Raw genomic sequence first — 256198 nt, forward strand, 5'->3', positions numbered from 1 at the left:
TGGTGCGTGTGTGTGAGTACATGGAGCCTGTGGGTGGGTGTGTGTGTGTGTGTGTGTGTAGCATGCATGTGCTTTGTGTGTGTGTGTGTGTGAATACACAGTCTGTGGGTGGGGGGTGTAAAGTGCATTGTGTGTATGTGTAGTACATGTGTGCTGTGTGCATGAGCGGACTGTGGGTGGGGAGTATGTTCTGTGTGTGTGTAGCATACGTGTGCTGTGCATGTGTGAAGACATGAATCGGTGCATGGGGGTGTTTGCAGTGCATATTCTGTGTGTGTGTGTGTAGCATACGTGTGGTGTGTGTGTGAGTACGCAGAGTCTCAGGGAAGAGGGGCGCAGTGTGAGTTCTGTGTGCACATGTGTATGCCTCTGCATGTGCATATAGCGTGAGTGTGCTGCGTGCTTGTGTGAGGACCTGGAGCTGTGGGTAGAGGGGTGCAGCGCCTGTGCCCTGCATGTGTGCATGAGTGTGTGCATATGCCTCTGCATGTGCATAGAGTGTACGTGTGCTGAGCATGTGTGCGTGCGTGGACTCTGGGGGGGTGCAGTTCATGTTCTGTCTGTGTGCGCGTATGCCTTTGCACATGTGTATAGCAGGTGTGTGCTGTGTGTGCACATGTGCTGTGTGCACACTCTACAGGTATGCAAGGGGTGCGTGCTGTGTGTGCAAGCTGTGTGTGTGCATGCACTCGGTGTGTGCATGTCCTATGCGTGCGCTGTGAGCGCACTCTGCGTGCATGTGCACTATGTGCCTGCACTCTGTATGCACGTGCATCATACGTGCACATACTCCGTGTGTGTATGTAGGTGTGGTGCATGCAACGCGCACTGCACCCTGCCGAGTCTACACACAGGCGCAGCACACGCACGCTGTACATGTGTGTCCTGGCCCCCGCCCCAGTCACACATCCCCGGCTCCCAGCCAGGCTGGGCTGAGGCCCCGGGTCCGGCAGCGCCGGCGGGCGCGAGAGCAGCGCGGCCGGGCAGGCTGCCACCGGCACCATCTGCTGGGCTTGGCACCGTGGGGCAGCTTGGGGCGGGGGGGCATCTCTGGGTCCCCTGGGGCAGGACCCCCGGGCTGTCTGCAGAGCACGGGGTCTGCTCATCCCTCTCCACCCCTTTCTCCTTCTCTCCCCAGATCCCACGATGGCGCCGGGCCGGCGGGCGCTGCCCCAGTCCCTCGGCCGGGCCCTGCTGGCCTCCGTGCTGTGGGCCGAGAACGTCTCCGGAGCGGTGGCAGCCGCGACGCCGGCGCCGGTGCTGGAGAACAACGGCACCTGCCAGGGCTCGAACCGGTGCCTGCCGGGGGTGCTGCTTCCCGTGTGGGAGCCCGACAACCCGTCGTTCGGGGACAAGGCGGCCCGGGCCATCGTGTACTTCGTGGCCATGATGTACATGTTCCTGGGCGTCTCCATCATTGCCGACCGCTTCATGGCCTCCATCGAGGTCATCACGTCCAAGGAGAAGGAGATCACGGTCACCAAGGCCAACGGGGAGACCAGCGTGGGCACCGTGCGCATCTGGAACGAGACCGTGTCCAACCTCACCCTCATGGCGCTGGGCTCCTCGGCCCCCGAGATCCTGCTGTCGGTCATCGAGGTCTGCGGCCACAACTTCCAGGCGGGCGAGCTGGGCCCCGGCACCATCGTGGGCAGCGCGGCCTTCAACATGTTCGTGGTCATCGCCGTGTGCGTCTACGTCATCCCCAACGGCGAGAGCCGGCGCATCAAGCACCTGCGGGTCTTCTTCGTCACGGCCTCGTGGAGCATCTTCGCCTACATCTGGCTCTACCTGATCCTGGCGGTCATCTCGCCGGGCATCGTGCAGGTAGGACGTTAGCCCGTGACGGGTCCCGTGTTAGGCCGTGACAAGCCAGGACCGGCTTGAGGTTAGCCCGCGGTAGGCCCGACGTTAGCCCATGATGGGTCACGACAGGCTTGACGTTAGCCCGTGATGGGTCCGACGTTAGCCCGTGATTAGCCTGACGTTAGCCTGTGACGGGCCCGATGTTAGCCCATGATGGGCTCAATGTTAACCCATGACAGCCCATAACAGGCCCAATGTTAGCTCGTGATGGGCTCTACATTAGCCCATGATGGGGTTGACGTTAGCCCACGATGGGCTGCAGCAGGCCTGACGCTAGCCTGTGCTGGGCCCAACGTCAGCCCACAAGAAGCCACGACGGAGGCCACGCCATACCCAGACCCAGGTCCCTTGCTCGCGTCCGCTCTCGCTCGACAAAGCAGAGCAGCCGAATCCAGGCGCGGAGCAGCGGGGAGGCGATTGCGAGGCGGGGAGGAACGGGGGAAAACCCTGCTCCCGTCCAGCGCTGCTTTCTGGCGCCCCGGGGGCCGGGCAGGAGGGACCCGGGGTCTGACCCCGTCTGTGGCCTTTCTTCCGTCCCTAGGTGTGGGAAGCCCTGCTCACCCTGGTCTTCTTCCCCGTGTGCGTGGTCTTTGCCTGGATCGCCGACAAGCGCCTCTTCTTCTACAAGTACGTGTACAAGCGCTACCGCGCCGACCCGCGCAGCGGCATCATCATCGGCACCGAGGGCGACTTCCCCAAGGACATCGAGATGGACGGCGGCTTCCTCGCCCACGACCGCGTGCCCGACGGGGCCGCCCCGGCCTCCCCGGCCCTCACGGCCACCGGCCCCAGCCAGGAGGAGAAAGACCTGGACGAGAGCCGCAAGGAGGTCATTCAGATCCTCAAGGACCTCAAGCAGAAGCACCCGGACAAGGAGCTGGAGCAGCTGGTGGAGATGGCCAACTACTACGCCCTGCTGCATCAGCAGAAGAGCCGCGCTTTCTACCGCATCCAAGCCACGCGCATGATGACGGGAGCCGGCAACATCCTCAAGAAGCACGCGGCCGAGTGCTCCCGCAAGACGCCCGTGGCCTCCGAGGGGCCGGCGGAGGCCGAAGAGGACACGGCCAGCAAGATCTTCTTCGAGCCGTGCCTCTACCACTGCCTGGAGAACTGTGGCTCTGTGCGGCTGACGGTGGCCTGCCAGCACGGCGGGGAGGGCGCCCACACCTTCTACGTGGACTACCGGACGGAGGACGGGTCGGCCAAGGTATAAAGGGTCAGTTTTCGGGATGGGACCGTGCCAGGGGGTGGGCGGCGAAGTGGCCGCGAAGGGCTGAAGACCGAGGAGGACGGGGCGGGAGCCCAGGTGGGTCCCCCCGTGAGCAATGGTATGACACGGCAGGAGAAACTCAATGCAGATGAAGGCAAAAGTCAGGTCGTAGACGGAGAGAGCAACCCCCCGGCAGATGAAATTCAACGTAGACGAGGGCCGAGGTCTTCCAAAAGGACGGGGGAGAATTGGAGAAGGTCCCAAAGAACCCGGGGGGGCTTTTCCGTTTGGAAAGGAGAGGGCTGAAGTGGGGGGACAGGCCGGCCGGTGATAGCTTCACGAAGGGGGTAGACCGTCGACTCAATGGCCAACTCTTGGCCTACAAGACCCAGGGCGCTAGGACCAGGCGGATGGGGGAAGGGGCACGCATGCAACACTTATGCACGGCCCCGGGAGGTGGGGGAGGCCGAGCAGAGCAGCAAGGGGCCGGGCTGTCCGTGGAGGGGCCGTCCGGCCGCGGTTACGGCGCAGGTGGCTTGCAGGCGCGGGGTCGCCGTCCCGGGGGGTTTAAAGACCAAAGTCCTGGCTGGGATGCTGGGGCTGGGGCTGGGGGTCGGACTGCACGGTCCCTTCCCACCCTCATTGTCTGCGAGTCTAACCCAAGCGCTGCCTCCCCTGGGCCGGGCTCTCTGTGAGCGATCCCCGCGCGGGAGAGAGGCCCGGGAGTCACGGGATCGTAGGGAAGTGGGGCTGGAAGGGACCTCGCGTGGCCCCTCTCCAGCGAAGCTCTCCCGGGTCTGATGCTCGGCCGCCCTCGGGGTGGGGACGTGCGTCCTGCTCGCCAGCCTCAGTTTGCCCATCTGCAGCGCCCAACCTGTGCCCGGCAGACGGGACCCGCGACGCCTGCGAGGGGGAGGCCTTTCCCACCCTTTGCTCTTGGCCGCGGGGGACCGGCGGCGAGCCCCCCCCCCCGTGGCCGGCAGCTCCCGTGCCCTTGTGTCCCCCCTCCCCGCAGGCGGGCTCGGACTACGAGTACAGCGAGGGGACGCTGATCTTCAAGCCGGGCGAGACGCAGAAGGAGCTGAGCATCGGGATCATCGACGACGACATCTTCGAGGAGGACGAGCACTTCTTCGTGCGGCTGCTGAACCTGCGGGTGGGCGACGCCGAGGGCATGTTCGAGTCCGAGGAGGCCGGGCACCCGGCGGCCCGGCTCGTGGCGCCGCTCGTGGCCACCGTCACCATCCTGGACGACGACCACGCCGGCATCTTCACCTTCCAGGACCGCCTGCTGCACGTCAGCGAGTGCCAGGGCACCGTGGAGGTGCGGGTGGTGCGGGGCTCGGGCGCCCGCGGCACCGTGCTCGTGCCCTACCGCACGGTCGAGGGCTCGGCCCGCGGCGGCGGCGTCGACTACGAGGACGCCTGCGGGGAGCTCGAGTTCCACGACGACGAGACCGTGTAAGCCCTGCCCCCACCCCCCCCGGAGGCGGGGAGGGGGGATCTCCAAGCCCCAGCTCCCGGAGTCATGGGATTCATTCGGGGTGGGCTGGGATAGGAGTAGAGGACGCCCTGCAAGCCCCAGCTCAGCATGGTGGGATTTGGGGCAGGCTGGGATGCAAGGAGGGGACGCCCTGCAAGCCCCAGCTCCAGGAGTCATGGGATTCGGGGGGGGTATGGGGAGGGGACGCCCTGCAAGCCCCAGCTCCAGGAGTCATGGGATTCGGGGGGGGTATGGGGAGGGGACGCCCTGCAAGCCCCAGCTCCAGGAGTCATGGGATTTGGGGGGCTATGGGGAGGGGACGCCCTGCAAGCCCCAGCTCCAGGAGTCATGGGATTCAGGGGGCTATGGGGAGGGGACGCTCTGCAAGCCCCAGGTCCAGGAGTCATGGGATTCGGAGGGGGTATCGGGAGGGGACGCCCTGCAAGCCCCAGCTCCAGGAGTCATGGGATTCGGGGGGGGGTATGGGGAGGGGATGCCCTGCAAGCCCCAGCTCCAGGAGTCATGGGATTTGGGGGGGGTATGGGGAGGGGATGCCCTGCAAGCCCCAGCTCCAGGGGTCATGGGATTCGGGGCTTGCAGGGGCGGGGGATGTGCAATGGGGAGTGGTGCTGGGGGCAGATGTCATGGGTTGGAGCTTTTTGGTGGGGAGGGGGCTCAGGAGTGGGGATTGCCCCTCCTGCAGGAGCTGGGGGTCTCCCAGGCTTTGGGGCTCTGCTGAGCGCCCCCCGCTTTCAGCTCCATAGGTCGGGGGGGGGTTTAAGTCCCAGCCTGGCACCCATGGGGGAGGCCGTGCCAATGCTGCTGGCACCAAGCCCTCAGGGTCCTGGCTGGGGGATCAGCCCCTGCTGCACTGGGGCAGGAAGGGGTTTCCCCCCTTGCTCAGACATGGGGGTTTTGCCTTCCTCTGCCGTGGGGGCAAAGCCTCTGTTCGGGGGCCTTTGCACCCTCCTGCTCAGGGAGATTCCCGCTAGCAGCCCGCGGTACGGGGCACAAGACACACGCCAAGCAAGCACGTTGGCACCCGCGACCCTCTGCAGCAGGGTCGGGCGCAACATCTGGGGCTGCGGCAGGGCGGGCGGTCGTCTCCCGCGGGGTTTGTCTGGGGCTGATCCTGCCTCGGGCCGGGGTCGGACTCGGACTCGACGTGACCTCCGACCTAGTGCTAGCCGGGTCAGTCTCGCCGGTACAACTGTCCGCGGGCCCCCGCTCTGGGCCCCATGTGTGCATGCGCGTTGCAGGGGGTATTCCCCAGAGGTGGCTGCATCTAGGGACCCAGCAGATCACACCGCCCCCTCCCTTTGGCACTAATTAGAAGGGGCTTCGCTAGTCTGGTAACTCGTTAATCCTATAACGAGAGGGGACTCCCCCCGGCTGCAGGCGGGGGTGGGGGGGTATCACCCTGCTAGAGCCACCCACGCCTGCCCTCGCGGGGAACCCAGGCGTCCTGGCTCCCTGCCCCCCCTCCGAACGTGGGGGGGAACTACGGCTGGTCTCTATGGTGATGGAGCAGTCCTGAAATTACACACCGGCCGTTCCCTGGCAACCGTGCGGCCCCGGCGACTGGTGTGTTGGACACTGCGGTTCCCAGAGCCGGCGTGGGGACCCCCCCCCACGCCCCACTGTCTGTGAGGTGCAGCTGGGGGGGTGATGCGGCTCCGGGCATCCTTGGGTAGGGGGCATGTGCCCCCCCGTCTGTGCGGGGGGCCAGGAGGTGGGTGCGTGGCCAGAGCAGCGGGGGTCTGGGGTGCAGGCCCCTTGCAGTCGCGGAGAGTCCGTCTGTCCGCCCAGTGCCTCCAGCCTCATCCACACCGTCCGTCCGTCCGTCCGTCCGTCCGTCCGCCTGTCTCCACGCCCCTCCGTCCGCCCGTCTGGCTGTCCAGCCCCATGCACCTCCATCCATCCATCCACCCACTCGTCCATCCGTCCCTCCGCCCCTGCCTTCACTCGCCCTAACCCGCCCCGTCATCTGTCTGTCTGTCTGTCCGTCCATCCAGCTGGCTATCTCCCTGCCTGTCTAGCTGTCTGTCTGTCTGTCCATCCATCTACACTGCTATCTGTCAACCTGTCTGTCCATCTCCATAGCCCTCCATCCACCCACTCCCCCATCCGTCCGTCTGTCCGTCCGTCCGTCTGTCCATCTCTTTGTGCCTTCATCCACCCACCCCCGCCTCTGCCTGTCTGTCTGTCTGTCCAGTCATCCAGCCCGCTATCTAGCTCTCCATCTAGCTGTCTGTCTCTCCATCGGGGTAGTCCGTCCATCCCTGGGGATAGCCTATCCATCTGTCCATCCACCCACCTGCCTCCCTGCTTCCCCGTCCAGCCCCCCCCCCCCCCCCCCGTGGCCGCGGTTTGGGGGCCCTGCCCCCCCGCCGGGAGGCCGCCGCAGCGCCGGGTAATTGATTTCTCTGCTTCGTGTCAACATGGGAGAGCTCGCGGTTGCCATGGAGATCCATCCCGGTCCCCACCCCCCGCACGCAGGGAGGCGCCGGCATCCCGTTGTGCTGCTCCCCTCTCCCCCCCCGTCCCCATTGGGGGGGTCACTGGGACACCCCTTGGATGGGGGTGGCAGAGATACGCACACACAGACCCCCCTTGACTTCCCAGCAGCGGACCAGAGGCCCGGCGGCTCCATGCACCCCTCTGCCTGGAGAGAATCCCCCCTCGTGGCCTGCAGTACGGGGCACAGGACACAGCAGTAGGGGGCGGCCTGATGCTGATCCTACAGGGGTCAGAGGCCAGGGTCAAGGCGCCAGGCTGGGGCCAAGGAGACTGAAGTCAGGTTCCCACCTCTGCCACTGACTTCCTGGGCAGCCTTGGGCAAGTCCTTTCATCCCTGGACATGTGCAGCCCCCGGCGCTACCGTAATGCATGGAATAAATGCCCAGCAGCATCATGGCCCTTTGGGGGGTGGGATTGCAGGGGGCTCCAGGGTTTGGCTTGGGGGTCTGGCTCACGATATTGCTGCCAGCCGCGACGAGGAGGCTAACGAGGGTGGCCCTGGATCGGTCCCCCCCCCCCCGCCTGTCCCAGCCTTCAGCGCTCCCCCCATCCTTCCTCGTGACTCATCCTCCAGGAGGCATCTGCTCCGCGCAGATAATTATTCCTCTCCTCCACCCACCGCTGTTATATAAAAAATAGACCGGGGGGGGGGGGAGATTTCCCCAGATCTTCATATTCCGGAGCCGGAGCTGGTGGGGGAGGGGGGGCGGATGCCTGCTTCTGCTGCTTCCCTGGGCCTCAGTTTCCCTCTGGGCTGGGCCTGGGGCCCCGTCACCCCCTGGGCTGAGGGGTCCCCCACCCCCCAGCTGCTGGGGGCCTGCACCTGCTGCATGCGGGGGTCACGGAGTACAGGGGGCCTGACTTTGCCCCCCCGGCCCAGCTCAGGGTTGGCTTGGAAAGTGGCCTGGGCGGGTGCTGCAGAGTGCTGGAGGGAGGGGCGGGCGTGTGCGCGTGCATATCTGTGCATCCAAGTGTGTTCATGAACAGGTGTGTGTATGTGCGCGCGCACATGCACACATGCACGCACATCCAAGTGTGTTCATGCAAGGGTGTGCATGCATGCATGCATGTGTGTGTGTATCCAAGTGTGTTCGTGCACATTGTGCGCACACGCATGTGTACATCCAAGTGTGTTCTTGCAAGGGTGTGTGTGAGTGCGCACGCATGTGCACGTGTACATCCAAGTGTGCATGCAAGGGTGTGTGTGTGTGTGTGCATCAAATGTGTTCATGCAAGGGTGTGCGTGCATGTGCACATGTGCATCCAAGTGTGTTCATGCAAGGATGTACATGCATGTGTGCAACCAAGTGTGTTCATGCAAGGGTGTGTGCATCCATGTGCATCCAAGTGTGTTCATGCACGTGTGTGTGTACATCCAAGCATGTTCATGCAAGGGTGTGTATGCGTGCATGGGTGTGTGTGTGTGCATCCAAGTGTGTTCATGCAAGGGGTGGTGTGTGTGCATCCAAGTGTGCTCATGCAAGGGTGTGTGTGTGTGTGTGTGCATGTGCATGCGTGTATCCAAGTGTGTTCATGCAAGGGGGGTGTGTGTGCAAGTACACCCCATGTGTGCATGCCTGCCAGTGTGTGTCTGTGTGATGTGTGTGCAAGTGCATCCATGTGTATGTGCCTGAAAGTGTGTGTTTATATGATGTATGTGTCCCCTTGTGCATGTAAGTGCACCCATGTTTGTGTACCTGCAAGTGTGTGTCTGCACGATGCGTGTGTATGCAAGTGTATATATGTTCCTGTGTGTGTGCACAGGTGTGTTTAGGCAGGTGCCTGTGGGTGTAAAAGTGTGTATGTATATGTGTGTGCAGGTGTGTTCATGCATGTGTCTGTGTGCATGTGTTTTTGTGAGTGAATACATGCATGCGTGTGTGTGCTTGCAAGTATGTCTGTATGATGCATGTGTGTAAGTGCATGTGAGTTCTCTGTGTGTGCGTTCATGCATGTGTGTATGCCTGAAAATGTGGGTCCATATGATACGCATGTGCACGCAAGTGCATGTGTGTTCCTGTGTGTGCATGCGCACATGGAAGTGTGTTCATGCAGGTGCCTGTGGGTGTGCAAGAGTGCAATGTGTGTGTCTGAGTGTGTGTGTGCATACGTCTGCAAGCATTTATCTGTATGATCTATGTTCATGCAAATGTGTGTGTTCATGCATGCGTGCTCCTACAAGTGTCTGTGGGTGTGCAAGAGTGCAGACAAGTGCGTGCATGTTGGTGTGTGCGCATGCAAGTGCGTGCTCGTGCATGTGTCTGGGCAGGCAAGCGTGTGTGTATGTGCGTGCAAGTGTGTGCATGCACATGCATGTGCGTGTGACAGAGCCTGGCTGCCGCCACCCGCGGGACTGTGAAGGGGGTGGGCATGCTGCGCAGTGCCGGGGGGGCATCACGGGCACCCCCCACTCACAGCAGTAGGGAAGCCTGACACACAGATGAGCAGCCCCGGTGCCAGGCCCAATCCTGACCCCCACCCCTCCCACCCCGTCCCGGCAGGAAGACGCTGCAGGTGAAGATCGTGGACGACGAGGAGTACGAGAAGAAGGACAACTTCTTCATCGAGCTGGGGCCCCCGCGCTGGCTCAAGCGCGGCATCTCGGGTACGGGCGCCCGGGCAGCGCCGCGCAGGGGGTGGAGCAGGGCCAGGGCTGGCAACCAGGACACCTGGGGTGTTCTGTGGCTCTGGGGGGGAGCGGGGGGTGTCCCTGGGTCAGGCCTCAGGATTGGGGGGGCAGGGGGTGCATCCGTGGCGGTCAAGTCCTGAGGCTGGCAGGCAGGACACCTGGGTTCTTTGTGTGGTCTGGTGCCAGGATTGGGGCCGCCGGCTGGCACTGGCGCGTGCTGACGGCCCGCTCTCTCTCCTTCTCTCTGCAGCCCTCCTGCTCAACCAAGGTGAGGCCCCCCCTGTGCCTGCGCCTGTGCCTGTGCCCGGGCTCCCACCGCCGGGCCTGGGGGGCGCGGGCAGTCCGGCAGGGCGTGGAGCCGTGCCAGGCCCCGCTCGGGTGTGCGTGGGCGTGAGGAGCACCAGGAGACGTGTGTGGGCGGGAGAGAGAGTGCGTGCGAGCGCGGGGGCGGGCGCCGGAGTGTGCGCGGGAGGGCGAGAGCGAGTGTGTGTGCGTGTGTACATGCTGTGCGGATGTGTGCTTGCATCTGTGTGTACCACGAGGGTGGGTGAGGGTGTGGATGTGTGTATACCAGGGGTCTGTGTGTGTGTTCGTACTGTGGGGATGTGTACGTGTGTGTGTGTGTGTGCATCATGTGTCTGTGTGTGTGTACCACGGGGATTGTGTGTGTGTGTGTGCACAGTGGGGGGCATATGTGTGTATACCATGGGTCTGTGATTCTGTGTGTGTGTGTGTGTGTGTGTGTGTGTGCGCACACTTGAATTCATAGACCGTGGGGTTGTGTACGTGTATTTGTGTGTACCATGTATCTGTGCATGTGTGTATATCACGGGGATACGGGCATATATAGGTGTGCGTGCATACTGTGGGGATGTGTGCATGTATTTGTGTACCCCTTGGGGGGGTGTCCACGTGCGTGTGTATACACTATGGGGATGTGTGTGTGTGTATGTATCCTGTGGCAATGTGTTTGTGTGCGTGTGTACCGTGGGGATGTGTGCATGTATATGTGCGTGTGCATGTGCCATGATGACGGGCACAGGTGGGTACCTGGGGGCAGCCCCCAGCTGCCTCCCCACCGGGGCAGGAGACACCTGGGCTGGGCCCCGCTCCCCGCCCGTCTCCGTGCCTCAGTTTCCCCAGCGCCCCACCCTCCATGAGCGGCAGATCCGGGGGGGGGCAGGCAGGGGCTGGCGCGGGGGTGCCGGCAAGGCTCAGGGTGCGGTGCCCGCAGGCGAGGGTGACAAGAAGCTGTCGGCGGAGGAGGAGGAGGCGCGGCGCATCGCCGAGATGGGCAAACCGGTGCTGGGCGAGAACTGCCGCCTGGAGGTCATCATCGAGGAGTCCTACGACTTCAAGGCAAGGGGCGGCCGGACGCCTGGGGTCTTCCCCCAGGTCTGGGGGGGAGCGGGGGCTGGACGGGAGTGGGGCCTGGGGGGCGAGAGCAGGGTGTGGGGAGCCCGGACGCTGGGGCCCCCAGCGCTGACCTGCCGTCGCCCCCGCAGAACACCGTGGACAAGCTCATCAAGAAAACCAACCTGGCCATGGTCATCGGCACCCACTCGTGGCGGGAGCAGTTCCTGGAGGCCATCACTGTCAGTGCCGGTGGGTGCCACGGCCCCGCGCTCGCCCCACGTCCCACCCCAGACTCAGCTGCATCTCAGCTCTGGGCAGGGGCAGGTCCCCGCATGAACAACCTCCGCAACCCACCCCAGACTCAGCCGCATCTCGGCTCCGTGGGGGCTGATCCCCGCATGAACAACCTCCACATCCCACCCCAGACTCAGCTGCATCTCGGCTCTAAGGGGGCAGAACCCTGTGTGAACAACCTCCACATCCCACCCCAGACTCAGCCGCATCTCGGCTCTGAGGGGGCAGATCCCCGCGTGAACAACCTCCACATCCCACCCCAGACTCAGCTGCATCTTGGCTCTAAGGGGGCAGATCCCCATGTGAACAACCTCCACATCCCACCCCAAACTCAGCCGCATCTCGGCTCTAAGGGGGCAGATCCCCGTGTGAACAACCTCCACATCCCACCCCAGACTCAGCTGCATCTTGGCACCAAGTGAGGGCCCCGGGACAGTCTCTCAGTGCCCCTCCCATCCTGAACTACACCCACCCCCTCCACGCCAGCCTGGGAAAGGGGCACCTGCGCCCCCTGGTGGCACGGATGGGGTTTGTCCCTGTTACTGTGGGCTTGGCAGGCCTTAACGTGCCCCGCCCCAGAGCCAGCCGCATCTCACTACCGTGTGAATGGGTCTGTATGTAAACCCCACCCCCACAGCGTGTCCCACCCTAGAGGTGGCTGCATCTCAGTGCTGAGCAATGGGTTCCCTGATGTTCCACCCCAGAAGCAGCCGCCGCAGCCCTGGGGTCCACCAACGCCCCACACCCAGAGGCAGCCGCATCTCACTGTCACGTGAAACCGTCGCTATAGAAACACCCCCAACATGCCCTACCCCAGAAGCAGTGTCATCTGAGCCCTGGGGTCCACCAGTGCCCCACCCCAGAGGCAGCTGCATCTCACTGCCATGTGAAAGGGTCTCTATATAACCCCCTCAATGTGCCCCACCCCAGAGGTGGCTGCATCTCATAGCTGGGCAATGGGTCCCCTGATGCTGCACCCCAGAAGCAGCTGCCTCTCAGCCCTGGGCGAGGGGTCCCCGAACCCTGCACCCCGGAGCCCCTGGGTCAACGTTACCCCCCGGTGCCAGGTGACGAGGAGGAGGAGGAGGACGGGCGGGAGGAGCGGCTGCCGTCGTGTTTCGACTACGTGATGCACTTCCTGACGGTGTTCTGGAAGGTTCTGTTCGCCTGCGTGCCCCCCACCGAGTACTGCAACGGCTGGGCCTGCTTCAGCGTCTCCATCCTGGTCATCGGCCTCCTCACCGCCCTCATCGGCGACCTGGCCTCGCACTTCGGCTGCACCGTGGGCCTCAAGGACTCCGTCAACGCCGTCGTCTTCGTGGCCCTCGGCACCTCCATCCCCGGTGCGGGGGGTGTCGGGCTGGGGGGGTCCAGCAGGGGGCACCACGCTGGGGTTCTAGCCGGGGGGTCATATTGGGGGAGGGTCCAGCAGAGGTGCCAGGCTGGGGGAGGAAGATGGCGGTGGTCCAACAGGGGGGGCTGTGCTAGGGGGCAAGACGAGGGGGTTCATTAGGGGTTCCTGAGCTGGAGGGGGGCAAAAGATGGGGGGTGCCATGCTGGGGGGCAAGATGGGGGAGTCCTTTAGGGGTTGTTGGGTTGGAGGGGGGCAAGATGGGGGTTGCAACAGGGGCATCCTGCTGGGGGGGCAAGATGAGGGGCTCCATTAGGAGTTGCCAGGCCAGGGGGGGTGTAATGGGGGGCAGCAGGGGGGGCTGCAGTGGTGGCATGTAGGGGGTGCACGGAGATGCACGTGCACCCCCTGGCAGCGCTGATGCACCCCTGGCAGCCAGGTTTCCCCGCTTAGGTTGCTGACTGGCGGCTGGGGGGGCAAGTGCCCCCCCAACTCAGGAGGTACCAGTCGGCCGTGCGGGGGGGCTGTGCTGGGGGGCAAGACAAGAGGGTCCATTAGGAGTTGCCAGGCCGGGAGGGCAGCAAGATGGGGACACGTAGCAGGGGGCACTCACCCCCTTCTCCCCACCTCCCCGCAGACACCTTCGCCAGCAAGGTGGCGGCCCTGCAGGACCAGTGCGCCGACGCCTCCATCGGCAACGTGACGGGCAGCAACGCGGTGAACGTCTTCCTGGGGCTCGGCGTGGCCTGGTCGGTGGCGGCCGTGTACTGGGCGGCGCAGGGCCAGGACTTCCACGTGCAGACGGGCACGCTGGCCTTCTCCGTCACCCTCTTCACCATCTTCGCCTTCGTCTGCATCGGCGTCCTGCTCTACCGGCGCCGGCCCCAGATCGGCGGCGAGCTGGGCGGCCCCCGCACCCCGAAGCTCCTCACCGTCGGCCTCTTCCTCGGCCTCTGGTTCCTCTACATCCTCTTCTCCAGCCTCGAGGCCTACTGCCACATCAAGGGCTTCTGAGCCCCCCGCCATGGGGGTGCGGCCGGGACCCCCGCGCTCCAGCCCCCGCCCCAGGGACCTGGCGCCCCCATGTCCTGTGTGTGTGCGTGTGTGTGTGGGGCCCGCGCGTGGGGCCGGGGAGCGTGGACTCTGCTGGCGGCGGGACCCCTCCCCACTGACCCCGGTGTCCCCTCCCCCCGTCTCCCCCGCCTCCCTGGACATGTCTGGAAGCCCCCAGGCCGTGAGCGTGAACTCTGCTGGCTGCCAGACCCCCCATAGACCCCTCAGTTCCCCTCCCCTCATCTTCCCCTGAATCGAACAAGCCCCTAAGCCATGAACTGGAACTCTGCCGGCAGCCGGACCTCCCCCACTTCCCCTCCCCCATCTCCCCTCAGGTTTTAACAACCCCCCAGGCCGTGAGTGTGGACTCTGTTGGCAGGCGGACCCCCTCGCCCCAGTTCCCCTCGAACAAGCACCTAAGCCATGAACTTGAACTCTGCCGGTAGCTGCCCCCCGTCCCCCGCCATTTCCCCTCCCCCCAGCTCCCTTGACTCAAACAAGCTCTTAAGCCATGAACTTGAACTCTGCCGGTACCCAGACCCCCTCCCCCCTCCATTTACTTCCCCCTGTTTCCCCCCACTCAAACAAGCCCCTAAGCCATGAACTTGGACTCTGCCGGCAGTTGGCCCCCCGGTTCCCCTCCCCTCCCCGACTCTTGAGTAAACCCCCCAGGCCGTGAGCATGGACTCTGCTGGCAGCCGAACCCCCACGCACCCCCAATTCCTCTGCCTCCGTCTCGCAGGGACCCTAGTTGTAGGCGAGGGGGGACCTGTGCTGCTCCTCTGCTGCGTACACAGACATTTGGTCTCCCAGGAGCGATGGGGCCTTCCCTCCTGCAGCGGCCACGTTTGCCCCAGGAGAAGCCGCTCCAACGTCTGTATGCTCTGGACTTCTCCTGGGAGAGCAGCAGCGACTCTCCCAGGAGAAAAGGAAGGCCCGTGTGAGGCCCCCGAACGTCCCCCCCGCCTTGGTTTCTGCTCGTCACCGTGCGATTGGGAGCTCCCCCGGTGGATGGACGGACGGACGGACGGACGGACACACCCAGGCTGGAGGTGCCTGGGGTGGGGGGAGCCCGTTCCTGCCCCCGCTGTGAAAGGGGCAGGAAGAGTGGGGTGTGTGCACGCTGCGGACCCAGCCCAGCAGGGCCACGCACACCTCATGCTTCCCCTCCCGCAGGTGCCATGTCACAGTGTGCTTGGCTGGTCACCAGACACCTACACGCGTGTGTACATGAACACATGCATGCATCCAAGCACATGCATTCACTCGGACCCACATGCATTTGCACATACACATCTGTGCATCCACCCACACGTGCATGCGTGTGTATATGCACCCATGCATCCACACGTTTGCACATGCCCCTAGTGCACGCATACACACACACGTGCATTCATGCACACCCACGCACACACCTGCACATACACATGTGCATGTGCCTCCATGCACCCATGTACACACACGTGTGTATGTGTACCCATGCACCCATACATGTGTATGCATGCACATACACACATGCAAGTATGCACACCCATACATGTACCCCTCTGCACATACATGTGCACACACACATATGTGCAACCACCCCTACATGTGCCTACACACACATGCATGTGCACACATGCATGCACGTGTACCCATGCGCTCACACAAGTGCATGTGTGCATCCCCATGTGCTCACACAAACATGCACACGCGTAGGCACACGGACCCATGCACCCACATGTGCACATATAAACATATGTATCCCACTCTTTGCACATACGTATCCCACTCTTTGTATCTTTGCACTCTCACACCAGCGTGTGCACACACACACACACACAGTCATGCTTCATGGCACTGCACTGCACCCACTGCTCTTAGTTGCACACACACACATGCATGCACAACAGCACTTCATCACTACACGTGTGCTTCCAGCTGCTTTCACACATACTCGCACAGGCGCACACGCTGTGGAAGCACACATGCCCAGAGCACCCCTCCCCGGGAACATGGTGCACCTCATTCCTTGGTGGGGGGGAGGGGGCAGGCAGTAAGGCCTAGACCTGGCTCTGCAGCTGGAGAGACAGCAAACACCACCACCTTCCCATCATGCCCCTGTCTCTGTGCCCTTATGCCCCGCCCCCAGGGGCTCCTGCTGCAGCTGGTTCTGGTGAGTGACCCCCGGTGGCGTGGAACGGAGCTGCCTGAGTTTGCCGGGAGCCTGTGGGGGGGCGCGCGGTGTGACCTGTGGGGCACCCCCTGCCTGCTCCACCCCCAGCTCCCCCCACCAGTTTCCCATCAGCCGCTGCTTCCAGGCTCTGCCCATGGATGCTCAGCCCCACCCCCGTTGAGGACCCCCCAGCCCTGGAGACCCCAGGCCCCCCCCCCCTTTCACCAGTGCTGTTTGGGGGGAGCAGGGCCTTGACCCTGACCCCTGACCCTAGCCATGCCCCCTGACCCCAATGTGAATTCCCTTTTGTAAAGACCCAGCCAGTGCCAGGCTTGTGGGGGGCAGGTGTTGGGGGGGTCCAGGGGGACCCCCCACTTCTCCGAGCCACCTGAGGGGGGGTCTCTAGGCTGGGGGGCAGTGTTTTTAACCCCTGTTTCTTACCCCCCCCTTTGTTTTGGATACCAGGAGCTTTTCATGCCCATGACTTTGTACCTTGCCCCATGGGGGCTCTTGGGGGGGGTCTCTGCCCCCCAGCTGCCCCCCCAGCCTTGCCCCAACCCCTCTCCCCGCCTGCATGCCGCCTCGCCCCACGGAGACGCAATACAGGTGTTTTGAAGAAAGCTGCTGTGCTGTGCTCTTCTGGGGGGGGGGGGGCTGCATTTGTGCCCCCCCAATTTTGGGAGGGGGACTTTTGGAGTTGGGAGGGGCGGTCTGCCAAATCCCCCTGACTCGCCCAATTGGCTAAGCAAGTCATCGCCGGAGTTGGGGGCTGGGGGAAGTGACCCGCGCACCTGGGTTCGTTTTGGGGTCTAGGAGGGGAGGGGCTGGGGGTGAGAGCAAAGAGCCGGGGGGGGGGGGGGCACAAGAACACCTGGGTCCTGTGGGGGCTGGTGGGATTGTGGTGCCCCCCCCCGCCAAGGTGCTAGCACAGTTCATGCCAGAAGCCACCAGGTGGCGACACGTCCCCAAAAACTGGGCCCAGCCAAGGGGGCGAGTGGGGATGGGACCCAGGTGTGGGGGCCACAGACCCAGCCCCCCTCCCGGGCCACGACTGCTCTGAGTTACTACCCCGGGGCCTAGAAACAAGGGTTTTCACCCCAAAATAAAGCTTCCACGTGCAGACGGGCACGTGGACTGGGAGGGACAAGCCGGGTCTTCCCCATCAGGGCAGGGCAGGGCTGGGGGCAGCTCCGTGCCCCCCGCTACCTCCAGCGCCCTGACCTGGGCAGGGGGGCAGGCTGGGTGGCTGGGTTGCATCCCCCAGCTCTGGGGGGGGAGTGGGGGCTGGGGGGCAAGGGTAGGGGGGCCGGGGTGCTCCTAGCGTGGGCTCTGGACCCGGCTGGCGGGGGGCGGACGTGTGAGTTGGGGGATTGGGAATTAAAGTGGGGGGGGGTCCACCTCCCTGCCCCCTCCCCCCCAGCCTGCCTTCCTCGATCCAGACAGCTCATCCAACCCCATCCATCCATGTCGTCCCCCCCGGCCGTCCGGCCGTCTGTCTGTCTAGCAGCCTGGACACCTGTTGTCCATCTGTCTGTCCATCTCCGCGCTCTCTCCGTCCGTCCGTCCAATACATGCCTGCCCGTCACCTCCCTGCCCGCCTGTCTGTCTGTCCGTCCATCCGCTGGTCTGTCTGCCATCTATCTACCCAGCCTCGTCTGTCTGTCTGTCACTTCTCTGTCCGTTCGATCGACCTGCACCCACGCCCGGCAGCCGTCTCTCTGCCCCTCTCTCTGCGCTCCCCGTCGCATCGCCCCGTCTGTCTGTCTGTCTAGTGTCCATCGTCTGCCTCTCGCCTGTCTGTCTGTCCACCTGCATAAACACCGGTCACCTGCCTGTCTGTCCATCCCCGCGCTCTCCATCCACCCATCCAGTGTGTGCCTGTCTGTCGTCTGTCCATCCATCCATCCATCCCCCTGCCTGCTTGTCTGTCTGTCTGTCCATCCGTCTATCTAATACACGCCTGCCTGTCTGTCTATTCGTCTCCATCTGTCTGTCCATCCCTGTCTATCTAGCTATCCCTGTCCATCCATCCCACCTCTGTCCGTCTGTCTGTCCATCCCAGCACCCCCCGCCCCACCTCCCTGGCTCCAGGCAGGGTTTGGGGGGGCTGGAAGCTCCAGAGCAAATTAATGCCCCCCCCCCCAAGCTGGGGACCCCCGCGATGGATGGGCCTGGGGGATAATTGCCCTTCATCCGTGGGGGGGGGCAGAGCTGGGGGACCCTGTGCCAGGTGCACCCCCCGCCCCATGGGCCGTCAGTAGCTGGGGAGAGAACCCAGGCGTCCAGGCTCCCGGCCCCATCCAGCTCCAGCCACTGAGCAGGCGTGTTTCTCTTGCACTAGTGCAAGGAGAGGTCACACAAAGGTGCAGGCCCAGCCCCAGTGCGCGCACACCCATGTGCCCTCATGCGAGCAGGTGCATGAGAATGGATGGGGGCAGCACACCCATGCGCTGGCATGCAACAGGCCCCGGGGTTGCACACCTATTTTGCACACACACAAGGCCCTAACACCAGGCTGGCATAGATGTGTGGGTGTGCAACAAGCTGAGAGGGGATTTGCACACCTGTTTTGCATGCTTGAATGGGGCCCTGCCCTTCTAGGGGAATTTGCACATGCGCATGGGCCCTGGCTGCCCCTTGGGGTGATGTAGACATGTGCAGGTGTGCAACAGGCTGGGGGGGGGTGCATGCCTGTTTTGTACACACTCATGGGCCCTGGCTCCCCCAGGGTAGCATAGATATGTCTGGATGTGCAACAGACTGGAAGGGGGGATTTCCACACCTGTTTTGCACACACTCATGCAGGGCTCTGCCCCCGCAGGGTGTCACGGACATATGTGGGTGTACAACAGGCCTGGAGGGATTTGCACCTGTTTTGCACACAGACACAGGGCCCTCCCCCCCCAGGGTGTCACAGACATGTGCAGCTGTGCAACAAGCTGGGGGGGATTTGCACATCTGTTTTACACATGGGGCCCTGTCTCGCCAGGGTGTCACAGACATATGTGGGTGTGTAACAGGCTGGGGGGGATTTGCACACCTGTTTTACACATGGGGCCCTGTCTTGCCAGGGTGTCACAGACATATGTGGGTGTGTAACAGGCTGGGGGGGATTTGCACACCTGTTTTGCACATGGGGCCCTGTCCCCCCCCAACGGGTGGCATAGACATGCGCCAACCTGCAATAGGCCCGGGGGGGTGTTGCACGCCTGTTTTGCACGGGGCCCCGCAGGCGCCGGCTGCCAGGATCGGGGCCGGGCCCGTGATTTATGGGCTGTCACCAGAGCTCCCCTGAGAAATGAGCGTGAGCAGAAAGGAGCGTGAGCAGAGCCCTCGTTAGTGGCTGGCGATTAAATCCCTGTTAACCCTTTCTGCGCACAGCCCCACAGCCAGGGGAGCCCCCAGCACAGGGGTCTAGTGGTTAGAGCGGGGGGGACGCCGGGGGTCTAGGCCAGGCTCTGGGAGGGGAGCGGGGACGTGTGGTTAGAGCCGGCAGCGGGACCCCTGGGTCCCCTTCTCAGCTCCAGGAGGGGGGAGACCCTGGGGGCTTGGGGCGGGGGCATCAGGATAGCTGGGTCTCATCGCAGCCCGGGTTCAAGTCCTGCCACCGCCCGCACTGCGCACGCGCCGGATCGGGGCCAGTGAGTTACCCCGGGGGGCTCCCGTAGGGCAGCGCCTGGGGGGGCAGGACACCTGGGCTCTCAGCCCAGCTCGGGGGGGGTGAAGTGCAATGGTTAGAGCACCTTGTGGGTAGCCAGGACACCTGGGCTCTCAGCCCAGCTCGGGGGGGGGGTGAAGTGCAATGGTTAGAGCACCTTGTGGGTAGCCAGGACACCTGGGCTCTCAGCCCAGCTTTGCAGAGAGGAAATGATGTGCAATGGGTAGAGCACTTTGGGGGGGGTTGGAGCCAGGATGCCTGGGTTCTAGTCCTGGAAGAGGTGCATGCTGGGATATCAAACTGGGGGGGGAGGGTCCTCAGGGGTCTGTACCTCTGTTGTGGGGGGTTGTCTTCCCTGTCTGCGCTGTGCTGAGTGCCCCCCCGTCCCCAAACCCCTTTGAGCCCCCCCAAGCAAAACGATCCCCCCTCTTTGCCCCCCCACCTTCCTGCAGGGGTGGGGGGCAGGCCCCTCCTGTCCCAGGGGAAGGGGAGACGGGTCTCCTGGGCTCCCCCCTGGCGCTCTGGAAAGGGACTGGGGCGCCTAATGGTTAGATGGGAGGGCTCCTTGCCTGGTTTGGGGGCGAGGGGGAGCACACGTGGCAGGGTGGGCTGTTTTTTTTGGGGGGGGGGTCATCTGGACTCCTGGCCCCCCCCCATTGACGGGACCAGGGGGGCAGCAGGACTCCCAGGCCCCATGCCAGCCCTGCGGAGGGGCCGTGGGGGCTGGCGCTCAGGGCAGACCCCGGTGTTGCATCCTCTCCCCCACCCCCCGGCTCCCAGCGCTGGGCTTGAGCCCAGGACGAGACCCCCCCACCCCACCCCATCTCCCTCCCCAGCTCGGCGCAGCAGCCGCCATCCAATTTCTCCGGCTGCCTCTCGCCGGCCGCCGCGCCGAGAAGGAATCCATCACTGTGATGGATCGCCCCTCGCGCCGCCTGGTTATTGATGGGGCCACGGAGGATCTGTCACGGGAAGCCGGGTGCGGGGAGCAGCGCTGAGCTGTGCTCAGCCTCCCCGGCCCCAGTGCATTTGCTCTGCTGTGGGTTATTTTAATCGGGGGGGGGGCAGGGGATGAACCCATCAAAATAGCCCCCTCCGGGAGGCCTGGGGTGCAGCCGAGACCCTAAACTGCGGCTGGTGCTGGGGGGGATTTTCCAAAAAACGCTGTAAGGATGAAGCTGGGACATGATTTGGGGGGGGAACGACACCAGGGACACGGCCCCTGAGTCCATCTGCCTCCACCCCCGCCGAAACTTGGACCCGTATTCAGACGGCTGAAGCAGAATCGGGGCCCAGAGACGGCTCCAGGCGCTGGGCTGAGCTCCCCCACGGGGAGACAACCCGGCGCCCTGGAAGCCCGGCTGTCGGGGCTCTAACCGCTGGACCCCCCCCTTTCTGGATTCAGAGCCTGGGGGTCCTTCCCCCCTCCCCGTCTCCATCTCCCTCCTCTCCGACAGGTGTCCTGGCACCTCCCGTCTGTCTACTGGGGCTCACCCGAGTCCCCGGTTCAGGTCGTCGTCATCTTCTGTCTCTGCACCACATCTGACCGCTGTGTTACACACGCGTGTGCCCGTTAATTGTATTTGGCGAGGCCATTCATTGCACACATGCTGCCGAGCCGCGGGCATCACTGCAAGTGCCGCAGTCCCAGGTGGTCGCACCCGCGGTCCAGCCCCCCTTCTTCATTCGGTCTTGGAGGCGTCTGACTCTAGTGTGTCTTCATGTGCACAGTAACCAAAATGACTGCGCGTTACGGGCATGCACCTACACGTGCACTCCCGTATCGTGCAGTCAGTATGGGGACTTATGCTGACTTGAACGTAAGTTTGATACCTGTGTCATACAGGTATCAAATTTACGCCCAATTAATTACTGTGCAGTAATGCACGTGTAGATGCTGGCCTATTCCTGCTTACTGCACAGTAATTTACTGCGCAGTAAATTTAAGCCGGTGTAAATGCACGTGCAGAAGTGCCCACTGCACTGTCGTAACTGCGCTGTCGTTATTGTGCAGGCATTTAATTGTATAAACAGGTACCCAGCGACTGTGTGGTCGCTCCTTGTGGGGAGGAGCGGTATTTTCGTGCCGCTGGCTGCGCAGCGGCATGGCGTCCAGCTTCCTGCCCCACTGTTGCAGTATATACCACAAAACTTGCATTTTTCATACAGAAAACTAATTTAAGCCTTTCTTCTAATGCAGATGAATAATTTTGCTTCTGTTTGCCAAATATGGTTATCTTGAACTACATTTTTTTATTTTAAGACCATCTGCAGACGCTTCCTCAGCCTGACGAAGGGTGTTTGTGCCCGAAAGCTTGTTAAGAAGAATTTTTCCAACTATCTGAGTTGGTCTAATAAAAGATACCAGATTTACCCAAAGAACCTTGTCTGCCTTATTTTAAGCTATGCTTTTTATTTTTAAGTGGGCGTAAATTTGACTTGCACTATTTCTTTTTTGCCCCGGTTATACTGATTTAATTTAGTTGGCCAACTTTTTAATGTACGTGAGGAACGGTATTTTTTTAGTTGCTTTTTTTACTGGGTGCATGTTTTAACCACAGTTTTAAGCTAACCATGCAGCCAAGCCTAAAGGCCCTTAAATCTCAATGCTTCAGGATGTGCCGGTTGCCTGATAGGGCTCAATTGAAGGGGACTCCAAGATCAAGTGGGTTTGGACGGGGGTGCCGGGCTGTGTCACGATGAGCTGGCGGTTGGCCACGTGGTTTTTCAGGTGGACATGAATTACAGGTCGTGACCCCCGAGGTGTTCGATTTGGTCCCAGGGAGGGGAGACGGGTCCCCGGAGGCTAGGTCCCAGCGAGTCGCGAGCCGGCACCCAACCCCTCCTAGGCACGGGGGCTCTGCCAAGCCACGGGAGAGGAGTCTGGGATGAAAGCTGGCTCGGGTTTCCCCATCAAAGCTTTGGCCGGACACAGAGTGCAGATCGGGGGGGGGCTTATACCCCGAGCCATGACGGCGTGGAGACCCCAGCAAATCGTTTCATCTCGGGTGTTCGCGGCTCCTTTCGTTCCCACCTGTCTGTGCCTGGAGCTGCCCGAGGTCATCAATCAATCCCCGGCTTCTTCCCTGCCGAGCTGGGCCAGTGGGTCTGGATTAGGAAGGGGTGTGGGTTCGAATCCCCCTCCGTGGGGGCATCCTGACTCTGGATCGAGCTGGCCTTTTCCCACTCCCTGGTCCTTTGCTTACTGTAAGGGGACAAGGCATCAAGCCGGGGGACCCCATGGGGCTGGAGAAGTCATCCCAAGGGGCTGCCTTTTGTCTGGGGTCCAGACAGTGAGCGTGTCACATCCGTGTGGGGGATTCTCGTGGCCCTCCTAGGACGTGGGCGCTTAATGCCCCTGCTCCCATCCCTGAGAAACGGCTCCTCCTCGTGGCTTTGCTGTGACACCGTCATTAAGGCAAGGCCAAGCTGTGTCTTCTGCCTTGGCCTGGACCCCCCATCACCTTCCCTGCTTGGGGAGAGGTACGAGTGCTGGAACAGGAGGCTGGGGTCCGAGTGGCTACCTGGACTTTCCACTTGGGAAGACCACGCCGTGTCTCTCACCTGGCAGCTGGGCCCCGGCCGGACCACCAAGCTGCCCGACGAGGACAAACCAGTTCATGAGGATGCTCATTGTTGACAGTGAAAAGGCCATTTGGTTCAGATCTCCCTCCTTGTCTTCTTTCCATAACAAGCCCTGGAAAATCCTCGATTTACCTTCTGTCTCCACCCAAGGCAACCGCGCCGTCCTTGCGCGTGCCGAGAAAGACCTCCAGACCGTGCTGGATCTTTTTGGAGAAGCGTATTGAACTCTGGGCCTCTCTCTCAACATCAAAAAGACTGAAGTGCTCTATCGACCTGCCCCGCGCCACAGTTGTGACCCCTCTGCCCAAATCACCATCGAGGGAAAGACCCTGGTGGTAGCTGAGCATTTCCCCTACCTTAGTAGCCGCCTCTCTCGGAGAGCGAACAATGATGAGGAGGTCCGGCACAGGATCTCCTTTGGGATGTTGCTTCAGCGGGTCTGTACTCATCGTGATCTCCAGGAAGACACCGAGATCTGGGTCTACAATGAGTTGACCCCAGCCTACGGCTGTGAAGCATGGGTGACTGACCGGCTGCATCCCGAGAGCCTGGAGAGGTACCCCTGACGATGCCCCTGGAAAATCCCCAAGCCTACTAAGTGAGGAGGAGACAGTCCATATGGAAATGAAGAAGAGAGAGCGGAAGAAGGGAGAGGAGAGAAATCCTGGCCTACGGCTGACTTTCCCCTGCGGAAAGACCTGCCACCTCCGTGGGTGGGGTTCAAACGTTTCACTCTTAAGCCACCTCAAGACCCAACTACGAGTAGGGTGCTCTCATTGAGGGACGGCCACCGCCAACCCAACAACCCGGTATGACTCAACATATATTAACGAATTCAAATGAGATCCAAAGGTAACGTTCTAGTGGGACCGGATCAAGACCAGGCTGCTCACGTTTATACTGTGGGGATGTGTCTACACGTGGATTTACTCCGGCTTAAATTTACTGTGCATTAAGTTACTGCGCAATAAGTGGGAATAGGTCGGGTCTACATGCGCTGGTGTTAAAGCGCATGATCTAACTAACTTGGAACTCAAGTTAGTTAGATAAAAGCAAATTTCCTTAAAAATAATCCCACGTTCCTTTGAAATTTTTGTCACGTGTACATCGTCTGGGTGTCACGTGTACAAGCGCCCCGTGTGTTTGCAGGGTAGCGGGGACGGGACATCTAAGAGGGTCTGAAATTTTTGCCAAGCCAGGAAGGAGAAGAAGAGAGGGGAAAGGTGGCTAACGAGGTCCAAGTGTTTCTAGCTTGAGTCCCAAGTCAGCCCAGGCACAGAGTGTTACTGCACGCAGGGCGTCTACACGTGCGTTATTGCGTAGTAGCTAATCGGACATAAATTTGACACCTGCATGCTGCTCAGAGTTGTGCTCAAGCTGTGTTACTGTGCAGTACGAGTGCCCGTGTAGACGTGTGCCCGTGCTGAGCATTACTGTTGGTTTCTGCAGAGTAAATGTGCACGTATGGATGCGTCGGGGTGTCTAACCCATCGCGTGGAGGTGGCTGGGAGGTTGCATCTGATACCCCTGTTTGACACCGTCTTGACCCCCTTTCCCCACTCGCTTTTGTGGCTGCTTTGTTTCTTGGGCCACGTCGTTAAATCCCTCAAAAAGAAAACCACCGGGCTCTTCTGATACCCCAAAAGGATCTGCAGAAAGACGCGTGGGCTCGACACGGCTCCTTGATGATCACCTGGAAACACTTGGACCTCATTAGCCACCTCTCCCCTCCCCTCCTCTTCCTGGCTTGCCAAAAATGTCAGACCCTCTTAGACATCACCCCTCCCCACCCTGCAAACACATGGGGCGCTTGTACACATGACGCCCAGACGACGTACACGTGACGACACTTTCAAAGGAGCCTGGGATTATTTTTAAGGGAACTTGGTTTTATTTTATTTTTTTCCCCCTCCTTCTTCTCTTCCTCCCATTGGAGCTAATAAATCAGGTTTTATCGCTTGAGATCATTCAGGAATCTGCCGGCTTTGGGGGGTTTTTTTGGCTTTGTTTAAAAGCAGTGGGTTAATTTAGGTTCAAAATCTCTGTCTCTCTGTCTGCCTGGGTTGGAATAAATCTGACTGACCAGAGAGGAGGCAAATCTCCGGGGCTATCACCGAGCGGGGGGCGACTCTCACCCAGTCGCCAGATGTAGCAAGGGGGAAATAATGTGACTTTCCAGCCACGCCTCTGTCGATTAGAGACTCTCCAGATTAAAAATGGCCCTGGCTTGAGATGCACGACCCGTTGGACGGGAAGGAGGCGGTGGAGCCAGGCGGCAGGGCTGGGAGGAAGGGGGAAATCTGTCTTGAAGAAGGAAAAATCAATCGGTTTTTAATTAAAAAAAAGAAACGAAAAGAAAAGAAAAGAAAAGAAAACCTCCTAGCTGCAAATGTGGAAGTGGTAATGTGGGGAAAGGGGCGAGAGGCTGGCACGGCTGGGGAGGGGAGGGGAGGGGCTGGTGACCATGGATATGTGTGTGCATGTGCGTGCATGTACACACACACACACACGCACACGCGCGTCAGGTGTCTGGGTTGCACGTGTATGCACAACACACACACACAACCACACACACACACTCACAACCCAGATGTCTGGGGTGCATGTGCACACGCGCGCATGTGTACACACATGCACCCCCACAGAACCTAGGCATCTGGGGGACTGCCCCTATACGTGCATACATACACACCTCCCCACGTGCATGCTTGTGCCACCCCCTTCACACACACACACACACACGCACACACACACACACACACACACACATTGCATTTATCCCTGGATATCTTGCCCCTGTGTACACACTGCTTGAGGGCAGGATGAGATTTCCCCCTGCTTAGACCGGTGCACGCTGGGGGGTTTCCCCTTCCTCTGCAGCGGGGGCACGGCCTGGGCCGGGGGTCTCTTTAGTGTCCACGACCCCCCTGGCAGCGGCAGGACATTTGCCCCCTGCTTTCCCTGCAGCAGGCTTGGGTGCGATGCCCGGTGCGGCGTCAGGGCTGACGGTCGTGCTGCTCGGAGGTTCGACGCTGGGTTAGTTTAGGCTGGTTTGGACGGGGCTGATCCTGCCTCGGGTCAGGGCTGGACTAAATGTGACCCCTGGGCGTCCCTGCCAGCCCCGCATCCCTGGACCCCAGTTGTCACCTGGCTTCTGTTTCCGGGCGGTCAGCGAGTTAGAAATGCCGGGGGCAACATCTCCGACCGCCCTGTTCAATAGCCGTGAGTAGACCCGTCCATGAATTTATCCCAATCCGCTCTGTTCACCAGGCGCCTCTTGGGGTAACAAGGAGCAACGGGCACAAACTGGCAGAGAGCAGATTTAGGCTGGACATCAGGAAAAACTTCTTTACGGTTAGGGCTGCCAAGATTTGGAACGGGCTCCCGAGGGAGGTGGTGCTCGCCCCTACTTGGGGGTCTTTAAGAGAAGGCTGGATAGGCATTTTGCTGGGGTCGTCCCGTCCCTCATTGACCCTGACTCTACTCTCTGCCACCGCCACCTCCTGTGCCTGGAAACGTGCACCTTTTCTTACCAGCTGGTTGGGGGGGTTAATGCCTTCTTGTTCCCCAGCCTTTGCTTCTCTTTTGGCCCCCCACTCTCCCCAGTAAGCCCAGCCCCCAGTTAGCCCGGCCACCAGCGCAAAGTAACGATCGCACAATGAGCTGGCAAAGCGCGCAATAAATGTAGAACAGCCACATGTGTAAAGTAATGATCACAAGATGAGCTGGTGAATCGCGCAATAAATGTAGACTGGCTACACGTGCAAAGTAATTACCACACCATGAACTGGTGAAAAGTAATGATCACACAATGAGCCAGTGAATCGTGCAATAAATGTAGACTGGCCACACCATGTACCAAGTAATGATCACGCAGTTCGCTGGTGAATCATGCAATAAATGTAGCCACATGTGCAAAGTAATGGTCGCGCCATAAAAATGGCCGTCCAGCTATGAAGAGAGCCACGCAGCTATAAAGCTAGTGCTTGAAAACGTCTGACAACTCTCGAGCAGGTTTCTGGCCAGCTCTCGTTTGCACGTGCAGCCGGGCCCTAGCAAATTGTGCCTGGGAGAGCCCAAGCCTCGGTGCTTTCACCCGCCCCGTCCGTCTCAGCCCCTTTCTCTCCCCTCAATGCCCAGTGTCTAAAGGAGGGAGATTAGCCCCTTTGTGGCCTCTGCATGCTCTCTTTACCATCCCCAGGACAGAAGCCTTTGAACCCGGGGCCCCTCGGAGTCTCTCTTCTGCCTCAACCCCCCCCGAGACCTATTTCTTTGAAACACCAAGAGGTTAATTTCCAATCCTCCAGCGGCTTTTCAGTCTCAGCCAAGGGGAAAAATGCTTTAATCGATATTATTCCAAAAAAGCAACAGGCGGGGAAGGCGGCGGGCGGGGGGTAGGAACCAGCCGGCTAAGAGTTACAAATCCATCTCCATAACCCACTTTGATTCATTTAGCTGAACGAAGCGCGCGCACGCGTGTATGCGTGTCTCTCTCTCGGGGGCACACGTGCTGTTGGGAGAAGAGAGGTTTGCTATAGGGGATGGATCTACTCCCCAAGGCCTGCGTCTGCATGAGATGCTTTACCGTGTGGTAGACTAATCTGCGCAGTAAAGCGGTGCCGTCTACAGGTGCAGGCACTTATTGTGCGGTAAAGTGTCACTGTCTACACATGCAGGTGTTACTGCGCAATAAAGCATCACTATCTACATGTGCAGGAAGTTATTGCGCAGCAAAGCATCGCCGTCTAGATGTGCAGGCACTTATTGGGCAGCAAAGCATCACCATCTACACGTGCAGGCACTTGCTGCGCAGTAAATGAGCGTGCTGCGCAATAAATGTATCACCGGCATATGCCAGTAGTCGTATGCAAGGCCAAGGGCATGCAAAGCTCAGCCAAATGCTGAGAGGACCCAGTTGGGGATGGGGACAGGGACGGGGGGTCTCACTAAACTTTGCGTTATATCCAGGCCGTGTATTTAAAAGCATCACCAGGAGAATTCAGGGAAGTCTGCTGAGACACTTCCCCCCGCCCCCTCTGTTGGTAAAAAAAAAAAAAAATCCCTCTGTTGGTAAAAAAAAAAAAAAAATCTACTGCATGTAATTTTTGTACTTAAAAATAAAAACCCGGTGATTTTTTTTTTTTTTTTGTGCCTTTCCACCCTCTCTCTCTCCTTCCACCGGACGCTTCGGATCTGCGCAGTGCCGCATTGGGCGTTCAGTCTCTCTCCCAGCTCGGGCCTTTCGAGACTCCCCCAGCGATCGGGGAAACGAACCCCGTGAGCATGGTGCTGGCATCAAAGGGCTCATCCCTTCTGTGCGGTCCAGCCTATAAACAGCTCTTTTCTCTCGAACCCGGGAGCTTGGTTTTGATTCTTCTCAAACAAAGCTTCTCTCTCTTAAATTTAAATGCAAAAGCAGACATCCAGCCTGGCTTTCTTTCCCCCCCACCCCCCCATCCCCACCTCCCCCTTTTGGCCTGAGAATGAATTATTGGACAGGGGGAATGAAGAAGGAGGAGGCTTGGGGGGAGATTTCTTTTAACTGAAAATCGTATGTAACGAGAGGTCGTAAATGCGAGCGCTGCGCCTCTAAATCCACAGCTGCCGCGCAATAAATATCCTTTACGGGGTGGAGGATTTCAAAGGGGGGCATTCTTCACATGTTTCCTCGTCGATGAGGGGGACGGGGGTTTAAAGCGGCAAAATAAACACTCAAGGCCCTGTTGACTTTATCACCCGGCAGCCGGTGATTTATGGTGCTGGGTCGTGGCGCTGGGGAGAGGGAGGCCGGGGGGCATTAGGGCAGGATTAGGGGTAACTTGAGCCAACGCGAGACGACTTTTAAATGGGGTGGGAGGAATCGGGCCTCGATCCAGCTGGTGATGGGTCTTGGCTGGGATTGGGGCCGCGCCGGGTGCTGTACATACCCCGTCTGGGATCAGGACTGTGCTGGGCGCTGTACAGACCCTGGCTGGGATCAGGGCTGCAATGGGCACTGTACAGACCCCGTCTGGGATCAGGGTCGCGCCGGGTGCTGTACAGACTTGGCTGGGAACAGGGCCGTGCCAGGTGCTGTACAGACCTGGCTGGGATTGGGGCCGTGCCGGGCTGGGATCGGGGCCGCGCCGGGCGCTGTACAGACCTGGCTGGGAACAGGGCTGTGCCAGGTGCTGTATAGACCTGGCTGTGATCGGGGCCACAATGGGCACTGTACAGACCTGGCTGGGATTGGGGCCGTGCTGGGCTGGGATCGGGGCCGCGCCAGGCGCTGTACAGACCTGGCTGGAATCGGGGCAACAAAGGGCACTGTACAAACCCTGGCTGAGGTGATCTCTGAGCCGGGCTGGGGGCACCTCCCCACCCAGCCCCGCTTGATTTTGGTTGCTGGAAAAAGACCCCCCCTCTCCCCCTGCGATCATGCCTGTTTGGGGGAGAGAGCACGGTGCGCTCTCCCTCTGCAACAATCTATGGGAGCAAAATGGCCGTGTCGCCCCCCAACCCATTTCAAGGCCTGGAGCACCAGGTCTTGCTTTCCAGTGCTTTCAACCATTGCGGGGGGTTGGGGGGGGACAGATCTGGACCCTCGACCCCCACCCCTCCCATGATTTGTGGGTCCTGTTGTGTCCGGACACCCTGGGGGGCAGGGGGGCACAGGGAAAGGGACCTGCCCGCTTTGCATTTTCATTAAGAAGGGCTGGGGATTAATTTCCTGTCCCTGGCAGGGAGAGGCGGCCGGACTGACAGTGATGGAGTGGGTTTCCCCCCACAACAAACTGGGGGGGGTGGGTGGGGGGGTCTAGCAGTGTTTTCCCCTTAAAGGGGCAGCAGCAGGGTGCAAAGCCTTAGAGCTCATCTCACCCCCCCCCCAGCCCGAACCCCTCCTTTGGGCTCTTCTTTGGAGGGAGGGGGCAGGTGGGACCCCCAATCCGGGGCAGGGGGCCCAGGGGGTGATCTGATCGCAGGTGGTGGGAGAGGCCAGGGATGGGCCCGGGGGTGGGGGGCACAGTAGAGTAGCCCTAGGGTGGCTCTCAGTGCCTCGGATGGGCCCAGGGATGGGCCGGCCATGACCTGCGGGGTCTGTCTGGGGAAGGGAGCAGGGCAGAGACATGCAGGGTGTCAGCAGCATGGAGGGAGGGAGGGAGGGATAGATAGATAGATAGATAGATAGATAGATAGATAGATAGATAGATAGATAGATAGATAGATAAAGGTGGGGTGTGGGGATAGACAGACAGACAGAGGTAGAGAGATGATAGATAGATAGATGATGAATGGATGAATAAATGGATGATAGGTGAATAGACTAATCAAAAGCGGATGGACGGATGGATGGACGGATAGATGGATGGATGGATGGAGGGTGCATGGGGACGACTGGGTTGATGTGTATGGGAAAGAGATGATGGATGGATGTAAGGAGGGAAGGAAGGAAGTGGATGGATGGATGGATGGATGGATGGATGGATGGACGTGGGAGGGATGGGTGCGATGGGTGGATGGCTAGATAGGGGGATATGTGTGGATGGAGGGATAAACGGGAGGGTGTATGCGCCCAGGAGGATGGAGGGCAGGATGGAGGGGTGTGTGGGGATGGACGGATCGACAGATGGATAGCGGAGGTGTCTGTGGGCTGCGGGGCCGGAGGGAGGAGTGAGGGTGTGCGTGGAGGGTGCAGGGTGTGTGTGCACGGAGGGATGGCGGGGGGCACTAGGGGACGGACAGGCCATGCTGGGGGAGCTGCTCCGTGTTACAGATGATGCCGAGGCCCCCCCGCCCCCCCGGACGGGAACCCAGGAGTCCAGGCTCCCCCCGGCCCCTCTGTGCAGGCCGCGGCAGGCGGCTCCGGGCCATGCCGGGGGAACATGATTGATGACCCCCGTCCCAGCCCCCCGCCAGCTGGGCCCACATCTGGGCGAGGGGTGGGCAGGCAGCGCAGCAGGAGGCGAGGGGAGCAAGGCCCCCCCGCACACGCGTGTGAGTGCACACAGGGGAACACACCTTGTCATGGGCCTAGAAAGCCGGTCGGTCGGGAGCCCCCGTCTGTCTACCCGGCCCCCCCAAAGCAGCCCTATCCGCCCCGTCTGTCCCTCGGTTTGCCTGCCGCGCCCTCTGGTGTGTGCGCATCCTCCCCCGTCTGTCCGTCTGTCCCTCTATCCGTGCCCCTATCTCTCTCTATCTCCCCCCGGCCATCGCCCCCCACAGCTCCATGCCACGTGCCACGCAGGAGCCTCGGCCCTGGGGACACCCAGCTCCCCGTGCCCCCTTGGTGCCCCTGTTGGGGATGGGGGGGGGAGCGGAGCAGGCCCTGGCCCCAGGCTTTGCACACCCCCCGAACCCCGTGCACACGCCAGCACCCCCAGACTTGCAGCCCCCCACCCCACCTCCAGCTTTGTGCAGGGAGGGCTGTCAGGGCTGCTCGGGGAAGTCTGTCTGTCTGTCCATGGGGTCCTGTTGACCCCTCCCCAGAGCTGGTTGCAACCCTGACCCCGCCAGCCCACCTGCCCCCCCGCCCCATTGACCAACAAAGGGCGGGGGGGGCATGGAGGTACAGAGCGAGGAAACTGAGGCACGGAGGGGAGCAGAATGGGAACCCAGGTGTCCTGCTCCCCCCACCCCCCCAGCCCCCAGCCCCCTGCCCTGAGGCAGAGCAGCTGAGGCAGGAAACGCGGGGCCTGGCCGGTGACCTTTGCACCCAGATCTGGACCTCTTGGGAGGGGGAGTTAATTAGCAGCTGTAATTAGTGGGAATGAGGCCCTAGCCCTTTAAATCCTCTCTTCTTTGCCTGGGGGGGTGGGGGGCTGAGACTTTGGGGTCCCCCCAGCACCCTCCTGGGTCCACGAGGCGCCTCAATTTTGGGGCCATGGACCCACATGTGTGCCTGGGGCGGGGGGGACACATGCCTGGCACCGAGGGCACGTGGGGGACCCTGGCTGTGCCCCCCAGCGGAGAAGGCAGTGGGATGGGACCCAGGCGTCCGGGGCAGGGGGGGCGGGGGCAGCTTGGCCTGGCGGAGGGCTCCATTTTGCCCTGATAATTGGGCAATTAGCGTGAAACAACCTCTTTTTAATGAAGCCTTGTTAAAAAAGAGCCAATGAAAAGAGCTTTTAAAATGGGGAGGGTGGGGGGGAGATGGGCACAGAAACCTCCCAGGCGCTAAAGGGGGGCACCGGGGGGCGAGGGGGGGGCGCTGAGCGGCACCAGCCTGAACTCTGACCCCGAAGTCCATGGAGCCACAGTGGGGTGCCCCCCCCCCAGGTGGGGGGTCCTCGGCCAGTTTTTGGGGGGTCACAGGCCTGGGGGTGCCTGGCACAGATTGGGGGAGCCCCTAGAAACCCAGATGCCTTGGGTCTTTCCCAAGTCGGGGGGGGGCTCCCCTGATGGCAGCTGGGGGGCACTGTTGAGGTTGGGGGGGGTCTCAGGTCTTCCCGGAGGACCAAGGGGCTGGGATGGCAGGGACAACCCAGGGGGTATCATGGGGGGGCATAGAGGAGGGGTCCCCAGGGCAGAGGGTCCCCAACTTTGTGGGGGTTCAGGCCCCTTCCAGCCCCCTCCCCTGGTCCTGGCTGGGGCGGGAGAAAAGCCTTGGGGAGGGGGATCCCAGCCAGGGGGGTGTTGGACACGGGGGGGTTGGGGGGGGGGCTGGAGATTTGCCCTGCAGGGGAGGGTCTTGGGCCTGGGGGAGGGGTCTGCCCAGCCGTGGGGATGGGGGAGCCTGGACAGAAAAGCTGGGGGGGCCCACAGGGCTGGGGGACCCTAGCCCAGGGTGGGGGGGGTCCCAGGGCTGGGCGGGGTGGGCCAGCTTTGGGTGGGGGCCACAGGTCTGGGGTGCCTGGCCCAGATTGGGGTGTCCCGGGGCTGGGGGGAGCCTGGGGGGGGTCTCTGACCGCGGTCAGGGGGGTCACAGCACTGGGAGGGTCCCTCGCCTAAAATGGGGTGTCTCAAGGCTGGGGGGGATCTGGCTCAGGGGTCCCAGGGCTTCAGGGGGGTCCAGATTGGGGGGGTGTCCCAGGGCTGGGGGGTTGTCTTCGGGGCATCGCAAGGCTGGGGGTTGGCTGGCTTTGATGGGGGGGGCTAAGGGCTGGGGGAGCACCTGGTCTAGTCGGGGGGTCCCCGTGCAGGGAGAGGGGTCCTCACTCCAGCTGGGGGGGTCCCAGGGCTGGTGCTGGGGTGGGGGGAGCTCAGGGCCAGACGGCTGGCCGTGGGGGGGCCGGGGCGCGCGGCACAGAAGGGGTTAAAGCGCGCTGCCGGATGTGCTCATCGCTGCCAGGCAGCATCTTCCCTCCATCCCTCCATCCCTCGCAGCCCCTCCAGCCAGGCCTCCCCCCACCCCTGCTCTGGGGACAAGGGGGGGGCTGGGGGCTGGGCCCACCCCCCCCAGCCCCTGCACCTTTGCTGCCCGCTGGGGCGGTGCCTTGGGGACCCCCAGGGCTGGGGGGGGGGCAGCAGGGAGGCCAGGAGCCACCCCCCCACCCCCTTCCCTAGCCACCCCCCCCTTTCCTAGCCCCCCCCCCCCCCTTTCCCTGCCTCTTCGCAGGCTCATCCGTCACCCTGGCTCTGACAGCTCGGAGCGGGGCTGGGGGGCTGGGCCTTGCCAGGGCCCCCCCCCTGAGCAGGGCAGCCGGGGCCTGGGGACAAGGGGCTTGAGACTGGCGAAGGGGGGGGGGGCAAGCTTTTTGCCCCCGCTAATTGCCGCCAGCCGTTTTGCACACTCAGGTCTCTGGACTTTGGGGGGCTTTTGCCCCCCCCCACCATTGCAGAGCAGCACGCGTGCCCCCCGCCCCGGCTCGGCTCCGCAGCCGGCAGCTCCTTGCACGCCCAGGCCGGCGGCTCATGGCACAAAGGGTAAGTCCGGCTGGGTCTGTTTTTTGCCGGGGAGGGGGTTTGGGGTTGGGGTGGCGGAGATGCCCCAGGGGCTGGGATCAAATTTGCACCCCTATTCACTTAGTGGAGGGGGGGGGGGGCGCTGTGGGCATAGTGGGGTGCACGTGTGCAAGGAAAAGGGGGGCACCCTTGCAATGGACCCCCCACCCAATTCGTGCCCAGGACGCCGGTCTCGGCGGGCACCTGAATTCGGGGGTCTCCAAGTCTCCCGTCGCTTTTCGGGGTTCAGTGGGTGCATGTGAACCCCCCCACGTGTCTCCGCGTCCACCCTCCAGCCCCCCGGATCCACCCCATGTCATTTTTCCAGCGCGCCGGAGCTGGGTCCCTCTCGCCTGCTGGATTTTTGCCTTCGCCGAGCGGCTTTTGCAAAGTTCTCCCTTTCCCAACTTGTTTTCACCCCCTTTTTGCAGAGAGACGAAGTGGGGGACGAATCTCGGGGGGGGGGGGGGTCGTGGAGTTTGCAGGCGTCCGATGCTGAGACGTATCAACCCATGTCTCCCCAAAGAGTTTCTCTTGGCTTAAAAAATGACATTTAAATGAGTTTTTGGGGGGCTTTTCCCCCTTTCGGAGTCCATGCAGGGGCAGCGGGAATAGATCTGACCCCCCCCCTCCCCCCGGCTTCTGTCACTGCTTAAAATCGTTGTGCAAATATCCGCAGGGACACTAGTATTGTGGGAGGGGGCAGAAAAGTGACTCTCGGGGGCTTTTCATATAGAAGAAAAAATAGGAAAACCCCAAAACAGCAGCGGCCAGAGCCAGCCCAGTGCAAAACCCAGAGTATTTGGGCGTCTTATCTTTTAAACTGAGAAAAAAAAGAGATTTGGGAATAAAAGTGAATGCAAAAGAATATTTAGGTGTCTTATCTTTTAAATTGGGGAGGGGAAAAAAGAAGAGATTTGGGAATAAAAGTGAATTCAACTGAATACTTAGGCATCTTATCTTTTAAATTGGAAAAAAAAAAAAGATATTTGATCACAAAAGTGAATTCAAGTAGCAGATCACACCAGGAGAAAGTGGAAGGACAAATCCAGCCCCACCCCCGGCCCCCGGGTTCGTAGGATGAGCCGGGTGGATCCTTTCCACCCGCTAAAATGTGGGTTTTGGGGCGAGCGAAGGCATGGGTCGAGCTCCCGGCCTTTGGCTTTTCTTCTCTATTATTGTAAATGGAAAAAAAATAAAGAGGCAAAGAGCAGGTAAACTCTCTGCGGGGGCCGGGTGATTTAAACGAGGCGTGCGGGGCGGGTGGGGGGGCGGTGGAGAAATGTCTTCAACCCCTCTTGAAGGCATCCCACCAGCTCGCTCGGGCAGCGGATGTGGACCCGCTTGGCTTTTTCCTTTGTCAGATCCGGCCGGGGTCCCAAGAGTTTGCAAAGGGCTCGCAGGGTGCAAATAAAATAAAATAAAATAAAATAAAATACAGGGGGGCGGGGGGGCAGGGAGTCTGTAGACGGGATGCGCCCGCTCTGTGCGGGGAGGGCCTGCGCCTTTCTAATCAGCGTCCAGTAAGGATCACGGCCAGCTCCTTTTTTTCAGTGCTCCTCTTCTAAGTTGCGGGGGGCGGGGGGGAGAAGAAAAGAAACCAACTCTGGGTAAGATTTAAAAAAAAAAATGATGACGATTATTACTATTTTAAATAGACTCTTTGATTAGAGCCAAATTCATGTTTCGGAGCTTTGCTTTCTGGGCCGGGCTGGGGACAGCTGCTCCGAGCCGGGCTGGAGGCAAAGTTCAGCTGGAAGAAACGGGAAGGAGAAAGAAATATGTATATATGTATGTGCGTGTGTATGCGTGTGCACGTATGTAAGTATGACTATGTATATATGTGTGTGTGTGTGTATGTGCATATATATATGTGTGTGTGCAAGTATGTGTGCGCACATGTGTATATATATGTGCATGTGTGTGTATGTGTGTATAAATATGTATGTAAATATATGCATATATGTGTGCCTATACATATATACATACACGCACACACCTATATACATCCATACGTACACATAGGTATATACTGGAGAAGCTGGGGGCTGGGGGGGGCGCTTTCCGCAGCCTGAATCAGCTTCCTTTTCAATATAAAAAAATCCTGTGCCCCACCTTTGGAAAAACTGTTGCCTTATTTGGAAGAATTAAATTAAATATATTTATAGATCATTTTTTTTCAAGGTGTTTTTACCTTGCAAAACTTTTGCTTTTCCCTGAGAACAGACAAAGCGGGGTGAGGGGGGAGAGGGAACCCCAGGAAGTTTTGCCAGCAAAGGGAAAAGGCCGGATCCTGGACTCATCCGCGGATGAGCCTTACAATGGCAGGGGCGGGCGGGGGGAGCCGTGCGCGGCGCGGTGGTCTCCGTGGGGGGATTCGCTGCCTCTCTGGAGGGGCCCAGGTGGTTTTCGGGGAGCTCCCGGCTCGGCTTTGCTTCCCCGAGTTGGTGCGGAGACCCAGCAGGGCCGGGAAGGGGGTGGGCGTTAGGTAAAACTTTGGACGGGAAAAGCTGGAGCACCCCCCCCCCCCCCCCCCGAGCAGCCTCACTTCTCTCCCAGCCTCCGCACATGACCTCTCATCCTGGGTGCCAAAATCCCTGGGGCGCCAAAATCCCCCAGGGCGCTGTCTCTTTAAGAGGGCACTGCCAGCCCCTGGGCGCAGCCCCGGGCGCTGGGCATGGGCGCAGCTCCCAGCCCCTGGCTCCCTCCTTCCACGTGTCTTGCAGTATGAGGACCTGGCGTGTTACCCCGCGATGGATGGACTCCCCTTGCCGGGATTCGCGGACCCCCACCTGGGCAGGAGCCTGCCGCCCCCCTCGCTGAGCCAGAGCTCCCCATACGGCCCCTCCGGGGTGAGCCACCGCGCGGGGGCACCCGCCGGCATTGGCAACGGCGACGCCTTGAAGCGCGAGAAGGATGAGATTTACGGGTAAGGCTGCGCCGGGGGGCGGGGGGTGCAAGGCGCGGGGCAGGGGTCCGCACCCCATCTCTGACCCCCAGCGGCGCGTGCGCCGTGTCCGCCCGGTTTCAGGCGAGCGCTGTCTCCCGGCGGAGACGGACCCAAAGAGACTAGACAAAGAGGGTTTCATCTTCTTTTGAGGGGGGGCTTTTAGGGGCCAAAAGGGACAGGACGGCGCGTCCCCAGGGAATGGGAGAAGGGGCTGGGGGGGAGGAGGGCGGGCGGAGGCTGGCTTTCATTTGCGGCTTTGCTTTTTCCCGGCCGATTCGGGGTCTCTGCGGAGTCGCCCGTCTCCGGTGCCGGAGCCGGGGCGATGCCGGGGGCGGGGTGCGACGGCAGGCGTGTGGGAAGGGAGGCTGGGATGCCGGGTGTGCGACACGCGTGTCGGGGCGTGGCGGGGTGCGCGTGGGCTGAAGTCGCTGGAGGGGCATGGGGAGCCTTGGCACGGCAAGACAGGGCGAGGCGGGGAGCAGAAAGCAGAGCAGCTGATGGGGTAGGGAATATGGAGCGGGGAGGAGAAAGCAGAGCAGTGGGTCAGGCAGGAAGCCTCGGGGGTGGGGAGCAGACAGCAGAGCAGCAGAGCAGGCAGGGAACCCTGGGGGCAGGGAGCAGAAAGTGGATCCACCGATGGGGCAGGGAGCAGACAGCAGAGCGGCAGACAGGGCAGGGCGAGGGCAGCCCCTCCGCGCCGCCCCAGCCCCGCTGGCCCCACAGGCACCCGCTGTTCCCGCTCCTGGCGCTGGTGTTCGAGAAGTGCGAGCTGGCCACGTGCTCGCCCCGCGACGCGCCCGGCACCTGCCCCGGCGCCGACGTCTGCTCCTCCGACTCCTTCAACGAGGACATCGCCGTCTTCGCCAAGCAGGTCGGCCCCGCGCGCCCCCTCACCCGCCCCCCCGGCCCCTAGCTCCCCCCCGCCGGGGTGGTCTGCAAGGTGGGGGGATACAGGGGAGATGGAAGGGGTATGGGGGATATGGGGTATGGGGGGATACCGGGGAGATGAGGGGTCTGGGGGATACAGGGCCACGGGGGTACAAAGGGTAGAGGGGGTATGGGGGAGATCAGGGGGGTATGGGGTGTAGGAAGGGGGATACGGGGGATGTAGAGGGCCATGGGGGGATCCCTTACCATGCAGGGCAGGCTGCGGCACCGAGGGGTGCACCCCCTCCACGCTGCCTCGGGGCCCAGACAAAGCCCCGTCCCATCCCCCCTCGGTCCCTGAGTCCTTTCCCTCCCCGTGGACGGGGTGCAGCCCCCCAATCCCACCTCTCTGCTTTGCTTCCCCCGCAGGTGCGGACGGAGAAGCCCCTGTTTTCCTCCAACCCCGAGCTGGACAATTTGGTGAGCGCTGCCCGCGACCCTCCCTCCCACCCCCCAATTCTGCCCAGTCGCCCCTTGACCCTGGGCAAGGATGCGGGGCCATCCCCTGATCCAGCATCCCAGCCCAGGTGCCTGGGGGCTCCTGCCTCCCCCTGTACCAGCCTCCGTGCCCCCCCCCGCCCCCCCAGTCCTGGGTGTGGGACCCCGGCATCTGGGCTCCCGGCTCCCCCATGTACCCCCCTCGTTCCCCCCTTGCAGATGATCCAGGCCATCCAGGTGCTGCGATTCCACCTCCTGGAGCTGGAGAAGGTAAATGTGCCCCCCTGACCACACCTGGACCCCCATCCTGGCCTGCCTGGGAGCTCCTGGAAGGCACTGGGCCTGGAAGACCCTGTATCCCCGGCAGCCGATTTGGGGGTGGGGGGAACGAGGCAGACAAAGGGACCCTTGGACTCGGCTTGGAGACATGTTGTCAGGGGAGGGAAGGGTTAAAAATATAAGCAGAGAAGGGGATGGGGGACAGGGAGCCTGGCCTGGCTATTAGGGGCATTACGGTAGCCCCTGGCAGCTCAGGCAGATGGGGAGGGAAACTGAGGCACGGGGTAGAGGGGGGAAGGGGAGGGGACCTGGGCATCTACATTCACCCCCCTACCCACTTCCTAGGCCCCCGAGGAGGGGGAAGCTTGTGGTGATTGGTGGGAGCTATGGGATCTCTGCGCAGCTTCATCCTGGGCTGGGCCTGGGGGGCACAGGGCTGTTCTGGGGCTGGTGGGTGTGGGTAGAGGGCACAATGGGAGCCCCTGTGAGGTCTGGACCCTGTGGAGATTCAAACCCACAGTCCAGCCCAGCCTTGCCCCCAGCCCTTGATTGGTGGGAGTAGTGGGATCTCTGTGCAGCTCCATCCTGGGCCAGGCCTGGGGGGCACGGAGCTGTCCTGGGGCTGGTAGGGGGGTGGGTAGAGGACACAGCGGGAGCCCCTGCGAGGTCTGGACCCTGTGGGGATTTGAACCCATGGCCTGGCCTCAACCCCCCCACCCCACATTGTCTTTGGGGGTCGCAGGTGCACGACCTGTGCGACAACTTCTGCCACCGCTACATCACCTGCCTCAAGGGGAAGATGCCGATCGACCTGGTCATTGACGACCGGGATGGCTCCAAGTCCGACCTGGAGGACTACGCCTGCCCCAGCCTCTCCGACCAGGTGGGCCGCCCGGACGCCAGGGTCCCCTCCCCTCCCCGCTCCGGGAAGGGAGGAGGCTCTGGGGGGGCCAGAAGCCTGGCTCCTCTCCCAGCCCTGCTGTGTGCCCCCTACTCCCTGCCCTGGCATGTGGAGGGGGGGGGGCAGACCTGGGGGCAGCCCCCACAGGGGAAACTGAGGCACAAGGGAGGGCGAGGGACATGCCTGCAAGCCACCTCCTCCTCCTGGGAGGGGAGTGGGGTCTGCGGGGGAGCCCGGATGCCTGGGTCCCGTCTCCAGCGGCGCTGGGGGAGGTGACGGGAGGGGCCCAGGTGGCGGCGAGACCTGCTCTCAATTTACAGCTGTGTCGGCGGCTTGGCCCCCACGGGGTTAAACGGCAACCTTTGCCCCCGGCACCCCCCCCCAGGGGTGTCAGGTTCCAGCAGGCCCCGGCGCGGTCGGGGTTAACCAGGCCGGGGGCACGGCCCAGACCCCACCGCCCAGCCCTGCCCTGCCCCCCCACTCCCAGCCCCCGTGGCAGGGGAACGGGGCCTAGTGGTTAGAGCTGGGAGCTCGGACGCCTGGGTCCCCTCCCCTCTCTAGCGGGCTGGGGGGCTGCAGTGGCAGGGGGGTGCCCCTAGCCTAACCACCCCCCCAGGCCTGGGTGCTGAGGGGGGGGGTGGTTCTGGGGGTCACACTGTGCCCCCCCCCAGGGCAGCGTGTGGCTGCGGGACGCGGAGGAGGTGGCGCCCGCGGGCACCCCGGGACCCTCCAGCGGGGGGGGGCTGGCATCGCACAGCGGGGACAACTCCAGCGAGGCAGGTAAGGCCGGGTCCCCGCGGGTTTCCCCCCACTCCCCGGCCCTGGCGAGGGTGCGGGGACTAGTGGTTGGAGCCTGGAGCGGCCCCTGGGTGCCCCCCAGCACGGCGGGCGGCGGGTTGGAGCCCCCGGCCCGGCCCCAGCCCGGCTCCGTGCCCCGGCCCAGGGGACGGGCTGGACGCGGGCGCGGCGTCGCCCAGCACGGGGGACGAGGACGAGCTGGAGCGGGACAAGAAGCGCAGCAAGAAGCGCGGGATCTTCCCCAAGGTGGCCACCAACATCATGCGGGCCTGGCTCTTCCAGCACCTCTCCGTGAGTCCCCGCGCCCCCCAGCAGCGCAGCGGCAAGCGATGGGTTAAACAGAGGGGCCGGAGGCGGGTTCTCTCCTGGCCCTGGACCACCCCCAGCCCTGGGGTGACCCCCCCCCATGCTGTGCCTCAGTTTCCCCATCCTGATTATGGGGCCCTGCTCTCCAGGGTGGGGGGGGTGCACCCATCCCTCTGCCCGGGGTGGGGGGTGGGCTGGGGGGAATCCCAGCCTTGGGGTGACCCCCCCCTTCCCCCCAGCACCCCTACCCCTCCGAGGAGCAGAAGAAGCAGCTGGCGCAGGACACGGGGCTCACGATCCTCCAGGTGAACAACTGGTAAGGCTGGAACTGGGGGCGGGGGCTGGGGGGGTCCAGGCCCCCCAACCCCCCCAACACCCCCATCCCGGTCTCACCCCCCCAGGTTCATTAACGCCCGGAGGCGCATCGTGCAGCCCATGATCGACCAGTCCAACCGCTCCGGTGATGCCCGGGGTCAGGGGTTGGGGGGGCATTTGGGGCACAGTCCCTGGGGCGGAGGGGGGGGGTTGGAGCAGCCCCCCCAGCCTCTGCTTTGACCCTTGACCCCCCCACTCTCGCCTACAGGCCCCGGGGCCCCGTACAGCCCCGAGGGGGCGCCCCTGGGGGGCTACGGCCTGGAGGGGCAGCAGCACCTGGGCGTCCGCCCCCCTGGTGAGTGGGGCAGGAGGGTGGGGGGATCCAGGGGGGCATCTGCCCCCCCGGCCCGACCATGGCCCTCCAAAGCAAGAGAGAAAAGGAAGCCCCCAAAATTGTGGGTTTTCCCCGCTGAAATGGTGTTTCCCCCTCCCAAAACTGCAGGTTTTTCCTTCAACATTGCACCCCCCCGCCCCGAAATGGTAGATTTTATTCCTCTCCCAAAATGGTTCCCCCCCCAAAAAATTGTGGTTTCCCCCACCCAAAATGGTTGTTTTTCCTCCCCAAAATGGGATTCCCCCACCCCCAAAATTGTTCTTTTTTCCCCCTCCCAAAATTGTGAGTTTTTCTCCCCCAAATTGTGGGGTTCCCCGAAATAGTGGGGGTTTTCCTCTTCAAAAATTGTGCGGTTTCTCTGCCAACATTGTGGGTTTCCCCCCTGAAATTGTGTTTTGCCCCCCAAAATTGTTAGTCCCCCCCAAATAGTATTTTTCTCCCCCCCAAAATTGCAGTTTCCCCCCAAATTGTTTTCCTCCAGAATTGTGAGTTTTCCTCCCAAATTGTGTGGTTCCCCCCAAATTATGCTGTCTTCCCTCCTAAACCTGTGGGGTTCCCCCCAAAATTGTGGGTTCCCCCCAAAATCATGTTCCCCCCCACCAAAAGCTTTTCACGTGGGGGTTGGGGGGGCGTATTTTGGTGCCGTTCTGCTGGGATCAAGGCCCTCGGCTCGGCCTGGAGGGGCCCCGGACTCCAGCCGTCGGCCCCCCCAGCCCCTGCTCCTGCCCCTGGCATGGAGTGAGTTTGGGGGGGTCTCAGCCTGGGGGCTGGTGGGTCTGGGGGTAGGGGTTGGGGTCATGGGTGGGGGTCAGGAGTGATGGATGGGGTAGGGGTCAGGGTTGACAGGGTTAGGGGTTATGGAGAGGTTTGGGGATAGCCCCCAGGGGATGGGTTTAGGGTTAAGGGTTGGGGTCAAAGGTCAGGGGTTCCAGGTTTTGCTAGGGGTCAAGGGTAGCATTAGCAATAGGGGCCAGGGCCGGGGGTTACAAGTAGGTTTAGGGGGTCAGGGCTTATAAATAGGGATCAAGGGTTACCGTTAGGGTTAGCAGTAGGTCTTGGGGTCAGGGATTCCAGATAGGGACCAGGGTCAAGAGTTATGGGTAGGTTTGGGGGTTGGGGGAGGGGTTATGAATAAGGGCCAGGGTTGGTGTTGAAGGTAGGGTTTGGGGTCAAGGGTTACAGATGGGGGTCAGGGTTTACAGGTAGGGCTTGGGATCAGGGGTTATAGATGGAGGCCAGGGATTATGGGTACGGTTCGGGGCCAAGGGTTACAGGTGTGGGGTCAGGGATTACAGGTAGGGTTTGGGGTGAGGGGTTACAGATGGGGGTCAGGGGTTGCAGGTAGGGTTCAGGGGCAGGGGTTACCGGTGGGGTTCAGGGTCATGGGCTACAAATAGGGGTCGGGGTTCGGGGTCAGGGGTCACGCATGCAGGGTCCGGCCCGGGTCTCACCCTGCTCGCCCCGCAGGCGCGATGGGCGGCGTGGGCATGGCCATGGGTGTGGAGGGGCCGTGGCCGTACATGTGACACCCGCATGCTGCGAGGACGTGTGAGTACTGGGGGGGCCCTGACTCCTGTCCCCCACTGCTCCCCCCATCTGAGGGGTGTCCGGGGTTCCCTCCCACCCCGGCACCAACCCCCCTCTAATATCTCGCAGGTTCCCAGGATGCACCAGGCCAGGCCGAGCATGTGTCGCACCTGTGGCGGGCACGGGATCCATGCGCCCCCCCCGGCTCTGCAGGGGCCCCCCTGGGAAGATGGGGTGCCCTCCCCACCCCCAGCTCCCCACGGCCCAGGCAGGATGCGGGGGCGACACGGGGAGACGCTGCAGGACTTAGCAGCGCAGAGACGGACTCTGGGCGCTCGTGTCTGCCGTACACCCCTGAGTGTGCGCAGATGCCGCGTGTGTGCACTTGGACACGGGTGTGCTCGTATCATAGACGTGGGTGCGCATCGTGGGTGTGCACTTGGGCGTGTGCACATACTTCACGTGTGTGCCCTCTGGCATGGGTAGACACACATCATATACATGTGTGCACATTTCACAGGTGTGCACGCTTGGGCACATGTGCACATACTTCAGGTGTATGCACTTGAGTGCATGTGCGCATACCTTGTGTGAGTGCACTTCGTGGCGTGTGCACATGCTCACATGGTACACACCTACACACGTACTTCATTTGGACATGGCTGCACATGCTTGCATCTTACATGCGTGTGCACACTTCACGTGCACTCAGGCACGTGTGCACACTCATGTCATAGGTGTGTGTGCACGCTCATGCACAGGCTTGGACACGTGCACTCGTATCGTGTGTGCCTGCACTCATCACCCCTGTGTGTCCTCGGACACACGCTCAGATGCTTGTGCCAGATGGACCTGTTGTACGGACAGGTGTGCACCTGTGCATGTCACCCCTTCTCGTGGCCACACTCATTTGTGTGCACAGGCATATACACACCCACCCACTCATGCCCACTCAGTCCCAGCCTCAGCAGCAGCATTGTCCCTCTCTACCATGCACCCACACCCACACACGCGCGTGCAAACACCCCCCCTCCACCTTGACCAACATCTGGGTCTATTCCTGCCCTTCCCGGCAGGTTTTGTTTCTCTTAATTATTAATGACTTAATTAATTAACGCCGTGACAACGGGAAAGTAAATTAACTTGGACGTTTTTCTTACGATTCCTTGTCCGCCTCTGGGTTTGTTCGGGGGGGGGACACTCCAGCACCGGCATCCGGGGGCAGGATGTGGCCTAGGCCTGCTGGAGGATGCGTGTCTGCCCCTGAATTCGGGAAGGGGGCCCAGGTGTCTGGGTGGGGCTGCATGCTGGGCCAGGGCAGGGGCAGGTTAAGCAGATGGGGAAACTGAGGCACCCCCCGGCCTGGCTTGTCCCCCACTCTGCCCCGAGCTGCAAAGCAGAGACGGGGATCCCAGGACTCTGGGAGCTGGGGCCTGGACACCTCTCTGGGGGGAGCGGGTGCTGGGCCCTACAGCACAGAGCAGATGGGCCGTGAGCGCCCCCCCCCCCCCCTTGCACCGCCCTCCCCCCCCCCTTGCACCGCCCTCCCCCAGTTCAGCCGGAGGCTAACGAAAGCTCGTTAATCATCCAATTATGCCCCTGTCACAAAGCCGGGAGAGGGGGGCAGAACGAATGTAGGGGGCACACGGGAGACAAAAGCCGGTGACCCCTGTAGTGGGGGTGGGGGGGGACACGTCCCAGCCCCGGGCTGGAGCCAGCTGCCGTGCTGTGGGGGGTGAGAGCAGCTGGGCCCCACCGGGGGGGCAGGAGGGCACCCCCCAGCTCAAAGATGGGGGAGCAAAGCGGCCCCACCTCCCCCCCAGCGCTAGGAGGGAACCCGCGCATCCAGGCTCCCAGCTCAGGCCCCCAAGAAGAACTGGGGGGCAGGGGGACCCCAAAACTACCTTCCCTACCCCAGGGATCAAAGGATGGGGAGCCCGGATGCCCGGGTTCCCTCCCCAGCTCGGGCGTGCGGGTCTAGTGGTTAGAGCAGGATAGGAGCAGGGAGCCCGACGCCAGGGTGCCTTCCTAGCCCTCTGGGGATGGGGGGGCTTTGGGACTAGTGGTTACAGCAGAGGGGGCTGGGAGCCGGGACGCCTGTTCCCTGCTCGCCTGCGGGAGCAAAGTGGGGCCCTGGGCCCAGCCCCCAGCACTGGGGGGCCGAGGCCCCCGTGCCGCCCTTCCCGGCAGGCTATTTTTAGTAGCGATTAACCTCCTGGCTCCCAGCCCCGCGCTCCGGGCCGCGGCCAATCGGCTTCATTAGGCACCCCCATCTCCGCCGGCTCCGGGGCCGGGGGGGCGGCCACGGGTGTCACATGCGATTAGCGGCAGCGCCGGGGCGGGGGGGGGCCTGGAGGGATCGGGGCAGCGGGGCCTAGTTGCAGGCTCCGCTGCTGCCTGGGGAAACTGCGGCTGAGTCTGGGGGGCAGCTGTTCCGCGGGGTCCTCCCAGGAGCGCTGCTCCCCAGACTCTGCCCAGCGGGACTCACTCCCCTCCTGGTCAGGATGAACCCAGGTGTCCTGACCCCCCGCCGGAGGTGAACCCAGGAGTCCAGCCCCCCTGAAATGCCAGGAGAGAAACCAGGCATCCCGGTGTCCCCCCAGCCCCAGAGATACCAGGTTCCTGGGGCTGGGCAGAGGTCTCCAGCGCCAGGCCCCAGGTGGGGCTGGCTGGGAGGCGCTGCCAGCTTGGAGTAATTACCGCTAACGAGCGCCATTAGTGCTAATCACCTATTTATAGCGCAGGCTGGAGCTGTTAGGGTGGCAACTGAGTCCAGGCTGTGTGGCTCCAGGAAGCATGTGTGCCCCTGCCCCTTCCCCTTCTTGGGGGGGCTGGGATCGGGGCCCTGCTGCCCCAGCTCTGAGGAGGGGGTGGGCACATCTGGGGCAGGCATGCGGGGCTCCTCTGCTCTCATCCATCAGCACCCGCGCCCCTCAGAGCTGGGGGGACAGCCCAGGTGTCTGGGTTCCCGGCCCCCCATGTTCCACCCCCTCAAGCTTCATGGGACCCTGGGCTGGGCGTGGACCCAGGCATCCCGGTTCCCTGGGAAGAAATGACCCAGCTCAGGGTAAGACCCTGCCGCAAGACTGGCTCCTGCCCCCCTGCGAGGTGAGGGGGGACCTAGGCATCCGGGCTCCCAGCACCCACATGCTCCAGCCACGTGGCCCCACTCCCCTCCCAGATGGGAGCAGGGAGCCCAGGTGTCCGGGCTCCCGCCCCCCTGCTGTGCCCACCAGAGACCCCAGGTTGGAACAGGCTGGAACAGACCGTGGGGGCATTTATTGAATATAACGAGGGGTCTGGGGGGGCAGGCCTGTGCCCCAAGAAGTGTCTGCTGTCCCCTGTGCCGGTGGCTGCAGCTCTGGGACCTAGTCCTGTTGATGGGAGACAAGGCCTGCTCAGTCTGTGGGTGGACTGCGGACAACTGGGAGCTACTGGGATGTCAGCCCATCCTTCCCCCAGCACTGGGTTGAGGTCTGACTGGTCAAACTGGGTCAACTGAGCGTCACTGGGATGCTGGCCCTCCTCCCCCAGGTCGGATTCATGGCCTCTCCAGTCTGCTTGCTAGCTGGAAGGGCCCCGATCCTGCCTCCCTGACCCAAGCCGACCCCTTCCCTTGAAGCTGGGATGGGGGCTCAGCCCCTCGTGTGTCAGGGCATTGCTCCCAGGAGCTGGGGTTGCCCTGGTGGGGCTGATGCCAACTCACTGAGGCTGGGACCTGGGACACAGAGCTCCTGCGGTTGCTGTGGGGGGACTCGGCGCCCGTCTCGGGGTCCAAGGAGAAGCTGGTGTGGGGCGATGAGAAGGTGGACATGGACTCTGCGAGGGCAAAGCAGGGCGGAGCTGAGATCTGGGGGGCACAGGAGCACGCCTCCATACCAAGGGAGGAGTGCCCATGCGGTGGGAGAGCCCCACTCTCCAGCCCTGGGGGGAACGGGACCCCCCCCCCTCACCTGAACGGAGGACGACGATATCCTCCAGGCGCTGAAGCAGCCGGGTCCAGAGGGCCCGAATCTTGGGTGCCAACGCGTGGTACAGGATGTAGAGGATCAGGATGCCCCAGAGGATGGCCATGGTGATCTGTGGGGGGCCAAACCCAGGGAAAAGGGGGTGCGGGGGGGGGTCAGGCTTGTTGATGGCAGTGACCCATGGCTTTGCAGGGGGGTGGAAGGAGACCAGGGGGAGGGGGAGCCCTGGTGCGCAGTGCCAGGGCTCCTGGGTTCTCTCCCCCGTGGGGTCAGCAGCAAGGTCCCCCCCAGCCCTGCTCACCTTCACGTAGAAGTACTTGCGTTCAGGGCTCAGGGGCAGCCCATGGACATGGATGATGAAGTCCAGGTCATAGTCGCAGTACGTGCTCTCGTCCACATCCCTGTGGATGCAGGGAGCTGCGTGGGGTCGACTTCCTAGAGTCCTCTGCAACGTGGCTTGCTGGGGGGTGGGGTGTGGGTGGGAGGCTCTCTCCCCAAGGGGGACACTTCCCAGGCCCTGTGACGTGGCTCCCAAGGAATGGGGTAAAGTCCCCGGGCTGCTCGAGTCTCTTCCAGCTGTGACTTGGAAGCCCTCCAACCTGCCGGGACTCTTGCATTCCTGCCTTGTGCCTCAGTTTCCCCCATCTAAAACGGGGCTCTCAGGCAGTCTGTGCTTGGGAGGGGGGGTTTCCTGTGGGGCCAGTGCTCACCTGTTGGTCACCTCCATCAGGAAGTAGTAATCGGGTGCGAGGAGCCCCGAGGGCAGGATATCGTGGCAGGGAGAATGCCGCCGGCACAGCCACCTGTGGGGTGGGGGGCTCCATCAGTGGTGGCGAGGAGGCTGGCCGGCTTCGGCCACTGAAGGCTTCCTGGGGTCCCTGTCAGGTCCTTACCTGTTATTTGGCTGGGTCTTACAGCCCATGATCAGTGAATGGACAAATAGGTCCTTACCTGATCCCGCTGTTGGTCCCGGCCAGGACGATGCGGCCGCTGGGGTCGGTCCTGATGGGTTTTGTCGGATCCGCTCGGGTCCAGATCAACGAGTGTGGGGGGCTGGGGACGAGGAGCAGGAGTACCTGGGATCACCCAGCTCAAGGCGGTTGGATCCCACTGGGCGGGATGTTCCCTCCAGACCCTGCTGAACCCTCCCAGATCCTTGCTGGACACCACTGGGCTGGACTCTGCCTAGCCCCCACTCCTGGGGTCCCAGCTGCTGTCTACAGGGGCTGCATCAGACCCAGGTCGAGGCCTCATTACCAGCTGGCAGTGCTAATGAGGCAGCTCTCTCACCCTAGGCAGGGCTAGGTGGTGTCCCTGTAGTGCCCATGAGCCAGGGCAGGTACCTGCCATTGATGCGGGGGTTATAAACCTTGACCTTATCATAAGCGAATTCGCGGATGTTCTCCTCCTTGTAGGCTCCCCCGCCGATGATCGTCAGTGTGTAGCTGCATGGAGGAAGCGTGGCCATGAAAGCTAGGCCAGGCTGGGGCTCAGCTTGGCCAGGGAGGTGGACAAGGGATCGGGGCAGGCCCTCACTTGCCATGGAAGAGCCCTGACTCGCCAGTCACCATGTCCTGAATCAAGAAGAAGGGGTAAAAGACTGCGAGGAAGAGAAAGTGGACGTCAGACCTCTGTGCGTAGCCCCAGAGCTAGGGGTCAGGGGCTGCTCCCAGGATGGGGGCCGGCAGGAGGGAGACCCCGGAGGCTCTGGGGCTGTGGTGGGAGTCCGCCCTTACTGTCATCGAAGAAGAAGCAAGGCATGTCAGGGTTGATGGAGATGCAGTCGTAATACCGGTTGTTCTTCTTGGCAGTGTAGCGCAGGGTGCGGGTGATGTCGAATGCTAGCCGCTTGCCTGGCGGGCAGCCGATGTAGATGGGAACAACCTCATAGCCCTGCAAGAGGCCGAGATGCAGGGTGGGGGTGAGACCGGAGGCTGAGGGGGACCCATCTCCACCCCCCCCAGGTTCTGCATGGGCTTGGCATGGATCTGCGCAGTACTGGAGATGTAGCAGTAGCCCCATCACTGCCAAAAAATGCCCCACCGTGACGGCTTGGTACCTGCATCTGCAGACCGGTTCCTGTGTAACGGTGGCAGTTCAGTGCCGAGTTCATGATCTGCGTGGTTGGAAGCACAGCCAAGGGGGCTTCTTGAGATGGCCCCACATCTCCAGCTGCCATTGCAGGCGGGGAAAGCACCTTCCCCTTGACTCTGGGGCAGGGGAGGACCCACCACTGGGGCAGCCAGGGGGAGCCTCCGGGTCTGGCGTTGGTGCCCGTATCCTCACACTGAGGCCCTCACTTACCTTCAGCGTCATGGAGCTGGTGAGTGCGTTCAGGCCACTGAGCTCCTGCCTTGGGTAGTGGCCCTTGTCCCTGATGGTCACCTGGAGGACAGAAGCCACCGTGAGCTGCGCAGGAAGGGCTGGGCCATGGGGAGGGGCTGGCATCTTCTCTCTTGGAGCATGACAGGGTCTGAGATGGAGGGGATGCGAGCCATGTAGGGGAGCCCCCTTGGCTAGCAGCTGTCCAGGATCCATGGCCTCTCTGCTCCCGGCCACGATAGCCCAGGGTAGGGCAATGGGGCTATTCCCTGCCCTGCCCTGCCCTCCCTTGAGCCCTGGGTGTGTGAAGAGCCTGGAGGACTCAGCAGTGGGGATTTCAGGCTTCCTCTAGTGTGTGGGTCTGGGACGCAGGGCCCGGGGCAGCGAGGGTCCCTTGGAGGGGAGCCAGGCACAGGGCCATGGTGTCGACCTCACCTTGTAGAGCAAAGAGCCGCGGTTCATGAGCTCCTGGCGCTGAAGGGTGGAGGCCACGTGGGTGGGATGGGCCAGTACCACGGTGAGCCACACATACTCCAGAGACTTCTCCTCCAGCCTCTCAACTGTGGCAAGGATGGGAGAGCCTCTCGAAACCGCGCCTGGCCGCCCCTTGCCCCACAGAGGCTTTGCAGCTGGGGGAGCTGGAAAGGGTAGGAGGGGAGTGGAATTGGGGCAGCAAGGCATCTCCATCCAGCACAGGGTGTGGGTTCAAGGTTCACCAGGATGGGTCACTGGGGGAATGTGGCAGGGACTGAGAGCCTGGACGCCAGGCTTGTTTCCCAGCTTGGGGAGGGGGCGTGAAGTCCAATGGTTAGCATAGAGAGGTGGGCTGCCAGGACACTTGGGTTCTCTCCCCTGCTCTGGGAGGGGGAGTAAAGTCTGGTGGCAAGAGTTGGGGAGGGGGACTGAGAGCTCGGCCACCCCTCAAAGACTTGGCCCATTGGGTCCTGCTGCCCTTCCCCGGCCCCAGCCCCAGCCCCGGCCTCTCACAGCCATCCTCGGTGGTGGCGATGCTGAGGAAGACGGAGAAGCTGTACTCATTGTACTTGTCCAGGTAGATCTTCTCGGGCAGCTCGTTGTCGGGCATCAGGTCGTAGCTCTTTGTGTAGCTGCTCATCTTCACATAGACGCCGCCCGAGGAGTTCCTGTTGCTCGCCACGTAGAAGTAGTAATCCTAGGTGGGAAGAAGGCGGGTGGGCTGGGCCAGGCCAAGCCGGGGCATGGGGGGGGCCTTGTGTGGCACAGGCGTATTCTTGGGCCTGTTTCTCCCACTTGGGCGTGACTGATTTCTGCTGGAGGCAGGGGCTGAGCGTGATGCCCTGGCTCAGGGGGTAGAGTCCCACCACCCCTCTGCAGGGGTGGGGAAACTGAGGCGCAGAGGGAAGGGGTAGGGGCTGTAAGGGACTTTGGGTGTTTGTGACACCCGCAGCTGGGGTCTCTCTGTACCTCATACTGCTGCTTGTTCTTCCACCAGCGCCACATAGGGTCGTGGACCGGGTCAGCGTAAGGCTGCAAGAGCCACAGGGGATTGGATGGGGCAGGGATGTCTCACGTCCCCACCCAAGCTGGTCTTGACCCAGCCCTGGTACGGTCTGGGTTGGAGGCTGACCATCAGCTGACTGTTGGCGCCAGCTTTGAACTTGCCAGTGCCGGGGGTAGCCCGGGATCACGAGCCACCCTGGTAGGTAGAAAGGGCATGACCGGGTTCTGATCTCTGATCCCACTGCGCCATTAAAGCACTGTGTGCTGGGGGCTTTCGCATCAGCACCTCTCAGACTGAGATGGGCAAAGGAGATGGGCTTTCTTCCCTCCCCACAGTGATGCCAAGCAGCAGGTTTGGGGGCCTAGCCCCAGGCACCTAATTCCCTTCCTTCTGGGCAGCGGGAGCCTGGGCTCACCCGGTTGTAGTCGGTGTGAAGCCACAGGAGCTGGAAAACGAGGCCCTGGTAGACGCTTAGGGAGAAGTTGTTGTGGAAGCCAGCCTCGTCCATGACATCGGGCGGCAAAATACGGTAGTGCTCCATGCGTGTGAAGCGCTGCGGCGCTGGCAGCTCGTGCATGCGCATGCTGGCGAAGAGGCACGTGTCGGGGAAGCTGATGTAGTCTAATTGCCTGGTGGGGGAGAGGGGAGCAAGAGGGGTGTCATGCTAGGGGCATCAAGTCCCCACTTTGCTAGGTGAGCTCCTCGGGAGCATGGGGAGGGTCCAAGGGCGGCACTGATGTCGGGGGAGGTGTTTGCAGTATAGATCATGTGTCTCCATGTGGGGTGTCTGTGTGGCTGGGTGTGTAGCCTGGGGGGTGTCTAGGTGGTTGTGTGTGGACAGAGTACATGGGAGAGCCATGTGTGTGAGTAGGTGCAGGGGGGGAATCACCCCCTCCTCTGCAGCATGGACTCAGCCTGGCTCTGTGCCCCACTTGCGGCTGGGGGGAAGGGGAGATGCTGGGCTGAGGTCCAAAGGGGCCCCGATGCTGCCTGAGCTTTCCAGGGGGGTCTGCTGTTTGCCCACGTGAGGCCTGGCAGCAGAATTGGGACCCCGTCCTGCCCTGTCCACCTGTGGGGTGGACAGAGGGGCAGCTTCCATATGCCCTGGTAATGGCAGACCCCAGCTTGGGCACCTCCCACCACTCACCTGACAATGACCCAGTAGTGCTGTTGCTCACTGAGGTACAGGGTGGGCAGGAGAGTGGAGAGAGGGAACTTCCTCTGGACCAGCCTGCCCGTGCCATCTGGGTCCACGATGTACACCAGCTGTGGGGGAGAAAAGGCAGCTCAGGGTGGCACCAGTGCCCCATGACCTGGATCTCTTTGCCCCCCACCACCCCAGGCCTCAGCCTCCCCATCACCTGATGCAGCCCATCCTTGTTGAAGAAGAGGCTGATGAAGGACTCGTTCAAGCCAAAGTCCCTGGAGCCCATCAGGAGCTGCATCGTGGAGTAGGAGCGCCAAGCTTGCGAGGGATATACCCGCCTGATGACTGAGCTGCCTTCCAACGAGAACCAGATCTACGGGGACAGCCCCCGTCTCTCAGATCAGCCGGCCCTTGAGGAGCTCCCACTAGCCCAGGTAAGCCCCAACCCTCCTCTTCCACCTGCCCGCAAAAGAATTGGGGACCTAGTTGTTCCCATGTCACAGATGGGGAAACTGAGGGACGAGTCAATTTGGCTGCCCGCAGCCAGGGCTGGGCCTGGAACCCAGGTGTCCTGGGGTGAGGCTGCATCCCATCCGGCCGCCATACCTCCTCTGATTCAGTCACCCAGACCAAGTCGCCTCGGTAGGACTGCACAAAGTACTTGATGGGCGACTGGGACGGGAACTCGGAGAGGTAGATGTAGTTCATTGCGTCATAGCTGCAAGAAGCACAGGGTGACATGCCTGGCAGGGCTGCCCCAGGGCCTCGTTCTGCCAAGCCTGCACAGCTCCCCACTCCCATGGATCAGGGCCTCAGTGTTTCCCAGCTGCCGGCTGCCCCCTCCAATCCCGGGGATGGGGAAGGATGCTAGGCTGGGGCACCCATGGCACTCACCTCTGCAGGATGACATTGCCCCAGATGTAGAAGATGGTGCTGAACGGGCTGTAGGACAGGCCGCGGGGCACCAGCGGGGTGGTCGTGTACTCCTCCAGCCCCACCAGCATCACGAAGCCCTGGTCGGTGTCTGTGGGGGGAGGAGATGGGGCATGGGCAGCTTGTTGGGGTTGGTGGGGGGCAAGGTGGGGGTGGGTGAGAGTGAGAGCTCCCCACACACAGATGGACATACCTTTGGGCACGAAGGGAGGCACGTGGTACAGCAGCTTGAACGTAGAGGTACCTGCTCCGACGAAGGCAGAGACGTGGGCGTGAGTATGGACCCCGCTCCCAGCCACCCCACTTCCCTTCCCCCTGATCAGGGCTCCCAGGGTCCTGGCCTGGGATGTCCATATCCACGCAACGCCCCCATGGCTAGGACGGCTGTTCCCTGCCAGACAACAGGTGGGGAAACCGAGGCACGGGGCAGCTATGTGACCTCTCCAAGCCCGGGCAAGCCCAGGGTATGACTCTAAACATAACATCTCTCTTCCTGCTGTTGGGGGATGGGAGGGGGCTTTGCCTCCCCAAATCCTGACCCACAGCAGCCCAGGAGGCTCCAATGTTGGGGCAGAGAAGTTCCAGCTGTCTCAGAGTGGTGGCTGGGAGCTGGCCCGCACCCTACAGCCCCACGCCCTGCTTACTTGTGCTGTAGGACACGATGGAGTAATTGGACTGGTTGCTCTTGGTCTCCTGCACCAGCAGGGTCAAGCAGGAATCTTCAGTTTGGTAGACAGCCCAGATGACACGGCAAGAAGCTGTGAAAGGGAACTGAGCTGGGGGCGTGGAACTGCTGGCTTGGGCCCCAAGCTTCCCAACAGCAGTGAGCCGGGGGAGACACTGGGAGACTGCTCCTTGGGGCACCCTGGCTCCAGAGAGGATGTGTCTGCTGCTGCCTGGGTGACCCCAGTGTGCTGGGCCTTGGGCCTGGATTCCTGCCCCTGTGCCCAAAGGCAAGTCAGCGGCGGAGCTGAAAACACAGCCAGGACCCCCGGCCAGCTCCCTGTGGAAAGTGTTAGCCCCTCACTCCCTGCCCCAAGCTGGGGAGAAAACCCAGGAGTCAGGGCTGCCAGCTCCCCTGGCTCTGACCCACTAGACCCCACTCCCCAACCAGAGTTGGAGAGACAACCCAGGCATCCGGGCTCCCAGCTGCTCTGCTAGAAGTCCCCCCCCTTTAGGGAACCCTCTGGCCCCGAGGCACTCACTCTTCAGGAAAGTGCAGACGTTCTCTTTCTTGTTGGATAAGAGGGAGATGAAGGTGATGAACGTATCTGTGGGAGGAGGGAGGCCGTCACTGGGGGTTCCCATGTGCCAGAGACACGGGCAGGGGCTGGGCAAGGCAAGGTGGAACAGCTTTGAAAGCTGGGACGTGGACGCACTGGGTTCAAGTCATGACGGCTACAGAGCCCAGCTGGGGACTTGGACAGCAGCTGCAGCTGTGGTGAGGCATGGCTGGTGCCTGGTTGGGGGCATGGAGACCTCCAGCCAGCCGGCACAGAGCAATAGGCACCCGGAGGAATGCAGGGCCCCAATTTCCCAGCTCTGGGTGTACCTTGAATGCTGCCGACGTAGACCTCGCCCTCATTGCTGCCACCCCCCAGGGCGAGGATGTACTCCCCGTCATAGGGGAAGGGCACCGGGTTCAGCTTGGCCACGCACACGTTGTTCAGCACCCGGTTCCAGGCAGCTGGGGAGGAGAGAGGTGCCTGCTGTCAGGCCCCTGCACCAGGCATCCCCAGCCAGAGAGCAAGAGCAGGTGGCAAGCACGAAGCCAGGCCTAGTGGGTGACAGCCCCTGCCCTTAGCCCTGTCCCGTGCCTATGATCATTGGCTTGGGGGCAGGGTGATGAGACCTGAATCCTCAAGATTTAGGCTCCCACCAGGCCTTGAGACCATTGCGGGGGTCTCAGAGGAGAAGCCGATGGCAGGGCAGGAGCCTGGGTATGGGTCCCCAGTGCTCAGGGATCTGCATTCCCAAAGCTGCTCGGGAGATGCTGCTGACACGTCAATTGAAGCCGGAGTTACCAGGGACCCCCACAGAGTCCATGAGCACAGCCCGGGACTCCCCCAGCTCTTACTGGATGCGAATCTTGTGTTTCGGAGGACATCATATCTGCCAATGAAGTAGTAGACCAGCTGGTTCTGGCGGATGAAGAGCATGGACTCCAGGGAGATGGCGTCTGAGATGGTGGAGGAGAACTTCTCCTGGGGGCAGCCCAAGGACCCAATCCAGCAGCTGTCAATGGCCACCTGAGAACGTAGAGATTGAGACTGCAGCCATGGGAAGGCACCAGGTTTGGGCCCCACAGCTGGAGCTGAGCCGTGGACTGGGCAGCTGGACACAGCGTGGCCGGTGCAAAAGCAGCTTGGTGCATCCCAGTCAGGACATCGCCGAGCCTCAGCTGCCCTTGGAGGAGGCCCTGCTGTTTCTCAAGCCGCTGGGGAGAGAACCCAGGAGTTCAGGACTCCCAGGCTGCTGTCCTCACTGCATTGCCCTGCCCAGGACAGCCACGGCCTGCTACGGTGTGGGTGTACAGCCTCGAGTCTGAGCTCAGCCCCGCTGGCTCCAAACTGCGGTGCCTGCCCAGCTGTGCCGTGACCGGGATTGGGCCCATGGTGTCTGCCTCACTCCCCCCACAGCCCTGCTGGGGCTTCGGCTACCTCGATGGCGGTGAAGTCGGAGAACTCCGTGTTGGACAGCAGGATGACCTTGTGGTCAGGGAAATCCCCGAGCACCCGAACGGGGGCTTTCTCGTACGTGCTCCAGATGGGCCGCGACGGCTGGCCCAGCGTCAACATCCTTCCCAAATTGGGCACCTATGATACAGGGGCCACGGGGTGAGGAGGCAGCTGAGAGAGGCTCCAGAGCAGGCAGGACCCAGCCCCTATTTGAGGGGAAACTGAGGCACAGGGCGACTCACTGACTTGCCTCTTCCCCTCCACCAACAACTACTTCCAAATCCTACGCTAGTGCTTTTTGCCCTGAGCACTTCCCAGGTTTTCATCCACTGCCAGCCCTGTCTCCCGGGTGGGGGAACTGGGGAACGTACCACTTGCCCGATGGATGCCTTCAAGCCTGTGTGGGTGTTCCTCATGTATCCGTTGATGTTGATGAAGAACCTGGAGGTAAAAAGCAGGTCTCCTACCTATTGGAGCCAGCCGTAAAACCTCTGCTGGGGCCAGGGACTTCCCCTGAGGTGAGTCTTGGTATGGGAGAGTGGGGCAGCAGTGGGGGGCCACCCCCTTTCCCCGCCTTCACCTCTTTTCCTCTATGTCGAGGCCAAGACCGTTGCTTTCCACCAGGATGTCCATCACGACGCTCCCATTCATGATGGGCATGGGTGCGAACCAGCTCATGTGACATACCTCCTCGCTGTCGCACAGCCCTGCAGACAGTTCACTGAAAACATCAGCTCCAGGCTCAGCCACGCTCAAAAAGGCCAGCAACACGTCCGGGGGAATGAAGAAGGGAATTGGGAACAAAACAGAAAATAGCATGACACCCCTTTATCAACTTGTGGTGCGTCCACAGCTCCAAGACTGTGCTCAGGTCTGGACCCTGCACCTCCAAAAAGATGGAGAAGAGCTGGAGAAGGTGCAGACAAGGGCAGTGAGGGGAATCAGTCCTGCAGGAGGAGACTAACAAGGCCAGGCCTGAGGGGGTTAGGAGAGAGGTGCTGGAGGAGATGGGATGGGGTTTACACCCTACTAAAGATGGAAGAGACGGTCCCAGGGGATCAATACCTGGCCGTCTCTCTTGCCAGACCAGGATGAGGGGTCACGGCACAAAATGAGCAGGCTGGCAGTGTAACACTGACACCAGGATGGTTGTTTCCCCCCATGTGGGGTGAAAGCGGGGAGCGGAGAGTTCAGCTAGATCCACCCCGGGCCTGGGCCTGTGCTGGAGGGAAAGGGGCATTGGGGGTTGTGGAGTGTGGGAGTGTGGGGCACGGCCTCAGGGTCACCACGTCCTGGATCCTCGATGGCTGCGAGGGGGAGAGGAATGGGGGAAAACCCTACTCGGACCCCATCGCTCCTCCCTTCCAGCCTTCATGTGACATGGGAGACAGGGCAGGACAGACCTAGGGTCTGACCCCATCCATGGTAGCTCTGATGTTCTTATCTAAGTGCCTGGGACAGGGAGGGTGACTCTCAACTCCTGCTCCCCACTGTGTCAGGGCTCTTTGGGCCCCAGGCAGGAAGGGTCCAGCAGGGCGAGTGGATGCCCCAGATCCCCCAGCACAGCCCTGCCCCAAGGATGCAGCACCTGGGATCCTATAAGGGGCAGCTTCCATCTCGATTTGCAGCTGCTCAGCTTTCTGCTGCAGGTTGTTGATGGGCTCTTCGAAGGTCACGGTCACCACCGGGTTCAGTCCGTTGAGGAAAGCTTGGCGGATGACGCCCTTAGTGTCCTGGGACCAAGGATGCTCTTAGTGTGGGAGAACCAAGGGAACAGAGTCCAGCTTTGATCCCTGCCCGCACCCTGCCCGCGGCAGCCTGGAGACCGAAGCCAGAAAGCCTATGAGGGAAGAAGCAGGGCATGCCCTTCTCTGGGGATGCAGACGCTGCTTGGAGCTTCTGCTTTGCTGATCACTTGCTATGCAGCCCTAAATACTCTCTGGCTCCATGCCTCAGTTTCCCTTCTTTAGCTTGGAAGACAGGCAAGGTGCAGGGCTTATAGCTGGAGACCCTGTCCCCCTTTGATTCATAGATTCATAGATGTTAGGGTCAGAAGGGACCTCAATAGATCATCGAGTCCGACCCCCTGCATAAGCAGGAAAGAGTGCTGGGTCTAGATGACCCCAGCTAGATACTCATCTAACCTCCTCTTGAAGACCCCCAGGGTAGGGGAGAGCACCACCTCCCTTGGGAGCCCGTTCCACACCTTGGCCACTCGAACTGGGAAGAAGTTCTTCCTAATGTCCAATTTGATGCACATCACGCAATTGCTCAGGCCCTCAGTTGCACACCTCTGGGCTCACTGCTTCTCTGGGGGGGCAGGGCGGGTTAGGAGGGTGAATGAGTTAGGGCCTGTGTTCAGATTGGGACAGAGGCGTGTCCATGGGGACACGGTGTATTTGGGGCCTTGCCGTAGCCCAAGGCACAGGGGTCCAAGCCTCCGCCCATGCAGCTATGGGGGTCCAGGGTGGCCAGGTACAGCGGTTGCCACAGCACGTACCTGCGTGCTCGTGGCCAGGGAAGCTGGCGTGGCTTCACCACAGCAGCCGAATTGACCAGCGAGATGGGACAGACCTCTTGGGAGAGCATGGAGGACAAATAACACCCCTAGCCCCATGCCAGTACCTGTTTGGTGCAGGTGAGGTTGATCTTCAGGTAGTACGGAAAGGCCAAGTAGTGCTGTTGGGAAGGGAGAATAGGGAGGCTTCGAACCCAGACTCCAGCTCCCGGCTTCCAGCCTGGGCTGCAGCCACCCCACACCATGCTGCAGAGGTGAGAAACACCCCCTGCCCCGATCCTGTAGCAACAGGAGAGGGAAATGAATCCCTTCCCAGCTCCACGTGGCCACCAGCAAAGCCCGTGGGACAGCTGCTAGGGAGAGAGGATTGAAACCTTCTGCACTTTATGGATGCTGACTCTCCTGCTTGAAAGTAAGGATGAGGCCCCCGGGCAGGCAGCAGCCAGGTGCAAGCCGGGCTGCGGGCTCCACCCCCAGTGGCCGCGGGAGGGGATGGGGACTCACGGAGTTCTTGTTGGTCAGGTCGATGGGCGAGTCGGTGAGGTTGTGAAACATGGTGATGTCGCTGTGCACCGGCAGCTGCTTGTGGAAGACTTTCTTCTCCCCACCCAGGTCATCGTGGCTGTTGAGCACCACGTTCCACTCACAGTCCTGGACAATCAGCCAAGCGTGCGTGGGCAGCAGCATGAAGGCCAGGAGATACCACTTGATGATCTGAGACACCATGAGGAGCCCCAACAGAGTGTGCTGGTGGGGGGGGACTCCAGATCCTGAGGCGCCCTGTCCTCTCTGATGCTCTTTGTAGGTCTGCTTGGGGAAAGACGCGCAGAGAGGAGTTACAGCACTGAAATGTGGCCACCTCTGGGGTGGAACGTAGCAGCTGTTTGCATACAGACTGCACCCATGGCAAGAGCTCTGGGGAGGAAACAGGCACAATGCCCAGCAGCTTGGGGGCTAGAAATGAGGAGGAATATTCTCCTACCCTGCCGAAGCCACGCCGGGGTCCACGTGCCTGAGTTGGGCTATGACCTGGACTCCGTTTCAGAGTGAACTGGATGCCAAATGGGGATGGAATCTGGGCCAAAGCCTCAGCAGGGGATTCACGCCTGCCACCTCCGCAGCTGTCAGAAAGGCAAACAAAACGTTAGGGGTGATGATAAAGGGGATTGCGAACACAACGGAGAGGGTCGTGACGCCCCTCTGGTAATCCATGGTGTGTCCACAGCACTAATACGGCGCCCAGCTCTGGTCCCTGGGGATGGGGAAGAGTTGGGGAAGGTGCAGAGAAGGGCAGCGAGGGGGATCAGTGCTATGCGGGGGGGGGAGACTAATGAGGCCAGGCCCGGGGGGGTTAGGAGAGAGGCGCTGGAGGGGGGACAGGACAAAGGTTTATAACATACAAAGTGGCGAAGAGATGGCCCCAGGGAGTGATTCCTGGCTGTCTCTCGCCAGGCAAGGACGAGGGGTCCCGGCACAAAACGAGCAGGCTGGCAGTGTAACACTGACACTGGGACAGTCGCTTCCCCCCGCGTGGGGTGAAAGGGGGGAGCTCGCAGGCACCGGGTGCCGGGGGAGCGGAGAGTTCAGCCAGATCCACCCGGAGGCTGGGCCCGTGCTGGGGGAAAGGGGCATCGGGGGCTGTGGGGCACGGAAATGCGGGGCACTGCCTTGGGGTCGCCACGTCCTGGACCCTCAATGGGTGCGAGGGGGAGAGGAACGGGGGGAAACCCTGCTTGGACCCTGTCCCTCTCCCGTCCAGCGCTCTTTGCTGCCCTGGCACCCCGGGGACCGGGCAGGATGGACCCGGGGTCTGACCCAGCACGTAGCACCTCTTACTAAATGATCTTAAACGATATACGTCTCAGGTTAGCAGGCACATGTTCAGTGTGTGGGAGGGGGGCGAGCAGCCCGGCCCCACCGACAAACCCCAGCAGTTTCAACCAGAACCAGAGCCCCTCGTGAACTGTGTGAACCTCGGGTTGGGGCAGGGGAGACCCCAAACTCCCCGAGTCCCCATGAATCATGGCGGGAAGGATCTCAGTGGAAGCTCTCTAAGCCAGGGCTTCTCTCATCTTGCCAGGCAGCGTCCACAGGTGGTGGATGAAGGAACGACCTTCGCTGTGAAACAAGCAGGGGGATCTCTGCCGAGTAAGCTGCCGCGGACCAAGCAGCCCCCCTTGATAAATACCAATTATTAGGATTATTATTATTATTACTAGAGAACAACAGCAGGGAGATTCTCCTCTTGCAAAGAACTCGGGTCAGAACAGGGCAAGGGAATTTGGGACGTTCCGGCTTAACGTATTTCTTATAATTACTTTACGCGACAAAAGTTTGCTGGTAGCACTTAAGGCGGTATCGTTTTAAATCGGTGGTGTGCAATCCATCAGAGCTCGGGCACCGCTGCTCTAGGGTTATCTGGCGGCATCTTGCAGCACCCTTCAAAGGGTTTCGCAGCTCCCCGGGTGAGACCCAAGGGGTAAACCAACCGTGGGAGCTCCTTTGCGAGGATCGGACACAAAACTTCTGCTGTGCCGCGGGATCATGAGGAGGCAGCGCGTCGGCGTGTGTGGGATCCACCTGGGACTGAGGTGGGGCGGGGTATTTCTCGAGGCCCCCGGTATAGACTACAGGCCCGCTCGGTAAACACAGGCTTAGGGAAAAAGAAGAGTTGTTTTCCTGTTGCCACGAATGAGACCGGAACTGGGCAGGACGTCCGCGACCCTCTGGATTCCCTCCCGGGTGGATCGGGTGAATCACGTTTGCCCGCTTGACGGTGCATGGCCGGCCGGGGTCCCCTGGGAAGGACCTCCAGGTGCTGCAGGGTGCTGGATCATCCCGGTTGAGAGTCGCTGCTCCAGCCACCGCCGCCCCGTCGAGGATGACGGTCTTCCACGACTGATTCACCTGCGGGGCTAAAGCCGCTTCCCCGCCGGGCGCAACGGGACCTCGATCGGAGGACGGGGAGGCCAAGGCGGTTGGAGATGTCGTTCCGCTGCCGAGACGCTGACTTCTCCTGCCGCCTGCCCCGCCGCGGAGGACGGCGGACCCACGTCTCGGCACCGTCACGGGATAACGCGTGGCTTCTCCCGAGGGAGAGCATTGCCCTCTGCCGTCCCCGCCACCGCCTGCCGCGGCTTGATGGCTCGTTCGGCAGAGATCCCCCCCGCTCCGTGCGCGGCGTTCCTCCGTTCGCCACCTTTAGGCAGCCGTGGATGAGACGGCGCCTCGCGGGGTGGGGCCGCCTGGGGCCCCGGGGAGGGGTCTCCGGGCCCCCCGAGGTGCGGGACAGCCCCGGGTGACAGTTGCTGCCCCAGACACGGCTCTGGCCTTCGCGCAGGTCGTGTTTGCCTGCCTCCCGGGCGAGCCCCGCGCCCCCCAGCCCGCGTCTGCCTGGGGCAGCGACTCTCAACCGGGGCCGTCAAGCACCCCAGGGGCCCGCAGCGCCCGGGGGCACCCTGGATTACTCGGGGGGGGGGGGGACTGGATCACCGCAGGGGCACCCTGGATTACGCTGGGGAGGGTCCGGACCGGGAGGGTGGGGGCAGATCACCCAGGGGGGTCCAGAAAGCCCCGGTTGAGAGTGGCTGCCTCAGAAGGACAGGGCCTGTGGGGGGGAGGGGTGCCTGCCCCTGTCACGCCCCCTTCGGGGGGAAATCAGCGCCCCCGTGACGTCATTGCCCCCTCCCGCGACGTCGCCGCTCGCCAAGGCTGCCACGCCCCTTCCCCCACCCTTTGCTGGCGTCACGCCCCCCTCCCGCGACGATGCCGTGCCGTCACGCGCCCGTCAACGTTGTCCCCGCCCCGCCGCCATGACGTCACCGGCTGCGGCTTAAATCCCCCCTCGGCGCGCGGGTGACGCGGTCGGATGACGTCTCCACCCCTCTTTCCCCGCTCCGTCCCCCGCTCTCCGCCCGTTAGGAAGCTCGGGCGCTCCTATTGGCCGCGGCCCGGCGTTGCCAGGGCGACCCCCTCCCCTCCCCGCGCCGTCGCGCGCGGTGGCCGGAAGCCTGGGGCCGCGCGTTGCCATGGCGAGCCGCCCTCCCGCCGCGCTGTTGCCGGGGCGGGCCGGAAAGCGGCGCGTCGCCAGGGGGGACGGCGGCGGCGCCATGGGGCCGTAAAGCGCGCGTGTCGTGCCGCGTGGCGGGCGGGCGGGCGCTGCCGACTCACGGCGATGGCGGCGGCCGGGCTGGTGCTGAACGGCGCCGAGGCGGCGGGGCGCGCGGCGGCCGGCATGTACGAGCAGCTCAAGGGCGAGTGGAACCGCAAGAGCCCCAACCTCAGCAAGTGCGGCGAGGCGCTCGGCCGCCTCAAGGTGCGGGCCGGGGCCGGGCCGGGCCGGGTGGGGGAGGGGCGGGGCGCGGGGGCGGGGGAGAATGGCCGTGCTCCTGTCCTTGCAGCTGGCCCTGCTGGAGCTGAACTTCCTGCCCACCACGGGCACCAAGCTGACCAAGCAGCAGCTCGTCCTGGCCCGTAAGTGTCCTGCCCGCCGCCCTTTGCTTCCTGCGGGGTCTCGGGGACCCCCCCTCCCCCCGCCTGGCCCTGACGCGTCTCCCCTCCCCCCCCGCCCCGCGCCCAGGAGACATCCTGGAGATCGGCGCCCAGTGGAGCATCCTGAAGAAGGACATCCCCTCCTTCGAGCGCTACATGGCCCAGCTGAAATGCTACTACTTCGACTACAAGTGAGCGCCGGGGGGTGGCAGCCCCGTCCCGTCCCGTCCCGGCACGGCAGGGCGCCGAGCACCCCCCGCCCGCCGGCGGCCGTGGGCCTCACGTGGTGTCTGCCTCTCCGCCCCAGGGACGAGCTGCCCGACTCGGCCTACAAACACCAGCTGCTGGGCCTCAACCTGCTCTTCCTGCTCTCCCAGAACCGCGTGGCCGAGTTCCACACCGAGCTCGAGCGCCTGCCGGCCAAGGAGATCCAGACCAACGTGTACATCAAGCACCCCGTCTCCCTGGAGCAGGTCGGGCCCCCGCGGGGGTGCTGCGTGGGCGGGGGGGGGGGCGGGGCAGCTGCCATGTCGCGCCCCAGAGGCAGCCGCATCTTGGGGAGGGGGACGGTGGCGTGAGCCGGCGCTCTCCGCCCCGCAGTACCTGATGGAGGGCAGCTACAACAAGGTGTTCCTGGCCAAAGGCAACATCCCTGCCGAGAGCTACACCTTCTTCATCGACATCCTGCTGGACACCATCCGGTGAGCGGCGCCGGGAGAAGGGGGTCGAGCCCCGTTTTTTCTCTCTCCCTTCTCGGGCAGGGGTTGGGGGGTCTTTCGTCCTCTGCTCGGGGGCTGGGCCCCTACAGCAGGCTGATTGCGTGGGGGGGGGGGGTGGCAGTGGCAGGAGGGGGTCGAGGTGGACCCAGGAGGCTTCTGTCTGCTCGGGCATCGAGTCCCAGTACCGTGCCCGGCCGTCTCTGGGCACGGCTGAGACCACGCGTGTGCCCCTCCCCACCCCGCCCCGCCCCGCCCGGCAGGGACGAGATCGCGGGCTGCATCGAGAAGGCGTACGAGAAGATCCTCTTTAACGAAGCCACCAGGATCCTCTTCTTCAACACCCCCAAGAAGATGACAGAATACGCCAAGAAGGTGCGGGGCCGGGCGGGGGGGTCGGGGGAGGGGGGGGGTTGGGGTTCCTGCCACGAGCAGCCTGGCAGCTCACCGTGCCGCTGCCCGTCTCTCTGGCCCCCCCCCCCCCCCTCAGCGCGGCTGGATTTTGGGCCCCAGCAACTACTACAGCTTCAGCAGTCAGCAGCAGAAGCCCGAGGACACCACCATCCCCTCCACGGAGCTGGCCAAGCAGGTCATCGAGTACGCCAGGCAGCTGGAGATGATCGTCTAGTGCCCCCGCCGGCCTCCCCCTCCCCCCGGACTCTGTCTGCTTCCCTCTTCTCTTAGCATCTCCTCCTCCCCGTCCCACCGATCCATGGGCCTTCGTTTGGGGTTTTGTTTTTTTAATTATTTAAACATGGGGCTGGGGCCTTGCAATACAGGCGCCGGCTTCCTCCCACTCCCTGCTGCGGGGGGCTGTGACTAGCTGCTGGTCCCCAAGCAGCAGGGGCAGGTGTGGGGCAATGCCTCCTGGAGCAGCCTCTGGGCTCAGGCTGCTGTTCCCAGCCCCTGGCGTGGAGCTGAGCGGCGGTCACAGCCCGGAGGGCCCCCGTGGCCGCTGGCAGCTTCCAGAGCAGGGACCAGGCCGCTCTTGGGTTCGATTAAATGGTGGTTTCTTGTATGAATGGGATGCCTCGGTTCCCTTACTGAGTCCTCACAGGCTGGGCCAGGAGGGTGCAGGCCTTTTGAGCTGCCCTGCGAGGGGGTATTTGCGCTCTCGGACTTGCTGGAGGGGGGAGGACGCTGCCCCGACCCTCTCGCTTAGCTCCCTGCCACCTCTTTCCCACAGCCCTGCTCGGCTCCTGCTGCCAGTTCGAGCAGCCTTGGCAGGTCCGTGCAGCACGCTCAACGCAGGGCGGCGGTAGGGGCTTCTCCCCCAAGCCATGACCGAAGCAGACACGAGGGGGAGCCACGACTAGGGTTTGTTTATTGCTTTTGGAGGGGATGAAGCAGGGCTCAGTCCTCGTCTCCGGCCGGCTGCTCGTAGGCATCCATGAGGAACTCGGTGCCGGCTACCAGCGACCCGGCCAGGATGGCAGTGGACACCCAGGGGGGCTCGGCCAGGTGGTTGGCAGAGGGGTTTAACCTGCAGAAAGAGGGTAGCTGAGCTGGGCACGGAGCCCTCTAGCCCAGAGCAGCCTCTAAGAGCTGGGGCTCCCCCAGCCCCAGAGGAGGGGCTGAGACCCAGGACCCCTGGCTTCTCGCCCCAGCTGGGGGTGAGACGGGCAGTCAGGGCACCGACATGCCTGGCTCCGGCCCTGGGGCCTGCTCGCTTGCTCACCAGGCAGCGACGTTGGGGGGCAGCCTCCTGCGCGCCTGGTGCTTGCAGTGGCACCGGCGGGTGCAGGCCGTGCCCACGTGGAAGGGCGGCCAGCGGGACGTGGGCAGCTCCGGGGAAGGCATGGGCAGCTCCGGTGCCTTCTCTGGCTCCCCGGGACCTGGCAGCTCCGGCCCCTGCCTCTCGGCTTCGGCGCCTTTGCTCTTCTTCGCAGCTTTGCCCTTTGGCGCCGGCGGCTTGCGGGGCTTGGCGCGGCCACGGCCACGACTGCTGTTGCCACCGCCCTCCTTGACACCCTTCGGTGCTGGGGCGGGTTCGGGAGCTGCCGGTGGTGCCTCCGTGGCCGGCTGCTCCGGTGCATCCACCTGCAGCCCCAGGCAGGCGGGTGCCGACGGGGCACGGAGCTCCTCAGCCCGGGGCCCAGCCTCTGGCACGGCTTCCAGGGCTGGCAGGGACCCGGGGCCCAGCTGCCATGGCTGCGGGGCGGGGGTCGGTGCCCGTGGCGCGGTGTTTTCCTCCGGGGCGGGCGCCGGGCTGGGGCTCCGCTCCGCCAAGCTGAGCTGCTGGAACTGGTCCAGGAAGGCCTGGGTGAGGCAGCTGAGCTCTTGCTCCAGCCCGGGCAGCGGGGCCGGCGGTCCCGGCTGCAAGGTGACCTGGCAGAAGAGGCGCAGGACCTGCTCCACCACCTTCTGCACCCCTTCGGGTGCCCGGCTGGGCTCCGGCGCCTGCGCCCCCGGCTCCAGCGGGCTCCGGGGGGCGGTGATGGCTTTCAGCAACCCCCGTAAGGCCGGGCCCGGGGGGTCTCCCTGGGCATCTGAGAGCGGGGCTGGCGGGGTCGTGGCTTGGCTCGTGCCCTCCGCGCCTGCCGGCTTCGGGGGCAGCTCGGTGTGGCCCCCCAGCTCCCTGTCGCCGTGGCCAGGCTCTGGGGCCACGCTGGAGCCCCCCATGGACGACAGCTTCAGCTTGGGCTTCTTGGTGCCACTCTTGCCCGGTGCCGGCGCCTCCCTGCCACCCACGGTCGTGGCGCCCGAGCCCCCGGCCTCTGGCTTGGTCTTGCCCCGGCGGGGCTCCAGCTCGGGGGGCGTCTCCGACTGCAGGTTGCCCATGGTCCCACGTCGGCCTGGCCGGTGGGGGGGGAAGGAGGGTGGCTGAGCAGGGGCAGCTGCGGGCAGCTGGGTTCCCTGCCGTGCCACCAAGTGGGCACGCGGCCGTGGCACCCCCCACTGCCTCGCCGAGCCCTGCCAGGAGCCCCGGAGCTGCCCCGCTGCGGCTAGCGGAGCCATCTCCCCATTTTGCAGGGGGTAAAACTGAGGCCTCTGCGTTGGGGAGGGGGGAGCTATGCCCCGGGTGTATCAGCAGGGCTCTGGGGGCGGCGAGCGCCCTCCCTCCCGCCCGCGGCCGGGCTCGTGAAGGCGGGGACAGCCTCCGTGCCTCAGTTTCCCCCCTCGCTGAAGGGGGCGGGGCCGGTAACGCCCCCCGGGGGTGAGCGAGGAGCAGGCGCCTCCTGCGGCCCCCCCCCGGGCCGGGCTCGGGGCCGGGAGCGGCGGAGCCGGGAGGGGAAACTGAGGCAGGCGCGGGCGGAGCCTGCCCCGAGCACTCACCGGGCCGGGCCGGGACAGCTCCCAACCGGCGGCCCGCGCCCAACGGCCGGGGGTGGAACACGCCCGCCCCCCGGGCAATACCTCGCTTATAGCTGCCCCCCAAACACTCGGCCTGACCCCAACCCCCCCAGGCTTACTGCCCCAGCTGCCTAGAAGTGCCCCCGCTCCCCCCCCGGCCCCTTTCCTGATGAAAAACACCCCCCAGGTGTGCCCCCCCGCCGGTGCCAGGTGTGCAGCTCCCGGGAGAGCCGGCACAGAGCCCCCCTCCGCCACCGACGTCCTCTGCGGCCTCAGGCAGGTCCCTTCCCCTCTCCTCGGACTCAGTTTCCCTTTCTCTCAAACTGGCTTTCCTCGGGCAGCTGGCGGGGGGGGGGGGTGTTACCCAGGGGGCAGTTCTCCTTGTGGGGGCACTTCACTTACCCCCAGAAGGGACATTTCTTCCCCCAGCGGGGGCCACTTCTGGGTGAGGTATTACCCCAAGGGGGGCATTTCTCCCCCAGGGGGGCAGTTCTGTATGGGGTATTACCCTGGGGGGGGCAGTTCTGGGTAAGGTATTACCCCCAGGAGGGACACTTCTCCCCTGGGGGGTCCACTTCTGGGTGGGGTATTACCTCGGGGGGATCACTTCTCCCCCAGGGGGGCACTTCTGGGTGTGGTATTACTCCAGGGGGGCACTTGCCCCCCTGGGGGCCGTTCTGGACACATCCCCATGGGGCTCCAGGTCCTGGCTCGGAGCCACAGCTGGGGGGGCAGATGGGGGCACCCCCAGCTCAGGGCCCACCCCCCCAGCCTGGCCAGGGGCGCGCCGTCCTGCTCTGGGGCAGGGGGCTGGTACCCAAAGGTGCTGGGGGGGGGTTACCCAAAGGCCTGACCTTTCACCCCAGGCCTCTCCCTTCCCGAATTTAGTCTCCCCTCCTATAGGGGCGTTAGGACCAGGTGGAAGCCACTTCTTCGCCTCCATCCCTGGTCCTTTCTCCAGCTGCAGCATCCCTGCTCGGCTCCGGGTCTGGTCCCCAGTGCGGTCAGTATGGGCCCAGGCGGCTGAGGCCAGGCCGGGGCTGGGGGCGTGCGTGGGGGCCCGGACCAGGTGGGGGGGCCGGTATCTCCCAGAAAAGCCAGGCGAGGAGGGTGGCACGAAGAGGGAGGCGGGCTCAACCTGGAACATGGCTGCTGGAGCTGCGTGGGGCTCCGGAGGATGCTCTGGGTACCGGCGGGCGCCCGCGGCCTGGAGCCCCTGAGAGCCCGGAGGAGGAGAGGGACGAGGGAGAGGAGAAGCCGAGGAAGCAATGGATTGCAAAGCCCACGAACATACAACACCCGCACACGCCACCCGCACACGCGCACACACGCGGCCACAGCCATGGAAACAGAGTGAGTTGCTCTTCGGGTCCGTCCGTCCATCCCTCCATCCATCCTCCCTTCCTCCCCTCCACCCCTCCCTTCTCCTCGCGGCCAGGAAAGGGGGCTTCAGCTGCCCCCGACTGCCCCCCACCCCCCACAAAACCCCTCCAGGAGAGGCCAAAAGCAAGAGAGGCCTTGGTGGTCCCCCCCACCTCCAAAATGCACCCCCACTGCAAGAACGAACCCCCCGACCCAGCCAGCCAAGGGGCTTCTCCTCTCTCCCTTCATTTTTTTCAATGAACTGGACATCCCCCCCAGCCCCATTCCTGTCTTTTTTTTTATGAATGAAATCCTCCCCCTTTGCACAGCGCTGGGGGGGTGGGGGGGGAGCGGGCATGTGTGTGCGAGTGAGTCTGGGGAGGAGACGCCGGTGGGATTCAAAGGGGCGGGGGGTTGGGGTTGGGGTGGGGGGGAGCCCTGTATTATTTGTGAATCAATCCCATTTGCATCGGGTTTCATTCATAAAAAAAAAAAAAAAAGGCTCCTGGCCCCTCTCTCTCGTGCGGGGTGGGGGGGATTCATTGCTTCCTTCAGTGTCTCAGCCTGGGGGGGTGGATATCAGGAAAAGGAGAGGGGGGGCTTGGCTTTATACCCCCCCGTCCCCAAAAAAACACAGGCCAAAGCAGCTGGATCATCCAGGCTGGTTCCCACCCCCCCCCAATCTGGATGCCACATAGAGAGCGGACTAGAGATGGGTGGATAAAGACGGATATTCGCCCCCCCCCCCCCATGGTTCACCTGTTGTTTATTGAGGAAACCAGGACAAAGAGCTCCTGGGGGGTCACGTGACCCTCCATTCACAAAAATCCAGCCCCGGGTTTCCATTGAGATGGGCTGGAAAGCCGCAGCCGTGTCCCGCTCGCCACCCGCGTGCCGTGGGGAGCCGGCCTGGCGCGGGCCGGGGTGGGGGTGAGAGGTCACGGCTGGGGGTGGGGGACTGGACCGTGGGGGTGTCGTCGATCACGCGGGGGGGTTGGCACGGGTGCCGACCGCGTGGGTTGGGTGGCGGGGGGTCGACGGCGTGTCTTTGGGGTGGGTTCGGCCTGTTTTCGCAGTGCCGTGGGGGGGGGGGGGCGTTGACATGGGGGTGGATGTCGTGTCTTTGGTGGTGCTGTGGGGTTGACATGGGTATTGAGGCCGTGTCAGTGGCATGGGGGTGGCGGGGTGTTTGGCATGTGTGTCGATGCCGTGTCTTTAGCAGGGCTGGTGGGGGTTGGCATGGGTGTCGATGCTGTATATTTGGGGGGGTCAACATGGGTGTCGATGGCGTGTCTTTGGGGTGGGTTGGACATGGGTGTTAAGGCTGTGTCTTTGGTGGGGGAGTGGTGGTGGGGGTTGGCATGCGTGTCAGTGCCGTGTCTTTGGTGATGGTGTGGGGGGTGCTCAGCATGTGTCTCATTGCCGTGTCTTTAGCAGGGCTGGGGAGGGGCCGACATGGGTGTCGAGGCTGTGTCTTCGACCCGGTGGTGGTGGCGGGGGGTGTTTGGCATGCATGGCGATGCCATGTCTTTAGCAGGGCTGGGGGGGTTGACATGGGTATGGATGCCGTGCCTTTAGTGGTCCTGGGGGGAGGGTTTGACATGGGTATCGAGGCCGTGTCTTCAGTGTGGGGGTGGAGGGGGGTGTTTGGCATGCGTGTCGATGCTATGTCTTTAGCAGTGCCGGTGGGGCCAGCCTGGGTGTCGGGGGCCGTGTCTTTGACCCGGTGGTGGTGGTGGCGGGGGGTGTTCGGCATGCACGGCAATGCCGTGTCTTTAGCAGTGCCGGGGGGGTCGCCATGGGTGTCGATGCCGTGTGTTTGGCAGCGGGGGTTCGGCATGGGTGTCGAGGCTGTGTCTTTGGTGCAGTCATGGGTGATTCATCATGCATGTCAATGGCGTGTCTTTGGGGACAGTTTGATGTGCGTGTGGGGGCCGCATCTTTGCTGTGAGGGTGGGGGGAGTTCGGCACCCGTGTCGAGGCCGTGCCTTTAACAGTGCTAGGAAGCTGACACGTGTGTCGAAGCCGTGCCTTTGGTGCTGGGGGGGTCGGCACAGGTGCCGTGGCCGGACATGGCAGTCAGCCCTAGTGGGTGGTGGTCCTGTCCACAGGAGGTTTGGGGGGTTTCTTTGCATTTCCCTGGCCCCCTTCTGCAGGGGCCTGGACGGCTGGGCTCTTTTCCCTGCCTCTCCCACTGTCCTGGCCTGGGGGCCTCAGCTTCTCCACCTGTGAAATGGGCACAGCGAGGGAACAGAGCAGAGAGACGTTCCCCCTGCCGTGAATCCCCTGCATTCCCAGTGCCTGGGAGCGGGCAGGGGTCCCTGCATGTTCCCATGCGCATGCGTGTGCTTCTGCATGTGTCTGTGTGTGCTCATGTGCGGGCATCTGTGCTCATGTGTGGGCACATATGTGTGTAATTGTGTCTGCATATTCCCCCGTGTGTATGTGCATCTGTGTGCACGTGTGTCATCACGCATGGGCATCCATGCCCATGTGGGCATGTGTGTGCATGCATGTTTGCATGCATGTGTCCATATGTGTTCATCTGCATGTGTACAGCTGTGTGTGTCATCATGCATCTGCATCCCTGTGTGTGTAGGCATCCATGTGCAAGTGTGCTCGCTTCTGTGTGTGTGTGGGTACATGGGCATGCATCTGTGTGCACACCCCTGCATGCATACGTGCATCGTCCTGCATGTGTAGGTATCCATATGCACGTATAAGTGTGTGTGTGTGCCTGCATGAGTGCCTGTACATGTTGTCACGTGTGTGCATCCGTGTGTGCATAAATTGGTGTGTACCCGCTCATCTGTGTGTCGTCCTACTCACGTGGGTCTACCTGTGCAACTATGCATGCGTGTGCAAGGCAGGGGTGCCCGCCCAGCCATGCCTGCAGCACAGGGATGACAGGTTACGTGCTGGACACCAAGTGGGGGTGTCACGTGAGACACGCGATGCCCTCCCCCAGGCGTGACCCGCAGCCCCGGTGTGCCCGCAGGTACATGCTCCGGGTGCGAGCCGTGGTGATGACCCGTGACGACTCGAGCGGTGGCTGGGTGCCCGTGGGCGGCGGCGGCCTGAGCCACGTCACCATTGCCAAGGGCCACCGCGTGGACGACGGTGGCCGGCCCCGCCACTACCTCATCCGTGGCGAGCGGCTCCGCGACCAGGCAGTAAGCTCCTGGCGGGGAGCGGGGAGGGCGTGCCGGTCTGGAGGGGGCCCGGGGGGCTCGAGGGGGGCCATGCCGGAGCCCTCCCTGACCCCTGTGCCCCCCCCAGACCATCCTGGAGTGCGCGCTGCGGCGGGACGTTGTCTACAACAAGGTGAACCCCATCTTCCACCACTGGCGCGGGGGTGATGGCAAGTTCGGGCTGACCTTCCAGAGCCCCGCAGACGCTGCTGCCTTCGAGACCCGTGTCCAGGCCGCCCTCGATGAGCTCGCCCGAGGTGGGGGGCGCCAGGGCCGGGGGGGGGGCGGTATCAGCCTCCCTGGTTACCCCTGGGGGGGTATCCAGGGGGTAGGATCAGGGTGCAGCAGCATGGTGGGGTACCCAGGGGTAGATTTGGGGGGCTGGTGGGATATCTGGGACATGCGATAAGGGTGCAGGAGCCTGGCCGGGTAACTGTGGGGGGGCTGATGGGGTATCTAGTGGGGTGGGATTAGGGTGCAGGGGCCTGGGTGGGTACCCAGGGGGTAGATTTGGGGAGGCTGGGGGGTGGTAGGATATTCAGGGAGAGGGGATCAGGGTGCAGAGGCCTGGCTGGGTACCCAGGGGGCTGATTTGGGGGGGCTGGTGCTTAGCTGGTTATTGGGGGGGGTTTGGAGTGCAAAGGCCTCTCTGGGTACCTAGGGGGTCTGGTTTTGGGGGTGCAGGGATGTGGGGGCCGGTTTTAGGGGAGCAAACTCCAGCTACTTCTCCATCCACCCCAGGCTCCCTCTCGCCCTCCTCCTCCTCCTCCTCCTCCCAGGACGATGCCAACGGCATGGACGACGCGGCCGCGGTGAGTCGGGGGGTGCAGACGCTCCCTTGGCGGGGGGTTGCTGGGGACCAGGGTACAGCTGGGCTCGCAAGCTAAGCAGGGCTGGGTGCGGTCGGTGCCTGGATGGGAGACTGTCAGAGACCGAAGGGGTGCTCTGCCGCGGGGCGGGGGTCCCAGGCTCACTCCCTTGCCCCACCCCCAGCTGCACACGGACAGCGAGTCCTCGTCCAACAGCCGCAAGGAGATGCTGCCCAAGCCTGGCACCATCGTGACCAGCGAGTCGTCCTCCAGCTGCTACGTGCGCTCGCCTGCCTCCGAGGACTTCCCCTTCGGCGCCCCTGCGCCCGCCGTGCCGCCCGCCCAGGTGCGGGGAGCCCGGAGCTGTGTGGGATGGGGGTGGGGCACGGGTGTGTGTGTTTGCACGAGGGCGGGTGTACATGTGGAGAAGGTGTGTGCACTGGCGCGCATGAGGAGTGGGGCGTGCAGGTGTGTTTGTGCATGTGCAGGTGTGTCGGCGTGTGCGTGCACAGGTGTGGGCATGCATGCGGAGGGGTGGTGTGCAGGTGTGTGTGCATGTGCATGCATGGTGTGTGTAAGCATGAGGGTGGGTGTGCAGACAGGGCCTGTGCATGGGCGCGCAAGAGGGGCTGTGTGCACAGGTGTGTGTGCGCGTGTGCTTGCACAGGTGTATGCATGTGTGTGCAGAAGGGTATGCACAGGGGTTGTGTGCACATGCATAAGGGTGTTTGGGCAGGGGCTTGTCTGTACATAAGGGGTGTGTGCACGATGTGTAGACAAGAGTGTGTGTGTGCGCACACGCATGATTTGGGTGTGTACAGGAAGCATGTGCACAAGTGAGCATGCTTACACACAAGAGGCGTGTGCACCAGGATGTCCATGTATGCACAGGTGTGGGGACACAGGGGTGTGTACACGGACATGCACAAGAGTGAGCATATGTGCCTGTGTACACGGTTTGTGTGTGCGTGCTTGCATGGGTGCGTTGAGCGTGCACAGGTCTGCATGCACAGGTGATGCACGTGTAGGTGTGCACTGAGCGTGGCTGCCCCAGGGGCTTGCACGAGGCTTACCCCCTACGAAGAGGGGAAGAGACAGCCCCGGGGTTTGGAATCACCCCCGAGACGCTGAGGTGGCGTGCAGGGGGAGTGGTGTCCTCCAAGCCCCAGCTCCCGGAGTCACGGGATTCTCCCATTCCAGGTCCCGCTGCAGCCGCTGTCGCCGCCCGCCGAGGCCGAGCTGCTGGAGACGCTCCCGCCGTGCCCAGCACTGTGGGGCACCAAGGGCTACGAGGACTACCGGCGGGCAGGGGGGGACCAGGCACGCGCGGCGCCCCCCCCTGCCGCCCCTCCCGGCCCCCCGCCGGCGGCCCACTTCGCCAAGGCCCCGCGCCCAGACCCCAAAGCCTCGCCCGCCTGCCGCATCCGGGCGGCGCCGTCGCCCCCCAAGCCTCCCAAGGAGCCGCGGGCGGTGGGGCCGGGGCCGGCGGGGCCGGGCGAGGAGGACGCGGCCCCCCCGCGCTGCGTGTACTGCCGGGACGTGTTCAGCACGGAGGAGAACGGGCGCGGGCGCTGCGCGGACGCCCCCGACCCGGCGGGGCGCTGCGTGTACCAGCTGAGCTGCCTGTGGTGCGCCGAGAGCCTGCTCTACCACTGCATGTCGGACGCCGAGGGCGACTTCTCGGACCCCTGCTCCTGCGACCCGGGGCACCCCCACTTCGCCCTGCGCTGGCTGGCGCTCGTGGCCCTCTCGCTCGCCGTGCCCTGCCTCTGCTGCTACCTGCCCCTGCGCGCCTGCTACTGGTGCGGCGGACGCTGCGGCTGCTGCGGCGGCCGGCACAAGGCCGCCCGGTGAAGCCCAGACCGGGCCCCGGACTCTGGACCTTGGGGGTGGGGTGGCGGCCGCCGTCCAGCTCCGAGCGCGGCCGGCAGGGAGGAGGGGGGGGGTCCCGGCCGTCGTACAGCGCCGAGCACGGGGCCGGCAAGCAGCTCTGAGCGTGCCCCCCACCCTCCCTGTGGGTCAAGCCCTGAGTGCCCGCGATTTTGGGGTCTTTTTCCCCCCTTCTGAAATTTCCACATTTTTGGGTCGTTTTTATACGGATCAAGAGAAAAGGACGCCCTCCACGTCCGCCTCCCCCCGGAAGAAGCTGGGGGGGCAGAGACTCCTGTATCTCCCCCTTGGTACCAACCCCCCTTGGCACTAATAACACCCCTGGGCACCCTGGGGGCCAGGTGGTGCTGCAGGGGAGGCTTCTGGGAGTGGGCGGGGCCTGGGAAGAGCCCCGCCTCCTTATTTATATGTATTTATTTATTTATTTGTAACCCGCCCCCCACCCCCCCGGGTTGGCCCGTGGAGGGGAGGGGGGCAGGTTTGCGCTGCCTGCCCTGGGGTCAGGAGTTGCCATCAGCCATCCGTCTGCCCTCATCCTCCCTGGCTCGTGGCAGCGTCAATCCGGAGTGACTCCAGTTCAGCCCAGTTCTGTTCCCAGGGCCAGTCCGGAGTGACTCCAGTTCAGCCTGGTGCTGTTCCCAGGGTCAATCCGGAGTGACACCAGTTCAGCCCGTTGCTATTCCCTGCATCAATCCAGAGTGACTCCAGTTCAGCCTGGTGCTATTACTCAGGTCAATCCAGACTCACTCCAGTTCAGCCCACTGCTATTCCCTGGGTCAGTACAGCCCGGTGCTGTTTCCTGGGGCCAGCCAGAGTGACACCAGTTCAGCCCAGAGCTATTCCCTGGGTCAATCCAGAGTGACTTCAGTTCAGCCCAGTGCTAGTCCTTGGGTCAATCCGGGGTGTCTCCAGTTCAGCCCAGTACTATTCCCCAGGTGACTCTAGAGTGACTGCATTTCAGTCTGTTACTATTCCCCAGGTCAATCCGGACTCGCTCCAGTTCAGCCCACTGCTATTCCCTGGGTCAGTCCAGAGTGACTCCAGTTCAGCCCACTGTTATTTCCCAGGTCAATCCAGAGTGACTTCAGTTCAGCCCAGTGCTAGTCCTTGGGTCAATCCGGGGTGTCTCCAGTTCAGCCCAGTACTATTCCCCAGGTGACTCTAGAGTGACTGCATTTCAGTCTGTTACTATTCCCCAGGTCAATCCGGACTCACTCCAGTTCAGCCCAGTGCTGTTCCCTGGGTCAGTCCAGAGTGACTCCAGTTCAGCCCACTGTTATTTCCCAGGTCAATCCAGAGTGACTCCAGTTCAGCCCGGTGCTATTAACCATGTCAATCTGGAGTGACTCCAGTTTAGCCCAGTGCTGTTCCCTGGGTCAGTCCAGAGTGACTCCAGTTCAGCCCAGTGCTATTACCTGTGTCAATCCAGAGTGACTCCAGTTTAGTCCAGTGCTGTTCCCCAGATGAATCCGGAGTGACTCCAGTTTAGTCCAGTGCGATTCCCCACATCAATCCAGAGTGACGCCAGTTCAGCCCGGTGCTATTCCCGGGTCAATCCGGAGTGACTCCAGTTCAGCCCAGTGCCCTTCCCTGGGCCACAGGCCCCTCCATGCCCCGCCGCTCTGGTGCCGCCCCTTTCTATGCGCCCGGGTGCCTGGGTCCCCTCCCACTCTGCCCATCCTTGGATTTTTATTTATTCCCCGCCCCCCCGGTCCCCGCGGTGGTGGGCGGGCGGGCGGCGGGGGGCATCTCCAGCCCCGGGGGCCTGTCCTTTCTCGCCATCTCGGGAACCTTTTCACGCTCCGATGCCACGGGCGGGGGAGCCGGGGGCTGCGGGTCCAGGCCCCGGGGTCCCTCCAGCCGCGGCTCCCCCCCCCACCTGGGGCGGCCCCCTTCACCCCCCCCCCCCCCCCGTGTGCTGTACATTAAACCGTAGCCACCCTGCTTCCCCGGCCCTGTGTCTTCCTCTCTCTCCCGCCTCCCTAGGCCTGGCTCACGAGGGCTGGCAGAGCTCTCGTGCGTCGCACGGGGCCTCGTGGGAGGCGGAGATTTCTAAGTCCAGGTCAGGGATCCTCCATGCAGACCTGGGATCTGCGCGTGGCGGGTGGGCCCCTGGGGGTACGTGGTGGCTGCCCTCGTGCGTCGCACGGGGCCTCGTGGGAGGTGGAAATTCCCAGGCTGGAGCAGTGGATCCCAGGGGGAGTGCAGGCCTGGGGATCTATGCCCCTGGGGGCACATGCTGGCTGTCCTCGTGCCTCGCACGAGAACCCTCGTGCAACACGGGGGCCTCCCCGGGGCTCCTGGGGAGATGGCCGGGGATTGGCTCAGAGGCAGGTGGAAAAGGACCGGGCCCTCCTGATCGGGGCAGAAGCGGGCGGGAATCCAGCTGGGGCGGGTGCTGATTGGCTGAGAGGCGGGAAGGAAGCTTTGAGAGACGAGGAAGGAGAAAGCCCGCTCTGATTGGCTGGGAGCCCCCTTCTCCTCCTCCCGCCCTCCTTTCAGCCAATCCCCAGCCAATGGGGGCGGGGCCAGCGAGCGGGCGGTCTGCGCAGGCGCAGCAAGAAGGGTGGGGAGAGGGCATGGAGCGCGAACCTGCCGGGTAGGGGGCAAGGGTCGGGGCGGGGCAAGGCAGTAGGGGGAAGGGGCTGCAGGGGGCATGGGATAGGGGGTGTATGGGGTGGGGGGCTGTAGGGGGGCATGGGATAGGGGGTGCAGGGGCATGGGGTGGGGGGGCTGTAGGAAGGGGGCAGGGGGTAGGGAGTGGGGGGGTGCATGGGGTGGGGGGCTGGACGGGAGGGTTCAGGGGATGGGGGTGCAGGGGCGGGGGTGGAGCGGGGCACTTGGGGGCTGTCGGGAGCCTGGGACGGGGGGGGGGGGGGGGGGCTCAGGGGTGGGCAGAGCCCCAGGCAGGGGGGGCCGTAGCAATCCCCCCGCCCCTTGCCAGGTGCCTGGAGCTGCCGTGGCCGGAGGAGCTGGCGGTGGCGGCGGCAGGCGGCGCCGGGAGCGCGGCGTTCACGGGCCTGTGCGTGCGGCTGGCGGCGGAGCTGCGGGCGCTCTGCGCCCTGGAGGAGGACATCAGCCCCCCGCGGGGTGAGTGCTGGGCGCTGGCTCCCTGCTCCGCCACCGCTGCCCCGGGCGGCCCCGGTCACGTCTCCTAGCCGCGCTCTGGAACGGGGCCGGGGGCCCTGGCGGGGGCCGGTGCTGACGGGCGGAGGGGGCTGTCCCGCCACAGGCCCCGAGGACGCCGAGACCTTCGCCATCGAGATGAGCGGGCTGCTGGCCGAGCTGCGCTGCCCCTACCCCGCGCTCACGACCGGGCCCCCTGCCGCCCGGCTGGCCCGGCCCCAGGCCTGCCTCCAGCTGCTGGGTAGGCGAGGCGGGGAGCGGGGGCAGGACCCCTGGGTCCCACCGCTGGCTGTGGGGGGGCTGAGGGGACCCAGGCTTAGAGCAGGGACTGAGAGCCCGGCCGCCTGGGTCCCATGTCTGGCGGGGGGGCGGAGCAGGGCAGGGAGCCTGGGTCCCCGCGCGGGAGGACGTGGGGGCTAGTGGCGAGAGCAGGGCGGGGGGGCTGGGAGGGAACCCTGGAGCCCTGACACGCGCCCCCCCCCACCCCCCCAGGCTTCCTGAACTCAGAGCTGCAGGCCGCACGGATCCTGCAGCGCCGGCGCTGCGATGCGCCGGAACTAGGGGCTGCTGCCGAGGTCCGGCAGGAGCTGCAGCTGCTGTGCCAGGTGCTGGACCTGCCCCCGCCCTCCCCGGGCTGCCCTGACGCCCGTGTCCTGGCAGACGTCCACGCCAAGGCAAGTGCCCGGCCTGCGGCCGCGATCCAGGGAGGCAGAGGAGGGGCAGCATTTTACTTGGCCGCTCCACCCCAGAGCTGGCTGCTTGGGGGTATGCCAATGGCCTGATCCGGGGACAATGGCTAGGGCACAGGGCGGGGAAAGGAGCAGGAGGCTTTTCCCAGGAGGTGTTACACTTGGCCGTCACTGCCTACTCCACCCCAGAGCTGGCTGCATCAGGGCCCTGGGGTAGAGCAGGGGCTGGGCCTTGGTGTGGGCCCCAATCTGGGCCTTATCCAGGGCTGGGGGAGGGGAAGCGAGGCCTGTTCCCAGACAGTGTTGTACTCAGCCATTACTGCCTGCTCCACCCCAGAGGTGGCTGCATCGGGGCCCTGGGGTGCAGCCGGGGCTGGTTCCTGGTGGGGGCCCCAATCTAGAGCTGGGTCAGGGGAAGCGGGGCTTGTTCCTAGGTGGTGTTATACTCTGCCATTACTGCCTGGTCCACCCCAGAGCTGGCTGCATCGGGGTGCGACAGGGGCCTGGCCCCGACTGCCTGCCACACAGGAGCCTCCGTTGCAGAGTAATTAAAAGGCCCCCCCAGTGTTTCTTTTTCCAGCCCCCCCAACCTTGTGCCCACCCCCACCAGGTGTCTCAGGACCTGTCTGCTCTGCCCGGGGGCAACCAGGAGATGGCACCGCTGCTCAGGGCCCCCCTGACGTCACCTCAGTGGGTATGTGAGGGGGGCGAGGGGACCCTGGGAGTCCGGCCCCATGGATCCCAGTGGAAAGCTCCCCCCAGTAAGGGGGCAGCACTGGTCTAACTGAGGGGACTCCTGTCCATAGATGCCTGGCACGGACGGGGGCATGGACACCTGGTTTTCTCCCCGGGTTTGGGGGTGAGTGGAGGGGCCTGGACGCCTGGATTTCTCCAGCTCCGGGAGGGGCGTGGAGGCCAGGGGGGTCCTGGACTGATCCCTTGCCCCCCCAGGAGGTGCTGGAGCGGATCCACGAGGCGCTGAGGACCGAGTACGAGTGCCGCCGGCGGGTGATGGTGACACGCTTCGCCGTCACCCTCCAGTCCTTCCAGTGGGCTGAGAGGGCGAAGGTGAGAGGTTGTGGGGGGGGGGCCCTCGGTCTGGGCCCGATCCTGCAGGGGGGCAGAGTCCCAGAAATGGTATTGCCCCCCCAGGAGCACGGTGCGGCCCTGCCGGATGTGCTGACCTCTCTGCGGCGCGCGGGGGCTGAGCCCTCGGCCGTGACCTTGGCCCGGCTCCTGGCTGTGCGCGCCGACGCCTCCCGCCTCGTGCCCGCCAGCGCCGGCGCTGCCCGGCTCCGCACCTGCTGCTCCGTCAACAAGGTACCCGCTGCCCCCGCCCCGGGAGGGCCCCCCCCGGTCTGGATTGAACCCAGGAGGCCGGGGAGCTGGATCCTGGCCCCCCGTCACTGCCCCCGTTCCTCCCCGCAGGTGCTGATGGGCAGCGTCCCGGACCGGGGGGGCCGCCCCAGCGAGTTGGAGGCCCCCATGCCCAGCTGGGAGCCGCGGCGCCAGGGCGGGGGCGGTGGTGCCCGCTGGGGGAGGAAGGGCAAGAAGAAGAAATGAGGCCTCCCACACCCCGCTGGGAGCTGGGGTGGGGGACAAGTGCCAGAGCCCCCCGGTGCCTGGGGGGCAACAGAGGGGCAGGACTCCTGGGTGCTTTGCACTGAAAAGGGTGTTGGCGGGGGGGTGGGGCTAAGACACCTGGGTTCCTTACTCAGGAGAGGGGGAGGAGCTTGGGGTGATGGGGTGGGGCTAAGACACCTGGGTTCCTTGCTCAGGAGGGGGAGGAGCTTGGGGTGACAGGGGCGGGGCTAAAACACCTGGGTTCCCTGGCTCTGTTGCTGGTGCCCATCTGTCCGCCCCCCCCAGCTCACTGGATTAAAGGTGTGCAAGCCAATCCGGGCTCTGCGTGTCCGGGGGGCAGGAAAAGGATCTAGGCGTCCGGAGGGAAGACATTCCCTTTATTCCCCCCCTCCCCGTCCGTCTGTCCGTGCTCCTAGGGGTCAGGGTCGGGACTGGGGGGCAGGTGCAGGGCATCCACGCCTTCCAGCAGCTGCGCCAGGGGGGGTGCGGGGGCGCCCCCCACCCCGGCCTCCAGCCGGGCCACTTGGTCCTGGAGCCGCTCCACCATGGCCAGCAGCTGGTCCCGCTCCTGGGGGGGCGGGAAGAGGGTCAGAGGGTCCCCACACCCCCCAGGCTGTGTCCAGCCCCCCCACCCCAGCAAGGGTCATTCTGCCCCCTCGGGGTATTATCCCCCCCTAAATCCCTGGGGCACTGCAGAGGTCATTTTGCCCCCCCCCGGGGGTAATACCCCCGCCCAGCGCCACTCACCTGCTCCAGTGTCTGCAGCCGTGCCCACAGCTCGTAGTGGGGGGGCTCTGTCTGCGTGGCCACGTCCCGCGCCATGGGGCTGAGGTCTTCATCAGAGCCTGCTGGGGGGGGCGCCGTGAGTGGCATGGGGGGGGCAGGCGTGTGCAGAGACTTGGGCCCCTGCACCGGCTGACTGGGGAGGGTGTATTCTCGCACACGCGTGTGTTTACCTGAGCTGAGGGGCAGCAGGGGGGCAGCCATGGCCCCCAGGGACGGGCGCCGCTTGCACTCGACATCCACCAGCTCCTTGCACTGCTTGTGGCAGCTCATGCCGCAGTCTGGAGGGGAGGTACATGTGCGCACACACGTGTGCATCAGGTGGCTGGTGCGGGGGCATACGTGTGTGCGTGCATACGTGAGTGCCAGACAGGTTTGAGGCGGGGGGGGGTTGGTAGCCACGTAGAAAGCACCTGGGGGTAGTGACACGTGCCCTCATGCACATGCGTGTGCTAGGCCGTTGGAGGAGGGGGGATTGGAGCTGTGGGCAGAGGCTTGAATGGCTCCCACCCAACCAGCACAGTGTCGGGGGCGGGGGGGTTGTGACCCGCATGCACATGTGTGTGCACACATGCACGCTTACCTTGGCAGCGGTAGCCCTGCTTGGAGACGCCCCAGAGCTGGAAGGGAAGCGCGGGGAGCCTGTGAGCTGGGGGGACTGGTGCCCCAATCCCCTCTCCCCCCTGGGCCTGATCCTGATCCTGATCCTGCCTGTGACGGCTGCCGGGCCCCAGCTGCCGGACCGGGGTCAGCTGCCTCCACCCCGGCCTCGAGCCCAGGCGTCCGGGGGGAGGCAGGGCAGGCCCCGGGGGGCGCTGGACTCACGAGGCCGCTGCAGCAGTGGCAGAGCGTCGGCTTCTTGAAGGCGGCCGTGTGGAAGTGGTGCTGCGGCGCCGGGGCGGCGAACACCCGCAGGAAGAAGTCGGTGATCTCCTTGCGGCTGTAGGGGCCCTCGCTGCAGGGAGGGGGCAGGGAAGTTGAGGCAGGGGGTCGGGGGGGACCCAGGCATCCGGGCCCTTGAACCCAGAGCTGGGAGAAAAGCGGGTCCGGGTCCCCCCAGCCACCCTCAGACCCCAGGCGGGCACCTACCCGTGGCGGGAGTGGGGCCGGGGGGTGAGGGGGAAGCTGCCCACGATGCGCTCGAAGTCGAGGGGTGCGATGGCACCGTGCTGCTCGGGGTCGAAGTGCTTGAAGACAGACTGGGGGGGCAGGCGGTGGGGGGGGGGGCAGCTCAGCCTGGATCTGCCCCGATGCCCCCCACTTCACCCTCAGGGGGCACTGGGTGGGAGGGCAGGTGAGACACCCCCCCCGACCTGTATGCTTCCACACCATACGCGGGTGCGTGAGAGAGCCCAGTGCCCACCTGCATGGCTGGGCACATGCCCTGCCTATGCATCCGGGTGCACTCGCACACATGCATGCATGTGTTCATGCCTCACACCTACAGGGCTACGTGTGTGTGCCTGAGGAACTGAACACGTGCACTGACATCTGCATGCAGGCATGCATGTGAGGCTGCAGAGTTGCGTGCATGTGTGTTTGCATGCAGGCATATACCTGAACACGTGCATTTGCACACTTTGTACATGCACAGGCATCTGTTTACACATACAGGCATGCCGTATGCACACACGTGCTTACCTGGAAATGCGTGCACATGTGAATACACGTGCATTTGCATGCTGTACGTACACAGGCATCCATGTGTGCATACACCGGCACACTGCATACATACATGTGCGCTCACATGAACTGTGCACACATGAACACATGCACTTGCATGCACAGGCATCCATGTGTGTACACATACTTGCAAGCACGCACGTGCACATATGAACATTTGCACCCACACTTGCACACTTTGTGCATGCGTAGGCATGCACATGCATGCACTCGTGCACATGCATGTATTCTCGCATGTAAATGCACATGCCTGTGTACTCACGTGGGAACACATGCACATGGCACATGCACTCAGTGGAAGTGCATACACACGTGCCCCCACAACACACATACATACAGGGGCAGATGTGTGGACCCCCCATGGGGGCAGATGCATGCACACCCCTCCCGGGGGCACACGCGTGCACACTCACCTCCACCATCTGCTGCACATGTTTAGTGATGGTACTGGGGTCAGGCTTCAGGGCCACATCTGGGAGCCAATCCCCGACCACAGGCAGCTTAAGGGGCGTGGGCGGCTGTGGGGGTCATGGCCGGGGTCACAAGTGGGGTCAGGGGCAGGGTCACGGGGTCATGGGGCTGCCCCCCCGCCCCCCCCATTACCTGGGTCTTGGGGCACCGCGGCTCCCGTACATACGACAGCTCATAGAGCTCATCCTCCGTGTACACCAGGTCCAGGGAGAGCTGGGGGGGCAAGCGTGAGTCCTCTTGCACACCCAGCCTTGCACTCCTGCCTTCTTGCCTGCCCCACCCTGCCTTCTCAGATGTCTTGCACACTGACCCTCTTGCACACCCGGCCCTGGCATGCCTTTTGCAAACTCGCCATGTTGCGTGCCCAGCCGGTCGTTTTGCATGCCTCGCACACCTGCCACCTTCCACACCTGCCCTCTTGCAATCCCCACCCTCTTACACACCTTGCAGATCTATCCTTTTGCACGCCCAGTCCCTGACCTCTTGCATGCCTGCCTTGTGCACCCAGCCCCCACCTCATAGGCCTGCCCTTGCACATCCATCCTGTCCTCTTACATGCCTTGCACACCCAGCTGATCCTCTTGCACACCTAGTACACCCCCTTGCATGCTTGTCTTCCTGCACACCCAGCCCTGTCCTCTTGCAAGCCCTGCATACCCACTCTGTTGCACGCCCAGCCCCTGCCCTCTTGCATGCCATGCACACCAAACCTCTTGCACACACCCAGCCTGTTCTCTTGCCCATTCTCCTGCACATCTTGCACACCCACCCCCTTGCATGTCTTGCGTGCCCAGCCCCATCCTCTCGCACACCTGGGATCTCATGCACCCGCCCCCCTCCTTTTCATAGGCTCGCACACGCGCCAGGCTGACCGTGAGCAGGTGCACGAGGTCCTTGTTAGCCTCGAAGGGCGGCACGGCCTGCTGCAGAGCCCGCAGCTCCAGCGCCTGCTGGTAGAGCCCGTGCAGCTTGGCCAGGGGCAGGCGCCCGTCGGGCAGGCGCCCGGGCAGCGCCTCGTGCAGCGCCACCAGGTCCTTGAGCAGGATGCCCACGATGGGCAGGCGGAACCCGTGGCATGCGCCGTACGCCCGGCGGTACGGCCCGAAGTTGCAGCCCGACGACACCAGCTCCGTCAGCTCTGCCAGTGCCTGTGCCCACCGGGGGGGGGGGGTGGGGGTGAGGGTGGCATGGCAGGGAGGCTGCCCACCCCACTCTCATCCCTTGCAAAGGATTCTGGGAGTGTGGGGGAGCCCTCACCCCCCAACACCCATTGCAAAGGATTCTGGGAGTGTGGGGGAGCCCTCATGCCCCCCAACACCCATTGCAAAGGGTTCTGGGAGTGTGGGGGAGCCCTCACGCCCCAACACCCATTGCAAAGGATTCTGGGAGTGTGGGGGAGCCCTCGCCCCCCAACACCCATTGCAAAGGATTCTGGGAGTGTGGGGGAGCCCTCACCCCCCAACACCCATTGCAAAGGATTCTGGGAGTGTGGGGGAGCCCTCACGCCCCCCAACACCCATTGCAAAGGATTCTGGGAGTGTGGGGGAGCTCTGACCCCCGCAAGCCCTTTTGCAAAGGATTCTGGGACTGTGGGGGTGAAGGGGCCTGTGGAGGCAGGGAGAACCCATACCCACCCCCAACCCATTTGCAAAGGATTCTGGGAGTGTGGGGCTGCAGTGCCCACCCTCCATCTCTTTACAAAGGACTCAGGGAGCGTGGGGAGAGCCCTGACCCCACCCCCAACCCCCTCTGCAAAGGATTCTGGGAGTGTGGGGGTGCAGTCGCCTGTGGGGGGGGCAGCCCCTACCCACCCCCCACCCTTTTGCAAAGGATTCTGGGAATGTGGGGGCACAGGGGCCAATGGGGGTGGGGAGTACCCACCCCCCCACCCCTTTACAAAGGATTCTGGGAGTGTGGGTGGGCAGAGGGCTTTGGGGACAGCTCAGTCCCCTGCCCCCCATCCCCTTTGCAAAGGATTCTGGGAGCAGAGGGGTACCTTGGCACCATCGGGGGGCAGCAGGGCGTGCGTGTCCTTGAGGCGGGCGATGGCGCTGTGGCACAGGCCTCCCACCACCGCCATGAGCGTGTTGAAGCTCTGCAGCTGCCGCAGGCTCTGGGGGCAAGGGGTTGGGGTCAGAGGTCACCAGGGCCCTGCCCCCCTCCCCCCTGCCCATAGGAGCTCCCCCTAGCTGGGGGCCGCAGTAGGTTGTTATCCCTCCTGGGCCCCCAGGCATGCCAGTGTGACCTTACCTCCCCGCCATGGGCATGCACACACATGCACGTGTGCAAGCACCGGTACATGCACGCACAGGGGCACACTCCCTTGCATACCTCTGCAGACACGCACGTGTGCAGGCACTCCAGAGCACACATGCTCGTGTGCTTGCATGGGGGTAAAGGCCCTCCCATGCACACGCACATGCGTGCATCTCTGCTGACACACACAAGTTCACGCTCCCTGAGGCATGTTAGCTCCTCTGGGGAGGCACACACAAGCACGTGCCAATACATGCACACATGTATGCGCACACATACACAAACGCACGCCCAAACATATACTTCTATGAACACTCATGTGCAAGATGCCTGGGCTGGGGGGCACATGCTTATGTGCCCATGCGTGTGCAAACACATCCTTATACGCCTGTGTAGATGCATGCACCTCGGAACACTTGCATGTGCCAGGCACACCAATTGAATGTGCTCATGCATGTGCAAACATACCCTTACACACCCATATACATGCGCATGCACCTCTGCGTTACTCACATGTGCAGGGTGTCCAGGGCACGTGTCCATGTGCATGCAACCACACCCTTACACACCCATGTACATGCACATTCTTCTGTACAAACACACCCTTACACACACGCATCTCTGTGGCCACCCACGCATGTGCGCTTCCTAGGCCCCCCCTTCCTGTACTCATGTGTGTGAAAACCACCCCCTGTGTACGCACGCCTGCTTCCAACTGTGCCCCCCCCCAGGTACCTGTGCAACATGGATGAACTGGGCGAGCACGCGCGCACGCTGGGGGGCCGTGGGCCGGCTCAGCACCATCACCTGCACCCACTGCGACACGCTGTTGCACAGGGCGACCGCACGCTCCAGCGCCGGGGCCCCCCGCACCGACCCCTGCAGCACGTAGCACCGGCAGTCCCGGGGCTGGGGGGGCACGGGGGGTCAGAGCTGCCCCATGGCCTGGGGGGGTGGGGGTAGGGGGTCCTAGGGAATCCCAGGAGATGGGGATATGTCTAATGGGATCCCAGGGGGCAGAGCTATGTCCTCGGGAAGGTCCTGGGGGGCCCTAAACCCTGGGGCATGAGTGACTGGTGCCTCCTGAATCGGGGGGGGGGGGGGGGCACCTGCAATAGCTGCTGATGGCAGTGGCCCTGTTAGGGGGGCACCAGCCCTGCCGACAGCATCAGTGTTGGGGTCGGGGGGGGGCACGTACACCCCCATGCAATCCCTACCAGTCCCCTCTGTCCTGGGGAATCCCATGGGGAGGAGCCATGTCTGGGGGGGAATCCCAGGGGCAGGGCTAAGTCCTGGAGGGGGTCCCAGGGGGTGGAGGGGAATCCCAGGGGGAGGAGCTCTATCCCGGGGAATCCCAGGGGGGTGGGGCTATGCCCTGGGGGTCCCAGGGGCGGGGCCATGTCTTGGGGGGTCCCCGGCTGGGGGTCTCACTGAGATGCGGGCGAAGGCGCGGAAGTCGAGGTACGCAAGGTGCTCGGCCAGCTCCGCCGCGTCCAGGTGGTCGAAGAGCAGCGACACCTTCCGTTTGGGCCCGGGCGCCGGGCTGCCCCGGGCCCCCGGCCCGCGGCCCCCTCCCGCCGTCGGCCTGCGGGGGTCAGGGGTCACGCGCGGGCCCGGCTGCCCTCATGCACACCCCCCATGCATGCTCAGCCTCATGCACACACCTTGGCACACCCATTGCACCCGCCTTGGGCCCCAGGGCCTGGGGGGGGGGCTCACCTGGGGGCCTCGTCCAGCAGCTGGGCATGGCCCCGGCGCCCCTCCTGCACCGCGGCCTGGCGCAGCTCCTCCACCGCCTGCTCCAGCTGCGGCTCCAGGCAGAAGGCCTCGGGCTGCTGCGCCATCCAGTACCTGGGGCAGGGGGGCCATGAGCACCCTGGGGGGGTCCCGGGGCGGGTAAGGGGGGCACTGGGGGGGGCTCACCGCAGCAGGTGGCAGATTTGCAAGCGCCGCTGTTCCTGACGCTCCCCCGATGTCTCCCGGTAGGTGCATCCGAGTCAAGGCTCCATCACAGCCTAGACCCCTCTCCCAGACCCCCCCCCCACCGAGGTAGGGGCTGCAGGGCAGGAGTGAGGGGCGCTGGGGGGGCAGGGGGCTGCAGGGCGGGAGTGAGGGGCTCCGGGGCGGCTCCAAGGATATAAGGCCAGGAGGCAGCGGGCGAGGTCGGCCGAGGGCACCACCCAGTCGTGCACCGTGAGCGTCATGTTCACCAGGTACTCGTTGTGGCACAGCGTCCCGTCCAGGTCTGGGCAGGGCAGGGCAGGAAAGGGTTAAGAGGCTCCCCCTCCTCCCTCGCGGCCCCCCAGGGACTGTTAGCGGGGTGTCGGGGTGGCGCTGCTGTAGCTGACCGGGGCAGGGGCAGGGGGCGGGGTGGGCGTCCAGTACCGAAGGCGTCGAGACACTTGTCCAGCAGCTGGGCGAGGCTGCAGGCGGGGCCGAGCTCGCCCAGGGCCAGGCTGGCCACGGCCGTGTGGATCTCCCGCGGCGTCGGGCAGGTCATGCGGCGCCGGCACGGGCGCTGCCGGACCCTCCCGGGGCCGGGGCTGGACACGAGGCCGGCGCATTCTACCGAGGGCTTCCTGGAGGAGCCACGTGTGGGGGGCGGGGGTCACCGCTTGCTTCCAGCCCTGCAGCCCCCCAGGACCCCCCGCAGCCCTCACACCCCTTCCTGAGCTGCAGAGCATCTGGGCTCCCCCCAGGCCTCTTCCCGGCAGCCCGTTGCAACACGGCCCGGCAGCCCGTGGAGGCCACTTCCCCTTCCCCGGCCCCGTTGCCCAACTGCTTCGGCCACCGGGCCTCCCAGCCTGCAGGGATGGGACCCAGGCGTCCGGGACCCCGGCCCTGCCCCCGTCCTATCCCCCACTGCCCCCAGGCGTCCAGGACCCCGGCCCCGACACGGCTCTGCCCCCCCAGGCCCTGGGGAGATACCCCAGGCGTCCGGCACCCCCCAGGCCCCACTGCCTCCGGGGATGGGACCCAGACGTCCGGCACCCTACAGCCTCCGGAGAACGATCCCAGTGTCTGGGACCCCGACCCTGCCCCCCACGAGACCACCCTACCCCCGTCCAGAGGCAGGAGGGAAGCCAGGTGTCCGGGGCAGGACGCAGGTGTTTGGGAGCTCAGGGGGAGGTTCAGATCCCCCTCCCTGCGCCCGCCCCGCCGTTCTAGCACGCCGTGCCCGCTCCTCCCCAGAGCTGGTCGCATCGGCTGCGGCATCGTCTCTGGGAGGGAGAGTCCCCCCCCCACTCACCTTTTGCTCTCCTTCCTGTTCATGGTGCGGGGCTGGGGGGGGTCTCTAGCACCCCCGGCGGGCCCCCCCGGCCCCGGGCCCAGCTGTGGCACGGCGGCCCCACGCAACGGGCGGCGCCGGGGCCCAGCAAGGAGGAACTGTGATGTCAGGGCCGCGCCGGGGCGGGGGCCGCGGGGGTGCCCGGCCCCGGGAGCACCCGGGCTCCCACCACGGGTCTGGCCGCCCCCCGGCCGGAGCCCTGGCACCCGGCTGGAGCTGCCCCCTGGGCACGGCGCCCCCTGTTGGATGCCCCCCCCCCACGCTCCAGCCCCCTCCCTGGGCCAGGGCTCGCTCCGGCCGGGCTGGGCAGAGGCCGTGCATGCAGTGGGGGGGAGGAAGGAAGGAAGAGGCAAGAAATGCTGTGGTCTGCGGAGAGCGTCTCCCGGAGACGGGTGCTGCAGGAGGCTGCGCGGGGGGCGGGGAGGGCCTGGCGGGGTGGGGGGGTAGGTAGAGGGGGTGCTGGGGTGGATCCCTGGGGCTTCCCGATGGCCTCCTCCTGCCATAAGGCCTGTTGTGGCTTGGCACCAGCTTGGGCTATGGATGCTACCCCCCAGCTCTAACCACTAGGCTGCAGGGGCTGCACCCCGGGATGCTGCCAGTGGGACCCTTCTCCAGCAGGTGCGATGGGAATGGGGAGCCTCGCAGGCCACACGGCCTGAGACCCTGCGGGGCTGCCGGGGGTGGGACACGGGACCCCTGCAGTCCCCCCCAGCAAAGCCCAGGCCCCAGTGCAGGGAGGGAGGGATGCACGGGGGATGGTGGGGTTGGACGGGTGGGACGAGGGGCAGGACAGCGGGATGGACGGGGGTGGGGGAGGCGGGGGCGCCTGCTCCAGGCCAAGGCCCCTGGGCTGGTTCCCCCCCCCCGCCCCCCCAGCTCTGCTCAGCACGGGGGTGGGGGGTTGCTGAAGTCCTGGGGACCCCCGGGTGCAGCTGAGCACTCGGTGGGGGGGACAAGACGGGCACTGCTGAGGGGTCCAGTCCCAGGTGCCAGGCATTGCATGTGCTCTTGCACACACCCCTTGTTCTGCAGGGGGAAGTGCACGTGTGTGTGTGTGTGTGTGTGTGTGTGTGTACCCCGGACACCTGGGTTCTGTGTGCCCTCCCCCCCACACACACACAGTACCCTCAGGTGGGGGCTGCAAACACTGCCTTGGGTTGGAGCTAATTGGGGCAGGGCAATTAGCAGGGTCAATTAGCAACTGCATCCTCTCACCTGCCCCAGTGCCCTGGAGCAGATAAATAGAGCAGGGGGTGTGCGCGTTCCCCTCCTGCCCCCACCCCAGCTGTTGGGACATGCTCTGTGTGAGTTTGCGTGCGAGACCCAGATGCCTGGGGTGCGTGCGTGTGTGAACGTGCATGCACGCACGCATGAGTCCCGGATGCTTGCGGGGGGAGGGGGTGTGTCCTAGATGTCTGGGTTCTCTGGGTGTGTGTGTGCACACGTGTGTCGGATGCCTGAGTTGTGCGGCTGTGGTGGGGTGCCTGGGTGTGCCCCGGACACCTGGGTTTTGTGGCCGTGGGCGTCTCCCGGACCCCTGGTTCCCTGGGACCGTGTCGCAGGGGGGTTGCACCTTGCAGCTGAGTCTGGGGCAGCCCTGGGGGACTTGGCTGGGGCGGGGCTCCCCCAACCTGAGCCCCCCATCTCTTCCCTGCCCAGAGCGGCTGCAACGTCCGGCTGGGTGAGCGGGGGTGAGGGGTGGATGCCCGGGTCCCAGCTCTAGGAAGGGAGCAGGGCTCAGTGGTTATCATGGGGGCAGGGGGTGGGCAGGATGCCTGGGTCCCACGGCTCCAGGAGGGGAGTGAGGCCTGGTGGCTACAGCAGGAGGAGCCCTGGGTTCCCCTTCCTGCTCACCGCCCTCCTCTCCCAGGAGCCCGGTGCCGCCTCGGACACCCTGGATCTGCCTCGGTGAGTGGGGGGGGCTCCTGGATGGACCCCTGGGGATGGGGGATGTCTGGCCCTGCCCCCTTCTGGCAGCTCCTCCTCCTGCTGTGGCTCCGCCCTCTGGGAGCATGGTTGCAGGCTGCCTGCAGACTCAGGCGTACCCCGGGGGGAGGGGGTGAAGGGGGGGCTGCACTAGCGCCCCCCGGTGGCTGCCCCCCCACAGGTTCCTAGTGGAGGCCTGTGAGGCCCTGCAGCCGCACCTGGGCACCCCGGGGCTCTTCCGCACCGCCGGCTCAGTGGCCAGGATCAGGGCCTTAAAGGTACAGGTGCCTCTGGGGCGTGGGCAGGTGGGCCTGGGGATGAGGCCTCGGCCCCTCCTGGGGGTGGGGGAGCCCGGACCCCTGGGGTCTCGGGGGGCGGGGGGGAGTTGGGGTGCTGGTGCAGGGACCGGACACCTGGGTTCTTGCCCGCAGGCCCGGGTGGCGGGGGGCGAGCCCTGCCTGGGGCTGGCGGCACCCTGCGACGTGGCCGCGCTGCTGAAGCGGTTCCTGCGGGAGCTGCCGGAGCCCCTGGTGCCGCCGGCGCTGCAGGAGCCCCTGTGCCAGGCCCAGCGAGAGCCGGACCCCGACCGTGCCCCCCTCACCCTGCTGCTCACCGGCCTCCTGCCCCCCGCCCACGCCTGCGCCCTGCGCTACCTCTGCTGCTTCCTGCGCCGCGTGGCTGCCAGGTGCGTGGGGGCCCCTCGCTCCCCGCTGCAGCCCCCTGCCCCGTGTCCTGCGGTGCCCCACGCTCCCCACCGCAGCCCGGGGATGGGGGGGCTCAGCTCTCCTCTGCCCCCCCAGGTGTGATGAGAACAAGATGGATGCCGCCAACCTGGCAGTGATTTTCGCCCCCACCCTGTTCCCGGGGCCGAGCTGGGGGCTCCGGCTGCAGCTGCAGGCAGCCGCGGTGCAGACCCTCATCCAGGAGGCCCCCAGCATCGGTGGGTGCAGTGGGGGGCAGTGATGCAGCTGCCTCTGGGGTGGGACATGGGGCTGGTGGGGGGGGGGGTTCAGGCTCTGACACCCCCGTCTCCTCCAGGCTGCGCCCCCCAGGCCCTCCTGGACGAACTCCTGGCCCCAGAGCTCGGCGATGCATCGGTGGCGGAGACGACCCCAAGGCCTCGCTGCGACGGTGAGGGGAGTGTTGAACCAGAGCCCCCCCCACTCACTATTGAACCCCACTGCCCTCCTGGAGCTGGGAACAACCCCCCGCTTCCATCCTGAGCTGGGGGGAGAGCCCCGGCATCTGGGGAGCCCCCCCAGCCCTCTCCTATGCCTCTTGCATGGGGTGCTGGGCTGCTCCTGGCTGGGGGGGTGCTTTTTGGGGTGCACCTGAAACATGGCCCTGCTGTCCCCCCAGGTGGCCCTGCCCCGGCGCTGCCCCCCAAGAGGAAGGCATGGGGGGCACCCCCCGGCTGTGGGAAGTGGTAGGTACCCTCTGGGGTGTGGGAGGGGGCTGGGCGGTTGCAAAACCCATCAGCTTCTCCCCCTTGCAGGTGGCCGGCAGCTGACGAGGCTGGAGACCCCTTCGAAGAGCCCCTGGGGGCAGGTATGGGCCAGGAGGGGGTGGTTCCCATTTGAGGATGGACCCCCTCAGACTAAGCCGGACCTTGCTTCCTCCCCAGAGCCAGCGCCAGAACCGAGGAGTCTGGCCTGGGGTCCCAGGCAGGAGGCCCCCAACGGGATGTATCAGGTGAATGAGGAGACTCCCCCTGGCTGTTGTGATGGGGCCTATGACATGTGATGGGGCAGGGTGGGTGGGTGGAACCCAGGTGTCTGGGTGTAGCTTTAAAGGGGCAGCACCAGCCCCAGAGCTGGCCCTGACCCTATTTCCACCCCCCAGCTCCCTGCCAGTGATAATAGTCTTCCTAATATCCAACCTCAACTTTCCTTGCTGCAGCCTGCGCCCATTGCTCCTTGGGACACCTGGGTCCCAGAGCCCAGCAGCTGGAGCCAGATGAAGAGGATGGTGGCCGAAGCCCTGTGCCCCCCCTGTGGTACGACACCACCCCATGTCCCAACCCAGAGCGGAGCACAGCTGCGTGCCCGGCCTGGCTGACGGGGGGTGTCTATTGCAGGGCCGAGCGGAGACCTCCCACCTGAAGACCGGGCCGCCCTCCTGCACCGGCGGCTGCGGCGCTCCCTGAGCTGGCCAGAGGACTCGAGGTGCCCCGTGGCCCCCCCTCTCCCCTCCCCATCCCAGGTGCCCGAGGTGGGCCCGTGCCCCAGTGGCTGCCTGTGCAGCTCCTGGCGCGGCCGGCGCTCCTGCAGCCATGAGCGGCCCCAGGGGGCCGGGGCCAGGCCCCGCTGTGTGCGGGGGGTCCTCCGGGCCTGTGGGCGCCTCCTGGCCTGGCGCCGGGGTCGCAAGCCCTGGGCCCCCCCCAGCTGGACAGGCATGCGGGGGGCTGTGCCTGTGACGATGCAGGGGTCATGTATGTTCCCGGTGTGACCGGCGGTGGGGGGGATCCAGCTCCCTTGAGTTTTAGCTTGATGTGTCCAGTGGTGCTAATAAACTCTGGGGTTTCCACCCCAAAAGTTGCTTTTAACTCCTTCCTTGCCTGTGCCCCAGCTCCACCCCTGCAGTCTTGGATCTGTACCCCCTCCCCTGGGGAGAGGGGCATGATCCTGGCCAAGGAGGGTGGGGGTTCTTGCAGGTCCTTCATGGAGGAGCTATTGGGTTGGGGGAGAGTGGGGGGCTTCTAGCACCTGCCCTTGGGTGGGGGCTGTGTGGGGAGGGGGTCAGGCCTAGTGCCCTCCTGTCCTGCCCTAGGCCCTTGGCTGGGTGCTTGGTAGCCCTGAGCAGCCAGGGCTGGGTGTGATGCTGCAGCCTGCTTGTGCGTGCGTGCAAAGTTCACTGTTGAGGCCTAGTGCAGGGGTGGGTGGGGTGGAGGGTGTGTATGACTATTAGTGTCAGGTGCAGAGAGGGTGTGTGGGGGCAGGATGGGGGTGGCAGTACTGCCAGGTGCAGTATGCGTGTGTTCAGGCGGGTCAGTGCTGTTATCAGGTGTGGGGTGTATGTACATGTGCATGTTTGGGTGCAGGGGGCACTAGTGTGTGTGTGTGTGTGTGTGCGCGTGCATGCATTGCACAGGTGCAGGCTGGGCAGCAGCTCTGCAGAGAAGGACCTGGGGGTGACGGGGCAGTAAGCTGCACAGGAGTCAGCCGTGTGCCCTGGGGGCGAGGCAGGCTACCGGCACCGTGGGCTGCATTGGTAGGAGCGTTGCCAGCCGCTCCAGGGCAGTGATTCTTCGCGACAGGGGAGGCCACATCTGGAGTGCTGTGTCCAGCTGTGGCCCCCACCACAGAAAGGATGTGGACACACTGGAGAGAGTCCAGCGGAGGGCAATGAAAATGATTCAGGGGCTGGGGGAGAGACCGAGGGAAAGAGGCTGATTTTAGGCTGGAGAAGGAGGGGGATTGAATAGCAGCCGTCAGCTCCCTGCAGGGGGGTGCAAAGAGGCTGGAGCTGGGCTGGTCGCGGTGGGGGAGACAACAGGAGAAGGAGCAATGGGCTCAGGCTGCAGCAAGGGAGGGTGAGGCTGGATCTCAGGAAAACCTTTCCCTGCAGGAGCGTGGTGCAGCGCTGGAAGGGCCCGGGCGGCGGTGGTCTCCGTCCCGACTAGCCCCAGCCCTGGCGGGGATGCGGCAGCCGGGGCTGGTCCCGCTTGGAGCAGGGGCTCGGGCTGGCTGTGCCTCCCTTCACACCTGGCTTCGGGGAAGGTGCACGCGTGTTCCAAGACAGGCCCTGCGTGTGCATGTCTACACACACGTACACACGTGCAGGGGTGAGTGTGTGCCGAGGGTGGTCATGAGCCCGGCTGCCCCGCCCTAGCCCCTGCCGTGGTGTGCCCGCGGGGAGTGCCCGGCAGGCGGGGAGCGAGGCCGGGGGCAGACGCGGTACAAAGCGGGCAGAGCCCCCTCCGGCCCGCTCTGCCCGCTGCCGGCGGGGGGCGGGGCGGGGCGGGGGCGTGGCCCGGGCGGGGGGCGTGGCCTGTCCCGGCTCCGGCTCCAGCTGCAGCCGGGGGAGCAGTGCCCGCGGCCCCGAGCCCGCTCCGCTCCGCTCCGCTCCCCCGCGCCGCGCCGCGCCGCGCAGCCATGGCCGAGGGCGGGGAGGGCGAGGATGACATCCAGTTCCTGCGCACCGTGAGTGCGGGGCCCGGGGCCGAGGGCCACAGTAGCTGGCGGGGGCTGGGGCAGCTGGGGGGGGTCTGGGGGGCTGCATGGGGGGGCCGGGGCAGCTGGAGGTGTTTGGGGGAGTCGAGGGGGGCTGCATGGGGGGGCCGGGGCAGCTGGAGGAGGGGGTGTGGGGCTGCAGGGGGGATGTGGGGGATCTTGGGGGACGTGGGGGGACTCAGGTTGCTCCTCATCAGGAGGGCTTGGCCATGGGGGGGGGGGGTCTCCTCTCCTTCCCTTTGCTCTCCAGCCCTGGGAAGGGGCGCACGCGTGCCCCTGTCCCACATGCGTGTGCGCCCAGCCCCAGCTTCGCTGACACCGTGCTCTGGTTTCAGAGCTTTATTTAACCCGGTGACAGCTGGGGCTGGGGCTGGGGGGGCCGTGCGCCCTGCCCTGACCTCCCTGCCCCCAGCTCTGGACAGGCCCAGGGCCATTCCCAGCCCAAAGTTTTGGGGTGTGGCTGTGCTGGGGCGGGGCAGGGCATGTATGGGTTGGGGGGGTAGGAGGGGACCAGCTGGGGGTGAATTTTGGGGGTGGGGGCTGGCTCGGCTGGGTGCAGCGCAGCGGGGAAAGGGATGCAGTGTGGGGCTCCGGGCTGGCTGGGCAGAGTTGGGGGGGGGGGCGGAGGGGAGGCAGTGCAAGGTGCAGCGCGAGGCCAGGGGCCTGGTCAGGCTGCCGTGCGGGGGTCGGGGCTGGGGCAGGAGGCGGCGCAGTGGCTGGAAAGGGCGCAGTGCTGCGGGGCTCGAAGGATGCAGTGCGGGGCAGCGGGCCCGGCTGGGGTGCGGTGTCAGGAGCACTGCGGGGTGCAGCGAGGTGCATCCAGGGCGCCCCGTAGGAGCGAGCTGGCCTGGCTGAGACGCAGGGCCAGAGGCGCAGTGCGAGGGTGGGGGTAGGGAATAGAGGGGGCACAGTGCAGTGGGCAGTGGAGTTCGGGGGGGCTTGGCCTGGACCCTGCCCCTGGGGCCCTAGCAGGACACAGGGCCCCATTGCCCTCCTAGGGGCAGCTGGGGGCCGGGACTCCTGGATCCTCTGCGTCTGGGGCTCGAACCCAGGGATGCCCGGACACGCGTGTCTCCGGTAGCCCCCCCCGCGTCTGGGGGGTGGAGAGGCCTCGGGTCTGGGTACCCGGGCGCCTGGGTTCTCCTTGCGTTGGGGGGGGGGCTTGGACGCCTGGGCCCTATTGCCAGCTCAGAGAATGGGGAGTGGGGGAGATGCTAGCAATGGGGTCTTTTGTGGGTGTGTCTGCCTGGTGGGGGGGCACACCCATGCATGTGTGCACACGCGTGTGCCCAGGGCTTCCCCTCCCCCCACCAGGCTGGCCCGGGCCTGCGAGGAACGCGGCCGACAGGTGCAGGCTCCAAAAATACCCCTGGCTTTGCCCCGCCGGGGCTGGGGGGGCTGGTAGTGCCAGGGGGGCGGGGGGAGCTGCTCAAGGTCACCAGGCTGGGGGGGCGAGGGGGGGCGTCTCTGACCCATTTCCTTCCAGCCTGTCCCCAAAACGGGGGGCCCTTGGGAGCAGGGCGGGTAATTGCTTTGTCAGGCTGCTAATAGTATGGAGGGGCCCTGGGGACCCGGGGCCTAATTTAGGCGTTCAGGATGGGGGGGAAGAGCTGGGGGGGCAGCCGTGTCCTGTCACCCCCTGCTCCGGGGGCCTGGTGAGACGGGGGGGGTCCTGGTGCCCCCCCATGTCTTAGGGGTCCTCTCCGTTCCAGCATGGGGGGGGCCTTAGCTTGTCCTGGGGGTCAGGGGTCAGGGGTCAGCGCAGCCATGCTACTTTCCTGATGCCGGGGGGCGTGCCCGGGCCCCCGCCCCCCACTCCTGGCCTGGCCGGGCCCGGGCTGACGCAGCGCGTTCCTGGGTGGAAATAGGCCCCGCTGCGAAACCCGAGCTGGGGGGGCGGGGGGGGTTTAAAACCCTTGGTCACTCCTGTGTGCCCGGCCAAGGGGGGAGGATGCACTGGGGACCCAGACCCCTCACCTCACCTCACCTCACCTCACCTGCTGCCCCCCCCCCGGAGTGGGGAGAGAACTGGGGTGTCCGGGCTCCCCCCCATCCTGTTGGGGTGTGACTCTGGATAGTGGAATCAGGATCACGTGTGTGTTGGGGGGGGGCATTTAAACTACCCATGTGAGGCCAGAGCCACCCCCTCCCCAGCCCAGGCATGGTGGGGGGTGGGGGTGGGGGTTGAGTCCGCTGGCCCTTTAAGTCCAGCTGGAATTTGGGACCCCCTTGGGCTGGGGGGGGGGGGGGCTGCCCCTGATGGACAGGGCCAGGTGCCCTCGGCCAGGACAGGTGGCTTGTTTATGCCTGGTTTGGGGGCCCCCCCTCCCCCTGCGGTGCTGGGTCAGGCCTGGGGGGGGGGCTGGAGCCAGCCCCGGGGAGGGGGGTGGTAACCAGGTGTCCGGGGGCTGCTCATGCCCCCTGTCCCCCCCCACCCCGCAGGAGGACGAGGTGGTGCTGCAGTGCACGACCACGGTGCTTAAGGAGCAGCTCAAGCTCTGCCTGGCAGCCGAGGGATTCGGGAACCGCCTCTGCTCCCTGGAGCCCACCTCTAATGCCCAGGTGAGCCTGGCCCCGCCCCCTGCCTTAGCCATGCCCAGGTGAGGCCCTGCCTCCTGGCCTGGCCACGTCCTAAATACCCAGGTGAGGCCCCGCCCCCAACTGGGTCACAGCCTAATGCCCAAGTGAGGCCCTGCCTCCTGGCCTGGCCACATGCCCTAATGGCCAGGGAGGCCACGCCCCCAAAGCTCAGAGGTGGGCCCTGCCCCCAACCTGGCCACACCCCAATGGACAGGTGAGGTCCCACCTCTTGTCCCACCCCCTGTGGCCAGGTGAGAGCCTGCCCTGGCTCCGCCCCCAGTTGCAGGTGAGGCCCCCCCTGGTGGGGGGGCTAGTCCTGGGAGCCCCCCTCACCCCATGTCCCCGTCCCCCCCCAGAATGTGCCCCCCGACCTGGCCGTGTGCTGCCTGGTGCTGGAGCAGTCGCTGTCGGTGCGGGCGCTGCAGGAGATGCTGGCCAACACGGTGGAGGTGGGCAGCGAGGTGAGTGGGGGGCCGCGCTGGAGGGGGGCCATCCTGCCCCAAGGCTCCGGGTGGGGGGGGCGTTGCTGAGATCCATGGCCGGTGCTGCCCTGTGGCATGAACCCAGGGGTGGGGGGGCCCTAAACCCTACCCCCCAGCCGGGGGGGGTGGTCCTACCGAGCTCCCCGCTCCATATCTGTGGGGGGTCCTCTCGCTCGGCCGTCTCATCTCTCTCTTCTCGCTCTCTCCCTCGCTGGCTCCGCCGCCCGCGCCCAGGGGGTCGACCTGGACAAGTGGGTAGGTGCCGCCCGGACTGCAGTGACCCCCCCCCCCCCCATCCTGTGTGCCCCCACCCCCACATGGGGTTCCCACCTTCCCCACTCTGCCCATAGCAGGATCGGGCCCCTTCTCCCAGGGTCAAGGCCCTGTTTGCAGACACCCCCCACCCCAGTACCAAGGGCAGAGGGGGCTGGGAGGGGAACCCAGGTGTCCTGGACCCCTCCCGGCCCCCCCCCTCCCCACTGACAGGAGCCCCACTTCCTGCTGCTTCCAGCCAGGGGACCCCGTTATACCCAGCTCTCCCCATGCTCCACCCCAGAGGTGGCTGCATCCTGGGGCCGAGCCTGGCTGTCTCACCCCCTCCTCCCCCCGGCAATGGGGGGGGGGGGTCTGCTGATGGGGTCAGCAGGGGATCCCCGGGAGCTCTCCCCTCCAAGAAGGTGGAAACCCCCCCCCTGCCTGCCTCCTGGCTCCTCACCCTTGTCTTCCTCCTCCTCTTCCCTACTAGCCGGGTGTGCTGTGAGCCCAGATCCTTCGTCTCAGATCCCCGACCCTTGATCCCCAATCCTTCACCCCGGACCCCAGATCCCTGGTCCTTCATCTCAGATCCCCGATCCTTCACCCTGGATCCCAGATCTTTCATCTCAGGTTCCAGATCCTTGATCCCTGATCCTTCATCTCAGATCTGTTATCCCAGATCCTTCATCTTGGGATGAAGATCCCAGATCTTTCATTCCAGATCCTTCATCCTTTATTCCAGATCCCTGATCCATTACCTCATATTCCAGATCCTTGATCCCTGATCCTTCATCTTGCACCTCAGACCCTGGATCCTTGATCCTTTATCCCAGCTCCCTGCTCCTTCACTTAGTATCCCAGATCCTTCATCTCGGATCCTTGACCCCTGATCCTCGATCCCAGATCCCGCCTCTTCCTTCTCTGCATGGTCCGTTGATACGCACAGACCTTGCTTGCAGTGTTCCCGCTCCCCTGCGTGGGGGCATCGCTGGATCTGGGGGCTCTGCTTAGCCCATGGGGTCCCCCCAGGCCTGCTAGACCTGAGGGGTCTGGAGGGAGCTTGGAGAAGCCACCCCCAGCTGGTCCCCCACCCCAGGCGGGTCTGCAGCCTGTGCCAGGGGGGCACAGGGTATGGCCCCTGCCCGTATCGTCCTGGTCATACGTGGCCATGCAGCCCATGCTGCGGCCCACGGGACATGACCCGTGTCCCTGGGGGCTGAGCTCGTGCGAGGCAATATGGACCGTGCCGCTGGGAGCCTGGGATATTGCCTGCAGCATCATGCCTTTGCCCGTGTCACCCTGGTCATACGTGGCCTGTAGCAGGCAGCCTGCCCTGTGGCTGTGATCAGGAGCAGGGCTTGTATGGGGCAGTATGGACCGTGACATGGTGCGCCCTGGAGGGCACTCATGCAGCGATGCCCATGCCATCTTGGTCATACATGGCAGCTCAGCCCATCCGAGTGGTTTCCCCCCCCACGGCCGGCCGTGTAGCAGAGCTCCCATGGGTGATGCGCCCCGTTTGCCTGTCGTGCGACACAGCCCATGTTATAACAGGCATGCGTGCTGCATGGACCAGGCCACGAGACCCGGTGTCCATGGGAGCCCCGTGCGATCGTCACGTGCCGCATCCGATATCATCATAACCATGCGTACTGTGTTGCCTGGACAGCCATGGGACTCTCGTGTCATTGTCCCATGACATCCTGTGTCATAATGACCACACGTGCTATCTGGTTTAGGCCACACAAGGTCCAGTGGCCATGGGAGCCCGGTGCAATCGTCACATGGCACATCCTATGCTATAATGATCATATGTGCTGTTGCCTGGGATGTTTAAGGCTCTGTGGTCATGGGAGACCAGTGCAATCGTCAGATAACATAGCCCATGTTACATGTGCTGTTGTCTGGGCCTTTTAAGGCTCTGTGGTTATGGAAGCCCCATGCAGTCATCATGCAGCACATCCCATGTTATAACGATCATGTGTGCAGTTGCCTAGGCTGCTTAAGGATCTGTGGTCATGGGAGACCCATGCAATCATCACATGACACGTCCTATGTTATAACAGTCATGTATGTTTGTTGCACGAGCTGTTTAAGGTTCTTTGGTCATGGGAGCCCCATGCAGTATTCATATGATGAATGCTATGTTATAACGATCACACGTGCTGTAGCCCCAGGCTGTTTAAGGCTCTGTGGTCATGGGAGACCCATGCAATCATCACATGACATGTCCTATGTTATAACAGTCATGTGTGTTTGTTGCACGAGCTGTTTAAGGTTCTTTGGTCATGGGAGCCCCATGCAGTATTCATATGATGAATGCTATGTTATAATGATCACACGTGCTGTAGCCCTAGGCTGTTTAAGGCTCTGTGGTCATGGGAGACCCATGCAATTGTCACGTGACGAATCCTATGTTATAATGATCATGTGTGTTGCTTGGCCAGTTTAAGGCTGCATGGTCATGGGAGACCCATGCAATCATCACATGACAACTCCTACGTTATAACGGTCACATGTGCTGTTGCTCGGGCCGTTGGAGGCTCTGTGGCCTTGGGAGCCCTGTGCAATCATCGCGTGAAACATCCTGCGTTATAAGGATCGCGTGTGCATTGTGTGGGCCGTTCAAGGCTCTCTGAGCCCCGTGCAATCGTCACATGGCACATCCCGTGTTATAACGATCACGCCTTGCTCCACGCGACCCACACCGGGCAGCAGCGATGGGGACAGGACCCGGAGCTCATATGCGTGTCTGTGCGTGTGTGCGGGGCCGGGGGGTGGAGGGGATAGGCCTGCCGTGGGGCCGGTTCGGAGGCAGCTCAGCTCGCCCGTGCCACGAGCTGGGCAGGTCTCAGCCCGCAGGACACCGGGTTGGGCCCTGGCAGTGTGCGGTGGTGGTGGGGGGGGTCTGTCCAGCAGGGACTGGACCGGGCTCCCCCCCATGGTCTCCGCTGACAGCTGCCCCCCTGTGCTCTTACCCCCAGTCCTCACAGGGCGGCGGGCACCGGACCCTGCTCTACGGCCACGCCATCCTGCTGCGCCACTCTCACAGCGGCATGGTGAGTGCGGGGGGCTGGCGGGGAGCCCCGGCGTCCGGGTTTGCCCCCCTTCCCTGTGGAGCGGGCAGAGAACCGGCGTCCCGGCTGCCCTCAACCGACTCCTCCAGCCCCCTTTCTCCCTGGAGCTGGGAGAAAACCCAGGCGTCCTGGGTCACCCCCACCCCCAGCAGCCCCCTTTGGGGCGCACAGAGAGCCCAGGCGTCCTGGCTGACCCCCCCTTCCCGCCCCGCCAGTACCTGAGCTGCCTGACCACCTCGCGCTCCCTGACCGACAAGCTCGCCTTCGACGTGGGGCTGCAGGAAGATGCCTCTGGTGCGTGTCGGGGTGGGGGGCTGTGACCTGGGGGGTCCCCAAAGCTGGGGGTCCGAGTGGGGTGGTCCATGAGACCTGGGGGGGGAGGGGGAGGTGTCTCAGCCTGGGGGTAGGGGGGGTCTCCAGGGCCTGGGGAGTTGGGGGTCCCTAGAGCCTGGGAGAGCAGGGGAGAGTGTCTGAGCCCTAGATTGGGGGGTAGAGGGTCTCTGGGGCCTGGGGGGTTGGGGGTCCCTGGAGCCTGGGGGTGAGTGAGGGGTCTGTGAGCCCTGGGGTGGGGGTAGCGGGTCTCCAGGACCTGGGGGGGAGTCTGTGAGCCTTGGGTTTGGGGGGATGAGAAGGGGCTCTTGGCCTGGGGTGGGGGGAGCCTATGAGCCTTGGGGTGGGGGGTGTCCCTGGAGCCTGGCGTGGGGCAGGTGGGGGTCTCCAGGCCCAGGGGTGGGGGCTGCCCCCCTGGTCACAGCCACGGTGCCCCCCAGGCGAGGCGTGCTGGTGGACCATCCACCCGGCCTCCAAGCAGCGCTCGGAGGGTGAGAAGGTGCGAGTGGGCGACGACCTGATCCTGGTCAGCGTCTCCTCCGAGCGCTACCTGGTGAGAGCGTGTGCAAGTGTGTGCGGGCATGTGTGTGCAGAGGAGGTGTGTACATGCAGGGAAGTAGGCGGGCAGGCTGTGCTAGAGTACACATGTGCATGTTCGTGTGTGCACAGGCATGCTTGCCTCCGGGGGAGGTGGGACCAAGCTAGGGAGAGGGGTGTGCACATGTGAGCGCAGGGGGGAAGGGGTGGGTGCTGCATGTGCACGCATAGACACATACATGCAGGGGCACACACATGTGCACGCATGCTGGGAGCTGGCAGGCCATGCTGGGGCGTGCATCCATGTGCGTATGCAGGCAGGGAGCTCTGCTGGCGCTTATATGCGTGCGCACAGCAAAAGAGCCCCTCTGTGTGCATGGACGCGTGTCTGCTAGCATGGGCACACGTGTGCAGGGAGCAGGCAGGTCGTGCATCTGTGCCTATGTGTGCATACAGGTATGGGCTCTGCTGGTGCACACACGCGTGTGGGGAGGGGGCAGGTCATGCTGGGCTGCATGTGCACGTATCCCTCGGAGCCTCCTTCCTGCTCTGGGAGCGGTGGGGGGGACAGATGCCACATCCCACCTGCCCTGGGGCCCGGACTCCTAGGTCCACACCTGGCCCCCTCACGCCTGCCCCCACCCTGCCCCAGCACCTGTCCACGGCCAGCGGGGAGCTGCAGGCGGACGCCTCCTTCATGCAGACGCTCTGGAACATGAACCCCATCTGCTCTGGCTGCGAGGAAGGTCCGTGCCCCCCCGACCCCCACCCCGGAGCCTGGACGCCCGGGTCCTTTCCCTGGCCCTGGGAGGGGAGCTGGGGCGGGAGCGGGATGGGGCTGGGAGCCCGGACGCCTGTGACCCCGGTGTCTCTGCCCCGGCCAGGCTACGTGACAGGCGGCCACGTCATGCGGCTCTTCCACGGGCACATGGACGAGTGTCTGACCATCTCCTCCGACCCTGGCGACGACCAGCTCAGGTGAGTCTGGCGTGGGGGGGTACAGGGTTGGGGGGCTATGCTGAGTGCCCAGACCCCAGCGGGGCTCAAACCCGGGCTCCGGACACCTGGGTTCTTGGAGGGGGGGGTCTCTGATCTCGGGTTGCCTCCTCCTGCAGCAGCACAGTGAACTACGAGGGGGGGCCCGTGTGCACCCACGCCCGCTCCCTCTGGCGGCTGGAGCCCCTACGCATCAGGTGAGTTCCCCCCACCCCTCCTGGGGCAGCGGGGGGGGGGGGGGGGGGCTGCCTCCTGCCCCCTGCCCCAGGGAGAGGCAGGTTCGAATCCCGCTTGGGTTCGGCGGGGGTGCAGCATGCAGCGGGGGGAGGGGGAAGGTTCCTGGGATGTGGGGGCCTGATCCTGCTCCCCCGCAGCTGGAGCGGGAGCCACATGAAGTGGGGGCAGCCGTTCCGGGTGCGACACGTCACCACGGGCCGGTACCTGGCGCTGGCCGAGGACAAGGGGCTGGTGGTGCTGGACGCCCAGAAGGCCAACACCAAGACTTCAGCCTTCTGCTTCCGCGCCTCCAAGGTGAGCGCGGGGCGGGGGGCTGGGCTGGGGGGGCAGGGGGCAGGATAGGGGGGTCCATCAGGGGATGCTGCTCTGGGGAGGAAGCAGGAGGAGCTGTGCACCTCCCCTATACTCAACCCTCTGCCCCCCACCCCCCACCCAGGAAAAGCTGGACGTGGCCCCCAAGCGGGACGTGGAGGGCATGGGGGCCCCCGAGATCAAGTACGGGGAGTCCATGTGCTTCGTGCAGCACGTGGCCAGCGGGCTCTGGCTCACCTACGCCGCCGCCGACGCCAAGGCCCTGCGCATGGGGCTGCTCAAGAGGAAGGTGCCGTGAGGGGGGGGCAAGGTGGGGGGTTCTGGAGGGGTCTAGGGGCTTGGTGGGGTTGAGGGGGCAAGACGGGAGCACCTGGGGGGGGTCTAGGGAATTGGGGAGGCGTGGTGGGAGCTTCTGGGGTGGTCTAGGGGGTTTGGTGGGGTCTGGGGAGTTGAGGGGGACAGTGTGGCCCTGGCCCCGCTTTCACTCCTCATCCATGTGTCCGTCCGTGCCCCCCAGGCCATCCTGCACCAGGAGGGACACATGGACGACGCGCTATCGCTGACGCGCTCCCAGCGCGAGGAGTCGCAGGCGGCGCGCATGATCTACAGCACCTCCGGGCTCTACAGCCATTTCATCAGGTGGGGTCCGGTGGGGTCGGGGGTCAAGGCCGGGTGGGGGGTCAGGCCCAGGCTGGGTGCGGGTGGGGGCAGCTGAGCCCCTGCAGAAGTCAAGCGGGGGAGACTTTATCATCCCCCAGGGCTTCCACCCTTCCCTGAGGGGGCCAAGCTGTGGGTTGGGGGGGGCAAGGTGGAGGGTCCTGGGGGTATCTAGGCGGTTGGGGGGTCCAGAGGGTCGTACAATGGTCTAGGGGGGTAGGGGAATCTAGGGGGTAGATGAGGGTCAAGGTGGGAAGCCCTGGGGGGGGTCTCTAGGTGTTGGGGGGGCAGGTGGGAAGTCCTGGAGGCATTTAGGGGGTTGGAGGGACAAGTTGGGGGATCCTAGGGTGGTCTAGAGGGTTGGGGGAACCTAGAGAGTAGATGGGGGGGCCAAAGTGGGGAGTCCTGGGGCATCTAGGGGGTTGGGGGAGTCCAGGGGGGCAAGGGGGAACAAGGTGGGGGTACTGGGGGGGTCTCTAAGGATTTGGGGGGCAGTTGGGGGGTCTTGGAGGTGCCTAGGGGTTTGGGGAGACAAGGTGGGGCATCCTAGGGTAGTCTAGGGAGTTGGGGGAATCTAGGGAGTAGATGGGGGTCAAGGTGGGGGGTCCCGGGGGTGTCTAAGGGGTTAGGGTGGTCCAGAGGGTTGGGAGGGAACAGGTGGGGGGGTCCTGGGGTGTGTAGGGGGTTGGAGGGTGGGTAGGGGACCCTGGGGACATTGGAAGGAGTCTAGGGAGGTGGGGGGGCAGGTGGCATGTCTTCCCCCCCAGCCCTCGCTGACTCGCCCCGGTTGTGCGCGGCGCAGGGACCTGGACAGCCTGAGCGGGAAGGGCCGAGGCACCGGGACGAGCGTGGCGCTGCCCATCGCTGGCATGATCCTGAGCCTGCAGGACCTGATCACCTACTTCCAGCACCCGGAGGAGCAGCTGCAGCACGAGGAGAAGCAGAGCAAGCTGCGCTCGCTCCGGAGCCGCCAGAACCTCTTCCAGGAGGAGGTGGGGGCTGGCAGGGCCTGGGGGGGTGTCAGCAGCTGTCACGTCCCACCCCAGAGCTGACTGCATCTCCTCCCCGAGGGAGGGAGGGGATCTGTATACACAGCCCCCAGTTCCCACCCCAGAGCTGGCTGCACCTCTGCACCAAGGGCACCTGTGTATTAGCAGCTGCCATGCAAAGTGCTGCACCTAGGGAGGAAAAATGTCCAGCACACCTACAGCCTAGGGAATGACCTGCTGGGTGGCACAGAGGTGGAAAGGGATCTTGGAGTCCTAGTGGACTCCAAGATGAACATGAGCCAGCAGTGTGACGAAGCCATCAGAAAAGCCAATGGCACTTTATCGTGCATCAGCAGATGCATGACGAATAGGTCCAGGGAGGTGATACTTCCCCTCTATCGGGCGCTGGTCAGACCGCAGTTGGAGTACTGCGTGCAATTCTGGGCGCCGCACTTCAAGAGGGATGTGGATAACCTGGAGAGGGTCCAGAGAAGGGCCACTCGTATGGTCAAGGGCCTGCAGACCAAGCCCTACGAGGAGAGACTGGGGCACCTGGACCTCTTCAGCCTCCGCCAGAGAAGGTTGAGAGGTGACCTTGTGGCTGCCTATAAGTTCATCACGGGGGCACAGAAGGGAATGGGTGAGGTTTTATTCACCAAGGCGCCCCCGGGGGTTACAAGAAACAATGGCCACAAGCTAGCAGAGAGCAGATTTAGACTGGACATTAGGAAGAACTTCTTCACAGTTCGAGTGGCCAAGGTCTGGAACGGGCTCCCAAGGGAGGTGGTGCTCTCCCCTACCCTGGGGGTCTTCAAGAGGAGGTTGGATATGCATCTAGCTGGGGTCATCTAGACCCAGCACTCTTTCCTGCCTATGCAGGGGGTCGGACTCGATGATCTATTGAGGTCCCTTCCCACCCTAACATCTATGAATCTATGTCCCACCCCAGAAGCAGTCGCATATTGGTGCGGGGCATTGTCAGCAGAGGGGAGCTCCCCACCTGTGCAGTGCCGGCCGCGATCCCCACTGACCTTGACCTCCTGCCCCCGCAGGGAATGATCACGCTGGTGCTGAACTGCATCGACCGCCTGAACGTGTACAGCACGGCCGCCCACTTCGCCGAGTTCGCGGGCGAGGAGGCGGCCGAGTCCTGGAAGACCATTGTCAACCTGCTCTACGAGCTGCTGGGTGTGTGGAAGCCCCATAGCTCTGGGGCCGAGTCCCTGAGAGCACTGGGGTCCCAACAGCTCCCAGTCTGCGGGTGGTGCTGGGATCGGGGCTGCACGGCTTTTCACTGACCCCCTTCCTCCCCCAGCCTCGCTGATCCGGGGAAACCGCTCCAACTGCGCCCTCTTCTCCAACAACCTGGATTGGGTGGTCAGCAAGCTGGACCGCCTGGAGGCCTCCTCGGGTGAGTGGGGGGCACAGGCAGGAGGGAAGGGGCAGTGCCAGGGTCTCCCCATGGTGGGGGTGCCCATCTGTACATCCCTGGCTTCTACAAGGACCCACGTGTACGCTGGCGGCTGCATGGGGAAAGATGAGCGTGCATGTGATCTCATGCACATGCGTGCTAGCTCACGAGGAGCTGTGTCAGGCATGCGGGCAGCTGCCTGAGAAGAGGGGTGGTGTGATCTGACACACACACGTGTCGGCACATGTGATGACCCAGTCTATGCACGTGGAGAGCTCCCTGGGGAGAGGTGTAGAGTGATCCCGTGCTGGCTTATGTAGGGACCCATGTGCACGGGCGGGGAAAGATGTGCCCTGACTCCACGCACATGGGTGCCGGGTCATACAAATAGCTGCGCTGTGCACACGGGCGGGTGCATGGGGAGAAACGTGCCATGATCCCATACATGTGTGCCAGCTCCCACAAGGAGCCAAGCCATACATGTGGGTGGCCGCCCAGGGAAAGATGTGGCATGGGGTGATCTCACACGCACGTGTGCCAGCTCATGTGAAGACCTTTCTGTGCACGTGGGGAGTTGTCTGGGGAGAGGCATGCCATGATCCCATGCACACGTGTGCCAACTTGTACAAGGACCCCGTCACACATGAAAAGTCATGCTGTGATTCCATGCATGCGTGTGCTGGGTCATACAAGGATCTGTGTCTTGCACGTGGGCAGCTCCCTGGGGAAAACCATGCCATAATCCCCGCCCCGCACACACACACGTCAGCCTGGTGCAGCCCGTGCCCCCCGCATGCTCAGACTCCAGCCCAGCCTTGCACCTGTGACCCTGCCTCCCCTGTCCCCAGGCATCCTGGAGGTACTGTACTGCGTGCTCATTGAGAGCCCCGAGGTGCTCAACATCATCCAGGAGAACCACATCAAGTCCATCATCTCCCTGCTGGACAAGCACGGCCGCAACCACAAGGTGCGTGGCAGGGGTGGGCAGCTCCCAGACCCACCTCTAGGCTGCTCTACCTCGCCGCCAGGGTGCTGGGGTTGGCGGGACGGGCCCCAGCCCTCACCCTCTCCTCTTCCCCCACCTTTGGCAGGTGCTGGACGTGCTGTGCTCCCTGTGCGTGTGCAACGGGGTGGCCGTACGCTCCAACCAGAACCTCATCTCTGGGAACCTGCTCCCACGCCGCGACCTGCTGCTGCAAACCAGCCTCATCAACTACGTCACCAGGTGGGCGGGGAGGGGACAGGGACCCCCGAGCAGGGGGCGTTTGCCTGGCTGTGGCCCTCCGGGGGGGATGGGGAGGGGTCAGCACTGACCTCAGGGTGGTGCTGGGGTCTGTTTTGAGCACTTTGGAGCTCCCCCCACCAGATGAGCCCAGCATGAACACCGTGTCAGTGGGCTTCGGCGTTCCCGTGCGCTTCCTGTCCCAAATGCTGGGGTAGGGGGCACTTGTCCCACAGCTGAAGGGCCTCGTGGTGCCCCCAGAGGTGGCTGCACCTGGAGCCCAGGCAGTAGAGGCCCTGGGATAAACAGCCACCGTGCCCCTCCCCAGAGGTAGCTGCATCCCAGCACCCTACGAGAGGTCCTTGGAGAAGCAGCTGCTCCACCCCAGAAGCAGCCGCCATCAAGCAGCCCCCGTGTGGGGGCATTGCTTCCTGCTTCTGTGTTGCGCGGAAGGGGCTGGGGGTCATGCTTTCCAGCCCTGATCCCCCTCTCCCCGGCAGCATGCGCCCCAACATCTTTCTGGGCACGCACGAGGGTTCAACGCAGTACAAGAAGTGGTACTACGAGGTCATCGTGGACTACGTGGAGCCCTTCGTCACCTCCCAGGCCACCCACCTGCGGGTGGGCTGGGCCATGACTGAGGGCTACAGCCCCTACCCGGGGGGCGGCGAAGGCTGGGGGGGCAACGGCGTCGGCGACGACCTCTACTCCTTCGGCTTCGATGGCCTCCACCTCTGGTCAGGTAGGGGCTCGGGCGCGGCGGGGGCGCACTCCCGCGTGCTCACGCCGTGGCTGACGCTGGAGGCTTTTGTTTTATCCGGAGAAGTGCAAGAGAAGCCAAAGCAAGTTCCCATGAACTAGACGCTGGTTTATCGGGACGTTATTGGTCCCGCAGCGTGACCCAGAGCAGCTGCGTACAGCACAGGAGCGCGGGCACGGCCCCCGGGTTGGAACTTGCCAGACCTTAAGTACTGGAGGCTGCAAGGGAGAGCGGCACAGGGAGGAAAAACCCTGCTCGCACCCAGTTCAGTCTCCCTTCCAGCCGCCGTGTGACGCAGGAGACTGGGCAGGATGGCTTTAGAGTCTGACCCAGTCCATGGCAGCTCTTATGTAGTACCCCGGCATCCTTGTTACTGCACGGCGCCCTCGGACGCCGTCCTCCCGGTTTGAGACAAGTTCCAGCCTCCCACGTTTCTACTTTGGCATGCAGAAGTTTTGTACCATTCGGGTTCAAATGCCTGTATTCCTGCCCATTTTTCTGAGATAAAGACCTCTTGGCTGGAGCCGGGAAACTGAGTCGTGGCTCGTGACCACCTTATTAGCCTGGGGTGCGACCCCTCACCCGTCCATCTCCACTCCCGTGAAACTGTCCCTCGCCATCTGCCTTGTCTCGTGTGCTGATCGTAGCGATTCACGCTGAGCTGCTTTGGGGAGCAGGGTATCCGAGAGGAGGGGATAGAGCGACAATCCCAGCCAGGGGTGAGGGGTGCTCACGGCTCCCCCAACAACGCGCGCTTCCCCGCAGGCCGCGTGGCCCGCTCCGTGGCCTCGCCCAGCCAGCACGCGCTGGCGGCAGACGACGTGGTAAGCTGCTGCCTGGACTTGAGCGTGCCCAGCATCTCCTTCCGCATCAACGGCTTCCCTGTGCAAGGCATGTTCGAGAACTTCAACCTCGACGGGCTCTTCTTCCCCGTCGTCAGCTTCTCCGCCGGCATCAAGTGAGTCTGGGGGCACCGGGCAGGACCGGTCTGGGGTCTGCTGGTGATAGAGCGGGCTTCGGCATGCCTCCCTGCGTTTCTCGTCCCAAATGCTCGGGGCGGTGGCACTTCTCCTCATGGCTGTGTCCCGGGGGTGGCTGCACCCTGAGCACAGGCAAAAGAGGCCCCAGTACAAGCCGCCTCCGTGCCCCAGCCCAGAGGCGGGTGCATTTTGGTTCCAGGGTGCGCGGAGGTACCTAGATGAGCAGCCCCAAGCACCCTCCTGCCCCCTCACCCTTCCCTCCCCCGGCTCACAGGGTCCGCTTCCTTCTGGGGGGCCGCCACGGCGACTTCAAGTTCCTGCCCCCGCCGGGCTACGCGCCCTGCTTCGAGGCCCTGCTGCCCCGCGAGCGGATGCGGGTGGAGCCCATCAAGGAGTACAAGTACGACTTGGATGGCCTCCGCAACCTGCTGGGACCCATCCAGTCCCTGTCCCACACCGCCTTCACCCCCTGCCCCGTCGACACCGTCCAGGTACCCCGGGGAGCCCAGCCCTGCCTGGCCTGCAGGGGCTGGGAGGGATGGGGACCCCCCTCCATGGCTGGGGTGGGGTGGGGAGGGCTCTGGGGGACAGACGCTGCAGCTGCTGTGGTGGGGCGGGGGGGGGGACTTTGAGGGATCACCCCCCTGCCTGTGTCAAAAGGGAAGGCTTTGAGGGATGCACACCCCCCAGTTCTACCCTGGGGCGGGGGGAAGGCTTTGGGGGACAGACTGGTCCCTAGTTGCTCTTGCCTGGATGGGGAAGCTTTAGAGGGACAGACCCACTGGATTTTTTTTGGGGGGTGGGGGGATGCTCGACTCCCTCCCCCCAGGCGTGGGAGTCCAAGGGGGGCCCTCAGGGCACTGGGGGGTGCTGAGCTGTCCCGGGCGGTATTGGAAGCGGGGCTGGCTCCTCTGACTCCCCCATGTTGTCCCCCCTGCAGATCGTGCTGCCCCCGCACCTGGAGCGGATCCGGGAGAAGCTGGCGGAGAACATCCACGAGCTGTGGGCACTCACTCGCATTGAGCAGGGCTGGACCTATGGGCCGGTGCGTGCCCGGCACCCCCCACCCTCACCTCGATCAGGGGGCCAGAGGAGACCCCCCCCCCCCTCCAGTCGACCCCACATACCTGCCAAGGGAGATCCCCTCACAACCTACCCCACATACCCCCCCAGGCGAGATCCCCTCACAACCCACCCCACATACCCTTCAGGGGAGATCCCACCCTACCCCACCCCACCCCACATACCCTCCAGGGGCAATCCCCCCCCAAACCACCCTACATACCCTCCAGGGGAGATCCCACCCCACAAACTCTGCCAGGGCCTGGGTCCTGCTCCCATCCCCTTCCCCCCTGCCCAGCACTTGCCACTCCAGCTCCCTCCTGAGTGCACACACACGTGTGCGTGTGCAAGTGTACATGTGTAATTTCCCTAGGGGACTTTCAATTTGGAAGCAAAGACCCCCGTAACCCACCGACAGGCTCCTGTTTTTCAGCTGGATGAGGCTGAGCCCCATCCCCTTAAAGCTCAGCCTGAGGTTTGACCGACCCGGGTTTGGAGCTGCTTGGCCTTTGCTGGAGCCCCCGGTGCTATCCTGATGGGAGGAGCGGTGAGGGGGAGTGAGGAATGGGGCATCAGCAGGGCCCTGATCTCTCCCCCTCCCTGCCTCGCCCCAGGTCCGGGACGATAACAAGCGCCTGCACCCCTGCCTGCTCGACTTTCACAGCCTGCCCGAGCCCGAGAGGAACTACAACCTGCAGATGTCGGGGGAAACGCTGAAGTGAGCGCGAGCAGCCTGGCATGTCGGGGTTAACCTTGCGGGGGGGCTGTGAAGAAGCAGGGGTGGTCTGTACCCCAGGGGCCAGGGTGGAGGTAGGGTTGCGGGGGGCATTAAGTTGCCTGCAGAGAACAAAGAGGTCTCTCCAGGCTGTGGGCTTGAGGGGGAACATCCACAGCGGAGCTGGGGATTGCTGCAGCCCGGGGCTGGTCTCTGGGTGCGTACCAGTGGCTTTAGCAGGATGCAACTGTGTGCCGTTGGACTTAGGAGAAGTCATTGATTTCTGCCTTGCCCTTGAACCTTTGGCAAGAAACATGTCAGCGAGTCTTTAGCCCGGCATGCAGGGGTGTGTGCTCAAGTTTCCTCGCTGTCCTCCTTCCTAACAGGACGCTTCTGGCCCTGGGCTGCCACGTGGGGATGGGTGACGAGAAGGCTGAGGAGAACCTCAAGAAGACCAAGCTGCCCAAGACGTAGGTCTCGGGGGGGGGGGGGGGGGGGGGGGCGAGGGAAGGGCTCCACGGTCCCTGGTCACCTATTGCCGGCAGGGCGCAGCAGGATGGGGGGGCAAATACCCCCTCTCATGGCTGCTGCAGCCTTGAGTTCAGGCAGCGCTGGCTTTTGGGATGCTGGGACCCAACTGGTGATATTTGTCTGGGGGGTTTGTCATCTGAGCATCTCCCCTGGGTGCAGGGACTGGAAGCCTCCTGGCTCTCGGTCAATACAAAATGTGTGTGAGGCAGAGATGGGGGCTCCGGGTAAGGGGTGAGCTGTGCCCGATGCTCTCCACCTCCCCTGGCAGGTACATGATGTCCAACGGCTACAAGCCAGCCCCCCTGGACCTCAACCACGTCAAACTGACGCCGGCCCAGAACACGCTGGTGGACAAGCTGGCCGAGAACGGTCACAACGTGTGGGCCAGGGACCGTGTGCAGCAGGGCTGGACCTACAGCATCGTGCAGGTGCCTGGGAGTGTCGGGGAGGCGTTGAGATCCTGCCGAGGGGAGGGGGGTTGAGCCTGGACTCGGGACCCTTGGGTTTTCCCCCAGCGCTGGGAGCCCAGACTCTGGGGTCCTGTTCCTGTCCCTGTCCCTGGTTTGCCCGTCGTCGTCTCTCTCTAGGGTATTCCCATCACTGCCTTGTGGGTGTAGGGTTGTGGGGGGACAGCAGTTACTGCCCTGGGATCCTTTGCACGGGTGCTGTGAGCTCATCCCAGGGGCTTGTTCTGACCCACGGCTCCTGTCCCGTCCCCTGCCCCCACCCATGCCTGCGGCCGTGGTGCCCCCAGGACATCAAGAACAAGCGCAACCCGCGCCTGGTGCCCTACAACCTGCTGGACGAGCGCACCAAGAAGACCAACCGGGACAGCCTGTGCGAGGCCGTGCGCACCCTCATCGGCTACGGCTACAACATTGAGCCCCCCGATCAGGAGACCTGTGAGCCTGCCAGGAGCAAGGGGAGGGGGAGGACAGGCCCAAAGCGGGTGGGCAGGGGTGGGAAGAGACGTGGGGTGGTGGTGAGGTCGGGGCTGGGGCGAGGGGGCAGGGCTGCGGGTGGAGGTGGGGGGCACGGTGGTCTGGCTGGGGGTGGCTGATGCCACCCTGACCCTGCCCCGGCCCCTCCCTCGCTCTGCAGCAGCCCAGGGGGTGCCCAAAGCGCGCTCGGAGCGGGTGCGCATCTTCCGGGCAGAGCAGGCCTACGCGGTGCGGGCTGGCAAGTGGTACTTCGAGTTCGAGGCTGTGACCACGGGCGAGATGCGCGTGGGCTGGGCCCGGCCAGATGTGCGGCCCGATGTGGAGCTGGGCGCCGACGACCTTGCCTATGTCTTCAACGGGCACCGGGTGAGCATGGGGCAGGGAGCGGTGGGCGCGGGGCCAGATCCGGCGGCTCACGTCTCCCATTCCCCATCCTGCTCCGGCCGCTGACCCCTCCCTGCTCTGTGGCCCCCAGGGCCAGCGCTGGCACGTGGGCAGCGAGCCCTTTGGGAGGGCCTGGCAGTCAGGGGACGTGGTGGGCTGCATGATTGACCTCACCGAGAACCACATCATGTTCACCCTCAACGGCGAGATGCTCATCAGTGACTCGGGCTCCGAGCTTGCCTTCAAGGACATCGAGATCGGGGATGGTGAGGCGCCACGGCCCGGACACTGGGGCTCCTGCCGGAGAGATGCTGGCTTTCCCTTCGGGCTGGAGACGGGACACCTGGGCTCTCTCACAGACCTGGGGAAGGAGGGAGGCTCTGCCCCGGCTGCAGACGGTGGAGCCGGGGGGCTAGGAGACGGGATGCCTGGGGTCTCTCCAGCACGGGAGGGGAGTGAAGTCCGCTGGGTTCAAGTTAAGGGGTGGGAGGCTATAGGATACCTGCGTTCCCCACTGGCCTAGAAGCGAGCAGGGCGTTTTGGGGGTGTCACGGGGGTGGCGCTCAGGACACGTGGGTTCTCTGTGGGCTCAAAGGCGGGGTGGAGCAGGGGGGTCCAGATGCCTTGGTTGCACTTGGGTGTGTCTCTGTGGGGGAGCCCTGACCAGTGGCCCCACCCTACGCCGCAGGCTTCATCCCAGTGTGCAGCCTGGGGCTGAGCCAGGCGGGACGGCTGAACCTGGGCCAGGAGGTGAGCAGCTTGCGGTACTTCACCATCTGTGGCCTGCAGGAGGGCTTCGAGCCCTTCGCCATCAACATGAAGCGCGACATCGCCATGTGGTTCAGCAAGAGCCTGCCCCACTTCTCCCCCGTGCCTGCTGAGCACCCCCACTACGAGGTGAGGGGGGCGCGGGGGTGCCTGAGCCCCCTCGCGCCAAGCGGACCCTGCTCTGAGGGCTGGCGGGCTCCGGCTGTCCTGCCTCCGGCACAGGAGGCTGGGTTGGGTGTGGGGGGCACCGAACGTGGGAGCAGGAGGGATGAGGGGAGCCTTGCGCTGGGAGTCCTTTGGAAAGGGGGGTCCCCCTCTTGTAAGGCCTCAGGGGCGGGGGGTCCCACTCCAGGGGTGGAGGGGAATGCATGGCTTGGAGGGATAGGTGCCCCTCTCAGGGCTCAAATTGAGGGCTGATAGGGTCCCCACACCCCCCAGGTCCGAGCCGGTGGCCCCAGAGTCCCCAAGCCCCCCCAACCAGCTGCAAGCCAGTCCCCCTACAACCCTACCCCCCCGCCAGCTCTAAGCCAGCGGCCCCCCAGCCTTGCCCCGTGCTGAGCCGCCGGCTCCCGCCTCCCCGCAGGTGTCGCGCATGGACGGCACGGTGGACAGCCCGCCCTGCCTGCGGCTGACGCACCGGACCTTCGGCTCGCAAAACGCGGTGACGGAGCTGCTGTTCCTGCGCCTCAGCATGCCCGTGCAGTTCCACGAGACCTTCAAGGTGGGCGCGGGCACCACGCCGCTGACCCGGACCTTCACCATCCCCGAGGAGGACGTCAAGGACGTCGAGCCCGACTCCGAGTTCGAGGTGCTGCGCAAGTCGGCCAGCCGCAAGGAGGCCGAGGAGGCCGAGAAGGACAAGGCGGCGGTCCCTGCGCCACCCCCACCGAAGGAGCCCCCTCGGGCTGAGAACGAGAAGGATGCCGCCACGGAGAAGAGCAAGATCAAGAGGGGGTCAGCAGAGGGGGCTTTTGCTTCCTGGGGAGGCAGGGGCACCCAATCCAGTCCTGATCCAGGGGCAGGGGGTGGAGGGGAGGGCAGTGTCCTTCTCCCTGCAGCCCTGATAGGAAGCATTCCCCGAGGGCTCTCAGGACTGAGCGACACGGTGCACCTCGGCCCGTGGGCTGGGTCTCAGCCCTGTCCCAGCGTGGGATCCTGGTGGCCGGGGGCATCTTGGGGGCCACCGCGCAGATGTCGGCGCTGACCCCTTGCTCCTGCCCCCATCAGGTTCCTCTTCAAGGCCAAGAAGCCGGCGTTCATCGCACCGCCCCCCGTGGTGCCCACGGTGCCGCGGCTGGAGGAGGAAGTGGTGCCCGACGACCGCGATGACCCCGAGATCATCATGAACACCACCACGGTAGCAGCGGGGGCGGCAGGGGGTGCAGTGCTGGGGGGGGGGGGGGCAGTCGGACGAGCCGTGCTGGGGGGCGTTCATGGGGGGGTGCCATGCCCTCACCCCTCACCGTTGCCTCTCCCTTGCAGTACTACTACTCCGTGCGCATCTTTGCTGGGCAGGAGCCCACGTGCGCCTGGGTGGGCTGGGTGACCCCCGACTACCACCAGCACGACGCTGCCTTCGACCTGTCCAAGGTGCGCACCGTCACCGTCACCATGGGTGATGACAGGGGCAACATCCACGACAGGTGAGCGGGGGCTCTGGGCACAGGGCCACGGGGTGGGGGGGGGCTTCACTGGACCGCTCCATCATCCGTGGCCCTCCCTCTGCCCTGGCAGCATCAAGCGCAGCAACTGCTACATGGTCTGGGGCGGGGACTTTGTGAGCAACACACAGCAAGCCCGCATCAGCCACGTGGACCTGGTCATCGGCTGCCTGGTGGACCTGGCCACGGGCCTCATGACCTTCACCGCCAACGGGAAGGAGGTCAACACCTTCTTCCAGGTGAGCGGGGCCAGCTCGGGGTCTGGGGCCTCCGGGAGATCCAAGGAGGGGGAAAGAGAGGGGAGGAGACGGATCCAGTCCCAGCACGGGGCTGTTGCCAACCACGTCTGAGCCCACGTGCTTTTTGCGCTAGGTGGAGCCAAACACGAAGCTCTTCCCGGCCGTCTTTGTCCTCCCGACCAGCCAGAACGTCATCCAGTTCGAGCTGGGCAAGCTGAAGGTAGGAGCACCCTCCCAGCCCGGCTCCACCCAGTCTCCTGCAGCACCCAGCTGGAAGTCCCATCCCAGGGTCAAACATGTTCACTCTGCTTGCGTCTACACTAGGAGGGGGAGTTGGGAGCCCGGACACCTGGGTTTGACCCATGACTAGGAAGAAAGAGAAGCCTAGACTTTAGAAGAGGGCTGGGACTAGGATCCAGGACTCCTGGGGTCTCTCTGAGGCGCTGTGGGCACTGCATGGGTCTGGAGTCAGGACCCCCCAGTTCTGCACCTTGGCTCTGGGGGGGACACGGAGTCTAGGGGTTTGCAGCAAGTTGGGGGCCAGGCTCCAGGACTCCTGGGTTCCCTGCGCGGCTCCAGCGCTGACTCGTCCCGTCTCCATCCTGCCCAGAACATCATGCCCCTCTCGGCCGCCATGTTCTACAGCGAGCGGAAGAACCCCGAGCCCCAGTGCCCGCCCCGGCTCCTCATCCAGATGCTGACGCCTGTTTCCTGGAGCCGGATGCCCAATGAGTTCCTGTCTGTGGACGGAGCCCGGGCAAGCGAGCGCCACGGCTGGATGGTGGAGTGCACCGACCCGCTGCTCATGATGGCGCTGCACATCCCCGAGGAGAACAGGTCAGCAGCCAGCCGCTGGCCAGAGCAGGGGCTGGTCACTCCATCCTGGCCGTGAGCCCTGAGGCTCTGGAGGTGCTTTACCCAGAGGGGTTTGTCAAGACCACGTTTCCTGTCCCGTTCCAAAATCCCAGAGCAGAGGAGCATCTCCTGTAGCTGACGGGAGCAGTAGGTTGTTAACTGCCCGTAACAACCCAAAAAGAAGATGTGTGACATTTACTGGCATCCGTGTAAAGCCCAGGAAGCCATCTTCTCCGAGGCAGGGCTGGGAGAGCGCCCCGGTGTGCCGGCCTAACCCCCTGCCCCTTTCCCGTCCTCCTCCAGGTGCATCGACATCCTGGAGCTGTCGGAGCGGCAGGACCTGCTGCGCTTCCACTACCACACGCTGAAGCTGTACAAGGCGGTGTGCGCGCTGGGTAACAATGGCGTGGCTCATGCCCTCTGCAGCCACGTGGACGAGTCCCAGCTGCTCTACACCATCGAGAGCACCCAGCTGCCGGGGCTGCTGCGCAGCGGCTACTATGACCTGCTCATTGGCATGCACCTGGAGTCGGCCCGCCGCGCCCGCGTCACCATGAGCAACGAGTTCATCCTGCCTATGACGGACGACACCAAGAGCATCACGCTTTTCCCGCCTGGCTCCAAGAAGCCTGGCCTCCCCGGCGTGGGCTTGAGCACTTGCCTGCGGCCCCAGCTGCACTTCTCCCACCCCTGCTTCATCAGCACCAGCCCTGAGCGCTACCAGCTCAGCCCCTTCGTGCCGCTGGACGTGCTCAAGGCCAAGGCCATCAACATGCTGACGGAGGCTGTGCAGGACGGCGGGCAGCACACACGTGACCCCGTGGGCGGCAGTGTGGAGTTCCAGTTCGTGCCCGTGCTCAAGCTCATCTCCACCCTGCTTATCATGGGCGTCTTCGAGGATGGCGATGTGTGCCACATCCTCAAGATGATCGAGCCCAATGTTTTTGGGGAGCCCCGGGAGGAGGCAGATGGTGCTGGCGAAATGGAGGAGGTGGAGGAAGAGAAGAAGGAGGAGGGGGAAGAGAAGGAGGAGGGGGAGGAGGAGAAGGAGGAGGAGGATGGCGAGAAGTCGGAGGAGATAAAGGCCATCGAGGCTGGCGAGGTGGAGGCCAAGGAGGAAGACGAGGGGCTGGAAGAAGGGCTCCTGCAGATGAAGCTGCCCGAATCTGTCAAGTTGCAGGTAAAAGCAGGGGTCTGCGTGGCCCCTGCCCTAACCCTTGGTGCTGCCCCTTGTGGTGGGCCAGTAGGGGGAGCTCCTGCATTGAGCCTCCCACCTCACCATGCCTGTCCACCTTCTGGACTCCACGTGTCCCTCTAGGGGCACCTAAGCCCTGGCAGACCCCCTTTTGAGCCCCACCACAGAGTCTGGGGGTAAATGTGCTGCCACCACCCTGAGAAGGGACTGTCTGGGACCTGTGTTCTTGGGGAAACACAGGCCTAATAGTCCTATGGGTACTCGACCCAATACACGAACTTGGGGCACTTCCCCAAGTCGGGGGCCAGAAAGGAAAGTCTCCCTTAGTCCGCAGACCCAAGGGGCCTTCTGGGCATAATTAAACCCACCCCTGAATAAGTCTCCTACACTGGTCACAAAGGAGAACTTTATTGGTTGCAGAGGGTAGGGTTAGAGTAGGGTACAGGGTAGGGCAATATCAGAGAAATCCCATCGAGCAAACTCCTGTGGCTGGGTAGCCTTTGATCTCGCATCTGAATTCCTGCAAGCTGTATATCTAGGTGGATCTCAGGTAGCTTCCTCACAAGTGTCATCCGGAGGCAGGTGGAGATTCCCTCTGGAGGCAGGCGGTTCCTTGATCACGAGTTTTGAGAGAGAGAGCAAGTTTCAGATGGTACCGCTCTTCTTTGTTCCTGAGCATCCCTCATGCCTGCTGCCCCCTCCTCCCGGGCAGTCCTTAACTTATATAGCCCTTGTGACCTCACTTACTTGGTCCAATGGAGGCCAGCACCTGTTGGCTGTCAGCCAACCAATTTGAAATACATCACTAGTTGCTGGGCAGACTCTAGCCCACCAGGAAGGAAGCCCCTCACCCAGGTCTGTGACGCCAGTCACGTAGGCAGAGGGAGCAGGTTTCCCCCTCCCTCAGGAACGCATCCAGCTCAGGTTACCCAAAGAGAGAGGGTAAAGGTGTGTACCCTCTGCTGGGCCCATCCTAATCACAGTTGTCACAGAGCAGAGACTTTGTGGGGAGACAAAGGTGGCTTTCTGCCACACCCCTACCCTCTGGTACTGCCCGGGCCCTGGCACCGGCAGCCTGGGCCTTTCACCCACTCCCCAGGCAGCAGCTGCCAAGGTGCGGGCCCCTCCACGCTGTCCTGGTGCCACGCATGGAGCCACCCAGGGTCCAGGGTTGTTGCCAAAGCCTCCAGCCAGGGGGTGGGGCGCAGAGGTGGGGTGACCACGGAGCTGACCCCCTGGCCCACTCCTTCCCCTTGATGCCTTGCAGATGTGCAACCTGCTGCAGTACTTCTGCGACCGGGAGCTGCAGCACCGGGTGGAGTCCATCATCGCCTTCTCGGAGCGCTACATGGAGCGGCTGCAGAGCAACCAGCGCCTGCGCTACAACCAGCTCATGCAGGCCTTCACCATGACGGCCGCCGAGACCGCGCGGCGCACCCGCGAGTTCCGCTCCCCGCCCCAGGAGCAGGTCGGCCCCCAACCCCTGCCTCTTCCCTGGGGACTGCCAGCCTGGAGGGGGCTCCCAGCTGCTCTGGCAGGCAGGGTCCAGCCCTGACTGCCCCCGATCCCACCCTCAGATTAACATGCTGGTGCACTTCAAGAACGAGTGCGAGGAGGAGGAGTGCCCCGTGCCCGAGGACATCCGTGACGAGCTGCTCGAGTTCCACGCCGATCTGCTGGCCCACTGTGGTGAGGACCCCGTGCCCACCCCCATGGCAGCGGTGCCAGCTGGGGGGAAGCCATGTCCTGGCAGGGGGGTGCGGTGGGTTCCCAGCGGCCCTGGGACTGATGCAGGGGGTGTTCCCTGGCGGCAGGCATCCAGGACCAGGGCGAGGAGGAGGAAGAGGCGGAGGACATGTCGCTGCACCGGCGTCTGATGGGCCTGGTTCAACGCGTGATGAACCTGCGCAAGAAGGACGAGGAGGAGCTGCCCCCCAAGGAGGAGCCAGCGCCCAGTGAGCGGGGGCTGAGGGGCTGGGGTCTGCCTGTCTGTCTCGTTTGCACGCTGGCTTTCGGTCCGGCTCTCCAGCTGTCACGCTGTGTGTCTGCCCTTTTGTTGGTCCGTGCATCTGCCTGCCTGTCTGTCCATCCCGTCGTCCCTCTCGTGCTCTCTTACCCATCTTACCTGTGTGACTGTGTGTGTCCGATTGTGCTGCTGTCTGTCCGACCGCCCATCCGCTTGTCCTCCTGTTTGCCTGTCCAACTGCGGGGGTGGAGGAGGTTCCCCCCTGCCCACGTGGATGCGGGGAGCAGGGGTGTCCCCTGGCAGTGCTGACCCCCCCCCCCCCCTTCATCCCCTTCTTCCAGGCACACTGCAGGAGCTGGTCTCGCACACGGTGGTGCACTGGGCGCAGGAGTCGTTCATCCAGAGCCCCGAGCTGGTGCGCGTCATGTTCAGCCTGCTGCACCGGCAGTACGACGGCGTGGGCGAGCTGCTGCGCGCCCTGCCCCGTGCCTACACCATCAGCGCTGTTTCCGTGAAAGACACCACCAGCCTGCTCGAGAGCCTGGGCCAGATCCGCTCCCTGCTCATCGTGCAGATGGGCCCCGAGGAGGAGAACCTCATGATCCAGAGCATCGGGTACCCCGGCCCCGAACCCTGCGAGCCCTTGCTCCCCACCCGCGGCTCCAGCCCCTCAGGTGTCCCTCGCTCTTGATGTGCAGTCCCGGAGGCTGCTGTGTAGGACCAGCAGACTTCAGGAGCCGCATGCTCCATTCAGAGGGCGCTTGGGTCTCCGGGCTGCCCAGTCTTCCCGGAGGGGCATGGTGGTGCAGTCCAGCCGGCCATTCGTGTCGCCCCTTGCCCTAGCGTCGCCCTCAGCCGTGACCATGCCTCTCCTCCTTGGGCAGGAACATCATGAACAACAAAGTCTTCTACCAGCACCCGAACCTGATGCGAGCTCTGGGCATGCACGAGACGGTCATGGAGGTGATGGTGAGCGTGCTGGGCGGTGGTGAGTCCAAGGTAAGTCGAGGGTTACCTTGCACGGGGGTGGGGGGCAGCAGCTGGGGCAGCTTTTTCCGGCCTTTCCCACCAAGCTTGTTAGTTGTGGAGAAGTGGGGCCGGGAGGGACAGGGATCAGCCCTGTCCAAACCAGCCCATAAGAACGTGAGAGCTGCCATAGACGGGCTCAGACCCTTCAAGCCCTTCATAAAACTCCTGTCAGCCCTGACGCCGCACCGGGTATCACACCAGACCCTGCCCCAGGGATGGCAGGGGGCTGTGGCAGCTGCTGTAGACCCTCCAGAGACCCCAGGCAGAGGCTGTGCCCCTGCTACCGAGGACATCCCCCCCTCCCAGTCTGTACTGGTGTGTTCCTCGCACCTTGGCGAGAGCGAGCCGCATTAGAGACGGGGCAGGGGACTGCCGGGTTGTGGGTGAGTGTTGGGGCCGGGGCACGCAGGGTGTCCCAGCTGCCTTGTTTCCCCCCACCCCCAGGAGATCCGGTTCCCCAAGATGGTAACCAACTGCTGCCGCTTCCTCTGCTATTTCTGCCGTATCAGCCGCCAGAACCAGCGCTCCATGTTTGACCACCTGGGCTACCTGCTGGAGAACAGCGGCATCGGCCTGGGTGAGCCGGGGACAGGGGCATGGGGCTGCTTCCTGGCTGCAGCGTGCACACACGTGCCCACATGTGTGAGCTCCCCTTGCCCCGTGCTGACCCCTGCTCTCTGCCACGTCCTCCAGGCATGCGGGGCTCCACGCCGCTGGACGTAGCAGCCGCCTCGGTGATCGACAACAACGAGTTGGCGCTGGCCCTCAAGGAGCAGGACCTGGAGAAGGTGAGGAGGCCGTGGCGGGGGCTGTAGGGACCCCCGCCGCACAACCAACAGGGCCCCAGGTCTGGGTGCCGTGGCCAGCGGGCTGAGGGGCCGCGGAGACCCTGCGGTCTGGGGAGGTGGGGGACGGGGGAGCAGAGTCCCAGCCAGGCCGCGGCAGGCGTGCGCAGCCCCGGGCTGACCCTCTGCCCCTCCTGCCCCGCAGGTGGTGACGTACCTGGCGGGCTCCGGCCTGCAGAGCTGCCCCATGCTGCTCTCCAAGGGCTACCCCGACATCGGGTGGAACCCGTGCGGGGGCGAGCGTTACCTCGACTTCCTCCGCTTCGCTGTCTTCGTCAACGGTGAGCCCGGGGGCACGGGCGTGGCGGGGTGGGAAGGGGTCTTCACCCTGCGCCCACCCTGGCTGGTGCCCCACGTGAGCCCGCATCGTCCCCACAGGTGAGAGCGTGGAGGAGAACGCCAGCGTGGTGGTCCGCCTGCTGATCCGGCGCCCCGAGTGCTTTGGCCCGGCACTGCGCGGGGAGGGGGGCAGCGGGCTGCTGGCCGCCATCGAGGAGGCCATCAAGATCTCCGAGGACCCTGCCCGCGATGGGCCCACCATCAAGAAGGACCGGCGCCGCGAGCTGTGCGTGCCTGGGGGGCATGGGGGGGCATGCGGTGGGAGGCGCACTTGTACCAGCTCGCTGGGGGGGCAGGCGCAGGGCTGTGCTCCTTGCACAAGCTTGTGCTGCGTGTGCGCGCCCCAGAGACCTGGGTTCTGCATGCACATGGGTTGCGTGCGTGTCCTGAAGTCTCGGTTCTGGATTTGTGAGGCCAGCAGCATGCACACACACACACACGCACGTGCGCGTGCACACACTCCACGCCCCATGATGCCGCCCTTGCCCTGGCAGGTTCGGCGGGGAGGAGGTGCACGAGGAGAACCGGGTGCACCTGGGCAATGCCATCATGTCCTTCTACGCGGCCCTGATCGACCTGCTGGGGCGTTGTGCCCCCGAGATGCACGTAAGCGCCTGGCTCGGGATGGGGGGCAGGGCTGGGCCCCGGCAGGGGGCTCCCAGCATCCTCACCCCCACCCCGCCCTCCCCTCCCCTCCCTGCAGCTGATCCAGGCCGGGAAGGGCGAGGCGCTGCGGATCCGCGCTATCCTGCGCTCCCTGGTGCCCCTGGAGGATCTCGTCGGCGTCATCAGCCTCCCGCTGCAGATCCCATCCTTCGGCAAGGGTGCGGGGCCGTGGGGGTGGAGCCTGGGTGGGTGTGGGCGCAGGAGGCGGGGTCTGGGTCTGGACCTGCGGGCCAGGGTGCTGGACCAGCCCCTTCTAGGGACATCAGTGGGCCCCAGAGTGGGTGGAGGAGGGTACGGACCTTTACCAGCTCCAATGCACCCCGCTGGCAGTGGGGCAGCTGGCTCAGGGGTGGGGGGCCCGCAGGGGCTAGGAAGGGGGCTCTGGGGACATGAACAGTTGTCTCGACGGCGGACCCTGGTGTGGGGTGGGGGGGCCAGGTCCCCTCACCAGCCCCTGCCCACCTTGCCCCCGCAGACGGGAACATCATCGAGCCCAAGATGTCGGCCAGCTTCGTGCCTGACCACAAGGCGCCCACGGTGCTCTTCCTGGACCGCGTCTACGGCATCGAGAACCAGGACTTCCTGCTGCACGTGCTGGAGGTCGGCTTCCTCCCCGACATGCGGGCCGCTGCCTCCCTCGACACGGTGCGTGCTGGGCCCGGTCCCCCCCAGAGACCCCCACCCACCCTGGCGGACCCCTAAGCCCCCCCGCAATCAGACGAAAGGGGTCTTTTAGTCCAGCCCTGTTGGTCCCACACCTCCCTGGGGTTGCCCGGTGGGTGACACCCCCCCTGCTCCTTGCCCCCCCAGGCCGCATTCAGCACGACGGAGATGGCGCTGGCTTTGAACCGTTACCTGTGCCTGGCCGTGCTGCCCCTCATCACCAAGTACGCGCCGCTCTTCGCCGGGACCGAGCACCGTGCCATCATGGTGGACTCCATGCTGCACACCGTGTACCGCCTGTCCCGCGGGCGCTCCCTCACCAAGGCCCAGCGCGACGTCATCGAGGAGTGCCTCATGGCCCTGTGCCGGTATGAGGGTGGGGGGTGCTGAGATCCTGCCTGATGCTGGGGGTCTTCCTGGGGCCTCTGTGCCACCAGGTCCTTCCTGGCCCTGTCACGCTGCCCCTTTATCAACCCACGGCGCATTTATAGCTCCGATGCAGCGCCCAGCTCTGCTCCCCGCACCTGCAAGGGGTGAGGCAAGAGCTGGAGAAGGTGCAGAGAAGGGCAGTGAGGGGGATTAGTGCTGGCGGGGGGGAGACTAATGAGGCCAGGCTTGGTCGGGTTAGGAGAGATGTTGCAGAGGGGACAGGACAAGGGTTTATAATGTACAAAGTGTCAAAGAGATGGTCCCGGGGGATCGATTTCTGGCCGTCTCACCAGACGAGGACAACGTGGAACCAACTTCCAAGGGAAGTGGTGCTCGTTCCTACCCTGGGGGGCTTCAAAAGGAGGCTGGATGAACACCTAGCCGGGTCGTTTGACCCCAGCATCCTTCCCTGCCCAGGGCAGGGGTTCGGACTTGATGATCTGCTCCGGTCCCTTCCAACCCTAGAAACTATGCAACTATGACGAGGGGTCCTGGCATGAAACGAGCAGGCGGGCAGTGTAACACTGACATCAGGATGGTCGTTTCCCCTCTGCGTGGGGTGAAAGGGGGAGCTTGTGGGCACCGGGTGTGGGGAGAGTGGAGACTTCATCCAGATCCCCCCGGGGGCTGGGCCCGTGCTGGGGGAAAGGGGCTGTGGGGCGCGAGAGTGCGGGGCACGGCCTCGTGGTTTCCACGTCCTGGACCCTCGATGGCTGCGAAGGGGAGAGGAACGGGGGAAACCCTGCTCAGACCCCGTCCCTCTCCCATTCAGTGCCACTCTCTGCTGCCCCGGGACACAGGAGACCAGGCAGGATGGACCTGGGGTCTGACCCCGTCCATAGCAGCTCTCGTTCTCATATGACCCCGGTTGGCTTGGCTCCGTCCAGGAGCCTGGGGGTGGCGGTGGTGGGGGTGGTCCAGAGCAGAGAGCGCCAGCGTGACCACCCCCTCCCCTGACCCAGGTACATCCGGCCCTCCATGCTGCAGCACCTGCTGCGCCGGCTGGTCTTCGACGTGCCCATCCTCAACGAGTACTCCAAGATGCCCCTCAAGGTGAGTGGCGCTGGGAGGGGCTGAGGGCGATGGAGGAGGTGGGTGCAGGGCTCTGCAATGCCTTTGCCCGGCCTCTGCTCCCCCACAGCTGCTGACCAACCACTATGAGCGGTGCTGGAAGTATTACTGCCTGCCCACGGGCTGGGCCAACTACGGCATCACCTCCGAGGAGGAGCTGCACCTCACCCGCAAGCTCTTTTGGGGCATCTTCGAGTCTCTGTCCCATAAGGTCAGCTGAGGGGCCGGGGGCAGGGAGGGCTGGGGGGAGGCGGGCCACGGTGCCACCCCCTGAGCCTTTCCCCCTTCTCCGCGGTGCAGAAGTTCGACGTGGAGCTGTACAAGCTGGCCATGCCGTGCCTATGCGCCATCGCCGGCGCCCTCCCGCCCGACTACGTGGATGCCAGCTACTCCTCCAAGACGGAGAAGAAGGCGTCCGTCGATGCCGAGGGCAACTTCGACCCCAAGCCCGTCGAGACGCTCAAGTGAGGATCGGTCCCTCGATCCCCAGCCGTAGCCCCCCAGCCCGCAGTGTCCTGCCCCCCACAACTGCTGGCGCCCCTCCCTCCCGACCCGCACCCCCCGTACCTCTTGCGGTCCTGGCCAGTGCCCCTCGTTCCTGAGCCGCATCCTGATTCCCTGTGCAGCCCCTCTCCCCCCATCCCTGCCTGACGGCCCCCCCTTCCCCGCAGCGTCATCGTCCCCGAGAAGCTGGACTCCTTCATCAACAAGTACGCGGAGTACACGCACGAGAAGTGGGCCTTCGACAACGTATGTGGGGCCTGACCCCTTCCCCCCCCCCCGCCCCCTGCCACATCCTGCCCCCCACACCTGCTCCAAGGCCAGCAGCCAAGGGCCCTGGGGGCTCATCCCAGGGCTGGGCTGCTGGCTGCAGGCGTTTGTGGGTGCAGGTGGGGCAGTGCTGGGGGGGCTTTCCAGGGTTGGGGGGTATCCCAGAGCACTGCTGCCTGGGGGGCCCGTGGCTGCCTCTCGAGGCCTGACCCCCTCCCTCTGGCTCTGGCCACGATGCCTTGTCTCTCCCCGTTCAGATCCAGAACAACTGGACCTTTGGGGAGACCGTGGACGAGGAGGCCAAGACGCACCCCATGCTGCGGCCCTACAAGACCTTCTCTGAAAAGGTATTACCCCCCCAGCTGCCCCCACACTCCCCTGGCCAGCCCCAGCTGCCGCCCCAACACTCCCCTACGCCTGCAGCCAGCCTGGGTGCCCTCCCGTGACCTAGCTCCCACAATGCTCCTAGCTAAGGGGTCCTGCCCGAGGTCCTGGGGGGTCCCCCAGGACCTCAGCCCCCTCCGCCCCTGTCTCACCTTCCCCCCTGCTCCCCCCAGGACAAGGAGATCTACCGCTGGCCCATCAAGGAGTCGCTCAAGGCCATGATTGCCTGGGAGTGGACGGTGGAGAAGGCACGCGAGGGCGAGGAGGACAAGGGGGAGAAGAAGAAGACCCGCAAGATCTCCCAGTCGGCTCAGGTTGGGGGCGGGGGGGCTGGATGCCTGGGTTTGCCGGGGGGTGGGGCGCACCCAGATGCCTGTGTCCACCAGGGGGTGGGGGTCTGCTGCAGGGCTCTAGGGGGGCCGGCAGCCAGGATTCCTGGGTGTCCCCCTCGGCTCCAGACGGGGGCAGGGGGCTGGACAGCCCCTCACCCCCCATCTGCCCCCCAGGCTACGTACGACCCCAGCGTCCACACCTACAACCCGCAGCCCATCGAACTGTCGGGGGTGACGCTCTCCAGGGAGCTGCAGGTGAGACCCCCCCCCTTCCCGCCTCCCCCAAATAACTCACGCCCTTCCAGCGGGGGCGTGAAATAGCTCACACTCCCCCTGCCCCCCCAGGCCATGGCGGAGCAGCTGGCTGAGAATTACCACAACACCTGGGGCCGCAAGAAGAAGCAGGAGCTAGAGGCCAAGGGTGAGTGGGTCCGTGCCTTGTCCCCCCACCCCACTGATGTGCGTCAGTGCCGCCCGCCACCATCTGTGACTCTGTCCCCCCCCCAGGGGGCGGTTCCCACCCGCTGCTGGTGCCCTACGACACGCTGACGGCCAAGGAGAAGGCCCGCGACCGCGAGAAGGCGCAGGAGCTGCTCAAGTTCCTGCAGATCAACGGCTACGCCGTCACCAGGTGGGTGGGGCGGGGCCAGGGGGTGGAGCCTGGGAGGGCGGAGTGAGGGGTGGGGTCTGGTCTCACCCAGCCCTGCCCGTGCCCCTCCCCCCCGGTCTGACCCACCGCTGCTGCAGGGGGCTGAAGGACATGGAGCTGGACACGTCGTCCATCGAGAAGCGCTTCGCCTACGGCTTCTTGCAGCAGCTGCTCAAGTGGATGGACATCTCGCAGGAGTTCATCGCCCACCTGGGTACGGGACCCCCGACCCCCGGGGGGGGGAAGCCGGCTGAGCCCTGGCAGGGGCAGGGGAGCTGAGCCCATCGAGGCCAGGCTGAGCTGGGAGCCCAGAGCCTGTGTCCCCACCCCAGCTCCAGGAGGGCAGCAGGGCCTAGTGGGACTGACAAGGGGGTCGGGAGCCCAGACTCCTGGCAGGGAGGGGGCTGCCCAGGTGCTGTCCTGGGGGGTGGGGGGCTGTGTTTCGGTCTCGTCCCAACATGGTTCGTGCCCGTCTCTCCCCAGAGGCCGTGGTGAGCAGTGGGCGGGTGGAGAAGTCCCCCCACGAGCAGGAGATCAAGTTCTTTGCCAAGGTCAGTCTGTCTGTCTGCAGCCGGGGTGGGGGCCCACGATCCTGGGGGGGGCTGGATCCTGAGGCTGTGACTCTCCCTGGCCGGGGTGGCACCCCCTCTCCAACCCCAGTGGGCACAGCCTGGGGAGGGCAATCCCCTCTGCTCTGGGGAGCCTGTAGGGGTTGGCGTGACCCCCCCACTGACCCCTGAACCCTGCCCCCCCAGATCCTGCTGCCCCTCATCAACCAGTACTTCCACAACCACTGCCTCTACTTCCTGTCCACGCCAGCCAAGGTGCTGGGCAGCGGGGGCCACGCGTCCAACAAGGAGAAGGAGATGATCACCAGGTATGTGGAGGGGGGCACCGCGGCCGGGGGGGGTCACCCCGATATCAGCCTCGGTGGATGGACAGGCTCTCCTTGGCCAGCCCCTCACTCCTGGCCCCTCACTCCGGACCTGCAGCCCCCTGCCCGCCCCAATGCCCCTCGCTTCTGACTTGCGGCCCTCTGCCTCCCCCCCCGGCCCGGGCAGTGCCTCGCTCCCGACCCGCAGCCCCTCGTTCCCGGGCCGTGGGCAGAATCGGCTGCTGCCTCCTGCTCCTCTGCAGCCCCCCGTGCACGGCTCCTTTCCTCTCTGCCTTTCACTCTGTCTCTCTCTCCCCCGTCTCCGTCTGTCTCTGCCGTCAGCCTCTTCTGCAAGCTGGCCGCCCTGGTCAGGCACCGGGTCTCTCTCTTCGGTAAGCGCCTTTTCTGCCCCAGGGAGCTTGCCCGGGGGTGACCTGCCTCCCCCTGCTCCTGCCCTGGCTCCACGGCCTTGGAGATGCTCCTTTCTGCCCTGCTGCCCCCCACCTCTGGGGCTAAGCAAGCGATTCCCACCCCCCCAGGCACAGATGCAGCCTCTGTGGTGAACTGTCTGCACATCCTCGCCCGGTCCCTGGATGCCAGGTGAGCCCCGCACCCCAGATCCAGACCAAGCCAGGGTGGGGGTCCGACTGAGCCCCCCAGCAGCTAGGTGGGGAAGGGGGGTGTCCCCTGTGGCTCCCCCTTGCCACCACAGCCCCTACTGCTCCTTGTGGCTCCGCCCATCAACAACTCCACCCACATCCCTGTGGCTCCACCCCACAACCCATCACAGACTCCGCCCATAACCCCACCTTAGCCCCCATGGGTCCCTGTGGCCTCCACGATAGCCCCCATGAGTCCCTGTGGCCCCTCCCCTGAGGCCCCGCCTCCAGCTGACACCTGGCCCCGCCCCACAGGACGGTGATGAAGTCGGGCCCCGAGATCGTGAAGGCGGGGCTGCGCTCCTTCTTCGAGAGCGCCTCCGAGGACATCGAGAAGATGGTGGAGAACCTCAAGCTGGGCAAGGTCTCGCAGTCGCGCACCCAGGTCAAGGGGGTGGCGCAGAACATCAACTACACCACCGTGGCGCTGCTGCCCGTGCTCACCTCCCTCTTCGAGCACGTGGCCCAGCACCAGTTCGGCGACGACGTCATGTGTGAGCTGGGGGCGGGGCCCCAGGCATGGGTTGGGGGTGTGGTTGGAGCCTCGGGGGGGGGGGGGGGTCACTGGGGGGTGAGAAGTGGAGCCATGGGGATGGGTGGGGGCTGTGGGTGGAGCCGCGGGGCCTCGTGGGGGTGGAGCCACAGGGATGGATGGGCAGTGGGCGGAGCCTCAGGATCCGTGATGGGGTGAGGGGTGGAGCCACAAGGAGGGTGGTGCAGGGAGGGCTGTGGATGGAGCTTCAGGGCCAGTGGTGGAGCCCCAGGGATGGGGGCTGTGGGCGGGCCCAGGGCAGGAGGGGATTGCACCCCCCAGCCGGTGCCAAGGTTGTGCTGTGCCCGCAGTGGACGATGTGCAGGTCTCCTGCTACCGGACGCTGTGCAGCATCTACTCGCTGGGCACCACCAAGAACCCCTACGTAGAGCGGTGAGCAGGGTGGGGGCCGGGAGGCTGCGCATACCCGGGGGCGGAGTGGCTGGGGGGCCGGGCATGCACGGGGGCTCACCTCTGCCCCTTCTCCCCGCAGGCAGCGCCCCGCGCTGGGTGAGTGCCTGGCCCGCTTGGCTGCCGCGATGCCCGTCGCCTTTCTGGAGCCGCACCTCAACGCCCACAACCCCTGCTCCGTCTACAGCACCAAGTCCCCCCGCGAGCGCGCCAGTGAGTGCCCCTGCCATGGGCAGCCCTCCAACCCCTAGACCCCCCCTCCAGATCCCTCCACAGACCCCCCTGGACCCCCGCACGGACCCCCCAAACTCCCTGAGCTCTCTAGATTCCCCCAAGGATCCCTGCTTTCCCCCACCTTACCCCCCAGACCTCCCACTTTCTCCCCAATGCCCTAGACATGCCCAGGAGCTCCCCAACCTTGCCCCCCCCACTAACTCCATAGACCCCCTCTATGGACCCCTCCCACCTTCCTCCCCACCTCCTAGACTCCTGCACCAACTCCCCAGGCCTCCCCAGGTTTCCCCCACTTCCCCCCAATCCCCTAGACACCCCCAGCCCCCCACCTTGCTCCCCCACTAGGCCTGTAGACCACCCTATGCACCCCATCACCTACCCACCATGGTTCCCCCACCCCCTAGCCCCCCAAAGGATCCTCCACATTCCCCCAACCCCCCCAGACCACCCCATGGACCTCCCTACCTTCCCCTCCACCCCTTTGACCCCCACACCAACTCCCTAGACACCCCCAGGATCCTCCCACCAACCCCCTAGGTCTTCCAACCTTTCCCCAACATCTTAGACCCTCCGCCTGGTTCCCCCCTATCCCCCCCATTCCCCACAACTGGTTCCTTCCAGCATTGACCACCTGCCCGGGGTCCCAGCTCTGGCTGTGGACGTGGTCCTGCCTTGTGACCCTTCCCACTGTGGGGACCTGCCTGACCCGGGGGTCCCTCACAAGGGGTGGGGTCTGACCCGGCCTTCCCCCACCCCTACAGTCCTGGGTCTGCCAAGCCGGGTGGAGGAGATGTGCCCTGACATCCCGCCGCTGGAGCGGCTCATGAAGGACATCGGGGGCCTGGCGGAGTCGGGCGCCCGCTACACGGAGATGCCGCACGTCATCGAGGTGACGCTGCCCATGCTCTGCAACTACCTGCCGCGCTGGTGGGAGCGCGGCCCCGAGACCACCCCACAGGGGCCCTGGTGCACCGAGGTCACCTCCGAGCACCTCAACGCCCTGCTGGGAAACATCCTCAAGATCATCGTGAACAACTTGGGCATTGATGAGGCCTCCTGGATGAAGCGTCTGGCAGGTACCGCGGGGTGAGGGGCACGATTCTGGTCTGATCTGGGCATGGTCAGGGGGGATCGGCTGGGGGCCCCCAATTCTGGCATTGTTCGTGGGTAGAGATTGAAGATGGGCAGAGGCCTGTTCCCTCCCAGAGGGCCCCAATTTGGGGGCAGGGGTGGGGATGAGGTGCTGGAGCCTTCCCCATCCCAGGAGCCCCGACTCGGGTCTGCTTCTGGGGCTCCCTGATCCCGGGGTAGCAGGCGGGGGCTGAGCTCCAGTCCGTGCCCACCGTCCCCCCACCCCGGGCAGTGTTCGCGCAGCCCATTGTGAGCCGGGCGAAGCCGGAGCTGCTGCGCTCGCACTTCATCCCCACCATGGAGAAGCTGAAGAAGCGTGCGGGGAAGGTGGTGGCGGAGGAGGAGCAGCTGCGCATGGAGGCCAAGGCCGAGACGGAGGACGCTGAGATGCTCATCCGTGACGAGTTCTCCGTGCTCTGCCGGGACCTGTATGCGCTCTACCCGCTGCTCATCCGCTACGTGGACAACAACAGGTTCGTCCACGGCTGTCCAGGGCCTGTGGGGGCGGGGTTGGAGCCATGGGAGGGGCCTGGCTATGGGGAGGCGGGGCTACAGCTCTCCGGAGCCTTAGAAGGGATGGGGCCGTGGGGGTGGAGCCACAGCTCAGGAGCCACGGGAGAGATGTGGCCACAGGGGCGGGACCAGGGGAAGGGCAGAGCCACAGCTCTCAGGCTGTGGGAGGGGGGAGTGGGGCCACTGCTCCCAGGGACCACGAGGAGGTGGAGCCACAGGCAGGATGGGGCCATGGGAGGTGGGGCCACTGCTCCCAGGGACTACAGGATAGGGGCGGAGCCAGTGGAGGGGGCAGAGTCACTGCTCTAGCCATGGGAAGGGGCTGGGGCCACAGGAGGCGGAGCCCCAGCAGGGGTGGGGCCAGGAAGAGCCACAGGAGAGAGCTCCAGCCCCTGGTTCGAGTCCTGGGGCGGGTATGGGGGGAGCTGACTCCCCCACCCTGGGGCCAGCGGGCAGGGGCTGATGGCACCCCCGGCCGGGCAGGGCGAAGTGGCTGACGGAGCCCAGCGAGGATGCGGAGGAGCTGTTCCGGATGGTCGGGGAGGTCTTCATCTACTGGTCCAAGTCCCACGTGAGTCTGGGGGGGGCACCAGGAACAGGCGCCCGGCGGGGAAACCAGATTGGGGCAGGTCAGTGCTGCCCCAGCAAGGCCCGGTGGGGGGTCTCCATCGCGGCCCCGTCCCAGCCCCTCCCTCCACCCCACAGAACTTCAAGCGGGAGGAGCAGAACTTCGTGGTGCAGAACGAGATCAACAACATGTCCTTCCTGACGGCCGACAGCAAGAGCAAGATGTCCAAGGTGACCCCCCAGCCCGGGAGACCTCCCTGGGGGGGTGAGCCGGCAGCCCCCGGGACGGCCCATGCGGGGCCTGGGCTGGGCCAGGAGCCACTGGCACGAGTGCGAATCGTGCCGGGGCCACGGCCTTCTCAGAGCCCGGCAGAAGGACACGGACATCTCCCCCCATTTCTCCCCAGTCTCCACCGTCTCTGCCCCATTTCTCCCCCATCTCCTCTCACTTCTCCCCCCATCTCCCCCATTTCTCCCCTTATCTCTCCCTCGTCTCCCCCATTTCTCATCATTTCCATGTCATCTCCCCCATTTTTCTCCGTGTCCCCCCTCATCTCACCCCATTTCTCCCCCTCATCTCCCCCCCATTTCTCATCTCCCCCCATCTCCCCCATTTTTCCTCCCCTCCCCCCATTTCTCCTCCCCATCTCCCCCATTTCTCATCACCTCCCCCCATTTCTCCCCCTCATCTTCCCCATTTCTCATCTCCCCCCATCTCCCCCATTTTTCTTCCCCTCCCCCCATTTCTCCTCCCCATCTCCCCCATTTCTCATCACCTCCCCCCATTTCTCCCCCTCATCTTCCCCATTTCTCATCTCCCCCCATCTCCCCCATTTTTCCTCCCCTCCCCCCATTTCTCCTCCCCATCTCCCCCATTTCTCATCACCTCCCCCCATTTCTCCTCCTCATCTCCCCCTCATCTCCTCCATGTCTCATCATCTCCATGTCCTCTCCCCCCATAGATTCATAGATGCTAGGGTCGGAAGGGACCTCAATAGATCATCGAGTCCGACCCCCTGCATAGGCAGGAAAGAGTGCTGGGTCTAGATGACCCCAGCTAGATGCATATCCAACCTCCTCTTGAAGACCCCCAGGGTAGGGGAGAGCACCACCTCCCTTGGGAGCCCGTTCCAGACCTTGGCCACTCGAACTGTGAAGAAGTTCTTCCTAATGTCCAGTCTAAATCTGCTCTCTGCTAGCTTGTGGCCATTATTTCTTGTAACCCCCGGGGGCGCCTTGGTGAGTAAAGCCTCACCAATTCCCTTCTGTGCCCCCGTGATGAACTTATAGGCAGCCACAAGGTCGCCTCTCAACCTTCTCTTGCGGAGGCTGAAAAGGTCCAGTTTCTCTAGTCTCTCCTCGTAGGGCTTGGTCTGCAGGCCCTTGACCATACGAGTGGCCCTTCTCTGGACCCTCTCCAGGTTATCCGCATCCTTCTTGAAGTGCGGCGCCCAGAATTGCACGCAATACTCCAACTGCGGTCTGACCAGCGCCCGATAGAGGGGAAGTATCACCTCCTTGGATCTATTCGTCATGCATCTGCTGATGCACGATAAAGTGCCATTGGCTTTTCTGATGGCTGTCACACTGCCGGCTCATGTTCATCTTGGAGTCCACTAGGACTCCAAGATCCCTTTCCACCTCCGTGCCACCCAGCAGGTCATTCCCTAGGCTGTAGGTGTGCTGGACATTTTTCCTCCCTAGGTGCAGCACTTTGCATTTCTCCTTGTTGAACTGCATCCTGTTGTTTTCTGCCCACTTGTCCAACCTGCCCAGGTCTGCCTGCAGCTGTTCCCTGCCCTCCGGCGTGTCCACTTCTCCCCATAGCTTTGTGTCATCCGCAAACTTGGACAGAGTACATTTCACTCCCTCGTCCAAGTCACTGATGAAGACATTAAAGAGTATCGGTCCAAGGACCGAGCCCTGCGGGACCCCACTGCCCACACCCTTCCAGGTCGAGACCGACCCATCCACCACGACTCTCTGGGTGCGACCCTCTAGCCAATTTGCCACCCACCGGACTGTGCAGTCATCCACATCACAGCCTCTTAGCTTGTTCACCAGTATGGGGTGGGATACCGTATCGAAGGCCTTCCTGAAGTCTAAGTATACGACATCCACCCCTCCTCCTGTGTCCAGGCGTTTCGTAACCTGGTCATAGAAAGACACTAGATTGGTCAGGCACAATCTGCCCGCCACAAACCCGTGCTGGTTTCCCCTCAGCATAATTTGCCCTGCCGGGCTCTTGCAAATGTGAGCCTTGATAATTTTTTCAAAGACTTTGCCAAGGATGGAGGTGAGACTGACTGGCCTATAGTTGCCCGGGTCCTCCTTCCTCCCCTTTTTGAAAATGGGGACCACGTTGGCCCTTTTCCAGTCCTCCGGGACTTGGCCTGCGCGCCACGAGCATTCGAATATTCCCGCCAGTGGCTCTGCAGTGATGTCGGCCAGTGCCTTCAGCACCCTCGGATGGAGCCCATCCGGGCCTGCCGACTTACAGGCATCCAGTTCTTCCAAATGACTCTGCACCATCTCAGGATCTACGCATGGCAGTCTGGCGCCTTGCTGCTGCCTCTCTACAACCCCAGTGAGAGACTTGTCGTGCCCCTCGCTTAGGAATACTGAGGCAAAGAACTCGTTGAGGAGTTCAGCCTTGTCCCCTCTATCTGTCACCAATTGTTTCTGCCCATTTAGCAGCGGTCCTATTCCTCCCTGGGTCTTCCTTTTACTCCCTATATAGCTGAAAAACAATTTCTTGTTGTCCTTTACTTGGGATGCCATCCTCAGCTCCATGGTAGCTTTGGCCCGCCTAACTGCCTCCCTACAAGCACGAGCAGAGGAGGTATATTCATCTTTAGTGATCTCACCCTGTTTCCACTTTTTATGTGCTCCCCTTTTGGCCCTTAGGCTGCCCTGGATTTCTCTGGTCAGCCATGGAAGCCTCCTGGCCCCTTTCCCTCTTTTGCCTAGCTCGGGGATCGTCTTGCTTTGTGCCCAAAGGATCGTTTCCTTTAGGCACAGCCACCCTTCTTGGGCTCCCATCCCTTCAAAACTCCTACTCTGCAGTGCGTCCTTGACTAATCGCCTGAGTGCAATGAGATCAGCTTTCCTAAAGTCTAGCACTTTCACCCTACTAGTTACCTTACCCACTCGCTGTCTTCTGTTGAATTCTATTATTAGGTGATCACTGTTCCCCAAATGGCTACCGATCTGGAGGTCCCCTATCATGTCATCCCCCGTTGCCAATACCAGATCCAGTATGGCATTCCCCCTAGTGGGACCATGCACCTCCTGTGTCAGGTGGAGGTCCTGTACACAGGTTAGAAACCTGCGTGAGCGATGGGACCTTGCTGTCTGCGTCTCCCAGCAGATGTCCGGGTAGTTTAGGTCCCCCATGACTACCGCCTCTTTAGCTTTTATGGTCTCCGAGAGTTGCCTCAGGAGCCCCGCATCTAGTTCTTCCCCTTGGTGTGGGGGTCTGTAGCAGACCCCTACCACCAAATCCCTTTCTCCTTGCCCCCCATGTAACCTAACCCACAATCCTTCTACTTCCTCAGCCTCGGATTCTGTCTTGATGAGGGTTGATGTGTATTGCTCATTGACATAGAGCGCAACCCCCCCCCTTTCTTCCCCACCCTGTCCTTTCTGTACAATCTCCCATCTCCCCCATTTCTCTACATCTCCCCCCTCATCTCACCCCATTTCTTCCCCTTATCTCTCTCATCTCCCCCAGTCTCTCCCCGCCATCTCCCTCATGTATGGACCAAGCAGCAAATACCTCCCTGCCGAGCCGTGTAGCATCCCCAGGGCTGTCCCCCATAACCCCCACTGGCCTGTAGGACCCTGCCTGCCCCCCAATGCCCCCTTCCTTGGCAGCAGACCCCCTCCCTCCCCCCGTATCAGCCTCTGGCCCCCTGCTTGCTGCCCCAGCCCCTCCCCATGCTGCCGTAGGGGGTTTTGGGGGCCCCGGAGCTGCTTGGGGCGCGGGGGCAACCCTTGCCTAACACGTCTCTTCTCTTCTGTCTCATCTCTTCCTCTCCGCCCGCCCGGGGTTTAGTCTGGAGAAGGCCAGGTCAGCACCCGCTGCCCTCGCAGCCATCGCATGGCACCTTGCTGGCCCCCCCCCCAGTGGGGGCCAGCGCTGTCCCACAATGCACCTGGCCTGGCGCTTCTATCTCTCTGGTGCTTTTTGCCCAGGGCTTTTGTGGGGGGCATCTTCAGATGTGCATGTGCCAGCGCCAGTGCAGCGCCCACGCGCTCGGGCAGAGCTGGTGGCATTGTCGGGGGGGCGGGGGCGGGTCCTGTTCCTGCCCTGTGCCCCCCCCCGCGGGATCACGAACTCATAATCGGGCGTTGTGACATCGCGGGGGCTGCACGGGGTGGGGGGGCGTTGCTCGGGGATGTCACAAGAGGATTATGGGAGCTCGTGGGGCTGCCGCGTGGCATGGGGGGGTCTGCCTGGGGCCGTGCTGGAGGAGGGGTGGGTTATGGGGCAGGGGTGGGGGCATGGCCGGGGTCCTGGGACCTTGGTCCCCAAGATGGGTCTGGTCTCCGTGACCCCCCCAGCCCTGACCCCTGTGACCTCGGCCCCCACCGCAGGCCCGACCCTTGTGACCTGTCCCCCTAGCCAGGCATGACCTATTCCCCCCTGTGACCCCACCCCCCAGCTGGGTCTGACCCCTAGGGTGAAGGGTGACTCCCCACCCTATATGGACCCCTGATTCCCAAATGCCTTGATGACCCCATGACCTTCGCCTTCTCCTGCTGACACCCCCACCCCTCCTGCCAGGGCCTGAGCCCCCTCACCCCGACCCGCGCTGCCCGCCCCGGGGCCACACTGCTCCTGGCTGGCGCTTCCAGTCGTCGTGCTTGTGCCGCCGGGTGCTTCTGCCTGGGCCGGTGGGATGGGGGCAGAGACATGGGGATGGGGGAGGCTGGGCAGGGGGGGTCCCAGCTGCGCTCACCTCCCCCCTCCCCACCGTTTCTACCCCCCAGTCGGGCGGCTCGGACCAGGAGCGCACCAAGAAGAAGCGCCGCGGGGACCGGTACTCGGTGCAGACCTCGCTCATCGTGGCCACGCTCAAGAAGATGCTGCCCATTGGCCTCAACATGTGCTCGCCCACTGACCAGGAGCTCATCAACCTGGCCAAGACCCGCTACGCCCTGGTGGGCCGGGGGGGGGCAGGCCGGGAGGATGGGGGCTGCAACAACAGGCTTGGGGGGCTGGGTTGGGGCAGGCCGGGGGGGGGCTCTAGTGGGCCTGAGCGCAGCAAGCCGGGGTTGCTCAAGGTCTTGCTGGGGGTGGGGGGGGGGGCGTGCCAGGGGGAGCTGCTTGGGGGTCGTGTGCAGGGGTGAGGGGCTGGGTCGTCAGCTTAACGAGCTCTTGTGCCCCCCACACGCAGAAAGACACAGATGAGGAGGTGCGGGAGTTCCTCAACAACAACCTGCACCTGCAAGGCAAGGTGAGGGCCGTGCCCGTCCCGCGCTCCGCCTGTCTCTGCCCATCTCCAGACCCACGTCAGCCTCTCCCTGGGTCTGGGCTGGGGGTGCCGGGACCCCTCCTGCAGGGTGTGGGAGGGGAGAAGCTTGGGGGATTGGGACCCCGTGGTCTGGGTGGGTCAGGACCCCGATACCCGGGCATGGAGCAAGTTGCGGGGTGCAGGGACCCCAGCACCTGGGTGTGTGGTAGTGTTGGGACCCCGATGCCTGGGCAGAGAGCAAGTTGGGGGGCACGGGGACACAAGCGTCGGGGTGGGGTAGTGTTGGGACCCCGACACCCAGGCAGAGAGCAGGTTGGGGGGCGCAGAGACCCCAGCATCTGTCGGGGGCGGTGTCAGGACCCTGATGCCCAGGCAGGGAGCAGGTTGGGGGGCACGGGGTCCCTGGTGTCCGGACAGGGGCCCCGGCACTGAAGCGGTGCCCCTCGCAGTGCGAGAACGTGTCGGCGATGCGCTGGCAGCTGGCGCTGTACCGCGAGATGGCCGGCAAGGCCGAGGACTGCGACAACCCCGAGAAGGTCGTGCGGCGCGTGCAGGAGGTCTCCGCTGTGCTCTTCCACCTGGAGCAGGTGCGGAGAGGCCCGGGGGGGAGAGCCAGGCCCGGGGGGGGGGTCCGGCGGCTCTAATACTCCCTCCCCCGACAGACGGAGCACCCCTACAAGTCCAAGAAGGCCGTGTGGCACAAGCTGCTGTCCAAGCAGCGCCGCCGCGCCGTGGTCGCCTGCTTCCGCATGACGCCGCTCTACAACCTGCCCAGGTCTGTGCCCCCCTCGGGGTCCCCAGCTTCCCCCCGGGCCGCCCAGCCCCGTGCTGCCTCCACCGCTATGGAGCATCCTGTATGCCACATGAGCCCCCCTGCGGCCCCCCAGCAAAGTCCAGAGCTCCCTACCCTGGGGTGCCCAGCCCCCACGTGCCAAAGGGGTGCTCACTGGGGACCCCCCTCTCGCAGGCACCGGGCCTGCAACATGTTCCTGGAAGCCTACAAGCTGTCGTGGATCTTGTCGGAGGAGCACGCCTTCGAGGACAAGATGATTGACGACCTGGCTGTGAGTCGGAGCCAGGATCGGGGCCGTGGGGGGCTTTCCCCCTTCTCCCCGCCTGGGTGTCGGGACGCCTGGGTTCATCTCCCACTTCTGGCCTGTTCTGTCACTGCCCCCCCTGGCACCAGCTGGTGGCAATGCCCGGAGTGGGGTAGCAGCCCCTCCCCCCTGCTCCCCGGCCCCGGCGACCCCCAAAGCCCTGGGGCCGGTGGGCGCCGCTCACGCCTCCCCTCTGTGCCGGGAGCAGAAGTCGGGAGAGGAGGAGGAAGAGGAGGAAGAGCAGCAGGAGAAGAAGCCGGATCCCCTGCACCAGCTCATCCTGCACTTCAGCCGCACGGCGCTGACCGAGAAGAGGTGGGTGCGGCGCTGGGGGGGGCATGGTCCAGAGGGACAGCCCCTCCCCGCTGGGCCTCGGAGTCGGGGTCAGGACTCCTGGGTTGTCTCCCAGCTCAGGGAGGAGCGGGGTCTCGTGGGTTCAAGCGGGGAGGTGGGACTCGGGGTTCTCCTCCCGGTCCCCAAAAGGGTGGGGGCGGTGAGTCCGGACGCCCGGGTTCTCTGAGGGGCCGCGGGGGCTAGCGCGGGGTCCGGCATGCGTGGCTCTGACCCCCGCCCTCTCGCTGCCTTTCAGCAAACTGGAGAAGGATTATCTGTACATAGCGTACGCCGACATCATGGCCAAGGTGAGAGACCCCCCTGCTCCTTCCTCTTTCCTCCTCCCTGGGGGCCAGAGGCAGAGCCAGGCTGCGGGACACCCCTCATGCCGCCCCCGCTGCCCTTCTCCCCCCAGAGCTGTCACACTGAGGAAGGTGAAGAGGAAGGTGAACAGGAAGAAGAGGAGGCTGAAGCCTCCTTCGAGGTATGCGCGCACCCCTTCCCCCCCATCCCGCTACGCCCCCACCCCGCCGTGCTGACCCGGTGCCTCTCCCCACTCCCAGGAGAAGGAGATGGAGAAGCAGAAGCTGCTGTACCAGCAGGCCCGGCTGCACAACCGTGGCGCCGCCGAGATGGTGCTGCAGATGATCAGCGCCTGCAAAGGTGATGGGGGGCCCGAGCCGGCTGGGAGCGGGGCTGGGGGCCGGAGCGGGACTCGGTGGTCAGAGCCGTCTAGTCCGGTTGCCTGGTGCCCCCCGCCCCAGGGGTAACTGGAGCACGTTGCCCTCGGCAGGGGAGCGCAGCGACATGGTGTCGTCCACCCTCAAACTTGGCATCGCCATCCTCAACGGAGGCAACGTGGATGTGCAACAGGTACGAGCCAGAGCCCCCCCCAGGCCTGGCTAATGGGTGGGAGGTAGCCAGCGGGTACCCGCCGCGTGCCGCCAGCGGCCCCGGGAGTTAGAGGGGCGGGAGCTGGATGTCAGGGCATGTGCCAGGCGTCTGTTTCTAATGGGCCCCCTCTCCCCACCTCAGAAAATGCTGGATTACCTAAAGGACAAGAAGGAGATCGGGTTCTTCCAAAGCACGCAGGCCCTGATGCAGACCTGCAGGTGAGCCCCCCGCCGTCCACCTGCCCGGCTCACGGCACCCTCCTCCCTCCCTTCCCCTCCGGCGCCAGCTCTTTGCTCCTGGAGCCCCGCGGCTATGTGGGGAGGGGGCGTGGGTGGATGTGGGGAGCTGGGCCTGGTCCTCACCCCAGCCACCCCTGTGCCCTGCAGCGTCCTGGACCTGAATGCCTTTGAGAGGCAGAACAAGGCCGAGGGGCTGGGCATGGTGACGGAGGATGGAACCAGTGAGTGCCTCCCCCACCTTACCGGGCACAGCCCCCAGCCCCTGCTGGTGGGCCTGGGCTGAGCCCAGCATGCAGGGAGGTTGGAGCGGGGACAGAGGCATGGTGATGGGGACACTTGGGGAGTGCCCAGCCCCTGGATCCTGGGGGGGTGGGGGGGTCAGAGCCGTCCTGTGGTGCCCAGTGGGGCAGGGTCACGCCCGAGGCCATGTTGGGGCGCGGTGAGTCGGGTGCAGCCGCCCTGGGCGGGGGAGTCCTTGTGCTGGTTGCTGGCTGGCTCCAGACCCTGGGCCCATCTAGTGCGGCGTCTGGACCACTCCCCCCTGCCCTGCCCTGCCCTGCCCTGCCCTGCCCTGCTCGGCTCCCTTCCTGCAGCCCCCAGAACCCTGTTTCCATCCCCCCACCCTGGTCTGTGTCCACGGCTCCCGCCCCCGCTATTAATCCGGGCACTCAACCCATGGGGGGCTCTGCCTCTTCCCCCCCATAATCATTTCCTCTTCTTGCCGTGGCTGCCTTACTCACCTCCTCTCTCCCCTCCCCTTCTCTTCCCTCCCCCGTTCCCCTTTGCCCCCCCATCTTGGCACCCCAGTCATCAACCGCGAGAACGGTAAAAGACCCTCTTGTCTTTGCATCGCACCGGGCGCTGCCTTGCTCTATCTAACCCCGCGTGGAAGCTGATCAGACCCCCCCACGGGTCCATGGACCCGGCCCTTGGTGGCCTGGACGGGCCCTGGCCACGTTGTCAGGGCTCTCCCTGCCATGGCCGGGGGGGGGTCTCCGGGGGTGCTGGTGTGTGTGGGTCAAGGGGGGTCCGTGCTGGGTGGTTGGGGCAGGGACTCGGAGGCTTTGATCAGCCCTGAGGCATGTCCCTTTCTGGCTGAGGACGTGGCCTGGGTGCCGTTGGGGATGGGGGTGGGAGGTCGTCTCGGTCTGCACGGAGCACTAACTGCACCCCCTTCTCCCCCCAAGCTCTAACTCTGGTGTCCGGGTTTCCCTCCATGCCATGAGCCACGTCATCCCTGGGTGGGACTCAGGCCACGGCCAAGTCCCCCAGGCTCCTCTCCAGTATCAGTTCCACTCCCAGACCCGTAGGGCGGGAGCTTCTGGCTGAGACGCCCAGTTGCTGCCCCCCTGCCCCCAGGCAGCTGTCAGGGGTGAGGGGCCCCTTCCCACGTAGCTCCCAGAGCCCCAGACGCAGCCATGAGCCCTCCTAGGGCTGTGGCCACGTGGGTTCCCCACGGGCGCCGTTGTGGCATCTCAGTGTGTTTGCGGTGTGACGGTCTGGCCTCCGTGGTATCTCCGTGTCGCAGCCGCGTGGCGTCTCCGTGGTCCCGTGTTGCAGCCGCGTGGCATCTTTGTGGTCCCATGTCGCAGCCGCGTGGCATCTCCGTGGTCCCGTGTTGCAGCCGCGTGGCGTCTCTGTGGTCCCGTGTTGCAGCCGCGTGGCGTCTCTGTGGTCCCATGTTGCAGCCACGTGGCGTCTCCATGGTCTCCATGTTGCATGGCCGTGGCGGCGGCGTGTTCTGCCGGGGGCAGGCAGGGAGCTGCGTGCTGTCGGGGCCGTGTCTGTGGGAGCTTATCGGTGCCCATGGGGAGGGCAGCCGTGGGGGAGGGCAGCCGCGGGTTGTTCGCTGCCTCTGTCGTCTCCCCGTGGGGCACCCATGCCCCCTGTCGCGTGGAGCATCTCTTGTCCGGCCGCCCCGTTTGGCCCTCCTGCGTTGGCTTCTTTGTGGCCGGGCCCGGCTCTGACCCGTGGCGTCCTGTCCCCGGCGCGTCACGCGTTGTGTGTGCGTGTGGTCGTGGCCGAGTGTCTCCGTCGTGCTGTGCCGGCGTCTCGCTATGGGCGGGTGGTGTTTGGGGCTGGGCGGGGGCTGGATGTGGGGGTCCCAGCATGGAAGATGGAGGCCAACTCCCCCAATCTTTCCTGCCCATCCCCCCCTTCTCCCAACTGCCCCCCACCCCCAGACCCTCCTAGGAGGCCATGTGGTGGCATCAGATCTGTCATGAGTGGCATGAACCCTTCCCCCCGGATTCATGACATCACTCACTGCCTTTGGCAACTCATTCATTAACCAGCACGGGCTTAACGAGGCTCTGGGACCTGTCCCCCGTCCCTGCCTATGGGCATGCCTGGGCACCCCCCTCCCTCTGTTTCCAGGTGCGTGGTGCTGCCTGCCTCTGCTAACGAAGGTGCCCCTAACGAGACGCATGCCCCGCTGACCGGGTGGGTGGCGCTGCCCCTGCCTGTTGGAGTGTGCTGGCGTTGATGCCCCCTCCTGCTGCCCTAGGCATGTGCTCCCTTGCCCTCCCACCGCCCTTGGCATGTGCGCCCCCGCCCTCCTGCCACCCTTGGCCGTGTGCCGCTGGCCCAGCCTGAGCTAGGCCTGTCTCTCTCCCGCCCGCCCGTGCCGCAGGAGAGAAGGTGATGTCGGACGACGAGTTCACGCAGGACCTCTTCCGCTTCCTGCAGCTTCTCTGCGAGGGGCACAACAATGGTATGGGGGGGGCCGGGGACGGAGCCGGGAGCAAAGGCCCCAGCCCCAGGGGTGGGGGATTGGGAGTGAGGGCTGGGCTCTCCTGAGACCCCCTGACCGGTGTCGTGTCCCTGTCTCTGCCCTGCCCCGCCGCCCCCCTAAAGATTTCCAGAACTACCTGCGCACCCAGACAGGCAACACGACCACCATCAACATCATCATCTGCACCGTGGACTATCTGCTGCGGCTGCAGGTCGGACCTCCCCCAGCCAGCCATCCCTCCCACCACCTCTCCCCCTTGCCTGTCTCAGAGACCCCCACCTGTCCCCCACTCCCGTCCCATCCCACAAGCCCCCTATCCCAGTCTTCAATCCTCACCTGCCTCAGAGATCCCCACCCCTATCCCCCCACTCCCATCCCATCCCATCCCATAGGCCCCCATCCCACTCCCTCACCCCCCTCCGTCTGCCTCAGAGACCCCTGCCCATCCCATGGGCCCCAGAGCCCCCTGTCCCACTCCTCACTGCCTGACTCAGAGACCCCCCCACCCCTGCCCCATACCCTACCTCATGTGGCCCAGAGCCCCCCAGACCCTCCCCCACTCCTGCCCCCATCACTTTGACCAGCCAGCTGGAGCCCCACGGCCCCTGCTCCCATGCTGGGCACTGACCCCCCACCCCTTTCCTACCCCCCAGGAGTCCATCAGTGACTTCTACTGGTACTACTCCGGCAAGGACGTCATCGACGAGCAGGGTAAGCGCAACTTCTCCAAGGCCATGGCCGTGGCCAAGCAGATCTTCAACAGCCTCACCGAGTACATCCAGGTACGGTCCCAGCCCCCCCCAGCACTGTGCCGTGCTGCCTGTTTTCCCCCCCCTCGGCCCACCGGGGCTGGGTGCGGGCCCTGTCCGGGCTGGGGATGCTGCCCCCAGAGGCAGCTGCTCCCCCCGCCCCAGGCTAGCCGGGGGGGGGCACCGGGACACGGGGGCCCTCGGTCCCGACTCCCGCTTAATGCCCACCCGCCCCCGCAGGGCCCGTGCACGGGGAACCAGCAGAGCCTGGCGCACAGCCGGCTGTGGGACGCCGTGGTCGGCTTCCTCCACGTCTTCGCCCACATGATGATGAAGCTGGCGCAGGTAATGGCCGTGGCCCCCGGGCAGGGGCCTTGCGGGCAGCCGCGGCCAGGGCGGGAGGGGCCCGTGCTCCGTGCCGCCAGGCCGGGGGCCCCTCCCGTGAGTCTCTGCACTAACCCAGCTCCTCCGTGCCCTGCCTGTCCTGCCCCCCCCCACCCCCACCCCTCCGATCTGTGCCAGCCGCTTTGGGCGCTCTGTAGCAGACCCATTTTTGTATTCACTGTCTCGCCTTCCTTTATGAGCCAAGAACCGCCCCCGGCCCCACCCTGGGGCAGCCCCCAGCCCCCCCTGCCCTGGGGGGGGTGTTCCTACGGCCACAGCCCCGCTCCTCGTCGGCCGGCACAGCTCTCCAGGTTCCCGTAGGCAGCATCACCCTGCAGGACAGGGTTGGGGTGGAGGGCAGCCCTCCGGAGCCGCAGGGCAGGGCTCCCCCCAGGCAAAGCCCATCTGTCCATCTGCCCATCCGTGCCCATTGGGTCTGTCCGTCTGTCCTGCCTGTGCCCCGCTGCCCAGACCCAGCTGGGGTGGGGGTTGCGGGGGCCAGGACGCCCGGCTTCCTTGCCCAACCCCGGGAGGCGAGTAGGGTCTAGGTGCAGAGTAAGTGGGGAGGGGGGCGGCTGGGAGCCTGGATGCCTCGGTTCCCTTTTTTGACTCCAGGAAGAAAGTCAGGTGTAGCTGCTGGAGCAAGGTGGGCTGGGAGCCCGGACGCCTGGGATCTCTCCCCGCTCTGGGAGGGGACCAGAGTCATCACCAGTCAGAGCGAGAGCTGGCGCTGCCCCAGCCCGGGGCCAGGAGTGGCGCAGAGTAGTTAGCGGGCCAGGAGCCAGGACGTCTGGGTGCTCCTTGCTTTGCAGTGGTGCACGCCCCCCGGATTGGTGATGCCCCCCACATGCCCCACCCCCAGTGATAAAGGAAGGGCCGAGGGCACCCGATACAAAAATGCTGCATAAAAATGTTCCCCAATAACATTTTTATTCTGCTGTGACAGATGCGCCCGCCCGCCGGACCCCGAGACGGCGTAAGCACCCGTGCCCCCGCTTCCTTTCCCCCCTGCACCCCCCAGGCCAGACCAAACTAACCCACCCCAGCGCCAGGCAGCCCCCCGCTTGGTACTGATGCCCCCACAGCCCCCCCCTCCGCTAGCTAACCCCTGCTGCCCGCGGTCAGCGTCACCCCCCCAGGAGGGACAGCGGGGCAGGTCCTGGCTGACTCAGTGCCCCTGGTCAGGGGCCCCTGCCTGCATCCCCTCGAACTGGGAGATGGGGGCGCGACGCAGCTCCATCCGTGGCCTGTCCAGACCGACGGGGACCCCTGGAGCGCGGGGCTGGACTCCCAGTGCCACTGTGCTTTGGTCTGGCCTGGGTCCCCTCCACTCCTGCCCCTGGCGCCCGGGCATGGGGCAGCTTCTGCGCGGCCCGGCCCCGCTTCCTGCACTGGTGGGGGTGCGATAGCCTCTAGGGCCAAGCCCCAGCCCCCCGAATGTGCCCCCTCTCCACAAATGGCTGCACGTGCTTTGCCATGGGGGTGGCAGGCAGGTGTGAGCACACAGGTGGGTGGGGGCAGGCCGGGCGCTTCGGGGCCGCCCGTCCCCACCATGCTGTTTCTCTGTTGCGCTGCCCTGAGGAGCCCTTCTGCAGTGGGCTGGACCCCGAGGTAAGAGGGGGGCGGCCTCTCACCCCCCCAGCTGCAGGGCGTCCGTGGGGGAGGGGAGGGGGGCACGGCCAGCCTGGCAGGCGCGTGCCAGCTGGGGTTGTCGGAGCTTGCGGCTTGCGGGCATACGAGGGCACCGGGGGCGGGGGCACGGCACTTCAGGGCCCCCCCGTCTCCCCCAGGACTCCAGCCAGATCGGGCTGCTGAAGGAGCTGCTGGACCTGCAGAAGGACATGGTGGTCATGCTGCTGTCGCTGCTGGAAGGTGAGGGCCGCGAGGGGGGTAGCTTTGTGTCTGTCTGTCTGCATCTCCATCTGTCCTTCCGTTCCAGCGCATGGACCCGTTCCCCTGGCTGACCCGGCCGGCTGTGCGTCCATCTGTCTGTCCCTCTCTTTGGCTGTCCCCGTGCCTGCTTCTCTCTCTGTCCATCTGTCTGCTCACCCATCCGCACACCGCCCTGTCTGTCTGTCCGTCGTCTGGCTGTGTGAAAACCTCTCCATCCATCCATCTTTCCACCCATACAAATCCATCTGCCTGTCTGTACACCCACCCATTAGTTCATCCCCACACACATCCATCCATCCATCCATCCATCCATCCATCCCCTGTGCTGCCCTGTTCATCCATTTCCCCCATACCCGTCTGTCCAGCCCTCTGCCCCCACGCGTACCCCACCCCATCCGTCCGTCTGTCTGACCCTCTCCTGCCTCCCCTCCCTGCAGGAAACGTGGTGAATGGCACTATCGCCCGGCAGATGGTGGACATGCTGGTGGAGTCCTCCAGCAACGTGACAATGATCCTCAAGTTCTTCGACATGTTCTTGAAGCTGAAAGACATCGTGGCCTCAGACGCTTTCCAGGACTGCATCACAGACCCGCGGGGGCTCATCTCCAAGAAGGACTTCCAGAAGGCCATGGACAGCCAGAAGCAGTTCGAGCCCTCGGAGATCCAGTTCCTGCTGGCCTGCTCGGAGGCCGATGAGAACGAGATGATCGATTACGAGGAGTTTGCCAACCGCTTCCAGGAGCCGGCCAAGGACATTGGCTTCAACATCGCCGTGCTGCTCACCAACCTGTCGGAGCACGTGCCCCACGATGGGCGCCTCAAGACCTTCCTGGAGCAGGCTGAGAGCATCCTGGACTACTTCCGGCCTTACCTGGGCCGCATCGAGATCATGGGCGCCAGCAAACGCATCGAGCGCATCTACTTCGAGATCAGCGAGACCAACAAGGCGCAGTGGGAGATGCCGCAGGTCAAGGAGTCCAAGCGGCAGTTCATCTTCGACGTGGTGAACGAGGGCGGTGAGTCGGAGAAGATGGAGCTCTTCGTCAACTTCTGCGAGGACACCATTTTCGAGATGCAGATCGCCGCGCAGATCTCCGAGGAGGAAGGCGAGAAGGAGGATGTGGACGAGGATGAGGTTGAAGTCGGGGAGGCGGCGGCGGCGGGGGAGGGGGAGGCGGCAGCTGCCCCTGCTGAGCCAGCCTCGGCCTTTGGGGAGTTTCTGGCCAGCGTCCTCGGCGTCTGCCACCTCTTCACCTACCGCAACGCGCGGCGGCAGCTGCGCAAGGTGAAGCGCATGACGCTCAAGGAGATGGTGACAGCTGTGGCCGGGATGCTCTATGCCACTGTCCTGGGGCTGCTGTTTTTTGTTGCCGGGATCCTCAAGGGCCTGCTGCTGCTGCTGTGGGCCACGCTCTTCGGCGGTGGCCTGGTGGAAGGGGCCAAGAAGCTGACGGTGACGGAGCTGCTGGCCAGCATGCCTGACCCCACGCAGGACGAGGTGCACGGGGACCTGGGGCCGCCTGATGAGGGGCAGGTGGCAGCTGAGGGCGAGGACGCGGCCGACTTTGCTGAACCCGGAAAGGAGGAGGAGGCTGATGAGACCCGTGAGGCCTTCGGGGTGGAGTTGAAGAAGGACACGGGGCACTACCGCCTGGCTGCCATCGACGCGCCTGGTGGGCTGGGCGACATCGGGGACAGCACGCCAGTTGAGCCACCCACACCTGAGGGCACCCCCATCCTCAAGAGGAAGCTGGAGGTAGGTCAGGTCGGGTGGGGGGGATGTCGGGGTCTGCCAGTTGGAGGCAGAGGCCAGGACACCGGATGCCTGGGATCTCTCCACTGCTCTGGAGAGGGGAGGGGGGGATCTCGTGGGTGAGAGCCCATCGCTCTGGGCTGGGCTGGGCTGGGCTGGGCTGGGCTGGTTGCTGCTTCCACCTCTGAGCTGAGTGTGTGTGTGTGGGGGGCCCTCTGTTCCTTTCTCCCCCCTCAACCGGCTGTCCTGACCCTGCAACAGGTGGAGGTGGATATGGAGGGTGAGGAGGTTGAACCCGAGCCGGAGAATGTGGAAGAGGTGGCCGCCGAGGCCGAGAAGGCTGAGTGAGTGGGGCAGGGCTGGGGCGGGGGGTGAGTCGGTGAGGGTCCTGGAAGAGCGACCTCCCTCCAGCTCCTCAGCCGGACCCTGCTCACAGTTGGCGTCCCTGGGTGGGCACGGGGAGTCCATTATCTGCATGGCCCTGACGGCTCGGCCCCGCAGCGCGGAGAATGGGGAGAAGGGGCCGAAGGCTGAGGCGGAGGTGAAGGTGGAGCCGCCAGAGCCCGAGCCGCAGGCAGAAGCTGAGGCGGAGGCGGAGGCCCCGGAGCGGCAGCGGCGGCGGCGGCGGCGGAAGACAGCCTCGCGCGAGCGCCAGGACGAGGTGACCGAGAGCGGCTTTGAGTTCTGGAACGAGCTGGAGGTGCAGCGCATCAAGTTCCTGGTAAGGGCGGGGCTGGGGGAGGGGACGGGGCCAGGTGGGAAGGGCCTGGGTGGGAAGGGCCTGGGTGGGGCAGGACCAGACAGGAAAGGGCAGAGCTGGGGCAGAGAGACTGGGGTTGGGTAGGGAGGGTGGGGTCAGGTGGGAGAGGGCTGGGCAGGGAGAGGGAGTGGCCAGATGGGTGGGGGTGGGGCCAGGGGCTCTGACCCCCGTGTGACCCCCCCAGAACTACCTGTCACGGAACTTCTACAACCTGCGGTTCCTGGCGCTCTTCCTCGCCTTCGCCATCAACTTCATCCTGCTCTTCTACAAGGTGGGCCCAGACGCCTGGCGTCTCTCCCGGCTCCGGGAGGGGAGCGGGGGCCCAGACACCTCTGGGAGGGGGGCAGGTTAGGGCCGGGAGGAGTGGGTTTTGGGAGGTGCCTCCCCCCCCTTCACAGCTCCCCCCCGCAGGTGTCGGACTCTCCACCGGGCGAGGAGGAGCTGGAGGGCTTGGGGCTGGAGGAGGAGCCGGGCAGCGGGTCCGGCTGGGGGGCGCTGGGCGCGGGCGACGAGGATGAGGACGAGGACAGCGTGGTCTACTACTTCCTGGAGGAGAGCACGGGCTACATGCAGCCCACGCTGCAGCTGCTGGCCCTGGTGCACACGCTCGTCGCCTTCCTTTGCATCATCGGCTACAACTGCCTCAAGGTCAGCCCCGCCCCTGGTGTGAGGCCCCGCCCCCAGCATGGGGCCAGGCCATGCCCCCTGCTATCAGGCCCCATCTCCCTCTTGACCCTGTTCTTCACGCCCGCCAGGAGGCCCTAGCTGCATCAGGCCACACCCCCTCTTGCCATGGGGCCCTGCCCCCTGCCATCAGGCCCCACCCTCATCACGGGGCCAGGCCCCACCTCTTTCTTTTGACCCCGCTATTTCCCCCATGAGGCCCTAGCCCCATCATGAGGCCACTCCCCTTCCTGCCACAAGGCTCCACCGCCTTTGGCCATGGGGTCCCAACCCCGTCCAAGGGTCACACCCCTTCCTGCCATGAGGCCCCATCCCCATTGTGGCCCCCCTACCCCTGCCACAGGGCCATGGCCACCCCATCCCAGGGCCACGCCTCCTCCCCACAGGCCACGCCCCCTCGGCCTCCTTTTTCTGCTGCTGCCCCCGCCCCCAATGGTGACCCCGCCCCCCCCACAGGTGCCTCTGGTGATCTTCAAGCGGGAGAAGGAGCTGGCGCGCAAGCTGGAGTTCGACGGGCTGTACATCACCGAGCAGCCCGAGGACGATGACATCAAGGGCCAGTGGGACCGGCTGGTGCTCAACGCCCCGTATGCACCGGGGGGGCCTGCACACCCCTGGATTCGGGGTCGGGTGGGGGCAGACCTGGGGGGCTAGGCAGGGAGAGCTGGGAGCAGGGAGGCCCCCTGGATCCGGGGTGGGTGGGTGCTGGGGGCTGGCTCCACCATGGCAGGGGGGTGGAGGGGGTGGGGGCAACCAGTTACCCCCGTGGGGGGCTTCCCCCAGGCGTCGCGGCCCCCCCGGCCCCAGCACTGCCTCTGTCTCCTGCCAGGTCTTTCCCGAGCAACTACTGGGACAAGTTCATCAAGAGGAAGGTGGGTCTGTGGCCCATTCCCGTCCCGCACCTGGGGGGGTCCCGATCCCTGCCTGATCCTGATGGGCGGGGGGCAGTCCCTTGCACGGGCCCATCAGGCCCGGTGCGAGGCTGCTCTATTGTGACCCCCGCCCCCCCGGCAGGTGCTGGAGAAGTACGGGGACATCTACGGGCGCGAGCGCATGGCCGAGCTGCTGGGCATGGACCTGGCCAGCCTGGACATCAGCATCCAGAGCGAGAAGAAGCCCCAGCCTGACAAGTCCATGCTGACGTGGTGAGCGGGGGCTGGGGGGGGAGGGTGGGGGCTGAGCATGAGGGGGACTGAATGGGGGGGCTGGGGGCTTCTGGGGGGGTCCAGGGGTGGGGCCACGGGCTGCTCTCACCCGCCCCTACGGCTCCCCCCAGGGTCACTTCCATCGACATCAAGTACCAGATCTGGAAGTTTGGGGTCATCTTCACCGACAACGTGAGCGGGGGTTTGTGGGGGGAGCCCACATGTGGCTCCAGCTGTGACAGGCAGGGGAACTGGGGGCAGGTGCTGGCGGGCGCCCCGATCCCAGCTGGTGCCCCTCGTCCCCCCAGTCCTTCCTGTACCTGGCCTGGTACATGGTCATGTCGCTGCTGGGCCACTACAACAACTTCTTCTTCGCCGCCCACCTGCTGGACGTGGCCATGGGCGTCAAGACGCTGCGCACCATCCTGTCCTCCGTCACCCACAACGGCAAGCAGGTGCGGTGGGGGGGCGGCCACGGGGCACCTGGGGGGGCCACGGGAAACGTGGCTCCGGGCTCCATCCAGACCCCTCTCCCCTTTCACCAGACCCCGGGGGTTGTTTTGGGGACGAGCCGGGGTGGGCAGGGTCATCCCCTGGATGAGAGACCGGCAGAGGGTGCAGGGGAGTGTCTGACCCCGTTCCCCCCCGCACTGTACCCCCAGCTGGCCATGACAGTGGGGCTGCTGGCCGTGGTGGTCTACCTCTACACGGTCGTGGCCTTCAACTTCTTCCGCAAGTTCTACAACAAGAGCGAGGACGAAGACGAGCCCGACATGAAGTGCGACGACATGATGACGGTCGGTGGGGGGTGGGTCTTGCCCCTGGGGGGGTGCTGGGCCTCGATGTCCCCGCGTCCAACTGCCCCCTCTCTCCTGCCCCCAGTGCTACCTGTTCCACATGTACGTGGGGGTCCGGGCCGGCGGGGGCATCGGGGACGAGATTGAGGACCCGGCAGGCGACGAGTACGAGCTCTACCGCGTCATCTTCGACATCACCTTCTTCTTCTTCGTCATTGTCATCCTGCTGGCCATCATCCAGGGTGAGGGGGCCTCGCGGGAGGGGGGGGCTGGCATCTCTGGGGGAGGCCGGGGCCTCTAGGGGGGAGCGGGGACCCCTGGGGTGACCTCGAGGGCCCCCCCACTCCTCTGCCCCAGGTCTGATCATTGATGCCTTCGGGGAGCTGCGAGACCAGCAGGAGCAGGTGAAGGAGGACATGGAGGTGAGCGAGGCCGTCGCGGGGCCCTGGGAGAGCAGTGGGGTCCTGGGGTGACAGCGACGGGGGCCCGGACGTCTGGGTTCTCACCCCCCTTCCCCCCCCCCCAGACCAAATGCTTCATCTGCGGCATTGGCAGCGACTACTTCGACACGACGCCGCACGGCTTTGAGACGCACACGCTGGAGGAGCATAACCTGGCCAACTACATGTGAGTGGGGGGGACACACACAGACCCCCCCCCCTCCCGGCTGCCGCCGGGCTCCCCGTGGGGTCATGGGACCCTGCTGGCCCCGGGCCTGACCCCTCCTTCCGTGCCCGCAGGTTCTTCCTCATGTACCTCATCAACAAGGACGAGACGGAGCACACGGGACAGGTGAGGGGCGGGGGCTGGGGCTGGGGCAGGCGCGGGGGGTCGGGGCCCGGTCTTGGGCTGAGCCGTGGGGGGAGGCGGGGGCTGTCCTGGCCCCCCCTGACCTCCCTCCCCCGTGCCCCCCAGGAGTCCTACGTGTGGAAGATGTACCAAGAGCGCTGCTGGGACTTCTTCCCCGCCGGCGACTGCTTCCGCAAGCAGTACGAAGACCAGCTGAGCTAGGCCCCCCCCACTGTGGATCCCCCCCCGGGGGAGCTCTCCCCCCCAACATGTCCCTGGGGGCCGGTCCATGGACCCCCAATTTCAAGTGCCTTTATGGGGTAGTTTTGCTGGGGTGGGGTGGCTGTGGCAATTGACGCTGGGGTGGGGGTGGGGGGGTCCTTGCCCCCCCCCCCGGGGCCCTCTGGGGCAATAAACCATTGTCTTTGCTGCACCTCCTCTGAGCCTCCTTGGGCTCCTGGACGCCTGCGTTCGCTACCTGGTGGGGGGGGTGGCCCCTGTTGCCTCCCTGGGGGTGGGGGTTTTCCTTTGGGGGTGGGGGGAAGAATGCACGGAGGCAGGGTCTCAGCACGGCTTTGATGGGACGAGGGAGCTGGGGAGGGGTCTGCGCCCCCCCCCAGCTGCCCTGTGCTTGCTTGACACAACCCAGGCCCAGCTGGCACTTAAATACCCCCCCCCTTACCCCTCCTGTCCCCTCCCCTCCCCCGCGCCTCCTGCTCCGGGGCCGCGCCGGCCCCTGCCCAGAGTCTCTGGCGTCTGCGGCGCTGCTCCCCTTCCCCCGGGGGGCCAGTCCATGTTGGGGGTGGGGTGGATCCTTGCTGGGGGCAACTTTCTAGCTCCCCCTCCGCTCCCGGGGGTCATGCCTGGACCCAGAGGCTGCTGTGGGCGCTGGCGTTGTCAGCGGGGCGTGTTTCCAGGACGACTGTGCTGCAGGGGAACGGGAGGGGGGCACTGTCAGGCCAGGCTGTGGCTAATGACCCCCCACAAGCCCCCCAGTCCGTGCACCCCTCCAGCGAGGTGGGGACGTACCTGTGTGAGCCCAGCAAGCGGAAGGTCCAGCGCTGGTCTCGCAGCTCCTCGATTAACTGGGGGGGGAGACACAGGTGCTGGGGGGCAGCCCTGCCTAGTTGGAGGCTGGCGGGGGTTGGTGATGGGTTTCCCCCAGTTGGGGAGTGGGGTTGTTGCTGTGGTTGTCGTGGGGGGGTCCATGGGGTCAGGGTGGGGGGGCTGTGGGGTCAAGGGTCAGCATAGCAGGGGTTGGGGGCCGTACCTGCGTGGAGCCGAAGTGGCGCACCTGCACCCCGTGGCGCCAGAAGGCCTGCAGGCAGTTCTTCACCAGCACTGCAGGAACCAGAGTGATTTGGGGGAGGGGGGTCAGTGCCGTGGCCCCCCAGCCCCACCTCCCTGCCCGGGGCAGGCCCCTCTGCACCCCAAACCGAGCCAGGCTGGTCATGTGGGGCCCAGCCTGGCCCCAAGATGCAGCTGATGCTGGGGAGTGGCACAGCTGGTGGGGAGCCGTGGAGGGGACCCTTCTCCACCCCAACACCCACCCACGGACTCCACAGCCACGTCGAAGAGGATCTCGGGGGCCTCGAGACGGCGAACCAGGGCTCCCTGCAGTGTCACCACTTTGATGCTTCCTGTGGGGACATGGGCGGGGGGGGGTTGGGTCAGAGCCCCCTGCTCCCACCACCCTGCCCAGTGCTACGACCCATGACCCCCCCCACCCGCCCTGCTGAGCTACCCCCTGCTCCCCGTCTCTTGAGTGTGACCCCACCTCGCACCCTCTGGGTACACAGGCCCTGCACAGACAGCCCCCTGCCGGGCACTTACGGTCAATGAGGACCAGCACAGTCTCGCTGTCCAGCTGCGTCACCTGGATGGGGCCGGGGCAGGGGGGCTCTGGGGAGACATGTGTGGGGTGGGCATGGGCAGGAGCCACTGCCCCCACCCCTGTGTTGTCACATGTGAGCTTACGGTATGCTCAGGTGTGTCTGTGCCTCCCCCTGCCCAATGCCAGGTGTGCATGGGCATGGACAGGGACCCAGGCACAGACATGGCCATGGAAAAGGGCACGGAGACAGGCACAGACACGGACCCAAGCACAGACACGGACAAAGATGGGCACAGGCATGGACCTGGGTATGGGTATGGATGCAGGCACAGACACGGGGCACAGAAAAGGACACAGGCACAGATATGAACACATGCACAGACGTGCAGAGGGACACAGGCACAGAAATGGGCAGACAGGGACACAGCTGCGGGGCGCCCCTCACCAGCATCGGCGTGGGCGAACCAGGAGGTGAGGGAGTTGAGGTTGATGGTGTGGAAGCGCACGGGGCGGGCGGGCGAGGGGCCGCGGCCGAGCCCAATGCAGACGCTGGGGTATTCCTCGCCCGGCGCCACCAGCATCTCGAAGACAGGCAGCGGACTGGGCAGCGGGAAGTCAAAGTGCTGCAGGGGCGGAGGGGGGGCAGGATCAGGGGGGTCTGACCCTTGACCCCTGCCCCGCACACAGAGATGGGCCTTGGCATGGGGTGGCGGGGGACAGAGGTGTGTGAAGACGGCAGAGCAGATGGATGTGGCCAGCAACAGGGAGGAGGAGGCTCTGCCAGGCTTGCTGGGTTGGCGTCCCTGGGTGGAGCACGCTGGGGTGCAGCCCCACCAATGGGGGTGGAGGGATGAGTGGGGTCTCCCATCCCCCGCACCTGGGAAGGGGGGCAGTGGGACCAGTACCTTGACGAGCATGAACTTGGCCATGGGCTCGTACCACTGCAGCAGCACCACGCCCGTGTCCAGCGCCCCACACAGGTAGTGACAGCCGCTCTGCATGTTCCTGGCTGGGGGCGTGGGGGGGGTGTTAGAGGCTGTGGGGGCAGCTGTGGTGCCCCCTGTTTTCCCCCCCCTCTACCCACGGTCCACAGCTGGGGGGGCAGGGGTCACAGGAGGCCCCCAGAACGGCAGTGGCGGGGGGGGGTTGGAGCGACTCACCCACGCAGCAGGTGCGGCAGCCCTTGGTGTCAGGGATCTTGCTGGAAGGGGGGTTCCTCCTGTGGGCAGAGCGCAGTGGCTGAGTGGGACTGGAGGACCCCCACCCCTAATCCCCCCCAGCCCTGCCGCATCTGTCCTACTTTTGCAGGGCCGGGGGTGATTCCTGGAGCCACCTCCCAGCAAGGGGGCCTTGGGGGTGGGTACCTGGGCAGCAGGCGGTGGGGGCCGAGGTGCACACCAGGGCGCTGGTCCCGCTTGCTCTGCTCATACAGCCCCGGCAGGCTGTGGGAGTACAGCTGGGGGGTCTTGCCTGGGAAGGGGGGGTGTTGGTGGGGCCTGGAGAGGGAGGCCTGCCCCCACCCTAGCCCGGCCAGTGCTCCTCACTCCCAGCAGCCGCGCTTTGCCACCCCAGTGCCCCTCACTCCTGACCCACAACCCCCTGCGCCCCTCACTCCCATCCCACAGCCCCTGCCCCATGCTCACCCGAGACAGACATGAGCACATTGCCAATGGTGTACACCCAGGATGTCCGGTTGTGGTAAAGCTGCGGGAAGGTGGGCATCAGCCTGGGTGCAGGGGGAAATCGAGCGGGGGGCTACTCTGCCCCACAGCCCCCTCCTCTATCAGGCCCTATTCTCTGTCCCTACCCCCTGCCCCCGGCCACTGCCCCCTGTCCTCCCCATCCCCATGTTCCCCCCCTGCCCCAGGCGGGTGGGGGTCCTGCACCCGTTCCCTTCTGCTCTCACCAGCTCCAGTGTGGCCTCGGGCTCGCTCTGGTTGAGGGTGAAGATGCCCTCCTCGGCACCCAGGATTAGGTGCGGGTCTGGAGAGGATAGAGATGGCCCTGCTGGTGCCCCTCACTTCCAACCTGCAGCTCCCTGCCCCCCCCAACCCTGCCGGTGCCCCTCACTCCTGACCCGCAGCCCCCTCCACCTGCTATGCCCTACCTTGGGTGCCCGGGTGCGTCCACGTGGTGGTGGCCGTGATGTGCAGGGGGCAGCCATTGAAAACTTTCCGGAAGAAGGAGCCATCCTGCAGGCAAGGGGCGGAGGAGGTTGATGTGGGGCAGGCCGGGGGTCCCAGGCCATCTCCCTGCCCTGCCCCCGTCTGCCTGGGGCGGGGGCTGCATCTTGCTCACCTGCGTTCTGGGTGGGGTCCTGGAGCTCCCGTTGTCAGTCTGCACCTGCAGGGCAGAACGGGGATCAGGGGGGCCTGTGGTGGTAGAAGGGCACCCGCCCTGAGGGTGGACCCCCCCCCCCCCCCCACAATGGCCACTGGGGGCTGTGAGGTGTCACTTCTCACCGGTCTCCGCTTCTTCTCGGTCTTGGGCGGTAGGATGGGGGGCTCCTCGCTCCGGGTGCCGGACCACAAGGCAGGATCTGGGGGGCAGCAAGGGCAGAGGGGGTTGTCGCACCCCCTGCTGCCCCAGCCCTGCTGGTGCCCCTCACTCCTGACCCGCAGCCCCCTGCCCCTCCACAGCCCTGTCAGTGCCCTTCACTCCTGACCTGCAGCCTCCCCTGAGCTGACATCCTTTGCCCCACGCTGAGGCAGGAGCAGCTGCCCCCTGGCACTCACCTGAGCTGGCAGCGAGGTGGGTGCCATGCCTGCTAGGGTGCTTAGCAGCGTGGGGGGGCCTGCTGGCCACGGGGCCACTGGAACAGCGCACCAGGCTGCTGGAGGGGCCAGAGTGTTGCACGGGTGGCCCCCGGGGCCATGGGCGCTCATCTTCCCCTAGTGTCTCATCCGATGGGGTGCGGAGCTTGGGCTGGGGACAGAGCCAGGTAGGGGGTCAGACGGTGGGGTGGGGTGGGGGGCACTGGGGAAGTAGGTCCAGGCCTACGGATCTGGTGGGAGGGGGTGGAGGATGGTCCTGGATGGGGTCAGGGGTCTGATGCGGGGTCCCAGACACATTGGGAGTGGGGTGGGGGGAGGGGCTGCAGGACTCACCTTGGGGGGCAGCGGGGGAGGGACGTCAGCTGGCAGCGTGTCACTGGAAGCAAAGTACAGTGGTCAGTGTGGGGCTCGATCCTACCTGGGGCCAGATAGCTCTAGGTGCAGCCGGGCCCCAGGTGCGGGGCAGGGGAGCCACCTGGGGCAAAGGAGGGGAGGGGAGGGGAGGGGGTTGCAGGGGCCGTTACCTGCAGGAGTACGCGCTGCTGGGGCTGGATGACAGATGCGAGAGAGAGAGACAGCAGGGGTGAGTTGGGCTCCATACTGCTGTGACCCCCTGCCCGCCGGGGGACTGAGAGTCTGGCCGTGTACATGGCAGGGGCCCAGGGCCTGGCTGGCGGGGGGTGTGGGGCCAGCAGCCGTGGGGGTGTGGTGGGGGCTACCCCCCACCTTAAAGACAAGCTCCCCTGGAAGAATGCAGGGGCCCCCAGCTGGGGTCTGTCTGGGTGGGGAGTATGAAGTGGGGGCACAGCCCCCATGGCTTTGCGGGCACCTACATGTCGACGTCGTCATAGTCGTTGTCCGAGTCCGACGTGTCCCCCCTGCACAGGGCAAAAAGGAAGTCATGCCAGTGCGTGACATCCCAGCCCCCCCCGGTGCTGGGGGGTGGTCTCGTGGCCCCTGCCTCACCTGTGGCTGCCCATGGAGCTGGCGCTGCTTCTGCTGGTGCCATAGCTGACATCTGTGAAGGTTTCCTGGGTGTGAGAGACAGGGGGGTGGGGGTGTCCGTGAGTGGGTAACTGTGCACAGGGGATGCACAGTGGGGATCTGGGACGTGTGGGGTGGGGGGCTTTGGTCCTGCCCTGCCCCCTCCTCTGTGCCCCATGCCCAGGCCCTTCCCTTCTGACACAGCTGGAGGAGCCCCTCCTTGATCCCCATGCTGCCCCCCAGGGGTTAGACCAGGCTAGGAGTGCAGACCTCCACATACCGTGTGACCCGGGGGCTCCAGCTCCTTCCTCCAGCAGGGCCGGATCTCGATGTGCTGCACTGTAAGGAGAGGCCATTGAGCGATGTGGGGCAATGGGAACGGGTCCCCGGGTGAGCTCCCAGCCTCCAACCTGGTGGCATCTGGCGGGGCAGGAAGGGACTTGGAGGGTCCTGGGTGGGGAGGCATGGGGTTCCTGGAGGGATGTGAGAGTCTGGGGGGGTCAGGGAAAGGGGCACAGGGTGGCCATGGAGGCTGGTGGGAGGCAAGGGGGAAGGGAGCTGGGGTTCTGCCAGGGCTGGGTGGGGGGCAGGGGCAGGACGTACGGTTGATGTCGGAGTTGCTGCGCTCGACCTGGCCGTGCCGGTGCGTGGAGTGGATCCGCCGAGGCACAGGGGGCGGCAGCTGGGGAAGCAATGCAGGGGTTAACTGCACCCACCCGGGGACGCCAAGCTGGCTTTGGCATTTGCCCGGCCCTGGGCATGGAAAGGCTGGGGGTTGGTTCTCTAGAGAGGATCCAGCCCTTGGTGGGTGTGCTCTGGGGGCCTGCCCCACCATGCCAGTGCTGGCGCCCCCACCTCGGCCTCCTCCTCCTCCGTCTCGCAGCAGCGGGGGTGCTTGTCCGGGTTGTGCAGCTTCTCCAGCAGCTCCAGCGTCAGGTTGCAGCTCAGGCCGGGCTGGGCCACGAACTGGTGCTGGGAAGGGGTGGGAGGTGGGTGAGGGGACTGGGGGTGGCTGCTGATGCCCCTCCTGCACCAACATGCCCCCGGGACCCCTGGCAATGGGGGTCTGGCAGGCCTGGGGCCCCACAGGGGTGGCTGGACTCACCAACAACATTTTGGTGGCGCTCGGTCGCTTCTTGGGGTTCTTGGTCAGCGTCACCTTCACAAAGTTGTGGAAGGCCGCAGACCTGGTGGGGGGGAGGGAAGATCCACAGAGAGGGGAATTGAGTCGCAGAGAAGGGAAACGACCAGATGTGGGGAGGTGGATGAGGAGACCCTGCCTCTCCCTCTTCCCTGCGTTGTGGGGAGAACCCAAGAGTCCTGGCCTCCTCCCCACCTCCAGTCCGCCACCACGACTCTCCCAGTAGCCACAGACCCCTGTACCAGCCCATGGCTGTCACCCCCTTGGGCTCAAAGGCTTGGGTAGGTCCGGGGCACCCGGTCAGCCCCACCCTGGCACTCACCACTTGGCCTTGTCCTTGAGCTTTGGTGGCTGGTAGCCACTCTTGGACATGAGGAAGAGTACCCTGCAGGGACAGGTGGCGCGGCTCAGACGGCAGGTGGCGCGGGGTGAAACTTCCCTCCCCTGGGCCCGGGGGGGGGGGCGGGGGAAGACCCAAGCGTGGGCAGGCAGCGCTGTGGGGCAGCCCGTGGGTGCTGAGCTGGGGGATCTCCGATCATATCGGCGCTTCCTAGACACCCTCCCCCCTCGGCACAGAGCAACAAGGAGAGGAAACCACAGGCAGCCTCCGTGGTGCAGCAGGGAAGGGGTGGTGGGAGGGGGAAACTGCTGTCCTTAGCTTCTGGCCCAGGTGCCACCGGACTCCTGGGTCCCTCCCTCCTGAGCCCACATTGCCCCCTGGCACTGACCTCAGGGGGTGGACGTCAAACATGGGGGGCTGCAGCTCGGCCAGCTCCACCGCTGTGATCCCCACGGACCAGACGTCACACAGCTCGTTGTAGCCACCCTTCAGCTCCACCGCGGCCACCTCGGGGGCCATCCTAGGCACAGGGGAGAGAGCGCATGGCTGCAGTGAGGGCTGTGCCGGGGTGGGGGGTTAATGCCCCCGCAGCCTGGAATGGAGGGCACTTGGCACCTGTCAAGCCATGCATGCACATACAGCCCCCTCTCTACCGAGCCGGGACCCCCCCAGGCCTGTGCATACCAGTAGGGTGTGCCGATGAAGGACATCCGTCGGGCAAAGGTGGCGCTGATCTGCGCGGAGATCCCAAAATCCGCTGCGGGGCAGGAAGCAGAGAAAGGCTCAGCCTGGGCTCTGCAAACTCTGAGCATCCCCCCAGCCCCAGCCTACTTGGCCTGGGCCCCAGACCACCTCCCAGGATGGGCTGTACCTGTGGTTACCTGCCCAGCCCTCCCCGCACGTTTCCTCAGGCCATGTGGTATCTCAGCCACTTCCCCTGACCTAGGCTGTCCTGGCTGTGCTGGTGCATCCTGGCCTGTCAGTCGGCCCCAGGGGAGCCGTCCCTCCCTCATGGCCCCAGCCCTGTCTCGCAGACCTCAGCCCTGCCCCTCTCCTGCAGCCGGGCGGGTTTGGGAGGTGCAGAGGGGCTGGCACCACACAATGGGACGTTCCCAATATGAACTGAAAAGCAGGGCCTGGCGCAGGGTGCGGAGGACACCAGGGCTGTCACTCACCGAGCTTCACGTCCCCGTTGTCATTGATGAGGATGTTGGCTCCCTGCAGGAGGAAGACAGGGGGAGGATAAGTTGCAGCAAAACCCAGGAGGGAACTGGAGCAACCCTGGTGAGCGGCTGATTTGCACCTGCTAGGCCCCCTGCACCCCGTGCAGGTTCACCCCTTAATGGAGTCATGGCCCCAGGGTCCAGAAGCCACAAGGCGGCGGGGGGTGAAAGAACTGGGGGTCCCTTGCAGCTGGCTTCTCCCCCCGGCATGTCTGTGCAGGAGGTCATCCCATGTCCTGCGTCCGTCTGTCTGTCCCGCCAGGTGGATGCAGCATCCGGCCCCTTACCCAGCCCAGTGTGGCCAGCTATGGCATCCATCCTGCATCCTCACAGCATCCAGGCAGCTGGCTAAACCACTCATCCATCCTTTCACCCAGCTATGACACTCATCCGTCCATTCACCTGGCCGCCGCACCCATCGGTCCCTCTGTCCCCCAGCCCCCGCCCCGGGCAGAGCTCGTTACCTTGATGTCCCTGTGGATCTTCCCCTGGGTGTGAAGGTAGGACAAGCCCTGAAAGCAGAGAGAGGCGGGCGTCAGTGGGGCTGCCTGCCCCGGTGGTCAGCTCCACGCCGCATTAAGGGAAGGGCTAATGATAGATACATGGTGGGAGAGGGAGTTGCAGCTCGGGGGGGGGGCTGCCCCAGAACTCACCTCCAGCATTTCTCTGCACACATAGGCGATCTGCTGCTCGGACAGGGGGCCGGTGACTGCAACGGCAAAGGACGCGCTGGGGGTGGGCGTGATGGGGGCGCCTGCAGCTGGTCAGGCCCTCTGTGCCCTTTACCATGGGGGTTTGGATGCACCCCAACCAGGATCGGGGCCCCGTGGGCCCTGAGAAAACTTCCCCCTGGCTCCCACCCACCAGCCCCTACTGAGGAGGGGTGAGGACAGGCTCTGGGAGGGCAGTGGGTGCTGATGAGTTGGAGCAGAGGGCTGGGAGCATCTTCATGGCCCCCCTGACAGTGTGAGTGCCCGGTGGCCGCATTACCGTGGTAGATGTCCTGCAAAGAGCCTCCCCCGCAGAACTCCATGCAGATCCACAGCTTGTTAAACCTGCGGAGAGCAGAGGGCTGAGTCGGTGCGGGCAGGGGCAGGGGCTGGGGGGAGCCGGGGCAGGGCGGGGCGGGGGGGCAGGAGCAGGCCCTCTCACCGTATGTAGCTCCCGTAATAGGCCACAATGTTGGGGTGCTTGCAGGTCTTCACCATGAGGATCTCCTGCTGGATGGTGGCGCAGTCATCGTCTGGAGGGACAGGAGCTGCTGTATTTGGGGGGGGCTGCCCTGGCTGGGGGCAGCAGGGGGTGCTGTGCTGTGGGAGGGGGGGTGGTCCAGCAGGGGGTGCTGTGATCTGTGGGGCAGGGCTAGCAGGGGATGCCATGATGGGGGGGGGCAGCAGGGGGCTCCAATGGTGGGCATCATGCTGGGGGGGGAGGGTCCGGGGAGTCCAGAAGGGGGTGCTGGGCTCTGTGGGGCAGGGAGGGGTGCAGCGGGGGGGGGGGGAATCAAGCAGGGGGTGCTCAGCTGTGCTCTGTGGGGCAGTGGGGGAGGGGGTGCAGCCAAGGGCACTATGCTGAGGGGTGCAGAGTAGGGCAGGGGGCAGTGGGGGGGGGGGTCCAGCAGGGGCCATTTTGCTGGGGGCAGTGTGGGGGGGGGGAGTTCAGCAGGGTGCACAGTGCTGGAGGACATGCGGGTTGGTCCATTGGGGGGTGCTGTGATGGGGGGGCAGAGCAGGGCAGAGGGCTCAGTGAAGAGGGCAGCAGGGGTACTGTGCTGGGAGGGTATTGGGGAGGCAGCAGGGGGTGCCATGCTGGGGGGAGGCAAAGCAGGGCAGGGGGCTCAGCAAGGGGGGGGGGGGGTCTCCTCACCTGCTGGCAGTGCCCTGCTGGCTGCCAGCCCCCCCCAACTCTGCAGCCCTGGTCCCCCAGGCCACCCAAGGGGCTGGTGCCCCGATCCCCCTCCCCTCCTGGGCTGTCCCAGCCGCATCCTGTTGCGGGGCGGGGGTGCGCGGCGAGGCGAGGCAAGGCGCGCGGGGAGGAAACGGGGAGGATGTTGCTGCTGTTACGGTAACTTGCCTGCCAGCCCCCACCTTGCTGCCAGCTGCCGCCAGGAAGGTCCCTGCCGGGGCAGGGGGGAGCAGGGAGCTCCCTCCACGTGCAGCGCCGTGCGCGCCCCAGTCCCAGTCCCTGCCCCCCAGCAAGAGGTCTCGGGGGCTGTCTCAGGCCCCACTCCCCTCTGTGCCCTCCCTGGGGACTGGACCAGGCCAGAGACAAGGTGCCCACGGATCTGACCCTGGGTGGGAGCGGGTGGGAGATGGGGGCCATGGGGAGCTGCGACTAGCAGGCTCTGCTCTGACCTGGGGGGCAAGGCCAGGCTCTGCAGGGGTGTCAGTGCCATCTGGTGGGGGGGCGGGGGAGGGGGTTCCCAGTGCCACTGCTTTTGTTGGGAGGTGATGCTAGGACACCACTGGGCAGCAGGCAGTGGGGGAGGCTGCCAAGGCTCCCCGGGCAGAGGGTGGCAGGGAGGTGGTGCTAAGGGGCCGGAGGGAGGCCCAGTCTGGCCTGACACTGTAATAAATGGTGGGGGACGGGTCTCTGGGGGTCACATTCTGCCTGATTGGGGGGGGGTTCTCTGCCCCCCAGCTATGTCCTGTGCCGCACCTGGCTCCATCTTCACGATTTTTATGGCCGCCAGCTCGCCTGTGTCTTTGCTCCTCGCCTATGTGAACAAAAATGAAGGGCATCAGGGTGGGGGAGCTGTGGCCTGTGTCAGAGACCACCCCCTTGGCATATGGCTCATAGCTGCAGAGGGGGCTGCACATGTGTGAACACCCCCCCTACACACACACACACACACTGGTAGCGTGAGGAGGGGGCTCTGGGGACATTTTTTGCCAGGCAAATGTTGCAGGAAGTGAAATGAGAGCAGCAGAGTGCCTCCCGCCCTCCCCCGGAGGCCCCGATCCTGCGCTCTGTGCCACACCCTGCCCTGCACCCACCCCGAGGAGCACGGCCGGTTGAGGGTTTCTGTACAGCCACCGAGACCGAAAGTGCTCGCTGCTTCTGCTTTTTATTTCTGACCCAACGTGTGTGGAGGCTGGGAAGGTCCCAGGGCCCCGGGGGGTCCTGGGGGGGAGGGGGTGTGTGTCCTGGGTGCCTTCTGCCTCGAGGCCTGAATTTGTTGCCAGCCAGCGAGGCTCTCAGACCATGGGGCAGGCGAGGAATTGGGGGGGGGAGGGCTGGTTAGCCCTGCTCTCAGCAGAGAGATGTGTACAGGCCACGTGCCTCTCCCCTGCTCAACACTGGCAAGGGAGGCCGAGCTCCTGTCTCCTGGCCCCAGACAGCAACCTGGATGCTCACCCAGCGCGGAGGTGCAGCCACCTCTGGGGTGTGAAGCTGGCTATGATGGAGGTGGGGTATAGCCTGCTGTGATCCAGGATCTGTGTGTGTGTGTGTCAGTGCAAGAGCCTGCATTGGTGTGTGTGTGTGTATGTATGTATGAGTGTGGCCTGTGGTGATCTAGGATCTCTGCGTGCCAGTGCAAGAGTCTGCATTGATGTGCGTGTGTGTTGCTGCTGTGATTTGGGATATGTGTGTGTGTGTGTGTTAGTGCAAGTGCCTGAATTGGTGTGTGTGTATGTATGTGTGTGGCCTGTGGTGATCTAAGATCTGTGCGTGTCAGTGCAAGAGTCTGCATTGATGTGTGTGTTGCCTACTGTGATTCAGGATGTGTGTGTGTGTTAGTGCAAAAACCTGCATCGTTGTGTATATATATGTATGTGTGGCCTGTTATGATCTACTAACTGTGTGTGCACGTGCCAGTGCAAGAGTCTGCATTGATGTGTGTTGCTGTGATTCAGGATGTGTGTGTGTATGTGTTAGTGCAAGAACCCGCATTGGTGTGTGTGTGTGTGTGTGTGTGTGTGTATGTGTGTGGCCTGCTGTGATCTAGGATCTGTGTGTGTGTGTGTGTGTGTGTCAGCACAAGAGCCAGCACTGATGTGTGTGTGTATGTACAGACTGCTGTGATTCGTGATGTGCATATTAGGGCATATTAGGGCAAGAACCTGCTTTGAGGTTGTGTGTGTGTGTGTGTGTGTGTGTGTGTGTGTGTGGCCTGCTGTGGCTAGGATCTGTGTGTGTGTGTATTAGTGTAAGAACTAGCACTGGTATGTATGTGTATGTGTGCGGCCAGCTGTGACTAGGATCTGTGTGTGTGTACGCCTGTGTCAGTGCACGAGCCTGCACAGGTGTGTGTGTAGCCTGCTGTGATTCATGATGTGTGTGTGTGTTAGTGCAAGAACCTGCATTGGTGTGTGTGTATATGTGTGCAGCCTGCTGCGATCTAAGATCTGTGTGTATGTCAGTGCAAGAACCTGCATGAGGGGGCGGGGGGGGGCGAGGAAGGACACCTGCTGTGATCCAGGAGCTTTGCTGCCTGCCCCAGACGCCCCCAGGACCCCCCTCGTCCCAGTCCCCAGCATCCTGCGGCCCCAAGCCCAGAGCAGCAGAGGCTCCTGGGGCAGGGCTGAGGGCCGTGCTGGGTCCTGAGCTGCCTGGAGGCGCGGAGTCCCGGTCTAGAGTGCTCATGGCTGTGTCAACGGCGCCGGGAGTTCCCCTGGGCCTGTGGCAGCTTGTGGTGTGGGCGCAGGCGCTGCAGAGAGGCTCTGGGCCCTGCAGGCCGCAGGGAAGCGGGGAGCAGAGATAGGGCAGGGTGGGATGGGACTGGAGGGAGGATGCCCTGCCTGGGGGTCGTGGTGGGGCTGGGGCTAGAACCGGTGTGGGGTCAGGAGTGAGGGGCACCGGCATCAAGGGACAGGCCAATGTCACCTGTGACACTGACGGTCTTGCAAAGACCCGTGGTCCCGGTGCTCAGCCCCGGCTCCAGCCCCTGGGGCATTTCTGCTGGCAGCTGGGGCACCGGACCCTGTGCTGGAGCTGCTGGGAGGCAGGCGGGAGCACCTGCACCCGGGGCTGTGGTGCTACCGGCAGGCCCCCGGGGTTTCTCAGCAGGCACCAGGCTCCCTCCTCCCACGGCCCTGCCCCGTCAGCCTGCAAACCTCGGTGCCCAGCCTGTGCCCGCCTGTCCCACTGCCGCCCCAAACTGTTCTCAACCCTCCTCTGAAGCTGCCTCCCTTCCCAGATCTTGTGCATCTCCCCCGCAGAGGCACCCAGCTGCATTTCGGGGTCCCTGTGCAACCAGCTGCCCTGCCCCAGCTGCCCTGCCCCAGCCCAGAGGTGGCTGTCTTTCTAGACCAGCTGAATGAACAGCTTCCCTGCTCCACCCCAGAGCTGGGCGCATCTCAGCAGTGGGCAAAGGAGCCCCGCACAGCCCGCTGCCATGTTGCTCCCTCCAAGCCGCCATGTTTGAGGGGCACTGCGGGTCCCCGACGCTGTGGGCCAAGCGGCCTGACTCCAGCCGCGCTGGGCCCAGGGAAGCCTGACCCCTGCCCCCCAGCTGCCTTGACACGGTTTCCAGCGGGGCAGGCTGGGAGCCGAGTGGGTGTGAGCTGTGGTGCGTGGGGAGCTCGTGGCATTTCACACCCACTCCCTCCGGTGAAGATGACTGTGCACGGGGGGGGGGGAGGTGACAGGGACATCCGTTCCCACCCGCCGGGGCCCTGGGGACACCGTCCCCTTGACTCCGAGAGTCCACCCCAGCCGAGGGATCGGGCCCTACTCGCGCCCACGCTGTTTCCAGGGGGCTTCTGCTGATTTACGCCCACGGGGGTACGGAGGGAATCAGTGCCAATGCACTTCCTTCAGCAAGGCCCGAGCTGGGCCCTTCTCTTCTGCCCCTCCAAACCCAGGCGAGGGACCACGAGGGCTGTGCAAGGGGGCTGAGTCCAACGCCCGCAGCACCCTGGGCCCCGAGCACGACCCACAGCCGGCAGCAAGCACCTCCACACGCCTGGCTGCCCCAGGCAGGGGTGCAGGGGGTGCCAGCCCTGCTGACGCCTTCATCCCCAGCACTGTCCCGGGCAGGTGCAGGTCTTGGCCCCGCTCGGCCCTTTCCCCTCCTGCATCTGCTTTCGCCGCCGTGGCTCCCGGAGCTCCCTGCACCGCTTGCCCTCGCCCCACGTGGGCACGAAGGGTGACGTGTTCCCCCAGCACCCCAAAACCCTGGGGTCTCGGCAGGGTAGTGGAGACTCGTCCCCCACCCATGCGACGCTCGGCACCGCATGCAGGCAAGGGAGCGGGACGCATCCTCGGGCCTACCTTGTACACTTCCCCGTACGTCCCGCCGCCAACTCTCTGCAGCAGCTCGAAGTCGTCCTGGGGGTTCCTGGTGGAAATATCCAGTGCGGCTCGGTCCTGGGCATCCATGTCTGGGCGCCCGCCCGTGCGTGCAGCCTGCGGCGCCCTGCACCCAGGAGTGCGCGTGTGTGTGATCGGAGGGGCTGATAACGCTTGCTCGCTCGCTCGCTTTTATTTCCTGATTTGAGCAGCCGGGCGCAGCGGCGAGCCCAGGGGGCCCCCTAGACAGCACGTGGGAGCCCTGCAGCGCCGTGGCCCCGGGAGGCCGCTCCGCAGGGCCTCCCCGACGGCCCCAGGTGCGGGAGCGGCTGGCGTTGGCCCTCGTGCCCGTCCGTGTGCGCGAGCAGCACGCGTGTGGCGCCCGGCGCGGCTGTGACACCTCGCGGCGCCTGCGGGGAAACAAGGAGACGCCCTGCCATCACCTGCTCTGTCCCCGCTCGGGGGCAGGATGTCACGGCCGAGCGGCCCCCCCCAGCCCTGTCGGCGTGGGGGGGGGCAGGGACCCGGCGCCCGCCACCCAGCCACACCGGCAGCAAGGCAGTGGCAGGGAGGGAGGGGCGTTTATTAATTGAGTCCAGCGTTTATTTATTAATTGATCCTGGGATCGTTGCGCCCAGTCGGCGGAAGGGGCAAACTGAGGCACAAAGAGGGGGGGCTTCGAGCGGCAGCTCGGCAGGGCTGAGCTCTGACTCCTAGCCCCCCCCACCCCTGCTCCCTTTTTGCCGGACCCCCAGCCCCACGGCCCGCCCGAGATGGGAGGGGAGCCCCGCCCTGCTGGGACCACCGGATCCCTCGCAGGAGCCAATGAAAACGTACCTGGAGCGCTGCTCTCTGCTGCTGTTGCTGGGGTGGGGGGGGGAGTGGAGGGGATCAGTCCTGGAGGGGAGGGGGCACCAGGGGGGGCTGCCACCCTGAGGGGAGGGGGCAACTGGGGTCAGTTTTTGAGGGGAGGGGCATCTGGGGTGGGAGGGGGCACTTGAGGGGGTGTGGGGGGGCAGGCTGAGGGAGGGGGGCGGTTGGGGGGAGGGGGGCATGAGAGGTGGGAGGGGGCACTTGGTGGTGTGGGGGGGGCTGAGGGAGGGGGGCGGTTGGGGGGAGGGGGGCATGAGAGGGGGGAGGAGGCACTTGGGGGTGTGGGGGGGCAGGCTGAGGGAGGGGGGCGGTTGGGGGGAGGGGGGCATGAGAGGTGGGAGGGGGCACTTGGGGGTGTGGGGGGGCAGGCTGAGGGAGGGGGGCGGTTGGGGGGAGGGGGGCATGAGAGGGGGGAGGAGGCACTTGGGGGTGTGGGGGGGCAGGCTGAGGGAGGGGGGCGGTTGGGGGGAGGGGGGCATGAGAGGGGGGAGGAGGCACTTGGGGGTGTGGGGGGGCAGGCTGAGGGAGGGGGGCGGTTGGGGGGAGGGGGGCATGAGAGGGGGGAGGAGGCACTTGGGGGTGTGGGGGGGCAGGCTGAGGAAGGGGGGCGCTTGGGGGAGGGGGGCAGTTTTTGAGGGGAGGGGCATCTGGGGTGGGCGGGAGCACTTAGGAGGGGAGGGAGGGTCTGGTTGCTAAGGGTGGGTGTTGCCTAGCGACGGCAGCGGGCGGGGGAGCGTGGGCGTGGCCTGCCCGCCCAGGGGGCGGGGCCTAGCGGGGTATTTCACTGCGGGCGGGGCTTTCCTCCCTCCCCGGCCCCTCCTAGTGCGCACGCGTGTCACGCCGGCCCTCCCCGCCCCAGCATGCCCGGCGAGGCCCGACGCCGGAAGCGGAAGCTGCCGCGGCCGGAAGAGCCCGGCACCGCTTTGCTCCCGCTCGCGGCCCCGGAAGCCGCTGCCGCCGCGCGCGCCATGGCGCTGTTCGAGCAGATGCGGGCCAACGTGGGCAAGCTGCTCAAGGGCATCGACCGGTGAGGCGGCGGCGGCGGCGCGGGGCGGGGCGGGTGGGGGTAGAGCTGCCTGGCTGGGCCGGCGGGCGGGGCGGGGCGGGGGGAGTCGTGCTCAGCCGCTGCCGCCTTGTGCCCCAGGTACAACCCGGAGAACCTGGCCACGCTGGAGCGCTACGTGGAGACGCAGGCCAAGGAGAACGCCTACGACCTGGAGGCCAACCTGGCCGTGCTCAAGCTGTGAGCGTCGTCTCCCCTGCCACACCCTGCTTTTGGGGGCGGCGGGGGGGCACCACGCGAATCCCCCCCCCATACTAACACGTGCACCCTCCTCCTCAGGTACCAGTTCAATCCAGCATTCTTCCAGACCACCGTCACCGCTCAGATCCTGCTCAAGGCGCTGACCAACCTCCCGCACACGGACTTCACCCTCTGCAAGTGCATGATCGACCAGGCTCACGTATCCTTTTATTTCCCCGGGTCAGAAGCAGCGTGTGGCTGCCCGCTGGCCGTGGGAGGGCTCGGAGGGGTCTCCCTGCTGCTGTGGGCGTGACACTTGGCCTCCCTCGAGCCTTGCGGCTTCTTCCTCCGCCCGGGGGTGAACTCGGGGGTCTGCGTTTGCTGTTTTCCCCCTTGACCCGCTCGTCGCAGCAAGAAGAGAGGCCGATCAGGCAGATCCTCTACCTGGGGGAGCTGCTGGAGACCTGCCACTTCCAGGCCTTTTGGGTGAGCGTTGTCCTGCCCTTCTGGTGCCCTGAGCCCGGGGAGCCTCCGCAGCGTGAGCGTGCGCCCTCCCTGCCCCCGTGCCTCCTTGGCGGCACCCCTGTAGCCGCTGCGTTGTGAGCTCGTGGCCTCGGGTCAGGAAGCGTCCGTCTCTGTCTCGGTGTTTGCTAACCGACGCGAATGCACGGTTCTTCCTTTGTTTTGCAGCAAGCCCTGGATGAGAACATGGAGCTGCTGGACGGGATCACTGGCTTTGAGGACTCTGTTAGGAAATGTGAGTGGCTGCTGTCCCCTCTGCTCTGTTGCACGATCCCCTTTGGGCAGACTCAGACTCAGGTCCAGGTCCCGTCTCCGGCTGTGACAGGCTCCTGCTGTGTCCCTTGCTGCCCTCGGTGCTCTGCCAAGTTGTGGGTGTCTGTCTCGAGTCAGCGGGAGCACGTGCTCCTCCTTCCCCCAACACCAGTCAGCGACCAGGGGGTGCCTCACAAGCGACCTGACTCTCATCATAAAAGCAGCCATGCTACTGACAGTCCTGCTCCCCAGGCAGCACTTGTAGGGGAGGCACTGGTGCTCTTGCCTGCCCGCTGGCTAAACGGGGAGTGCAGCCTGACCGGGAGGGGGGCGGGGGGTGCACCTCCTACGCGTTGCCCCTGTGCCAAGTAGTGTGAATTCCCTGCAGCAAGGATCCTCTTCGTGTCTGGCACATCCGGACGGCGATAGAGACCTGGAAATGTGTTGTCCTCCCTTGAGCCAGCAGCCGCTGAGCCCCGGAGCACGTGTGGGGGCAGCAGGGCACAGCAGAGGGGTTCAACAGCTTGTTGTGCATCGGGGGATTGGGGCACGCCTGAACATGTGCCAGTAGCACCAAGTGTCCGTGTTCCTTCCACAGTCATCTGCCACGTGGTGGGGATCACCTACCAGCACGTTGATCGGTGGTTGCTGGCGGAGATGCTGGGAGACCTCTCAGGTAAGTTCCCCAAAGGGAAGCCAGACCCCTCTCAGAAATGAGCCCCTCGCCCTACATCCAAAGTGGATCAAGGGAGTCTGTGAGCTGTACTGCTACTGGTGTGACTCCAGGCTGTTTGGGTTGGGTTTTGGGAATGCTGTCCCAGCTACAGGGGTCCTGGGGCCCTTATTGCATGCGCTGCTGAGCTTAGTCACCCTACTTGCTCTCCACTGGCAGTCTTAGGGCAGACTTGGTGCTTTATCACTTCCCTTGAAGATCTACTCTGTCTTGGCACCCCCTGCTTAAACACATGTGCCTTCGTACCTCGCCTTCCCTGTGCCAAACTACCATTGGCTCATTCCCTTGGCTTCTCTACAGACAGCCAGCTCAAGGTCTGGATGAGCAAATATGGCTGGACAGAAACTGAGCCTGGCAAGGTCTTCATCTGCAACCAGGAGGAGAGCGTCAAACCCAAGAACATTGTAGAGAAAATAGACTTTGACAGTAAGCGCCGAGGCCCCACTGGTACTGAGGATGGGGACAGGGGTGTGGATCTGGCTGGAGTGAGTTGTCCACAGAGGTCAAGGTCCTGCCTTGGCCCATGGGCATCTTCCCTGGGCTGAATTCTTGTGGACTGGAGCACATGGAGTCACTGTTCTGGAGTTTAATTTGTTTGTCCTCCCTTCTTTCAGGTGTCTCCAGCATCATGGCATCTTCCTTGTGATGCCCCTGTTGCCCACTACCATCTGTGCTGCTTGTGAGAACCTGCTCTGGGTCTATTTCTTATTTAATTCCTTTTTAAATTTTAATCCAGCCCTGGCCAATAAATGTTTGGAGAGATCTTTTCTTGTTTCCTCTCAGGGGTGGGAGGATGGGGGAGCCCCAGCTCTGGGTAAGGCTCCTGGGGGGTGGGAGTGCTGTTGGGCTGGAACTGGCATGTTGCCCAAGACAGACTCTCTCCTCTGGACAGTTGCTGGCTGGATTGAGGGTCCACCCTCCCACCCCCAGCCACGAATTGGAGGAATAATGACCTCCTCTTTCTGCCGCGGAGCACGAACACTTTGCCCAGCTAGGGAAAGAACCCGGGACTCCTGGGGTGAGGTAACCAGCCCCACACTAATAAGCCTAAGTAGGACTCCTGGCAGCTGGTCCTGCTGTCATTACTCTTCTGACCGCCAGGTGGTGGTAGGTGGCCAATAAATAAGAACCAGCCTGTTGCTGACCTGATCATGCTTCCCCTTGTGGGGAGGGCCTGAGCCACCGCAGCCGGCCTGTGGTCATGGTGCTGCTCTGGGGGTTGCCCCCTGAGGCCTCTTTGGGGCAGCAGCTGCCCAGTACGGGGACCCTGGAGGGAGTCTCTGCCTGAGAATTGCTATTCAAAGGCCTTAAGGGAAAGCAGGGCTTCTGGGTTCCATGGCTGAGTCAGAAATGGGCACCCTGGGATTCACAGCACCGCTCCTGCATGGACCTGGATCTTGCTGCTGGCCAGGAATTGTGTACCAGGCATGGATATTTGTGGGGGATCTCTCATCAGACCAACTTTGTGGGGTGGTTAGGTGATCCTTTTGCAGGCAGGGTATTCTTCCTCAAGGCCCCACGAGAGCAGCTCTGTGCCCTGTGCTGGGGAGAGGGGAAGAGGCCTACACTGTTGCTCTTTGCCTGGGAGCCGCCACATCTTTGCTTTGCGGCATCGGGTTCTCTCTGTGCTGAGTTGCAGCTGCCATGCATGTCTCTGGCTCTTTCAGTGCCCTCAGCAGGCTGTGGCAGAGCTGGCCTCCATCCCACTGGCCCTTGAGCTACCTGGGAGACCCTGAGGGTCTCTATGTGGTTCTGCATGGTAGAAAACTGGGGGAAAACCCTGTGGTGCTGAGCTGCCTGCTGCTTGCCTCCCTTTTTTGGGGATGTTTGCTCTAGGTTGGGGCTTCTGAACCCAGAGCAGTGTGCGGCCCCTCAACCCCGTCTCCTGCACCCCAACTCCTTACTGAGCTGCTGTCATTCAGGCCAGCACTTTGGGCAGACCTTGCCTTTCCATTTTACCACCTCTGGTGCAGGTGGGGTGGGGATTAGAAGTGCCTCACACCCTTTTGTTGCATCCTGGGAGCCCCCTCATTATAAACAGTGGCTTCCAGCCAGTGGCTAAATATATACATCGCAGGAATGTTCAGCATCTCGCAGGCAGGAAGCGGGAGAGCATAACCCCTGCTCCTTTGTGGAGCAGAGAGAAAAACAAATGCTGGGAGGGGGGGTGGCGGGAGAGAAGAAAAATGCTGATACGATTTGAGAGTGGAGCGAGGGAAAGCAGCCGAATGGCCTGGGCTGGGTTGTTGCCAGTTCCCAGATCCATCAGGGATTTTGCATCTAGAAAGGACTTTATATGGCAGCTTCTTGGGCTATAGCTCACCCTCTCTCCTGCCCAGTGGCTGCTGGTCTCACCAGCCAGTACCTATGTTTACAGCCTGACCCTTGTGTGGGGGTTAACCAGGCAGTGGGAAAACCAGTCCAGCTGCTCCAGGCAGTGAGGTGAGGGCAGGACTTGGGTTGGGCTCCTTTGACACTGGAAGTCCAAGCTCTGAAAAGACTTTCTGGGGTAGCAGCACAAGTACTAGGACATGCTGGTTAGCAGTTCAGAGCAGGAACTGGAGGCTGCACCTGTGTGCACATGACCACATTCTCCCTCCAGCTGGGTAAAGATCACAAAGGTTATGTTCAAATTTGAGTCCGGAATAGCTGGGGGGTCCTTGGAGGGTTGATCCCATTGCTAACAGCAGTGTAAAACCCCTGCCTCTTAGTAGGGTGTTCCCTTTTAAGCAGTGGATAGGTTGCTTTCCTCCTCCTCGGAGGTGGCCAGTTCATCCAGGGGCTTTTAGTTTCATCCAGTGAGCCCCACAGGGGTGTGGAGGTCCCTGTGCCTTTTCTGGAGAACCATGGAAAACAAGGTCTCATTAGAGTCTGGTTTGGGCCTAATTAAGCCTCTGAGCGTGGCTGTGCTGGGAGCACAGGAATGTAGAGGCCGGTGCCGAGCTATAGAAAGTGACAAATGCAGCAAAGCGTGACAAGGAGGTGGCTGCGGAGCAGGGATCTCCCCCTCCGGCTGTGTTGTACGGTAGCCACTAGCTGAAGGGTTCAGGGATGCTGCCCCTGCCCCTTCTGCACTGGCTCACACTTGCTCGGCTAGCTCCGGCTCACAGGGAACAGTGCACACTTTTTTTTTTTTTCTTCCTGCTCCCAGAAGAAAGGAACAAGGCAGGAGAGAGCGAGGGTGGGGTGGGGAGGGAAGGGTAGGAAGGAAACAGGGAGGAGAAGCAAAGACAAAAAAAAAGATAATGAGAAGAGAGCAGAGCATGCGAGGAGGGAAGATAAGTGTCGTTCCATTTGGGCACTTTTCCCGACTCCTTAGCACGGCCCAGGCCAGCTGCAGCTGTGGCCTCCACTTCTGGACCCCTCTCCGGCTCGGACCTGGGTCCAGGGAAGCCCCTGGGGGGTGGTTTGCTTGTTTTGCGAGAGGCCGCTCCCGAGGGGCAGAAATTTCCCGTTGAGTATTGTTCCCTGTGTTGCTGGCCATGGTCCAGCTGGAACGAAAAACCCAGTTGTCCCGTTGCAGCCAGCCCAGATGTGGCACCCTGTCACAGACTGGTTCGTTCTCTGCAAGCTGGGAGCATGAAGGATGCAAGCACGAGGCACTTACTGTGGTGTGTGACAGCCTGGGAGCCAGTAGATGCCAAAGTGCCCCTTTGTGGTATAAACTGGAGGTCATAAAATCATTCCAGGAGGAGCCCCCAGGTGCCTACTTTGTCCTTTCTTTTCTAAGTCCGGGTGGGCTCATGCTACTGGCTGGGCTGCTTCCCGGCTTGCTATGCTGCTGCTTGCACACCCGTGGGCCCTGAATGCACCTGTATGCAGCTTGCTGTCCAAGCGACAGGCAACCCTGGGCTGGCTGTGACCACAGGAAAGGATGACTGTCTCCTTGTGCTCCTGACACTTGGTCATGGAGCCCAGTTGGGAAAAAACCCCCCACTTCCTTTTTTGGTGCAAACCGTGGTTCTGCTTTAGGGAACTTGCGGTTGGCCCAAGCTCTCTCCTATAACGATGACTCCCCTGGTCCAAGGGCCAGGAACTAGGCATGAGCCACTCGTGGGCAGGGCCCTTTCTATTTATAAGGCCCAGGGACACTTCCTCTCTTTGTTTCCTTGCTGGAGGGCAGGGATCCATCAAAGCAGCCTGTGGAATTTTAATGACAGTTTTCCATTTGGTCATGTCTTCATTTAATTATTTATTTTAATTTCTCCACCCTCCTCATGGGAGACTGCAAGAGCTGATCGTGACTCTCCCAAGCTCCTCATGGGCCCTGCTTTGACCCTGCAGGGTGGCGTCGTCCTCATGACGTGGGGCTCGTCACAACAACGGCGAGCGGGGCTTTGCCTTGCGAGATGAGGCAGGGGCCCGGGCATCGCTCACCGCCAACTGGTCCAGAGCTTGTCTGGAGGGGGATGAATGCACCACGGTCTCAGCTGGGTTTCGTCTATGCTCAGCGTGGCCCCCTGCTTTTCTTCGGCCCTTGTCTGCCCTGGGGGAGCAGGGTGCAGCTGTTTGCTGCCCCCCCATACTGGGGCTCAAGCTGGAGGCTGGCACTGCCCCAGGGAAGCTCACCACCATAGGCTGCCTTTGCACAGGAGCTCAAAGCTGTGTCCTCCCTGGCCCCCCAATGAGGGAAGGTGGCTAGCTCCGCCCACACCCCGAATATGCATGATAACCCCGCCCCCCTTTTGAATATTTAATCACCTAGCATCCATCCCCTTTGGCATGGCTGCTGGAGGGGCCTGACTGCAAGCTCGCAAAGCAGGGCCAGGCTCTGCTTGCGTCATGAATATTCATGAGGTCTGGGCCCTGCCCACCTCATGAATATTCATGACATGCTTCCTCTTTCCTTTCTAGACTAGCCGAATTCCACCCTTGCTAAGAGGACTCGGGGTTGGGGGGGATCATTAGTAACGCATTAATTTTTATAATTAATTATACTATTAGTAAGTAACAGCATTATTAATCATTATTGCTTATAGTATTAATTATCATTATAGTATTAATTATATATAACGTGTATATATTGTACATGTGGATATATATATATGCATATGTATATATAATTATATCTTGTATATCAACTATAATATATGACAATTATATGTTCAATATATCACATTAAATCATATAATCATCAACTACATATACACACACATTTATATTATGTGTATATAAAAAAATGATGTATATCATTCCATGTTACGTTATATTATATTATCATCAACTATAACGTATTACATATAATATATACTGTTATATTTATCCATATAATATACTATATTACTCTATATAACTTGACATCAATTATAACATGACACACATAATTACATAGCATATAATATTCTCAACCATAATATATCACGTCTAATAAATAACGATATGTTACATATATCATATAGTATATGATTCTACAAATATAACAATGTTAACATATTCATAAGGCATGGGGGTATACTCATGAATATTCCCGAGGCACGGCTCTCGTAGGAACTATCGCGAGAGAGTGTGCGCGCAGGGCGGGGCGGGTCCGAGCGCAGGCGCAGTGGGGCGCCCTCGGGAACCCCGCTGCGAGGAGCGAGGCCACCTCCGCACCGGGCGCAGGCGCAGTGTAGGCGAGGCGGCGCAGGCGCAGTGCGGAAGGGGCGGGGCCGGCGGGGCGGCGCAGGCGCAGTGCGCAGGGGGCGGGGCGGGCCGCAGTCGCCTCGGAGCGCGGGGCGGGTCAGAGCGGGCGGCGCGCGGCAGCATGGTGGATTACCACAGCGCCGGCCAGCCCTATTCGTACGGCGGCAACGGGCCCGGCGCCAACGGCGACTACATGGCTCAGGAGGACGACTGGGACCGCGACCTGCTGCTCGACCCCGCCTGGGAGAAGCAGCAGCGCAAGGTGGGTCCGGGGCGGGCTGTGGTATTTGGGGGGGGGCGGTGAGGCGTTAGCGTGGGGGGGGGCGGCTTCTGAGGATTTGTGGGGAGGAATTTGTGAGGTGAGGGGAGCTAGGGGGGCTGTGAGGCTCTGGGGTGCGGTGTTTGGGGGGCTGTGAGGCTCTTGGCAGGGGTTTAATACAGCTGGGCTGGGGGGCTGTGAAGCTTTTGGGTGGGGGGTCTGCAGGGAGCCGCCAGGCACTAGGATGGGGGTCTCTGGGACGGGGGGGGTGCGGATCGAGGGGGTCTGGGGCTCTGGGATGGGGGCTAGGTGGGCTAAGGTTTTGGGGGTGTTGGAGAGGGAGGTCGGGGGTCTGTAAGGCTCGGGGGGGTGGAGGGAGCTCGGTTTTTAGGGTCTTTGGGGTCTGCGAGGCTCTGGGCTGCAGGACTGAGGGGGGGGCTGAGGGTTTGGGTGGGTTGGAGGGTTGGGGGGGCCCCTGGGGTAGGGTTTGGGGGGGCTGATGGGCTATGATGATTGGGTAGGGGTGTTGGGGGGGTCTGTGAGACTGGGGTGTCTGCAAGGCTCTGGGCTGGGGGCTTTTGGGGGTCCCGTGAGCCTCTGGGATGGGGGGGACTGAGCTTCCGAGGAAGCTGGGGTTTGGGGGGTGGGATTTAGAACCGGGGGGGAGGGGGGGCTGCTCGGGGTTTGCAGGGCCAGGGCTGTAGGTCGAGTCTGGCTGTGTCCTTGCAGCTGCAAAGGGGGGGGTGGTGAGTTTTTTGGGGGGGTGTCTGAAGCCCCAGTGTGTGGGGTGGCAGGGGGTCCGCTGGTTTTGGGGGAGCAGCTGTGATATTGGGGGGTTGGGAGCGAGGGTGCTATGGATCTGTCCCAGAGTGCTTTGGGTGATCGGGGGCTGAGGGCTTTTCTGCTAGGTTCTCTTTGGGCAGGGCAGGGGGATAGACGGTCTCTCTTTGTGGTAAAGGATCCTGCTGCAAGAGGATATGGAGGGAGCAGCCAGGGTTAAATGAAAAAAACGGACTTGGGTGGGGGAAGGGGGTCGGGGCTGGGATCGGCTCAAGGTGAGCCGGCTGCTGAGCTCGAAAAGGGAGAGGCTCGAGGTCTGGGCGCGGTAGGACAGAAACAGAACGGTACGCCCAGCTCGCGGGAAGTTTGGGCACGGATGAGGCCGGGCACCGGTCCGGGTGTTGGCTGCCGGAGGAGGAAAGAGTTGTGGGTGTTGGGCTGGGAGGGGCGGTTGAGACGTATGTGATGGGAGAGAACAAACTCCCAGTCATTCCCCCGCACCCCTGTGCCAGTCTAGTTCCCGGCCAAGGGATCTGCTGTGGAGGGGGCAGGGCTGGGAGCCCTGCAAGGGGAAATGTCTGGTTCCCTTCCCTACCCCTCTGCCTGGTATCCCCCTAATCACTAAACACAGAGCCCCTGGGACTTGCTGACCCATCAAAGCGAAGGCTCTGTTCAGACATGGGAGAGATCCTTGCTGCCTGGTGACTGAAGGGCCCCTTCAAGCTGCATTAGCAGGGTTTCTTCCTGTGCTCTGGACTGGGGAGCTGGGCCAGGAAGGGTGTGCCACTAGGTGAGGCCTCCAGCCTGGGAACTTTCTCTGTACAGCTAGACGTTTTTGTATAAAGCTTGTCCGGCCCTTGCCAAGTCTGACGCTGCTTGTTCATAAGGTATCTATTGTGCTTTCTAGCTGCCTGGTGATGCTGCTAAATAAATGGCTGTCAGTTGACCATGTGCTCATTGTAACCCGCATAATGTGCAAACTGCCCAGCTCTAAAAACCCTGAGGTCCAATTCTTTGTGCATCTTATGCCCTCTCTGGAATGTGCCTATTAGCAATCCCTGTGAATCTGACTGGGTTGCAGAAATCCTTCCTACCATTTCTGCGGCCTGCAGCATGGAAATACATGCTCGGCATGGACCGACTCTGCAGTTACAGCATCAGCAATCTTTTCGGTTCACTTGGCTTTGGCTGGATGTTGGGGTAATTCATGGCTGAGCTGAGTTTTTGGGCATCCCGAAACCGTGTCCTTGTGTTTGAATGCACTGGGGGACGCGTATTACTTGTGAGAGATGAGAGGGTGCATCTGAATGGGAGCTTGATTGAGAAAACTGTACCCTTTAAATTCTGCAGTTTTGAGCATGTGGCATTACGTTGATCATCTTCTCCGGTTAACTGAAGTCAGTGACTGCTAAGGTTGCACTATATTAACAGTTAAAGTATTGTAGGTACAAAAATGCCCTCCTTTCCCAGCCTCATCTGATTTTTTTCTATAGGGAGGTTCACTGACCTGGGCAGGATGCATCTTTCTTTCTCCCTCCATTCAAGCCAGGGATGACCTTGTCTCTATTTGTACAATAGGGCAGCACTTTGCTTGCGAGATTATGGGGAATATGCACCCTTTCCTTTTGCCACAAATACGTGGAGAAACCCGACCTATGCAGATGTTGTATTCATATTGGCTGGTAGTTTGAAAACCGTGTGTTGTTTCAGGTTTGTTTTTAGGCAGGCAGTGGAGAATTCAAGGTAGCCATATGTTATTTTGTTTAATTACCTTAATTGCAGGCTATTTCAGACTGAACTAAGAATACTGGAACAGAATTTAAGGAGGCGGAGGAATTTTTAGACTCTGAATTGGCAGGAGAAGGAACTTTCAAAGGGAATATTTTGTTCCGATTGCAACAAGCGTGTATTTGTCAAAGCTGTAACGAGCCCGTGCTGTTGAGCTTTCCGCATGGGGCTAAAATCAGGCCGAGGTTTAGAAGGATGTTTAAGAAATAGCCACTGCGCTGTTGCAACAGAGTCGCTTCACACTGGTAATGATTTTTCCACATTTCGGGGCATAGCTGTGGCCTGGAGATGGTGCATATGGCTCCCATGCCGATGCCTTGCTATTAAAAGGTGCAGCCCTCTCTCTGGTATGGAACGGCAGTTCTGATCCGCCTGGAGCAACTCGCTTGGGACTCTACAGCAGTTTGGCACTATGAAGTGGCATCTCAGCTGACATCCTCCTAGGAGAGTTGTGCATGGTGTTTCAGAGTGCGTGTGTGATCTCTGCCTCCGCTCCTGTTTCCCCTCCACTGTGCGGTGAAACCACTTGGGTGCGAAAAGCGGAGTCACCCTCTCAAAATAGGCTGGAGCTCTGCAGTCACCTGATGACTGCTTTATACTTGCATCTAAATGTGCTGCGGTAAGATGACTTGTTCTCTTAAAGGCCCCAGTGATGTTGGGCTTAGGACCGCTGTTCTTAGCTGAACTGGCTTCCGAGGCAGATGCAGCAAATCAGATAAGGCTCATTTCTGGCAAACTGGTGCTCAAGAAGTTGTGTTCTCAATCATATGCACTTCTTAGAAGTCTTTGAGCAGGTCCACACTGGCAAACACTTGTAATTACACCAGCATTGTTATGCTGGCACTGCCCTACTAACACAAACACAGTTAAGTGCTTATGATGGGGTATGAGCTGATGGGAGTAGGCCTTGCTGTACTTGTCTCTCTGCATGCACTAAGGCTTTCACTGCTGGGGTTTTATTAGCAGTGAATTGCACCTAGCTGACGTAGTTGTAATGATGGTAACTGCAAACGAGCTTGCTGTTGAGATCCTTTTAAACCAAGTTCAGGCTTTATTTGCACATAGTTTTACAGCTTTTTCTGGAATTCCAAGCCCGTCTGCACAGTGAGCAAACTTCCTCAAGTGAAAAAGGCCTGGTCACTTCGGTCCTCTTTCTCCGGGCAGTATCCGGGCACCGACCGCTTTTCTTGTGTAGTGTTGCCTGGTAAAAGAAGAGAGACTTGGCTTGGCTCTTATTTTGGCTGTTTAATTTGGGTCGTGTCTTCAGTGCTTCCAACATGCTGGAAGAAAATGTTGTAAGAGCTGTGGTGATGGATGGGTGGAATCAAAGCAAAATTTAGTAAGGCCAAGAGGCTGCGGGCAAGGGAAGAGAGGCTCAATGAGCTGTAGTTCTTCTAAGTAAATACCATTTCTCTTACTCCAACAGTTGAACCTTTCTATGCCATTCTTGTAACCCTCCCCAAAGGAAGGGGCTGATGATTTGCACATAAAGCATTGCATACGACTTTGGGTAGAGTACGTATGGACTTCTGCTGGCCTGGTATGTTGCCCTGAAGGCTTTGAGGCCCTGAAAGTCTGGCAAGATGAGAGATGTCTACTGTTCATACGAGTTGCCAGAAGCTTACCTCACTTTAAGAGGTTGCAAAGACAACACCAGTTGTCTTTCCTGCCTAGTGCAGGGGAGCTGGGCCTGATGATCTTGCAGGGTCCCTTCCAGCCCTTACAATCTATGAATCTACAATCTATGAATCTATTTAAATGAAAGCATGCTCTTCCTTTTGTAACAGTATGGGGTAGATACTTCTTCTGAATGAGCTAAAATATCTCGGGGGCTGGGAGGGGTGGATGGACCATGCAAAGCTAAAGTAAGCTTGGAAAAGAACTTGTATTATTTCTGGGAAGATGAGAAATGTTGGAAATACGCTGGCTTTCCATTTGCTCCGAGCCTCTGGCTTCAACTTGGACTGAAAAGAGGCAGAAGGAATCTTGTGGCTTTCCTGGAGCCGGTTCTTATCCACCATCACGTAGCATATTTAGTGTTACTGGCCCTGGCCTAGCAGCAACACGCCGAGGTATCTCCGAGCTGGGTGGTGGGGGAAACAAAACCAGAGCACTGAAAACGGAGGTGAAATTGCAGGTTAGGAATTGGGTGTGTTGGCAGATATGCCAGGGGCTGGGTGTACTGCTGTCATCATAGGAATGACGAGCGCCGCAAGATAAGGACAAGGGGAGCAGGAAGAGCTGAGTGGCAAGGGCAGGGCCAAGTCTAGGACAAGCTGAATGGCAAGGGTGTGGCCAAGTCATCCAATGCCCCTGGGACTGATGTATTTTGGTAGGCTTCCTCTGCTGGGAGCTTGAAATAATGTTCGCTATCTGTCTGGAACTCACCCAAATTCTCTTGTACTCCATGTGACCCATGCAGAATCCCAGAGAACTCATCATCGTTTTCCACTAATTAAACACTGAAAGGAGCGTACCACTTCTGCACACGTGAAGCCCGCTCTATTGTAGCTGCATTTAGTCACTGGAACAAAGTTTGATTTGCTGTGAAGTAGCAGAGGATTGGATTGGATCCCGCTTTGTGGCTCCTCTGAAGCTCCTCGTCTGGACTGAGGTCTAACACGGGGAAAACTGACTTGGAGCCAAGTTTTTCAGCTCTGTGCTCCCTTGCTTTGCAGCCGTCATGGTCAACAAGACATAATATTTAGACAGGGTCCAGGCATTTGTATGCTTCATTATAATCATAATGAAACTGTTTAGTCTTAATGGTGAATGTGTGTCAGGGCAGCGCTTGTATTGCTGTAATCTAGTGCAACTTCCTAGGGTGCACAAAGGGAAACTGAGCCTCACCTGAGGCCTCGGTGTTTGCTTAATGAAATGAATCCACTCACAGGTAATGTTTAAATTGGCAGGCTAGCGGAAGGACAAAGGTCACTGACTCCAGAGTTGAACCAGGAGCTTCAAATTCCAGGCTGTTCAAAGGCTAATGTAGTAAAAGGTTGGTTCCTGCTTCTCTGTGTCCAGTCTTTGCTGTAACTCACTGGATCAATACAGATTAAGCCTTTTAATCAGTGGCTTCACCAAGAACACCAAGCATAGCATCTGGTTTATTGAAACGCTTGCTGTGTTGGTTTTTAGGCGGGCTTTTTTTTTTCTGCACAGTGCCTGGAAGAACGGATTCTACAGAGAAGCTGTGTGGTTTTGGAGTGTTAATACTTGTATAACAGTTTTAAGCAAGAACTAAGCTGCCTTGGATGGGGCAAAGGTTTAGAAGCCAGGAAAGGCTCCCATCAGTATCTCACTATGTGGCTTGGGGAACAAGCTCTGCCCCAGACTTATCCATCCCTTCAAAATGGAGGTAATTCCTACCCCTGCAAACCTGCGTGATATTAATACTGAGTTAGCTTGCTTTTGGGTGGTTAAGCATTCATTCCTTTGGTTAAAGTAGTATGCAGGACACCCATCATATCAGAAGCTTGCTTTCATTTGGCATATGAGCAAATGGCAGAGGCCCCCCTTTTTGTCATACGTTGCTCTATGGCTTTGGCCAGTGTCTCCAGCTTCTCCGACAAGAGCAAGGCAAGAATCAGCACCCTTGAGTAGGATTTCACCTTGCCCCATATGAATGCTTGCAGCCGTTATTGGTTCATTTGTCATGTTCAGCCAACCATCTTCCATTAATGTCAGTTCTTATACAGTCAGTTGTTTTTCTCCTCTCTCTACATCTGCAGTACCTAGTTGTGAGCCTGAATGCTTACATTTGGTGGGGGGAAGTATACTGGGGGGGAGAATGCTCCAATCACTTCTTAACTTTGCACTGCTGCAGCTTCAGTGAAGACATTTTTGCCACTTCCCATTCAAATTTAGGGCTTTGATTCCATAGAAAATGGAAAAGCATCACTGGCTTCCTTTTTGACTCCAGGTTATTTTTTTTTTTTTAAGTTGATATTAGAGAGCTGCTGGAAGGTGGTTGGAGCTCTATTTCCATGTCCTTGTCTTGATCATGGCATATTAATTGCTCATTTGTGATAGCAATCAGCTGATCTGATACACATTGCCTTGGAAAGAAGAACCAACCACCTGTGGTCTTCGTGCATCTCAGTAACTACATCCCATTGATGAAATGGTTGGAACGTCCGTTGATGCTGGTGGGAAGCTGTCTGCAAAATTCCCTAGTGTGGATAAAGCTGTCATGAAAATAAGATGAAAGCAGCCAATATAAAAACACAGGGTTGGATGCTTTGTCCACTTTACTAGAATTTTCTGGACCCTAGCAAGCAAATAGCTCAAATGGTGTGTGTGGGGGTGTGTGTGTGTGTGTGTGTGTGTGTGTGTGTTTAAGAAAAGTTTTGGCCTCTACAGGGTTTCTTCAAGAATATTATAAGGGTTTGCTGCTAGCCTTGTATTCCTTACCTTGAGGGATGCTAATCTGAACCAGGAATAGGTTTCTTCTATGTCTTTTGATGCATAGGGGTCCCCTGTGGTTCAGTGGTATTATCCTTGTTGGCCACACAAGAGACCCGGGTTTGATTCCTGGAAGCGTAGACCGCTACAATCATGGCAGCACCAGATGTATGGACTCAGTGGCCACATCCAGATGAGCGTGGCTGTGCAATATGTGGCACTCGACACATCTGTGGCACCACATACTACACATTCAGGTGTTCTCCATGCTGTAAGGTAGTGGTGCTGGGGGGTTGGGGGTTAGACCCTGGGAGATTCTGGGATCACAAAAAAAACCTGTGCAGAAAATTGGGATGATGCACGCAGGGACAGTGCACGCTGCCCAAGATGGGAGCCTGGTTGGCCAGAGCTGTGCTCCGATTGTCAGCCAGGGTCCAAGTGGCAGGACTGCCACTCCTGCAGTCCCAGGAGGTCCACAGGATCGCAGGTAAGGCTGCTGGGGCCAGCCTAGTGCTGGCCCCTACCTCTCCTACCCCACCTGGGGTAACCTGCTGTGTGGCACGGGCTTTCCCCAGGGACAACTAGCAGTGGCACAAGGTGCGTCTCTGCTTCTCATCCCTGGGGAACCAAACACGTAGATGCGGCCAGCTGGCCTTTGGATTCTGTCTCAGTGGCCTAAAGAGGGGATGGAAGGCCTGGGCAGCCTCCACTCCTCCAAACTCCTGCCTGGGCATGTGTCGAAGGTTTGGGTGACCTCTCACGTGTACACCATGATCTGGAAGGATCACTAGTTGCCAAACCAGCCTCTGATGCATCAGGAAAAAATAAGGGTTTTGAACACTTGGTGATGTGCTGGTGCTGGATTTTTAGCTTCTTTTTTGGCTTATTGGCCATGTGCAGCTGTTTGGTAAGCAAGGTACCTTCCAGAGGTTAAGGCAGCAAATCTTATATCGAGCCAAGAGTCTGATGAAAAAATGTCTGCTCTAATGAAATGCAGGTCAAAGCTTCCCTCTGTCCTGGAGAGGGGAGGACTAATCAAGAGACAAATACAGGAAATAAAATGGAAACTGCTTTTTGGTAAGAAGGTGGTGATCAGACACAAGTCTCTTACTCTGCACAGTTATGGAAAACTTACTGCGTCACAGGTCTCTGCTTCTGCCCACTTCAGTACACAGCCCCACTGCTGCAGCTCATCTCATCTGGTTTTTGTTTTGGGGGTAGGTCACAGGAATGAATTCCTTGTAAACTTAAAAGACATTGCTGCGCTGGGAACATGCTTGGCTGGATCTAGCAATGTCTGAGCTACAAGAAGGGGAGGAGAAGTCGAAATGCCACTAGCTGCACACGCGGCTACTTCCAGACTCCAGCAAAGGCCTCAACGCCACGGGGTGTCCCTGACATTTAAACAGTTCAGTGTGCTGCAGAAATGAAACTGTTGTGAGAGGGTTTACCAGCGGATTAATACAGAGCTGTGGGGTTGACTGACTCTTGGTGTGAAAAGTCAGGGCGCGTTAGTTCAGCAAAAGATGCCATGAAGGCTGTTTCATTGGAGTTTAGTAGGTGCATGTGTATGAGCCATCCAAACAGTTGCGGTTTCGTTGCTGGTATGTGTCCGGTCTCTGGGGTTCGTCTGCTGGAATCTCAGCTATGTGACTTTTTAACAACAGGGCAAAATTTTTGGAAGAATATGCAGAGGATGCAGACACATTAGCAAACAAAAAGCAAACCAGAGCAGCCTTTCGCACCCGTGCGTTTCATTTACTTCCCATATTGGTGGCATTGGAGAGATTTGCTTTTCTCCAATGTTAGGCATGCCATTCATCATAAAAGCCACCTCCTTTGTAGCATCAGGAATTTGGAAGTTAGCGCAGGTTGTTCTGTTTTATCTTGTAGTAAAATCCAGCAATGTGTAACTTCCAGGCTCTTTAAGACTGGCATCCTGTCTTTCCTGCAACATCTTCCTGCTGCTTTGTGTTGATTGAATCATCAGTTTGCTCTTCAGGTCTTTTTATTAGTTGCAAGACAGCCTAATAATGCCTGAATTACTCAGTCAGGTTGCATCCAGAAATGAACATCCACATTATCCTAAGATTGGTTACATCTCCTGTGTAGTCTTGGTTTGGCTGCCAAGTTATGACAGCTCGATGTGGAGTCTGCCGTCGGATCCCATTCTGCGCAACCCAGCATGGCGTGAAGGCTTATTGTGGGTGACTAAACCTGAGATACGCGCGCTTTCTTGCTATGCGTTGGTAACCCACGTTAAGGGATTTGCCAGACTTAAAATAAGCATATATGTATAACTTCTGAAGAGGGGATTAAATGGCTATAAACAAGCTCTAGTCTGGACAGAGAATTTAGGACTTGCATAAAGACCAGACAGTTAATATCTCTAGGACATGTGTAAAGAGACTGTCAATAGATGAAGGAGTTCAGAGTCCTCGAATTTCGGGGACTTCTGTTTCTTCTGCTTCCACTTGCCTCCTCCCCAGGTCTGTTTGCTAATGGCTTTATGAGAATATGAATACGATCTAGGAGCCACTACTTGTTCTACTGTTCTCTGTTAAAAGGTCTTGGTCTGCGTCCAAAGACAAATATCGGTCATAATAGAGCTCTGATAATAGGAAAATATCTTGCAATTTGAGAGCCCTCAACTCCCTTGGCTTTGGGAGAAGCAGGTGCTCAACACATCAGAATCTAGTCCTAGGAAAATATATACGCACATGATCTCCTGTAGACACCTAATCCTCTATTCAGGATATCTATAGAGGTATTCCCTTCTATGCAGCACTGGTGAGACCACATCTGGAGTCCTGTGTCCAGCTTTCGGCTCCCCACTACAGAAAGGATGTGGACAAATTGGAGAGAATCCAGCGGAGGGCAGTGAAAATGGCACTGGGGTTTGGGGACATGATTGGTGAGGAGAGGCTGAGGGAACTGGGCTGATTTAGTCTGCAGAAGAAAAGACCGAGGATGGACTTGATAGCAGCCTTCAGCTCCCCAAAGGGTGGGTCCAGAGGATGGAGCTGGACTGGTCTCAGTGGGGGCAGATGACAGAACAAGGGGCAATGGGCTAAGGCTGCAGCAAGGGAAGTTGAGGTTGGATATTAGGAAAAACTTTCTCACTAGGAGGGTAGTAAAGCACTGGAACAGGCAGCCCAGAGGGGTGGTGGACTCTCCATTCTAGGAAGCCTTGAAGACCTGGATAGGCAAAGCCTTGGCTGGGATGATGCAGCTGGGGCTGGTCCTACTTTGAGCAGCGGACTGGAGGAGATGACCTCCTGAGGTCCCTTCCAACCCTCATTTTCTATGATTCTAGAGGTATTCTTTTTACACTGTATAGCTGAACTTGTTATCTTGTCAGCACAACTTCACCTGCAGCCCTAAGACAGGTCCTAGATTTAGGGTGTGCTGGGCCTTTGCGGATGTAATGTTGTGCATTCTGGGTGCTGCTGCTTTTCTGCACAATGCTCTGGTTCAGGCCCCAGTAACCCTGTTCTCTTGCAAAGGTTGCATTTTGAGGGCTAACTCACAAACCTTGCTTTGTGCTTGAGTGTCTTGTAAAACTTGCTGGCCAAGTGCTCTGTTAAGAGCAAGCCGTGCATATAGTCTTGGCTTGGAGTAACCTTGGCTTGTGGTGTCCATGTCCGAGAGGGTTAGGAGACGTGGAGTCTGGCTGAGAGTGTCCTTTGCCGCTAGAGTAAGCTTATCTTTGCCGTAAGGACTGTTTGTACTGTAATGACTGGCTTCCAGAAGCTGTAAAGAAGGGTTGCAGAATATCGAAGCACCAGCTTAATCATGTTTTATTAGAAGAGTTGACAGGAATCAAGTTTAATAGCTCCTTTTATTCATAGTAGTATGCTGAATCACTTGTGGCATGACTGCATACCTCATACTGATGGATGGTACCTGTCTGGTTTAGCAGTACACCAAGGCTATCTGATTCCCCTTTGACTTACATTTTTCTTCTTTTACTTCATGGGGGGGTGTCCTTTATTGTACTTTATTGCCACTGGTAACCTGCTCCCATCCTGTTCACCGAGGCATTATGGGTCCTGGGCTGTGAGACACGACTTACCAGGTATCATCTCTTTGTGCCTTTCTTGGATGGGAAAGTTTGTCGTATAAATCGCAATCCCAGTCTGAGAAGAGACCATAAAATGCTCTCCTGGTATTCACGGTTGTCATGTTTCAAATGAAAAAGCTTTTCCTAACCCCCTTCCTGCTAGTCAGGCTCTGTGATTAAAGCGCTGTTCTGTACTACAGGTCACATGGAAAGATTGTTCTAGGCAAGTGAGGCAATTGGAGATAGGAGTGCAACCCTCCTGGGGCCAGCAGCCAGGCACAGGTGCAGTAGATCAGAGTTTACCTTTCTCTGTGCAAGCTGCATCCAGTTAGTCCGGTAAAGGCAGCTCTTTACTGCACAAGCAGAATATTCAGTTAACTTCTCATCTGGCAGATGGATTCAGAGCACAACTACCCAACAGACTGGCTGGGTAAAAAGCTCTGGCTTATATACCTGCTTTGTCTTAAGAGCCACACAGGCATATAGGGTCTTTGCTGGAGGTTGCATCCAACTAGATAAGAGTTTTGGACAGTTACATGGGGTGCCTAATCCTTTTTTTTTTCTCCCTCCTAATCCTTTTTTTCCCTAATTGTCAGGGTTGAACAGAACCACAACATCTTTATGGCGAAGAAAAAATGGTGTCAAACTTTTAATTGAGAGGTGTAGGATGCACTTGGTAAACGTTTAACATTTTGCTTAAGTATTAAGAACATTCTGTTATTGTTCGAATAATGTTAAACTGAGGAGGAGACTAGAGTTGCCTGTAGTAGGACTGTCTGCAGAGCATTGAATTGACTCCTAGAAAATGAGGGCTGAAGGGACCTCAGGAGGTCACATCTAGTCCAACCCCCTGCTCCAAGCTACATCATCCCAGGCAAGGCTTTTGTCTACCCGGGTCTTCAAAGCCTCCAAGAATGGAGATTGCACCACCTCTCTGGGTAACCCGTTCCAGTGCTTTACGACCTTCCTTGTGGGAGAGAGTTTTTCCTGGTATCTAACCTCAGCTTCCCTTGATGCAACTTGCTCCTTGTTCTGTTGTCTGCCCCCACTGAGAACAGTCCAGCTCCATCCTCTGCAACCCCCTTGCAGGGAGGTGAAGGCTGCCATTAAATCTGCCCTCAGCCTTCTCTTCTCTAGATTAAATAAACCCAGTTCCTTCAGCCTCTCCAAAGTCATGCGCCCCAGCTCTCTAACCATTTTCATTGCCCTCCGCTGGACTCCTAAGGCCTTCTCGTAATTTAAAGTTAAGTTGTGTTGGCCACATGTTTAATAAACATTGATATCTCTTTGGTAACAGGCAAATGAGGGTAACAAAGACACTGGAGTGATACCGCTTTGAAACTCGGTGCATGCTTTCTGTGGGAGTGGCTGGGAATGGGTTAAACTGTAGGTTGAGACTTGCAAAGCTGGCTAGAGGATTTGAATACTTACCATTAACTAGATGTGCAGATCTTCTGGGCAGCCTTGCAAATCTCCCGCTGTAATCTTGACAAGGCAGCTCTTGCCAAGTACTGCCTGCACTGGAATAAGAGTGAGCTGTCTGTACCGCGTCTGACAACCTGGGACTCTAGCCTGCTGGGGCTGTGTTAACCAGTACATGCAAAAGATGGTCAGGTGTGAGAATGTTACACACGCACACATGTGCTGCCCCCCCTTGCAGGTTCTTGCACTGACACACATCCTGAATCACAGCAGGCTCTACCCCCTGCCCTCCCCTCCCTCACCAGTGCAGCTTCTTGCACTGACAGACATGCATGCACACTAGATCACAACAGGACTTGCACACACAGGTTCTTGCACTGACATATACACACACAGATCCTAGATCACAATTGGTCATGTACATGCATGTATGCGCGCACACCCACCAATGCAGACTCTTGTACTTCAGAGAGCATGTAGCGAGATGGAAGATTTAAAATGGCCTTCAAGGCTGTGGACTTCTAAACTCTGCAGGTATTTTGGTATTGGCGTTGGGTTTAAATATGGCATAAAAACTTCCCTTGGTACTGGTGGTTTTTTTGTGTGAGAAGACAAGCAACTATGAGACTGAATGGAAAAATCTGGGGGGGGGGGTCCAGGGAGTTATAAAGTACATGTGGTAGCCTACGTAATAAAGAAACCAAACCAAACTTGCATGATTGGTGCCTTTTTTACAAATGAATTGTAGGGTAGGCCTTGTCTCAGTTGCAGAAGACACTATCCCCCTCCTGTTCACTACCTTTTGTTGAGTTTGAAGGATCCCAAGTCCTTTAACTTACCTGATCTCTGCTAGAGTGACAGTGCCTGGTGCGCACAATACAATGAGCTGTGGTTTCAATTACTGACCTAAACAAGGCTCCAGTAAATTCAGGAGTAAATTCCTATGTGGGATCATCTTGCCTGAAAGCTTTGGCTTAAAGCATCTATTTTTCTTTTTTTCCCTCCGTCCCCTCCCTTCCCTGTCTGCGAGCTTTGTTCACTGCAGCTGAGGCTTTCCAGTTTTGCCATCAGGATAAAAACTCGCAGCAAACTTGAAATGACCTGTTTTGCAGCCATTGATTTAATACCACCCGGCTACTGTGCTGAACCAGCGAGTGAGGGGTGTGATGCATGCGGATTGCTGTACAAATCGGTTTGAATTTTGGTTTGCAATTTGAGTAGAGCAGCTGTAACTCGCTTGCCTTCTGCCTCCGACTTTGTCACAGGTCTGAGCTGCTTTTACCATGTAAGGACATGATAATATCTGCAACACAGCGCTAATTTACGGGACAGGTAAAACAGCTTTAAAAGCATCGGGTGTGAATACTCCCACAGTCCAGCAAGTCTTTGTTTTGGTGAAAGCTCTCATCTTGTGCTGCGTCAGCTGGCACTTAGTTATTTTGGGGGTTTTTTTTAGCAGCACTCAGATGTTTTCTTCCCCAATTCAGTAGAAGGCTTCAACCAGCCAGCAAATCAAGTGACTGATCAGTGTACTTCTCCCTTGTGGAAGCTGAATCTGAACTTGATTATTGGCACATCTACCCTGGAGCTTAATACAGCCTCACTTGTTGAGAACTGATTTCTGTAGTCTGTGAGGTTTAACTATGACAGCAGAAGTCATTCGATTGGGTCTCATGAGGGCCCAGCTAAGACCTTGGGACCTGTCAGATTTTTGTCTAAAAATAATTTTGTTGAATGTCTTCCATACAAGAGCAATAGCTGAGCTACAATTTCCCAGTAAAATAAAACCGGTGAAATAAGAACAGAAGCTTAGAGGGGGGAAAGGAGACAAGTGAAAGCAGAGAGAATGTAACTGTATATGTCCGTCCAGGCTTTAAAGTTTATGAGGTAGAGGCTGGAGCAACTGACTGCGAGAGATTGGAAAAGATCTGTGTGAAGCTGATGTGGCACTGAACTATTTTGGGTTTTGTCCTAATACCGATACAGTTTGAAACCATTTTATTTGTTTCAGTATTAAATACCCGTTGGCTTCAGTAAGGCAGACTTGAATACCCTACCAACAGATGGGAGTGATTAAGCATCTTGTCCTCTAGAGGCAAAAATTGGACCTTGCTTACACTACCAAATGGCAGTTACTGCATGTCTCAACCACCCTGAACCCCGATACCAAGGAAAGTTTTTATGCCATATTGAAACCCAACTCCAATACCAAGAAGCACAGTCAGATTGGGTCTGGGTCCTGTTCCCAGCATAGCCACTAATTGCTCTGAGCTTGCTCTGAGGTTTTTAAGATCCAGCTAGACAAAGCCTAGGCTGGGATGATCTAGTTGGGGCTGGTCCTACTCTGAGCAGGACATTGGATTAGATGTAACCTCCTGAGGTCCCTTCGACCCTCATTTTCTATGATTCTGTGGACAAATTGTTTCTCCTCTCCAGAAAAGGGCACCGTTCATGGTCTGGAAGCTGAATTCATCCGTCTCTACAAAGCTGAGAGCAGTGGTTTGTTGTTCTGGGAATGCAAAGGGGTGATGTCCACCGAATGCATGTGGCCTGTCTTGTATTGCTTTGATTTAAGTGGGGAAATTGGATGAGCATTATAGCTGAAAAGAGAGCCCTTCTATCAGGAAAGTGGTTTGAAGAGATGGAATGCTGCCGCCACCAGTCTGTTTCAATACTGCACATCCAGAAGTATAATAACTTCAGTATTCCATGTTGACCTTTCATTTAAGACTCCAGATGTTCTCTGCTTGTCAAATACAGTAAAACCTTGCTTACACTACAAAATGGCAGTTGCTGCATGTCTCGGCCAAGATCCATAATAGCAGAGCTTTTTAGTTATATTTCACACATCATTTTTTTTGCTGCATATACCATAAACTTTAAAAACAATTTTTTTTACTAGGGAAAGATAAGCAATGTGCACGCATAAGAAGGAACAAAAAAAAAAAAAAGTGTCTTGAGATGTATTACCACTTCTTTTGCTCCCTTAAATGTTAATTTTGCAAAGGCTTCCAGGCACTGGATGAATTAGCAAATTTTGCCTGCATGTTCAATCTTGGGCTTCTAGGGAACACTCCAGTAGGCCAACGCTGACTCTACTAAAACTTTCATAGCTTTGAATTAAACATACAGCTGTTTTTCCACAGAGCTGGCGTGTAACCTAAATCTAGGGTTGTAGTTTCTGCTTTTCAGAAGCTAGCTACGGTTGAAATTATCCTAGCTTTATTAATTTTAACACTTCTCTCCTTTCGGAGAGGGTATGCATTACCCTAATTTCCCATGATCTAATAGGGCAAACTATTATAGGAACCTGCATTTAGCCTCAGCAATGTCACTGGAAAGATTTCTTTCTGTACAAGGTTGTGTGTACTACATGTTTGGAAGCATATGTTGTTTTTCACTAGCTGGGAACGTGGGCTTCTGTGCATCTAAATGGCAATTAAAGTCTCAGCTGACAAGACGAAGATACCTAGTTTTGAAAGAGGTGTTGGTTCAGACAACAGCTCATTTCTAACGTGTTCTGTACACATTAGTTAAATCTGCTCTGCTATACTGTCATGAGTCATCTACAGCGCTATCTTTTGGGTGTAGGGTTTTTGTTTCAACAGATAAGTCTTCAACTCAAACACAAGTTCAGTGTCCTTTGCTTCCCTACTATAATTACTTCTGGTGCAATTAATTCATTACAGTGATACAGGCAGCCATTAGTGTTGGAGAAGATGTTACTAATGGCAGCGTCCTGTTGTCTGTCTGCTAAAACCAGGAACATCAGAAGTTATTCAACCCATAGGAAGTGGTGTTCTAGATTTGGGTTTTGGTTTGTAGTGAGGACATCATGTTTTGTGGCCAGAACTTTCTACATCCTTGGGCTGAGTAATGGAAAGCTGCTTCCCTTCCTTTAAAGGGCAGAAGAAATAGTCATCTGTGCAATCTGTGACTAACTAAGAGAATGATATGAAGAGTCACAGGTCAAGGAGGTCCTTCTGGCCCTGGGGCGTCCATCTTCCTAGGCTATGGATGTGGCTAAGGTCCTTCTCACCATAGCAAATGCCCCAATGTGTCCAGCACCTCCCATGCAACTGTAGGTACAGGATCAATTTGAATCCACTGTAGAGAGGATGTGGCGACCCAGATTAAGAAGATGACAGAAAAAGGAGCATTGGTCTCAAGTTGTACCAAGGGAGGTTGAGGTTGAATATTAGGAAAAACTTTCTCTCTAGGAAGGCGGTGAAGCACTGGAACAGGTTATCCAGAGAGATGGTGGAGTCTTCATCCTTGGAGGTTTTGAAGACCCAGCTTGACAAAGCCTTGGCTGGGATGATCTAGCTGGGGCTGGTCCTGCTTGGAGCAGGGGATGGACTAGATGTGACCTCCTGAAGTCCCAACCGAGGACAAGAGTAGCAGCTGAAAACATCAGTCTTCCTTGGTCCTGGCTTACTTATTTGTCACAAACCCAGCCCACACCTGTTTGCAGCAGGCCTTTATTACTAGTGACTCATCTGTGCTGAGGTAGCAGGTTGAGTTCTTGAATTTGCTTTTATGACTTCTCTTGGCTACAGTCTTTTAGACCCAGACATGTTTGAGAATCCTGGGCATCAGCTCAAGTGGTGAGCTTCCCATCTCAGCAAAGTCTCAAACATCTTCATGTTGGCTTTGCATACCTCTGATGTGAAAGTACCCCTTGACTAGGTGCCCTTTGCTGGACCTGTGTTATTTCGTAGTCTGAGGTTTGTGTGAGAAGGTTATTCTGTAATGTAAGTGCCTTGGGACTTCTTTGGCTATTGAATGAGTAGCTAGGCTTGTCCTTCAGATATGCTGATTTCATAATCACAGGTGCTCTTAAATCAGGAGTAAATAGTGCATTTACAGACCTCAACTTAATCCTGTGTCTTGTGATCTGGTTGCCTTCTAGAGGCATCAAGCTGTTCAGTGCTGAAGTTTCCCTTGCTGGGAGAGTGGGATTCTGAATTTGGTAAGACAGCTGGTGCCTGGGACTCACGAGCTCAAGGTTAGTGCACCTGATTGAGCTGCTGCAAGCAGGGGAGGGCTGAAGTCTGTCTGAGAAGCACTGCAGGAAATCAGCTAGCAGGAACAGCATTTGCTTAGAGCTGCCTGGCCTAGACTCCATCCCTCCCCCCCCCCCCGCCTGCCCAGAGGCCACTTCCTGCTGCCATTCCTCCTCAAAGTTAGCCTCAGTCTCGCAAAACACAATCAAATCAGCAGCCTAATAAGGCAAAAGAATGATGAGAATCTCCATGGCCCAGCCTCTTCCTCGCTCGTCTGTGGCAGCGAATTAGGAAAATCTTACAGGAGAATGACAAGCGACTCAGAGCGGCATGTGAAGCGGCATTCAGTGCCCCAGGAAACTCCTAACCAGCCCGTAATGGCTTCGGGCAGCTATACTCAGCTGGCACTGAATGCTTTAATGAGAAGTGACGAGGGCATGGTCTCCAACTGGCTGCTAGCTCACTTTCTTTGTAGGCAGCGTTTTGGAAGTCTTTGGCCAGCTAACATGTCCTGGCAGTGCTAGTTTGTAGTCTCTAATGAGGGAAGAGGAGCATCACTAGGGTAAGTTCCAGAAGACAAATTGGTTGCGTTTGAAAATCGACAAAATCCAAGGCCAGCTGCTGCTGTCTCTGCCTCCTACACCAGCCCGGTTTTTAATTTAGCTTGAAAGCCTGTTAACACCAGGCCTAAAGCATAGGGTAATGGTCACACACCCGTTCTGCTTCACCTGAATCTCATGCGGCAGGTGTAATGCATATCACTTCTCCTCCAGACACTTTGCAGGAGCTAATTGCATGTCTCAAGGTCCTCGGAGGGGTTCTGCGAACAGGAAATCTGAGATGGGACGCGGCGCGACCAGGGCACATTCATGCAGTTGGTTTTAGCAGAGAGCAGCCTTCGCTCTTCAGCCTCCTAGTCCAACCACGCCACTTCTTTTTTCCCCGCAACCTGAAATAAACCTCAGGTCCCCTGATCCTTCTTTCTCAGTGACACAAGGAGAACCACAAGTTCTCAACAGTGGGGTTCCTCTAAAGCCAGTGTGCATGCATTAGCGCAGCAGTTCCTACTTGCAGAAGTCAGTACCTCCTGGGGTGCATTTTGCCAATTGGCAGAAAAGCCTCAAAAGAAGCTGACAAATTTCCTTATCGAGAAAACTTCCCCAAGGCGTGTTCAGACCGTCTGCTGCCTATTTACCAGGAAGGTCGGGTCTTGTAATACAACTGTCCCACCAAGCCTCTTAGTCAAAGCATTGCTAATTACTGGTGAAGGCTGAAGTAACATGTAAATATTAATTGTTTCTGCAGCTGTGCAATTAAGGAATGTGTTGAGAGGAAGGCGGGTTTTTTCCTCCTTTTTTGTGAGCTTTGTTTAGTCTTGCTGAGACATCTAAGAACCGGCTGATAACTTCAAGCATAGGAGCAGTTTCCTGTCTTAAGAGCTAGCACAGGAAACCTGGTCAAGACAATGTGGGTGATGCTGCCAGAGGGGAGGAGGTGTAAGCCTGAAACAACACCCCGTGCCCAGTAGCTTAGTGCTTGGCCTGGCTTTGTCAAACCAGTTCGCTCTCAGTTGTTACTTCTTCTGGCTAACCTTCCCTTCCCTCCCCCCGCGTTGGCTCTGGTTAATAAGCTTTGGAAGATGTAGCTTCTTTGTACCAGCTTGGAAGCAAAGCACTTGTTAGCCTGTTGGCACAGCTGCTTCAAGGAATGAGTTAGCGGAAGCAAAACTCACTTGGGTTTTGGGGAAGCAGCCTTCAGGGATCAGAGCTTCTGGTGATGGAGAGAAAAATTTAGAAAAGGGGCTTTTTTTTGGTGGAGGAGAGGTGTGTGGAATATTTTAGCAGCACCTGTTCATCTCCTGCTCTGCACTGGCTTCAACCCTCTCATCACCGCAGCATGCTGGTCTCTCTCGTTCCTCCAGGCTCTGCCTGTCGTCCTCATGGAGCTTTTCTGAGACACGGCAAGATGGTGCCCTGTAAGTCCAGGCAGTTGTTTCCACAGAGCCCTGAAGGTAGTAACCACCTTTCCAGTAGGTCGTGGCAAAACAGCACCCGTCTAGAACAGCGGTTCGCAACCGTTTTTGTACCGGGAACCATTTGTGAACATCAGTGGTCAGTCTCAACCCAGTGTCCCTCCTGGCCTGCTGCTCCAAGGCCCCAACTCCCCAGTGTGTGGGGCATGGGGGGCCCCAAGCAGCCCCTTGCAGGCTGGAGCTCAACCAGCCTGCAAGGAAAAAGCCAGTTTCCCACGTTTTTCTCCTTTTAAAGGAGAATCCATTTTTAAAGTTTGATCCACTTTTAAAGTTTGTTTGCAACCCTTTCATATATTCTTGTGACCCACAGGGTTGAGAAACGCTGGCCCAGAACACAGCGTGACCCCAGATCAGCTCGGAAATTAAGGGAGGCGAGCACTTCAGAGCTTGGCTTTATGGGGGAGATTGGCTTTAACCTTCTCGAGTCAACTCAGGGTGTGAAGCTGCTGCTCTGTGTTTATACCTGGGGCACTTTGCACCTGACTGAGCCTGCGCCCAGCATTGAGTTTGCTTTTAACACGCACATGGATTTCAGGTGACTCAGTAAAGTGTGCCCTTGCGCCAACATGGTCCTGCAGACTCCTCCCGAGGGCGTGCGTCTCCCTCAGAGTCCAGCGCACCTGACCAGTTTGATCTCACCTGAGATGACTGTTCACCTGCACTTTCCCTGTCTCTTCGCAGCGCAAAGGCTTTGGAATGAGCTTTGAATGTTTTTAGCTACCAAAGTGGTTGCTTAACAGGGTGGGGATGGTGGAGGAACCGACAGAAGACTCGTCTGGCAGGATTGTGTTTCTTTCATGTGGGGTCAGTCAAGAAAAATACCTGTGAGGCTGCATTCATCTGAGCCTGTTAATCCCTCAGGTTCCCATCTGCCTGCCAGAGCTGCTTGCAGGGGCTTTTCTGTAAGGGAAAGCAGACCAGTGGCAGATGGATACTTTCCTGTGGCTCTGGTGGGGATGCCTATGGCAGTGGTTCTCAACCTTTTTTGTACCAGGACCCATTTGTAAACATTGATGTAAGGAGAGCCAGTAAGTAGTTTAAGTAGCTGTAAGTCCTGACCCAGCAAATGGCTTAAGGAGAAAACAGCCCCCTGGCCTTGCCAGTGCCCCTCACTTCTGACCCACTGCCCCCCACTTCCAGGCCCCAGCCCCCCAATGTGTGGGGTGGGTTGGATGGGACATGGGGGGGCACATGCCCCCCCCCGAATTTGTGCACCCCCAGTGGGCATGGAGTGGCAGCTGCCCCCGGGGCCCAGTGAGTGGGACTTGGCGCAGGAGGCCAGAGTGCAGTGGTGACACTCATTGCTGCGGCCAAGACCCCCACACCAGCCATACTGCCAGTGTGAGGAGTAATGGATGGAGGGGAGAGTTGTGCTGCCCTCGCCTTCTCCCACCACCAGCTGCTCCCCTCCGGCCAGGGCTGTACCCCAGAGAGGAGGTGGGGTGGTGGGCAGTGTACCCTGTGCCCCTCCCCACCCTGCTGGCACATTGTCTATGCCACCCCATAGACTTCCCTTTGGGGAGCTGCTCTCCATGCTGCCTGTCTGCCACGTGCATGTGTGCATATGCACATGCATGTGGCACCCCCTGCCTGATCATCCTTCTCCCGCTCCCCCTCCAGCCCCAAGCGGCTCCTTGCAGGCTGGAACTGCCAGCCTGCAAGGGGAAACCCATGGTTTCCCACATTTTTCTCCTTTAAAGGAGAATCCATTTTTTAAAGTTTGGCCGCAACCCTTTCATATATTCTTATGACCCATGGGCTGAGAAACGCTGGCCTTTGGGATAAGAGAACCTGTCTGGAAGTGACTGGCTATATATATTGGTCACTTGTATTCCAGGGTAGTATCCACACAAGAGGAAGAGGAGGTGCTGCAGTGGCAAAACTCTGCATTAGGTCTGCCCATCAGCTTCCCCTCATCCAGGCTGTGGTGCAGCCTTCACCTCCAGTACATGCATACGTACATGGTCCTTGGCTCACATGAGCTCTTTCTGTCTTGGAGAAGTCGGTATGAAAATCCCCTCTCTCCTTTGCCTTAAAAGGAAAGCAGAGCAAATATGCAGAAGCCGTTCAGGTCTTAAATGTTCACAGAAAATCAGCAAAATTGATGCAGCTTGGTGCGCGCGCCCATTCAGTAGATAAACATATTCAAATTCCAGCAGAACAAACGACAGAAAATAGATGGCTTCCAGTCCGCACTGGAGCTCAAGCCTGCATCGCATGCCTAGCATATAATCTTACGTCCCAAATTGCTGCTGTGCATACAGTCTTCGTCCAAATTGCTGGAGTTTTTACAAGCCAGCCGCGTGGTTGGAGCACAAGCCTGGAAGCCAAGAATTCTTGAAACCTAACTCCTCTGACGGCCTCTCTTGTTGCTTTGGGTTGTCTGTCCCTTAGATTTGATTGTGAAAAATGGCAAGCATGTACATGTCGGTGGGAGCTGAAGGAGCTCGTTCACTTACGTGTCACTATTTAAGACTCGGTTTGCTAGTCTGGAGGTGTCCCTTTCAGGCAAGGGGCGAGGTTCATATTTAATGCTCAAGACAACGCCTTGTCATCTTGACATCTGGGGGTGTGACACCAAGTGCCTGCAGACTTCAGTTCTTTCATGTATAACCCCAAGGCACCATAAAATCTTCCCAAAATATACCTGGTCCTGAGGCCTGGACTAAATGCCATTGCAAATGAGCCACCCTGGAAATTCAGCATTGCAGCAGGAAAAAGTGAGGCAGGTACAACCTGACTCGAGACTTTTGACCAAGCAGAGGGAACAGGGACTCTTAGGTGTTGAAGCTTCATTCGATCTGTTCTTAAGTGTCTGCTCTTCCCGCGTGCTTGAACAGTTTCTGTATTTCTCTGTTGTGCCCCTGCAGCATTTTTTGGAGTAGGAATACTAAAGCTGAATCTTTGACGTCTCCCTTACTGCACCGAACAAGCTCACAATGCCACGTCCACTTCTGGCTCCTCCTGCGCTGTGTCACACCTGGAAGTGTTTGCTGGTCGCACAGCCTGCACTGCTTGATCGGTTCGCTGCTGGGCGAGGGCTTGTTGCCTTCCATAGACCTAAGGCTAATGTATATGGTAGTACCTGGTAGCCTCATAATTGCACCCGATTCTCAAAGCATCTTAGGGTGTTTGGAACTGCTCTTGGTGACATGATCTAATAGTGGTTTTCAGCCTTTCCAAAAAATGTGATATTCCCACCCCCTCCCCTCCCCCAAAACTATGACTTGGTTACAACAGAAACAAATCCTGGCCCCCAGCCCCTCTTTATCTAGCCACAAAGAGCAATCTCCAAAACTAGGTTGTTATCTTAGAGTCCAGAATTCTTGCTTAATGCAACACACACTATTGCGGGTTCCTCTAGGAAGGCACATGGTCACCTCTGCCCCTGTAACAAAAGCAGCTTTGACACAATGCCTGGAAAGAATTTCTCCAGGGCCTCGATAGAAAGGAAATTCCAAGAGCCACGTGTAGAATCTCCATTTCAGTAATGCTTTTTTGCAGCACGGTGCCACAAAAAAGCCACCCTCCTGCCCTCAAACAGCTGTGCTTTCGTTTCTTTATCTTGTTTGAAGATGAGCAAGCGTGTGGTTTCAGGGCTGCAGCTTTTGTGCATGCATAAAACTCTGGCCCATCTTCAGAACGGGACGAGGGTGTTTTGTTGCAGCTGGCTCAAGTGTGCGGCTCCGCTTTGAGTGTTTCTCTCACTCGAAGTGTGGTAATGGTGACTGGCTAGTTCAGACATGGAGCAACTTGGCAGCCTTGTGACCACCCACCCACTTTGTTTGTAGTAGGATTAGGAGCGTCTTGAGCCTGGTCTCTGTCGGGTTAGTTGCACCATCGTGAGGTCCCTTCCAGCCCTAACTTTCTGTTTTCTATGATTTTAAGTTGCAGCAAGGGAGGTTGAGGTTGGATATTAGGAAAAAAGTTCTCACTAGGAGGGTGGTGAAGCACTGGAATGGGTTATGTAGAGAGGTGGTAGTATCTCCATCCTTGGAGGGTTTTTTTTGAGGCGCGGCTCTACAAAGTCCTGGCTGGAATGATGTATTTGGGGCTGGTCCTGCTTGGACTAGATGTCACCTCCTGAGGTCCCTTCCAACCCTCATTTTCTAAGACTCGATGAATCCTTAGTGAAAGAAGGAGCTCTAACCCTAGGTGTCCAAATGTTATGCCTGAACCGTGAAGGAAAACGGCCTTCTATATGTGGATGTCTGAAACCTCGGCAGGGAGGAGAACGTTTGACTCACTACATCAATTTAGTGACGGGTATCGCCTTGTTGGTGTTCCTGACTACATTCCTCTTCAGGCAAGTATGAACCAAGACCAAAGCATTAGTCACTGAACAGCCGTCCTTTGCTGGTTCCTCAACCTGTGCTAGGGTGTTTCCCTGAGACAGCCGGGAGCATGTGGTTGTTGTGCTCAGTGCTTTATTCATCAATACGAGGGCTGCAGTTCATATTGCCTTTGTGCTTGCACTTAGTCAGATGAGGCACGGGGCAGGAGATTGAACTCTCAGCTAAGCGTTTCTCTGGTTAAAGGTCTTTGTTCGGACACAAAACAAATACTTCTACAGGCTTGTCCCATGTCACTTTATGTAGCGCCAGCTTCCCCGTTGTGTGTCTGCAAGTGAAGTGGATTTCAGCTAGGAACTAATACCGTGCGCTGGCAAACCATGTGCTTGATTCCTCATTTTACAAATGGGGAACTCTCCAGTTATACCCAGGGCTGAGGAAGAGAAGCTTATCCATCTGGGAACTGCACCATTTGCCTTCTAGAAATGTAGAGTGTTTATACACTTGATCCGGGAGCGTGTGTGTGTGTGGGGGGGGCACTTTCATTAGAGCGGCTCCGAGAGACGCTCTAATTAAAGCACCCGGAGCATCTTGTGTATCAGCGTCTCCGTGCTTAAAAATGGCGGTGGGGGCACTGTATCTAAAGCTCGTTGAATGAGTTTTAGATAAAGTGCCCCACCACCATGTTTAGGCGCAGGAATATGAGCTTCTGGAGGGAGGTAATTACCATGCTCTAGCAGACTCGATTAATCAGCTGGGCTCCAACGTGCTGTAATTACAGTACATTGGAGCAGGCTTGCTGCTCGTGTGCAAGCGCCCAAATTTCTTATTTATTAGTGTCCGTTTTGTCCTTTGGACAGTTTGGCAGACTCCTTTTCCGACGAGAAATTAATCTTACGTTGCTTCCAGCTCTGAGTCGGGAATGCTTCGACTTTCCAGAAGACTTCTGTAAACTTCAGAAGCATTTCAGCCTCTCTGCGTGCCACCACGTTTCTACCATGCTTAGAATAAAAACGGCAATTTAATACTTTGTATTTCTTAGCCACCTGCAAGATTGAAGTAAACTTGCATAGCCCTGGTCTATACTGGAACTCGGTTTCTAAAAATACCTTTGTGCCTTATCTCATCGCCTTGGCCAGATGTCTCCATTGGGTTGGTTTGAATTTGGTTTCAGAGCAGTCTGGGAAATGTTTCTTGAACGAATGCCACTTTAGTGGGAAGCCTGGAACTATCTTTAGTTCACGGCAGTGGTGGAAATCTAGCCTGTCTCTTTAAGAAAGAACTTAATTGTGGTCCATTATCAGATAAGAGTTTTAAAGGTGCGCTGCCTTGCACTCGATGTCGGTTAGGCAGTGCTTTAGTGTGTGATAAATTGTGTGGGGGGTGGTTTTTTCTACTTCTTCAGCTTAGCAACTTGCTGGCAGATATTATCTGGTGCTGGAGAGTAGATGCATTAGCTCATTGTAAAAGTCCCAACGCCTGCTCCCCTGCTCCAGACAAACCCATTACTGTGCTTTGGCTGCATGCGACCACGCTAAGTTGAACAATAACCGGACTTCAAAGTCGGCGTGGCTGCTCAGACGAACAAAAGATCTTGCTTCAGACAGTGCTGGGAGCTTGCATGACTGATGGGAGCATGCACACTAAAGCCAGCACTAAAATTTGGTCGGAAGAAAATGCTAATGTCTCGGCAAGAAGGCCTTGGAGGTTGAATACCCCGCTAGTGACCCTGCTAGTGATATTTATGCGGTGAAAACTGATGGCAGCTCGGAGGCCGAGCTCTTTCAGAACCCATTAGGAAGGCAATAGCACTGATAGCAGTCTGGATGGCAGGATGTGCAAAGTAAACAGTTTGCTCTCAACCATAACTGAGACTGGAAGTGCCGGTTGTGGCCTCTTTCATCTTGGAACGGCAATAGGTTTGCCTCCAAGCTTTCCAGGCATGCCGGTACCGCTGCAGATGGAGCTTCCAGCCCCTCTTATTGGTGCTAGACGACGAACCGGGTGCTGGAGAAATCTGTTTTAAGTAACCGTAACGCAGCGACAGAAGCGCGACAGCCTCTTGTGTGGTCTCGGGGCCTGGCTGAGTTTTGGGAGTCTTTTCTTCGGACCTCCCATCCCACCTTCGGAGCAGTTGGGAATCCTCCCATCAGTCCTCTGGCAGGTGTGTGTTGCTCGTCTCCATCCGAAGCGAGCAAGACCCCAGAGGGAGCAAAAATCAAGTTGAGACCTTAGTGTGGCCTGTCTGGGAGTCCCCTTGCCTCTTTCCTCAGTTGCGTGCACGTAGCAGGAGGTCGGTGCGCTTCGCTGCTGGAAACCCAGTGGCTTGAATGGAAGCTTGGCAGTGTCCTCCGGGTGGCTGTTGTGTAATTGGTGGATCAGCTCTGGCTTCGGAATGGTTAAACAAATGCCTCTCCTCTCCTTTGTTAGGGTCTCCAGCCTCAGTTTGCATTTGGATGTGGCAATGCTTGTTTGGAAGCAAAAGCCTGTCTCTGAATGGCGTTAGTGATACGCCAGAGAGCTGGCAGCTGTCCTAGTGCGTGTGTCCACACCGCCTGGGCACATCATCCAAAAGGCCCTCTCTTCTCTGGGGCTTGAAGGGAAAACAGGCAAAAATAGAGGCCTGTTCCTTTTGAAAGCTGCTGTGTCTGGGGCTTAGCAGCTTGCCAGTGGAAGGCTGCAGACTGTTTAAAGGAGCACGTTCACTCTCAGCCTCTAAGGGTTCAAGGAGGCAGGCTTCAGGTTATTGGAGGCTGCAGTGGAAAGCACATTCTGGCCTCAAAGGAGGCTGCATTGCTTTTTTGCACCGCAGCCGGAATAGGGGCCCAGTCGGAGACGCAGGCTGCAAATGGAAAACGGCCACTGAAGTCACTTGGCAGTGAGGGAAGGGAAGGGAAGTGGGGGTCTCTGCACCCAGAGGAGGCCCAAACGCAGAAGAACCAGGCTCCACTGGGCTGATTAGATGGAAGTCCTGCACCTTATCTCTCTGCCGTCACTGCTGGTTCCCCGAGCTAACTGGCTGAGTGGCTTTCCCTGCCTGTAATCTGCCTGATCCGGTCAGTAACTGTCACTGGGTGGTGGCATCTGTCACTCCCCTGCTAACTGTCTGTAAGGTCAGGCTTCCTGGAAGAAACTCAGCCTCTTACTCCGTCACAGCCTTATCATGCTCCGTGTGCTCCTCTCCCTGCAGCGGGCTGGGTCTATACCTGCTTAGCTGGTTTCCTCTCTCAGATAGGAGCTGGTCCTACTCCTCCAGAGCGGGAAGAGCCTGAACAGCAGCGTGGTTAGCCGGGAGAGCTGTGCCAGTAAAAACTCTCTGATCGGCAGCAGCGAGCCAGGACCCAGGGCTTCGATCTCCCTGCCTCTGCTCTGGTGTTGGGGCAGACCTGATTACTGCAGGGGAAAAATCTAGCCAGGACACAAGTTGGGACTGACCAGATGCTTTAAATCCAGCCAAGGACCCTGGGGCCTGTCAACACCATCTATACCCCGTACTTGCATCTATATCCCAATGTGCTGCACACTCGTAGTCTTAGCCTGAGCTGCAGCGGTACGGAGTAACACTTCTGCTTCTCTTCCTATTGCCACTGGCCAGGCTCAGTTGATCCCACAGGCTTGGAGCAGAGCTGTAGTCTTTTTGGAGGAAATAAGCTCCTAGTGAATTTTGGGAGAACCCCAAGGCTTGTAATTACCCAGCTCCAGCTCTCCAGAACTATTTTTAAATCTTATGGGTTGTTTCCATAGTGCCTCTGGAGCAAGCACTGGGTGATTTGTGCAAGGGAAGAAGCTTAGCCTTCATGACTCTTGAAGTCAGGGTGCGGCTCCTCTTGCTGGGCAGTGAAACCATTGTCCAAAGCACACGGACAAGCTGCCTGGCTCTTGTGCATCAGCTTGGCACTCGGCCTCCTTAAAAGCATTAAGGGAGCGAAGATTATGGTGTGGACAACCGAAGGAACCTTTCCTTCTCGGCGGTTGGACGGGTCCTTGGAAGAGAGCCAGCCTAATGTATAACGCAGTGCCTGGGCCTCCATATTTTACATGAAATCTCTCTGCAACATTTTGTCCTGCCAGAGCTTTGTCCATATGCAAGCACCGCTCCAGCATCCCTGGGTCATACATGAGCCTCTTGCTTAGGATGGGGGTGAGCCCAGTTGCATTGTCTTGTCTGCCAGACATAGTTTGAGTCATTCTAAACCAGGCCCTGGTGCTGGATTGGGCCTGCGACAGACTCTGTTTCCCAGGAGCCCCTGCCTGCTGCTCAGCTTCCTAGCAGAAGCGGGGCCATGACAGCGTGGGGTGAGGGTTTCCATGGAGGTTGGCCCAAGCAGCACTGGCTGGGGGGGGGAGCGGCAGTGACAACGTGGTTCGGAGCAGGGGCAGAGCTGCAATCTGCTGCCCGCACACCCTGCCCGGGCAGTGGATCCCGACTCTGCCCCAGCTCTGGACCACGCTGTCACCGCCGCAGGATCCCAGCCCTGGCCCCAGAGCAGATTCCTGCCCTACCAGTACAGCTGGGGCTGGTCTTCCTGGAACCCCTGACCCCAGGCTGTCAGGGCACCACTGTTGCTGGAGTCTCAATGGAAATTGGCTGCAGCAATGCAGCCATGGGCTGCTGGGAAATGGAGTCTGGCTGCTGCCCGGATCCACCATTTTGCCCACCCCTGGTTTTAAACAGTCCATGGACCTTTTTCCCCACTTGCCTTCTGAACTTTATTTCCATCTCCTTTTTTCCTAGCAGGTTTCAGTGGGTGGCTCCTGTCTCGTTCGGTGCAATTCAGCTTTTGGCTCTCCTTTCCCACGTGCTTGGACTCACTTTGCTGGTGATCTCTTGGTGAGAACACCTTGTTTTCTCGAGGGCCACACATGCATCCTCTTGGCAGGCTCTGGCTTGAGGCAGCTTTTGGTTCCCAGGTCGTTGAGTGATGAAATCTGGGGCAGCCTGGAAAAGGCAGAGCATCGCATCGTGTGCACAGCTAAGTGGATGCAGCTCTCTCTACCAGAGCACTGCAGAGAAGATGCTTCGCTTCCCTCCTGAGACTCCCTTCTGCCCTGCCTGCGTTGTGAAATGCAGGCTACGGCCCATCAGGTGGATTAGATTTAAATCCACATCAATTTAAATTACTGGTCAGGAAGCCTCGATTTTAATCGTTGTTTTCTACAAAAAAAATGCATTCTTGTTTGATATCCTCTATTCATTTAACTTCTTGAAACTTTGCGCTTTTAGAGAGAGGGTAAGGGCTTGACTGTGTGCACACGCTTGCAGAGAGATGAGAAGCCTGGTGGGTAGGTAATCGGGTCTGTTATCTCTTATCTCCGTACACTGCTGTTAACAAGGATGTTATCTCTGGAGACACACAAAACCACCTTTTGAGAACTGAAACTCAGCATCACAGAGGTGCTTTACGGGATCTTCTGGACTGAGCCCTAAGTCCCATTGGGTAGAGTGGTTTTCTTTAATTTTTACTAATCTATAGAGGGACCTCTGGGAACCCCATGAGATTGGACCCCTAATATAGTTCACGGCCTGTTGTGACCTGTTTATAAAACTTGTCTAAAAATATATATGGTCTCAAATAGTATATACCATAATTAGAAGTTATAATCCCTATTCCATGAGGATATATTTGAGCTTTAATAACATCCTTAAAATTGTCTTTACATAGGTTTATTAAAAAAAAAATCTTATCAAAAAATAAAATACACTTAAATAAAAAAAAAACCCAAAACTTTTTTTCAATTGTTTTGGTTTTTTTTTATCTACCCTACATCCCATCATAAATTCCATCCTGCCGATACACAGGATCTGCTTATCAGCGACCTGTGCGCCCTGCTGGAGCAGGTCTTTCGCCACCTGTAACAGCCCCTGTACGCTCAAATCTGTCTCTCCATAAAAGGCAATCGATTCCTTTCTGCTGGCACCGAACCAGGAATGTCAAGGTAACGTGGCTGCCTCCGTGTAGCTCATTCTGTTCATCGTAGCCAGTCACGTGGCCCAGCGATGTTGAGTTTCAGCACGTTCAAAGATCACTTTCATCCTCCACCTTACCCTTAGGAACTCTGCTAGAACCTGCAGGTGCCCAGCACTTCTGATAAGGTGACAGCAAGCTCCCTCTGCCGATGCGGAGAGCAAAGCCTACGCAGCGCCCTTTGGGAGCAGGTGCAGTCGTGGTCACCGTCACTGCTTTGATGTGGACGTGCACTGTTCAAATCCACTTTTCCCCCATAATCCACTAAGGTCTGCAGGGGAGTGAGTTGCTGGAAAGCAAGCTGTGTCCTCTTTAAAGAACTCAACAAATGGCAGTGACTGCGGTGCAGAGCACAGCAGCTTCAGGAAGCTTGCAGATATAAAACTGAAGGTTTTTCAACAAATAATGGCGAGCCATCACTTCCGTTTGGCACTAGTTGGGCTCCCTTCTTGGCGTGGAGACTAGGGGCACTCCCTTGGGTGTTAGTTAGGCTCCCTTCTTGACATGGAGACAAGGGATTAAATGTGCCTGTAAACGAGCTTCTTCAAGCCCTGAGTTGTTTCAAGGTCAGACTGAGGTGCATATGGTTGGCGGGAGTGGTATCATACGTAGGAACTTGGTCCATTCGTGGTCTGGGCCTCCAGTCCCCAGTGTGGTTATCTTGGTGCTTCTCCACTTGATGAAATTCAGGTGCGTTTTGCTTTTTGGCAGAGCAAGCAGAGATGCTCCTGTGTGGCTTACCAATAATAATCCATCATTTGCCCTGCTAAAAACAGTGCAATTATAACCCTCTGCCCCCACACTTCCTGAGTGCCTGTTCCAGGTTGAAAATTTTTAGCGCGAATGGGTAAAATTAAGACTTCCTGACCCAGGATCTTCCAAGTTTTTCAGCCTGCATTGGCTTGAGGGAGAAAACGCCCACCCCTTCTAGGCTGCTTGTATGGCTTGGCAAGAGGTTAGCACAAAGTAGGTAGGGCCAATCCAAACGGCAAAGCACACCTGTCACCGTGCCAGGCCAAGCCCTGATGGAGCAACTGAGTCAGACATTCCAGCATTCTTGTCTTGCTCCTCCCCGGTGCTGTAATCATGGGAAGAGCAATGTTGAGGCTGTGGGGGTGCTGCAGACCCATGACTTCCTGGGACCTTGTCCTGTCCCCCCACCACCCCTTGTGTACACAGCGCTCGGCAAATACAGGTGCTACCCTCTTGCATTACCTCCTGTGTTAGAATCAGTGGCCCTCTGCGCTCCACATAATCTTGAAAGTGTACGAGGTTGCTGGGAAACCTGAGCTGATTATCTGCAAGCTCCTATCCTGACCCATCAGGTTAATGAGACACTTGCATAACATCAGCAAACTGGCTGTTGAGCACTAATTAGGAGGAAGGGCAAAAACCCAGGCTAAGCGGCTGTTAACATTTTCTGTTCTTCGAACCAGGAAGGGAAGTGCCATGCCGTAGCGTCGCTGGGACTCGATCCAGCAAACTTGAGGGCAGAGAGTGAGTAATGGCCGCAATAAAGGGCTGAGATTAATGTGCTCCAGCCCTTGTTCTGCATCAGAGGAGTGGTGGAGGCCGGCGTGGATAATGAAATGGGGCTGCACAGAGCTCTCCGTCTTGCTCAGTTCAGTAGGTGACACAGTTTTCGTGAGGCTCCCTTACTAGGATATTGGGCACCTTAATTCTACCATTTTTCTTAATCGGAGAAATTCCTGTGCTGCGTTCTAGGAGATGCTGACTTGTTGAACCCAGTTAAGTTGCCTGTTGTATCATTGAGCTAACAGGTTTGTGCAAACGCTGCCTGCCTGTGAGGGTCCTGGGTACATCTTACATGGGATTTCTTGGAGAGTCCTGTTTCCTTTTTCAGCACTAAAGCTCGGGCACAGGACAGAGCTTCCTGCAGCTCTGGGGAAAAAGCCAACAGTGGATGGTAGGCCCCTCCTGTCCGGGAGCCCCACGCTGGCTAAATCGGTGCATGTCCTTTGGGTGCTGGGCAGGTTCTTCGTGTTACCAGGCAATTTCAAGCCAGGATTTAGGCTTTTGGGGGTTGCTTCCATGAATTTGTCCTTTGCTGCAGCCTTGTTAGTCGTGTCTGCAGGGAGCTCCTTCTGCAGGCGGCCCAGTGCTTTGATTTCAGGAGTCCTGCCAGGCCCTGCCCACTCCGACTCATTGCCCTGGAGTGCAAATGTTTCTCTTTGTCCCCACTGAAGGTGACCCAGCCTTTCTTGTTTGAGGTCAGTCCTGGCATAGTTGTATTTCCGTCAGGGTGGAATTGGCATCAGGCTCGAGCAAATAGCAGCAGACGGTGAGCGTAGAGCAGTCCCGCAGCGGTAGCGGCCCTGTTTTCTCAGGGTAGAAAGTGTGCGTTTTCCTGCTCCAGAACTTGGGTCTAGAAGCATCATTTTTGTAGTCTTGGGGCAACAAAAATTACTCCCTGCCCCGATGAGCTTATAGCCTAAGCATAAGACAGGAGTCAAGAGATGGATGTAGAGTGGAGTATGAGGATGTGAGGCTGTTTTGGTCAGCATGGGTGGTGATGTCTACCTCAGCTGTCCTCAGGCTTTTGTAGCTATTGGGACACAGGTGGGATTTGAAGGAGGACGGGGGTATTCATGAGGGACTCTTCCCACAGGCGGGTGGCAGGGGAGAAGGCACGAAGCTGTGTATTGGGGAAAACCCAACGGGCAGGCACTAGAGGCTGCCTCGCGAGGTCATCGAGCATTATTACAGTTGCCATGACTAACCAAGGTATGGGATTTGGTCACAGATTAACAGTGCTACAGATGGACTCGGGGACCCCGTAGTCAGATCAAAGACAAAATTGCTTCTCAGTGTGAGTGCCTTCAAAGCCCTGGGACACAAGTTCCTGCATTTCCTTCCTTTTTTTCTCCCTTAGTTTCAGGGGGAGCTGGAAGTCCAAGCACAAGTGATTCATGGGAGCTTGGCAGTGCACCGTGGCTGGTGCGCAAAACTGCTTTTATAAGCATGATGCTAACCTATGTCGAGGGTTCAGGACCCCACCGCCAGCTCTAAAGATGAGCTGCTAATGGACTCCCACGTGTTCTTGAATGGCAGCTTTTGTCCAAAACCCAGCATATGGACTGTCTTCTGGCCTTGCCTGCAAATGAAAGGCAGGCCTGCTGTATGTCGGGGTCCATGGCAGTGCTGTAGGCACCCACCCCAACCAGGGCTGACTTTAACGACTTCCGCAATTGCCAGATCTCCCAGTCATATGGAGCTGGGCTTCCCTGGAAACTTCCATTCTACAGCTTGACCTTATGGTTCTGGCTGGCGAAGCAGCATCTAAACGCTGGTCCTTGCTTGTCTGCCCTAAAGTGCTAAATGCAACTTGAGGAAGTTGTGTTTAAACCTGTATGATTTTCCTTATAACTTGGCAATGGAGAATAAACCAAGGGTTTGCCTTAACTGTGTATATGTTAAAGCAGATATGTGCATCCTATGTCTAGATTATCCCATGTCCCTCGGACAGGGAGCTTCGGTCACATTTAATACTCTCGGAGCAGGCTTGTTACTTGGAGCACTTTATTGTGAAAGTCACTTTGTGGAAATTGGAGGTTAATTGAGTGAAACAAAAATGTAACCGTCTGTTTGGAGTGCAAACTGGAGAGCTTCCAGGCACAGCGCCGTTGAAACCCATACCAGTGTGTCTGTCATGGTATCTGCCTCTTACCTAGCCTGACACCAGCACATTTTCTTCTGGGCAGAACGACTGAAAACGGGCTCCTGCTTCTGGTTGCTGGAATTTGGGAGAAGCTGCATTCGCTCAAACTTGTGCTGTTTCTAGGGGCTAAGCAGTCACTAGGGAAAGTATTTCAAGCCTGGGCTTGGAGCAGAGCCTTGGAGGCATTCTTCTGGGGCCTGTTCCCAACAGGTTCTCTTCTGGGGTTTGGCTTGCTGGTCCAGAAAGCTGGGGGGGAGCGTGTACTTGGCAGTGACGGAGGTCACATCTTTGTCAAGCAGGTTACTTGTCCAGTGAAAGACAGTTGTAGCTCGAGCCATCACTGCTTCACAGGCCACTTCAGTCGGTGTTCTGGAACGCCCAGGAGAACATCGGGGCCCAAAATCTTCCTCAATATGCCCATATCAAGAGACTCCTGTAAGCGTATCCTAACCATCCTTTATGCATGCTCTGAGCTGCCATGAGCAGTCACCTTTTGAGCTTCCAGGTTCAGCTTCGGTAATGCCTGGATTCACACTGCTGCCCAAAGTAATGAGTTGGTGGCAATCTTCCAGAAGGAGGTTTTTCTGCTAACCCAGATGGAAGCTGAACTTTGTGCGTGGAGAGCACTGGAGCTGAACTGGCAACGTTGAGGGTGTGTGGATGAAGCTGCCATGGCTTTCTGGAGCTGAGCTGAGCTGTTTCCGTGGGGTCATCCCCATCATGATTTCCACAGAGCTGTGCCTGGTTTGGAGGTAGGGTGGTGCTTTTCCTCTGAGTCAGTACTGAACCCATGCCTGGTTGCTGGACAAGGGGGTGGTTCTGCTAAGAGAACTTAGTCAGAAGACACAAGCCCCATCTGCCCATGATTAGATCCTGCAGAGCTTGTGATGGGTGTGCATGAGCAGACTAAACTTGTGATGTTGAGGGGTCTAGTTTGTATTCCTCTTATTCAACAGGTTTTCTCTTGTAACTGTTGTTCCACTTTTGCCAGAACCCCTTTACTGGCGGCCAGCATGGGGTGGTGAGAAGGATTAGGTCCGCTTCCTTACTTGTGCCTTGGTGCAACGCATGGGAGATAGTTGCTATCGGCTCGTCCGTACTTACTGGCTGATTTGTCTAGTGCTCAGCATCTCTGAAGGACCCAGTTGGCAATCGAGGGTAAAACAGCTGCCTAGACTGGTAGAGCAGTGGTTTTTAACCTTTCTTCAGGCGCCGGCCCCTTTTGGATGTGTTGGGTATTGACATACTTTTGATTGATCGTAGTCATCTTTCGCAGACCCCGTAGACATAGTCTGCAGACCCCTAGAGGTCCGTAGACCGCAGGCTGAAAACCACTGTGTTAGGAGAATGCCAAGGAATGGAAACAGCCCTTTCCACATGTTGAGGCTACTTAGTACAAGGGGAGGAAGCTGAAACGAAACCCAGATTGCCTAAGCTGCGGCCAGTCAGCCCATCATGTGAAGACCAGATGGTTCTGAAGCTGGTTTTCATATCCTCCTTTTTGTGGCTGGCACAGGAAATGCAATCTAGTGATTAGGAGCCTGAGCCCCAATTCATGGGACCTGCTCCACGTGCTGCAGCTGACTTACTGTGCCTTCAGTCTTGTCATGTCGAGAGGGTCTCCGTTCACCCATCTCTTCAATTTGGGCTGATATATGCCTCAAAGGCTGGCGAGTCTTGGTGTTTGCAATGGGTTTCTATCAGTATTGGAGCCCAGCTCCACTCCTGAGGAGTGCATTGTATCTTCCCATGGGAATACTCTCTTCTCTTCCAGCATCCTGTAACTTCAGCATGGTATACCACAGGCATGGACATGACAAGCAATTGCATGGCTATTGGAGGGGGATAAATGGACAGATGAGACTTCCTAGAAATTCCTGGCAAAGCCAAGGCTGTGATGCTTTTTGTGGGTTTAAAATATACAGGCCAGGAGTGAAGAGGGATATTTTCCCTTGAACTTGCCATGCTTTGGGAATGCTTTTTTTTTGCAGTGAGATACCGGGATTGGAAGAAGCCCATGACTTGCCTTGTGCAGACCAAAGATCTGCTTTGAACTTGGCTCATTCTTCTTTTTTTTTGTCTTTCACTGCAAGTTAAGGCGATCTTTGGCTCTGTTTTAGTTGCACGGTGGAGAGGAACACCCAGATCCTCTTCCTAATGCTCAGTGGCCTTGGAAAAGCCTCCTTACCTGCCCGAGAGCACGCAGTGTCCTGAGGCTGTTCCCCCCTCCCTGCCACTTCCTGAAATAAACTTCATTGCTGAGAGCTGAGTTACAGGATTGCTTCCTCCTGATGTGGCTCAACCTTTGATTTCGCCTTTGGAATTCCTTTCCTCCCCCTGCCCTCTCCACACACACTTTAAAGAAGCCAGACCCTTGTGAAATGCTGATTTCCCTTTCTCCTTTGAGGGCACCTTTCACAATAGTGACTGTTGGGAGAAAGCCGCTCGGCATGTCAAATCCTTTCCAGTCAAACCATTCTGCGGAGTGGCAGTGTGTTGAGGTTTGGTGTCAGTAGATCAAGAGAAAACAGCTTTGCTTTTATAATTCAGGGGGGTCTCTCTTCTTTTAAAAATGCATGAGAATACAAAACACCGGCAGACTCCTTGGGCCTGAAGAAGGGCGTTTGTGCCCGGAAGCTTGCAAAGAACAATTTTGCCAACTTTTTTGGGTAAATGTGATATCTTTTATTAGACCAACTGAGCCTTGTCTGATCTAATACTCTCATTTAAGCGGGGAAACTTTCTCCTTCTCCCTCCCCTCCTTAGATGAATGGCTCATTAAAAACTGTCATTGCAACATTCCCCGGCTATGAGCTCACTGAAGCACTTGGGGATTGGCCAGCAGTGTTTAGGGTGGAACAATACTCCCCGTTCATTCATTTTGCTTCCTGGCGGTACGGAGGTGCCACACAGCCGTGCTAGGAGGGGCCATGCTCTGACGCAGGAGGATGCATTTTGATCCCCATCCTTTCCAGGCAGCAGCAGGCTGGAGGAGGGCTCTCAGACCCAGGGCATGTGTGTGGTTGTGAAAGGTAAGGGCAAAAGGTGATTCATTCCTCTCCCTCCCCAGAAGATGCCCTGGGGAAGGGCACCACAGTGCGTCTCAAGACTGAGGGGGTCTGATCTGACTCTTGAGCCCTCACCCTCATGGCAGGTTAAAGGTCTTCTAACAACTCACAAAGCGAAGGGTGTGGAGGAGCTGCGGTTCATCTTCTGCGAGCTGAGAATTGATCCATCTGCTGACAGCCTGCCAAGAATCATTTGTTTCTTCCCTAGCAAAGACTTGTTAGCCGGATGTGGAGCCGGTGGCAGGGTTTGGCGGTGGGAATTCTCCCATAAAATTTCCTCGTTTAGGGAGAGACTGAAAGCTGGGGACCTGACACCTCGGCTTTGCACGATACAGCGGGGCTTGTGCCAGACACTTCCAGGGAGGGCAGCTACAGCGGAAGGAACTTCCCCCACGTTGGAATGACTAAAGCAGCAGAACTAGGGGCTTATTCTGAGTCCTCAGCAGCTCTGCCTAGTACCGCGCTGTTGGGAAAGGGACAATGCTATTTGAATTCGAAAGCATCCTTCCAAGCGATCGCAGACCCACGGTTCCTTTCTGGAGGCAGAAGCATCACTACATAACCTCAAATGGGCTGGCGGTCAACAAATACGAAGCAATAAAGACACGGTAGCTTCCTGCAACTGCTGCTCATCTCCCTCGAGGGAGGTGGGGGCAGGCTGAGAGTCCTCCTAGCATGACACGCAACTTGCCAATAGCCTTTCCCTAGTGCAGGCTGCTCCAGGAAGCAGCCCATGTGCCTGATCCCAGCTTTCGAGAGTCTTAACAACTAGGAATCCAGCTCCGAGGTCTGAGAGTCTAGCTTTACACCCTTGTCATAAAAGCTGTGCGTCCAGGCCATAACTCATTTGAGTAAAAGGCAGCGGTAATGAGTTTAGACGGAGCAGCAGGAAATGGCTGTTTCTTGCATTAGGTATGGTCTGGGGGCTTCGGGCCGGGAGCCGGGCTGCAGAGAGGACTTTGCAATCCATCCGGCAGGCCGCCAGCCTGAAATAGGAGGGGAGTGGGAAGTGCTCGAACTGAGGACTGCGCGGTGGTGGAGTGGGAAATAGCTGTGTGGTGCGACAGACTACGTGTTGGAGCTTCCCCTGCCCGCGCCGGGATACACGGGGGATTGGTAACGCGCTCCTAGCGTTCTAGAATTAGCCTTCAGTTTAGGACTTGATCTGGTTTAGATGCGGTAGTCCTACTTCAGGCTTGCAAAGCTCCCTTTAATCTCCTTACTGTAACTTCTGTTCCATGACCTGGTCTGGGTGGGACTTGCGTGCACTCCTGAAGTGACAAGGCTGCGAAATCTGCTGCACGCTCACAGTTCTCCGAAGGCCACCGTGTCCACCGGAGCATTGGTTCTCAACCTTTTTCCTACCGCGACCCATTTGCAAAGATCCACGGCTTGTCCTGACCCGGGGACCTCAGCTGCCCCCGTCCTGCTTGGGTCGGAGCGCTGTAGCTGTGGTGACTTCAGCTCATGTGGGCAGCATGGGCTGGAGGGAGGAGGAGAGGCCTGCAGCACCCCTCCTGTCCTGGGCTGGGGTTGCTGCACCATGCCAGGCAGCCTGGTCGTGGCCCCTCCTGCCCCCCACCCCAGCAGTGTCTCCTGGTTGTCTTCTTCCTGGTTGCGAGCACAGGCACCAGCCCCCATGCAGCCACACCGTGCCTTCCTGCCATCCCTCTGCCCTGCCACAGCTCACAACCCTTTGAAATATTCTTGCAATCCACTTTTGGGTCACAGCCCACAGGTTGAGCAACGCTGCTGTAGAGGACACGTCACGGTGCTCACAGCGACCTTGCGCTGGTCATGGGAAGGAAGGGGAATGCTTCCGCCTTTGGCTCAGGATGTCGGTACATCAGCACGTTCCCCTGCCTGCGGAGCCCCTGGCCTGCAGTAACGTCAAGTCCTAGCTTGCTTTGTGGTAACTTTTCTCTGTGCCCTGAGAGCACAGAATGACTGTCCTGTTATGCCCTCTCCTCTGTCACTCCCAGCCTGCTTTTTTATTCATCAATACATAGAAAGTTAGGGTTGGAAGGGACCTCGGGATGTCTAGTCCAACCCCCTGTTGTCTGCCTTCATCAAGCCTGTGGTCTGCACTTGCTGCTTAGTGTAAACTCCAGTACTGAAGACATCGCACTCAGGTGTGGCCATTTCCCAAGCACGTACAGAATCGAGACAGATGGCTGGCTTTCAGATTGCCAAGGATGGCTCTTCAGCCCTGTGCTCTCACTTCCTTTGCTGTGTAGTTCTCCTGCTTTTCCAAGTGCTGTCCATCAGATGAAGGGGGAGATCTGTGGTAGCTCTCGAAACTGGCCTGTAGAGCGTTGTGCGTCAGCCGTGCCCGTGTTTGTGCTCCGAAGACAGTGCGTAGGGCCAAGGACTAGTTGAGCAGTCGCTCTCTGGGAGCGTCAGAGTGAGTCGGGTTAGTAACAGTTGTCACAACGAACGGTGCTTGGTTGCAGGCTCTGTGCTGGGCGGTTTCCAGCTCCGTGTCCGTTCCCTGTGCTCACCTGGCAGCACTAATCACATGCACGTGTTGCTTGTTCAGAGTTGCAAATGTCGTGTGTTTAGAGCGACGCACCTGGAAAACCGTCAGTCAGGAAACGATGGGGTCCTTCAGACCAACGGCATGCAGTCACACCTCAGTCTTGCACAGTTCTCATGTCTCATGGTAGTGACTGTGCTTGTACCAACAGCACGCAGTCAGAACAGTCTTGTACACCCCTTCTGTCTTGCTGTGGAGGCTGCGTTTGCACCAACTGCGTGCAGTCGGGGCAGTCTTGCACACACGTCTTGTCTCGCTGTAGGGACTGCGCTTGCATGGGCCTGGGCCATGTAGACTTCCTTTCAGCTTCAAGCAGGCTTAGGCACCTCGTGCAGCTCGGTGACCAAACCGCATTGCCGTTCAGCGCATGGTGTCTGGCAGCGTCAGCGTTTGCCGAATGACCACATGCAGGCTTGGACCTTGTCGTTCGATATTGCCTAGGCTGCTATCACATGAAGACCACAGGAAACTCAGAATAGCCTGAGGTTGTCCGGTTCTAGGCAGATGGCGGCCCCCGAAGCCCGGTGCCAGAATTGTTTACGCACCCTGCAGAAGTTCAGGCTTCCTGTGAACAAAGTACCTTTTGTAGCACACCACAGGCCTATTTCTGTTTTGCTTATTTAAAATCCTCGCTACCCTCAGAAGTGTCTGCTAAACGTGTCCTGAGGCGGTTGGAAGTGGCAGCTGGTCAGGTTGAACTCTTACCAAGCCCAGCCTGTCTAGTCTCAATTATCTAAAGTGGTTCTTGGAATGGGCTTAGGGGGAGTGAGCTGGACCCTTCGGGCGCTGTTGTTTTGACTGGAGTGTGGTGGCCTCAGTGAAAGGATGAAAGGAAAATAGCTGGTGGAGTAAACACGACAAATATAACCTGTACAGTGGTGAATTAATAGGTGTGCACAGATGAGAGCCGCGCCCTGTTTGGGTGTGTTGGATCCAAATATACAAGTTTAAGCTAAGGTGGACAGGTTGGCTCAACTTCCCCTATGTTTCATGCCGCCTCATGCGGTTGTTTCTAGCCTGACTTACAATCTCGCCTTCCCTCCCTGTGTCTTCCAGACTTTTACGGCATGGTGCAACTCCCACCTGAGGAAGGCTGGCACGCAGATCGAGAACATAGACGAGGATTTCCGCGATGGTCTCAAACTCATGTTGCTTCTGGAGGTCATTTCAGGTGAGTCGTGCTCTGCTGCACAGGGGGCACAGAGTGACCGCACGCGTGGCTCCCTCCTCGGCTTACACTCCAACGTAAGAATCGTAGAAAACGAGGGTTGAAGGGACCTCAGGAGGTCTTATCCAGTCCAACCCCCTGCTCAAAGCAGGACCATTCCCAACTACATCATCCCAGATAAGGCTTTGTCTAGCTGAGTCTTAAAGACCTCCAAGGATGGAGACTCCACCACCACTCTGGGTAACCCGTTCCAGTACTTTACTACCCTCTGAGTGAGAGAGGTTTTTACTGAAATCCAGCCTCAACTTCCCTTGCTGCAACTTGAGCCCGTTGCTCCTTGTCCTGTCATCTGCCCCCACTGAGACTTCGAGCTCTCTGGCCCAGGCACTCTTCTGTGAGCGCAGCAGGCTCTGATTTCTCCTTAGTGTGTTTCGATACCACGATACAAGTCCATGCCATTGCGATGTAGATGGACTCGATTGCTTTCTGAAATTATTCACCATTCCTATTACCATAGCAGCTGAGGACTCTGCGTATAGGTCAGGGCCACATCCTGCCAAGTGCTGCACAAATACAGAGCTACAATGGCCCCTGCCCCAGTACCTATATTCATAATGCACATTTTAAGAAATTGCTCAAAACGTGTGCAACAGCTCAGGCTCATCTCCTGTCCCTGACACGAAGAGAAGGCCTTGTTTCCTGCTACAGGTTTACTTGGTTTTTCCAGCAGTCTTCTTAGTTCCCACCTTCAGGTTTACTGAGAATCTAACACTCTTGTGTCTTTCTAGGGGAGCGGTTACCTAAACCAGAACGGGGAAAGATGAGAGTGCATAAAATCAACAATGTCAACAAAGCTCTGGACTTCATCGCTAGCAAAGGAGTCAAGCTGGTCTCCATAGGGGCTGAAGGTAGGCTGCTTGGGCCTTCTGGGTATCCTACAGCTTGGTGCACTTCTCCTAGGGTTGCTGCGCTGATGACGCCATGCATTTTGAAGCATTGCTTTCTCTTTTCCAATTGCTTCTGCCTAATTTCTGTGTTTATACTAGGGTGACGATGGAATAGGCAAATGCTTTGGACGGTCCTAAATGTCTGTGGCTAAGTAAATGGGAAGAAACTTGTTGATACACATGTTCACACTGCATTCAACTTGTACTTTGTAGCTGCTACAATCGTGTGAACTTGTAGAGAGAAATTTGGAATTTGTTCAGTTCTATAAAATGTTCTGTTCACCGCGTCTTCTTTGGGTGGGAGGCAGTGGTATGAGAATCCCAGAAATTCAGTAGTCATTTTGCTATCCAGCTGAGTGCAGTAAATGTCACTTCTGGCATGGATTGAGCTGTCTCAGTGGAGTCCATCTCATCTCCTGCCTGTGTCTTGCTTTAGCTGATATAGAACCAGCCCCAAAGCAAAAAGTCTATCCTTGTGATCAGTGTGGGAGCACGTGTTGGTGACAGGGGAGACTACTTACTTGGAGTTAGAACTGCTTCAGTTGGAAGAAGTGCTAATTTTTCAGTACAAATACCTAGCTGCACATACGTGATGCTCTAGAAGGCATGGTTGAAACTAGGTGCCTTAGAAATCCCCAACAAGCCAAATCCTTCCTGGGACATTGGAGTTTGAATGCTAATGGGGACAGGAGGGACGGATCTTAAACTTGTGGCTAAATATGGCAGCAGTTGCATGACATGAGCTTCAGCAGAATCAGAAATGTTGGGTTAGGCAGCACGTGGAAATGCAGTCTACTCTCTCTGAAGGTCTCGAACCAAACAGGGCTTTGAAGGGAGATGCAGGCTTCTTTTGCAGTGCTCAGTAAAACCAAGGGAAACCAAACACGCTTGAGGGCCTTTGAAAAGCATTTTTGGGAACCGAGAAATAAATCCATAATTTTGTGATTGTGTATAATGGCCCAAGGCACGGCCAGCATGTTGGGTGCCTGCTGCTGTTCAACTAATTGCCGTTAATAATTGGATCAAAGGACGTGTCCAAAGAAATCAAAGCCCTCTTCTTTGCCTTCGTCCAAGTCTCCGTGTTCGGGATGCCACTGAGTTTTTTGCCAAGCGGACGTGCTGGCAGTGAAGTTGTTATGGCTCAGAAAAACAGAATTCCTGTTATCGCATCGGGATCTAAGCTGTTTTCTCTAGTCGTGTGGCTTTTTGCAGCTGGACTGACTTCTGCCTTGGCCTCTTCCAGCTGCATGTATTTGGTCCCATCGATGGAAGAACACTCTGGTCAGACAGCCCAGAGCAGCATTGCTTATGTTTTTCGGTTGAATTGCAAAATAGATAAGAAAGCATGTCAAGCTGCTAAGTAGCAGAGGATCAGCTGACTCTTCCTCGGTAGCCTCTGGTGCTGGCGGTGTCAGGACTCTGCACTGAGATGGCCTATGGGTCTGATGGCAGTGGCTTCGTAGAGTCTGCCACAGTTATCATCTTTGGACTCATTGCTCATGAGACTTGAGACCTTCTGGAACTTGCAAAGCACAGGTTCCCTGTTATCTCGGACACGGTGTCACTTGGCGCTAGGCTGCCTTGAACTCAGTTCCTGCAAGCGTGGAGTTAGTCTGCTGCCTGGGGTCCTTCCTTGAAGGTCTGACCGGTCCAGAAACCCACGCGTCTTCCAACTCGTGCCACATCGGGTGCAAGGGCGTGGGGTCTTGAGCTGCCACAGCCAGTCATCCACGTAGCTCTTACAGATGCTGGCTGTCTCTAGGAATAGATTGACTTCATCCTTTGTGCGTCCAAGGGTTTATTTGTTTAGGGAGTTTTTAGCTACTTGAGACGCAGGAAATTCCGTGTTTAGCTGCTGTCTGTTTTGCTAAGGACATAGGTACCCTGTCCTCGTCACGTGCCAAGGCTTCGGCTCCCTTTTACCCAGTACAGCTGAAATAAATGCAGTCATCTTGTTCTGTTTTGTGTGGTTTTTTTGCAGGCAGGTGGATTTTAAGGGGCTGCTTCTAGGGGGATGGTGCATGCACCTCCTAACAGGTCAGCATCAGTACTGCAAGTTGAATAGGGATGACTGCTTTATTTGTATGGCACTGGGTGAAACCGCTCCTTGCCAGTTCAGCTGTCCAGCGCGGGTTGGAGGTGTGGTGAGATTCCTTGGAGGATGATGACCACGGTGGAGCAGACTCCATATACAGTGTGCAAGAACGACTTGCGACTGAAATCAGGCAATACCAGCTCACATTGAGCTCTGCAGTGCCATGCTTTGCTTCAGGAGTGCCAGGTTTGCCCAGAGACATGAGTGTAATAGCCTGCGTAGCCACCAGACCTGGATTCCAGCAACCTTGAGCAATAGTGACCTTCTGATCCCTGGTCTGATTCCCCCTGGCTTTGCTCTGTGCCGCACCTGAAAGGAAATAGGGCACCTCTTCCTTGCTGCTTCATACTTGTCCTTCAGAGATCTTGAGTCATTGGGTGTGAACTCAGATTGGGGGGTGGGGGGGGGGAGGCCCAGCTTCCAAGTGTCCTGTAGTGAAGTGCTGTCGTCTAGTGAGGAAAACATGGACTGGTTAAGGCAGACAAGGTTCTTTGGGTAGATGTGATATGTCATATTAGACCAACTAAATCATTGGAAAAAATGTCCTTTGCAAGCTTTCGGGCACAAACACCCTTCTTCTGGCATAGGGAGTTTGCTGATGTTTTGTGCGCTCTCCTGGATTGAAGAGAAGCCAAAATGCTGGACTAGTTGAGGATACATCAGAACTGAATGTTTCTAAGCCCAAAGCAATAATGTCTCTAGAGATGCTTACAGTGCAGTCAGCACTTGCCCTCCAGTTGAGTCCCTGAACAATACCAAGCCTTTTAGTGGCTTTTTAGTGCCTCTTAAAAGTATCCAGTTTAGTTTAGTTGGGCCTGAGAGCTTTGTTCGCTGTGGCTGCACTGGGGAAAAGGAGGCTTTCTTTCTTCCATGCACGGGGTGTTTAACGGCCAAATTCTTTTTCTGCTCTTTTCAGAGATTGTAGACGGCAACGCAAAGATGACGCTGGGAATGATCTGGACGATTATCCTTCGGTTTGCTATTCAGGATATTTCTGTGGAAGGTAAGAGCTCAACTAGGAGACTGTTACTGCCTTCTGTCCTTCCCTATCCACCACTTCTTTTTCCTGTTTCTATCCACAGCTTCTTCCCCCATCCAGTTTCCTGTTGGTGCTGTGCAGTCCTGGTACCCTGGCTGCCGGCAGCCAGGCATCCACCTGCCCTGGCTGGGCCCTTTCCTTCCCCAGCAGCTGGCACAGACTCGTCTCCTAGCAGTGCAGCAGTGGCTCACTGCAGCGGGTGGGCGGGATGGCTGCTTGCTGCATTGCGTTATGCCCCGTGTCACGTGGGCCTGGCTTCCAGCGGCTGTGGTGCCAGGACTGTGCAGCAGCAGTGTCAAGAGGAAGCCGGGGGGAAGGGGAGTATGAAAGAGTCTGCACGCTGCATGGCCCAGGCTGTGGCAGTGGCATAGGGTGGGGCACAGCCCTTCCTCCTCAGGCTCCTGGGGGTGGCTGGCAGGCTGGATAGGATCAGTTGGTGGGTCAGAAACGGCCCTGTGTGGGAGTCCTTCCAGTCAGCCAGTGCTGTCAGAAGGAAGTCAGGCTTTGTCACTGCGCTGCTTGCAGCTGTCCTGGCTCAGCCTCCATGGTGGAGATCAGCATGGGAAGTTCATGCCCCGGGATTACGCTAAATGGGACTCTCAGCCTTTGCCTTGCTGTGCTTTTTGCCAGAGTTGTCACGGAGGCTTATGGCCCAGACCCTAGCACAAAGTGCAGCCCAAGCTCTGCCCTTGCTGTGAGGGCAGGGTTCAGTATTTCACTGGATCAGTTGGTTCCACTCGTCTGTTACGTTCTTGGTTTTAAACATGTGGCCATGGAGGATTGACTCGATTTGCTGTGACTCTTGCAGAGACCTCCGCCAAGGAAGGCTTGTTGCTGTGGTGTCAGAGGAAGACTGCACCCTACAAGAATGTCAACGTCCAGAATTTCCACATCAGGTAACTGCGGGGCGGACAACCCTGTAGTCAGTGCCTCGGCTCATGCCTGATCCTTTACACCGAACTGCTCCTGCTGGCTGGAAGGAAGGGCAAGAATGGCAGGAAATGGCCCATTTGCTTTGTCTCTCTGGCCTCCAGATAAATTGTTCAATGGGCCTGCCATTTAGGCCAGCAAGGCTCTTACTGCTGCTTGGCTGGAAGAGAAAAGAATAACTCACGCATGTTTTGCTGCACTTACATCTGAAAGGCTTGTGCCACTGCCCCTTATCTGGGTTGCCTGGTCAAGGAAAGCCTGAGGGCCAAATCTAAGAGAGACGCAGACCACTTGGATCCGCTACCCCTTCAGTGAAGGCAGCGTATCACTGAAGCAGTCTAACACTTTTTGGGTCTCTCTTACAGCTGGAAGGATGGTCTTGCTTTCAACGCCCTGATCCACAGGCACAGACCAGAGCTCATCGAGTACGACAAGCTCAGGAAGGTACATACCTGTGATAGCAGTGCTGTCTCCAAATATGAACTACTGTGTTTTTTGTGCCACCCTGAGAGTAGCATATACCCCCCCCCTTCATCCTGCCTCTCCCGCTGTTCCCCAGACACAAACCAACACCTTTCAAACTTATCAAAGACACTAACTAGCTGCCTTATCAGAACATAAACTCCATGCTAGAAAACAGGATTTAAAAAGATGCTACAAAGCCCTTTTTAAACATTAAACTCTGCTGTGTTCATTAAATGGGACTTGGAGCTCAGCAGGTGAAATTCAGCTGGCAGGTGTCGGTGGTGAAGGAACCTTTGTATCCAAGCTGGAGGAAATTAGGCTTCATTTGTCATTCATGCCTGCCTCATGGCATGGTCCCTGGGCAGCTTTGCCATTGGGTTTTTAGGGGATGAAGGTCATAACACGTGTGAAGTTTATAACGTGTCCAAGTGAGCTTTACATCTCTCCTGTTTCTAGGATGACCCTGTCACAAATCTCAACAATGCCTTTGAAGTGGCCGAGAAGTACCTGGACATTCCCAAGATGCTGGATGCAGAGGGTAAGCGTGCAGCCTCAGCCAGTTCATCAAAACAAATCTGACCAATGACTCTAGTATCTCACCCTTTAAATGAGTTGGCTTGTATTGGAAAGGCAATTTTGCAAGCTGATTAGTTGGTTATAGGAGACCTTTGTAAGTGCACAGTACCGTGAAAACACTTTTATTTCCCAGCAGCTTGGTGCTTGAAGTCAATTTCTGATCAGCTGTTTTGTCATCCAGTGCATCAGGACTATACCCTGTCAAGCCATACTCTCCTCTCACTCTAGTAGTCAGCATATCCCACCTTGAACCAGTTGCTTTACCGTGCCGGTCTTTCCCAAGTCTCATTCATTTCCACTAGGGATTGATGTGCCTTTAGCTATGAACATTTTTTGAGTGTGGCCTAATTATGCACCGAGCAGTTTGAGGATGGAGTCAAGGAACTGTAGATTGGTGCAGTCAATCCTGTTCTGGGTGGTGGTGGTTTCCTCACTAAATCTAGCACTTTTTCCTTAAAAAAAAATAATAGCAGAAGCCCTAGCATCTGCCTCACCCACGATGCACTCATCAGCTGCAAGTGGCTCATACTCGGTCGTGGTCGACTAACTTCTGTTTGTTCAGCCAGGATGGTTCTAACACCCTCTTCCTCCCGCTTAGGTGTTTTAGCGTTTGCTAATTTTTTTTTTGTTGAGAAATTCTCACCCGCAGGACTCCAGAAGGGCGAAGAGCTTGTTTCTTGGTCTGACACTAGCGGTGCCTGTTGGTGAGCAAGTCTGACTCAGTGCGACTGGGATTCTCCCCTCGGTTGATTTTTTAACACTTGTTGTTCGCTTGCAGACATCGTCAACACAGCTCGCCCTGACGAGAAGGCCATCATGACCTATGTGTCAAGCTTCTATCATGCCTTTTCTGGCGCGCAGAAGGTACCAGAGGCAGCTGTGTCCATCTTGCTGTAACACTTCCAACTGCAGCATACCACACTTACCCAACTTCTCTTGCAGATGACAATGGTTTCTCTTGCTGACTGGAAACCAGGCCTCAGCTAGCACACACGTGCTTATAGAGCTCTCCAGCTTCTGTGGTTGTAGCCCTAAGTTGCAGCAAGGGAAGTTGAGGTTAGATATTAGGAAAAACTTTCTCACGAAGAGGGTGGTGAAGCACTGGAACAGGCTCCCCAGAGAGGTGATGTAGTCTCCATACTTGGAGGTTTTGAAGACCTGACTAGATAGACCAAGCCTTGGCTGGGATGATGGAGTTGGGTCTGGTCCTGCTTGGAGCAGGGGGTTGGATTAGATGCGACTCCCTTCCCAGCCTCATTTTCTATGATTCTATAACCAACAATTTGAGTGACCTGGAAAAATCATTTTTAAAACATGCGTGACTGGACCCTGTTTGTGGGGGAAGTCGTGTAGTAGTAGTAGTAGAAGCAAGCAACTTCCCAGTGAACTTTCTGAAGCTGAGCACCAAATCTGGTAGCCAGCAGCTCTAAAGAAGACCTTGTAGCAGCTGAAACTGAAGTAAGGCTATCTTTCTGGGGATGGCAGAGGTCTGCAAGGGCCAAAATACCCTGAACCCCTAAACAGGAAAGGCTTGAAGCAACAAATTGACTCGCTAAGCTGAGATGCTCTAGCTTAGGTTTGGATTCCAGTCCAAAGCAAGTGCTTGTTCCCCTCTGCTGCATGCCTGAGGGGCCAGGAGGTTTCTGCCCTGCTCCCTTCACGCTGTCTCCTCCCTTTCTCTCTCTGCGCAGATATTGTAGGCACTCTCAGGCCCGATGAGAAGGCCATCATGACATACGTTTCCTGCTTCTACCACGCTTTCTCGGGGGCTCAAAAGGTGAGCTTTGGCGGGTGGAGTTGCGTGCTGCTGCTGTAGATGTCTTGTCTGGTGTAACTGCTACTAACCTTGTACCTTAAGCAACTCATGGGTGCTTCTTACACTGGTGTGAAGGGCTCTTGAGAAGCGCGGTGGGGGGAAATGGGGCTGGAATGACCTCTGGCCACTCAGAGCAGAAGAGGAGCAAAAAAAACCCCAAAATTATAGCTGCCAACGAAAAGAAAAAATTACTTGTAGGTGGTGCCAGTCAGTCCCCTGTCTTCTTGAGAAGGCAGAGTGGTGAGTATTATGGTGAGGGAAAAGGGGATAACCCTTTTTTTTTAATCTACCTTTTCGCTGCATTTTGACAGCCAGTGCTAGATGCAGCACCTTCCCAGTACCGTCTCCTGGATGTAGATGAGAGTAAGCTGGTGCTGTTGGCTTTCATTATGGCAAGATGTCCTCGTGATCCAGTTACAAGACCTTGCCGTAGCTCATCAGAGGCGGGCTGGCACACTGCATAGGAAGGTGTCCAAACTCAAGCTGTTAGCCAAATGGAAATTAAAAGCCCGCAATCAGGTGTCTGGGCCGGAGGCATAATTAAATGCCTACACAGCCCCTTGTAGCTGTGCTGAGGGAAGAGGATGCCTGAATTGTTGGCTGAAATGAGCATTTATGGAGGCAGCAGGGCCCTCGGATATCTGCAGCGATGAGGTGGATACCTCCACTGACAAGGCCGAGGCAGAAGTGAATCTGATTGTTCTGCAAGTGGCAGTGCTGTTGGCTGTTCCTCGGGTGGGATAACAGCAAGGGAATGGTTTGAAAGGTCTGGCTGACCGCAGCTTAAATTTGGGTTTGCCCCGTGTGTCTTCTGTCCCTCCTTTTGGACTTTTCTGGTAGGCATGTACAGCCCTAGCCAGAAACATTATTGGAGCTGTGAGCATGCCTTGTCCATCAGGGATGACAGCACAGGAAGAAAAACAATTCCAAATGAAGCCATCCCAAGACTTTTCTGTTCAACAGATGTCTCTCTCCATTTTATTTCACTCGACCCCATGTTACTGAATTAAAAATTAGCAGTGGAGAGTGTCTGTTGCTGGGCATGTAAACCCTGGTGAAATTTTATTTACTTATATATATATATATATATATAGTATAGTGTATATTAGTGTGTGTATATATATATTTTATAGAGTTAAACCTAAAAATGATTAAACACTCGGTGTCTCCCATGAGCAGACCTGAACAGGCAGCTCTTTGAAAGAAAACCTGCCAGGGGTTTGGCTACGGTCATGTTCGGTCTTGCTGTGTTGAGACTGCTGACTGGAGGGGAAAAGAGCAGACGTTCTCCAGAACCAGTATAGCTGTCAGTGGCCAGTCTAGACTGGGGGAGAACATCCTCCTTGGGGGTGGGTACTACAGCTTGATGACTTTTTCTCCCACGCAACCCTGCCTGCTAGAAGCAGGGGAGGGTAAAACTATCCTCAAGCATCCAAGTCAGATTTTTGGTGGAGGCCAGGGGCAGAGGCCAGCCAACTCGGGCACTCTGAAGCCACTTGTGAAGATGCAGGTCACATGCTTGCCCCCAGAGCGAAGGGCGCAGGAGCCAGTGCCTGGTCTCCCTTCCCTTTGCTCTGCCTTGCTGGGATCTTCCGGGATGGCAAGATCACTTGTACGCCTGCTTCTCTATGCAGCACCGCTGCTGAGAGCATAACCATGGTGAGTGCCATGTTGTTGGGATTCTGCCCGCTGAAATCTGAAACTAGATTATTGCGGGTGGGGGGGAGGGTGTTTCCGTGCTGCTTTTTCGATTCTTCAGCTTCAGAACGGCGTGTGGCTTTTCCCTTCCTTCCTTTCCTTACCACACCAAACGCTCGCCTCTCTCCTCTGCATTTAGAGCCCAAACGCCAGCTCAGTAGAGTTCTCTTTTTAAGTGTCTATGTGTGAGCAGCTGCAGCTTAGATGTACAAGATGCAGCTCTGTGGCTGATTTTGTTTTGAATGCTGTTCCAGTGCTAATTTGAAGGCTTAGCGGGACAACTGAAGCACTTGGATACCTCATAGCCCAGTGGTGGGGATGGGGTGGGATTTGTGTCCTACTTTTACATAGCACGTCAAATTTTTGAAGCTCAATCTGGAATTAACCTTGAACAGGGGCAAGTGCCATCAGGCCCTCTTTCCCTGTGGGTACTATGGTAAGAGGAACCCATTGCAAGAGAACTGGTTTTCTCTTGAACCACTGTTGAAGCAAGCCCAAGGCTCAGGTCCAGGTGGAGGGCCCAGTGCTCCTTTGCTCTGCCTGTTTCTCCTTGCCCCTCCTGTACAGTGTGAACAAATCCAGGCAGCACCAGTCCAACAGGGCAGAGAGCGAACTGGAAGCAGCGGGTTGCAAATGCAAGATGCCCGAAACTTAACTCCCTTGGGTGTTATTGGAGCAAAGAGGCAAAAGTGGCTTCCTTGGTGGGAATTCAGCTGCCTGTACATGGGACAGACGTTAAGTTGGTCTCAGCTGCCAAATATTCTAGGAAAGAGCTGGTATAAGGACTGCCAGCTATTTCACGTGAGGGTCAGCCGTCTGAATCAGAGTGCCTGTGAGTTGTGCAGAGTCGTTTCTGCAGCGCCACAGCAAACGCTGAAGGCAAAATGGCATAGCTGTACCTAATCGGTACAGTGACTTCACCCCCAAACGCATTTAAGATGCTGGCACGACACTTTGCATGCGTTGTTGTCTAATTTGATGTTGGTACAAGGTCCCCTTCAGCGGTAGCAGTGTTTACTAAAGATTGGGATTCATTTATTGCCTACTAAAGTGTAAATCCTGCCTAGGCTGGAAGCATTCGCCTTGTTTGTTAGCCAACATTTTTAGAACATGCACACTTGATACATATTCCATCTGGCCTGTGATTTTGTTCTGTGGAGGCCTGAGTTTGAGTGCGTTAGTGTGTGCTTCTCACAGGCGCTCCCTGGGTGGGTGTTGTGTGAAATCCTGGCCTGGCCAATCCTTTTTTTTTTTTTTCTTTTCATTGTTCTTTGTCTGGTCGCAATCCTTCGGAGCGCAGCTGGCATGTTCTCTGCATCAGCTGGTATTTATTAGCCTCTTGTAGCTGGTGTGTTCCCGTGCGCTTGTGTGTGTCGCACTTTGTTTCCAGGCTGGGGTTGGAGGTGGCAACTGGTGTGCGCTGCTTTGAGGGCATGTCTGGCGTGTGTCAGTGGTGCCCAGCGGGATGCAGAGGCAGTGGAGAATCCGGATCGCTGCCGCTTACGTTTTGAAGGGAATCAGACTCCTGATGTCTAGTGTCTCCTATTAGCAACTCGTTTCCCCAGCTCTGTTTTCCTCTCCCCATCCTCCTATAGACCCTCTTCACTCTTTCTGTTGATGTCTGGCTCTCAACTCCTCCTCTTGGACTCTTTCTGTGCTGCCTGCAAGGTACTTGATCCTCTTGACTTCTTTGCTTTCACGTGTTCTCCCCCCCCCCCCCGAACATGTATGGAGCAATTTCACGCTTCCCCCTCTGCCCCCTTCCATGCTGAGGAGAAGGAAGGACTCCTGTGTGCTGCACTGATGTCTGCCTGGGGCTTTGCTCTAGGGATGAGGGCTTGTTTCAAGCAAGTGAAGCACATGGGTGCACGTAGCATCAGTGCCAGCTGATCCACGGTGCAGCTGCAGGACATCACCCCAGCAGTGCCCGTTCAGGTAGCTCAGGAGTTAGCTCTGCAGTAGTCCAGGGGAGCGGAGTAAGGAGCAAAGCATGTGGCAGAAGGGTCCTGGCACCAGACCATGAACCTGACAAACCCTTGTGCAAAACCCCCCTGCTCGAGTCCAGTCTTGCAGTGCTCCTTCGAGCAGGACAGGAATGTCCCATGGCCATTGTGTGGGCGCAGCGGCCCACCTGCCCTTGCTCGTGACTGAGCACCACATGCAGGGCTGTCACAAGACACGCGTGTGCATGTGTCTGTGTGAGTGTGTGCATGCCACTAGATACTGAGGCTTTCAGCAGAAAGAGGCCAGGGAGAGACCAGCACAGGGGCTAGTAGCCAGCAGATCGGAGTCTCTTTTTCCTGCTGTTGCCGGGGCTCAGTTACTTTGGGGTTGTTCCTGCCCTCTGCTCCAGTTTCCTGCTCCCGAGATGTGGGTGTACCTAGCACCCAGGGCAAAACATGTAATGCTCACATGTTAACATAAGGGACTTCAAGCCTCTCCCTACCTTGGAGAGACTCCAGCCTGTATGGTCCTGCAGATCATACCTGCTTATGCCATGCTGGGAGCCTGGCTTATTTAGCTGCAGTAGCACCAATCCTCTGGGATCTGCCCCTCTGAGAGTGCCCCAGATGCTTGCAAGCTACATGTCTGGTTCATTAAGAGACCTTGTCTTAGCAGAACAGCCCTGGGCAACGCAGGTGGTAGAGGCACATTGGTAACACTGATTTCTGCCTAGACCTACTACCACAGGTAGTGCCAATGGGACCGTGAGGTCCTGCAGTATCTGCGATAAGCAGGTCTCCCTGTCCGTGGAGTTTGGAAGGGAAAAATCCCTTACCCGATAAAACGTGCAGGTAGATCTTCCATAAAGCCTGTAGGAAGTTGCTCTGAGGGGCCTGGTCTAGCTTCACGCGTGGCTCTTTCCTTTTGTTTGCCATGTGGGGGTCATACAAGTTGTGGCATTTTGTTCTTTGTCTCCGATGCTTCATGGCCAGTGGGTGTAAATCACTCTTTTCCCCCCTTGTGCTCCTTCGCAGGCCGAGACTGCGGCTAACCGGATTTGCAAAGTGCTTGCTGTGAATCAAGAGAATGAGCACCTGATGGAGGACTATGAGAAACTGGCTTCGGATGTAAGTCCCACTGTCTTCTCATCGCTGTCCTGCGTGGCCGGGAAGCTGGGGGAAGTAGAATCTGTGGGGATCTGGGGACTTACTGCAGAGTGGCACATGTGCTTTGCAAGACCAGGGGAGGGATGGCTTGCTAGGTCTCTCTCAACTGCAGTCCATCCTTCAAGGATCAGCTAAGATGTGTATTTCTGCTGCTGTTCCCTGCTTTCTACTTCACTCATCTCCTCTTCCCACCCTGTAGCTGCTGGAATGGATTAAGCGCACTATCCCCTGGCTGGAGGACCGTGTTCCCCAGAAAACCATACAGGAGATGCAACAGAAGCTGGAAGATTTCCGTGACTACAGGCGTGTCCACAAGCCTCCCAAAGTGCAGGAGAAGTGTCAGCTGGAGATCAACTTCAATACCTTGCAGACCAAGCTCAGGCTGAGCAACAGGCCTGCCTTCATGCCCTCCGAGGGGAAGATGGTTTCGGTGAGTAGCTGCATTATAGAATCATAGACAATGAGGGTGGGAAGGACCTCAGGAGGTCACCTAGTCCAGCGCCCTGCTCCAAGCAGGACCAGCCCCAGCTAGATCATCCCAGCCAGGGCTTTGTTGAGCCGGACCTTAAAAACCTCCAAGGATGGAGATTCCACCACCTCTGCAGGTAACCTGGTCCAGTCGTTCACCACCCTCCTAGCGAGAGAGTTTTTCTTAATATCCAACCTAAGCCTCCCTTGCTGCAACTGGAGCCCATTGCTCCTTGTTCTGTCACTAACCACGGCTGTGGGGGTGGGTTGAAAATGCAGAGTGTGAGACGAGGGTGCTTGAGACCCAAGCAGAGGGGGCCTTCTCATCCTGCTTAGTGCGTCGCACCGAATCTAGCAGAGCTAAGACAGGAGTAGGCTGAGAGTTGATAAAAATCTGCTACTTATTAATAACTGGAAGCCTTCCCTTTGGGTGGTGCTGTAGCCAGGTGTGCCAAGTGCCTTGTGGGTGGTCCTTTGCTGTACCATTTCCCCACCCATGCTGGAGCAAGTGCTGGGGAGGCAGGGCCTGTGCTCCTTAGGGAAACCTGAGCAAGGGCTGCCATTCAAGCCTTGCCTCTTCCACCAAATCCCTTGTAGGCCAGCAAGGATGTAAGAGGACAGAGTGGAGTCCTAAGCAACTGGGCATGTCTCTGACAGCTGGTGCTTTGAGGCATGGCTTTCAAAGCAGTGCTCCCGGCCTTTGCCAGTGCACGGTAGCCCTCTTTTGTGGGTGTGCATGTAATCATTGCACCTTGGGACACAGGGTGGACTAAGCGACCATGTGATCCTATCCAGCCTGATTTCTCTACACATGTGTGGAGACTGAATTTGGAAATGTCTAAGGAGCAAGGGTGGCCATATCCGGATTGGGGGTGAGTTGTCAGGCTAACTGACTTAGTTGTCCTGGAAGTAGGGGCTGTGCTGGGATTTCTCGTGGGCTCCATAGTCTTGCTGACAACATGATGCAGCTCATCACTTGTCCCAAATGCCGCATTTCCTCTGCTTAACCTACAGGACATCAACAACGGGTGGCAGCACTTGGAGCAAGCAGAGAAAGGCTATGAAGAGTGGCTGCTGAATGAGATCAGGAGGCTAGAGCGCCTGGACCACTTGGCCGAGAAGTTCAGACAGAAAGCTTCTATCCATGAGTCCTGGACTGAAGGTAGCTACTTCCCTGGGGTCAGAACGATAGCCAGGCTTGCTAACTGTGCCCAGGGACAGCTGGGGCACCCTTTGATCAAGGCCGAAGATCTCTAAATAATTGCTTCTGCTCCTTGTGGAGGTGATGGCATGGTCTAAGTGATGGAGCGGGTGCTGTGAGATCTCGCCTGGAGCTCTGTAAAGCCACTCGGACAGGTCTCCTGGCACTTCATTCCCCAGGGCTGTTGGATGCTTTGCTTTCTAGTAGTGCTAGAGGGGGCATGGACTCTGAACATTAGCTATAATCCTCCTCTGCCTTCCTAACTTGCACTGTTCTGCAGCTGTGCTGTTTCTCTGGGCTCTGGTGCGCACATGGGAGAAGAAAGGGAAACTAGACAGGCAAAGCCTCTGCTCAAAGCCTTGCCTTGGACTAGGCAAACACCTGTCCTGTCCTCGCAGTACCAGGGAGCAATCCAGATGTTTCACCTTGGATTTAAAATCAGCAGGGCATGGACTTGAGAGGCACTGCTATGTTTGACGGCTCTGCAGCTTTCTGCAGGTGTTTGCAGCTGAAAAAGGGTAAAGCTCACACTTGATGTGGAAGCTCTAGTTGCAGCTGAGGCTTTTGGACCGGCTCTGTAGGCTGTCCTGTAAGCGAGCGCTCTCTGGTTAGCCAGCTTCCTCTTCCTCAGAAGCTCTGTGGTTGGGTAGCGGGGTTGTGGCTTGCTGAAGTCATGTTTCCCCCCTCAAGCCAGATGGCTAGACATGACTGCTAATCCTCTGAGCTTTCCAGCATGGCAGCTGCATCTTATTCCATAGAAAATACGGTAATCCCTTCTCTGTACTGGAAGGAATGCTGTTCTCATCCCTTCGGGGTGGGAGAGTGCCACCCGGGTCGTTAATGGGAAGAAGGGGTTTGAAGTGATCCAGGGACAGTGTCTGAAGCAGTATTTACAGGGTTTGGTTTTTGCTTGCTTTAAAAATGCAGTCATGCTCATCTGTGGAAAGGACCGTCTGGTGCTGGGGCCCGTTTGGGCGACCAGGCGTCTGCTGCTGCGTGGAGAGGCAGGTGCCAGTCGGGAGGTGCTCGCGCTGCCCTGCTTGGGGGGTGGCAGTCTGACTGCCGCGCTGACTGCGTGTCTGCCTGCACAAGAGCTGCTGTCTTCCTGCTCTGTTTTGATAGAGCAGGTGTCAAAGTCATTAGGCCCCTAGGCCAGACCAGGCCCATTCAGACACCATGTCTCCGCCAGCAGCACGTAGGTCAACTCTGAGGCACATGGTCAGCCTGTCTGCAGGCGGCACCTTTGACACTCCTATAGAGGAACTGGCTTGTCCCTTTGGCTGTCAGAGCTTCTGTTGGGGGTGGTGACTTCTATTATGGCCTGCCATGGCTACTTGTGTGTTCCTGTTGCTACCTGCAGTGGTGTTAAGAGCAGAGGGTCCTAGCCTGCCTGCCTGCCCCCTCCTACCAGCTGGTCATGGTGCTAGGGGTGTGTTTAAGGGACCCCTGAAAGCAGTTAGTGCTACCTGCCCTTGAGCTCGAAGTCTGGCTGTACATGGGTCAGCTGACTGTCTGAAGTCCTGCAGGAGGCTGTAGGGATTCGGCGGGGAGTGGAGTGCTGCGGTGGTGGTTCTCCTTCTGGCCTCCTGTGTCCCTTGAGTCCCAAGGTTGGGTTGCTTGGATCGGGCCCTGGGGTGTCCCTTCTCCCGCACACCTCTCCAGGACCTGAAAGCAGGTAGGGCTTCAAAGGCGTACTCCCCTCTTCCAGGGATCAGATGAGAAGCAGCACATACAGCTCAGTAGAAAAGCTCCTGCCTGGAAGCTCTGACTAAAGTCAAGGCCCTGCGTGCTGCATGCAGGAATCTCTTCCCTGAGGTTGTGGTCTCTAGATCAGCCAGCACAGGGAAGCCAGTGGCATGGTTGAGGTTACCAGCACATCAGTGGCAGAACTGAGAACAGAACCCAGGCCTCAAGGCCCTGCTTGACACCCATAGCTGCTTCCCTGGAAGCTAGGTAGCAGCTCTGTGCAGCCACTTCCCCACAGCTCAGCCAAGCTGGGGAGTCTTCTGCAAGACCCAGCCCCTGGCTGGTGCCAGAGGGCCCAGGCTGGCTGCTGGCAGCGCTTTCCAAGCAGAACATCTTGGGCAACAGCTGACGGGAACCGAAAAGCAGCATTTTCACCCGACCGGCCTTGAGCTCCCAGCTCAAATAGCTTGTAGATGAACGCACAAATGCCGATTGTGTGCTCGGTCACCAGCGAACACGGCCCCCTTAAAAGCGGTGCCAGATGAGTCGGCGAAGGGAAGCTTGCCTTCCTTGGCGGGCTGGCTCTTGGCTCCAGGATGTGCCAGAGGGATGGATGTGTTTAAAAAAAAACTCAAAAAAAACTCTGTTCTTTGTGGAACTTTCTCTTCCCTGCTGCTGGGGGGTTCCCCTGCCCAGGGAATCGCCTGAGCCCTTCCCAGATGCCCTGTAAGGAAACTGTGATTTGGGGTGTGCACAGTGGAGTGGGGCACATCAGAGCGGCCCCCTTCTTTCACTCTCTTGTGCCCACCAAGTGTCTGATGGCTTCTGCTCCTCTCTCCCTCAGGCAAAGAGGCCATGCTGAAGCAGAAGGACTATGAGACTGCCACCCTGTCTGACATCAAAGCTCTGATCAGGAAGCACGAGGCCTTTGAGAGCGACCTGGCAGCTCACCAGGACCGTGTGGAGCAGATCGCTGCCATTGCCCAGGAGCTCAAGTGAGTCAGGCTCTCCAGTGCTTTGTGCTTCGCTGCTCCTCGGTTCCTGTGAAATGCAGCCACCTCTCGGGATGGATTCAGGGCCTGGGCCAGCCCTTGCTCTTGCAGAGCGTGCTCCGTGAGGGGTTTTTCCATGCAGAGCAGTTGGTTCTGTTTGTCGGACCCCAAAGGTCTGTGTGACTCATGGCTCCGTCGGCAGAGCCTAAGTGCGACCTGACGTAGCTCAGGTGGTAACGTGCCCGTGAGTCTTGGTGTGGTGAACAAGCTGCTCCCCAGGTCTCCGAGCTGTCTCGGGTGGCTCTCCTATGGCATGCCTCCTGCACAAAGACGCACTGTGCGATACTTTTGGCAGAGGCAAAATAAGCTTTTACAGGTCTTGTCACTGAAGATCTCTCCCGGAGAACCTGGCTCTTGCCCCGGGCTGTTGGGATCACCTCTGTTTGAATGGGTTCCTAATAGGGTTGTTTTCTCCCCAAAATACACACAGTGCCCCTATTGTTCCGCCTTCTCTCCCCCTCCCTCTTTCTGCGCTGTTAGAATACAGTTATTGTAAGAGATTCCAGGGAGCCGCGGCCTTTTTTTTTTTCCTTCCAGTCAGATAAACTTGCACACAATTAGTACACTGAGAGCCACAGGCCGGGCGAAGCCATGAATGGAGCCCTTATTCCAGCGGCTCGAGCGGTAGAGAACCTGGGAACAGGGACATGTGGTTTGGAGCATGACTTCATGGAAAACACACCCCAATGCGGGAGTCCAGGGAGGAGGCAGGGGGAGCAGCGGAGGCCGCTCAGCATCCTGGTGCAGGAGCTCTCCCAGCACACGCCGGGTTCCATGAACGAGCTACCAGGGCCTGGTCTGTGATGAGCTGCTGATCAAAATGAGCGCGTGCCCTGAAGTGGCGACTCCTTCCCTTTCATCTGGGCTCTGCAGTTAGTCTCAGGGGGGCTCTTAAAAGTTGAGCTCCTTGCAAATGGCTTTGCTGGTATCCCTGCCCTACCTGTGTGGCTTTCATCTCTGTGCCCAACGCAGCTCGCACATGCAGTGACTTGCTGCCTTTTAGACCCTAGTGGATGGCAGGGTGGTCCCGGCCTGGAACAGGCCAGTCTGCATGTTTCTTTGAGGGTAGTGTGGGGAGCTCCAGACCAGAGGGAGTAGTAAGAGGCAGGCTGAGCTGTAGGCCACCACCTGGCCAGGCTAAAGACACATGTCCTGCAGTCCTGCCTCAGAAGAGGAAGGAAAGGGGCTCCTAAATGACACCCCTACCACCCCATCCTTCCCTCCTTCCCCTCCCCCCTTGCTCAAACTGCCCCAGCCCTGCTCCATTCAGGCACAGAGTCTCTGAAATGCACTGACCAAGGGGCTGAGTTGAGCCAAGCCATCCAGAAGGCTCTGGAAGAATGAGTCAGAGTGGACTTCTGAACACTGAGGATTTTTTTCCTTGTAAATTGCTGCACTTCAACTCTGATCTGTTCTTGGCTGGGCCTGATGTAATTTAATATCTGTGCCTTTCCCTCTACCCCCAGCGAGCTGGATTACTATGACTCCCCCAGTGTGAATGCCCGGTGCCAGAAGATCTGTGACCAGTGGGACGTTCTGGGCTCCTTGACCCACAGTAGAAGAGAGGCCCTTGAGGTAAGCAAAGCTCTGTCACGTGCTAACTCTACCCTGGATCCCAGAGGAAGCACGGAGGAAATAATGTCCCTGGCGTCTGCTGGGGTGATCAGCTTGTCTGTGCCTAACATAGCCCTGCCCTGTGTTCCACCCCCACAGAAAACAGAGAAACAGCTGGAAACCATTGACCAGCTGCACCTGGAATATGCCAAGAGGGCGGCACCGTTCAACAACTGGATGGAGAGCGCCATGGAAGATCTCCAGGACATGTTCATCGTTCACACCATCGAGGAGATAGAGGTAGGAGGCCAAGGCTTGTTGGGGATAGCATGCAGAGATTGGTCCGGTGAAGTGAAAGGTGCTGTTCTCTGCTACAACCTTCTCCCCAGGCCCTGAAGGGCTGGTCAGTCTGTCTGTCTGTCTTTCTGCAGAGCCAGTGCTGTCTGCTCAAGCCCTGCTCATTGGAGAGCTTCCAGTGTCTCGTTTCTAGTGGGCTTCATTACTGGGCTCTCATACTGCTCAAATTGGTTTGGGTTCCTGAGATCCAGAGATGGGGTTCAGGTTAGAAAGGCCCACAAACTTCTGAGGTGTGAAGATTTCCCCTCCCCCTACCAAGCCTTTAGTGCTTGGTCCTAAACTTCCAGGTGACTGGTGGGTATTTGAAACCCCTGCTTTCCTTGTCTAAGAATACCCCAGCATGCAAGGCAGGACTAGGAGGGTTTGCTAAAATGCTGTGACCCGAATTAGCCAGACAGCTGACGGTGGGAGCTCCGGTCTCTTCCAGGGGCTGATTGCAGCACACGACCAGTTCAAATCCACCCTGCCTGATGCCGACAAAGAGCGAGAAGCCATTCTGGGCATCCAGAGCGAGGCGCAGAGGATCGCGGACTACAACAACATCAAGCTGTCTGGGAACAACCCCTACACGTCTGTCACACCGCAGATCATCAACTCCAAATGGGAAAGGGTAGGGATCTGCTGTGCTGGGGTCAGAACCCTGAAAGTAGAGCGCTGCCCCCCTCCCCCCCCTTAGCGGGGCTTGGATTTCAAATCCTTATCTTGCACAAATAAGCCCTTATCATTTTTGCTTGCAAGAGGTTTCAGTTGTCCAAGGCTGCTTGTTTCAAACGTCCAGAGTCACAGTTGGAATAACTCCACTGGAAAAGCAACTTACTGGAACTGGGTTCTGTGGGTTATCTATAGGATCAGGCTAAAACCTTATCCACAACTTGATCCATCCCTTGTTGGGATTTCTAAAGACTAAATGGCCCCTTCAGACTTGGTGGGCGGGGGGGTCTGTTTGTCCTGCCAAGGGTGCCTGGCACGGTTCCGTCAGCTGTGATGGCTGATCTGGAAGCAGCGATAAGTCGCTGTAGAGAAGCCGTTCTTGATCTCTCTCTGCTGTGGGCCACAAAGCTGGCTGGGCTTGGAGAAAGGGAGGCAGAGCCAGCATCCCATTAACTCGGCACCCTCAAGACCACTGACGTGCACGGCCCTTCTAACATTACTGTTCTGCTCACACTGGTGCTGTAGATCGCAATCTGTATGGCAGCATGGGCAGAAAGGTGGAGGGGCCTGCAGAGCAGTCCAGTTGTTGTCCAGCTCCAAGTCCCTCATCACCTCAGTGCCCCTACTTAGATGGCTGCCCCTGTAGGGCCTCCTGCCTCATCCCCTGCAACTCTCGCAGTTGGCACCCGCACTCGAAATGCTGTCAGTCTTCCCTGGAGCATGAAATTCAGACCTCCCATAGTGACAAAGGCCTGGACGTGTCTCTGGTCAGGTGGCTGACTGGCTGGTGCTGCTTCCCCCACTCCCTTCCCAGTCCATGATCGCTCATGTGTACGGGGGGACCTCCTTGTTTCTGCAGGTTCAGCAGCTGGTGCCCAAGAGAGACCATGCCCTCCTGGATGAGCAGAGCAAGCAGCAGTCCAACGAGCACCTGCGTCGTCAGTTTGCCAGCCAGGCCAACATCGTGGGGCCCTGGATACAGACCAAAATGGAGGTAAGGCCTTGGCGTGTGGGAGCTGCTCCCAGACTGGTGGGTGCAGAGCTAAGTCATACCTCTCAGGGCTTAATTAGCTGTCTTCTCTGCACTGTGCCTGGTATTGGACTTGAGAGCCCAACCATCTGCTTGCAGCCTCTCAAACCCGGAGAGGAAGTGCCACCTAGTGTCAGACATCTGCATGCAGGGCCTGTGTTCCTACAGCAGAGCGAACCCTCTGCCTTGTCTGACCTCTACGCCTGCTACAGAGAGCTTCACCCCTCCTGGGCCACTGCAGCTGGTCCGCTGTAGTGCTGCTTTGTCCTGATCGTGTGTAGGGAGGAGGACTCTTGTGCTTGAGGACATCTTGGCATGGAGGCTTCCATACTAGAGTATTGTAGGGTTTGCCTTCAGAGTTATAGCCCTCCTGGAAAAGTCCCCAGGTGCATGCTGACTTCGAAAAAGTGTCTCTACAGGTGCTGCTCAGGGACACTCCTCTGTGTAGTCAGGTCCTCCCCCTAAGCTCCCATTTAGCGCATCTTGACTTCCATCACAGTTTGAGTGATGCTCATGACCTATGGGATCCTACTGCTAAAAGGCCCCAGTTGTGCCTGGACAGAATAGTCCCGAATGACCCTCATTTTGTATATTGGGCCTTATGTGTTGGAAACACAGCTCTGCAGGGCCCTCCTCTGAGAAGGGGAGGAACGTGGAAATGGCACCCTGCAGCCAGTGCCTGGGGGAGTGGATTCCTGTGGTGGTGGTGGTGGTGATGACAGGAAATGCCTGAGACGACTGGTAAGCAGTCAGCTGGGGTTGGCATAAGGCATCTGGTAATGGTCTTCATGACACTGGTAAGGCTGGAATCCACTAACTTAACATGCATGCTCTGGCCCCATACTGGTGCACAGTGCTCAGCAGGAGCATACGCAAGGTTCCTGTGGCATTGGAAGGGTGGATGCTGTAGGAGAAGTGGGAACTGGTTTCTCTCCGTTTTTGTTTTGACTCTTCCTGTTACCTGCATCTCCACCGGCTTGCCTACAAACTCTTTGCTGTTGGTGATAGTGGGAAAGAACCACCTTTGCTTTCGGGTGCCAGGGTGAGTTTGCAGGGCCGGCAGAAAAAGGGGATTAGTGAGAACACCAGGGAGCTTATCTGAGAGAGGCCCATTCACAAGGGATCACGGGGGAATGAGGTAATTGCTTTTTTTCCCCCATAGATCACACTGTAGCATGGTCCATTGGTTAAGCCCCCAGATTGTCAGTAATTCACTGCTACCTCGGATGAGTTGCTTTCGGTAGATGGGGAGAGCGGATCTATTCTATAAGTGGCTTGATCTTCAAGCGAAACGTGGCAAATGCTCCCGAGCGCAGTATGTGCCAGTCCTCTGTGAGGTACAGACTTAGAGGGCCTCAGTGCAGGAAGCAAGCAGTGCTCCTCCAGCTGCACCTGGCAGCCTAATGAAGGCTTCATAGCATGGGTCCAAGGTGCTGAGAAGAACAGGCGCTCTGATTGCGGCCTCCTGCTGGAATGGAAAACTTGGGGCTGGGCTGGGGTAGAAAGCAGGGTGTTGAGGTGTCTGTAGAGCCCTCAACAGCACTGGGGCTCAGCAAGCATCTGCTAATCCTCCCTGCTCCCATGTCATAGATTTGTAGCACATGAGGGTGGGAAGGGACCTCAGGGGGTCACATCTGGTCCAAGCCCCTGCTCAAAGCAGGACCAGCCCCAACTACATCATCCCAGCCAAGGCTTTGTCTACCCGGGTCTTAAAAGAACTCCAGGGATGGAGAGTCCTCCACCTCTCTGGGTAACCTGTTCCAGTGCTTCACCTCCCTCTTAGCGAGAGAGTTTCCCTTGTATCCAATGTCAACTTCCCTTGCTGCAACTTGAGCCCACTGCTTCTTGTTCTCTCATCTGCCTCTGCTGAGAACAGTCCAGCTCCATCCTCTTTGCATCCACCCTGCAGGGAATTGAAGGCTAATATCAAATCCCCGCCCCCCAATTTTGTCTAGACTAAATAAACCCAGTTGCCTTAGCCTCTCCTCACAAGTCAGGTGCCCCAGCCCCCTATTTTAATCTCATAATGATCCTTCCGCAGGATGTCCTTCCCAACCCGTCTTATTCTGTCCTTCCTTCCTTCCTCCCTCCTTGGTCCTCCCTCCTTCAGAAGTAATCTTAGTAACTAACTTGAAGGAGGCTTCATCCTGCCTGGCCCTTCTCACAGGCTTGATCGGAACCAGTGAAACCCTGCATTGGTTCTGGGACTGTAACAGCCTCCAAGCAAGGCTCAGCATGCACGGCTCAGCCACTCTGCACAGGGGGCTGAGGCCACTGGACCTCCCTGCCTGCACACGGTATCTTCTTGGACTGCTCATCCCTGGCCTCACTGGCTGATGCTGTTGCCTTCTTCCCCCAGGAGATTGGGCGCATCTCCATTGAGATGAATGGGACGCTGGAGGACCAGCTGAACCACCTCAAGCAGTACGAGCAGAGCATTGTCGACTACAAGCCCAACATCGACCTGCTGGAGCAACAGCACCAACTTATCCAGGAGGCACTGATCTTTGACAACAAGCACACCAACTACACCATGGAGGTAGGTTCCTTGCAGCCCCTTTGGGGCTGACCCGATAGCCAGGGCACCCGAGTTCAGTTTGGGTGGCCACAGCCATGCCTTGGTACCACGTCCTTATTCCTAAGGAGGTCTGGTTTTGCTTGAAAGGCACCAGCATTGAAGCCCATTCCTGCCTTAATCTGACACAGGTTGCTTGAGCTCATGAGGTCCCTTTCTTTTGACCTTGAGCCCAGTGCTGAAGTGGCTTCAATCCTTGGCCATGTTAGGTGGCTAGAAGCCCAGGGGCTTCTCTAAGTGGCCACCACACCCAAGTCCTCTGAGATTTATTTAGCGGAGTCTCATGGTGCTTACTCCTCTGACTGCCTCTCTCCCGGGGTCTCCAGCATATCCGTGTTGGCTGGGAGCAGCTCCTCACCACCATTGCCCGAACGATCAATGAGGTGGAGAACCAGATTCTCACCCGTGACGCCAAAGGGATCAGCCAGGAGCAGATGCAGGAGTTCCGGGCTTCCTTCAACCACTTCGATAAGGTAACCGGGTCCACAGCGGGGCTCGAGCCCTGAGGGTGCAGGGGCATTGGTGCTGGTGACAGATGCGTAGATCAGGGTTATCTTACTTACACAGCCTGGGTCTCCTTTCCCTGGGGAATTTGGGTCAAATCGTCCCCACCCCACACATGCGCATTCTGACTGTTGCCGCTTCCCCAAGGTGAATCTGCAGACCTCGGGGTAACCCTGAGGGAAAAGCCTTAAGTGTTCCCAAGCGCAGGGCAGATCCCAGCTGTGCAGTGAGATGGAGCTCCTCTCCTGGCAGCTTTCTTGGGAGGCTGTCTTGGGCTGGAAGCAGGAGCCCACAGTCAGCGCCAGCCCAGCTGCCTGTGAGGTAGGAAGCATTGCTGCCTGATTGAATGGGACTTGTTCCAAGGAGCGGCAGTGGCTTCAGAGCCCCCAGCCAACAGACTGGCATGTTAAGCTCCCAGAGTGACATCAAGCAGGAGACCGAGATGAAGTGTCACGTCCTAGAGCAGCTGAAGCCCCGTTGACTTTCAGCGTGAAGCCCCACGTGGGCTTTGGGAGGTATTCCCCAAGGTCCAGCATCAAGCACTCTTCCCAGTCTGTGTGTCTGCCATCTCCAGAGCACTCTCACTTGGAAGGGCTCCTGTCAGCCCGGGTGCATGTTGCAGCCCATGGTGGGTCCTGGCCATCTGTAGGCGGATCTGTTCAGGAACCTGCTGAGCTTCCTGCACCCATCATGGAAGCTCCTTGATGAATGAGCTTCTGAAGCAGGCAGGCAGCAGCTAGGCCTTGCAGATTCTTAGCTCCGGGCTCTCTCCACAGCAACGAGCCACTTGGGGTCCGACTAACTGTGTCTTCTCCCTCCTCCCCTCCCCTTTCACGTGCACGTTGTTCCTCCCTGTCCCCACCGCGACGTGCGTGCTGTCGTCTCTGTGACTCCTGGTGCGGCCGCCTCGCCACGCTGCGGTTTCCCCCTTCCACCCTGCATGCTGTGTGGTTCCCTGCCGGCAGGACCATGGCGGTTCCCTGGGACCAGAGGAGTTCAAAGCCTGCCTCATCAGCTTGGGATACGATGTGGAAAATGACAGACAGGTACCGAGCGTCCTCGCTGTGCAGCCTGCCACTGATAACGCAATTAACCCGATTTCCTTTCTCTCTTCCTTCACCTCATTCTTTGCTCCCCTTCCCTGCGCTCCACCCATTGTCTTGTGCTCGTGTTCAATCTTGATTTCGATCTCTGCTTTCCTCCTCTCCTGCTCACGTCTTGGCAACTTCCAAAATACTTTCTTAACTGAACTTCTCTCTGCCTCTCTTCTCTCCCCTGAGGGGACCCTTCTGTCTCTCCCCTTCTCTTCCTGTCTTTGCATGCACCGTTCATCCGTGCCCCTCGGGGCTGGCCCTCTCCTCCTCCTCTTCCTCCTCCTGTCATCCTCTTGGAATAGAAGCGCACAGGCAGCATGGACACGGATGACTTCCGGGCTCTCCTTATCTCCACAGGATACAGTCTGGTATGCTATCTGCTATTGTCCCCCTTTTTTTTTCTCCCCCTTTTCTCTTACCATCTCCTTTTTTTTAATAGCACTGCTTGATGTTTTCTGTGCCAATGCTTAGCTGTCACTGTCGTTGGGGGGGAAATGTGACATTTTGGTAGAATATCACTGCGCAGAGCCAAGGCTCCGTTCTTGGCCCTCGGAGTCTCATCTGCGGTGCATGATTTGACTTCTTCGTTGGAACCCATCTGAGCCTTGTGCACAGACCTGGAAGCTCAGTCTCTTTTTGAGAGCTTTATTTCCTGGTGGAAGGGCCTGGCTGGCTTTCCGGTCTTGGCGAAAGCCCTCTTGTATGCAGCAGCTCTTGGCTCAGGGAGCATCTGGGAATGGAGGTGGCAGCCCCTGTGAAGCTTTGTCGCTCTTGGGGTTAGCCTGTGCTGAGAAGAGATGATGTTCCCCCACTTCTGGTGCACTAAGTGTGACTCTTCCTCACAGTGTGGGCTTGGCCAGACTTTGGGCGCCCAGCTGGAAAGGAGCTTTGGCCTAGGCCCTTTCCTGGTGTAGGGGAGGCAACAGCACTGTCTGACCTTCCTTCGTAAGGGGTGAGCATCCTGCCAGCCCACAGCGTGGAACTGCTTGTCCTTCAGCCATCCCTTGCCCAGGAGGGTAAAATCCATCTTAGACAACGAGGACATCTGCCTCCTGGCCCAGTGCACGGTCCGAGGCAGCCTTCACTTCTCCAGTGGTCTTCCCCAACAGCTGAGCTACGAGGCAGCTATCGCCTCTTCTCACTCGAGTGGCTTTGAGGGCTGTGCTTGCTTCCAGCAACTGATACTTAGATTAAAGTGTCTCTCCTCTGTTCCTGGCAGGGAGATGCTGAGTTCAACCGGATAATGAGCCTGGTGGATCCCAACAACAGCGGGATTGTGACCTTCCAGGCCTTCATCGACTTCATGTCCCGGGAGACGACCGACACAGACACAGCCGACCAGGTCATTGCCTCCTTCAAGGTCCTGGCTGGAGATAAGGTGAGCTGTGGCTGGGAGCCTGCTGGCAGCACACACTGCCATGACCTGGCTTTTCTTCTGCTCTCCTGTTCCCTACTGTAGTGTGCGAGAGCAGAGAAGCAGGTAATTGTGTTACTGAGGGGGCAGCGCAGCACTGTTTCGGGGAACGCTGGCCATCAGATTTGGGCCAAGAGCCACCATTACCTGTCACAGTGTAAACAGGGGTTCCCCTCGTGCTGTTGTGTTCAGGGGCTGTCGGAGTCAGCAGAAGCAAACTTGATAGGCAGCTCCAGTGACCGCGTCTCTGGGGCTGGTTACTTGATGTGGTCCAGCTAGAGTGCACTTAGACTTTCCTGTCTGCACACATGCCGGAAAGCTACAGAAGCAGGGGGAGAGAAAGGGCTGGAAGGAGATGTAACATCAGCTATGGAAGCATGTCAGAAGGCCATTTTGCTAGATGACAGGAGAGGAGCTGCAGAGGAAGGAGCTGTTGTATCCAGGGGGAGCGTGAGTGAAAAGACAGAAGAGGCAGGCACTAAGGGAGCAGAGAGAAGCTGGTCCATAGCCAGAGCACAACCCACGTTTTAAAGGCAAGGAAGGCAGCTTTGACTCGGATCCTGACACGTGCAGGCAGCCAGTGGAGCAGAGAGGCAGGGCGGCCCAATCCATCGCTTCTGCAGTCTGCTTTAAAGCTAGCGAGAGGACTTCGGCAGGGACAGTCTTCAGCTTGTCTGTGCGCGGGATGGGCTGGCGGTGCTTCACTTCCCGAGGCTTCTGGCTCGGAGCCTAGAGTAAGACAGCTGCTGAGGCTTAGCCAGGGCTACTGCACACACGCTCAAGGAGTGTTTCTCCTCTTCTGCCCCAGAACTACATCACAGCAGAGGAGCTGAGACGGGAGCTGCCCCCGGACCAAGCGGAGTACTGCATCGCCCGCATGGCACCTTACCAGGGCCCCGACGCCATCCCCGGGGCCCTCGACTACAAGTCCTTCTCCACGGCACTGTACGGCGAGAGTGACCTGTGAGGTGGTGGCAGCTGCAGCAAGCGCTGGCGCTTTGTTAGGAGCGAAGGCCTGATTCTGTGCTCTGCATCCTCACACACACACACACACACACACACACACACACACACACACACACACACACACACGCGCGTGCACACACCCCCCCCCACATGCATGCACATGTGTGCGCACACACATGGGCGTGCGCGCACGCCTGCCCCCTCCCACACACGCGCACACACACACACACACACCCTGTCCCTCGGTAACAGGATCTCTTCTCCGCTCCTCTCCTCCAGAGGACAGACAGTCACATTCACACGGGGCGATCCTGGGAACTATCTCACATTCCGGTTGTTACTGCATCTTATATGAACCATGTACCTATGCAATGATTTTTTTTCCCCCACTTTGCTCTGTTAAACATGGAGAGGGGTTTGGGGGTGGCTTAAAACAGGCTTTTCTTTTTTTTTTTTCTAATTTCCTCACATTTAGTTGCTTTGGGGTTTCTTGGCAAAGGGAAAGGGGGAGGGAAATCTGGAAGTGAACAAGCAGCTCTGGTTCAGAGGGTTATTTTTTTTAAATATATCCCATTCTATTTTTTCAACTGAGCTGAAAAGAGAAGAAGAAAGCAAATCTGCTGTTGATTGGCATGTCTTGAAGTGGAGCCTGTCTCCTTTCTCCCATCTCTCTGCCCTCCTGTCTGTGTAGCAGAAGTCGTCACCAGTCTGTATCATTCCCCACCCCCCTGGCAGCAGCCACAGGAAGAGCATTCTTTTTTCTATCTGGATCTGCTTTGTTTTTGCCTAACCTTGCTTCGACACGCGCCACATTCCCCAATCCTGTCTCTTTCTCTTCCCCTTAGTTGTGATACTAATGAGCGTGTCCGGCAGACCTCCAGCTGGCTGGGCGGAGTTTGGGATGCAGTGCAGATAAATGACATTTTGGATTAACGATGGTTTACCCTGCTCCCAGATCCCCTCCCCACCCAGACAGAGCGTATGCGTTAGACCAGAGCGCTGGGCTTTTAACATGGTCTGCTCCCTTTTCACGGTTCCTCGGGGACCACATCCTTGGGCACTGCAGGTGAAAGGAAGTGTGCCCTGTTCTGGGAGCCGTTAATGTAGGAGCTCCTTCCTGCGTCCTAAAGGATTTTGACTCCTGGACGTCTTGAGCTGTCATCTCCCCAGCTCGTCACGTAACTGACTTTTTCTCCTTTGGTGCTCGGTGTTTGTGGATCTTGGGACAGTCCTCAAATTCCTGTCGCACAGGCCGAACTAGCTGAGATCTCGAGGCAGAGAACTCCGTGCCTTTCTCTGGGAAATCTTGTGCGGTGGCTTTTTATTACCTGACGAGAACTAAGCAATAAGTGCTATCAGGGGGAAAACCTGCCTATCGCTGCACTGTCATCCTGTTTGCATCATTTGTGCTCAAGCGAGGTCTGTGGCTGTCGTGAGTGGGAGAGGCCTCATGGGCTGCGAGGTGGGTTTCAGGTTCTGAACCAGGTGGGAGTTGAAAAAGGAGTGACTTTTTTTATATATGTATATAATATTCACCTGGCTCAACCTTGCTCACCAATGCGCCACCATCAAGCTTTGCCCCAAGCTGTAGCATTATCATGGCAGTGCTGACACACGTGTTGAAGGTCACGTGACTTTTAGCGCAGGTTTTACAAATCGGGCAGGGCACACCTGGCTTGGGTTTGCGGTTAGCTTTCTCCTTCTCTGGGTTCCTTGCTCTTCAGGTTTCTTTAATGCACCAGACTGAGTTTGAGGCTCATTCCAGCGGGGGGGATGATCAAACTTTGGTTTGGAAAGCAGGCCTGTGCTGTTGTCTGCTCTCATTCTTGTTAGCTCTCAGCTCTCCATTAGGTGACACCAGGTGCAGCTGTTGGATCTCCATTGCACATGTCGATTGACTTCTATAACAAAAGGAAAGGATGGGACCGGGCAGTGAAGCTCACTCTGCTCCATGCATGTTAGACACTGGGTGCTAATAAACTGCGCTCTGTAGGCGCAACCCCCAAACGGCTTCACTGGGTTAGGGATTTCAGGCTTTCTGGAGAGGGGAAGGTCATCTTTCAGCATCCTCTATACCAGCAGCCTTAAGCTATGCAGCAAAGCGGGTGAACCTGGGCATTCAGTCAGAGGGAAAGCCAGGAACACGAAGCATGTAGGAAACGGGGTTCAGAGGCTCTGCAACCACGGCATCTTCCCTGAAGAGCAGAAACGCTCGTGCACCCATCTGTGCGCCACGTATCAGAGCAAACGCCCTCACCAGTTCACTCCCGGCACATGCTTTCTCAACCGTCTTGGAGCAGGTTTTATCTGAGGACCAAAAAAAACCTTTGTTTGAAACTTTAAAAAAAAAAAAAGGAAAAAAAAAGTTTTTTCAGAGGGTTCCTATTTACTTTATTAACTTACGGATTTATTATATAAATATATATTCACCTAGCATCGTATATTGCAGTTTTTCTTCTGTCATGTAATTAAAATATTGCTGATTATTGTAACAATGGAAACTGTAACATTCCACGGCTTTGTCATTCATCCCCCCCACCTCCCTCCTCATCGCACCCCTTCCTCACTCTTCTGTCCTGGGAGATCGTTAGTGTCATGGGAGCATTTTGTGTTTGCTACTGAAGATCCTTCAGCGTCAAGGGGGATGGGAACATCAGCAGGTAGACACCAATAGGAAGTAGTCAGCTTTATCTGCCTCTTCATAAGTATGTTCTAAATTTTTTTGAGGTTTCTGGGAAACCAGCCCTCCTGCCTCTTGGGACAGGACAATAAAACATGTAATATTTTTAAGGGTGATCACATGTATCTTTTTCTCTTCTTGGGTTCAGCTGAAACCTCTGGTTGGTCTCTGGTTCCTTGTCTGCACCATTAAAACCGAGCTTTTTCACGTTCCTAAAGGAATTTTGGGCTGAAACTGGTTGAATCCTGTGACCAGCGGCCGTCCCTCTTAAGTCCAAGACGCTTACGTGAGGAGCAGGGTAAAAATGTAGATGGAGCGGAGAACACTACCCTGTGCGCCACGGGTCCTCCTGAGCCTTGGGGCCTGTCACCAGTTCTCTAGGACAGTGGTTTCCACCCTTTGGTCCATGGCCCTTGCGGGGGGTCCTCAGGCCATGTCTGAGGGGTCTGTGAAAGATGATTGTGATCAATCAGAAGTGTGTGAAGACCCACAGTTACAATTGAGAGGGGTCAGCACTTCCATTTGAGATTTTTGGGGGTCTGCAAATGAAAAAAAGGTTGAAAAGCACTGCTTCAGCAAACGGCATGCAGGAGTGGTCTACCATAGCCTCCGTCTGCTTCTGACTGCCCAGTCTGAGCGGGCAGGTGCTCATTTCCAGTTGGGTCGACTGGGGGCGTTTGGGACGCATTCAGGGTGGGACTTGGGCAGACTCCTTTGGAGATGTGATGAAATGCCCAAGCTGTGGGGAGAAATCCAAGTTGCACTTGGTTGGTGTATTGATCAGCACATTGCCCACAACGTGAGCAGAGCTGGCCAGGCCCAAAACGCTTGTGGTTAGAGGGGAAGCCCTGGCGTTCTGGGCCCTCCTGATCCGGAGGGGACTCCAACCCACTTGTCCTACTTCCCAGAGTGCCTTTATCACCAGACGGCCAAAGAGGTGTCAGCCGCAGGAGGGAGTTTGCCCCTGTGCTGCTGCTGTTTCCACTCCTAGAGGATCATTAGCCATAAAAACGCAGGCAGCCAGCAGGAGCCGCTGCTTCTTTTAGCTCCGTTGCATCAAATATCCAGGCAATGTATACTGTTGCGGGTGATCTGGCTGATTAAATCCTTCCGTGCATGTGTGTGCATGCTTTCCCGTTGGATGATATCCCCAGAGCTGAGCAGAGCCAAATCCCTTGTGAAAGCATGACTTGGCAGAGTTATTTTTTTAACTCCCGTGTCGTCTGAGCTAACTGTTTCCTACTGGAATTGAAGGTATTTAGGGATCAACCAACTTGTTCTTCTTGTTCGTTAATTTAAATGTCTGTTGCGTGTCTGTCTTTTAAACTCTGAGCACAGGATCGGTTGGTTCGCTTTGAAAAGCTACACATCGTTTAGCAAGACAGGGCAATAAGTGCAGAGGTCTGTGTAGTTACGCTGAGATCCACATTGAGTTAAATGTGGAGCTTGGTTCTGACTCTTCAGGCTTGTTCTCCGAAGGAGTTATCCACCAGGTATCATAGAATCGTAGAAAATGAGGGTGGGAAGAGACCTCAGGAGGTCACATCTAGTCCAGTGGTTCTCGACCTTTTTTGTACCAGGACCCATTTGTATACATCAATGGCCAGTCCCGACCAGTAAATAGTTTAAATAGAAAACAGGCCCCAGCCCCCCAGTGTGTGGGGTGGCTGGGGGCGAGGGGAGCATGGGAGGTGCCAAGCAGCCCCTTGCAGGCTGGAACTTGGCCAGCCTGCAAGGGAAAACCCATCGTTTCTTGCATTTTTTCTCCTTTTTAAACAATCAATCCATTTTAAAAGTTTGTTCGCGACCCTTTCATAGATTCATAGACGTTAGGGTCGGAAGGGACTTCAGTAGATCATCGAGTCCGACCCCCTGCATAGGCAGGAAAGAGTGCTGGGTCTAGATGACCCCAGCTAGATGCCTATCTAACCTCCTCTTGAAGACCTCCAGGGTAGGGGAGAGCACCACCTCCCTTGGGAGCCTGTTCCAGACCTTGGCCACTCGAACTGTGAAGTTCTTCCTAATGTCCAGTCTAAATCTGCTCTCTGCTAGCTTGTGGCCATTATTTCTTGTAACCCCCGGGGGCGCCTTGGTGAATAAATCCTCACCAATTCCCTTCTGTGCCCCCGTGATGAACTTATAGGCAGCCACAAGGTCGCCTCTCAACCTTCTCTTGCGGAGGCTGAAAAGGTCCAGGTTTTCTAGTCTCTCCTCGTAGGGCTTGGTCTGCAAGCCCTTAACCATACGAGTGGCCCTAATATATTCTTGCAACCCACCATACGAGTGGCCCTAATATATTCTTGCAACCCACTTTTGGGTCACAGCCATGGGTTGAGAAATGCTGCTTTAGTTCATCCCCCTGCCTAAAGCAGGACCACCCCAACTAGGTCATCCCAGGTAAGTGCAAGTATAGACACTCGGGCTCTCCATGTTCACATCTCCCTTCCGGCTGGGCTGCATCTCTCTGGTTTCGGCCTTGGGCTGCTGAAACTTGTTCTCCTTTTATCCACTGGATTTGGGCCCTTAGCTAGTAAATTTCCTCCCCGTGGAGGCTCTTGGAAACCGTGGGTGCATATACACGTTCACTAATGTGCAGCGCTTACTGCACATTTAATTTAGTAATAAATGTGCAGTATCTGGAGTTACTGTGCAGTAGTGCTGGTGAACGCCCTTTTTAGTGATGCTACTGCACAGTAGCGTATTAGCACTGTTCATGCTGTAACATGTTACTGTGCAGTATTATTAGGCTACTGTGTAGTCGGCGTCTTGTGTAGATGTGACCCATGAAATCAAGTTGGCTGCTAGGCAAGGAAGGGAATTTTATATGTACCAAGTGAAAATATGTATCCGTCTTTGGTACAATGTGTTTAATTGCAGCAGTGATGTAGCTTTATTTTTAAAACTGATACGCTTTCAACCGAGATGTCAGACCTTTACTACTTACGTACTGGGAGGTGGATAAAATAACTGTTTATGACATTGTAGTGACCTGTGCTTGGTATCCCCTCCCACGTAATCCTCTAATTACACTTAGCTGCTCCTGTTATTAGTAACTGAGAAAACACACCTGTTTTGGCTCTGATCTGGTGTTCTGAAGAAGTGATCTTCAGCTTACGAAAGCTTGTGCGCTCTATATTTTATACACATATATTAAATAGCTTATGTGCTCTATATACACATATATTAAATAGCTCGTGCGCTCTATATTTTATACATGTGCATAAAATAGCTCGTGCGCTCTATATTTTATACACGTGCATAAAATAGCTCGTGCGCTCTATACAGGCACTCCTCACTTAACGACCGAGTTCCGTTCCTGCGACTAGGTCGTTAAGCGAATTGATTGATAAGCGAGGAGCCGCCCCTTGATACTGCGTGCCTTGGCTTGAGACGCCGCGCTGCCGTTTCCACAATACGTTTCGTACAATACCGACTGCTCGGAGAGCTGGTCGTAAGTCCGCATGGTCGTTAAACAGGTAGGTTGTTAAGTGAGGAGTACCTGTATTTTATACACGTGCATAAAATAGCTTGTGGGCTCTATATACATGTCCATAAAATAGCTTGTGGGCTCTATATTTTATACCCTACAGATCTGTCAGGCGCGTGCGTGTGTGTGTGTGTGTGTGTGTGAAGTATCGAATCTAGTTTGGTTAGTCTCTAAGGTGCAAATCTATCCTGCCCTCTACTTCTTGGTGTCTCTGGTATATCAGCCACCTTGTGATGTAGCACAGTGGTTCTCAACCTCTCTTGTACCAGGACCCAACTGTAAACATTGATGGTCAGCCCCGGCCTAGTAAATAGTTTAAGTAGAAAACTGCCCCCAGCTCCCCAGTGTGTGGGGCAGGGGGTGGCTGTGTGGGGTGGGGTTTCCCACATTGTTTTCCTTTTAAAAGAAAATCCATTTTTAAAGTTGGATCCTTTTTTTTTTTTAAGTTTGTTCATGACCTTTCATATATTCTTGTGACCACCCCCTCCCCCCTTTTGGGTTGAGAGAAGCTGATCTAGCCTATCAAGGATCAACAAACTGACACTGCTTCAGAGAGCCTTAATCTTTTAGTTGTGCAAGTGTACTTGTGTGTGATATTCTTGGGTTCGAGGGAACACCATGCCAACCTTGCAGAGTTGATGCGGGTTTTGAAACTGGCTGTACCACTCAACTGCCTTGGATATGAAGTGCCTGGATGATTGACTTGAAGATACAGCTCCCAGCCTGTGTCTTAGCTTCATAGATGAGGGTGGGAGGAGGTCACCTCTAGTCCAACCCTGTGCTCAAAGCGGGACCAGCCCCAAGTAGTTCATCCCAATCTAAGCTTTGTCCAGCTGGGTCTTAAAAAATCTCCAAGAATGGAGAGTGCACCACCTCTCTGGGTAACCTGTTTCACATGTCACTTGGCGAGAGATGATACTGCAGCTGCTGCTGGAAAATATGGAAGACTCTTTGACGTGGATGATAAGAGAAAGAAGAGTTGGGTTTGGCCACGTTACGGAACATCCTAGTGCGAAGCATTGTGTTAGCCAAGGAAGAATACATGGAAAGAGACTACATGAGAGTCTGTACATATGTCAGTTTGTATCCCAAATAGCACAGCGTTGTTGGATCCCAACTACTTTTCTGCCAGAATGGAGCGGGTCTGTTGCAGGAAATGGTGTAGATGTGTTGAGGTGTGGGCATCACTTAAAATGGAAGAAATCTAGGTTGCGGTGGTGAGGGTTTTGAGTAACTCACTTTGAAAATGTTGTCTGACCCCAGAACTTTGACAGGCACTTCTTAAATGACCCCCTTGCCAATGGCCAGGGTTCATTCACACTACTTTGTTCTAGAGAGTAAAGGACTCGAGCCAGAATTAAAGGCTCACTTCAGCACTACCAGCCCCCAGTTGGCTCGCTGGGACAAGGGCAGCAGGCACCCACCTGAACTACTAACTCCTTATTCTCCACCAATACCCAGAGAGGGAAGACGAGCAACCAAAACCAATGTCTGTTGTCTTGGACTGGAGCTGTCAGCCGTCCTCTAAGTGAGATACCATGGTCTCAAGTCGGGCCATCCATAAAATGAGGAACATGTCGTCTGTGATCCCACCAGTGGGAATTTTGATTTTGGTTACTCGCAGAGACGTGGAAAAAGGAGTGTGTAATTATATAGCTAAAGACTACATCACTCTGCCTGAGCAGGGGCCTGGTGTGAAGCTGGAGAAGCCAGAACGTCCTTCTTCAGGTATATAGGGAGTAAAATGAAGGCACGGGGTAGCATAGGACCCCCACAGGACAAACTAGGGCAATTGGTGACAGTTGGGGGCGGGCAAGGCTGAGCTCTTCAATGAGTTTTTTGCTTCTGTATTCCTGAACACGGGGCAAAACAAATCTCCCAATTGGGTCATAGGCAGGCACAAAAAGGGACACCATCCCACTAACTGTTAGTGCCGACTTGGTGAAGAGGCACTTGGAAGGACTGGATGTGTTTAAGTCATCAGGCCCGGATGATCTTCATCCAAGGGTGCTGAAGGAATTGGCCGGTGTCATAGCAGAGCTGCTGGCACGGCTGTTTGAGCACTCGTGGCGCTCGGGTTAGGTCCCAAAGCACTGGAAAAGGGCCAGTGTGGTCCCTATTTTCAAGAAGGGCTGGAAGGAGGATCCAGGTAACTTTAGACTGGTTGGTCTCACCTCTATCCTTGGGAAAACTGTTGAAAAAATTATTAAGGATCACATTTTTGGGAGTCCAGCAGGCAAAATAATGCTGAAGGGATTGATAGCAGGTAGATCCTGTCTGACTAACCTTGTTTCTGTCTGTGCCCAGGTCACAAAATGCTTAGATGCAGGAGTCGAGGTAGATGTCATGTACTTGGATTTTTAAGAAGGCCTTCGATACAGTATCTCATTGTAGTCTCATAAACAGAGTGGCTGTGACACAGATGATTACCTTGTCAGGTGAGTGGCAGATTGGCTTAAGGGTCGTACCCAGCGTGGTGGTAGACAGGTCGGTATTGACCTGGAAAGATGTGGGCAATGGAGTCCCACAAGGCTCGGTCCTTGAACCTGTGCTGTTCAGTGTCTTCATCGGTGACTTGGATGGGGGCGTGGAGAGCACTCTGTCCAAATTCACAGATAATACCAAAATATGGGGTAAAGTTAACACACTAGAGGGTAGGGAGTGAATCCAGATGGGTCTGGGCACGTTGGAAAAGTGGGCAGACCGGAATAGGATGCAGTTCAACAAAAACAAGCGCAAAGCGCTGCACCTGGGAAGAAGGAATCACCACCACACTTAGGCTGGGGGATGACCTCAGTAACACGGCAGCAGAAAGGCAGAAAGTCCAGATCTCGGAGTCATTGTTGACGCCAAGATGAACATGAGTCATCGATGTGACGAAGTGACAACAAGGCTAACCTCGCTTTATCGTGCATTAGCAGGTGCATGATGAACAGGTCTAGGGAGGTGATCCTCCCACTCTGTGCAGCGCCGGTCAGGCTGCAGTTGGAGTACTGCGTCCAGTTTTGGACACCGCACTTCAAGAGGGATGTGGATAACCTAGAGAGGGTCCAGAGGAGGCCACTTGTATGGTTAGGGGCCTGTGAGCAAAGCCCTGTGAGGAGAGATTGAGGGCCCTGGATCTCTTCAGCCTCCACAAGAGAAGGCTGAGAGGTGATCTTGTGGCTGCCTACAAATTAATTGGGGGGTGGGGGGGGGACAGTAAGGCATAGGAGATGCTCTGTTCACCGGGGCACCCCTTGGAGTAACTAGGAACAACGGCCACAAGCTGATGGAGAGCAGATTCAGATTAGACGTCAGGAAGAACTTTACGCTAAGGGTTGCAGAATCTGGACTGGACTCCCAAGGGAGGTGGTGCTCTCTCCTATCTTGGGGGTCTTTAAGAGGAGGCTGGACATGCACCTGGCTGGGGTCGTCTGACCCAGCGCTCTTTCCTGCCCAGGGCAGGGGGTCGGACTCGATCTACTGAGGTCCCTTCCGAGCCAAACATCTGTGAGAACTGTTTGTACCTTTTGCGTGCCCGACTCTGCAGACTTAAGGCCCTTTTAGGGTTGTTCTGCATGTATCTGCTTAGCTTTTGGAAAAAAAAGGAAATCTTTAAAAAAGAGGAGTTCACTGTGTGGCATTACCGTGGTCTCCAGCAGAAGGTAGCAGCTGCTCCTGGGACCAGGCCTCTCCCAGCCTACTTCCACAATGGGACGGAAACACGTGGTAGGGATATGCCTCCATATTTAGCGGTGGATATGAATAGTTTTAAGAACCTCACATGGAGCAGCATCTCAATCTCCACCCATCCTCTGCTCGTGGTAGGGTAAGGATCAGGGAGAGCTAGACTGGAGGCCAGTAGTGCCAAAAGATGGGGGATGACCTAATGCTTCCCTGGACTGAACCTGGGAAAGCCAGACTCTTTCCCAGACACACACTCTTGCTTACAGTGATGATAAGCAGTGCCAAGGAGTAGATAAAGGAGTCCTGGTCCCCAAGAGTTTAACAGTAAAGACAGTGGCCAGTTCGGGCCCTCTCTTGGCCACCTGAAGGGAGGGAGGACCAGGCTGGCTTGCAGACCCTACAGATCTGGCCGGCCTCCCTAGGCTATGTCGTTTGGTGTTGACCTGAGGCAGGGATGTCTTCCTTCCATAACTTCCCTGTTATGACTCTCTTGGTTGGGAAGGATTTCTTCATTTTTCGGGAATGGCCACAGACCCTCAGTAGGAGTGGGGCGGGTGTTTGGGTTGGGGAGGGAGGGATCTGCCCGGGGAGGGAGGCATGGGAGTGGGTGGGCAGGGAGGTGGGAAATGGTTTTTTGTACTTGCATGTGAATGGGGGCTGAGAAGGCTGGCTAGGACGGGCTGGACAACTGGATCTCTTGGGCGATAGGCAGGGACAGGGTGTAGGTGGGGTGGGGGGTGGAGATTTCAAGGTTTAGGGTGTCAGCTGTGGAGTCTGTTGTCGTTTCTGATCTTGTGGGCTGCTTCTCTGTTCTTGGAAGCCGTCCTGAGCCTGTCTGCATGAGGCAGGATATACACGTGATGATGTTAATCCCTCTCTGAGCTTCGAGTGGGGACAGTCCAGGACCCTGTTGGACAGGAGTTCAGAGTCGGCGCTGGAGTCAAGAATATAACCCAGGAGTCCTGACGCAAAACTCCTTTTGCGACTGTACTCCAGGTTTTAGGGTTAAGGGGGGAAAAAAAAGAGTAAGAAAGCCCCTGGTTTTATGGGATTAATTGAACTCTGACAAAGGAGGTTCAATCGGTGAAAGGAAGCAATGGTCTCAAGTTGCAGCAAGGGAAGTTGAGGTTGGATATTAGGAAAATCTCCTTCACTGGGAGGGTAGTGAAGCACCAGACCAGGTTTTCCAGAGAGGTGGTACAGTCTCTGTCCTTGGAGGTTCTGAAAACCCGGGTAGACGAAGCCTTGGCTGGGATGATGGAGTTGGGGCTGCTCTGCTCTGAGGCAGCGGGGTCTCCTGGCTACAGCGGGCACTGAAGGCTCCGGGGTTCTAGGTTCAGTTCCAGAAGGAGCGTGGGCGCGGGGGGCGGATAGCAACGGTTTTCTGGTTAGACCAGCACCGGGAGGCCCAGGGGAGAAATGCAACCTGCCTTCATCGGCGGCTTGAACGTCCACATTGCCCAGCACTGGCACAGGTGTTGTCCCCTGGGGTGAGTTTGCCCCTTTGCTGCCATTTCTGCTCCAAGGGGATATTCCAACATGAAATGCTAGGAGAAGGGTCACTGCCTTTCTAAGCTCCATCTTACCAAGCCACTGGGAAACAGGATGCACAGGGCAGGGGAGCTCTGCTTGACCATGAGTCATGTGGCCTGTGTCCGTGGTATGTATATTTGTTCTCCTCTGTGGGGCGGTATCCTAATAACACGGCAAATCACTGGGTGTTTGATCAGCATGACCACGGGGCTACTGGTTTAATTGGATCATTGGTTTGCACCTGGGATGAAAGGCACTCTGGGATCAGCTTTCTCCCTTTAACTTCTTGTCTTGGTCATTTAGGTTTGTGCTCCGTTGTCAGGTTTTCATAGATTTCATAGACATTAGGGCTGGAAGGGACCTCGAAGATCAAGTCCAGCCCCCTGCCCCAGGGGCAGGAAGTCAGCTAGGGTCAAGGGATCCCAGCAAGATAAGCATCCAAGTGTTTCTTGAATGAGTCCAGAGCAGGTGCCTGCACCACTTCTGGAGGGAGCCTTGGGGCCTCTGACAGTAAAGACATTTTTCCTTATGTCCAGCCTAAAATGGTCCTGGAGGAGTTTGACTGTTGGTCCTTGTTATCTCTTGGGCTGCTCTGGTGAACAAGCGTTCCCCCAGATCCTGATGAACACCCCTTGTGTACTTATTGGTGGCCACCAGGTCCCCCTGGGCCTGCGCTTTTCCAGGCTGAAGAGCCCCATAGCTCTCAGCCTCTCTTCATAAGGCCTGTTCTCCTGCCCTCTGATCGCGCGCGTGGCTCTCCTGCACTCTCTCAAGCATCTCGACGTCCTTGAATTGTGGAGCCCAGAACTGGACTCAGTACTCCAGCCGTGGCCTCGCCAAGGCCGAGTGTTGCAGGAGGTCGACATCCTGAGATTTCCTCGAGAAGCATCTATGGATGCAAGCCAGCGTTTTGTTTGCTTTACCAGCTGCGACATCGCATTGGTGGCTCATGTTCATCGTGTGGTCAGTCGTGACCCCCAAGTCTTTCAGCCGTGGTGCTAGCAAGTGTAGCACTGCCGAGCCTATAAGCGTGCTGTGGGTTCCCCCCCCCCGAGGTGGAGTACCTTACATTTATCAGTGTTGAACATCATCAGGTTTGTATCCACCCACTTACTAAGTTTATCCAAGTCAGCCTGGATCACTAGCCTGTCCTCAGGTGTGGACGCTATGCCCCAAAGTTTAGTGTCATCGGTGAACTTGGCCAGTGCTCTTCTGACACCAGTGTCCACATCCTTGATAAAGATGTTGAAGAGAACTGGTCCAAGGACAGAGCCTTGTGGGGGGACATCACTGGACACGGAGCACCATAATAACTTGCTGCCATCGACTACTACTCCCTGGGTCCGACCTCGGAGACAGTTCCCCAGCCATCCAACTGTGGTGTAGCCGAGGCCACAGTTGCCGAATTTTTCCATGAGGAGGTCATGGGGCACCAGATCAAAAGCTTTTTTAAAGTCCAGATATGACATCAATCTCTTCTCCCTTGTCCAGGTGATAGGTCACCCGGTCGTAGAAGGAGATGAGATTGGTCAGGCAAGACCTACCCGCAACAAGCCCGTGCTGGCTGTCCTTCAGGATGTTGCCTTTGGCCAGCTTATCCAGAAGAGTCTCCTTGATAATTTTCTCCAGAACCTTACTGGGAATTGAGGTCAAGCTGATTGGCCTGTCATTCCCGGGATCTACTTTCCGCCCTTTTCTATGATGGGTACCATATTGGCCTTCTTCCAGTCCTCAGGTACTTCACCTGAGCGCCACGAGTTTTCCAATGTTTTTGCCAGTGGTTGGGCTATGACACCTGCCAGCTCCTTGAGTACTCTTGGCTTGTTATTAGTTGGCTTTGAAATGCTACCCATTGTTTAACGAGACCAGAAATTCGCGTCTTGATTACTTTGCAGTAAACAGGAAGCCTGATTTTGCTCCCAGGAAGGGCTTGTTTCCCAGTAGAGTTATGCAGATGTTCTTGTGTTCCTTCTTAAACCAGGCTTACGGGTGTGGTTTGGTATTTGTAACTGGGCGCCGGCAGGGACATAGTCCAGAATGGCTCTGTTGCTGTTAATTTACACCATCTCTTCTCCCAGGATGACACTCATCCCCGACCCTGCCTTCAGCAGAGGCTTGGGCTAGATGAAATTGTGACCTACTTTCCTACAATCCTATGACACGCTGCGATGCACCTTGGGGAGTTTAGGCATCTCTTTGGAGCAGATCACTGAACAGGTTCACTTTCGAACCACTGAAGTCAGGAGGGGCTTTTGGGGTCATCTTTTCTGGCTGCCAGCACAGTCCAGGGCAGCGAAGACACCTGAACTCTTGCTATGCAGCCAGATGATGTTCCCCCCATGCATGTCCTTGGGAAGGCGATGCACTGTCCTACTAAAGACTCCCAGAAATGGAGAGGCATAGAATTGCAGACAATGAGGCTGGAAGGGACCTCTGGAGGTCACATCTAGTCCAGCCCCCTGCTCCAAGCAGGACCAGCCCCAACTCCATCATCCCAGCCAGGGCTTTGTCTACCCGGGACTTCAGTACCTCCAAGGATGGAGAGTCCACCACCTGTCTGGGTAATCCGTTCCAGTGCTTCACCACCCTCCTCGGGAGACAGTTTTTTCCTCAAATCCAACCTCAATTTCCCTTGCTGCAATTGAAGACCGTTGCTCCTTGTCCTGTCATCTGCCCCCACTGAGAACAGCCCAGCTCCATCCTCTGTGGAGCCACCCTGCAAGGAGCTGAAGGCTGCTATTCAATCCCCCCT

General features: G+C 59.8%; 13 protein-coding genes across 30 annotated transcripts; 9 read left to right on the plus strand and 4 right to left on the minus strand.

Annotated features, from left to right (window-relative positions):
* The first annotated feature begins 1124 nt into the window (after nt 1–1124).
* SLC8A2 (solute carrier family 8 member A2) lies at nt 1125–13758 on the plus strand. Its single transcript, XM_059718263.1, has 9 exons — nt 1125–1827; nt 2408–3076; nt 4095–4540; nt 9584–9687; nt 9962–9979; nt 10946–11070; nt 11217–11316; nt 12429–12704; nt 13350–13758. The coding sequence occupies exons 1-9, from the start codon at nt 1147–1149 to the stop codon at nt 13724–13726; spliced, it is 2796 nt and encodes a 931-aa protein (XP_059574246.1). The 5' UTR covers nt 1125–1146; the 3' UTR covers nt 13727–13758.
* A 19652-nt stretch (nt 13759–33410) lies between these two features.
* On the plus strand, nt 33411–44020 carry MEIS3 (Meis homeobox 3). Of its 4 annotated transcripts, none has more exons than XM_006264941.4 (13): nt 33411–34008; nt 36753–36955; nt 37700–37847; nt 38273–38323; nt 38561–38611; nt 39363–39503; nt 40193–40301; nt 40465–40610; nt 40865–40941; nt 41027–41085; nt 41209–41295; nt 42802–42882; nt 42991–44020. In XM_006264941.4, exons 1-12 carry the CDS (start codon nt 33997–33999, stop codon nt 42858–42860), a joined length of 1143 nt encoding a protein of 380 aa, XP_006265003.1. In that variant the 5' UTR covers nt 33411–33996; the 3' UTR covers nt 42861–42882; nt 42991–44020. The 4 variants fall into 4 exon arrangements, with proteins under 4 accessions (XP_006265003.1, XP_019333878.1, XP_019333876.1 ...); XM_019478331.2 differs by lacking the exon at nt 33411–34008 and adding an exon at nt 34120–35240; XM_019478330.2 differs by lacking the exon at nt 33411–34008 and adding an exon at nt 35480–35636.
* Nucleotides 44021–46118: 2098 nt separating this feature from the next.
* Nucleotides 46119–61839, minus strand: CATSPERG (cation channel sperm associated auxiliary subunit gamma). 6 transcript variants are annotated; one of them, XM_059717924.1, is made up of 32 exons: nt 61730–61839; nt 58890–59028; nt 58412–58714; nt 58015–58068; nt 56978–57122; nt 55970–56096; nt 55761–55830; nt 55372–55527; nt 54789–54960; nt 54264–54398; nt 53917–53982; nt 53356–53469; nt 52905–52955; nt 52673–52802; nt 52385–52496; nt 51993–52151; nt 51779–51897; nt 51047–51260; nt 50595–50657; nt 50139–50322; nt 49587–49789; nt 49134–49214; nt 48889–48945; nt 48566–48722; nt 48366–48429; nt 48173–48274; nt 47781–47882; nt 47540–47632; nt 47131–47230; nt 46815–46941; nt 46568–46680; nt 46119–46235 (listed from the first exon to the last, which is right to left on the minus strand). In XM_059717924.1, exons 3-32 carry the CDS (start codon nt 58631–58633, stop codon nt 46230–46232), a joined length of 3498 nt encoding a protein of 1165 aa, XP_059573907.1. In that variant the 5' UTR covers nt 58634–58714; nt 58890–59028; nt 61730–61839; the 3' UTR covers nt 46119–46229. The 6 variants fall into 6 exon arrangements, with proteins under 6 accessions (XP_059573907.1, XP_059573908.1, XP_059573910.1 ...); XM_059717925.1 differs by lacking the exon at nt 61730–61839 and adding an exon at nt 61640–61725; XM_059717927.1 differs by lacking the exon at nt 61730–61839 and having other exon boundaries at nt 49587–49711; nt 58890–60012.
* Nucleotides 61840–62042: 203 nt separating this feature from the next.
* Nucleotides 62043–64136, plus strand: PSMD8 (proteasome 26S subunit, non-ATPase 8). The gene is made up of 7 exons (XM_019483061.2): nt 62043–62222; nt 62308–62380; nt 62487–62589; nt 62706–62871; nt 62999–63099; nt 63378–63489; nt 63605–64136. The coding sequence occupies exons 1-7, from the start codon at nt 62082–62084 to the stop codon at nt 63740–63742; spliced, it is 834 nt and encodes a 277-aa protein (XP_019338606.2). The 5' UTR covers nt 62043–62081; the 3' UTR covers nt 63743–64136.
* Nucleotides 64137–64300: 164 nt separating this feature from the next.
* On the minus strand, nt 64301–66435 carry GGN (gametogenetin). Its single transcript, XM_059717929.1, has 3 exons — nt 66391–66435; nt 64793–65909; nt 64301–64597 (listed from the first exon to the last, which is right to left on the minus strand). Exons 2-3 carry the CDS (start codon nt 65893–65895, stop codon nt 64468–64470), a joined length of 1233 nt encoding a protein of 410 aa, XP_059573912.1. The 5' UTR covers nt 65896–65909; nt 66391–66435; the 3' UTR covers nt 64301–64467.
* Nucleotides 66436–67500: 1065 nt separating this feature from the next.
* SPRED3 (sprouty related EVH1 domain containing 3) lies at nt 67501–75611 on the plus strand. Its single transcript, XM_059718330.1, has 6 exons — nt 67501–67761; nt 70769–70943; nt 71050–71218; nt 71703–71773; nt 71955–72116; nt 72971–75611. The coding sequence occupies exons 1-6, from the start codon at nt 67586–67588 to the stop codon at nt 73622–73624; spliced, it is 1407 nt and encodes a 468-aa protein (XP_059574313.1). The 5' UTR covers nt 67501–67585; the 3' UTR covers nt 73625–75611.
* A 562-nt stretch (nt 75612–76173) lies between these two features.
* Nucleotides 76174–79177, plus strand: FAM98C (family with sequence similarity 98 member C). Its single transcript, XM_019495168.2, has 8 exons — nt 76174–76259; nt 76605–76750; nt 76893–77027; nt 77279–77460; nt 78086–78169; nt 78427–78543; nt 78628–78795; nt 78904–79177. The coding sequence occupies exons 1-8, from the start codon at nt 76177–76179 to the stop codon at nt 79036–79038; spliced, it is 1050 nt and encodes a 349-aa protein (XP_019350713.2). The 5' UTR covers nt 76174–76176; the 3' UTR covers nt 79039–79177.
* Nucleotides 79178–79419: 242 nt separating this feature from the next.
* RASGRP4 (RAS guanyl releasing protein 4) lies at nt 79420–87709 on the minus strand. The gene is made up of 17 exons (XM_059718176.1): nt 87503–87709; nt 86638–86831; nt 86392–86497; nt 86176–86238; nt 85972–86103; nt 85684–85837; nt 84988–85161; nt 83993–84109; nt 82869–83144; nt 82129–82209; nt 81939–82043; nt 80932–81041; nt 80668–80797; nt 80426–80462; nt 80016–80123; nt 79807–79904; nt 79420–79627 (listed from the first exon to the last, which is right to left on the minus strand). The coding sequence occupies exons 1-17, from the start codon at nt 87523–87525 to the stop codon at nt 79472–79474; spliced, it is 2064 nt and encodes a 687-aa protein (XP_059574159.1). The 5' UTR covers nt 87526–87709; the 3' UTR covers nt 79420–79471.
* Nucleotides 87710–88483: 774 nt separating this feature from the next.
* LOC106739350 (rho GTPase-activating protein 11A) lies at nt 88484–92004 on the plus strand. 4 transcript variants are annotated; one of them, XM_059719367.1, is made up of 11 exons: nt 88487–89222; nt 89412–89449; nt 89649–89745; nt 89899–90152; nt 90268–90407; nt 90506–90598; nt 90827–90893; nt 90963–91015; nt 91092–91159; nt 91367–91463; nt 91545–92004. In XM_059719367.1, exons 1-11 carry the CDS (start codon nt 88953–88955, stop codon nt 91913–91915), a joined length of 1548 nt encoding a protein of 515 aa, XP_059575350.1. In that variant the 5' UTR covers nt 88487–88952; the 3' UTR covers nt 91916–92004. The 4 variants fall into 4 exon arrangements, with proteins under 4 accessions (XP_059575352.1, XP_059575350.1, XP_059575351.1 ...); XM_059719368.1 differs by having other exon boundaries at nt 88492–88845; XM_059719369.1 differs by lacking the exon at nt 90827–90893 and having other exon boundaries at nt 88484–89222; nt 91545–91629.
* A 1489-nt stretch (nt 92005–93493) lies between these two features.
* RYR1 (ryanodine receptor 1) lies at nt 93494–151045 on the plus strand. 6 transcript variants are annotated; one of them, XM_059719361.1, is made up of 105 exons: nt 93494–93609; nt 96082–96201; nt 96576–96680; nt 99941–100015; nt 100249–100327; nt 100804–100916; nt 101553–101646; nt 101785–101878; nt 102016–102093; nt 102271–102427; nt 102570–102734; nt 102963–103084; nt 103905–104094; nt 105144–105279; nt 105407–105502; nt 106351–106469; nt 106594–106727; nt 107225–107466; nt 108250–108442; nt 108739–108955; nt 109405–109509; nt 110141–110244; nt 110628–110711; nt 111041–111200; nt 111527–111674; nt 111874–112079; nt 112189–112363; nt 112786–112994; nt 113449–113819; nt 114093–114222; nt 114348–114508; nt 114600–114765; nt 114899–114985; nt 115376–115602; nt 115924–116800; nt 118083–118283; nt 118393–118504; nt 118630–118770; nt 119123–119396; nt 119666–119780; nt 120255–120387; nt 120504–120598; nt 120801–120936; nt 121034–121220; nt 121489–121600; nt 121698–121818; nt 122136–122305; nt 122471–122691; nt 123715–123805; nt 123894–124034; nt 124124–124287; nt 124495–124573; nt 124852–124941; nt 125152–125292; nt 125485–125565; nt 125656–125731; nt 125818–125941; nt 126058–126173; nt 126443–126510; nt 126715–126836; nt 127176–127225; nt 127373–127433; nt 127748–127986; nt 128336–128417; nt 128518–128648; nt 129431–129745; nt 130033–130273; nt 130797–130884; nt 131019–131111; nt 134938–134952; nt 135876–136046; nt 136283–136342; nt 136810–136947; nt 137023–137135; nt 137328–137424; nt 137666–137772; nt 138047–138098; nt 138206–138274; nt 138354–138453; nt 138584–138663; nt 138826–138902; nt 139071–139144; nt 139731–139748; nt 141556–141636; nt 141780–141868; nt 142311–142439; nt 142647–142751; nt 143737–143766; nt 144581–144662; nt 145121–146439; nt 146698–146780; nt 146938–147157; nt 147381–147467; nt 147608–147844; nt 148337–148467; nt 148710–148752; nt 148895–149025; nt 149157–149217; nt 149334–149480; nt 149688–149822; nt 149908–150064; nt 150180–150244; nt 150349–150449; nt 150563–150614; nt 150738–151045. In XM_059719361.1, exons 1-105 carry the CDS (start codon nt 93562–93564, stop codon nt 150831–150833), a joined length of 15150 nt encoding a protein of 5049 aa, XP_059575344.1. In that variant the 5' UTR covers nt 93494–93561; the 3' UTR covers nt 150834–151045. The 6 variants fall into 6 exon arrangements, with proteins under 6 accessions (XP_059575344.1, XP_059575345.1, XP_059575346.1 ...); XM_059719362.1 differs by having other exon boundaries at nt 102019–102093; XM_059719363.1 differs by lacking the exon at nt 143737–143766.
* Nucleotides 151046–151314: 269 nt separating this feature from the next.
* Nucleotides 151315–166636, minus strand: MAP4K1 (mitogen-activated protein kinase kinase kinase kinase 1). The gene is made up of 34 exons (XM_059718232.1): nt 165979–166636; nt 165124–165551; nt 161566–161623; nt 160060–160150; nt 159898–159962; nt 159561–159616; nt 159372–159419; nt 158860–158902; nt 158369–158441; nt 158073–158204; nt 157667–157729; nt 157309–157390; nt 157059–157175; nt 156807–156885; nt 156484–156542; nt 156186–156250; nt 156053–156097; nt 155744–155767; nt 155553–155595; nt 155181–155370; nt 154908–154984; nt 154744–154788; nt 154553–154637; nt 154352–154428; nt 154089–154149; nt 153810–153915; nt 153606–153664; nt 153351–153454; nt 152891–153068; nt 152445–152513; nt 152162–152251; nt 151882–151952; nt 151641–151696; nt 151315–151538 (listed from the first exon to the last, which is right to left on the minus strand). The coding sequence occupies exons 2-34, from the start codon at nt 165229–165231 to the stop codon at nt 151469–151471; spliced, it is 2589 nt and encodes an 862-aa protein (XP_059574215.1). The 5' UTR covers nt 165232–165551; nt 165979–166636; the 3' UTR covers nt 151315–151468.
* Nucleotides 166637–166892: 256 nt separating this feature from the next.
* Nucleotides 166893–169526, plus strand: EIF3K (eukaryotic translation initiation factor 3 subunit K). Its single transcript, XM_059718180.1, has 8 exons — nt 166893–167041; nt 167159–167257; nt 167357–167477; nt 167669–167743; nt 167948–168014; nt 168630–168707; nt 169065–169190; nt 169379–169526. Exons 1-8 carry the CDS (start codon nt 166983–166985, stop codon nt 169408–169410), a joined length of 657 nt encoding a protein of 218 aa, XP_059574163.1. The 5' UTR covers nt 166893–166982; the 3' UTR covers nt 169411–169526.
* A 4947-nt stretch (nt 169527–174473) lies between these two features.
* On the plus strand, nt 174474–244873 carry ACTN4 (actinin alpha 4). Of its 2 annotated transcripts, none has more exons than XM_059718833.1 (21): nt 174474–174648; nt 214738–214852; nt 215638–215757; nt 218808–218894; nt 219739–219826; nt 220226–220304; nt 220782–220863; nt 222593–222678; nt 227394–227486; nt 227725–227955; nt 229008–229155; nt 231725–231875; nt 233399–233507; nt 233646–233786; nt 234271–234453; nt 235354–235488; nt 237884–238063; nt 238426–238572; nt 239569–239649; nt 240917–241075; nt 241920–244873. In XM_059718833.1, the coding sequence occupies exons 1-21, from the start codon at nt 174508–174510 to the stop codon at nt 242076–242078; spliced, it is 2715 nt and encodes a 904-aa protein (XP_059574816.1). In that variant the 5' UTR covers nt 174474–174507; the 3' UTR covers nt 242079–244873. The 2 variants fall into 2 exon arrangements, with proteins under 2 accessions (XP_059574816.1, XP_059574815.1); XM_059718832.1 differs by lacking the exon at nt 222593–222678 and adding an exon at nt 221680–221765 and having other exon boundaries at nt 174475–174648.
* The last annotated feature ends 11325 nt before the right edge of the window (nt 244874–256198 follow it).

The sequence above is a fragment of the Alligator mississippiensis genome, chromosome 15 (genome assembly GCF_030867095.1).
Source record: "Alligator mississippiensis isolate rAllMis1 chromosome 15, rAllMis1, whole genome shotgun sequence".
Lineage (NCBI taxonomy): Eukaryota > Metazoa > Chordata > Crocodylia > Alligatoridae > Alligator > Alligator mississippiensis.

Bases quoted from the DNA above. Each gene is read 5' to 3' on its own strand.
- SLC8A2 (XM_059718263.1), top strand. From the start codon at position 1,147: ATGGCGCCGGGCCGGCGGGCGCTGCCCCAGTCCCTCGGCCGGGCCCTG. The intron at 3,077-4,094 runs GTATAAAGGGTC...CCCTCCCCGCAG, and splicing joins CGGAGGACGGGTCGGCCAAG to GCGGGCTCGGACTACGAGTA. The intron at 11,317-12,428 runs GTGGGTGCCACG...CCCCGGTGCCAG, and splicing joins GGCCATCACTGTCAGTGCCG to GTGACGAGGAGGAGGAGGAG.
- MEIS3 (XM_006264941.4), top strand. The intron at 40,942-41,026 runs GTAAGGCTGGAA...TCACCCCCCCAG, and splicing joins ATCCTCCAGGTGAACAACTG to GTTCATTAACGCCCGGAGGC. The intron at 41,296-42,801 runs GTGAGTGGGGCA...CTCGCCCCGCAG, and splicing joins CCTGGGCGTCCGCCCCCCTG to GCGCGATGGGCGGCGTGGGC.
- CATSPERG (XM_059717924.1), bottom strand. From the start codon at position 58,633: ATGGTGTCTCAGATCATCAAGTGGTATCTCCTGGCCTTCATGCTGCTG. The intron at 54,399-54,788 runs GTAAGAGCTGGG...TCTCCTCCCCAG, and splicing joins AAACACAAGATTCGCATCCA to CTGCCTGGAACCGGGTGCTG. The intron at 46,942-47,130 runs GTGAGCAGGGCT...GGCCCCCCACAG, and splicing joins GCAAGTACTTCTACGTGAAG to ATCACCATGGCCATCCTCTG.
- PSMD8 (XM_019483061.2), top strand. From the start codon at position 62,082: ATGGCGGCGGCCGGGCTGGTGCTGAACGGCGCCGAGGCGGCGGGGCGC. The intron at 62,381-62,486 runs GTAAGTGTCCTG...CCCCGCGCCCAG, and splicing joins GCAGCAGCTCGTCCTGGCCC to GAGACATCCTGGAGATCGGC. The intron at 63,490-63,604 runs GTGCGGGGCCGG...CCCCCCCCTCAG, and splicing joins TGACAGAATACGCCAAGAAG to CGCGGCTGGATTTTGGGCCC.
- GGN (XM_059717929.1), bottom strand. From the start codon at position 65,895: ATGGGCAACCTGCAGTCGGAGACGCCCCCCGAGCTGGAGCCCCGCCGG. The intron at 64,598-64,792 runs GTGAGCAAGCGA...CTCTTTCTGCAG, and splicing joins CCCCCCAACGTCGCTGCCTG to GTTAAACCCCTCTGCCAACC.
- SPRED3 (XM_059718330.1), top strand. From the start codon at position 67,586: ATGCTCTGGGTACCGGCGGGCGCCCGCGGCCTGGAGCCCCTGAGAGCC. The intron at 71,774-71,954 runs GTGAGTCGGGGG...CCCCACCCCCAG, and splicing joins GCATGGACGACGCGGCCGCG to CTGCACACGGACAGCGAGTC. The intron at 72,117-72,970 runs GTGCGGGGAGCC...CTCCCATTCCAG, and splicing joins CCGCCGTGCCGCCCGCCCAG to GTCCCGCTGCAGCCGCTGTC.
- FAM98C (XM_019495168.2), top strand. From the start codon at position 76,177: ATGGGGGCGGGGCCAGCGAGCGGGCGGTCTGCGCAGGCGCAGCAAGAA. The intron at 76,260-76,604 runs GTAGGGGGCAAG...GCCCCTTGCCAG, and splicing joins ATGGAGCGCGAACCTGCCGG to GTGCCTGGAGCTGCCGTGGC. The intron at 77,028-77,278 runs GTAGGCGAGGCG...CCACCCCCCCAG, and splicing joins GGCCTGCCTCCAGCTGCTGG to GCTTCCTGAACTCAGAGCTG.
- RASGRP4 (XM_059718176.1), bottom strand. From the start codon at position 87,525: ATGAACAGGAAGGAGAGCAAAAG. The intron at 80,463-80,667 runs GTGAGTCCAGCG...CTTCCCTTCCAG, and splicing joins GCCACTGCTGCAGCGGCCTC to CTCTGGGGCGTCTCCAAGCA. The intron at 79,628-79,806 runs GTGAGTGGCGCT...CCGCCCCCCCAG, and splicing joins GGCTGCAGACACTGGAGCAG to GAGCGGGACCAGCTGCTGGC.
- LOC106739350 (XM_059719367.1), top strand. From the start codon at position 88,953: ATGTCTGGGTTCTCTGGGTGTGTGTGTGCACACGTGTGTCGGATGCCT. The intron at 90,599-90,826 runs GTGAGGGGAGTG...CTGTCCCCCCAG, and splicing joins CCCAAGGCCTCGCTGCGACG to GTGGCCCTGCCCCGGCGCTG. The intron at 91,016-91,091 runs GTATGGGCCAGG...CTTCCTCCCCAG, and splicing joins CGAAGAGCCCCTGGGGGCAG to AGCCAGCGCCAGAACCGAGG.
- RYR1 (XM_059719361.1), top strand. From the start codon at position 93,562: ATGGCCGAGGGCGGGGAGGGCGAGGATGACATCCAGTTCCTGCGCACC. The intron at 141,637-141,779 runs GTATGGGGGGGG...GCCCCCCTAAAG, and splicing joins CTGCGAGGGGCACAACAATG to ATTTCCAGAACTACCTGCGC. The intron at 148,468-148,709 runs GTATGCACCGGG...GTCTCCTGCCAG, and splicing joins CGGCTGGTGCTCAACGCCCC to GTCTTTCCCGAGCAACTACT.
- MAP4K1 (XM_059718232.1), bottom strand. From the start codon at position 165,231: ATGGATGCCCAGGACCGAGCCGCACTGGATATTTCCACCAGGAACCCC. The intron at 154,985-155,180 runs GTGAGTGCCAGG...GCTGCCCCCCAG, and splicing joins CCACCTCGCTGCCAGCTCAG to ATCCTGCCTTGTGGTCCGGC. The intron at 153,665-153,809 runs GTACCCACCCCC...CTCTGCCCACAG, and splicing joins CCCCACCGCCTGCTGCCCAG to GAGGAACCCCCCTTCCAGCA.
- EIF3K (XM_059718180.1), top strand. From the start codon at position 166,983: ATGGCGCTGTTCGAGCAGATGCGGGCCAACGTGGGCAAGCTGCTCAAG. The intron at 167,042-167,158 runs GTGAGGCGGCGG...CTTGTGCCCCAG, and splicing joins CTGCTCAAGGGCATCGACCG to GTACAACCCGGAGAACCTGG. The intron at 168,015-168,629 runs GTGAGTGGCTGC...TTCCTTCCACAG, and splicing joins TGAGGACTCTGTTAGGAAAT to TCATCTGCCACGTGGTGGGG.
- ACTN4 (XM_059718833.1), top strand. From the start codon at position 174,508: ATGGTGGATTACCACAGCGCCGGCCAGCCCTATTCGTACGGCGGCAAC. The intron at 174,649-214,737 runs GTGGGTCCGGGG...TGTGTCTTCCAG, and splicing joins GGGAGAAGCAGCAGCGCAAG to ACTTTTACGGCATGGTGCAA. The intron at 227,487-227,724 runs GTAAGTCCCACT...CCCACCCTGTAG, and splicing joins ATGAGAAACTGGCTTCGGAT to CTGCTGGAATGGATTAAGCG.